Raw genomic sequence first — 250,117 nt, 5'->3', positions numbered from 1 at the left:
GGCGCGGGCAAAATCCACGCATCTCCCGTGGGCGCCACGTCCAGGGGGCTGAGGCTCAGCTGGAAAGCAAGGCTGGGGCAGCTACTCCACTGTCCCACCCTCGAGGGGGCAGGCGGCAAAGGCGGACGGGACCCGCCTGGCAGAGCTTCCCGGCTGCTTCTCCTTCTGCGCCCCGACGGGGCGGGCCAAAAGGAAGCTCCGATCCGGTCCCTCCCCCGGTGGGCTGGGGCTGGGGCGGGGCTCGGGGGGGGGAGGGAGGTCCTTCCCTGGCTGCCGCCGCGCGGGGAGTCCGTCCGGCCGTCTGTGGGGCGCCGTCGGGGGTCGTCGAGATGGGCAGCGGCGGCGTCAACCTGGAGAAGCACAGCCTGGCGCTGCTGGCTGCCAAGGGCGACGTGGCGAGCGGGAGGGCGGCCGCCAGCTGGTGAGTGAGTGGGGGGCGCAGGGGGGCGTCGGGAGAAGCCCCGCGGGACCCACGTCGGGGGGCGGCTGGGGAGGAGGAGGGGGCCTTCCCAGGGCGCCCCTCTGGGTGCCAGCCCGCCCTGAGAAAGAAGGACGCCGCCAGGCGCAGGCCCGTTGGGTGCCCAGCCGCTGCCAGGCAGCCATGGGGAGCCTTTCGGGACGGGAGGGAGCCGGGAGCCCCGACGGGAGACCTGCACGCCCCCCAGCAGCTCCCGAAAGGCAGGGCTGCTGAGGTTGCCCCCTGGGATCGGGGCCCTACACTCCCCCTCCAAGAACGAGGAGGAGGCAAGGCCGCCCCCTCCATGAAAGGCAGCTGGGGGTCGCCCCAAAGACCCGTCCAACGGGGACTCAGCAGAGGCAGCCTGGGCTCCAGCCTCGCTTCAGGCCAGGGTTCCTTCGCCAGCGTTTGCCAGCCAGGTGCCCCCCAGGAGTTTTGGAACCTCCCATCCCAGAATCGTAGCATGGCAGGGCTGGAAGGGATCCCCAAGAGCCATCTAGCCCAACCCCAACCAGTGTGGGTCAGGGATGATGGGAGCTGTAGTCCAAAGTGGGCTCCCATAGGTTGGCAAAAGGCTGCAGTGGCATCTTGGCAACCCCAAACAGAGGAAGGTCAGAGTGTCATGGCTGCTCCTTGCCCACCCCCCGAATGGGAAGGGGGAAATCGAGGCTGCTGGGCGAGGAAGAGGGAGCCCCACACCAGGCTGGAAGGGATGGGTCAGGATTCAGTCCTTGGGGGAGGTGCCACCTTGCATGGGGATGGCATTGCCAATGCAGGCTTGCCTAAGGGCACGTCTGTGCCAGGATCCTGTCCTTCTCAGGGTGGCCTCTGGGAAACCAGAAAGCAGGATCCGGCCCAACAGAGCCCTGGTGGCTAGTAGGCATGGGTGGCCTTATCTGGGTCGTCTGGGACCCCCCCCCCACCTGCCCTGACTGCCTAGATATCCTGCCCACAGCCAGTTCAACCAGTTCAGTTTTACTCACCTGAATGGGGTGTGCATTGTGCCTCAAATGTTGGTGGGCGCCTTATAGCTCCCTGGACCCTTTTGCACCCGGGGCCAGGAGCACACACCCCCACTGGGCCTTCCCCACCCCCCTCTCAGGATCAGGCCCCTCAAGGACTCCTGGCACCTCTTGTTTTGGGTAAATGTCAGCTGCTCTTTGTCACCAGGTGATTAATCCTGGCTGGCCACCTGCCCTCACCTGGCGGCTGCTTAACTCTTCCCTTCCCTGCCGGCTCTGGCTTAATCCTGCCTCAAGGACGTCCCTGGAGGAGATGGGGCTGAGGCACCAGCAGCCTCCGCCGTGGGACTGGCTGTGGGGAGGGCGAGAAGGACACGGGTTATGAAACGGCTGTGGATTTTGGACTTATTTTCCAACCTGCAGAAACCAAGGGGAGAGGCAGCTGGATCCGGCCAGATCAGTCTCATGTCCTCCAGGCAGCACAGTTATATAATCCTGGGGAGTGATGGGAATTGGGGGGGGGGGGAGGCTGGCAGGAGAAGTGGAGGATGTGGTTTCTGCAGCTGGAGCAAAGATGGTCCCCTTTGCCATCTCATTTTTGGGAGTTGCAGTGCGAGGTCTTGCATTTATATGTGTCTTGCATTTGTGGCCCACCTTTTACTCCAAGGAGCTCCAGGTATTTTTTGCTCTATAAGACTCACTTTTTCCCTCCTAAAAAGTAAGGGGGAATGTGTGTGCGTCTTATGGAGCGAATGCAGGCTGCGCGGCTATCCCAGAAGCCAGAACAGCAAGAGGGATTTGTGCTTTCACTGCACAGCAATCCCTCTTGCTGTTCTGGCTTCTGAGATTCAGAATATTTTTTTTCTTGTTTTCCTCCTCAAAAAACTAGGTGCGTCTTGTGGTCTGGTGCGTCTTATAGAGCAAAAAATACGGTACATGGTTCTCCCCCGCAATTAATCCTAACAACAACCCTAGATGGCTCAACTGACTAGTAAACTCAGAGGAAACTCAAAGCAAAAATTTGCAGGAAAAATGGGGTGGTTATAGAAGATATGTTCAAAAATACAAGAATCGTTTTGACTCCGTGCTAGCATTCGAGTGAGAAAGGAACTCAAAGGAGGTGGACAAGAATTAAGGATTGATTATGTTTTCGGAATGTATTGGAAAATGTATATAGAAAGGTTTGTTGTTTTGCGTACATTCGATTGTAAGATAAAATGTATGCAAAGGGACTTGACAGGAAGTCAAAGTTGAAGAAAAGATTTTGGAAGATAAAAGGGGGGGGAATATTTACTTTCATTACTATCGTTTTGTGTGCGGGTGTGTGGGTGTCTGCACATATGTGTGTTTTTGTATGGAATGTTTGGGAGGAAATAAGACAGTAAATAAACTAAATACTGATGTATGTCATTTTTATTTCTTCATTATATTTAGTGGTAGTATGGCTGTATTGTTTTTTGTAACATAAAATCACTCAATAAAAATTATTTTAAAAAATAATAAAATCCTAACAACAACCCTGAAAGGTAGGCTAGGCTGAGAGGCAGGGACAGCTCCCAAGGTCACCCAGTATGTTTCCTGGCTGAGTGGGAGGATTCGAACCCTGGCCCCTCACTCCAACCACGGCGGCATCGCGCCGGCTTCGCCCTCCCTCCGCTTGGCTTTCCTGAGCACTCCAGGCAGAGGCGCTGCGTTTACCTGCGCATGTGAGCGCATGTTGTGCGTGGAGTCCTCTCCTTTCTGCCCTGGGGGAGGCGGCGCTGCCATGTCTGCAGATACTCACCCCCCCCATGCCAGCGAAAGGGGGTGGCAATCTTTGGGGAGGGAAAGGGCAGCCCTAGACCAAGGCTCAGCTTCAGAATGGGGCTGGGCTTGGGGGGAGAGGGAGAGACCCAGCCCGATGGGCGGGGTACAAATAATAAATTATTATTATTATTATTTGCTATGGGCTGCCCAGGTGGAGGCAACTGGAACCCCCACCAGGAAGTTCTTAGCGGTGGAATCCAGCCAGGCTGGCTCTGGTTCTCGGCAACAAAAGAAGGCTTGCCTTACCTGCCCGGACAGGTGTTCCTCAGGTGTGTGGCTGTGCCTCTCCTGAGGAGGGCAGGGGCTTCTCTGGGGCGCACTGCCCACTTTCTGGCAAGGACCAGCCGACCTGCCTTGCCTCCTTCCCCCTACCTGAGAGATCTGGATGTGCCCTTCAGAGCTCAGGCTGCCAGCCCTGTTTGTAGCGCCAGGACTCAGACAAGAGTGCCCCTGAGCTTGTGCAGAATGCCTTTCCCTTCTGAGCATGCTGAGGGAACCCCTGGGCCTGCTGCCTCTCCTTTGTGTCCCAGGTGGCGGCAGGCAGGCGGTCTGGCCTTGTGGGGTGCCTGGGGTGCCAACATAGGGGGCATTCAGGACCACAGTGGCCCCTTCAAGGCATTTGGTGCCCAGTCTCCTCTCACCCGCTGTGTTCGAATCCTGCTTGGGGTTTTCCGATGGGGACATCTAGTTGCCCTCCTGTGAGAACAGGATCCTGGGCTAGTTGGACCACTGGTGTTTCAGGTGGCAGAGAGACCGTTCTTCGGCTCCACTGGAAACCTGCCCTCAGGATCTTCCTCCTGAGGTTTTGGGGGGCTTGCAGTGCCCCCCTGAGAAGCTGGATTCTCCCCTAAGGGCTGAATCCCGCTTGCTCTCGGAAGAACGATTTTCCTTCTGTTCTTACGCTGCTCCACCATCTTCCCAGGCAGACCAGAGGGCAGTGGTGTCCTTGCCCCCGATTCTGGCCAGCTGGGGGGACTCCAAGCCCCTTTTAGCCTTTCCCTTGGGGCTTCATCCTCCTTGGCCAGAAGAGGGGGATCAGCCGAGCCCCCCTCCCATTGCAGCATCCGTGACACACGTCTCATTTATTTATTGCAAAGAGCTGAAGGTGGCATGCGCTGTTCTCCGTCCCAACGAGGTAGGTTAGGCTGGGAGGTGGTGGCTGGCCCCAGATCACTCAGTGAGCAGATTTGAACCCAGGTTCCGACGCAACACAATCACGCCGGATCTCTGAAGTGGCAGAGCTCAGCCTCTGGCTCCCATGCCCTCCCCTTCTTCCCCGAATGTTTCCGCGTCTGAGGGCTGAGTGCCTGGGCTGGGTGTGCAGGCTGTAACAGGATCCGGTGCAGACGGGGAAGGAGGGCCGCAGGGGGGCTGGCGGAAGGCGCCGGAAAGCCTTTCATCCGCTGCCAACCCCATCACCTCACCCTGATGCCCTGAAGGGGAGGCTGCACCCAGTTGCAGAATTATTGCTAGCAGTAGGAACTGTGGCGGGGAGGTGTGTGGGGGGGTTGTGGCCAGCAGTGGGGCCCAGCCCCACAGTAGGGGGTGAAGGATCTGGGGTGGGGGTGTCTCAGTCAGTGGAGAACACAAGATTAGCCAGCTGGAACAGGCCAGGGGGCCACCTAGTGCAGCACCCTGTTCTCACAGGGGCCAACCAGATGGGGAACCCGTAAGCAGGATTCGAACACAAGAGCCCCCTCCCCTCCTGGGGTTTCCAGCAACTTGGCATTCAGAAGCGTCACAGCGGAGGCAGACAGCCTGGCTAGGAGCCATCCATACAATACGATTGTTGTTGTTGTTTAGTCGTTTAGTTGTGTCCGCCTCTCCGTTACCCCCTGGACCACAGCAGGCCAGGCCCTCCTGTCTTCCACTGCCTCCCTCATGCCGGTAGCTTCGAGAACACTGTCCAGTCATCTCGCCCTCTGTTGTCCTCTTCTCCTTGTGCCCTCCATCTTTCCCAACATCAGGTTCTTTTCCAGAGAGTCTTCTCTTCTCCTGAGGTGGCCAAAGTCTTGGAGCCTCAGCTTCAGGATCTGTCCTTCCAGGGAGCACTCAGGGCTGATTTCCTTCAGAATGGAGAGGTTGGATCTCCTTGCAGTCCATGGGACTGTCCCATACAGAACAATGAAATTGAAAAATCTACATAAGACATTCAAAAACCCCTAAAAACTCTGAAACCCCATTTTAAAACACAATATACTCCTATAGAAACTCCTTATACTGTGTTTAAAACCAGAATTGCATTTGCGTAGAAACTGTTTCTCAGACGGCTAGTCCTAGTCTTTATAACCCTGGACCTTCTTCCAGAAGGCAGAAGCTGAAAGAGATCATTTCCGGGGTGCGCACTATCCTGCACTATCTCTGCAGCTTTCTTATGGCACCTGGAAGCATAGATTTGATCCAAAGTGGGAAGAGTGCACCCAATTATTCTCTCCGCAGTCTTTACAACCCTGGATGGCATTGTTTTTCCCCTGGCCCTGCAGCTCCCAAACCACACGCACAGACCATAAATTAATACATTCTCCACAGTACAATGGTCAAATGCCATCAACAGGTCCTTTGAGAGATTGTTTTTCCGGAGGATTCTCAGAAATTATAACCTCTGTTGTGCTCTCTTCACCAGGTCTTTGCTGTTTTCTCCCCAGGTTAGGTCATCTCTCAACTCCATTCCCAGAAATCGAAACACCAAGACCTGTTCCACGCACTTCCCCTCAATAATAAGTGGCTGAATATTCAGTTTACATTTCCTAAAGTCCACAATAATCTCTTTTGTTTTCTTTAAGTTAAGGAGTAAGTTGTTTTTGCTTTTTGTTTTTAGCCCTCTCCTCCTCCATGAATTGGTCTAATTCTCTTTTAAAGCCATCCTTGCCGCTTGTGGCAGGGAGTTCCACAGGTTAACCCTGTGCTGCACGAAGAAGGATTTTCCTGTCCTGAATCTTCCAACCTCCAGCTTCCCGGGACGTGCACAAGTTCTGGGAAGCCTTTTTCTCTCTGCACTCTGTCCATGCTCCTCTCCTGGCCTTTCTCCCGAGCCAAACAGCCCCAAACGCCTCCATCTTTCCTTATGGGTCTTCTGCCCCACCGTTTTTCTCCTGGGAGGGGGCTGGGCGGCAACTGTGTGCCAGACCAGGGCCTGGACCTAGGGAGGGGGGCTTGGGGGGGGGGCTGCGTCCCAAGTGGCTCCTTCCAGAGACCAGGCAGGCCTGCTGGGCTTCCCCTGCCCCCCTGCCTGCCCCATTGTGCTCCGGGGGGGGGGGGATAGTTCTGGAGAGGATGCATTTCCTCTCATTCAGGTCCAGATGCTGGGAGGGGGAGGGGCTGCTCCCTCAGCCAAGACCTATAGGAAGTCAGGGTGGGGGGCAGTTAATTGGTTGGTTTAATTAATTAAATTGATTTATTTAATTAATCAAGGGGGCATGCATGTGTCTCCCCCTTCTCACTTAATCCCCACAACGACCCTGCGAGGCGGGTTAGGAAATTCAACATAACAATTTATCAAAAATACATCATCCTCATTCCCCCCCCCAGTTTTCCTCTCCCCCCTCCCCAAAAAGGGGGAAAAACCCCTCCCACCCCACCTCCCAGACTTCCCTCAGCTCCTCTCTCTGGTTTCTCAGCACATTTTATTCTCTGCATATTATAAGATTGTAAAGTTCCTTCATTAATCTATCAATATGTTACCAAAAAAAAAATTGTGTATGTTTATTCCAAACCTGCCAAGGAGTCCAGTTAATAATAATAATAATAATAATAATAATAATAATAATAATAATAATAATTTATTATTTATACCTCGCCCATCTGGCTGGGCTTCCCCAGCCACTCTGGGCAGCTTCAACAAAATATTAAAATACAATAATACAGTTCATTTTATTGTTTCTTTAAGTACTTTGTAAAAGGTTCCCATTCTTCTTTAAAGTCACCGTTGTCCTCATCACGTAGTTTGTGTGTCAATTTCGCCAATTCCGCGTAATCCATCCGTTTCTCTTGCCACAGTTCTTTGGTCGGGATTTCCTTGTTCTTCCACCCTTGTGCTCTTAAGACTCTTGCTGCCGTTGTCACACACATGAAGATATTTCTCAATTTCCTTGGCAGGTCTTTTCCTGCAATCCCTGGGGGAGACCATTTCGGAGCATGGAGGGCCCCCAAGCTATCCTGGCTCAGGGCTGTGGCCTCTCCTCTCCGCAATGGGCGCATCCTTTTGCAAAACTGCCGGCCAGCAAGCGTTGCAACATCCTCCTGCGATGCATTCCGTACATTAACGACGTGCTGCTTGAAAAAGGATTTCCGCTGCCAGATTCTTTGGATACCCCACAGCTCCTTGAGACTTCACTCTCTGCCTCCCCCCCCCCCTTGCTGGGCTCCATCTGCAGCTGCCTTAGGAGGCACATAGGCGCATGGATCCAGCCCCCTCTTCTCACCGTGGCCAAGCAGAGGCCCCCATGGGAAGCCCACAAGCAGGATTCGCACACAAGACCCCTCTTCCCTCCTTTGGTTCCAGCAGCTGGTTTTAGAGCCCAGCCATCTTGGCTAGGAACTGTTAGTAGCCGGCTCCCCTCCATGAATTTGTCTGTCTTTTGTCATTCATTTCTTCTTCTCCTTCTCCTCCTCCTTGAAATTAATTCCCCCCCCCCAAAAAAAAATATAAACATGCAACAAAAACAATTCTCAATCTTAATTATTGAGATTACTCTGACTCACCTGACTCCCCCCCCCCGTCCCTTCCATGCGTCCTACAGAATTTATTTTCAACTGCATATCAATACTTTGGCAATTTTTCATCTTCCTAAATTATCTACAGTCATACCTCATGTTACGTCTGCTTCATTTTACGTTCTTTCAGGTTACGTCCCACGGTGACCTGGAAGTACCGGAAAGGGTTACTTCTGGGTTTTGTTGCTCGCGCATGTGCAGAAGCACAAAATGACATCACGCACATGCGCAGAAGCACAAAATGACATCGCACGCATGCGCAGAAGAGGCAAGTCACAACCCATGCATGCGCAAATGTGCCGCTGCGGGTTGCGCTCTTTTCATGTTGCGAACGGGCCTATGGAAGGGATCCCATTCGCAACCAGAGGCACCACTGTATGTAAAGGTAAAGGGACCCCTGACCATTAGGTCCAGTTGTGGCTGACTCTGGGGTTGTGGCGCTCATCTTGCTTTATTGGCCGAGGGAGCCGGCATACAGCTTCCGGGTCATGTGGCCAGCAAGACTAAGCCGCTTCTGGCGAACCAGAGCAGCGCACGGAAACGCCGTTTACCTTCCCGCTGGAGTGGTACCTATTTATCTACTTGCACTTTGACGTGATTTCAAACTCCTAGGTTGGCAGGAGCAGGGACCGAGCAACGGGAGCTCACCCCGTCGTGGGGATTCGAACCGCCGTCCTTCTGATCAGCAAGCCCTAGGCTCTGTGGTTTAACCCACAGCACCACCCACGTCCCTTACACTGCGTTTAAAACCAAAATTGCATTTGGATAGAAACTGTTTCTCAGGCGGCTAGTCCTAGTCTTTATAACCCTGGACCTTCTTCTAGAAGGCAGAAGCTGAAAGATCATTTCCGGGGTGCGCACTATCCTGCACTATCTCTGCAGCTTTCTTATGGCACCTGTAAGTATAGGTTTGATCCAAGGTGGGAAGAGTGCACCCAATTATTCTCTCCGCAGTCTTTACCACCCTGGACAGCATTGTTTTTCCCCTGGTTGTGCAACTCCCAAACCACACACACAGACCCTCAGGGCTCCCTTCCAATTCTGCAATTCTGTGCTTCTCTAATGGGACATCCTTCTTTCTGTCTCCTGCCCAGGGCCCTCTTTTCCTACGAAAAAGGCAACGAGCTGAAGCTCCTGGACTCTGGAGGTAAGACTTCGAAGCCCCGTGGCTATTCTCCCTTGTCGGGGGTGGGCTGAGAGGGACCAGGGACACTGTCTCTCAAGGACTTGCCAGGCCAGGGGGTACAAACCATGGCAAAGCTCCCGGGGCCACCTTGGAGCCAGCCCCTCTGGCCCTCCATTGTGGCAGGGAGGCCCTACGGCCTGCTCAGCAGTCCTGCCCTTTCTTCTCCTTCTAGAGGCAGTGAGTTCCGCAGGACCTGTTGCTTAGGATGCCTGAATCTCTTTGGGTGGGGCATTGCTGAGGGTTTGTTTTTTTAATCTTGCAGGTGCTAAATTTTTGCCGTTACCGGTATTGACTTTTCTGTATTTTTAACGTTATTTTGATTGTTTAATTTATATTGCATAATTATTTGTTACATGTATATCAAACGAGACTCACAAATGATGCAGACTTCTAGGGATGTTTTCATTTGCTTCTGGCTACTTTTGTTACATTTCTGAAATTCCGTAATTGCGCGTGGTTTAACTATGGAAAGGCGACTTGCAGAGAAATGAAGGTGATTTGGATGTTTGCTGCTTCCCTCTTCCCCACCTCCCTTTCCAGCCGGGGGTCCCGATGAGCTGGCCAGGCGCTTCCAGAGCGGCAGCGTCATGTACGGCCTGTGCCGCCTCCCAGATGCCGCCACGGGGCAGCAGCACGTGGTCCTCATCAGCTGGGTGAGCCGGGGGTCTGCCTGGGCACTTCCAGGGGGTCTTCTGCAAGAGGGCAAGTGGGTCCCCCTTGCAAAGAGGGGCTGCACAGAAAAGGGCTTTTAAGCTTGTGAATAAATGACTTGAGTGTTCAGGGCGAGCCAGGGGTGCCAACGTGCCCCCCACATTGAGGGGGCCCGGCGTCACGTGACCCATCCCGCCCCTGCCTGGCATGCCAGCACTCACCCAGGGATGGCGTAGGATGATGCCCCCCTCAATATTGGGAGGGCTCAGCCCCCTGCCCAGAAATATTGAGAGGACTGAAGCCCCTTCTGCCCCCTATAGTTGGCGTCTTTGGGGTGAGCAGTACGTTGATGACACAAGACTTCTTCATGCAATTAAACTATGGAACTCCTTGCCACAGGAAACCGAGGAGGGGAGAGGGTTGCTCTTGGGTCTGGATCCTGTTTGCTTGCAAGTTTCCCACCGGGGCATCTGGTTGGCCACTGTGAGGACAGGATCCTGGACTGGCTGGTCCCCCATGGGCCTGATCCGGCAGGCTCAGCCCACGTTTCCCCGTTCCCCTGCACAGCCTCAGCCTACGTTGTGGGAACTGCAAAGCCGCTCTCCTCCCCAGTGGGCTCAGAGACTGGGGGGGGGGGTTGTGGGGGGGTTGCTGGGATCTGGCTGGACTCCCAGGGGTGGCAACCCCCCCACCCTACTTGCTACTTCCTGCCAGGCTCCTGGGGGAGCCACACAGGAGCCAGGAACCTCCTTATCTGGCTCCTCCTCTTGCTGCCCGCACTTCTGCCAAGCGCCAGGGTCTTCAGAATTTTGCAAAGGGGTCAACCTCCAAAGGACCTGAGCTGATCTGCAGAGGAACAGGGCTAACGGGCATGTGCAGAGTGCATGCCCCCCTTCGCAGCTGCCATCGGATTCCGTACATCGAATTCCAGGTGCCCCCAAGGGAAACCCGTGAGCAGGATCCCAGCACAAGAGCAACTTTTCCCTCTTGCCGTTTCCCGCAACTGGCATTCAGAAGCACTGCAGAGCCATTAGTAGCCCAAATTGCTCAACCCTTTCCTGATCCAAAATGTCCTGGATTTTATGAAGGGGACCTCAAAGGCCATCCAGCCCAACCCGCTGTGGATGCAGGAACCCCTCTTCCTACGCCCGCCTACCTGAGAGGTGGGCTCCCTTGGGAAACCTCCGGGCGAAACAGAGCCCCCTTCTTTCCCTTCCCAGCCCCCTGCCTTGCCAGGAATTTCTCGGCCTGGGCAGCTGCACTGCGGGCAACAGGCCAGCTCCCTCGATTTGGGGCCCCCTCGCTTTGCCCCAGGGCCTTCGGGGAAAGGGGTCTGAACTTCTGTCCCTTCTCTTTGGCACCAGGTTGGCGAGAAGGTCTCGGAGCAGCAGAAGCAGGCCTGCGCTGGGCACCTGCCGGCCATCCGAGCCTTTTTCAAGGTGAGCTGACAGCATCCATCGGAAATGGCCGTTTCCCCTGGGTGGGGAGCGAGGAAGGGGCTGCCCCAGACCTCCCTGCCTGCCGGAGTCAGTTTTGGACAAGCCCCTCGCTTTATGTGCCCCCTCGCCCAGCTTGTCCGGAGTTTTGGGCTGGGCTGCAATCAGTATGCCGATGACACCCAACTCTATCTGTTGATGGATGGCCATCCTGACTCGGCCCCAGACACACTGATCAGATGCTTGGAAGCTGTGGCTGGATGGTTACGTGGGAGCCGGTTGAAGTTAAATCCTTCGAAGACAGAGGTCCTCTGGCTGGGATGGGACGATATGGGATTGAGGGGGCAACTCCCATCTCTTGCGGGGGTGCAATTAGTGCCAGCACCGTCCGTTAAGAGTTTGGGTGTAATCTTCGACACCTCCCTCTCCATGGAGGCGCAGATTGCAGCTATAACAAAGGCGGCATTTTTTCATCTCCGCCAAGCTAAGCAGTTGGCTCCTTACCTCTCTCGCCCTGATCCAGCCACTGTGATCCACGCGACGGTCACCTCCAGACTGGATTATTGTAACTCGCTCTACGTGGGGCTGCCCCTGAGACTGACCCAGAAACTCCAGCGGGTGCAGAATGCCGCGGCGAGACTCCTTACGGGGTCTTCGCTGCGAGATCACATTCACCCGGTGCTATACCAGCTGCACTGGCTCCCGGTGGAGTACAGGATCAGGTTCAAGGTGCTGGTTTTAACCTTTAAAGCCCTATACGGCCTAGGACCCCCGTACCTATGGGACCACCTCTCCTGGTACGTCCCACGGAGGACCTTGCGGTCTTCAAATAAAAACATCTTGGAGGTCCCAGACCACAGGGAGGTTAGGCTGGCCTCAACCAGAGACAGGGCTTTTACGGCTGTGGCCCCGATCTGGTGGAACGCTCTGTCCCAAGAGACCAGGGCCCTGCAGGACTTGACATCTTTCCGCAGGGCCTGCAAGACAGAGCTGTTCCACCAGGCCTTTGGCCAGGACATAGCCTGACTCCCTCCCTCGGCAATCTTCGCGGAGCTCTGGCCCAATGGTTGCCAGTGGCTTGATTTGAATTAATTTTATAATGAACTGATTTTAGAATGTTTTATTATTTTACTGTTGTTAGCCGCTCTGAGCCTGGCTTTGCCTGGGGAGGGCGGGATATAAATAAAATTTTATTATTGAGGATCCTGACCCCCACACCCTGGGAGTGTGGGAAGGGGGAAGGCCTTGCCCCCCTTTTGATCCTCAAGAGGAGACAGCTGCTCCTCCAGCTCCTTGCTCTCTCTTCCCTCTCCCTGCCCCCCCCCCAGCTTTGCCTCCCAGGCTTCCTCCTCGCAGCCGGAAGGGACCCAGCTGCAAACATCTGGTTCCCAAGAGGTTCTACATTCCAGGAATCTGAGGCTGGAATGAGTTTTCTCCCAGGCTGCCATCCCAGACTCTCCCTCGATCGCCCTGGCAACTGTCTGGGCGGGAAGGGCTTGGGGAATTGGCAGGGCTCAATGGCAAGAGGGAGGTGGGCCCCCCCCCATGGCCCCTCTCACGCCACACCTTCTAGGCCAGGGTAGGCAAACTAAGGCCCGGGGGTCGGATCCGGCCCAGTCGCCTTCTAAATCTGGGAATCTTAGTCCAGGAATCAGCATGTTTTTACATGAGTAGAATGTGCCCTTTTATTTAAAATGCATCTCGGGTTATTTGTGGGGCATGGGAATTAATTCATTTTTTCCCCAAAAATATAGTCCGGCCCCCCACAAGGTCTGAGGGACAGTGGACCGGCCCCCTGCTGAAAAAGTTTGCTGACCCCTGGTCTAGGCACTCCCAAAGTGTTCGGGGGGGGAGGGAGAGGGATCCTGAGTTAGAATGCGCTTGCTGGGCAAAGGCTCCCCCTTGCTGCCTCATGCTTCCTAAGAGAATCCTAGAGTTCAGAGGGACCCCCAGCGGCCATCTAGTCCAGCCCCCAGGAATCGCAACTAAGGCACCTCTGACGTGTCTCTCCATCCTCTCCAACGAAGGAGAATCCACCACCTTCTGAAGAAAACTGTTCCACCCTCTCTTACCATCGGAACCTTTTTAATATTGAGTCGGAATCTCCTTTCTCGCAATCTGTTTACTGCTGTTAGCCGCTCTGAGCCCGGCTTCGGCTGGGGAGGGCGGGATATAAATAAAATTTTATTATTTATTATTATTATTAATTTGAATCCATTATCTCGGGTCCTGGCCTGTGGAGCAGCAGGAAACAAGCGTGCTCCATCTTCCACGGTGCAAGGAACACACTCTGCACATGCTCACGGGCACTGTCACCTTCCCTGCCCCTCCTTCCTGCTCTCTTCTTGCTGGGCTGCCTCCTTCTCCGGCAGTTTCCCCTGGCCCCAATCCCTGGCAATGGAGGCCTGGATGTGCTGATGTGGATTGTGGTCCCCCGCTTGGGGGAGGCTGATGCTGTGTGCCCCCCCCCCAGCCCTGGGTGAGAGTGCCCAGTGCTTCCCCTCTGCTCCCCCCCTGCAGGAAGCCCGCCTGGTGGTGAAGGCGTCCCGAGCGGAGGAGGTGACCCAGGAGGGGCTGAGGCACTCGCTGCCCCTGGCTGCCCCGCCAGGAGGTCCTGAGGCCGCAAAGAAGGTGGCGCTGGGTGACCCTCAGGAGCTGGTGGTAAGGAGGAGCCGGGGGGAGTCCCTGGGTGGGGAGGGGCAGCCAGCGCCCCAGGGGATCGGGCCCGGCAGCTGGGGGAGCCTGGAACGCCCAGGAGAGGGTGGGGTTTCAAAATGGCCTGTGTGCGTGTGTAGGGGAGTGCCAACGGTCGGGGGACAGACAGGTCTCCTGCCCCTGGAGCACGTTGTGGCCCGTTGGCATCCAGACACATCCCTTATATCAAAGAATTGCAGAGTTAAAAGGGAGACCAAGGGTCATCTAGTCCAACCCGCGATTGCAGGTCGTTGGACTAGATGACCCTTGGGGTCCTTTCTAATCCTTTGATTCTATTTAATCCGCATGACAACCCTGCAAGGTGGGTTAGGCTGAGGGGTGCTGACTGGCCCCCAAGCAGGATTCAAATCCCCTCCGAGTGGAGATTTGAACCCTGGTTTCTCTCGGGTCCTAGCCTGGTGCTCTAACCACTGTGCCGCACTGCCTCTCTGCCGGTTCATTCCCCCAGGGCACCAACTACAAGAAGACCAACCCAGCGCTGGAGATCCTCCGTACCAAGAGGGACTCGTTCTGGGCGCAGGCGGAGGTGAGGAGGGTGCCAAGGGGAGGCTCCCCTGCCCGCTGGGCACCCCTGGCACAGGGGCAGGGCAAACCCAGATGCCAGGGGGGGTTGGGGTGGCCTTTTCTGCCCGGCCTGCCCTGACCACACAGCTGCTTGCGCCCCCCCCCCCCAGAGGGAAGAGGAGCAGAGGCGGGAAGAGGAGCGCCGCCGGGCGCAGGAGGAGCGGCGCCGCTGGGAACGGCAGCGCATGGAGGAGGAGCGTCGGGAGGCGGCCGAGAGGGAGCGCCGGGTGCAGGAGAAGGAGCGGCTCGTCCAGGAGCAGAGGTGGGTGCTCGGCTTGGGGGGGCTGCAGGGAAACGGGGGCTCTCCCATGTAGTGATCAGGTGGGATTGCTATGAGGAATTATGAAATGTGGAGCAAGCCATTGTAAGGATCTCTCATAGAATCCTAGAGTTGGAAGAGACCACAAGGGCCATCGAGTCCAACCCCCTGCCAAGCAGGAAACACCATCAGAGCACTCCTGACATATGGTTGTCAAGCCTCTGCTTAAAGACCTCCAAAGAAGGAGACTCCACCACATTGGTTCAGCAATGAAAGCATTGCGTTGACTGGGTTTGATTCATTGACAATAATTTCTGATCGAATCCCACAAGCCTCTGCATCTTTGCTTTCTCTACACCTGACAGACAGGTATAAGCATCCTAGGACACAGACCAGTCGCCGGCTGCGGCATCGGGCATCCTGGGCCATAAAAGATAGCAGGCAGTTTCTTTGATGTGCCTTTCCCTGGTTTTGTTCATCTTAGGGCCTGGAAATAGTTTCACAGGAAGGTGATAAAGATTTTTGTTGTTGTTGTTGAGTCATTTAGTCGTGTCCTCCTCTCCGTGACCCCCTGGACCAGAGCACGCCAGGCCCTCCTGTCTTCCACTGCCTCCCTCATGCTGGTCTCTTCGAGAACACTATCCCACCATCTCATCCTCTGTCGTCCGCTTCTCCTTGTGCCCTCCATCTTTCCCAACATCAGGGTCTTTTCCAGGGAGTCTTCTCTTCTCAGGAGGTGGCCAAAGTCTTGGAGCCTCAGCTTCAGGATCTGTCCTTCCAGTGAGCACTCAGGGCTAATTTCCTTCAGAATGGAGAGGTTGGATCTTCTTGCAGCCCATGGGACTCTCAAGAGTCTCCTCCAGCACCAGAATTCAAAAGCATCCATTCTTCGGCGATCAGCCTCCTTGATGGTCCAGCTCTCACTTCCATACATCACTACTGGGAAATACCATATTTTTCACTCTATTAGACACACTGGACCGTAAGACGCAGCTAGTTTTTAGGGGAGGAAAACAAGAAACAAAAAAGCAACGCAAAGCCTCCTGAGTGAAGAGGGAGCGCTCCTCCCTCTTCGCGCAGGAGGCTTTGCGGGGCTATCCCTGAAGCCAGGAGAGCAAGCGGAATCGGTGCACACCATTCCCTCTTGCCCTCCTGGCTTCAGCGAAAGCAAGCCTACTGGCTTTGCCCCCACTTCCCGCAAGAGCTGCGCGCTCTTTAAAGGGAGCGCGGCTCTTGGGGGCTTTTCTGGGGTTTTCTTGAGGGCTTTTCCTGGGCAGCAATCCCGCTGACTGTCCTGGCTTCTTGCTGGGCCGCACTCAGCCTCTCCCAGGCAAGGGGAGCCTTCACCCCCTGCCCGGGAGAGGCTTCGCGTGGCTAAGGTTCCCCCAAGAGCCGCGCCCTTCTCCCTCCTTGGGGAAAAGCCCCCAAGAGCCGCACACACGCTCCACACGGCTCTTTAAAGGGAGCGCTGAGCAGAGCCTCCCACCGGCATTCGCTCCATAAGACGCACACACATTTCCCCTTTTTAGGAGGGGGAAAGTGCGTCTTATAGAGTGAAAAATACGGTATCTCCTTGCCATCCTTCCTCTCCTGTTTACTCTTGTTTATGACCACTGGAGTTTCCTAAATGCATTCCTCTAGGCCTCTTTTATTTACAGTGGTCCCTCGGGTTAAGAACTTAATTCGTTCCGGAGGTCCGTACTTCACCTGAAACTGTTCTTAACCTGAAGCACCACTTTAGCTAATGGGGCCTTCTGCTGCTGCCGCGCCGCCGGAGCACGATTTCTGTTCTCATCCTGAAGCAAAGTTCTTAACCTAAAGCACTATTTCTGGGTTAGCGGAGTCTGTAACCTGAAGCCCATGTAACCTGAAGCGTCTGTAACCCGACGTACCACTGTACTCTGAATTACATATGCATGCTCAAGTAGGAAATTAGCTCTTCTTAGTTAAAAGAATTTCTTCTGATCTGACTTTGTCCCACGTGGGGTTTTTTGAAATGCTCAGCGGAAATCCGATTGGTTCTTACAAACACTGTGTAAAAAGTTCTTTTGTGAATAAAACGACCTGGGTCGAGGGGTGGACAGGAATTATTATTATACACACCCCTCCCAGAGTCTTGGTGGTCTAGCCTCTGTGTGTATTTTATTATCAGAATCCAATCCTTCTTTTACTTTGGGAATGCCTCAATCCCACCCTGGTATTGGCGGGGATGGAGGTGGAACACAGCGCAGCTGAACTGTGGAACTCCCTGCTGCAGGAGGCAGCGATGGCCTGAATTTCCTGAGGAGAGGACTGGGGAAATTCACAGAGAATAAGGATAGCAATGGCGTCAAGCCGCGATGGCGCTGCTGAATTTACACCCCACCCAACCCCTCATTTTCCTGCAGGAAACAACAGGCCCAGCTGGAGGCAGAGGAGCGCAGGAGGGAGCAAGCCCGATGGGTGAGTCAGACTGCGGCAGAATCCGCACCCGTGTCCACAGCCGATTGCTGCCTCGGCTTCCATGGGGAGGGTGGAGGGGGGGTTAAGCCTGGCCTCTTCCATGGGGCAGGAAGGTGACCCCGGAGGTCCAGGGTACGGCTGCATGATCAACAGGTGGGGTTTAGCAACTGCCCGGCTGGCAGGCAGGAATCCCACAGGTGACATCTCCTCCAGTTGGGTGGGGGAGGGTTTTCCTGTTGGGCAGGAGACCCTTGGGCCCCCCCTGACCCCCTGTCTCCCCCAAACAGGAGCAGCAGCAGCAGGAGCGAGAGAAGGCGCTGGCAGAACGGGGTCCCCTGAGCGGCTCCGCTGAGAAGGCCACTGTGAGTGGACAGGGCTGGCCGGGGTTTTGCCTCCCTTTTGCTAAAGATTCAGGGTGGATAAAAAGTGTGTAGTTTACCTGTGGAACTCCCTCCCACAGGAGGGCGTGTTGCATTTTTCCACTCTCCCAAAATGAGGGTGCTCAAAAATTGTAACGTGACTTGGGAATTCAAAAGATATTTTGCTTCAATTAATGTATTTTAGTTTTGCTGAGCAAGTAAAATGTGAATACAATTGCCTAGGATTAATTAAAAACGATCACCAAGTACTTGTAATTAAATTATAAATTAATATTTATTATTATTATTAAGCATTCCTTGGCATTTTCCGGAGGTAAGATTAAAACTCTTTGGTTTTCCAAAAGCAGTTTATATGCCTCTTCATCAGACATCGACATACCAAGCTAAATATTGTCCAGTTGCAAAAGTAATAGCAAATTTGAATCCCTAACTCCCGAAAACATCTATTTTAAGATCCCTCACTGAAAAAAAATTGCAAAAAAATAAGTTTCACTCCCTAAAATGACACAGAATGCTTCTGAATTGGAAAGCACAGGAGGAGAGACTTGCTCTGGTGCTGATTCTGTCGGCGGTTTCGCACTTGGGTCCCCTATTTGGCCCTTCTGAGACCTGGATTCTGGACTGGATGAGTCTCTGGCCTGATCCTGAAGGCTCTTTCTGTCCTTCTGCAAGGCGGAAGAGGGGCTTCCAGGGGGGCCTAGCTGGTTTCCGCGGGACACCCAGGCCCCCGCCTCTCCTCCTGTGGCCCCCGGGCTCCTCCTCCTCCATGGGCCAGATCCTGCGTTGGCCCCCTCCCTGCAAGGCCCCCCCAGCCAGTCCTCTTCTCCTCCTTCCCGCAGGAGGCGGCTGCACTGGCCTCGCAGCGCCCCCACGACCCCCGAGACTTCTTCCACCAGAGGGAACGCTCCGGCTCGGCGGTGGGGGCCCCTGAGTCGCCTTCTCCCACGGGAGGACGGCCAGGTGAGGGGGGGACCCCCCAACTTTATTGGGGCGCTTCCTTACAAAGGGGAGGGAGGGAGGTCCTGGCACAGCCTTGAACGGAGGGGGCGGTGGGGGCTGCAAAAATGCTTTGAGAGTTGGGTGCGAAAGCTGGCGTCTGTGGCTGGGTGGGAGGCCGTCTGTCGGGGATCCTTTGGCTGGGATTCCTGCCAAAGCGGGCTGGACTAGATGGCCTCTGGGGTTCCCTTTCAACCCTGCAATCCTATGGCTCTGGCTTAGGGACCAGGAAAATAGTGGGGTGGGGAAGATCCACAGGGGCTCCTGCCTGTCTCCTTTCTGGCTGCTACTGGTTCTCCCGATCCTCTTGCCCCAATCCAATAATTAAAAAAACAACTTTCCTGCTTTGAACCGAAAGTGGCAGCCCTGGCCGCCTCTACAAGTCGCAGCTCTTCCTCATCTGGGAAATCTCCCTCTTGCTTGAATTAAGCCAGAAAACACGGCCACGTTTCGGTTAGGAGGCAGAAAATACCGTATTTTTCGCTCTATAGGACGCACCCGAGCAAAGGACGCACCTAGTTTTTAGAGGAGGAAAACAAGTAAAAAATATTCTGAATCAAATTAGTGTCGGGGCTGAAGGGGGAAGCCCGGGGTTTCCCCATAAAGCCCCGGCATCCCCAAGCTAGAACAGCGAGACGCTGTGACATTTGTTATCAGAAGTGACTCCCGCTAATTGATTTATGGCCCTCAATTAGCTTTTCACAGCCCGGCACACTTCCCTTGCGGCACGCTCTGCTCCGAACTCTCAGTCACGCCATAGCAGAGTTTTGCACAGCGGTGTAAACTGTCACGTGGCTTGGTTCCGCTTCCAGACAAACACACGTAGAGTCCAGTTTGTCTATTTACAGCTTTTATTCCAGCATTTCTCAGGAATTTCCAGGACTATTTGCAGCCATGCCAAAACTGCGTCTTTTCCCCACAGAACACAGAGTGGGACTGGCAAACTTTGCCCAAGCTCCTCCCAAGCTTCCAAAATTGACGTCAGAATGGTGTGGCATCATGGGAAGAACTTAACCTGTTAAGTTCCAGCCTCAACACTGGCTTTGGGGACAGCCTTTCAAGCCTCCGCAGGGCAGCGGGGTGCCTTCACAGCTAACCCCGAAGGCTTTGGAGCGCAGCACGAGGTCCCACTGCGCTCCAAAGGCTTCAGGCGGCTATCCCTGAAGTCTGGAGAGGGAGAGGGGTCGGTGCGCACTGACCCCTCTCGCTCTCCAGGCTTCAGCGAAAGCAACGCGTAGCCTCTGGAGCTTGGAGAGAGCGCCCCCTCTGCGCTTCGGAGGCTTCGCGTTGCTCTCGCTGAAGCCAAGGAGCCTGCATTCGCTCCATAGGACACACATACATTTCCCCTTCATTTTTGGAGTGTGTCCTATAGAGCGAAAAATACGGTACTTTCCCCCACCGCATCTGCCCAGCACCCGGCCGGAAATCTTTTCAGAAAGTTTTGGGTTGCCGTATTTTGGAGAGCGAAAAAGAGGACATTGTGACGACTCTCGTTTTCAATATAGAGCAGGCATCCCCAACCTGCGGCCCTCTAGATCTTTTGGCACTCCAACTCCCATCATTCCTAGCTAACAGGACCGCAGTGGTCAGGGATGATGGGAATTGTAGTCCCAAAAAATCTAGAGGGCCGAGTTTGGGGGTGCCTGCTAGAGAGGCTCTTATCTATTGCAGGGGGAGAAGAGAAGAGGAAAGCAAGTCTTCAACCACCAGTTACGTCTCATCCAAAAAGTCTAGCTGGAGACATTTGGGCAAATTTTAAAAATCCACCCAGACAGAAATTTTACCCCGGAAAAAGAGGATGTGTCCCAGAAAACAAGGACACATGGCAAACCTATAATTTTGTGTCTCTTTCCCCCTCGGATCAGGACCGCCGCGACGCCCTTTCCTCCGCCACCAGCGCAGCCTGACGGAATCGGCCTACATCTTCCGGGGGCCGGATGCTGCCCCTGCCAGGCGCCCATCCGGAGATTTCTCGCCCTCGCCCTCCCCTCGCTCCCCGCAAGCGGCCCCTCTTCCCAGCCCCCGTCTCCCTAAAACCCCACCCGCCAGGAACCAGGACCCTGAGCCCAGAAGCCCCCCACCTCCGGCCCCAGAGAGCAGGACCCCCCTCGACCCCTCCCCGCCTGGGGGGAGCCCCACCCCACTCCTGGCACCTTCCCTGCTGGACTCAGGGGATCCTGCCAGGACCCAGCCGCTTGCTGAGGCCTTGGCCCCCCCAGAGGCACTTGGGGGCCCCCCACCCCACCTTCTGCCAGCAGAGTCTGGCCCCCAGCCCCCTTTCGCCCCGCATGGGGCAGAAGAGACCCCCTGCATCGGCCACAGTGCCGGCATGGAGTCGCCCTCCCTGGCCAGCGCTCCCCGGGCAAAGTCCCCACCTCCAGCCCCCTTGCCCCACAGCCTCCCCACGGAAACGGGCTCAGCGGGGTCCTCTGCCCGGGGGGCAGCTTCTCCGCTCGGCAGCCCCCCTGAGGAAGCCCTGCCCCATGCTGAGGCCAGGGACCTCGCCTCCTTCTGGGACCCAGATCTCGGAGGGACCCCCACGGCCGGTGCTCCTGAAGTGATGGATGGATGCGAGTTTGTGGCTCCCCCACTGGGAAAGGATCCTGCGACAGGTCAGAAACCATTCCCACCCCCCACGTAGGAGGCAGTGCAATGCAAAAAGTCCACATTGCTTGCAGGATGCTGGAGTAGAAAGGGCCGGATCCTGCAAGCTCTTCCGCTGTTTTTTAGGAGAACCTTCTCTGGCCCAAACTGGTTGGAGACACAGCCAGCCAAATAGACACAGATTCTTGTTTTCTCAGGGCCAGATTTAGGTCTGATGTGGCCCTCAGCTCCTGAAGGTAACGGGGCCCTTTCTATGTCCAGCTGTCCTTTGTCCACAACAAATTGTCGCTGTTTTTTGTGTTGGATAGATGCTATCTGGTCATTTATGGACCTCATAGGGATCTCAAGCCACTTCCACATAACAAAATATGTATTTTATCCAAGTAAAAAGCTTTTTATCTTATATTTTGTAAATGTACATCCAGGTGTTTTTTTCCTTTAATTTTTGTGCCCCCCCCAAAAGAGCGGGGCCCTAAGTATAGCTTGTTTAGCTTATACAGTCATACCTCATGTTACGTTTGCTTCAGCTTGCGCGTTTTCAGGTTGCGCCCCGCGGCGACCCAGAAGTACCAGAAGGGGTTACATCTGGGTTTTGCCGCTCGCGCATGCACAGACGCGCAAAATGACGCCACGTGCATGCGCAGAAAGGTTGAATTGTGACCCGTGCATGCGCAGAAGCGGGTTGCGTTCCTTTTAGGTTGCGAACGGGGCTCTGGAACGGATCCCGTCCGCAAACAGAGGCACCACTGTACATAAATCCATCACTAGGTGGGTGTGCCAAATTGGCGCATGCCTTTTTCTTGGGGGGGGGCGGGAAGGTTGGACGGCAGCAAGACCAGACTCTTCAGCCCCCTCTCCCCTTCGCAGACCCTCCGCCAACACCTGACTCAGCCCCATACTCTGGGTTCAATGGGACGTCCGCCTTGGAAGAGGAGAGCTGGCCCGCCGGGCAGGTAACACACCTGTGGGCAGGTGGGGCTTGGGGCGGACGAGAAGGGGGCTTGGGGGCTTTTCGCTCAGCAAGTCTCTGCTTCCAGGGGACGCCGTCCATCGAGGCCAAACTCCCCGAGGAATCAACCTGGGATTCCAGAGCAGGTGGGTCTCCTCTTTCTTCCTCCCCCCCCCCCGGTGATCTCAGTCCTATTCCACCCCCCACCCCCAATTAAATCACTGCTTGTCTTTCCGCAGGTGGCAGCCAGGCCCCCGGGGCCAATTCCAGAGAGGAGGGTGAGGACCCCTCCCTGCTCACAGGAAGGGCTGATGAAGACTAGCTCACACAATCATGTGCGCCCCCCATGGACTCCACTCGGGCCCCCCTGCTTGCTTTGGCTTGGATGAGCCCCCTCCTCACCTGCCCACAGCCATCTGCTGCCACCCCCCTCCCAGAAGCAACTCTGCCCCTGCTTTTGTCTTGCCCAATAAAGGAAAAGTGGCAAGCAGTCTTTGTGGGTCCTCTGTGGGGCAGGACTGAGGAATGCCCCCCTCCAAGCCCATAGGGAATGAATTGGGAGAGCTGAGGGTGGAGGGAGGTTTTGCAGGGCTCCCCCCACCCTGAAGGGCAGAGCCTTAGGGGAGGCCAAGAGAGAGCGGTGGGTCTTGCCTGTGGACTGGGGGCTGTAACCATCACCCCCCCCTCCCCCAGGACTGGGGGCTGGGACTGTCTCCCCCTTTGAGCTCGTGTTGCAGCAGCTACAAAGGCAAATGTGATTCCAGGCTGTGTCGAGAAAAGTTAAGGGTCTTGAGATCAAGGGAAGAAATAGCATTGCTCTTTTCTGCCTTGGTCAGAGCGCAGTTGACGTTCTGGGTGCCTCAGTTTAAGAAGGGTATCGACAAGCTGGAAGGAGGGAAACCAGGAGGACCAAGGCTCTGGAAACCAAGACGTATGAGGAATGGTTGAAGGAGCTGGGGATGTTGAGCCTAGAAAAGAGGAGCTACGATGTTGTTGTTGTTGTTTAGTCATGACCGACTCTTCGTGACCCCCTGGACCAGAGCACGCCAGGCCCTCCTGTCTTCCACTGCCTCCCTCATGCTGGTAGCTTCGAGAACACTGTCCAACCATCTCGTCCTCCGTCGTCCCCTTCTCCTTGTGCCCTCCATCTTTCCCAACATCAGGGTTTTTTTCCAGGGAGTCTTATCTTCTCATGAGGTGGCCAAAGTCTTGGAGCCTCAGCTTCAGGATCTGTCCTTCCAGGGAGCACGCAGGGAGCTACGATAGCTGCCTTCAAAACTCTGAAGGGCAGGATTTGAACCCATGGCTTCAAATTACAATAAGTGTTTCTGACTCAACAGCAGGAAGAGCTGTTTGACAGTGGAACGGATGTCCACAAGAGGTGGTGGTCTCACCTTCCTTGGAGGTTTCCAAGCACAGGTTGGGTGGCCCCCTGTCAGGGATGCTTGAGCTGAGATTCCCGCCTTGCGGGGGCTGGACTAGATGCCCGCAGGGTTCCCCTTCCAACTCTACCATTCTATAAAAAGCAGCAGAGTCAGAGCAGGCCGCCCTGGCTCAGAGATGACCAAAGTCCTGCTGGGCAGAAGACAAAGCTTGCTCTGCTCCCTCCCTCCCTCCCTACTTGGGGGTCTGCCAGCCCTCCATGCTGCTGGGGGAACATCACAGACGCATCTCTGAATACTCAGCCTCCCCCCACACACCTCACTGGAAGGAGGGAGCCAGGGGTCCCCAAGCCCAGAGATGGGGGGCTAGCAGTATCTCCCCCGGCTCTGCGGTGGCGCTTGGGGGACCCCAGAAAGCTCACCAGTCTTTAACATCAGCAGTTACATCCAGACCAAAGCTTTCAGCCCCATTCTTGAGTCTGTTTAAAATCTAAACCAGCTTATCTCCTATTCCTTTGCAAGTTTTTTTTAAACCTTTTTGTAAAACTAGAGTTTTCACAGCCGAGTCCTCAACTCCTTATTACTACTGCTTGGCTTTCTTTAAACAGGGCTATGTCTAAAACTTGCCATTGAGGTTTCCAAACCGCTTCTGTAAACTCAGGGGAGCTTTTCAGCCCTGGTCTCGAGTTTCATTAAAATCAGTTAAGGTTTATGATTGCTCTATTTCCTTCGGAGGAAACTGAATAGTTCAGTGAAATGAGGTTTGTAGCCAGCATCCCATTAAGGCTTTGTTCAATTCTAGGTTTCTCTAGTTTTTTCCTTAAAAACTTTTTGGTTTTTGTTATTTGGTTTAAGTCTATAGTCGATTACTTCTCGTTTCGGGGATTGTCACGGTATTTCGTTTGTTTTGTGTAATTTCAGAGATGTGGGGCTAGCAGTAGCTCACCGGGCCTCTGCGGTGGCGCCTGGGGGACCCCCAGAAAGCTCCCCTGAGAAAAGCCCCAAGAAAATACTTATGTTTATTTGAGGGAGTGGGAGAATGACAAACAGCTCTACCCTTGCACCCCACCCCAATTTCTGCAGGGATATAAAGTCTACCAAGGCCTCAGCACCGGAAGGAAGCAGGATGTAGATGGATAATTTGGGGGGGGGACACACCTGGCACCAAAGCCATCCAGCCTCTTTTGAAGCCCCCCTCCCCAATATATATACACAGCCATACACACACAGTCCAGACCCCACCTCTCGCATTGACAAACGAATCGTTAAATACATTTTAATGCATAATAAAGGAAGAGGCAGGGTTGCCCCCCGCCCCACAGATGTGGGGGGGGGTCACGCCTGCCTACTTGGCAGCAAGCACCGCCCCTCCCCTCCTGAATTGGCACATATCCCTGAAACTCAGGGGGAGCGTTAGAAAAACGGGGGCTGTCGGAGGGCAAGGTAGGCGGGGGGTATCTTTGGGGCCACCGCTGGGGGTGGTGAAGTTGTGGGGGGGCCTTGCACAAAGGAACCAATACGAATGAGCTCCTGCTTCTGGCAGGGGAGGTACCAACCAGACCCCCCCTTTTTACAATTATTTCCCCACCTCAAATTGTTCCAGTTTCTCAAAGGAAAAAGGTGCTTTTTCTCCCCTGCTGAAGAGGAGACTTGTGGGTCAGGACGGTTACACAGCCAGCCCCCCCATTGGGAATTGGGGCATAAGAGCGCTCCCTACAGGCTGTGCCCCCCAAGGGGGGGGCAGCTGGTCCAGAAGTGAGGAGAGGGCCCTGATGGCTTGTTAGAGGATGGCAGGGAGGGGGACTGGAGCGTGTGGGGTCCTGGCCCCACATCAGGCCCTCTGCTCCATCCTCCTACAGTCCCCTACTTCCAGTCTAGCGGACCTCTGGAGGCCCCAGCGCCCTCCCTCCTCAGACCTGGGACTGCAGCCACAAGCGGGGGTCAAACCGGGGCCGGGCGTGGGGCCGAGGGGGGCGCTCGGGCTCCGGAGTGGGGCTGCCGCTGCTGCTGCTGGAGGAGCTGGAGCCGGAGGGGCCCCTGGCCCTGGGGGGCGGAGGCGGCCCCGGCGGGCGCCCCAAGCGTCCTTTCAGGGTGCTGAGCTTGGCGTCCAGGGAGAGGGTGCGGGGCCGGCCCCAGGGGGGGCGCGGCGGGGGGCACGGGCTGGCGCTGGAGACGCTGTCGCTGTCGGACGCCGCGCTGCACGACGACCCTTCCAGGAGGGACAGCCAGGGCGGGGGCCCCAGGCCAGAAAAGCGCCGGGCCAGGATCTCCGTCACGGCCTCAATGTCGTCCGCCGGCTCAATAGCTGGGGAGGAAAATAGGGCGGGGGGAGATTAGCGGAGGGGCCGCTGCAAAGGACCCCCAGAGTGGCAGACCCCCAGAGTCCCTTTCCATACGCCTCCCATGAGGATCTCCAAGGGAAGCCGCGCCCCAAAGCAAGGAACATCTGGAGCCTGCTGGGGCTACTGGGACCAGATGGAATTTGGCAGGAGTTTAGCTACAGTCACACCTCGGGTTACAGATGCTTCAGGTTGTGTTTTTTCAGGTTAGTAAAGGTAAAGGGACCCCTGACCATTCGGTCCAGTCGCGAATGACTCTGGGGTTGCGGAGCTTATCTCGCTTTACTGGCCGAGTGAGCCGGTGTACAGCTTCCGGGTCATGTGGCCAGCAGGACTAAGCCGCTTCTGGCGAACCAGAGCAGCGCACGGAAACGCCGTTTACCTTCCCGCCGGAGTGGTACCTATTTATCTACTTGCACTTGCTTTCGAACTGCTAGGTGGGCAGGAGCAGGGACCGAGCAACGGGAGCTCACCCCATTGCGGGGATTCGAACCGCCGACCTTCTGATTGGCAAGTCCTAGGCTCTGTGGTTTAACCCACAGCGCCACGGACCGCCAAAACCCAGAAGTACAGGAACGGGTTACTTCCGGGTTTCAGCTGTTGCATATGCGCCTCCTGCAAGGATCACGTTCGCAACCTGAGCGTCTACTGTATTGGCTTCACCTAACTCACATCACCCCTGGTTTAAAAACCTGGCGGTGCAAAATTGTCACAGGAGTGCCTGGATTAAAACTGTCATAGGTGCGCCCTATGGAGCGAAAAATACGGTATGTGAAATGTTTATAAGTGTACCAACCAAGCACATACATAGATCAGCACAGGAAGACCGACCTGGAACCATTTTTGATTCCCAAACTGACCAAATATTTTCTCTGCAAGGTCAAAGGAAAATGGAAAAGCCTCCCCATTGTCTTTTCCTTCACAAATCCTGTCTTAAGGGTATGTCTGTGTTTGAATAGGGTTCCAGTAGTAGATAGGTAGCCGTGTTGGTCTGCCATAGTCAAAATAAAAAAATTCCTTCCAGTAGCACCTTAAAGACCAACTAAGTTAGTTCTTGGTATGAGCTTTCGTGTGCATGCACACTTCTTCAGATACTTCAGATACATGGAGGGGTGGTCTGGAGCTCCAGGGCAGGGAATTTAAAATGTCTATATAAGGCCTTTCGCGCCATTGTTCTGGGTTCCTTCTCCTTTTCTGCGTGTGAGGGGAGCACCCTGTTGCAACAGATCAATAAAGATCAGGCTTACGAGCTGCTTTGCTTCTCAATATTCTCTGGTTGGCCTCTGTTATTCTCTCCTACCAATAGGGAACCTACGTAAGGACTCTATATGGGCTCTTGGCTACCCCATAAGGGAAACGTCAATTTTGGTTTACAACATACACATAAATGGAGGCGCCCACTGGGTCCAACTGCCCACAGCCCCCGCCAGCCCCCTTCCCTGTCAGTGGGAGATCCCAGGGGCTCTGCCGGTGCCTCCGCTGCCCACCCCTCTCTACACAAAGGGTCCTCCTGCCTCCTTCACCCTCTACCTACCTACCTACCTCCCTGCCAGCCAGCCCCCCCCCCATTTTGGGAACCCAGAGGACCCCTCCCCACCCCGTCCAGCTTTGGGTGGGGGTTACGTCACCTGTCGCTGTAATACGAGGAGAGGAGAGCTCGAATCTCGGCAGAGACAGCGTTGTCCTGCAACAGCAGCCCCTCGCAGTTGGGGGGCGGCCCCCCTGGGCCAGGGAGAGCTGGGGGTGGGGGTAAGGGGTCGGGGACAGGACAGAGAAGAAGAGGAAGAGAAGGGGAGACATGCAAAGAGAGAGAGAGAGCAGGAGGAGAGCAGAGAGTTACAGACACAGATACATCTGGGCGCAAGCAAGGTGTGGGGCAGGCCCCACAGAAACCGGGGGGCAAGACAGAGCCCCAGAGACAGGCAGGAAGAAAAGGGCAGAAGGAGGTGAGACCCTCTTGCTTCCCCACCGTGAGTTCAGGGGGGCCCTAATCCACCAGGCCCACCCCCCAGAGCCCCCTCTGTTCCCTTCAGCCCCCCAACCCTCCCCGCTTCTGCGGACCCCCTTCTCTGGAGACTCACCCATCTCGTGGTAGAGGGAGCCTTGCTTCTGAAGGAGGGCCATGGGGCGCCGTGGGGAGGGGACCTCCACCTTCATGAGCTCATCGCAGCAGTGCTTCCACTGGCCTGGGGGGGGGAGATTGCGGGGGGGGGGGCGACTTCAGTGAAAGAGTTAAGCCTCACCCCACATAACTGATCACAAGACATGGCGCCCGTTCACTATCACCATCAACTTTGGGGGGGCTGCCGCTCAAATACTTTAAAGGGGGGCCCCCGGAGGAACCTCAGCCCCTATGAGTTGGCTCACATGCCAGGAACCCCCTCCCACTTTGCTGGGTGTCTGTGGGGCAGGCAGGGGGTGCTGTGCTGCCCCCTAGTGGTCTCCCCACGTGCACCAGCGGACAGGACCCCCTCTGGCCGACCCAGAAGGTTTTAGGCCAGGGGTCAGCAAACTTTTTCAGCAGGGGGCCGGTCCAGCGTCCTTCAGACCTTGTGGGGGGCAGGACTATATTATGAAAAAAAAATTGAATGAATTCCTATGCCCCACAAATAACCCAGAGATGCATTTTAAATAAAAGGACACATTCTACTCATGTAAAAACACACTGATTCCCGGACCGTCCGCAGGCCGGATTGAGAAGGCGATTGGGCCGGATCCAGCCCCCGGGCCTTAGGTTGCCCACCCATGGCAGCCTTTCTCAACCTGTGGGTCCCCAGATGTTGTTGAACTACAACTCCCATCACCCCTGTCCAGCAATGCCAGAGCTCAGGGATGATGGGAGTTGTAGTGCAACAACATCTGGGGACCCACAGGTGGAGAACCGCTGGATTAGGGGCTGCAGCTGTCCTTCTTTAACTCCCCCCCCCAATCTCCTGGGAAGGGCAGGGGCTTCTCGAGAGCCTCCTCCAGGAGCAAACCTCCCTAGCATGGGGGGTGTGGTGTGTGGCTGGATTGGGGCCCCCACGGTCCAGCTCAGCTTCTCCTCGCCTCCCTTGTCCTGCCATGACCCCCTTACGACCCCCTTGTTTCCGCCCCCCCCCCGTCTCACCTCCCCTACTCACTCATGTCGTAAAAGTGCTGCCAGAAGGCTTCCATCCAGCGCTGCGTCTCGGAGCGGGACTCGGCCAGCAGCGTGTGGGTCACCTCCTCCCCCCCATAGCGGTTCGTCACGGACATGGTGTGCAGTTGGTTCTTGGGGTCCTTCTCTGTGGCTCGGATGCGCGTCTCCTGGGGGGGGCAAAGGGGCCTCAGGCGCGGAAATGTGCGCATGTGCAGACACACCCAGAGACGCCCAGGGAACACCCAAGGAAGAGGAAGGTACCCCTGACCATTAGGTCCAGTCGTGGCCGACTCTGGGGTTGCGGCGCTCATCTCGCTTTACTGGCCGAGGGAGCCGGGGCGTACAGCTTCCGGGTCATGTGGCCAGCATGACTAAGCCGCTTCTGGCGAACCAGAGCAGCGCACGGAAACGCCGTTTACCTTCCCACCGGAGCGGGACCTATTTATCTACTTGCACTTTGACGTGCTTTTGAACTGCTAGGTTGGCAGGAGCAGGGACTGAGCAACGGAAGCTCACCCTGTCATGGGGATTCGAACCGCCGACCTTCTGATCGGCAAACCCTAGGCTCTGTGGTTTAACACGTCCCCAACTGAAATAAGGACTCTGCACATGGTGACTGCCCAAAGGCAGACGGGGGGAGATTAATGTGTGCTATTTACAAATGGGAAGAACCAGGGCTGGGGGGGCCATGAGCTGGGCAGGGAAGAGCCACCATCAGCTGCAAAGAGCGAGTTTCAAAAATGGCAAGCTCTCCCTTTTGACATTGACACCCCTGGCACACGACATGGATGGACAGACCCTGGCATGGCTGTGCTGTCAATTGAGAGTCATAGACTGGTAGTGTTGGGACCTCCAGTGGTCATCCAGCCCAACCCCCCGCAAGGCAGAAATCGCGGCCAAAGGCGGAGGCAGCTGTTGCATTGAAAACCTGCTTAGTTGGCAACTGTGGATGAGAAGGATGGAGCGAAGGCTGAGGGGGGGGACAAACAGGGGCATCACAAGGTGGGGCAGGGGGCGGTCCACCCCAGGTGTCATGCCTAGGGGGGTGACAAAATCCCCCCCCGGCAGATCTGCATGGCAGCACTGGCACCTCTGCCGGGCAGATTTCCGCGATTGGCACGATTGTCATTGAGAAAATCCACAGATATGCACAGCATGCGGCGCTGGTCGCCAGGGATGCACCCCCCAGTGGGCACCATTCTCATCCCCCCCCCCGGTGGGAGGTGCTCACATCCCCAGCGGGCAGCGCCAGGCCTATTTGCGCGATCCGCGGGCAGTGCTGGCACCCCTGGGAGAATCGCCCTGCCCCCGGGTGCACGTCATGGTTTTCCCCCCCAAATTTTTTATTCATTTTATAACGATAATAAAGAACACAAACAGAAAAACAAACAATGCAAAAATTCTTGTCATACAATTCTAAACATTGTGAAGCGGGCTTCCCCAAGTCCCACCTATCTGATTTCCATTTTACTCCATCTTTAGCAATTTACATATATCACAATTTCTAACCATTTTTTTTATCACTTACTTTAACCATAAAAAACTTTATCACTTACAAATAATACTATTTTAAAATACACTGTCTTCAACTTCTAACCCTACAGCCTCTGCCAAATCTAGTCTAAGATTTAAATCTTAATGTATTTTTTCAAATATTCCTTAAACTTCTTCCAATCCCTGTTTGCCGCTCTGGGTCCCCAAGCAGTTTCCTCCGTCACTGGGGACCCCCAATGTTCTGCCCCGCAACCTGCTCTGAGACATCACCCCCCTACCTTGTTGATAGCAATGGTGAAGGCCGGCTCCTCCTGCGTCTCGACGTCTTTGGGGTGCCGGTAGCAGAGGAGGTTGGAGCCCCGCAGGAGGCAAAAGAGCCGCAGCCAGCCCTGCTGCTCCCCCTGCTGCAAAACGGGGGGGGGGGGAGAGGGGGGTTGTGTTTAGCAGGAGGGAGACCCACGCGCCATCTTCCCATATTCATCCCTCCCCAGGACGGGCGCTATCGTTCTTCCCTGCCTGCCCCTCAAATCCCTTTCACCCATGCTCAGAAACCCCTTCGGGGGGGGGGCACAGCCCCATAGCAAAAACCCTCCGACTGGAAATGAAGCTCCATTGGGAGAGAACAAGCCCCATGGCAGCATTTTTTCGGCTCTCATTTTTTCCCCTCTGGGCCACACTTTCAGAATTTTTGTTGTTGTTGTAAAATAAAAATAAAAAATAAAATAAAATAATTTTATACCATCCTGTACCCACAGGTAAAAAAAATTACTTGTGCCATACCAAATTTTTTACTGATAAGAAATCCATTGGAAAAGAGAAAGAAAGAACTCCTGGCAGTGTCAGATTTATAACATAGAACACAACTACCGTATTTTTCGCTCCATAAGACGCACCTAGTTTTTAGAGGAGGAAAACAAGAAAAAAAAATATTCTGAACAAAACAGTGGATGTATGCTTTTTGTGGTTCATGCTATGGCCACAGACATGTGATTTGACGGTGAGTTTTGGGTAGCCCAATGCAAAAATCCTGAGGATCCATGTGGATCCGTGCTTTGTAACCATGTTTTTGCGCCATTGCGGCCCCACGAAACAGTGGATACGTGTTTCTTTTGGTGCAGGCTGTAGCCCTGGACATGCTATGTGATCTGATGGTGAATTTGGGGTGACCCAATGCAAAAATCCTGAGGATCCAAGGGCTTTTACCTCCCCCCTCCCAGGCAGCTTCCTTTATTGCTAGAGTCCCTTATCTCTCTTCCGATCCCACCGATCAGCTGCTTCCTTTCAACACTCCCTTCCCTCTTCTTTGCGCCTTAGTGTCTTTTCCTCAGCTGGAGCAGTTTTTTGCTCCCCCTCTTCTTCTAATTTCTCTCCTCATTGATTTAGTCTTCCTGTTTCCCCCTTTGCAAGTTCGCTGTCTTTACCTCCCCCCTCCCAGGCAGCCTCCTTTATTGCTAGCGTCCCTTATTGTTTCAATACCCCCTTCCCTCTTTCAAAAAAAACAAAACCGCATGATCTGCTTTTCTCCCCTGGGCAATTCGGCTGCAGGGACCACGCATTCGCTCCATAAGACGCACAGACACTTCCCCTTACTTTTTAGGAAGAAAAAAGTGTGTCTCATGGAGCAAAAAATACGCTATTTATTATTCCTTCCTCAGGTTTGTGAGTTCAGCAGAGTACATCCCTTTGCAGCTTAAAAGGGGAGCCATATGATCCTGGGAATCCAGAAAGCGTAAAACAAGGATATGAGTCATTCCCAATATATAATTACAAACAAGCCTCTTCCATATGTACCCTAAGTATGTCTATGATCTCAGTGAGAGACATGAGCTTCCTTTCGCTGGGTAATCTCATTTCTATTCGGTCTAATTTGAGACAAGCAAGATCTCATCTCCCCATCGACACAAAGAAGCCTTTCTACCCATATTCTGCAAATAATTAAAAAAATCATTTTGACACTATACTATGCTGCCCTGAAATGCTCAAATGTTTTCTTGCATCTTCCTGCCACCCCCTTGGGAGCCACAGCACCACAGCATAAGGACCGAAGAGAAGACTGCAGGATGAGGCCAAGGGGAAACCAGCAAGCCGGACCCGAGTGCGAGAGCAGCCCTCTCCCCTCTCTGTGTCCTGGAAGAAGTTGCTGTGAACTAGCTCCACCTCTCTTTCAAATCAGAACCAGTGAGGGAGGTGAAGGTCCTGTGTGAGTGCCTGGAGGCGGTTGGATGCTGGATGGCGGCTAACAGATTGAGGTTGAATCCTGACAAGACAGAAGTACTGTTTTGGGGGGACAGGAGGCGGGTGGGTGTGGAGGACTCCCTGGTCCTGAATGGGGTAACTGTGCCCCTGAAGGACCAGGTGCACAGCTTGGGAGTCATTTTGGACTCACAGCTGTCCATAGAGGCGCAGGTCAATTCTGTGTCTAGGGCAGCTGTCTGCCAGCTCCATCTGGTACGCAGGATGAGACCCTACCTGCCCGCAGACTGTCTTGCCAGAGTGGTGCATGCTCTGGTTATCTCCCCTTGGACTACTGCAATGCACTCTGTGTGGGGCTACCTGTGAAGGTGACCTGGAAACTACAACTAATCCAGAACGCGGCAGCCAGACTGGTGACTGGGAGCGGCCGCCGAGACCATATAACACCAGTTATGTGAAAGATCTGCATTGGCTCCCAGTACGTTTCCTCGTGTTGGTGCTGACCTTGAAAGCCCTAAAAGGACTGAGCCAAGTATACCTGAAGGAGCGTCTCCACCCCCATTGTTCTGCCTGGACACTGAGGTCCAGCTCCGAGGGCCTTCTGGCGGTTCCCTCATTGCGAGAAGTCAAGTTACAGGGAACCAGGCAGAGGGCCTTCTCGGTGGTGGCGCCTGCCCTCTGGAACACCCTCCCGTCCATGGCTTCTTTTGAAGGAAATGCCACATTGCGCCGGTTTAGCTCAGCACAGGAACTGACTGAGTGGGCGGCAGGGTCCGCGGGCTGCATTTACAGGCCTGGTGGGCCACATCCAGCCCATGGGCCGTAGTTTGCCGACCCCTGAATTAGATCGTTATAACGAAAGAAATAAATCTATATAGAAAACTGTCTTTTAAAATTCCCTGCTCTCTTGCACCACCTGGTGCGGCATGTTTATAGCGCATCCAAATTGCTGCACCTTTCCTAATGTAGCTGAGCAGAGAGACGGAGCGAGAGAGAAGGGGCGAAGGGGAATCAACCCGTCTCCTGAGCGCATGGCTCTCGATGCGCCTCTGCCGGGGGTGTGGGTCCCAAAACGCGGGTCCCCTGCCTTCTCAGCCCCTTCCCTACCTGCAGCGCCCCCCCCCAGCACTTACCTGCACCTTCAGGAAGCCGCACATGACCTGGTGGAGCATGCAGTTGGGCTGGGCTGCCAGGCGACAGCAGACGCTGCCATACAGGGGGAGCCAGAAGGAGCTCTCCTCTAGACGGGGGGGGGGGAGAAGAGTAGAGGGTCAGGGGGAGGCAAGTCTGAGCCCCAAAAGAGGGACGAGGGGGCAGGGGGCTTCGTCCCTCCTGGAAAAGAATGGCCACTTGCCCACCTACATTAGCAGAACTGGTTCAGCGGCAGCAGCTCCACAAAACGTCAAGAGACGTCGGAACTCCCCGCCACTTGACTCTGGACTCTTTTGGGAGCCTCCTGAAAACAGTCTTGCACTTTGACATGCTTTCGAACTGCTAGGTTGGCAGGAGCAGGGACCGAGCAACAGGAGCTCACCCCGCCATGGGGATTCGAACCACTGACCTTCTGATCGGCAAGCCCAAGGCTCTGTAGTTTAACCCACAGCGCCACCCACATCCCTATTATTATTATTATTATTATTATTATTATTATTATTATTATTATTAAACCACAAGTTTTAAAACATACAAAAACTTGAAACACTAAAAGAGATTAAAACCCGCATCAACTTTCCAAACACCTGGACAGACTTGTCTAATCAGGAATGTTTTTAGCAGGAGCCAAAAATAGGCAGGGAGTTCCACAGGGTAGCAAAGAGCATTTGGGCTCTCCCTGCCTTGCCAAATGGCGGACCCTCTGCCCCCCCACTAGCTGACTCCCGCAATTTGGGTCTCCACTCTTTCCATGTCTGCGCAAAACCCACGGAGCCAAACTGGACTCTGGAACGTTCCTGCTCCCACAAACCCAACCCCAAACCCCCCCCAAAACCCCCCTGCTCCAAGTACCGTTCCCGGTGACGGCGAGGTCGTGGGTGCGAAAGGCGTCCTGGACGTGGGCCAGGCGCAGGGTGGTGCAGGCCAGCAGCTGGTACTTGGGGCCCCTGGAAGGAAGCAGAGGCGGGTGAGACCGGAGGGGGCGGGCAGCGGGTGCGAATTCTGAGGAAGACGGCCGGGCCCAGGATACTCACGCCACGCTGGGGGCTGGCAGCTGGAGGGGGCTGCTTCCCCCGTTGCTGACGGGGCTTCCGGGCACCCCGTCCAGGGCGGCACGGACCCTCTTGCCGGACGAGCGCCCCAGGGAGCTGCTCAGGCGGCTGGCCAGCTTCTTGGGGGTGCTGCCCAGGACAGAGTCCTCCTCCAGGCCGGCGCTGTACAGCTCCACCTTCAGCTCAAAGTCCGGACCGGCCTCCGTGCTGGGGGGGGGAGAGACAAAGCGGGGGGCACAGGCGTGAAAGGGGGGCGCTCCCAGGCAGCCCAGAAGGTCACCTGAGGAGGGACTTTGGATAGAAAATACAACTTACAACACAGGAGAAGATATGGAACTGGAAGGAGACAGCATGTTACAGGTGAAACTCGGAAAATTAGAATGGAAAAGTTCATTTATTTCAGTAATTGAATTTAAAAGGTGAAACTAATATATGAAGCTAATTCATCATGTGAAAGGCTGGGCTGGATGAATCCCAAGCCAGAATTAAGATTGCCGGAAGAAATATCAACAACCTCAGATATGCAGATGACACAACCTTGATGGCAGAAAGTGAGGAGGAATTAAAGAACCCTTTAATGAAGGTGAAAGAGGAGAGCGCAAAATATGGTCTGAAGCTCAACATCAAAAAAACGAAGATCATGGCCACTGGGCCCATCACCTCCTGGCAAATAGAAGGGGAAGAAATGGAGGCAGTGAGAGATTTTACTTTCTTGGGCTCCATGATTACTGCAGATGGTGACAGCAGTCACGAAATTAAAAGATTCCTGCTCCTTGGGAGAAAGGCGATGGCAAACCTAGACAACATCTTAAAAAGCAGAGACATCACCTTGCCAACAAAGGTCCGTATAGTAAAAGCCATGGTTTTCCCAGTAGTGATGTATGGAAGTGAGAGCTGGACCATAAAGAAGGCTGATCGCCGAAGAATTGATGCTTTCGAATTATGGTGCTGGAGGAGACTCTTGAGAGTCCCATGGACTGCAAGAAGATCAAACCTCTCCATTCTGAAGGAAATCAGCCCTGAGCGCTCACTGGAAGGACAGATCGTGAAGCTGAGGCTCCAATACTTTGGCCACCTCATGAGAAGAGAAGACTCCCTGGAAAAGACCCTGATGTTGGGAAAGATGGAGGGCACAAGGAGAAGGGGACGACAGAGAATGAGATGGTTGGATGGTGTTCTTGAAGCTACTAGCATGAGTTTGATCAAACTGCGGGAGGCAGTGGAGGACAGAAGTGCCTGGCGTGCTCTGGTCCATGGGGTCACGAAGAGGCGGACATGACTAAACCACAACAAAAAATATATGAGATAGACTCATGACATGCAAAGTGAGATATGTCAAGCCGTAGAGAATCTATGGGGCATTGCCAAGAGAAGGATGAGAGACATGAGACCAAGCAACGCAGAAGAGCTGAAGGCTGCTATTGACGCATCCTGGTCTTCCATAACACCTCAGCAGTGCCACAGGCTGATAGCATCCATGCCACGCCGCATTGGGGCAGTAATTGATGCAAAAGGGGCCCAAACCAAGTACTGAGTACATATGCATGCTTCTACCTCTCAGAGGTCCAATATTGCTCTATTTGCAAAATAAAAAATTCCTTCCAGTAGCACCTTAAAGACCAACTAAGTTAGTTCTTGGTATGAGCTTTCGTGTGCATGCACACTTCTTCAGATACACTGAAATAGAAGTTGCCAGATCCTTCTATATAGTGAGAAGGTGGGGAGGGGTGTTACTCAGAAGGATGGTGGGAATGGGAGATAGGCAGATAGCTGGGAGAGCCTGTTGACGACTCTTAACGACTGTAATAGGTCTTACAGGAAAAGGCAAGGGGTGAGAAGGTGAGAAATGGTTTAGTTATGTATAGTGAGATAAGAATCCAATGTCTTTGTTAAGCCCAGGTCTTTTCATGGTTTTAAGTTTGGTAATGAGTTGTAATTCAGCAGCTTCTCTTTCCAGTCTATTTCTGAAATTCCTTTGTAGTAAAACAGCTACTTTGAGATCTTGTATAGAATGCCCTGGGAGATTGAAGTGTTCTCCTACTGGTTTCTCTGTTCTGTGATTCTTGATGTCAGATTTATGTCCGTTTATTCTTTGGCGTAAGGTTTGGCCTGTTTGTCCAATATAGAGAGCTGAAGGACACTGTTGGCATTTGATGGCATACACAATGTTAGACGATGAGCAATTAAATAGTCCCGAGATGGTATGTGTGATGTTGTTGGGGCCAGTAATGGTGTTGTCCGGGTGTATGTGGCAGCAAAGTTGGCATCTGGGTTTATTGCAGGCTCTGGTGCCAGTGTCTGTGTTAAGTCTGGTTGTAGTATTATTGTGGGTTAGGAGTTGTTTAAGATTGGGTGGCTGTCTGTAGGCAATGAAAGGTCTTCCTCCCAGAGCTTGAGAAAGAGAACTGTCATTGTCCAGGAGAGGTTGTAGATCTCTGATGATGCGTTGTACTGTTTTAACTTGGGAGCTGTATGTGATGACTAGAGGTGTTCTGTTATTTTCTTTTTTGGGTCTGTCTTGCAGCAAGTTCTCTCTGGGTATCAGTCTGGCTCTGTTGATCTGTTGTCTAACTTCATCTGCTGGGTATTTTAGTTCTGAAAAGGTTTGCTGTAGATCCCTTAGGTGAGAGTCTCTGTCTGTAGAATTGGAACAGATGCGGCTGTAACGTAGTGCCTGGCTATATACAATGGACTGTTTGGTATGTTTGGGATGGTAGCTAGAGGAATTACAACTCATTACCAACCTTAAAACCATGAAAAGACCTGGGCTTAACAAAGACATTGGATTCTTATCTCACTATACATAACTAAACCATTTCTCACCTTCCCACCCCTTGCCTTTTCCTGTAAGACCTATTACAGTCGTTAAGAGTCGTCAACAGGCTCTCCCAGCTATCTGCCTATCTCCCATTCCCACCATCCTTCTGAGTAACACCCCTCCCCACCTTCTCACTATATAGAAGGATCTGGCAACTTCTATTTCAGTGTATCTGAAGAAGTGTGCATGCACACGAAAGCTCATACCAAGAACTAACTTAGTTGGTCTTTAAGGTGCTACTGGAAGGAATTTTTTATTTTGACTATGGCAGACCAACACGGCTACCTATCTACTACTGGCTCTATTTGCAGTCCTTGTTTTGCCGATTTCATTTAATATTCTAATTTTCTGAAATTGTTAATTTGGGGTTTTCATCAGCTTTATGCCATGATCATCACAATTATAACAAAGAAAGTCTTGACATATCTCGCTTTGCATGTCATGAGTCTGAAATAAATGAACTTTTCCACGATATTCTAATTTTCCAAGTTTCACCTATACATTTGGAAAGAAAATTATATGAAAACTCCTCGGCCGACCAGGGACTCTTCAGCCGCAGTTAGGCTAGAATCTCAAGGGTGGCCAACTCTCAAGAGATTGTGATCTACTTTCAGAATTTTTTTGGGGGGGGCTCAGCTCAAAGTTGTTGAGCTTTTTTGGGAAGGAAAGCCCCATTTTTAGGGGTTCAGCTCAATGTTGTTGTTTTTTAATGTATTTTTTATTAACAGCTCAATGTTGTTGAGTCAGAGATTGACCGTGATCTACCAAAACCTCACGGGGATCTACCAGTAGATAGCGGTCAACCTGTTGGATATCCCTGGGCTAGATCATGGGTAGGCAAACTAAGGCCCGGGGGCTGAATCCGGCCCAATCGCCTTCTAAATCCGACCCGCGGTGGGCTGGGAATCAGCGTGTTTTTACAGGAGTAGAATGTGTCCTTTTATTAAAAATGCATCTCTGGGTTATTTGTGGGGCATAGGAATTCGTTCATATTTTTTTTCAAAATATAATCCGGCCCCCCACAAGGTCTGAGGGACAGTGGACCGGCCCCCTGCTGAAAATGTTTGCTGACCCCTGGCCTAGATGGCCCCTAGGGGGTCCCTTCCGATAAAATACGATACAATAATCTTTTATTGTCATTGTCCCATACAGAACAACGGAATTGAAAAATCATTCTATGCATCACTTAAGTACCTGTTTGAGCCAGCCAACCCTTTCTGCCCCCCAGGGTCCCACCCCCGCAGATCTCCGGACCCCCAAAGGACAAAAAAAACCCTCTCTTCCCCCCCAAATGCCAAAGAACCCAGAGCCCCCAAAATCCCCTTTTAAAAAGCCAACTCTTGTAACATTGAAAGATTCTGCGGGAAAGGAGAAACACCGCTTTCTCCGCAGGGATCCTTTTCCAAGACTTGCCGCCTCCCGCACGGCCGTGGGGACCCCCAGGTTTCTGCCCCAAGGGGGCAGGCAGTGGGGCAGGGACTCACAAGAGGATGGTGCTCTCAAAGCAGATGTCGGTCAGGGTCCGATCCACCAGCACCATCTCCGTGTCGTAGATTTCCGGGCCGATCTGAAGCAGGCAGAAGACGGCGCAGCGATGCAGCTCTGCCAAGGAAAGAGGGGCATTTAGGTGGTACCAGCACCTCTTGGACCCCCCAAGCTTCAGCCAGCCCCACACAGCCCAGGAAGGGAGAGGAGGAAGAAGAAGAGTTGGCTTGGAGAGGAGGTGTCCAGTGGCTTCGGAAGTGGGCACCCGGCTCAGATCATGGGGCGTTTGAACAGCGCCAGAGGCGCCATGCGCAGGAAGCAAAGGCGTGCGCCGTCGGAGGGGCCACCACCAAGGAGGACTCACCGCCCTTGTTCTTGAAATATTCCGTGTCCTTCCACATCAGTGGGATCCGGAGGTCTGGAAAGAGGAGGAGATACAACATCATGTCTTATGCAATAAAGTCTTCTGTGAAATGCTTCCAGTGATGTTGTATAAATATCTGGTACTTTTAATTGTTATTTTCTTTTTCTTTTCTTGTTACTTTTAAACTTTTTGTACTCCCCCCCATTTTTTTTAAAACAAACACAAATCTCAACCGTATTTAAACCAAACTTAGTAACATTGTTAAGTGACTTCCTCGTATCCCCCTGGTTGAATTTCAGTGGATATCATTTTAACGATTTTCCAAATCCAATATTCTTAAAAAATTAACTTCATCACTTAACATCTTTCTTTCTTTCCAGTTCAGCATTAAACATATTAATTCATCACATTACATATTTAAGTCCTAAGCCTGTCTGGTATTTGCAAGCTTTCCCAATTAATTTAACTTAACATATTTAACTAAATAGTTAAACTTTTTGTACTTTTTGATGTGGAGAATTCTCCCCTCCCCCCTTTTCTTTTTTCTTTTCCTTTTTTTCCTTTTCTGTGCTTAACTTTGTCATACTTACCTTTATTGTAAGATTCTATTTTAAACCAATAAAGATGTATTTATAAAAATTTAAAAAAGGAAAGAGGAGGAGATAAAGGGGGTTTGCTTGCACCCCCAAATGTGTCCAGGCAGGAAGAGGCCTGCAGGTAACACAGTGGGGGCCCAGATATCTACGCCAGGGGGTCCCCAAGTGGGGGCCACGAAGGGGCAGGGAGGTGGCAGGGGGCCCTGCTGGCACAAATGATTTGGAAAGCTGGTCCAGCGATGATACACATGTGGTGGAATTGTAGGAAAATAAAGGAATTTTGGGACCCAAGATATATAATGAGCTCAAAAAGATGTTTAAAATCTATTTTTGGGGGGGGAACCCGAAGCCTTTCTACTGGGTAAAACAGGTATGGATATTCCCCAAAATATGAAGAATATGGCAGCAAGAATCTTAGTAGCCAAAAATTAGAAAGGAGACTCTCTCCCGACCAAAATGGATTGGCAGACAAAATTATTAGAATTTACAGAATCAGCAAAGAATTAGAGATAATATAGACCAAACGTTTATTAGAGAGTGGGATATTTACAGAAAATATCTGAAAGAGCATAGGACCCCGGTAGAAACAAAGAAAATCTTATAAAAATAAGGATATGGGATAAGATGGGATAATGAAAAGTGTGCTACATAAAAGAAAGCCGGAACCTTCGATGGTGTGACTGGAAGTCATAATGGAAGCAGCATTGCAAGAAATCCATTTACTTTTTGCAATTTGTATTATCCTTTGGTTTTTCGTTCGTTGACAGTTTTTTCTTTTTTAAAACTAATAAAGCAATTTTTTAAAAAAGGAAAACTGGTCTGATGGAATCAAGAGCTTCCATTTTGTGGAATTAATTAAACTCAATAGCTGAAATTGGATTTTGGAGGCATGTGCAATTAATTGTCACCGTTTTGAATTTTGTTGCCTTATGGCCACCCTTGGCGGGTCGTGCAAGCTGCTATGTTCTGAATAATGTTCTCATTCCGCTGGGAACAAAAGGGGGGCAGTGGGACCCCCAAAATGTCTGGGAGCTTATCTAAAGCATGGATGTGCCTTTGGTCTCCTCCAGAACATGCCTCAAGCATTCTTTACAAATCAGTAACAATTCTTGAAAGCCAATTATAGGGGCAATATAGAATCACAGAAGGGGTCCCCTAGGTCATCTAGTCCAACCCCCGTCAATGCAGGATTTTTTGCAGAGGGAAGGCCATTTTTGCACCCCAAAACAGCTCCCCTTTGGGACCGGGCTGCTCTGCCTGCCTCTCCCACTGGGCTCTGGGCCTGGGAGGGGTCCAGCTGGGCTGCACCTGCGGCCAGGTGGGTCACAGCATCCTTACCTGAGATGCAGACTCTGCCTCGGCAGGGCAGGCGGTCGTCCACGGGACCAGCGTCTGAGGGGCTGAGGGGGGGAGAGAAAGGGCTGTCAGAGACACAGGGAGGACCCCCCCCCCACTGCCTGCCCCCCAAAAGCCCCACTCCAGCATCACAGGAGAGTTCAGGCTACACTCTTGATTGACAACTCCAAGGATGTGGGGAAGCAGAACAACTGCATCAGTGGCATTCTTCATTAAAAAAATTATTTTATAAGATTCATATGCTACTATTTATTTTTTTTAAGTTTCATGGCAGCATGCAGATTTTAATTAAATAATAATAATAATAATTTATTTATACCCCGCCCATCTGCCTGGGTTTGCCCAGCCACTCTGGGCGGCTCCAAAGAAAATATTAAAAATACAATAAATCATTTTTGAGTATGTTTGATATTGTCAATTGCTTTTACTTCAATACTGTCTTTCAGTTTGCGTATCACCTTGTGGTCTTTTAGTCCAGTACTGTAATAATAGTAATAAATAATAATAATAATAATAACAACAATAATTCATCCGTGAATCATACCCACACCATTAAAACAGATTTAACAGCCCAAGGGGTGGATTAAGAGAGCAGCAGTGCCTCATTCAGAAAAGAGGCAGAAGTAGGTGGTAGCAGTAGGAATGGAGAGTCAGAATGAAAAGAACAGTCATAATCTCAGAGAAGTGTTGGGCTGGAGGGGAACCAAAGGGTCATCTAGCTGAACCCGCTGCAACGCAGGATTCGCACCAGAGGCCTCCTGGGAAAGGCCAACTCAGCTGCTCCCAAGAGGAGGCTGAGCAAACTTCCCTCGCCCAAAGAGGGTCCCCCTCAGGCTCTTCTGCCGCAGGAAGCCCCCTCCCAGAAGAGGCCAGCCTAACCTCGAATCTGGCCCCTTTGGACAACCCAGGAGGCGTCCAAGGCAGCCCCCTTCCCAGTCCCACCCAAAGCTCTTGGGGCGCTCCTGTAGGCGCACAGCTCCCCTCCATGCTGCCCCCCCAGCTCTCCATTGTTGCAGGAATTTATGTATAGGTGGGGGGGTTGCCCCTCCAGCAGATATCAGGCACATGCAGCCCACTACCAGAATCAGCACCATCACTTTCGTGACTTGTCCCCACAAAACACTTCATCAGTTTCTTCCTTTCTGTTCAACGGGCCTCTGCTGCACAATACCAAATGTAAGAATTCACTGATCAATGTATCTCTGTACTGGCTCACTGGGAAAATTCCAGAAATTCCTATAGACCAGTGAGCTCAGCTCCTCAGCAGCCCCTCTGCCTGAGGGATAATCCCTGGCATCCTGATACCTGAGGGCCAGACAGGTAGCCCTTCCAGAAAGAACAAAGCCAGATGGAGACAAAAGGGTGGGATGAACTTGGCTGGGAAACAGGGAAATGTAAAGATCTCTTTTGTTCCACTTGGTGGGTGTTTGGTGGAGGGCAAGGGGAACCATGGGGCAGGGTCCAGGATGCTCAGATTCCTGCCACCAAACCTCCCCTTTCATGATGTAACCGTGATGTGTGAGTGATGTCGTTTGAGGGGGTGTAACATGGGGATTAAAGGTAAAGGTAAGGTCCAGTCGTGGCCGACTCTGGGGTTGCAGCGCTTGTCTTGCTTTACTGGCCGAGGGAGCCAGCGTACAGCTTCCGGGTCATGTGGCCAGCATGACTAAGCCACTTCTGGCGAACCAGAGCAGCGCACGGAAACGCCGTTTACCTTCCCGCCGGAGCGGTACCTATTTATCTACTTGCACTTGGACGTGCTTTCGAACTGCTAGGTTGGCAGGAGCAGGGACCGAGCAACAGGAGCTCACCCTGTCACGGGGATTTGAACCGCCGACCTTCTCATCGGCAAGCCCTAGGCTCTGTGGTTTAACCCCCAGCGCCACTCGCGTCCCTAACATGGGGATTAGCAGCTAATAAAATTTAGGGTTCTCTTTTGCTTGGGGCTTCCATCTTGTTCCACCTGGTGGCAGGTGGGAGTCGTGATGCGACAGTCTTCAATCAAGACCAGGCCTCCTGGCTGCTGTTTTGCTCTGGTCTTCCTGGCCGGTGTCCTTGTTTCTTGTCCAAGGGAGCCCTCAGATCTCCCTCCAGAGCCAGACCTCAGCCCCAGAGCATTCCTGAGCATGTGCAGAGTGCCAGCCCAGCCCTGAGGCTCTTCCTCCTCTTGGCCGAGGGCCGCACTGGCCCTCCTGCAGACATGCGCCACGCACCCGCCGCCTCACTCACCGCCTGGCCATCCGCTGCATGACTTGCGCCTCCTTCATGCGCTGAAGCTCCGCCATGTAGGCCAGAATGCGGCTGTTGCAGACCAGCAGGCTCTTCGTGACCTCCAGGGCCTGCTGGCGCTGGGTGCAAGCCGCCAGGAGCTTGCAGGCGCCTTCGCGCATGCGGATCTCATGGTCGATCTTCTTCTGGATATCGGTGCCCTGCGAGGGGGGGGGAAATGAAAGGGGGGAGCATGTGAATGAAGCTGGGGGGACCCATCCAAGAACCCCAGTCCACTCATTTAATAATACTGTAATAATAATAATAATAATAATAATAATAATAATAATAATAATTATTTATACCCTGTCCTCCCCAGCCAAGACCAGGCTCAGGGCAGCTAACACCAAATATAAAACAACTGATTGAAATACAGCTTAAAAAACAAGATTAAAATACAACATAAAAACATTAAAATGCAGCCACATTTCAGTGGAAACTCAAATCAAAAACTTTTTTGGGGATGAAAACGTCAAGGCTAACTATCTAGACTGGTCCTACGTGGGCCAGAAAATTTATTATCGCAGGAGCTCAAAGCTGCCTGACCCCCCCCCCCCAGTTATGGTGCCTGGTGGGGCAATGGCAAGTGTTGGGGGGCTCAGGGCAAAAGGGGGGTGCCAGAAAGACCTTCTGGGAAAGGAGACCAAATGGCTTGGGACATGACTGGGAAGTGGAGTGAGAGGGGGCCCCATAAACGAAGAAAGAAACACCCCCCCGGACTCAGCTTTCGTGACAGCTGTGTGTCTTTTGGGGGGCTGAGAGGAGAGAAGCAGCCCTGTTCTCAACGGCCAGAGTGCTCTGAGCATGCGCAGAGCGCTCCCCACCTCTCACAGGCTTGAAATGTCGGGCCCTTTCTATGGGGCAAGGGAAAGCTGACCTGCCCCACTGTACAGCCTCTGGGGAGCCAAAGCGTTTTTTTGGGGGGAGGGAGGCGTCTCCAAACGGAACCCCAAACGATGCCTCGGGGTGTGTGTTCAGAATCAATTGCCTTCCTGACTGTCAATTTCCCAAAACGCCTTCATGCTGCTGTCAAATATTATTATTATTGTTGTTGTTATTAATTAAATATTATTATTATTGTATATTAAAATATATCACAATAAAGGGAAACATTTTCCTGTGTTTGGTGCCCCCACCCAAAAAAATACCAGGCTCCACAGTCTCCCACCCGCCACCCCAGGAAGACCCCCGATCTTTGAGTGAGAATTGATGACCCCCAGAACCCACCATCAGGGCGAGAGCTCAGCCTCTGAACATGCAAAGCCCCGCCTCTGTAGAAGGTTCCTGAGCTTGTGCAGAGTGCCCCCCCATAACACGCACAGCGTCACAGTAGACCTATCAAATTCCTGGGACCCCCAGGGTCATCGGGTCCAACGCAGAAACCCCAACTAAAGCACCCGTGTCAGGCGGCCCTCCAAGCTCTGCTGAAAAACCGGGGTTCAACAGGTAAAGCTCCGGGGGCCGAGTCTCTTGCCCCCCACCCCTTGCGCAATGGACATTAGGTACCAAAGACGGGGTGGAGAGATCTGAAAAGAGGGATACAATCTGGGGGGGCTGCGGGGGGCTGGACTAGATGTCCTTTGGGGAACCCCTTCCAACTCTCCAGTTCTCTGCAGCCTTTTGCCCAGGCCAGAGGAAATCCCATTAGCATCCGTTTTTGCCTCGGAGTTTTTGGGTATGGGGGGGGCCCTCGCGACTGACCCCTCCCACAATGCCCCTGCCGGATGCAGAGACCCCCCCTCTTGTCTCTACAGCTACGGACCCCCCCCAAAAAACCAGCCTCAACCCCCTCCCTCCCCCAGCCTGAAGGGCCGTGAAGCAGCAAAAAAATCCAGCAGCTTCTGGGGGGGGGGAGAGGCCCCCCTCCCGGCGAGAAATGCCCTCCATCATGCCAGCCGCAGAGATGGGCACGAGGGTCCCGCCTCTTCCAGGCCTCTCTAAGGGGAAACCCCAGCCTCTTCCTGGGGGGCTCCCCTCCTCACCCCCCAAGCGTCCGTCCCCCCAGCCACTCACCTTGGCCAGCCTGCCGCTCTCCATGCCGGCGCCCCCTAACTTAGCCGCCGGCCCCCCATGCGGCAAAGGCGGTCCTGGCAGCGGGGCGGGTGACAGCTGGAGGGGGAGGGATGGGGGGGCAGAGTCGGTGCAGCAGCTGAGGAAACTCTGACATCACCAGCTGCCTATTTATAGCCGGGAGGGGGGGGACAGCTGGGCTGGGGAGACCGCGGCCTCCTCTGCCCCCCCCTGCAAGAAAATGGGGAAGGGGAAATCAGGGGTCTGGTGGGGAAAAGGAGGGTGGGGAGCTGCTCCTCAGCCCCCCAAAAAACCTACATTATTTGGGAGCCCCTTCCCCTCTATGGGGCGGCTGAGAAAAGGGAAGGGGTCCCATGAAAGAGGTTGCATTTGGGGGGGCAGATGGGGGGCCATTTGCTCTTCATCCTTTGTGGGGCTGGAGGCACCCCAGAACTCAGGGATGGAGCGGGGGGGGGCCTCTCCTAGGCAAACTGATGGGGGTGAAGATGGGGGGCAGGTTTTGGGAGGTGGGCAAAGGGTGGGGCTGGCATGTGGCTCAAAACCCTGCCCCCCCCCCGGACCTCCAGCCTGGGCTAATCAGCTTGCGGCAGATTATGGCAGAGATGCTGAGGATTTAGAAGGCTGGGAGGAAAATCTGGAGGGTGGGGTGTCTGGCCAATGCTCCCCCCCCCAGGCAGTGGAGTCTGGCCAGCCGGGATTCTCCGCCAAAACCAAGACAAAATCAGAGATGGAAGGGGCCCCACGAGTCATCTAGACTAACCCCCCTGCAATGCAGAAATCATAGTTGATCTTGACAGAGTCCCTCTGAGCACGAGCAGAGTGCAGCTGCTTCAGCGCTCAGCAGCCAGAACCAGTCCAGACTGACCCACTCCGAGGGGTGGAGAGAAGGGGGTCAGGGAAGGGGCTCCCTGCAACTCACATCCCCCCCCTTTTGTTGAAGCCACACGAAGCACATTGGCCGAAACCATGACAATTATTATTTATTGCTATTTATGAGCATATTGTTCTAGAACCAATCAGACTGCTGCATTTTGGATCCTATTCAACTCAGAACATCACAATATCTATCCCACCTTTTTCGCGTGCAGAGTTCTCCAACTCCTCCTTTGACAACAACCCTGCGAGGGATTCAAACCCGGGCCTCTCCCCCGCCCTAGCCCAGTAGTCCAGCGCTCTAACCACTACGCCATGTTGCCTCGCCTTGACCCAGCCAGGGACAAGACCAGCCTGCACAAGGCAAAAGCCTTCAAGGTCCTTCCCCCTCAAAGGTCGGCATCTCTGGGCTCCCTGGCTTGTTTGGGGGGGCGAGCAACAGCGGAATGGGGGGTCTGCCTGGGTCAAGGGCTTTCTGGCAGACCAGGGATGCCCAGAATGAGCTAAGGAAGGGGGACGGATCCTGCTTATCAAGTTGTTCATTAAGTAAGACATCAGAAAAGCTTGCTGTTTCAGGTCAATGGGACCCACGCAGCTCAGGGTGGCCAAACATTAATAATAATAATAATAATAATAATAATAATAATAATAATAATAATAATAATAATAATTTATTTATACCCCGCCCATCTGGCTGAGTTTCCCCAGCCACTCTGGGCAGCTCCCAATCGAATGTTAAAAACAACACAGCATTAAATATTAAAAACTGCCTTTTAAAAGTAGGATAGTTGTTTATTTCCTTGACATCTGGTGCCTGCTTCCCTGTAACCTCACAGATGCCCCAATGGGAAACCTGCAAGCAGAATTCAAACACAGGAGCCCTCTCTCCTCCTGGGGATTTCAGCCACTGGTCTCCTGCAGAGGGGAGTTCCACAGGTTAACATGAAAAACAGCTTCCTTCCTTTTCTCTGTCCTCCGTTGGGCAAAGAAGCAGCGCTTGCCTGCCCTCACCTCCCAAAGGAGAGGGCCCAGTTGGAAAATGACTCAGGAAAGGGCAAGCCAAGGGATCCCGGATCGACTGCCCTATGAGGAACAGTTGCAGTCGTGGGACTTGGAGAGAAGGTGAGGAAAAGGAGACACATCATTTTGGACTCCCAGCTGTCCATGGAGGCGCAGGTCAATTCTGTGTCCAGGGCAGCTGTCTGCCAGCTCCATCTGGTACGCAGGATGAGATGCTGCTTGCCTGCGGACTGTCTGGCCAGAGTGGTGCATGCTCTGGTTATCTCCCTCTTGGACTACTGCAATGCGCTCTATGTGGGGCTCCCTTTGAAGGTGACTCGGAAACTGCAACTAGTCCAGAATGCGGCAGCTAGACTGGTGACTGGGAGTGACTGCCAAGACCATATAACACTGGTCCTAAGAGATCTGCATTGGCTTCCAGTATGTTTCCGAGCACAATTCAAAGTGTTGGTGCTGACCTTGAAAGCCCTAAACGGCCTCGGTCCAGTATACCTGAAGGAGCATCTCCACCTCCATCACGCAGCCCAGACACTGAGATCCAGCTCCGAGGGCCTTCTGGCGGTTCCCTCACTGCGAGAAGCCAAGTTACAGGGAACCAGGCAGAGGGCCTTCTCGGTGGTGGCGCCCGCCCTGTGGAACGCCCTCCCATCAGATGTCAAAGCAATAAACAACTACCTGACATTCAGAAGACACCTGATGGCAGCCCTGTTCAGGGAAGCTTTTAATGTGTGACATTTTAATGTATTTTTCATCTTTGTTGGAAGCCGCCCAGAGTGGCTGGGGAAACTCAGCCAGATGGGTGGGGTATAAATAATAAATTATTATTATATTATAAAATTATGCCTTGCCTGGGAAAAGTGGGGAGAGAGAGGCTTCTCTCTCTCTCTCTCTCTCATAGAACTCTGGAAAATCCATGAAGCTGACAGAAGCTGCAGGACAAATAAAAGACAGTCCTCCTTCATGCAGCGCAGAGTTAGACTGTGGAACTCCCTGCCACAAGGAGCATAGCTTCAAAAGAGGGCAAATTCATGGGCGGCTGTCAGTGGCTCCTCGCCAGGACGCCTCGGCCTCCGCAGTCGGATTCTGCAACGCTCCTGAATCCCAGGGGCTGGGAAAGTCAGGGGGGGCCATTCTTGAGCTCCAATCCTGCTCTGGGGCTTCCCTTTGGCCCCTGGGGGAACAGGAGGCTGGCCAGATCCAGCCCAGGGGCTCCTCTGAGTCTCCCTTTCCTGCTGGGTCCAGGCAGGAAGTCCCACTTTTCTGCCAAAGGAACATTCGGCTGCACCAAACCGGATGAGCAAATGGAGGCAAACCCCAAAGGGCACCAGATCCCCCCCCCAAAAAAAAACACCCCCGCCTGTGGAGCAAGGCCGGACTCTGGCCCAAGCCCAACGCCAGCCTGGCCAGGTGGACTCCCAGCAGAAGCCCCGAAAACAGAGCAGCACGGAAACCCCACAAGGCACACCTGTCTGGAAGCCAAGCCGAGGGAGACCGGGTGCCCCCCCTCCCACCAGCACTGGGAAGCTCCTGCCCCCCAGGACTGACGCAGCCAGGCAGGAAAGGGGCCAAGGAAGCAGCAGGGGGTCCCAGAGGGGCAACCTCCAAACGTGGCAGCGTCTCACTCACCGCAACCATCGGGAGAACAATGCCAGGGCAATGTTGTTGCATCAAGGTGGAGACACACAGCAAGCGAGTCGAGGGCACCCACTGCACTCCGAATCGGGTCCTGCGCCGCCTCCTGCGCCCCCCACCCTGCCTGCCCCCTTCCCTATTCAGCTCGGAGACAAAGCGATAACGGGTGCCAAGATTCGGGTTACAGGGGAGCGCCAGGCAAACATCCAGGAAACCCCAAGACAATCTGTTTGCTTCTACCCAGCTGAGCAAGGCAGGCGCCAGCTTCTGAGATCCACAGCACTCCTCTCTGGGCATCGCTAAATGTGCAAGGCAAGTTCGGGGAAACTCCAAACTTTGCACTCTGAGGATATCTTTTCTCGCACGCCCTACTCACACAGGTCTCCGCACTCACACGGCCCGCATCCCTTTGGAAGGAGCCCCCCTCCCGAAGCAAAGCCCCTCCCCGTCGGGTCGCAAGGTCCTGCCCAGCTGCCCCCTTACCTCCAGGCTGAGGGCAATCTGTCGGATGTAGAGCATGTTGAGGTCCTCCAGGATGCGGAGTTTGTCCTGCATCTTGGCACAGCACCCTCTCCCTCACCGACGCCTCCTCTGTGGGGTGCGGGAAGGCTGGGGGCACCCCTACTGCCCCAGGGCGGCAGGGCCAGGGGCCCCTGGCAGGGCCCCCATCTGAGCACGGCTGGGGCTGCTTCAGACGCCAGGAAACACTGTGCTGTCTGCACCCGGAGAGCTGGCGCGGAGCAGCGGAGGTCTCCAGCCTGCCTGTGGGGTGGGGCGGGGTGGGGCAGCGAGGCCCCCAGCTCCTGGCGCTGCCCAGGCCTCCGTCAGCAGATTCTGCGCCCCCGGCCGAGCTGCGGAGAGAACAGGGCCGTCCTTTCATGCCAGCCGGGCGGCTCCAGACTCCCACCCGCAGAACAAGCAGCCTCTGTGCCTGAAAGGGCAACAGTGCTGGCTGTGCCCCCCGTTTCACAAAGGAGGGGAGCTTGCCAGCCAGGCAGCTGGCACCCCCCGCAAGGAGGCGAGCCTGCAGGCAGGGAGCCCCTTGGCCTTGGGGGTCCTGCGCCCCATCTCTGCAGCAGCAGCACCACCACCTGCCTGGGTGTCACCCTGGGTGCCACCCATGCCCTGGTGCTGCCCCCTGCTGCCCGCCTTCTTTCCCAAGCCTCGGGAGCGTGCCCACGACGCCCCTCTGCTGCCCCTGGGCCCCGCTCTCACCTCCTGCCCCTCAGTGGGGCTCCTTCTCCCTCTCAGGCCCCCCATGCGCCTCAGGGAGCCCTATGCTGCAGCTGCAAGCCTCTTCCCCCCATAGACAGGAAACCGCCTGGCCCCACGCCCGCCCCTCCAGCCCAGCATTCCTGGTTGGGCTCCTCTTACAAGAGCCGCCCCTGCAAGCTCCTCCGCCCGCTCCCTTGCGCCAGGGGCCGCCTCTTCCAGGCCCCGGCCCTCCCACCGGCCACCGGAGAGGGAGGGAGCCCGGCTGCCAGCCCCTCACTCAGGCCTGGCAGGAAGGAGGGGATAGCGGGGCCAGCACATTTCAAACACACACAAAAGACAGGCACACTCCTGCGCCCACGTGGCAGGGAGCTGGCCAGCGTCTCCTGCGCTCCAGGCAGCCCAGGGCCACATGCCCAGCCAGACACACCCGGAGAAGCTTGGCACCAAGGCAGGCATCGCAGCCAGCCTCGCCAGGCAGCCCAGAAACTGCTCTAGAGGCCGCTCGGCCTGGACCCTCGACCAAAGCAGTCCAAGGTTGGCACAGATGCCCCAGCCCCAAGCAAAATGCAACAGCAAAGTCGTCTCCTCGCAGGATGGGCTCAGAGACCACGGGGTCTGCTTGGTGCCAAGCAGAAGAATGCCCCACTCTCTCCAAAGCCTCCAGGGCTCTCTGTGCCAACCGGTTACGCACACAGCACCAGGCAGGGTTGCCCATCTACTCTGGGAAACTTCCAGGGGTCAGAGCTGGAAGGGACACCTGAGGGTCATCCAGTCCAACCCCCTGCCACGCAGGAACCTTTTGCCCAGTGTGGGGCTCGAACCCACAGCCCTGAGATCCAGAGTCTCACGCTCAACCAACTGAGCCATTTGGGCATGCCCGTGGCGGAGCCAAGCCTGCCACCTGGCCGATGCCGCTCCGCCTCTCTGCTGGCCCAGAACTGGGGGGGGGGGGCATGGTGTAAAAAGGAGAGGGGGGCTCCCACCTGCCTTGGCCACTCTCTCCAGCTTGGAAGCCCAGCCATGCCCAGAGGGGCTCCTCACAGAATCCCAGAAGTGGAGAGTTAGGAAGGGACTCCCAGAGTCATCTAGGCCACCCCTGCAATTCTAGGAGTCTCTGAAATATCTGCCCAAGGGAAGCTGGAGCAAGCTTGCTTTCTGGTGCTTCTCCAGAGCGCAGGACCCAGTGGATTCAAACTACAAGGAAGCAGATTCCAGCTCAAGATCAGGAAGAACTTCCTTGGGCAAGAGCTGTTTGGCAGAGGAATGGATTCCCTTGGAAGGTGCGATGGCCTGGGACTCAAACTCGGAACCGGAGGAGTCTCAGTCTGCACCGGATCCTTTGCCTCAGGCAGCAGCTGAACCGAGCCTGGGGCCTGATCCTGAAGAGTCCCAGTCTGCACAGGTTCCCCTGCAACAAACCCCAGCTGGGCCGAGTCAGGGGCCTGATCCTGCCCGGGCTCCAGATGCGGGGATTTCCTCGTTGCCTCCAGCTGGGCCATCACTTACAGCTGCTCCACTACCAGTTGGGTCAGGGGAGGCTGAGGCGGCCTCTGGGTCTAGTCACCCACCGACGTCTCCTGAGCTGCAGAGACTGAGGTCTGAGAGAAGGAGAGACCTGAGTACCTGCAGGAGGAGTGCTCGCCTTCGGGAGAGACAGGGAGGTGAGTCGCCGGGGGATCAGGACCAGCCGCTACCCGAACAAAGATCAAAGGCTGTCGGACCCCGCCCCAGGTTGAGGGAGCAACATTGCTGTATGCTAGATCCTGCCTGAGATCCTCTACCTGTCCTTGCCTGGTTTCCTGCCTCGCGTCCTGCCTTGGCCCTGTCGGACTGAGTCTGGACCGGTCCTGGACAAGGTTTCCCGGGTTACCCCCGGGCCCAGCACAGGTGGGTGGATTTTCCTTCACTGGAGGTTTTGAAGGAGAGGTTGTGTGGCCCCTTGTCTGGGGTTCTTCAGCTGGAATTCAAGCACTGGAGGGGGTTGGACTGGATGGTCTCTGGGGTCCCCTTCCAACTCTACAATTCTATGAGAAGGAGAGGGGACAAGCCAAAGTTGAACCATCACCCCGAGGTGCAAGGTTTGCTTTTGGGCAGGAGGTCAGAGCTTGAAAGAGTTATGCTTGCTTTGTTTTTAAACCGGGGAGTCTTTAAAATGGGACTTCCTCCCCTGCAGCCCGAAATGGTACAGTCCGCTCTCCTGCTGCCTCATTCTGCTGGGGCCAATGCAAAAAAGGCCCCGCATGGCACCGCTTCAGGGTGCAACTGCCCAGAACCTGCCTAGGCTCCCAAAAGACGATACCAAATGATACCAATTGCTCCAGAGGGCACCTTCCTTCCCACCCCCAGAATATCTGTCAATCAAAAAGAGCTGGGCAGAACCCAGGAGTCCAGCCTGCCCCCACCCCACAGCACCAGGAAGACCCACCAAGACGCAGCCCTGGAACCTTTCAAGTAAGAGAGTGCACAGAGCCTCTGGGCATGGGCAGAGTGCAACCTGAGGCTGCGCTCTGTGACTAAGAATAAGAGGAAGAGGATTTTTATGGGCGCCAAGGCAGCTGCCCTTCCATGGGCACTCACCCCCCCCCACCAGGAGGGTGGCAGCACCCACCTTCGTAAGAGGCAGCCTCCGCTGAGCAGCACAATCGCTTTCTGTTTTCCAGCAGGGCTCGTGTGCTGCCTTGGGACTCCCAGCACCCAAAGGTGCTCCCCCCCCCAAGCAGATTCTTTGTCCGCCTGCCAACTTTGGGGCTCTGCCAAGCCTGCTAATACTTCCCTCTGGTGCGTGGGTGGCAACGGTGCCCTTTTGGCTGCAGAAGCATCGCCACTCGCTCCTGGGCATCAGAAATAGAGGGAATTAAGGTGAGCTGCGCGGCGGATTTCCTTTTGTCTGGCCTGTGTGGCTTCAGGTGAATCCAAGGCCTCGTAAATCAATGAGGAGAAGGGCCAGGCGTATTCCTGGCTGCCAGCCTCCAGAGTTTACCAAGCCAGTCACAATTCTCAAAGGAATGACACAAGACAGGATGCTGGCACACAACTGCTGGCAGGAGAGAGGCCTTGTCAGCACGGACAATTGACAATTTGCTACCGGGCCCGAGTTCGAGGAGTTACCATGAGTCGATAAATCCCTTAGCAACTTGGGACCTGCAAGATCGCCTGACCCCAAGCTGCCCACACAGCCACTTGGATCGGCATAATTGGCCCAGCTACAGGTGCCACAACTGGGCATCTGTAAGGACTTGACCATTTAAGGTGGCAGTGCCTACCCTTTGGAACTCCCTGCCAATTGATACCCAGCAGACGCCTTTACTGCCTCCTTTTGGGCACCTGCTAAAAACATCCCTTTTTAGACAAGCCTATCCAGATGCTGAGAAAGTTGACACAAGCTTTAACTTGTTTGAAAATATTTTAAGTTTGTATGTTTTGAATTATCCCTGTAATTCAAATTTTGTTGATATTGTTTTACCTTTTTGTAAACCATTTTGAGGTTTGTTTGTTTTTAAACAGTGCAAAAATTAAATAAGTCTCAAACAGACATGCCGGGAAACGCCAGCCCTGCAATTCTGTCATTCCGGGGAGTTGTTAGCTGAACTGGGCATAATCTAACGAGGAAATGGCTAATCGCCTTGAGGAAAGCATTCCACTGGCTGCGAAGAGGAGCACAGTCAGGTTCCTTGTTCCAGTCTAAATGACTTCCCAGAACACCTTAAACTTCTGCTGTTGCCTCTGGGAAAGAAGGCTGCATTGCAGAAAGGATCGGTGAGAGCTGCAACAAAATGTTGCAGCGCCAAGTGCTACTCCACCACAAGACACCCCTGGCTCTCTCCAATGAGCATGCTCAGTCCTCATGGAACCACAGAATGGTAAAGTTGGCAGAGACCCCCCCCCCAAGCGTTGTCTAGCCCCCTGCAATGCAGGAATCACAGCAAGCTGATCACAGTTTTGGGGGAGACAGGGCCTGTGAGCTTCCCCCCTCAGATTTCCGGCACTTCCCCAAAGGGCCCCATCCAGCCTGCCGACACCTCTCCTGCCCTTTGGCGCACAGTATGTGACCCTCTTTTGGCTGCACAAGCAACAACACACACAGGCTGGGCGATGGAAATAGAAGGGACGGTTATTTCAGGCGGGTTAAAAATAAAAGGAAGGACCATGTCTGAACGCAGCGCGCCTTAATTCTGGACGGTACAGTGGTACCTCGGGTTACAGACGCTTCAGGTTCCAGACTCCACTAACCCAGAAATAGCACCTCAGGTTAAGAACTTTGCTTCAGGATGAGAACAGAAATCGTGCTTTGGCGGCGCGGTGGCAGCAGGAGGCCCCATTAGCTAAAGTGGTGCTTCAGGTTAAGAACAGTTTCAGGTTAAGAATGGACCTCCGGAATGAATTAAGTACTTAACCCGAGGTTGGTTGTTGTTGTTGTTTAGTCGTGTCCGCCTCTTCGTGACCCCCTGGACCAGAGCACGCCAGGCCCTCCTGTCTTCCACTGCCTCCCGCAGTTTGGTCAGACTCATGCTGGTAGCTTCGAGAACACTGTCCCACCATCTCGTCCTCCGTCGTCCCCTTCTCCTTGTGCCCTCCATCTTTCCCAACATCAGGGTCTTTTCCAGGGAGTCTTCTCTTCTCATGAGGTGGCCAAAGTCTTGGAGCCTCAGGATCTGTCCTTCCAATGAGCACTCAGGGCTGATTTCCTTCAGAATGGAGAGGTTTGATCTTCTTGCAGTCCATGGGACTCTCAAGAGTCTCCTCCAGCACCAGAATTCAAAAGCATCCATTCTTTGGCGATCAGCCTTCTTGATGGTCCAGCTCTCACTTCCATACATCACGACTGGGAAAACCATGGCTTTTACTATACGAACCCGAGGTACCACTGTACAACAATAAGTATCCAAACAAACCCGTGTTGCAAAAGAGAACAGCAGCGTTTTCAGTCCTGTTCAGAATTAACGTCCACAATGTTTGGGCAACATGATGACCATATACCTACGAAATAGACAATCTTTGTAGAATTCCTTCAAACAACAACAAGTTCAAAATGAAATTTCACACTCAAAGTCTCTGAAACATTCTGGATATTGACTGCAGCATTTGATATTTTCATTCACATATATTCATTTGAAATAAGATGAGTTTATGAAACAATTCTATATCCTCCCACCACACTGACGAAGATCTATGAAACAGCAGTCAATATCCAGAACCTCTGTTCAGTGTTGGACATTATATTTGCGGAATACACAAAGCTCCAAAGCTTATCTAAAGTTTGGCACATTGCTTCATTTAAAGACTTTCAGAGGCTTTGAGTCTGAGATTTCATTTTGAACCCACCACCCAAAAAAACTGTGGGTGCCCTGGCACCCAGAGCCCCCTAGAGTTGGCGCCTTTGCCAACCGCATGCCCCAAAGGGAAACCCACAAGCAGTATCCAAACACAAGTGGGAGGGAGTTCCGTAGTTTAATTTTGGACCTTGTTGTACGGAGTCATAATAAGCCCACCCAGCCTGCACGGACTGGCAGTGGCTCTTCGGGGTCTCAGACGGAGGCGGGTTCCTGTGCTGCACGGGGTTGCGATAGATGACCGTTGGGGTCCCTTCTCCAACCCCACAATTCTGTAGTAAGCCCTGGCAGAAGGAAGGAGGGCAGCCCCCAGCGAGGGTCGGTGGCCACTGCAGACAGCCCCAGATCCAGAGGTCAGGACCCGGGCGGGGAGTCCCACGTGGGGCAAGGCTGGGCTCCGATCCAGGAAGTCGGCCCAGGCTGGTCCTGGGGCGAGGAGGGCAGGTGCTGCCAAATCTCTTTCCTCATGCGCAGAGGGAAGTCCCTGGCAGGGGAGATAATGGAGGCCTTTGTTCCCCATCGCTGGGGGGTGGGGAAGCTGGCCGTAACCCTTTCCCCGGCCACAGGGCAGGCCCCAAACCCCAGCCCCACACTTGCCACACCCCAGCAGAAGCAGGCAGAGGAGGGGCTGGAGGAGGGGGCAGCCCCCCTCAGCCAAATGCTCTCAAGGGACAGGTTTCTAGCCCCTGTGAGTGGCAGGGGGAACTTCCCCACACCTGACACCCTGGGCAAGGCAGGGCAAGCGGGCACAGTGGGTCCTGGAGACCCCCCCAAAAGTAACCCAGTCATCTGGATTAGGCATGGCTTGGGAGGGTGTTTGGTGGTCCAGGGAGGGACAAAAATCCTCCAGAAGTTGTTAATAATAAATAATAATAAATATTATTATTTTTAAATAATAATACCCTGCCCATCTGACAGGGTTTCCCCAGCCACTCTGGGTGGCTCCCAACAGATTGAAAACAGAATAAAACATCAAACATTAAAAACTTCCCTAAACAGGGCTGCCTTCAGAAGTCTTCTAAAAGTCAGATAGTTGTTTACAGTATTTCCTTGACATCTGGTGGGAGGGCGTTCCACAGGGCCGGTGCCACCACCAAGAAGGTCCTCTGCCTGGTTCCCTGTAACCTCACTTCTTGCAGGGAGGGAACCGCCAGAAGGCCCTCGGAGCTGGACCTCAGTGTCCAGGCAGAAAGATGGGGGGTGGAGACGCTCCTTCAGGTATACTGGGATGAGGCTGTTTAGGGCTTTAAAGGTCAGCACCAACACTTGAATTGTGTTCAGAAACGTCCTGGGAGCCAATGTAGGTCTTTCAAGACCAGTATTATGTGGTCCCAGAGGCCACTCCCAGTCACCAGTCTGGCTGCCACATTCTGCATTAATTGCAGTTTCCAGGTCACCTTCAAAGGTAGCCCCACATAGAGCGCATGGCAGTAGTCCAAGCGAGAGATAACTAGAGCATGCGCCACTCTGGCCAGACAGTGCATAGGTGGGGAGGGAGGCTGAAGGCAAGACCTTAGGTGCGCAGGCGTGTAGGAAGAGCAGGGGAAGACGCAGCATTACCTGCACAGACTGGCAGCCCCTCTCCAGAATATGGGTCTGGGGTCTCTCCCATCTGCACCTGGAGATGCCAGCAGGGATTTAACCTGTGACCTTCTGCATGCAGGCCGGTGCTCTGCCAGGGAGCCCCAGGGCCTGGTCTGCGGGGAAAGAGGCCCTGGGCCACCCAGAGGTCCTCATGCCTTCAGGGACTCCAAGGCCTTGGGCAGAAAACTCTGGTTCAGTCCCAGGTTTAGGGCGGGGTGGGGGTTCCTCGCACATGGTGTGGAGCCAAGGGGGCACAAAATAATAAAGATAATACTAATAATACCTATATTTATACGGGTACCTCCTGAGAAGATCCCTTAAAAAAGCAACTGTACCAAAAAGGAATTATTGTGAAAATATTTTTTTGGGGGGGGTTTCCTTGTTCTTGGTCTGGTTGCTCCCATTCCAGGAGGGGCTGGGGTTGAGGGAGGCCCCTTGCTGTGAGAATTGCAAGTGGGGTGTCCCTAGTATGGGGGATGAGGAATATGGCAAGCGAGGCAACCTTTCCTAGGGGCCCTTTGCCTACAGCTCCGCCTGCCCAGCCTGGGGCTCTGTGGGGCTTCTGGCACCTCAGACCTCAGTTGCCCTCTCTGCCAAATGGGAAGAAGGGGCCTCACAGAGCCTTTGCAAGGAGGAACTTGGCTTTGCTCGAAAAGTGCAACTCACTGGGCCGTACAAACCACTGTGCAAATAAGTATAGATTTATTTCGTACCTGTTACTCCCAGCCGCCCACTGACTCTCGCCCAAAATGTTCCCCAGATCCCTGCCACCTTCTGAACATGAGCAAATCTCTCCACCACTTCAGCCCTCCCCTGCCCCCCCATCATAACCATCCTCCACCGTCACCAAGAAAGCCAGTGTGGCCGAGGGGTTAGAGTGTTGGACAAGGACCTGGGAGACCCGGGTTCAAATCCTACCCCCAACTCCGCCATGAATCTCCCTGGGCGACCGTGTGCCAGTCACTGCCTCTTGGCCTCACAGGGTCCTTGTGGGCGTTAAATGAGGACCAGGCACTGGGAGACCCCTATTGGATTTGAATCCGCTTTATAAACTGGTTCTCAGGTGTGGTTCTAAGTTTAAGCTGCTGTTACACCATTATTATTATTATTATTATTATTATTATTATTATTTGCATTCTGCCCTTCATTTGAAGCTCACAGGGCGGCTTTTCCAACAAATGATAGACTAGATGATATTGTTGGTGTTTACTGAATCTTAAATTATGTTTATTACTATTCAGTTTCCAATGAAATGAGGTTGCATTTTAATGTTTTAATGTTGTATTTCAATCTTGTTTTTTAAGCTGTATTTCAATCAGTTGTTTTTATATTTGGTGTTAGCCGCCCTGAGCCCGGTCTTGGCTGGGGTATAAATAAAATTAATTATTATTATTGTTATTACATGTGACTAATAAATTTATTGATTTATTTAAAATGGCGACTAGGGACTGGGAGGCCAGGTTTCAAATCTGTCTGCTCAGCCACGAAGCTCACCTGGGGGGCCAGCCCCTCTCAGCCTAACCTAGAGCCTCCCTCGCAGGGTTGGCGTCAGAATTAATCGAGGGCAGGTGGGGGGACGTGAGAACCATGTAAGTCACTTTGCGCTCCTTGGAGGGGAAAAAAGAGGGATATAAACGCAGCGTGGAAAAAAACTCCCACGGTGGTGTTGGTGGGTCCCACTCTCGTCTCCTGCCCCTCCCCGTCGAAAGGGCACCCCCAGGGCCATCTAGTCCAGCCCCCTGCAATGCAGGAATGAAGTTTCCCTCCCCGGTCTGGATACGAATCCATTTCTCAGCTGATCCGGCGTGGCGCCCCTTCCGCGCCAGGTGCTCGACGAACCACGCCAGGAGCGCCTCGACGGGAGCGCGTCCCGCAAACCTCGCCCCCGCCCACCCGCCACGGCCACGCGCAGCCTCGCCTCCGCCCGGGACTTTCCCACGCCACCCGCGTGGCCGTCCGCTCCCCCCCGCCCCGCGCGCCTACCTGGTCCGTGTCCCCGACGAGGCTAAGGCGGAACCGGCCCCGTCGGATCTCCATCTCCAGGGCTGAGCCCCGCGCCACCGTCACTCGGCTGCGGTGGTGGCGCTGGAACATGGTGGGGCAGGAGGGGGGGGGATTCGTGCCTCTTCTGGTCTGGGCAGCGCACCGGGAACCGTCGGGGAAAGTCGGGTGCGCAACCTCCGCAAGCGCCGCCGAAGGGACTTCGGCTCCGACGGCGGGCGGCCCCGGGCGCGAGTCCCACCTGGGCGGCCTTTAGCGGCGGGGGCGGCGCCGCAGCTGCTTCCGCCTCGCCCCGCCCCGTCGTGGGAGGCGAAGGCCGCCCAGCGGGCGCGGAGATGCGGCGGCTGGGCGCGGAGAGGAGGCGCAGGGGCGGGACGGGGCGAGGAGGGCGCGGGGGTCCTGCAGCCCCGGCCGGGACGCGCGACCCTCGACGGCACCCTTTCGCCAGAGCGGGCGACCCTCCTCGGCGGCCCCGGCCCAAGCGTGGCTTTCAAGAAATGCTGAGCTTATCCATTAAAAAAAGAGCAATAATTAAAGTTTAGAGGAAAAGAGCTTTTCTGATGGCAAGAGTTGTTCGACAGGGCAGCAGTCTCCCTCGGAAGGTGGAGGTGTTTCAGCAGAAGTTAGGGGGCCGCCCTCCAGGAATTCTTTAGCCACAGTTCCTGAATTCAGGGGGTTGGGCTAGATGATCCCACGGGGTCCCTTCCAACTCTTCAATTCTATGGAACCCGACAATTGTGTGCCTGGATAGGCTTGCCCAAACAGAGACATTTTAAATAAAGAAATTCCTCCCAGTAGCACCAACTAAGTTTGTTCTTGGTATGAGCTTTCGTGTGCATGCACACTTCAGAAGGTCAGCAGTTCGAATCCCCGCGACGGGGTGAGCTCCTGTTGCTCAGTCCCTGCTCCTGCCAACCTAGCAGTTCAAAAGCACGTCAAAGTGCAAGTAGATAAATAGGTACCGCTATGGCGGGAAGCTAAACGGCGTTTCTGTGCGCTGCTCTGGTTCGCCAGAAGCGGCTTAGTCTTGCTGGCCACATGACCCAGAAGCTGTACGCCAGCTCCCTCGGCCAGTAAAGCGAGATGAGCGCTGCAACCCCAGAGTCGTCAGCGACTGGACCTAATGGTCAGGGGTCCCTTTTAAGTTTGTTATTGGTATGAGCTTTCGTGTGCATGCAAAGTGTATCTGAAGAAGTGTGCATGCACACGAAAACTCATACCAATAACAAACTTAGTTGGCCTCTAAGGTGCTACTGGAAGGAATATTTTTATTTTGTTTCGACTACGGCAGACCAACACGGCTACCTACCTGTAACTAGAGACATTTTAAGCAGGCATCGAAAAGAGCGCAGTGCAGGCACTTGCCTGATGTCAACAGGCAGGGAGTTACAAAGTGTTGTAATAAATGGAAATATTTATTTCTTACAAACGCGGAAAAGGATATTGTGTGGCCCCTGTCACAGGGCCGGTTCTGCAGATCAAAGCATCTGAGGGGCCACATTCATGTGGTGTGCCTGAGATTCCCTCGGGGTTCTTGCTCCCTCTTTATTTTTAGGGGGGCAGTTTAATTTTTCCCCAGGGAGGCAGGATGTGGGGGGTCTCCTGGGAGCGCTTCTCTATTCGAAGTCCCGGGAGTGCCAATGCCTTGCTTACACAGAAGCATTCAAGGTCCTCGAAGCTGTGGGGTGGAGGTCCTGCCAGGGCTGTCTGCCAAAGGGGATGAGGAGGAGTCTCTGTGGCTCAAGGCTGCAGCTGGCGGGAAGGGGGGGCAGACAGATGCCAGGAGCCTCTGGGCAGAGACTGGCACCGAGGCAACACACATGGGGGGGGGGCCTTCAGGCCTGTGCCAGCGCTTCTGTGTTTGGGATCAGAGCCAAAAGCAAGCAAGACGAGGTGTGGTTTGGGCCTCCTCCTTTGGACTTGGGGTGGGGGTTGTAGAAAGGAGGGGGCCCTGCAACTCTCCCCCCCCCCTGGAGGTTTTGAAGTGGAGGTTGGGTGGCCGTCTGTCAGGGATGCTTTAGTTGGAATTACAGAATGGTTGAATTGGAAGGGACCCCAAGGGTCATCTAGTCCAGCCCCCCGACATGCAGGAATCTCAGCACATTGGGGGGGGGGTTGGACTGCATGGCCATTGGGAATCGCCTCCCAATGCCATATATTTATTCATCAGATTTCATTCAAGAATCACAAGATAGAAACGCAAAACCACATACCATAACAACAAACGAAAACAAGAACCCACCACACACAGGCACACGCACACAGTCTAAAAGGGCAAGGATCGTTTGATTCGCCTAATTTAAATTAAATTAAAGTTCATTTAATTAGCGAAAGGCCTGGGAGAAGATGAACATTTTTGTCTGGCTCTTAAAGACATATAATGAAGGCACCAGCCAAAGTTTGCCAAATGTCCCTGGGGGGAGCATTCTATAGACAGGGAGCCACTGCAGAGAAGGCCCTGTTCTTGTCTTGCCACTCTCCGGACCTCTTGAGGAGGAGGCACATGAAGAAGGGCCTCAGAAGATGATCTCAGGGTCTGGGGAGGTTCGTACAGAGAGAGGCGGTCCTTGAGGTATTGCAGTCCTGAGACGTTTAAGGCTTCAGAGGTCAAAACCAGCGCTTGGAATTGGGCCCGGAAACTGACTGGTAGCCAGTGCAGTCGGACCAGGATCAGTGTAATGTGATCAAACAGTCTTGCAGTCCGGTGAGCAACCTGGCTGTTGAATTCTGCACCGGCTGCAGTTTCCCAACCGTCTGCAGAGGCAGCCCTACGTACAACGCATTGCAGTTATCCATGGGCAGGCTGTTGGGAAACTGCCAGGGAGATAGTGTCCATCATGAGCCCCCAAGCCGGAGTTCTGGACGATCCATCGGCCTCCCGTAGACAGGCAGATCCAGCAGTTAGCGACACGAAGCCTCTGGAAATTCCTAGCCACATTCCAGGGCTGGGTGTACACTGTTTATCAGCAGAAACACAGCCAAAAGCTTGCACCGCAGAAGAGCATATTTTACAGACTTTATTTAGCGTATAACAGAACAAAAGAAAACACGTCCATTCTGTCAGCGTGTCTGAGCCGACTAAAAACGAAAGGAAAAAACAGCAAGCATAAACATCCTGTGAATAGGACATGCGCAGACTCTGTTGCTTACAAAAGCCTGCTCCCTTTTAAGGTGGAACGGAAATATCCTAACATCCTCCCCCTTTCCGTGTAACCTGTTGTACCTGTGGTTCACCCAATTGCAACTTTTGTACATAAACCTTTAGTTGTTCTTTGTTCACAACCTTAGACAACAGATCAGCAGGAATTTCATTTCCTGCCATGTAGGACACCTGAATCAGTCCTTTCTGAATACACTCTCTTGCACGATGTAGCTTAATCTGCAAGTACTTGGTTCTCTGCTTGCAACTCTCCGAGTTCAGCAAAGCCAAACACGATCTATTGTCTTGATACACTTGTATAGGACATTTCACAGACACTCTGATGTCCTTAAACAGTTGCATCAACCATTCACAATCCATGAGTGAAAATGACAGAGCATTGAGTTCTGCTTCACAGGAACTTAGGCTCACTGTTGTCTGCTTCTTGCACAACCAGTCAAACAGGCAGTGGTTGTACATGTAGCATACTCCAGAAGTGCTTGTACCATCCGTGGTGTCACTTCCAAAACTTGCATCTGCAAAGATTTCAAGACCTCCAGTCTTCTGACTGGTGAACCTCAGCCTGTAGTGCATAGTCCCTTTCAAATAGCGGGCTATGCGCTTCAGAGCTTTCCAATCCTGAACCGTAGGAATGTTGGCATGTCTGCTAAGCAGATTACAGCTTACAGCTATGTCAGGTCTTGAACATCTGGCAATGAAATTCAGCTTGCCTAGAATGCATCTGTACAGCGTTGTGTCAGAAAATGCTTCAGCAGTACTGTCTACCTGGAAACCTGTCACCATCGGTGTGTCTGCTGGGTTTGCATCAACCAAATTCAACCTGGTTAATACATCAGCAATTTTCTGTGTTTGGTGTACCAGAAAATTACCTGCTTGGTCCTTCTCCACCTGCAGAGAAAGATAGTTGGATACCTCACCAAGATCCTTCATGTCAAAGTGCTCCTTCAGTTGAGCTAGGGTGCTTTGGTAGAAAGCCTGATTCTTCCAAAACATCAGAAGATCATCAACAAAACATAAACAATACAGTTTGTTTTGCCCCTCCTCCTTGACAAACACACATGGATCAGCTTTGCCCTGGTGAAAACCTAGAGAAAGCAATGTCTCAGTGAGTTTTGTGTTCCAACACCTGGCACTCTGCTTGAGACCATATAAGGATTTCCGCAGTTTACAGACCATTCCCTTCTGTATCTCCATCCCATCAGGTGGAAGCATGTACAGCTCCTCACTCAAAATCCCGTACAAAAAAGCTGTATTAATGTCGTGGTGGGAAACATGCAGTTTCTCCTCCGCAGCGACCTTGAGCATCAGCCGAATGCTCTCATATTTGACTGTGGGTGAGTAGGTCTCGTGGTAATCCTGTCCTGGTACCTGTGAAAAACCTCTGGCAACCAATCTGGCTTTGTGTCTGACTACCTTGCCATTCTGGTCTGTCTTGGCCTTGAAGACCCATTTGCTGCCAACCAGTCTCATTCCTGGGACTACCGGTACCAATTCCCAAGTTTGGTTCCTGTTCAAGGAATCAACTTCAGCCTTCATGGCATTAAGCCAAGGCTCAGCATCTTTAGAGGTTAACTCCTGAACCTCTTTGAAGCTTGAAGGTTCCCATACCTTCTCTGAGCTACTAAGAACAGCAGTTGCTGTCTTAGCAAACTCATCAGCATACCTCTTTGGAGGTCTGCCCTTGGTCGCCCTTTCAGATCTGCGTACTAGACGCAAGTCTTCTGGACTCATCTCCTCTTTCTTAGGAGAAAAGTGACCAATGGTGAACAGTGGTTCTTCCAGTTCATTGTCAGACGCATCAGATGGTCTGATTGAGGCCTTTGCGCTCTGGTAGTCTGCTGTGTCATCGCTGTCACTGACACCAGCAGCAGCAGCAGCGCCGCCCACTGAACTGGAATCCGAACTCTGATCATCATCATCATCATCCTCATCATCATCAGCAGCTTCCTCAGCTTTAGCTGCTTGCTTGACATCACCTTCATCCTCCTCTGGGTAACTCTGGAAAATTCCCACATTTTCCCCCCACTTAGGATTGTACTCAACACTCCTTGTGAACTTTATGGACTTAGAGTCAGTCATCCATACCCTGTATGCACCTTTTTCGTACCCCATGAACAAACCATGTGCCCCACGCTTCCCAAGCTTGTTGGTTTGTTGTGTGCGTACCCACATGTCCGAACCAAAAATTCTCATGTGTTTGGTGTTGGGTTTCTTGCCAAACATCTTCTCATAGGGGGTACAACCAATGGGTGATGACAATCTGCGATTAACGGTGTAAACCAAATTCCCCAAAGCTTCCCCCCAAAACTTATCAGGGAGATTGGCATCATGCAACAAGGTCTTGATTCCTTGCAGCAATGTTTGATTTGCTCTCTCCGCAAGCCCATTCATCCATGGCGATCTGGGCGTTGACATGTCATGCTGGATTCCCTTCTCAGTCAGGAAAGCTTCAAACTGCTGAGAAGTAAACTCCCCGCCCCGATCAGTAAAAAAACAAGAAATACGTTTACCGTGCACATTTTCCAACCAAGCACAGAATTCCTTAAACTTTGGAAACGCTTGCGATTTCTGTTCGAGCAAATACACATGAATGTACCTGGAAAAGGAATCAATCAGAATCATGAAGTACCTTGCTCCTCCTATAGAGGGCGCAAGTGGCCCAACCAGGTCTGCGTGTACTAGCTGGTAGGGTTTGGAAGCCTGCCTGCTAGACTCCTTGCCTTTTGGAGCAACCTTCACCTTGTTCTCTGCACAAGATACACATTTCATGTGAAATTTACAAGGTTTGATGTTCAAACCTTCAACCACCTCTGGCATCTTGGCCAGTGCCTTCCAAGAGAGGTGACAAAATCTTCGATGTGCATCATGAATGCAACCTGCATGAAGAACTTTGTTAGTTTGTGCAACACAACAAGAATCAGCATTAGATACAGCAACAGTGTCATCATACGTTATATGGAACAAACCATCCATAAACTTTGCATGCAAATAGTCCTCTTTGCCTTTACTGATGACACAGACGCTCCTCTTGAAGGAAATCTGAAAACCACGCCCAGTAAGCTGTGGGACGCTCAACAAGTTGCTCGCCGCTCCTGGAACAAAAAGTACACCGCTGATGGTTGTGTGCAAACTTGCAAGTTTCACAGTCCCTTCTCCTGCAATTTGCAACGTCCTTCCATCAGCCAGGTGGATCTCACCTTCCTGTGGCTTGAAGGAGATAAAGAGATGCCTGTCCTTGGAAACGTGGCGGCTGGCACCTGAGTCCACAATAAACCTGCCTTTGGCTGTTGGAGCAGTCTTTACAGCAAGCAAACCCTTGTTTTCCAGCGGTTTGGGCTTTTGCAGCTTGCCCCCCTGCTGCTCCTGGCCAGCAGATTTGCCTTTAGCCTTTGGTGAAGCTGTGCCAGCAAGCAAAACCTTGCTTTCCACTGGCGTGGGCTTTTGCAGCTTGCCCCCCTGCTTCTGGTCAGCAGACGTGCCTTTAGCCTTTGGTGAAGCTGTGCCAGCAAACAATGCTTTGTTTTTCCCTGGCGCCGCGGGCTCTTCACCCTCCCTCTGCTCCTGGCCATCTGCAGGCGTCTGCGTCTGGCTCTGTTTACCTTTGCCTTTCCGGCCTCTGCAAAGGCGATGACCTTGGTTCTCACGAGAACCAGAGCTCTCAGCTGCCGACTCCTTGGCTCCCCCTGGAGGCTGGAATGCTGCCTGGGATGACGTGACGGTCAGCTCCCCCTGCAGCTTGCAACCGGTGCCCTCAGCATCCCTGCACTCAATCGCATTCTGGGAAACAGCTAGGACCTCCGATGCAGTCAAACTCTGGGCTGGGATTATTGGTTTGTGAGCTTTCAACAAAGCAGTCCACATTGCACGTGCAGTGGTGTTGCCAGCCAGCGTCTTAATTTCCTCAAGAGATACGGATAGGACTATTATGTCAATCGCTCTCGAATCAGCTGATCTCCATTTCTCTGTCAGAGGAACTGGGGGGGTTTCAGAAACAACATGCCACACCCCAAACTGACGCAGTAAACTCTCACACCAGTTTGCCCAGGGTTCATAATTCTGCCCATCCAACTTAGGACACGGAGCAGTTTCAGAAGCTTGGAAAAATTCCATTCCAGCTTTTGGCATTAGCCGTGAGTCTTATGCCTTCAAAGACCCCTTATCTTGGCAGCCCATTAATCACGAACTCTTTGGCTCGGCTCCCAGGCCAATTAATCTGCCTTGCCGGAGATCAAAGACGAGGTAAAACAGAAAAGCCAAAAACCTCCCTTTTTTTCTTTCGCTTTTCCCACCATACCTCTTTAACGCAGTCTGTTGCAGCTTTACTCTCCTGTAGGTGCCGTGAATCTGGGCCCGAAACCTTGTTGTTGGGAAACTGCCAGGGAGATAGTGTCCATCATGAGCCCCCAAGCCGGAGTTCTGGACGATCCATCGGCCTCCCGTAGACAGGCAGATCCAGCAGTTAGCGACACGAAGCCTCTGGAAATTCCTAGCCACATTCCAGGGCTGGGTGTACACTGTTTATCAGCAGAAACACAGCCAAAAGCTTGCACCGCAGAAGAGCATATTTTACAGACTTTATTTAGCGTATAACAGAACAAAAGAAAACACGTCCATTCTGTCAGCGTGTCTGAGCCGACTAAAAACGAAAGGAAAAAACAGCAAGCATAAACATCCTGTGAATAGGACATGCGCAGACTCTGTTGCTTACAAAAGCCTGCTCCCTTTTAAGGTGGAACGGAAATATCCTAACACAGGCAACCTAAGGCCCGGGGGCCAGATCCGGCCCAATCACCTTCTCAATCTGGCCCACGGGCGGTCCGGGAATCAGCGTGTTTTCACATGAGTAGAATGCGTGCTTTTCTTTAAAATGCATCTCTGGGTTATTTGTGGGGCATAGGAATTCGTTCATTCCCCCCCCAAAAAAAATATATAGTCCGGCCCACCACATGGTCTGAGGGACAGTGAACCAGCCCCCTGCTGAAAAAGTTTGCTGGCCCCTGCAGTAATCTAACCTTGAGGTTACTAGAGCATAGACAACAGTAGTTCGGCTGTCCCTGTCCAGGTAAGGGCTGAAGGTGATGGGAGGCAGATCATTTAGTGCGGAACCACCTACCCTCTGGAACTCCCTGCCTATTGATATCCAGCAGGCGCCTTTGCTGTATTCTTTTGGGCACCTGCTAAATACATTTCTTGTTTAGACAAGCCTACTTGTTTTAGCCTGTTTTAGTATTTTAATTTTTTGTATGCCTTAAAGCAGGGATAGGCAACCTTCGGCCCTCCAGATGTTTGGCCTACAACTCCCATGATCCCTAGCTAACAGGACCAGCGGTCAGGGATGATGGGAATGGTAGTCCAAAACATCCGGAGGGCCCGAAAGTTGCCTATGCCTGCTTTAAACTGTTGTTGTAAAATTTTATTGATTGTTTGATCTTTCTGTAGACCACTTTGACGGTTAAATAATAATAATAATAAAAATCAAGCATTGTATAATTTTAATGAAATAAATAGAGAGAGAGAGAGAGAGAGCATGGTCTGTTCCTTCCAGATCAGTTTGAAGTGTGGATGGGGACCACTTGCCCTCTTGCCTCTTGCTCATCTTGGCTTCTTTCTTGGGCCTGAGAGGAAGGGGGGGTCCACAAATGGCAAGGGGCTCCCTCTGCAGAAGACTCTTCTTGCTCCATCCTTTTTTAAATTAAATTTCAATTTTACAAGATATATTTGAATTCAAACAATAATCACAATCTTATACGATTCCCTGTAACCTCAGACTCCCCTCCCCCCTCCCATGGGTTTCATTGGCAGTCTTCTTCTACTCCATCATATAGTTTCTCCACCTTCCTTTAAAAATCCATTTTTATCTTAGTTTTTGTTACGTTACAAGTGTTGTTATAATCCTGCCAAAGTTTTTAGTTGTTTACAGTGTTCTCTTAAATAACTTATACATTTCCCCCATTCCTTAGTAAAGTTTCTATCTTCCTGGTTTCTGATTTTCCCGGTCATTTTCGCCATTTTGGCGTAGTCCATCATCTTTATCAACCTTTTGTCTCTGGTCCGGACTTCATATTTTTTCCATCTCTGGGCCAGTAATATCCTCGCTGCTGTCATTGCATACATGAATAGTCTTCTCTGCTCCTTTGGTATCTCTGCATCTAAAATCTTCTTGCTCCATCTTAAAGGTAAAGGGACCCCTGACCATTAGGTCCAGTCGTGACCGACTCTGGGGTTGGGGTGCTCATCTCGCTTTATTGGCCAAGGGAGCCGGTGTACAGCTTCCGGGTCAGGTAGCCAGCAGGACTAAGCCACTTCTGGCGAACCAGAGCAGCGCACGGAAACGCCATTTACCTTCCCGCCGGAGCGGGACCTATTTATCTACTTGCACTTTGATGTGATTTCAAACTGCTAGGTTGGCAAGAGCAGGGACCGATCAACGGGAGCTCACCCCGTCGCGGGGATTCGAACCGCCGACCTTCTGATCGGCAAGCCCTAGGCTCTGTGCTTTAACCCACAGCGCCACCCGTGTCCCTCCTGCTCCATCTTAGCCAGCCCCAAAATGCCAGAGTCCAGCCAAATTGGCTTCTTCAGGGAGTGAATCGTAGCATCGGAAGGGATCCCAAGGGTCATCTAGTCCAACCCCCTGCAATGCACTCTGCTTATGCTCTGGGGCACCCTTGTTTATGGAGATGTCATGTACATCCGGCTGGCGAAGATAAATCCCTAACGCCTTAAGGCCGAGTTCCAGCAGGGAGCCTTGCGCGCCGCTCCCTGCCGCGGGCACGCGGGCGCGCCTCCCTTCTGAGCGCACGGGGAGCCCCCTCCCGTCCGGCCCGCCTAGAAAAGCCAGACACGCAGAAGGCGGGCCGGGAAAACCCCGTCGGGGCGGCGGGGATGACAGAGCCGCTCCCAGGCTGCGCAAGAGCTCCCGCGGCTTGCGCAACCTTACGCAGCGCTCCGCCCGCGGGCGCCCCGTCGGAGCCTGCAGGAGAGAAAGCCGTCAGGCCCGGATCCGAAGGAGGGAGCCTAGTCCTCCGCCCCGCCGGGTGGAAGGAGACGCGCGGCTACGCCGGTCTCAGCGCGGCCACTTACTCATGAGTAAGCCCCGCTGGATGTATGGAAGTGAGAGCTGGACCATCAAGAAGGCTGATGGCCGAAGAACTGATGCTTTTGAATTTTGGTGCTGGAGGAGACTCTTGAGAGTCCCATGGACTGCAAGAAGATCCAACCTCTCCATTCGGAAGGAAATCAGCCCTGAGTGCTCACTGGAAGGACAGATTGTGAAGCTGAGGCTCCAAGACTTTGGCCACCTCATGGGAAGAGAAGACTCCCTGGAAAAGACCCTGATGTTGGGAAAGATGGAGGGCATAAGGAGAAGGGGACGAGATGGTGGGACAGTGTTCTGGAAGCTACCAGCATGAGTTTGACCAAACTGTGGGAGGCAGAGGAAGACAGGAGTGCCTGGCGTGCTCTGGTCCAGGGGGTCACGAAGAGGCGGACACGACTAAACAACAACAAAGGGTCAAAATCGTAGAGTGGGAAGGGACTCCAAGGATCATCTAGTAGTCCAGTGTTTCCCAAACTTGGGTCTCCAGCTGTTTTTGGACTACAGTGCCCGTCATCCCTGACCACTGGTCCTGCTAGCTAGGGGTGATGGGAGTTGTAGTCCAAAAACAGCTGGAGACCCAAGTTTGGGAAACTGATCCAAGCTGCTGCACTGCCGGGATCTCAGCTCCAGCATCCCTGACAGACGGCCACCCATGCGCTGCTTCAAGGAGAGGCCACAACCTCCGGAGGGAAACCATTCCGCTCTTAGTGTCAGAAAGTTCTTCCTGCTGTTTAGTCTGACTCTCCTTTCTTGTCACTTGAAGCCCTTGGTTTGGATCCTGCCCCCTGGAGCAGGAGAAAACAAGCTGGTTTCCTCTTCATGAGCCTGCCCTCCAGATATATCTCCTCTCAGTCTCCTTGTCTCTAGGCCAAACACACCCAGTTTCTTCACCCCTTCATCCTAAGGCTTGTTTTCCAGACCTTTGATCATCTTGGTCTCCCTCCTCTGGACACGTCTCAGCTTGTCAACCTCCTTCTTAAATTGTGGTGCCCAGAACCGGACACAGGATTCCAGGCGTGGTCTGACCGAGGCAGAATAGAGAGGGACTCTTGACTTCCCTTGATCTGAACACTAGACTTCGGTTGGTGCAGCCTAGAGTTGCATTTGCTATTTTTGCTGCAGCATCACACTGGGGGCTCGTGTTCAGCATGTGGTCTACTAAGACACCCAGATCCTTTACCCATGTACCACTGGCAAGCCATGTGTCTCCAACGTTTGAGATGTGTCAAGAGAGGGGGGAAGCCTCCAGATTATGACAGTTGCCTCCCCTGCTTCTCTTATAAGAAAGAACCCAGCCAATCAAATTACAGGAATTGGTGGAGATGGCTCAATTGTCTAGCAAACTCAGAGGAATCTCCAAGCAAAAATTTTCAGAAAAATGGGATGGTTATAGCTATGTTCAAAAATACAAGAATAGTTTTGACTCCGTGCTAGAATTTGAGTGACAAAGGAAGTAAAAGGAGATGGACAACAATTAAGGATCTATTCTGTTTTCTGAATGTATTGGAAAATTTATATAGAAAGGTCTATTGTTTTGTGTACATTCGATTGTAAGATAAAATATATGCAAAGGGACTTGACAGGAAGTCAAAGCTGAAGGAAAGATTTTGTAAGATAAAAGAGGAAAAATATTAACTTTCATTATTGTCATATTTTTTTCCTTTTTGTGTGTGGTTTGTATGAAATGTTTGGGAGGAAATAAGATGGCAAATAAGAAATAAACTAAATATTGATGTATGTAATTTTTATTTCTCAATTATATTTTGTGGTGGTATGGTTGAATGTTTTTTTTTTGTAACATAAAATCATTCAGTAAAAATTATTTTAAAAAGAAAGAAAGAAAGAAAGAAAGAAAGAAAGAAAGAAAGAAAGAACCTAGCCGGCTCAGCTTCCTTTCAGTTCCAGGCCTGCAGGCTCCATCTTTTATTTCCACGCCTTTTTATTCGCGAGCGCTTTAGTGCTTCATGTTTTCCACAGTGCTGAGAACCAGCTCCCAGCTGAGCTCCTCTGCTGAGTTCAAGCCCTGGCCTCCCCTGCAGCTTTGCCCACCTGGGAAATGGGCACTTTTCCAAAGTGCCTCGGGAGCTCTTGGCACAAGTTAACGTTCAACCTACCAGCGTCGTGTCTGAGCATGTTTTCCCGCTTGCCTGCTTTTGGGCCCTGAAATTCCTGCCGGAGCTTTTCCCTTTTCCGTCATGACTGTGTTGCAAATAAACAAATCTGGGGGGAATAAGAGCGGATTGCCAAACTGGCCCTCCCTTTCACAGCCCTTTGCCACACAAAACTAGTCAATTCTGAAATTTCTCGTGAGACCTGCGTGCCTGGTGCAGTTTAGAAGGATGCCTGGCCCTGATGGCGTGTCTACACCTCAGTGGGGATGATTGTGGGGCCAAACTATCGAGTTCCTGCTTTCAGGACAGAGAGAAATGGTCCTGCTTTTTCCAGGTACCAGAATTTTGCTCCAGATCACTGCACCCTGGTTGCCACACACACACACACCCCGGCTGTATGCTTGTGTGAAGGTGCATGAAGTGTAACTGATGGCAGAAAAACCTGCTGTTCTCCTTTTGATGTTAATAAAGATAAAGCAAAAGGAACTCTGTGTGTCTCCCTTCTCCACAAGATTCCCACTCTCTGGGCAGTGGTTTTCAACACCAGGGCTGCTTTAAGAGATAAACTTGGTAACACCGTGGACTATCAAATGCCTACAATGTTTAGAATACATGTCCCTTTTTTACTGGTCTTAAAGGTAAAGGTAAAGGGACTCCTGACCGTTAGGTCCAGTCGCAGACGACTTTGGGGTTGTGGCGCTCATCTCACTTTACTGGCCGAGGGAGCTGGCGTTTGTCCGCAGACAGTTTTTCTGGGTCATGTGGCCAGCATGACTAAGCAGCTTCTGGCGAACCAGAGCAGCACACGGCACTTTTACCTTCCCGCCAGAGTGGTACCTATTTATCTACTTGCACTTTGACGTGCTTTCGAACTGCCAGGTTGGCAGGAGCAGGGACCGAGCAACGGGAGCTCACCCCGTCGTGGGGATTCGAACCGCCGACCTTCTGATCGGCAAGTCCCAGGCTCAGTGGTTTAGACCACAATGCCACCCGCGTCCCTTACTGGTCTTACTACGTCTTCAAATGAGCTGTGATGTATTCCTCTGAACTCTGATGACCGAAAGAAAAAGGAGCCCCTGGACTGAATCTCTCTGCTCTGGGTTTTGATTTCTGAACCAAGTGACAACCCCGTCTCACCAGTCCCTGGGAGATGCAAACCTCCTCTGTAGGTTAACATTACGACCCAGAATTTCCCCTCGGAAATGAAAGCTCTTTGTCTCTTAGTCATTGTCCGAAATGACTGGAATGAAGGTTCCATGAAGATTAATTTTGTGGAGGTTTGAGGGATGGGCTTGGCATCAGCATTTAGCTGACCCTTGAGAGAATTTCCCCTTCGAAATCAGATTAGCTGATGGAGGTACTGACCTCCCTGTCTAGTGTGACTTGGCTTAGTCACCTGGTGTCAACTGTCTGCTTTGCTTTGGAGACACTTGGTCTGCTTCGGACTGTCTGTCTGTCTGTCTGTCTGGTGTCCGGCCAGTGAACTGGCTGAGGCATTTATATCTCTGCCCCCGCCCTGCTTCTCAGTCCTACCAAAAACGGCCAAAAGTCTTCTTTCCTCTCCCTCCAGCCACAGAATCATAAAATAATAGATAACAAGATGAAAGATGAAAAATCTTTTTTTTCATAATTCCAGTGCCACCTTTAGTAAAGGTAAAGGGTCGTCTGACCATTATGTCCAGTTGTGGACAACTCTGGGGTTGCGGCGCTCATTTCACTTTATTGGCCGAGGGGGCAAGCATACAGCTAATATAAGCTTTCAAGGTACGAGCTTTCGTGTGTAATACACACTACGTCAGATACCCTGAAGCAGAGGTCGCCTCAACCTTATAAAATCATAACATGTTAGAGTTGGAAGGGAATCTTACAGGTTATGTAGTCCACTGCGCCACCAGGAAGGAATCAGAGCTGGGTTTTGAATATCTCTTGCGAAAAGAACTCTACAGTACTTTACGGTCAGATATTTTCCAGTCATTTTTGTAACCATGTGAGGAGCAACCTTTTAAGGGATTTGGAAGGGACTGCACAATATATATATATATATATATATATATATATATATATATATATATATATATATATGCTTTCGTAGATTTTCACGGGTACAGGAATGCAGGTTTTGGTGTCTTCGGGTGTCTTCCCGTGTAAGAGTTGGGGTGTCTAGGCGACGTTTCGACGAGGTCTCACTCGTCATCTTCAGGCTGGTGCTTTCGGCTTCTTGTTACTGGAACAGAGCAGGATCTCAGTGTTTGAGTTCCTATAAATACTGTTGAGGGGGTGTGGTGTATAGCCTCCGACGTTCTGGGCAGAGAGGAAGTTCCCAGGTTAGTGTGCCTTTTCTTCTTTTGTTCCTTAATTACTTGAGGGATATCTTGAGTGATTTCTTGAGTGATATTCTGAGTACCACTTAGGAGGGTCATTAAGTGTGGATTAGTTGCTAAAGCTTTCGTGTCTTGACCTCTTGAGCTTGTGAAGAGTTTTTCTGAGAAGATGGCTGTACTGCACTTAGTTGTGCTCTGGCTTGGCTTCGTGTATAGGGGCGAGCTGTGGTTTTGTGCCCTGTGCCAGCCAGATCTGTGTAGGGATTGCAGGGGGGTGCAGCATCCGGAGGTGCCACTATGGTTTGGCTACTGGATGGTGTCTGTAATTTATCTGTGGAGAGGGTCTGGGTTTGGGTCTGGTGTGGTTGATTGGTGATGGCGTTCTGTGTGCCTCTGGTTCTGGTGTCGGTTTTTGTGGGGAGGGCTAATTTCCAGATGTCTGGCAGGCGGGACGTGTCGTCACGCTTGTTCATGTTGTGAGGGTGTTTCTCTATCTCGATGGCTTCCATGATTATTCTCTTGTGGTGATGTTCCATGTTAAAGAGCAATTTGGAATCTGCAAAATTAATTTCGTGTCCTGTTTCTTTCATGTGTTGGAAAAGAGAGGAAGTTTTTTCTTCTTTTTTGACGGCATTCTTGTGTTCTGCGATACGTGCATTTATTCGTCTGTTTGTTTGTCCAATGTACGTGGCTGGGCAGACTTTGCAGGGTATTTCATAGACCCCTTGGTTTTCCAACTGGATTTTATCTTTGGGGTTTCTGAGGATATTGGCTATTTTTTGGTTGGTGCAAAAGGCTGTTTTGATATTGTGTTTATGGAGGATTTTGCTAATTTTATCTGTAGTGCCCTTGATATAAGGAAGGAGGGCCATGCCATTGTTTTCTTCTGTGTCTTGGTTTTTGGGGGGTGTTTCTTTTTGGATTAGCTTCGTAACCCTGTTTTGCTGGTATCCATTGGCGATTAACACATTTGAGAGATTCTGTAACTCAGTTGTCAAGTGGTCTTTGTCAGCCAGGCGTTTGGTTCTGGAGATGAGAGTCTTGGCTACGGAGTTTATTTGTGCAGGGTGGTGGTGTGATTGTGCATGTAAGTAGCGGTTGGTGTGTGTTTTTTTCCGGTAGATGGTGTGTCCTAGGGAGCCATCAGGTTTTTTGTAGATTAGGACGTCAAGGAAGGGAAGTTGGTTGTTGGCTTCTATTTCCATAGTGAATTGTATTTTGGGGTGTAGGCTGTTGAGATGTGTGAGGAAGCTATCTAGTTTTTCTTTCCCGTGTGGCCAAATTACAAAGGTGTCGTCAACATATCTGAGCCAAAGTTTGGGTTTGTGTTCTGACTTGTCTAAAGCATTGGTTTCAAAGTGTTCCATGTACAAATTTGCGATGACCGGTGAGAGGGGTGATCCCATAGGTGCTCCTTCTATCTGTTTGTATCTTTGTCCATTGTGGATGAAGTACGTGTTGGTTAGGCAGTGGTTGGTCAGGTCCAGGATGTATTCGGGGGGATTGTATTTGTTTTGGATGGCTGTCAAGGCTTCATTAATGGGCACTTGTGTGAAGAGAGATACAACATCGAAGCTCACAAGTAGGTCATCGGGATGTAGGTTTTGCTTCTTTATTGTTTCTATGAACTGGAAGGAGTTAGTAACGTGTGAAGCGATGGATTCTGCATAGGGCTGAAGTTGCTTAGCGAGAAATTTAGCGAGATTTTGTAGAGGTGAGCCTATGGAGCTGACTATTGGTCTGAGTGGTGTTCCTTCTTTGTGTATCTTGGGGAGACCGTAGAGTTTGGGGCATCTGGATGATTTTTCTCTGGGGATGATTCTTAGCTGGATTTCTTCACTGATAGGAGAGGCTTTTATTTTGGATTTGGTGGTTTTTTCCAGATAGGTGGTGGGATCTGTTTTTATAGGTTGGTAGGTAGGGTCTTGGAGTAGATTTGATAGTTTTGCTTGGTAGTCCGATGTGTTCATCACAACAGTGGCATTACCTTTGTCTGCTGGGAGAATGATTATGTTGTTGTCTTTCCTCAGGTTGGTGAGTGCTTTCTGTTCTTCTTTGTGTAAATTGCTTCTGGGTGGTTTGCTGGAGCAGAGGATGTTGGTGACTTCAAGTCTGATTTTATTGGCTTCATCTGGGTTGATTTTGGTTAGGCTAGCTTCGACTCCGCATATGATGTTTTCCGTGGGGATGCGTCTCGGGGCGACTGCAAAGTTGAAACCTTTGGAGAGTACTTTGGTTTCAGTTGAGGTGAGGATCCTGTCTGATATGTTATGTACTGTTTGTTTCATGGGTTGTTGTGGAGGGTGGCTGGGCTTCTGGCGTTTCTCTAGTTTGTGGAGTTTGTTGGTGTGTCTGTCTGTCTTATGTGAGGTCTCAGTTTCAGCTCTCCAGACGGCTAGTTGTTTGCATTTGTCCCAGAGTGCAGGGTGGATTTTGTTACAGAGTTTGAGGTGAAGAGTGAGCAGATCTTTGTTGGTTTGGTTTAGTAGGTATCTTTTCTTATGTATTTCGTTTCTGATTAGGGATAGTTCAGTTCGTTTCAGGATCCTTTCGGTACGTCCTCTCTGCCCAGAACGTCGGAGGCTATACACCACACCCCCTCAACAGTATTTATAGGAACTCAAACACTGAGATCCTGCTCTGTTCCAGTAACAAGAAGCCGAAAGCACCAGCCTGAAGATGACGAGTGAGACCTCGTCGAAACGTCGCCTAGACACCCCAACTCTTACACGGGAAGACACCCGAAGACACCAAAACCTGCATATATATATATATATATATATTTGTTTTCGTAGATTTTCACGGGTACAGGAATGCAGGTTTTGGTGTCCTCGGGTGTCTTCCCGTGTAAAAGTTGGGGTGTCTAGGCGACGTTTCGACGAGGTCTCACTCGTCATCTTCAGGCTGGTGCTTTCGGCTTCTTGTTACTGGAACAGAGCGGGATCTCAGTGTTTGAGTTCCTATAAATATTGTAGAGGGGTGTGGTGTATTGCCTCAAAAGTTCTGGGCAGAGGGGAAGTTCCCAGGCTAGTGTTCTTTTCTTCTTTTGTTCCTTAATTACTTGAGGGATATCTTGAGTGATTTCTTGAGTGATATTCTGAGTACCACTTAGGTGGGTCATTAGGTGTGGATTAGTTGCTAAAGCCTTCGTGTCTTGACCTCTTGAATTTGTGAAGAGTTTTTCTGGGAAGATGGCTGTACTGCACTTAGTTGTGCTTTGGCTTGGCTTCGTGTATAGGGGCGAGCTGTGGTTTTGTGCCCTGTGCCAGCCAGATCTGTGTAGGGATTGCAGGGGGGTGCAGCATCCGGAGGTGCCACTATGGTTTGGTTACTGGATGGTGTCTGTAATTTATCTGTGGAGAGGGTCTGGGTTTGGGTCTGGTGTGGTTGATTGGTGGTGGCGTTCTGTGTGCCTCTGGATCTGGTGTCGGTTTTTGTGGGGAGGGCTAATTTCCAGATGTCTGGCAGGCGGGACGTGTCAAGACACGAAGGCTTTAGCAACTAATCCACACCTAATGACCCACCTAAGTGGTACTCAGAATATCACTCAAGAAATCACTCAAGATATCCCTCAAGTAATTAAGGAACAAAAGAAGAAAAGAACACTAGCCTGGGAACTTCCCCTCTGCCCAGAACTTTTGAGGCAATACACCACACCCCTCTACAATATTTATAGGAACTCAAACACTGAGATCCCGCTCTGTTCCAGTAACAAGAAGCCGAAAGCACCAGCCTGAAGATGACGAGTGAGACCTCGTCGAAACGTCGCCTAGACACCCCAACTTTTACACGGGAAGACACCCGAGGACACCAAAACCTGCATATATATATATATATACACATACACACACATACATACACACACATATATATCGACTGCGTCAAACCAACACGGCTGCCTACCTGAGTCTTGTAAATGTCTCCTTCTTCTAGAGGCAGCTCTTTGCCTCCTCACCAGCCGAACCCTCATCTGCCGCACCTGAGCCCATTTAAATGAAGGGGTTAAGAAGGTGTGCCGAACTTGGCATCAGACCAGGCTGTGAGGCAGCCGGATTGAGAGAGGAAGGTTCTCAGGATGGCCCAGAAGGGATGAAAGGGATCCCTTCCTGGAAGAATCAGAGGGGGCTGTCAGCTGAATGCGTTCCCCAAATGCAGAGGAAGCAGACCTGGGATGGGAATTCCCATAGCTGTGCTTCCAGGTAGAAAACATGCTGGAATCGTTGAGCCAGGCATCAGATATATCCAGCACAAAAGAGCTCTTGTTGTTGTTGTTTAGTCCTTTAGTCGTGTCCGACTCTTCGTGACCCCCTGGACCAGACCCCAGGCCCTCTTGTCTTCCACTGCCTCCTGCAGTTTGGTCAAACTCATGTTTGTAGCTTCGAGAACACTGTCCCACCACCTCGTCCTCCGTCATCCCCTTCTCCTTGCGCCCTCCATCTTTCCCAGCCTCAGGGTCTTTTCCAGGGAGTCTTCTCTTCTCATGAGGTGGCCAAAGTCTTGGAGCCTCAGCTTCAGGATCTGTCCTTCCAGTGAGCACTCAGGGCTGATTTCCTTCAGAATGGAGAGGTTGGATCTTCTTGCAGTCCATGGGACTCTCAAGAGTCTCCTCCAGCACCAGAATTCAAAAGCATCCATTCTTCGGCGATCAGCCTTCTTGATGGTCCAGCGCTCACTTCCACAAAAGAGCTCTAGGGGGCTGGACTAGATGAATCTTTGGGTCCCACCCAAATCGACAATCCTTAAGCCTGGGGTCCAGGCTATCTGAAAGACCACCTGTCCTTATAGGAACCTGCTCAGCCTCTGAAATCCCACCACCCTCACAGGACATGGGACAGGGCCTTCTCGGTGGTGGCTTCTCGCAGGCAACTTTGGAACTTCCTGCCTAGAGATGTTAGACTGGCTCCCTCCTTGCTGTCCTTCTGCTGGCCAGTGAAGACCTTTCCATTCCAACTCTTTTTGAGGAAAGGGCTGGTGCTGTGATGTTTTCATCATTCCTGCCTGTGCTTTAAATGAATCTTATTATATAATTTTAATTCTGTTAGTGTTTCTTCACAAGTTAATGATGATATTTTAAATATTTTTGGCTTGTTTTATTTTATCTGTGTAAGCTGCCTTGTGTCCCAGACTGGGGGGAAGGTGGGAAATAAATAAATATAAAAACAATACAGTTCTATGATTCTTATGTTCTGGGGCAGGGGGGCTCGTGTGGGGTGGTCTTCATTGCCCTTTGGGTTCCTTCCAGGGGCTCTGAATCAAGAAGCAGATTCGGGAAGAATGCCTCTCCCTCGGGGACAACATCTGCAAAACCTGCAGTTTCAGAGCCAGCCTGAAACATTTTCTCGTTCCACAAGCAGCTCCGCCACGCAAGGCGAGAAAGGAGCCCCAAGGGATGTTTCCTTCTTTGTAGAGGATGCAGGATCAGGCCAAGACGTGGGTGGTCTGAGCAGGGCGCATCCACAGCATCCTTGGAAGGGATCCTGGGACCATCCTGATGGTTGCCGTGTCGCATTTGGGTGGCAAGAGTGAGACGCTGCCAAGTTTTGAGGTTGCCGCTCTGGGACCACCTGCTGCTTCCTGGGCCCCTTTCCAAGGAGCCTCCTGGGGCTGCGTGGTTGCGTCAGTCCTGGGGGGCAGGAGCTTCCCAGTGCCTGTGGGAGAGGCCCCCCCAGTCTCCCTCTGCTTGGCTTCCAGACAGTAGTAGCAGCAGTAATTTATTAGTTCTCCCCCACCCATCTGGCTGGGTTTCCCCAGCCACTCTGGGCTGCTTCCAACAAAAGATAAAAAATGTTAAGTTGTGGGTTGACATAGCAGACAACACAGCAATTTCTCCAAAGCAGCTCTTTATTTTGTAAGCTGGAACAGAACTAGGCTGAGGAACTCAGTCAGCCTGCTTATATAGAGCTACAGAACAATTGCAACTGTTGCAACATACTAAAACTATCCAATCACTGAACGTCATTTTTCGATCCTTCATTTGCATAACTATCTACAGTATCCCCCTGCTGGCCCAGGGTGAGAACTTCAGTACATAACAAAAAATACATTAAAACATCAGACATTAAAAACTTCCCTAAACATGGCTACCTTCAGATGTCTTCTAAAAGTCAGATAGTTGTTTATTTCCCTGACATCTGATGGGAGGGAGTTCCACAGGACGGGCACCACCACCAAGAAGGCCCTCTGTCTGGTTCCCTTTAACCTCACTTCTCACAGTGAGGGAACTGCCAGAAGGCCCTCAGAGCTGGACCTCAGTGTCCAGGCAGAACGATGGGGGTGGAGATGCTCCTTCCGGTCTACTGGGCCTTTGAGGCTGTTTAGGGCTTTCAAGGTCAGCACCAACACTTTGAATTGTGCTCAGAAACGTCCTGGGAGACAGGTGTGCCTTGTGGCGTCTCCGTGCTTCTCTGTTTTCCGGGGCTTCTGCTGGGAGTCCGCCTGGCCAGGCTGTTGTTGGGCTTGGGCCAGAGTCCAACCTCGCTCCACAGGCGGGAGTTTGTTTGGGGGGGGGGTCTGGTGCCCTTTGGGGTTTGCCTCCGGTTTGCTCATCCGGTTTGGTGCAGCAGAATGCTCCTTTGGCAAAGAAGTGGGACTTCCTGCCTGCGCCCAGCAGGAAAGGGAGACTCAGAAGAGCCCCCGGGCTGGATACGGCCAGCCTCCCAAAGCAGGATTGGAGCTCAAGAATGGCCCCCCTGACTTTCCCAGCCACTGGGATTCAGGAGTGTTGCAGATTCCGACTGCGGAGGCCGAGGTGTCCTGGCGAGGAGCCACTGACAGCCCTCTGCTCCTCCTGTTTTGAAGCTGATGCCTGCACAGGGGGGGTTTCTGCCTGTGGGACTCCCTGCCTCATGGGGGACAGGGAATGGTTTCGGTTTGCTTTGATGAAACTCCGTCAAATGCCACACCCCTCAAGGATGCTGTGAAGAAGGGACCAATCCCCCCCTGAGTCTCAGGCAGGTGGGCGATGGCAAAGCAGCAACGGAAAAGAGTCTGTGCTGGTGTTTCTGATTGCTAACAGGATCTTCTGAAGCAGCGGCCAATCTGCCTTTTCCTTGCAGGAGTGGGAAACCTCTGTCAGCCTGAGGGCCACTTTCCCTTGAAATAAAAAAATTAATATATATAAAATGTTCATAAATGTACCAGCCAAGCACGTACATAGATATGTGGACCACATGTCTGGAGCAGCACAGGAAGACCGCCCTGAAACCATTTTGACTCCCCAACTGACCAAATGTTTCTCTGCAAGGAGGGAGGGGGTGAGGAATTGGGAAATCACCATCTCAAAGGAATGGCCAGACTACCAGGAAAGGCAATCAGATAAGGCATTATCAGATAAGCTGACAGACAGGAAAAACAACAACATTCACATTTCTGTTGTAGACCACCTTTTCTGTGATGTAGGTATGATGTATCTGGGGGTGGTCTTGAGCTCCAGGGCAAGAAATTTAAATGTCTATATAAGGGCGGGCACACCTTGGTTCTGGGTCCTCCTTCTTTCCTGCGAGTGAGGGGAGACCCTGTTGCAACAGATCAGTAAAGGTCAGGCTTACTAGCTGCTTTGCTTCTCAATATTCTCTGGTTGGCCTCTGTCATTTTCTCCTACAGATGGAGAACCTACAAAGGACTCTACAAGGGCTCTTGTGTCCCCCATAAGGGAATGAGGGCAGATTTTGTTTATTACAGTTTATTATGTATCTGTCTATGTTTTTCTACTGTAAACTGCCCTGTGATTCTTGCACGAAGGGAAATTCAATATATAAATAAAAACCAGAACTTCTCGGGAGGTGGGAGGCTCTGCTTCCTTGGAGGTTTCTCAGCACAGGCTGGATGGCAACCTGCCATATATGATTTAGTTGAGATTTCTGCATTGCAGGGGGTCAGACTAGATGATCATCGCATCCCTTCCAACTCTCCCATTCATTGGGGTTTTTTCAGCAGAGGTTTCTGGGCTGTCTGTCATGGCTTCTTTGGCTGCGCCCAAAAGAGCCATATTTTATTTTTTAAAATAATTTTTATTAATTTCTTTTTTATAAGACAGTATTTCCATCAGTACAATAACTAACAAATATACGCTTTGCTCTGCCAAGCTTGTGACTTCCTTCCATCCTTTCGACAGGTTTTCAAGTCTTTCTATTGCACTTTAAATCTTCAACTTCTCACCTTTATGTCCTTATAGTCAACTCTGCTCTTTGGTCTAGATTTTAAAAAATAATAATATTGTTACAGGATTTCTTTCAGTCCCACTAATGAAAAAAGAGCCATCTTTTAAAAGGGCATAGGATGTGCGGTACATAAATTTAATAAATTAATAGCAAATTAAGAATGGCACGGGGTTGGACTAGATGACCCTTGGCTCCCTTTCCCGCTCTGCGGTTTTGAGTCCATATGATTTTAAGCATCAAACGAACCCGGAAGTTAGCGACCCTGCGCGAGTCTATATTACTAAGTCTGCGACTGAGTCTGTCTATGGTGTGACGTCACTCCGGCCGCGCCAGCTGTGGACGGAAGTGCGTCAGCTGCGCGCGCTCGGGCCTTGTCCGCCCGCAATTGCGTCCCCCCGGGAAGCCGCCGCGTCTTTGGCGGGCCGGCTGGATGAGTCAGTCGTGGCGGAGGGCGGAGGGCGGAGCCCGGATGGAAGGCGCCGCGCGGGGTGAGTAGCCGAGCGAGGCCGGGGCGGGAGGCGCTTCTCCCGAGGCCTCCGGGTCTCCCAGGGCCTGGTCCCCGTTCCTCCCGGGAGCCCCAAGGGGCGGGCCTGGCTCTCGTCCTCGCAACAGCCCGGCGAGGGAGGGCGGGCCCGCGTCATTGGAACCCCGGTCTCTCCCAGCTCCTAGGCCAGGCAGAGGCAAACTCCGGAGGTTTGGGACTACAATTCCCATCATCCCTAGCTCGCAGGACCAGTGGACAGGGATGATGGGAATCGTAGTCCCGAACATCTGGAGGGCCAGAGTTTGCCTCTGCCTGGCCTAGGCCTTTGTTGTCCGTTATTAAAATTATAAGTCACTTTTTCGCGACGGGAACTCAAAGCAACTTGCAAAATGATTTGACAAACAAACAAGCGTGCATTATCATCAGGAACTGAATTGAAATACTTTATTGTCACTTGTACAACTTGTATACAGTGGTACCTCGGGTTATATACGCTTCAGGTTACATACGCTTCAGGTTACAGACTCCGCTAACCCAGAAATATTACCTCAGGTTAAGAACTTTGTTTCAGGATAAGAACAGAAATCGTGCGGCAGCGGGAGGCCCCATTAGCTAAAGTGGTGTTTCAGGTTAAGAACGGACCTCCGGAACGAATTAAGTTCTTAACCCAAGGTACCACTGTGTACTGAAATACTTTATTGTCACTTGTACAACTTGTATAGAGTGAGATTACAGGAGCACCCCCCACTCAGCTCTCTTAGTCTTAATTCCCCTCCTTTACTGACGCACACCCACCAAACCCGAAAGTCAGTTGCCCTGTTGTTATCTTTCCATTCAGCAGCCTAACAGCCCCCGGATAGAAGCTGTTCTTTACCCTGTATTTATCCAAAATCATCAGCATCATTTTCTTTTTATGCCGCCTTTCCATAGTTAAAACAGCGCTCAAGGCGGCTTACAGCAGGACAAGATTTACACAATTACCAACGTAGCAAAAATCACAAACAATCAGTAAAACACCTCAAAAAGTACACAGCCAAATGGAAAACCATTTCCACATATATCATAATGCATGCAGACATGAAAACCAAGAAAGAGGGGGGAACACATTTCAACCGCTCACCCGCTCTAAAAGGCTGCGGAGAATTCAAAGCCAAAGGCTTGGTTAAAAAGGGAGGTTGTTGCCCTGTGAAGCTGCTGAGCTGACTGCTATGGTGTTCTGCTTGCTTGCAGGAGATGAGGATGAGTCCAGCAACCATGGATCCCACAAGAAGAAGCACAAGAAGCACAAGAAGAAGCACAAGAAGAGGCATCACCGCGAGGAGGGGGGCCTGCCGCCCGTGGAGCCTCTGGCCGCCCTGCCCAAGCCTCAGCTGAAGCTCAAGATCAAGCTTGGAGGACAGATCTTGGGCACCAAGAGGCATGTAGCAGGATCTCCAGAATGTAACTTTTTTCACAAAACCTAGGCCCGTTATTTCTTGTAATAGTTTTCTTTCTTCATTATCCAGATTTTTCTCAATTACTTTGGTTTTGCTCATGTTTAATTTGAATCCTGCTACCTGACCAAACTCTTGTATCAGCTCCAGTGCTTTGACTGCACTGGAGTCTGGATCTTGTAATGTCAGAACTAGATCATCAGCAAAGGCTTTTAATTTATATTGTTTCGAACCTACTTTAATACCTTTGACTTGTTCATCTTTTCTAATCATACTTAGCAAGACCTCCAGGACTGAAATAAACAGCAGAGGGGAAAGTGGGCACCCTTGCCTGGTTCCCTTCTCAATTCTAATTTCCTCTGAAACCTTTGGATTTATCGTATGACTCCAAGCGATGTTGAAACCACCTTTGCCACACAGCCTAGAAGAGAGAATTTTGCCCTGTTTCTAGAAAATGCTCAAACCTCTCAGAGGGAGAAGGGACTTAGCTCAGTTGTGCCCTCCAGGTTTTTCTGATCCGTAACTGCTTTGCTTGGAGACCCCCTCCCTACCACCCATTCCCCCATCAGAGCTGGGGTTAGCTAATCTTTGGGTCCTCCAGTTTATTGGGATGAATTCATTGGCTTCCTCTTGTCTTCCCAGTGTGCCAACCTTCACCGTCATTCCCGAGAGGCCGCGCTCTCCCTCCCCACTGATGGTTGTGGATGATGAGGATGAGCCGATGGAAGGGGTGCCCATTGAGCAATATAGGGCATGGCTGGGTGAGTGATGCTTTTCCTGGGGAAACCCTTTGGAGTAGCAGAGGCCACAGCTGGAGGGAGCTCCTGGAGTTCTTCTAGATTTGCTGGTGTATAGAAGTGTGGTTTCTTTCTCTACATTAGCTAGTTCAGCTGTAGGGCCGCTTATTTAGTAAGGTGACAAAGCTGTGCCGCAATGTGGTCCCCAAAAGAGGACAGGAAGATTAGCTGCCTGATTATGGCAGATGGGTCATGGCCATAAACACAGTTAGAGTATGAAACCACTTTAAACTTGCAAAACAGCAAAGCAATTGTCCACTCACTCATGGTAAATAATAATAATAGTAGTAGTAGTAGTAGTAGTAATAATAATAATAATAATAATAATAATATAGTATTTATACCCCACCCATCTGGCTGAGTTTCCCCAGCCACTCTGGGCGGCTCCCAAGTTTCCTTCTGTTACTTTATGGCCCCAGTGTGTTTGTCACTTGCTTCCAAAATGAACTGAAACGTCATCTTGTGATTGCCTATAAGACTGCAGAAAATGTTCTACTCTCATTAACAGTAGCTTCATTCTTTAGGAGTATTTATACCCTGCTTACTAACCAAATTTCCCAAGGTGGCTTAAACTTTTATAACAAAAGAAAACAGGCAGTGACACAATAGTCACTAAAACGGGGCAAAGGTGCATAAAAATCTCCCATCCCAATGTTCTCTGGTGTTGCAGCAAATTATCATTCTGCAGCTGAATCCCCTGGCTGTTGAAGCAGCTGGCTGTCAGTCGCACAAAGGCCGGGCTGTCCTTCCTTGGCGGCTGCTACTGATGTCCCTCACAGCCCTGGCAGTAGATACGAGAGGTGCAGGTGGAGCAGTGATATAAGATGCCTCCCCCCCCAGGTCTCTAATGTTGCAACTCAAAGTTAAGACAAACTTTTCTTGCGCACAAACGCAGATGAGGACAGTAATCTGGAGCCGTCTCCCCTTCCGGAGCTCGATACTGAGGAGCAGCGCTGGCTGGATGCCCTGGAGCGCGGGGAGCTGGATGACAACGGGGAGCTCAAGAAGGAGGTGGACGAATCCCTGCTCACAGCCCGGCAGGTAAGGAGGAGGAAGCTGTTACGGCAGCCCTCGCTGGGGAGCACGGACAGGGCTCCGCGCTGCGGAAGCGGAGGAAGCCTTTGGTGCTCTGCTCCGTGGTGCCTGGGAGGCCCTGAAGGACTCTGGGGCAGCTTACTTGATCCAGAAGGAGAACAGGGCCAGACCAAACGGCAGTGTGCATGACCTTGATCTGTCTTGAAAGTGAGAGTTGTTACGGTATTTCCTTTAGGAGTGAGAGTGTTCAGCCTCCAAAGCCGGTTTGCTTCCACTGTGGCTCCCTGCCTGCCTGGGAGATGGGGCTTCTAATTTCAGTCTGTCAGGGACCGATGCTTCTGCTTGGGGTGGGAGCGGGAATTTGTTTTTGCTCTCCCTCCTTACAGGCAGCCCCATCCCAGCACTAGTGTCTAATAATTATAATAATAATAATAAAAGAAATTTTATTTATACCCCGCCCTCCCCAGCCAATACCGGGCTCAGGGCGGATAACACCAGGTAAAAACAATTGATCAAAATACAACTTAAAAACAAACAAGATTAAGTACAACATTAAAATGCAGCCTCATTTCAGTAGAAACTCAAATCAAAAACTTTTTTGGGGGTGAAAACGTCAAATCTTCACCAAGGCCAACTATCCAGACTGGTCCTACATGGGCCAGAAAAAAGCCAGGGAAGTCCCCAATTAGGAGATCCGTCACAGAAGGAGAAAGGAAAAAGGAAAGAGGGGATCAAGTTGATTCCAAGCCAAAGGCCAGGCAGAACAACTCTGTCTTCTAGGCCCTGCAGAAAGAAATCGGATCCTGCAGGGCCCTGGTCTCATGAGACAGAGCGTTCCACCAGGCCGGGGCCAGTGTTGAAAAGGCCCTGCCTCTGGTTGAGGCTCATCTGTCTTCCTTGGGGCCCAGGACATCTAGGGTGTTCGTATTTATAGACCTTAAGGTCCTCTGTGGGGCATACCAGGAGAGGTCCCGTAAGCACCTAAGAAAAGCCTGCAGGGTCAGGCCAGAGCCCATCTGGTCCAGCATCCTGTTTTCACGACGGTGATGCTCTGCTTCCATGGTGGGAGGCAGGAAGACTTTCTGAGGAGGGGAGAGATGTTCTTGTGCTCAGGTCCTGCTTGGTGGTGTCCCACAAGAAACCCTTCATCCATAATGATGATGATGGAGAAGATGGGTCCCCACTGGCCTGATCCAGCATGCTCTATGTTTTGTAATTATTATTATTATTATTAATTATTATTTCAACCCCGCCCATCTGGCTGGGTTTCCCCAGCCACTCTGGGCGGCTTCCAACAAAGATGAAAAATATATTAAAATGTCACACATTAAAAACTTGCCTGAACAGGGCTGCCTTCAGATGTCTTCTAAATGTCAGGTAGTTGTTCTTCTCTTTGACATCTGGTGGGAGGGCATTCCACAGGGCTGGTGCCACTACTGAGAAGGCCCTCTTCCTGGTTCCCTGTAGCTTTGCTTCTTGCAAGGGAACCGCCAGAAGGCCCTCGGTGCTGGACCTCAGTGTCTGGGCAGAATGATGGGGGTGGAGACGCTCCTTCAGGTATACTGGGCCAAGGCCATTTAGGGCTTTAAAGGTCAACACCAACATTTGAATTGTGCTCAGAAACGTACTGGGAGCCAATGTAGGTCTTTCAAGACCAGTGTTATGTGGTCTCGGCAGCCGCTCCCAGTCACCAGTCTAGCTGCCGCATTCTGGATCAGTTGTAGTTTCTGGGTCACCTTCAAAGGTAGCCCCACATAGAGCACATTGCAGTAGTCCAAGCGGGAGATAACCAGAGCATGCGCCACTCTGGAGAGACAGTCTGTGGGCAGGGAGGGCCTCATCCTGCGTACCAGATGGAGATGGTAGACAGCTGCCCCGGACACAGAATTGACCTGCGCCTCCATGGACAGCTGTGAGTCCAAAATGACTCCCAGGCTGCGCACCTGGTCCTTTGGGGGCACAGTTGCCCCATTCAGGACCAGGGAGTCGCCCACACCAGCCCGCCCCGTCTCCCAAGAACAGTACTTCTATCCTGTCAGGATTCAACTCATCCATTGATGCAATAAAATCTGCCATCAGAGTTGTATCTCCGTGACCCCCGATAGTTGCCGCTGGGCCTTGCTGGCTGCCCGCCTCTTCACTGATCCTGCACGCTCTCTTTTTTCTTTCTTTCTTTCCCTCCAGAAAGCCCTCCTGCACAAGCAACAGAGCCAGCCACTGCTGGAGCTTCCGATGGGCTACAAGGCCAAGGAGCTGACGGAGGAGATGCTGGTGAAGCGAGAGGAGCGCGCTCGCAAGCGGCGCCTCCAGGCGGCCAAGAAGGCGGAGGAGAACAAGAACCAGACCATCGAGCGCCTCACCAAGACCAGCAAGGCCAAGGTGAAGACTCTGCGGGAGCGCAAGGCCAAAGCAGCCGCCGCCCCAATGGTCTCCTACCGCAACGCTGCCGACGGGATCACGGTCTCCTTCCCTCTGGGGGTCTCTGCACCTCTGCTGCCCTCCCTGCCGCCTGCCGTGCCTCTGCCCACCCCCTGCGGAGTCGGGGGGTGTCCCAACCTCAAGCGGTACTCCTGCTCCCTCACTGGGGTGCCGCTCTGCAGCCTGGCCTGTTACAAGAAGAACTTGCTGCTCCAGCAGGTGGCAGCCTAAGCGCCACCATCCTTGCCAGAGGAGGACCCCCTTGTGCGCCTGGAACTCCTCTAGGAATGCCACCTCTGTGATCTAAAGGAGGATGCGGAAGACCTTCACCCCCAGCCCCGATGTGGAGATGGCCTTGGGCAGGCTGTTTTGATGGTCCTGAACATGCTTGTCTCTCTGTAGTGGTCAGGCATGGGTCTCGTGGCCTTTGCTGACTGGACTGGCAAAGTGACCGAGGGTGGCAAGGCAACTGGCCCTGTGGCACCAAGAGACAAGTGCTTCTCTCATGTGGGACCCAGCGGAGACTGCACTCCTGGCAGCTGCTCTTGACAGAGAAGACGTAGCACCACTCCTGCTGCAGCTACTGTGGTGGCACAGGAAGTTGACATGGCAGGAGGCGACCTCAGGAGTCTTGCCCTGGATCTTTGGGGAAGGAGAAAAAACCCTTCCCAGTTGTAAAACGGGGCCTCTCCTTTCTTTTCACACCTGTGTAAGACAGGAAGGAACCAGGTATTTTTGATCTTGGGTTCCTTGCCCAGATCTACTTTGCCCTATAGAAACATGATTCCATTGGTGATTTATTTATTTATTGTAATAAAAGACACAGCAAAGATAAAAGATACCCAGAAGTGCATATGGCTGGTCTCATTATTTGCTTGTTTTTTCATCCCTTACTTTGACAGTGAGCTCTAGAGGTGCTAGTGGTGGGGGTGGCCAGACCGGGGGGTTGGGGGAGACACTGGTGTGGTTTTCACAAACCATTTTATAAAGGACTGCTGCAGGGATGCCATGTCTCTTGCTTCCCCTTCCCATGTTAGGTCAGGTAACTAAGTGCACAGTCTATTTAGAGCCAAGCACGGAGGTCCAGGCAGCAAATCTGGGAAGCAGTGAAATCTGTGTCTCTCAGGAATCTGGTTGGCTACTGTGAGAAGAAAATAGTGTTCTCAACAAGCCCTTGGCCTGATCCAGCTGCAAGGTTCTTATATTCCAACGGACTGTGTATACATTTAATCATCATCATAATAATAAATAATAATAGCAGCAGTGGGGCAAAATGGAAAGAGGTGTGTTAGAAGGCAACCAAATTTCAAACTACCTGTCTTGGGATGTGCTCACCTGTATCTTTCTAGCACAACAACTAACACACATTACAGACCTACACAACTGATGGCAGAGACACCCACCTTGAGTGTGCAGTTCACACAGTGTCCCTCAATGACCCCACTCCAAAATTTGCTTAGATTTTAAGCACTACTGTGAGAGTCTGAAGTAGATAATACTTTAAAATGCACTCCTTAAACCACAATAAACTAACCAGTCTGCCTGGCAGCATGAACTAATAACCACATGTCACGTGAATTGGGTAATAGCACATTTTAATAGAAATTGTTAATAGGTTTAATTTTGTGTTTGCAAAATAAATGATTCTGTCCTTCAGTTTTCAAGACACACTGCTCTTTATTGTTGTCTATCCTTAACATATACTTCAAGGCTTCAAAGCACGCACATTTCAGTAATCCTTGTGATAGCCCTTGTAAGGCAGACCAGTATTACAGTGATTGTTAATACTGATGTTACTGTTTTTGCATTGTATTTTCCGCTGTGTAATGACCAAGCTATGCTTCAAAAGGTGGCCCATCCAAAATGTTCTTGATAATTAAATACCCAAGGCCATGTTTACACTTCCGTGGCACGGTGACCCATGCTCTTTGCCAAGAAAAGCTGAATTTGAAAGTGCTTTGGCAGTCACAGGAATTACACAGAATGATGTCACCCCGAGTGGCGCTTGAAGGCCGAACGGCTTAAACCATCGCTGTAACAAAATGAGCCCACTGCTTTAGTTTCTTGGATTGCTGACAGTTTGTCATCGCTGTCTAAGTTGGCAGGGCAATTTCTGCAGATATGCTTTGTAGATCCACAAGGAAAACGCTTCCAAACCGCACAGGCTGCCTCCTTGCCAGCTGTATTCCTGCTGAGACGCTTTCTGACCTGCCTGAGGTGTTGCATCCCTAGTGAGGACAAGGAGGTCCCAGGTAGGAGGCAGAGAATTTAAAATGATGCAGACTTCCTGTATCATCAACGTCAATGATTTCCTTTGACATGACTGGCAGCCTCTGCAAAGGAGCCAACATGCTCTGCCCTCTTTCGGGGCAGTTCTGTGGAGATGCCACGCTGCTGCGATGGAGCCCCAGGCGGTTTTGGGCACAGCTCAGCCCCCCTCCCACTACCCTGGCGGTGCTCAGACCCAGTGCCAAATTTACATATAAGCTAAACAAGCTATAGCTTAGGGCCCCACTCTCTTGGGGGGCCCCAAAAATTATTAATTGTATTTCACTATTAATATATGTAATTGTATTACAGCTCAACAATTACTTTGATAAAATACATATTTTGTGATGTGCAAATGGCTTTAGATCCCTATGAGGTTCATAAATTACCATATGGCATCTATTCAACACAAATAACAGCGACAATTTGTTTTTGACGAAGGACAGCTGGACATATAAAGGGCCCCATTACCTTCAGAAGCTGAGGGCCTCATCAAACCTCAATCCGGCCCTGCTCAGACCCCCGACATGGGCTGGCAGAAGGAAACCAGGCAGAGGGCCTTCTCAGTGGTGACGCCTGCCCTGTGGAACACCCTCCCACCAGATGTCAAAGAAATAAACTCTGACTTTTTCTAGAAGACATCTGAAAGCAGTTTTTAATGTTTAATGCTGTATTGTGTTTTTAATATTCGGTGGGAAGCTGCCCAGAGTGGCTGGGGAAACACAGCCAGGTGGGCGGGGTAGGAATAATAAATTATGATGATGAGACAGGGAGAAATACTTTTGTCTCTCCGCCTTCCCCATGTATCATTTTATACAGTTCTGTCATGTCACCACTTGCCTTTTCTCCCAGGGAGCTTTTAATATTTGATGAATTATTGTATTTTAATATTTTGCTGGAAGCCGCCCAGAGTGGCTGGGGAAACCCAGCTAGATTCTCGGCTAGGAGCCTCGTACCTATGGGACTGCCTCTCCCGGTCTGCCCCACAGAGGACCTTAAGGTCCATAAATAGCAACACCCTAGAGGTCCGGGGCCCCAAGGAAGTCAGATGAGCCTCAACCAGAGCCAGGGCCTTTTCAACACTGGACCCGGCCTGGTGGAACACTCTGTCTCATGAGACCAGGGCCCTGCAGGATCTGATTTCTTTCTGCAGGGCCTGTAAGACAGAGTTGTTCTGCCTGGCCTTTGGCTTGGAATCGGATTGATTCCCTCCCCCTCTTTCCTTTTTCCTTTCTCCTCCTGCGATGAGGCTGCATTTTAATGTTTTAATGTTGTATTTTAATCTGGTTTTTAAGTTGTATTCACTCAACTTGTTTTTATTATTGCTTTTTAATTAATATTAATAATAATAATATTAATAATTATCTTCATCAGGATAGGGCTGCGCCGGACCCTCAGGCGTGGTCCGCTCCTTATCCAGGGAGGAGCCTCGGAGCGGCTGCCTGACAGACTTCCCCGGGTTCCCTTCCTCCTTGGAGGCCCGGAAGGCCCAGTTCCCCCTTCAGCCTCCACAGGAAGCTCCACCACAGCCGAGCCCCCTTCCCCGGAAGCCGCTTCCCGGCTCCCTGGCAGCCCCTCCGCCCGCCCGCCTGCCCCCTACCCCTCCCGGCTCCGGCTCCCTCTCAGCCCCCCGCCTCAAGCGCAACTCCCCGCGACCATTCCTTCTACTCGAGGGAGGCTCCACTTCCGGCTCCAGGCCCAGCGCACCTAGGACCTCTCGCGCGACGAGAACACAACTTCCTCTCTCTCCCACTCCCTCTGCGCAGGCGCAGAAACGCTCCTTTCGGAGCTTCACGCGCTCCCCCGAGGAGGCGAGAGTCGCCGCTTGCCATTGGCCGGCTCCCTCAACACGCGCCTCCCCCTCCGCATCGCATTGGCCGAGAGCGCCCCGGGGGAGGGCCCGGCGAGGGGGTTGTTTCCGCAAAGCTCCGCCGCCCCTTGGACGGCCCTGCTGTCCATCGGCTCTTCGGCCGGCCCCTCGCGCTGCTTTTGGCCAGCGTCGCTGCCAGTTACGAAGGGGGTCTCCGCTCGTTGGCTGGAGGCCCCTTCCGTCGCCGCGGAGGGCGGGCCCCTGGCCTCTTTGTCTGCTGTTGTTATGGGAGAAGGCGGCCGCCGATTGGTCCCCGCCGGACGGAGGCGCGGGCGCCGGTTGGCCGCCCGCCCCTCGGCAGGCGCGGATTGGAGGGCCGGGCGCGGCGGGGCGGGAGCCGCGGCCCCGAGTGATGGCGGCGGCGGGGCCGGCGGCCTGGGCTGAGGCGGCGGAGCCGGAGCCCCGGGCGGCCTGGGCGGCGGAGGCGGCAATGAGGGCCGGAGGCGCCGCGGGGCAGCGGGCGGAGGCCGGGCCCCAGGAGGCCTGGGCGGCGTCTGGGCGCCCGCGAAGCCTGTAGGCGGCTGAGGCGGCGGCGGCGTCATGGAGCGGAGGAGGCCTCCGCCCGGGAGGGAAGCCCAGGCCGGCTGGGCCGCCTTGCTCGGCCGGGAGCGGCAGGTAGGGGGCCGCGGGGGGTAGACTGCCTCTGGCCCGGGAGGCTCCGCCGGGAGGGATCCAGAGCTGCCAAGCGTCCCTTCTTTGGCGGGACAATCCCCATCCCAGCGCCCCGTCCCTCCTTGATGACGTCCCTTAATAAGCTCCTGGAGGGAACGGGGCCCTTTCCACGTCCAGCTGCCCTTTGTCCACAACAAACTGTCGCTGTTTTTGTGTTGAAGAGATGCTCTCTGGCAAGTGATGGACCTCAGAGGGATCGCAAGCCATTTGCACGCAACAAAATATGTATTTTATCAAAGTCATTGCTGATCCCTTATTTTGGCTGCTGGTCCCTTATTTTCAAATCTGGAAGTTGACAGCTATGGTGGGATCTGTAGGCAGGGCACAAGGGACATTGGGCAAAGCAGCCTCTTCCCAGGGGCGGCCAAAGAGGTCCTCATATTCCTCATCATCTTCACTCCCCCCCCCCCTAATTTCCATAACAATCATCTTCATCCTTTTATTTGTAGGCTGCCTTTCCATAGTTTAAGCAGTGCTGGAGGCGGCTCACCACATGACAAGATTTATACCAACCTAACAAAAGTCATAAGCAATAAATAGGGCACATCAAAAGGGGCGCAACCAAATGGAAAACCAATTTCCGCATCAATCATACAATCTAAAACTAAAATTACAGTATTAATATCAATCGCAATTTAAAATGACATCCATTAAAAAAAAAAGGGAATCCGGGAGCAGCGCCCTCCTCAGATTTCCAGAAGTGGGATGCAGAAGCCTGGCTCCTCCAGCTGTGGGGTGCAGAGCAGAGGCATCGTGGCTCTTGTATTCGTGGACAGACCTCTCCTCCTTCCGGAATTTGCCTAGCCTCCATTTGAAGCCAGGTCAATGGCTGTTGCTGCCTCCTGTGGCAGCGAGTTCCATAGACAATATGTGGTGCATGAAGGAGGACCAAATCTACAGATATAGGGCAGCATGCAATTTTGGGGGAGCAGCAACAGCTTCATAGGATGTCAATTGGAGTTCCATTATCAATATTATTATTTCATTAATTAAATGTCTATGCCACCCATCATCCGAAGATCACAGGGCTGTTTACAATATAAAAGCACAAAAATACAGACCATAGTAACAAACAAAAACCAATACCCCCCCCCCACGCTTTAAAAGACCATACTTTGTTTAGTTAGCCCAAGGCCTGAGAGAGGAGGAATGTTTTCGACTGGGGCCTAAAGATAGGTAACGAAGGCGCCAGGCAGGCTTCCCCAGGGAGAGCATTCCACAAGCGGGGAGCCACCGCAGAAAAGGCCTGTTCTTGTGTTGCCCCTCTCTAGATCTCTCATGGAGGAGGCACACAAAGAAGGACCTCAGATGACATTTGCAGGGTCCAGGTCACTTCAGGTGGGGAGAGGCAGACCATGGGGTTTGGTGGTGCTGAGCCATTTAAGGCGTTACAGGTTAAAACCAGCCCAGAAACTTACTGGCATAAAGGTTCTCGTGTTAACTGCAATTAATCCAGAATGCGGCAGCCAGACTGGGGACTGGGAGCAGCTGCTGAGACCACATAGCACCGCTCCTGAAAGACCTGCATTGGCTCCCAGTACGTTTCCGGGCACAATTCAAAGTGTTGGTGCTGACCTTTAAAGCCCTAAACGGCCCAGTAGACCTGAAGGAGCATCTCCACCCCCATCATTCTGCCCAGACACTGAGGTCCAGCGCCAAGGGCCTTCTGGCGGTTCCCTCCCTGCAAGAAGCTTACAGGGAAGCAGGCAAAGGGCCTTCTCGATGGTGGCGCCTGCCCGGTGGAACGCCCTCCCATCAGATGTCAAAGAAATAAGCAACTATCTGACTTTTAAAAGACACCTGAAAGCAGTTTTTAATGCTTAATGCTGTATTGTGTTTTTAATATTTGGTTGGAAGCTGCCCAGAGTGGCTGGGGAAACCTGCCAGATGGGCGGAGTAGAAATAATAAATTATGATGATGATGAGACAGGGAGAGATACTTTTCTCTCTCCGCCTTCCCCATGCATCATTTTCTACTGTTCTGTCATGTCACCTCTTGCCTCTTCTGCCCTTGGGCGTTTTCGGTGCCCTTTTCCTGAACCTTTCCCAGCTTTGTCCCCTCCTTCTCTCTGGTCCAGGCACGTGAGTTCTGCCCTGGGGTGAACGACCAGCCGTACGTGTGCGAGACGGGTCACTGCTGCGGGGAGACCGGCTGCTGCATCTACTACTACGAGCTCTGGTGTGAGTAGCAGGGAAGGAGGAAGAGGCCTCTGTCTCACAGCAGCGTGGGAAGCTGCCTTGCTTTGAGTCTGATCCATTGACCCATCTAGCTCAGGAAATCCAACACTGATTGGCAGCAACGCCCCAGATTTCAGGCTGGGAGGCTGTCCCAGTCTGACATTGAGGATTCAGCATGGGGTCCTCTTGCTTGGAAAACCAGGTGCTCAGCCACTGAACTCTGGTTTTCCTCAAAGAAAATTCTAGTTCTCATGATTCCATATAAAAGGCTGTATTTAACAGAAATCTTGGAAAGTGCCTTATGCCAAGTGAGACCTGTTGCGCAGCTCAGTATTGCTTGTGTGTTATTTCTTTAGCGCCTCTGCCTTGACGTCCCTGTCGGCCTCCCCAAGGTTCTCTTCAGGCAAACAAGCTCCCCAAGGGGCCCACATACCATCCGAACAAGGCAGCCTCTTCCCCCACAGGCTGACTGTCTTTCTTTTAAATAAACAGACACACAGGAAAGGAGCCAGGGAGGAAACAAGAATCAAAACTCAGCACATCAACAGCTTTCTATGCTGTCTACGCTGACTGGCAGCTGTGGCTCGTAACCTTAAAATAAAGCCGGATTCTAGTCCCCATGATTCTGAACAGGCTGTATTGAACAGCTGCCTTCTCCTGAGAGAGCGAGCCTTGGTCCATCTAGCTCAGAATTGTCTACACACTGGCAGGCAGCAGCTGTCTCTCCCCAAACGACCTAGGAGAGGAGGGCCAGAGCGGCCTGTTTCCTCCACAGCTGACCTTCCTCCTTTTTGCCCCTTCCCTGGCAGGGTTCTGGCTCCTGTGGACTGTCCTGATCCTCTTCAGCTGCTGCTGCGCCTACAGGCACCGCCGGGCCAAACTGCGCCTCCAGCAGCAGCAGCGGCAGCGGGAGATCAACCTCATTGCCTACCACGGTGCCTGCAACTACCCCCCGTCCATGATGGATCTCAGTGAGTGCCTTTTCTCTTGGGCTCTGCCTCGCCCGGCCCCTGCGGGGGCAGCGGGTGAGGCAGTGCCACGGGGCTGGGAGGGAGGGGAGCAAAAAGTGAGGGCAGCAGGGGCCATTGGCACCTTGAGCCAATATCCCCAGAGATCTCAGGTCCTGCAGCCAGAGCCTGTTTCTCAAACGAGACTCTGGGACCGGCTGGCAGGCCTCTGGGCCACCCCTTTGCCTGCTGATTCAAGGTCGTTGGGAGACAGAGGAGTTCAGGGGAAGGAAGGCCCCCTCTCTGAGGAAAAAGGGGTTTAAGGAGCAATAATAAATATTAAGAGTGATAAATAGGGAATAGACAGGAATGGGATAAGAGAGGAAGGTTGTTACAGGAGCAAAAGAACAAATACAGAATCAAAGGACAAAGGGCGAAAGAAACTAACAGGGATTTGTGAGGGGCAGAGGTGCAAGTTGAATGCAGAAGGAGAAGTGGAGAATAAATTACAGAAAATACTTTGTGAGGCATGTGGGGTAGGAAAGGAAAAATATACAAGAAGATGGCTTCTCCACTTGGATCAACACATTGTGGAGGCTTTCATTAAAACTCCAGAGAAAATGCCCTTAGCTTGAGGAAATGTGAACTGTAGACTTCCTTGCTACAAGGAAAACACATGGCAAAGAATTCTGCCATCTCCAAAGATGGATTAGGTATTAATAGAAAGGAGGGTCAGGAATTGGCCACTGATGGTGCCAAATGCTGCCTCACCTGCCACCATTTTGGAACCGGTTCTGGCCTTTCCCCGTCCTGTTGTGGCCTCAGACATTTCAAGCCAGCAGCTACGGCTTGTAAACTAGGGGACTGGAAGAGATTGGGTCAACTAGGCCAGAACATCTAGTTCTGGGTGTTTTTTGCTTAAATCATATCCAGCCGATGCTGTTTTAAGGAGAAGCGTTGAGGGAGGAAACCTCCAGAGCCAGCAGTTGAGCCTCATGTCAGTGCCCCTCCGTTGATGTGAAGGCGGCAACTTTTTTGTCAGTTTCAGAACTTGGCACACGCCCCTTAGACTGCAGAACTTTTACTGAACTACAACTCCCGCCATCCCTGACTATTGACCATGCTGGCTGGGGCTGATGGGGGTTGGAGGCCAGCAACATTCAGCGGCCTACAGGCCAGCGATCCCTAATCTACGCTCGCTGGCAGGGCCTCTCCAGGTCTTCTACAACCCAGCCCAGAAGCTGTGGCACGCAGAGCAGTTTGCTTTGCCACTTAATAATAATTTATTATTTGTATCCCGCCCATCTGGCTGGGTTTCCCCAGCCACTCTGGGCGACTCCCAACAGATTGAAAACAGAATAAAACACTGAACATTAAAAACTTCCCTAAACAGGGCTGCCTTCAGATGTCTTCTAAATGTCAGGTAGTTGTTTATCTCTTTGACATCTGATGGGAGGGCGTTCCACAGGGCGGGCACCACTACCAAGGAGGCCCTCTGCCTGGTTCCCTGTAGCTTTGCTTCTCACAGTGAGGGAACCGCCAGAAGGCCCTCGGAGTTGGACCAAGGCCATTTAGGGCTTTAAAGGCCAATACCAACACTTTGAATTATGCTCAGAAACGTACTGGTCTTTCAAGACCGGTGTTATGTGGTGTTGGTGGCTGGCCCCAGTCGCCAGTCTGGCTGCCGCATTCTGGATTAGTTGTAGTTTCCGGGTCACCTTCAAAGGGAGCCCCACGTAGAGCACATTGCAGTAGTCCAAGCGGGAGATAACCAGAGCATGCACCACTCTGGCCAGACAGTCTGTGGGCAGGGAGGGTCTCAGTCTGCTTACCAGATGGAGCTGGTAGACAGCTGCCCTGGACACAGAGCTGACCTGCGCCTCCATGGGCACCTGTGAGTCCAAAATGACTCCCAGGCTGCTTCACCCCTTCCTGCTGATCCAGCTCTCAGAAGTCCGTCTGCTTCTGCGGTCCTGGGTGGCACTGAGCCGGTCTCCCTGCCCTCCTCCCCGCCTTCTCCTTCTGCAGGGATGCTGGCTTCCTTCAAGCTGCCTGCCTACGAAGAGGTGGCCCATCGCCCGACCACCCCGCCACCCCCCTACAGTGCCATCCTGGGAGGCTCGGCCAGCCGCCTGGGCTCCAGCACGCTGACTCTGACGGGCAGCTCGGAGAACTATACCAGCTGCTCTTGTGAGTCCAGCTGCCTGACGTCGCCCAGCAGCACCTCTCTGTCGGCCACGGAGGCCAGCACCCCCAGCGAGGGCGAGGCGGATGCTGAAGGGGCCGGCGGGGGCAGCAGCAGCCCGGGGGGCAGCTGGGAGCTGGCGGGCAAGCTGGCGCCCTGTCCCGCGCCCCCCAAGCACGCCCTCTTCTCCTCCAGCGTGGAGCTCTTCGAAGGCGACTCCCGGCGAGTCTCGGACAGCGATGAAGGGCCTGACGACGAGGGCGAGCACTTCCGCCACCGCCGGCTGACGGGCGACTCGGGGATCGAGGTGGGGCGCGGGCAGGACGAGGAAGAGGCCGCTGGCGAGGACAGCGAGGAGGAGGCAGCCCACCTGCTGGCCAAAGGGGTCCCCTGCTCTCCCCCGGGCAGCGAGGCCCAGAGCCTGTGTGCAGGGCAGGCGGAAGGCGACCCCGAAGAACTGGCCGCCTCCTCGCCTACGTTGCCTGTCTGAAGGGCGCCTGCCCTGCTTGGCTGACTTCCCCTCCCTGCTTTACGGGGACGGCCCCTTCCTGACCCCCGGGACTCCGCTGCCGCCCTCTGGCGCCAGGCAGCAGGAGGCGGGCAGGAAGGGCTTCTGCGCCCTGCAGTTCACTGTGGAGAATTACCGCCTTAGCACCAACACTGCCCTCTGCCCATAGCCAGATCTCACGCTCTGTTTCTTGTTTCCCTGCCTAGGCAGTCCATAGTGCGCCCCTCAAGCTCTCTTCCAGCTTTGTGACCAAAGGTCTGCTCCCCCTCTTGCCCTCTGGGCTGGGTGCTTCCGTAGGAGCCTTCTGTGGACTTGTACCGTGCCCTGTCTCTTGGGGGGTGGGGGGGCCTGGACTACCTGCCGGACCCCGACTACCGTAGCAGTTGTGTGTGTGTGTGTGTGCGTGTGTGTGTCTCCCGCTGCGCTCCGTAACCTTTGGTGACAAGGTGCAGCTCTTCCTCTGGGTGGGGGCTGCCTCCTTCCTTCCCTCCCCCTGGGGGTTTGCACTGGGTTTGGGGTTTGCTGGTTGCATGGATGAAACGGTTCTTGCCGACCCCTGCTCCTTGCTCCAACCAGGCTGGGCTGGGAGTGGGGAGCTGGCCTTCCCTGGGCAGGCTGATCGAAGCAGCTTCTTGGGTCCTTACCATACCAGTGCCTGGCAGCCTTGGGAGTGGAGGCGCTTCTCCCCGTGTGCTGGGGGGGGGGCAGCAGTGCGTGCTTATTATTAAAGAGATGTGGACACCCCTGGCTCAGAGGCTCTTGTTTGGAGTGTGTGTTGCAGGGCTGTCGGTGTGGCAGCTCTCTTTGGTGGAAACCTGCGTGCTGCGGCAGCTCCATCTTGTAAGTTCAGCCCCCTTTTAGAGTTACAAGTGGGGGCTGGGATAAGCAATCCCCCCCCTCTCTCCATAGGTCAGGCGATGCGTAACTGGGGCAGGGAAGGGGGTCTTGGCTCATTGTCCCATCCTCCTGTCTCAGCAAAGGTGCCCTGTAACCTGAACCCAGTAGCTTTTTCTTCTTTTAGTCTCTGATGAAGGCACACATTCTTTCTGAATTTACCTCCCTGGCATTTGATAAACTATTTGGGGTTTTGTTCTTAGAAGGAGTGCTGTAGTGGCTCCCGTTTTTTAACTGCCATCATCCTATTTGGAAGAGAGCAGCCAGCACAAATGCCACAGGGTCTGCCCCCCCTTTTTGTCTAATCTAAACACAGCCCCCTTAAGATTTGCAGCATTCCTGTGTCCTGACTTCTCCACCTGTCTGAGCTTCAGTGCCCAGGACTGGACCTGTCACTCCCAGCTGAGATCTGAGCATGTCTTGGAAGCAAACTTAACTGCTTGCTCTTTAGAGCTGTAGCACTGTACGTGATTTCTCCCCCTGAAGCGCACATGCTTAGCTTATACCTCCATTTCTTCAGCAAGAATCACACTAGCGTGCTCAAAACATCAGACAGGCCTCTGGCAGCAACTCCTTAAGGCTGGATAGCTCAGCTGGCTAGAGCATGGTTCTGCTAACGCCAAGGTTGCAGGTTCGATCTTCGTACGGGGCAGCTGCATAGTCCTGCTTTGCAGGGGGTGCACTAGATGAGCCTCAGGGTCTCTTCCAACTCTCATGCTTCTATGAAGTAGTTTTCTTCTGTCTGTTGCCCTCCATGTTTTGCTGGCCCTCAGCTCCCATCATCCCAAACTTTTAAATCATTCATTTGTGTAGCCTGTCTTTCAGCTAAGGAATTCACAGAGAGTGTGACTGAGAATCTACAAGTTGTTACTCTTGCAAAACTCCTTTTGAGCTAGAGCTGATTTTTTATTTTAAAAATCCAAATCTTGTGTGTTTGGGGGCAGAGTCTGCAGCTGGACTTCAGCCCTGGGCTTGAGGGTTGCAAAAAAATAAAATAAATAGTGAGAGCAGTACAAGTGTGCAAATGACTCATTCCGGAAAGCAATGGGACTCCTTAGCATGATTTCTTGCCCAGCGAGGAAGTCATGCAATATCCAGGCTGCATAGTGAAGCAAGTGAGCCAGTCTCTATAAGGAGGCAAATGTGGCTAGAGAATGGTGGGGTGCATTTATGCATTGCTCCCTAACTATGGCAGGGGCCACTCATTGGGTGGGGGGTTACGCTGGAGACGGGGCAAACTTTCGCGATACCAGTTTGTCCACAAATCCATGTGGCCAAACAGGGAGGCCCACCTCACATGGCAGACTGTGGACTCGAAACCCAGAGGTCCAAGAGCTGAAGAATCTGCCTGAACACCAAGTCCACACTTGCAGCGGGGCCACACTTGTCTCCTGTGAGGGGGGGGGGGACTCTGGGAATCTGGCCGGGACGGGGAATGGTTGGCTGTAGCACCCTGTGCCAAAACAGTTTCCTTGCAAGTGGCAACCCAGATTTCCAGGCAACTGCTCCCGGAGGGCAGCACTAAGGAGACGAGGAGGACAGCTGAATTGCTGCCCCAGCCCATCTGGACCAGCCTCCTGTTCTTGCAGTGGCCAGCCGGGGGAACCAGCAAGCAGCAAGCGCCCTCTCCCCTCCAGCTGTCGCTGCCGAAGGGCCTGCAACCCAGGAAAGGTGACGGCATGATGAAGCCGCTAAGTATTTTGGGTGCCTGGAGATGGCCTGGCGAGAGATGCCGTGGTCCAGGGGCAGAGCAGCCTCCCTGGGGGCAGGACGTTCAAGCTCTGGGCAGATCCACGGGGAAAACTATTAGCAGGTGATTGGGGGCAGGGAGGGGTTTCTGCCTCTGGAGTTTTCCGTATCTCCCAGCAACCAGTCAGGCAGATCCTTTGGGGCTCAGCTCACTCTGTCCTCTGGGGTTGGGATTTGAAGGCTGGGCTGGGGGGTTCCCTCCCTCCTGTGGGCAGATGGTGCCATTTTGCCCACCTAAGTATTGGCACTGGGATGGAATTCAGGCGAGGGTGATGGCCCGTGTGGCTACATTTACAGGCATGCATATATCTCTTATGTTTGCCTGGCTGCAACAGCTCAGTTGCTTAGAGTCTGGTGCTGATAACGCCAAGGTTGCAGGTTGCCCCAGTTGGGACAGCTGCGTATTCCTGTGTTGCAGAGGGGTTGGGCTAGATGATACTCAAGGTCCCTTCTACAACTCTTATTATTCTTTGAGTGTGGAGAAACATGCTGTGGCCCTGAAGCAGCTGATCCCAGTTCATACCAGCTTATAGCACCATAAACCCATTAATCCCCAAGGCTTCAAAAAGGTGTTAACTGGCAGCACATTTGTAGCTGCACTCCCCAAACCGTAAGCAGCAGGGGGGCAGTCAAAACCCTTCCTCCCAGCAGCTAAAAACATGTAAAGGCTTTGAGGGTTTTTCAAAACAATAAAGTGGCATATAACTTTTGCAAAATAACAATAAAATCCCAAGTACAGATTCACCAGCAGCCCCAGGGAGCCGCTCTGAGCGCAAAAACCCCTTTCATGTTGCCTTCGCTTCTGACCCCAAGACCATCTCCCCGCCCCGAACTCCAGAGGCGGCAGCGCATGGGAATGCCCAAGCAGCCCGAAGAGGCTTCTTCCCCCAGCCCAGCTCCTTTCCCGCAAGAGGCCACCGGCACGTCCAGCTTCACAGCTTTATTTCGCTAGAAAATTAGAAGTCGGATCCTGGAGGGAGAGCAGTGGAGGGCAGCTGCCCAGGAGTCAAAACACCTGAGGGGGAGGAGGCAGGCACCGCACCCGCCAAGAGCATGGCAGAGGCAGCCTGGCACTTTCGGGAGCTCAGTACTCCTCGGCCATCATGAGCACCACCAGGGCCGACCAGCCCGTGAAGGGGTAGCACCCTTGGCCCTTGCCCGTGCCGTCGTGATACTGCTCCCACACGTAGCCGCTCTCCAGGTACTGCCGGTAGACGTTGCCCACGACGTTGGCGCGCAGCTCCCGGTACAGGGCGGCCGCCTGCTCCCGGAAGGGCCCTTCCAGCCGGCCGTAGTGCTGCAGAGCCCGCACGGCCAGGAAGTTGATGTTGACCCACACCGGGCCCCTCCAGTAGGGGGGGTCGTGCTCCGTGTTGTGCTTGAGGTAGAAGGGGCTGGAGCGCGACAGCGAGCGCAGCCCAAAGGGCGTCCACAGCTTCCTCTCGCTGCGCAGGTCGGTCAGCAGGCTGCCCAGGCGCGGCGAGTCGGGGCGCAGCAGCTGCAGCAGCAGCGGGAAGAGGCTCACGTAGCCAAAAGCGCCCCCCACAAACTGCAGCCGGGGCGGCTTGCGCACCACCCGCAGCAGGCGTGGCATGGGCAGGGGCTGCCCCGGAGGAGGGGGGCGCAGCTTCTCACGCTCCAGGGACGCCGCCTGCGTGTGGTTGCCGTAGTCGGCAAAGGTGCCCAGCGCCTCGGCCCAGTGGTGCTGGTCCAGCAGCTGCCCATCCGACAGCGCCTCCGCCATGCGCCGGTACTCCTCGGCCGGCTCCCCCAGCCGCGTGGCCACCTCCGCCATGACGCCCGAGGCCACGGCCATCCAGCAGCGCAGGTCCAGGTGGCGCTCGTCCTCCGAGGGGTGCGAGGCCCTCGGGTAGTCGTCCAGGCCGGAGGTCAGCGTCTTGGGGTTCAGGAACGCCTGGGTGTCCTGGTCGCGCCCGCGCCAGCGGAAGGTGAAGGGCAGAGGCCCGGCCTGCGTGCTGTTGTACCAGTCATACCAGCTCTGCAGTCGCGGGTAGAGGCGCCGCAGGTAGTCTGTCTCCAGAGCTTCCTGCGCCAGCAGCTGCCGCAGCACCAGGAAAAGCGTCGGGGGGTTTCCGGCACTGCTGTGCTGCACGACAAACTCCGCGGGCACCTTGGCGCGGGCCTCGGCGTCCAGGATCTGCTCCCGCGGGATCCAGCCTTCGGCGTTCATGAGGTCCAGCCAGTGCGCCAGCACATCTCGGCTGAGCGCCGCATCCCAGCGGGCCAACAGCAGCTGGTGGAAGCCCTCGTCCCACAGGAAGCCCCGCGGGAAGAAGGAGCGCGAGGGCACGGCCGTGAAGAGCGGCGCCTCCGGGTAGGGCTGGGGGAGCTCGGCGTGGGGCGACTGCACCAGCGAGCACCCGTGGAAGTAGCCCATGCCGCCCAGCATGTTGCTGAGGGCAGCCCGCGCAAAGCTCTGCTCCGGCGGGGAGAAGCCCTTGCGCGCCAGGCCAAAGGCCTCCTCGAAGCGCCGCTCAAAGGCCGCCGTGTGCCGCCCCAGCTCCTGCGACAGAGCCTCACCCGCCAGACGCCCGGCACGGTTGCCCGCGCTGCCCGACTCAAAGAGCACCTCCAGGCGGCAGGGCAGGGACACCGTCACCTGGTGCACCAGCAGCTGGCTGTGAGGGGGCGCCCGCTCCCCAGCCGGGGAGTGAGAGGCATCCACCCCAAAGTAGCGGCGCTTGGGGGCTCCTGGGGGGGCGAAGGTGAAGCGGGGGGTCAGGCTGGCTTTCACCACGTCGCTCAGGCGGTCCAGCCCCTCGGCCTTCGCCTGCAGGTGGTTGTAACTGGAGAGGGAGAAAGGGAGCGAGAATCAGCGCCAAGGACTACGGCTCTTCCTCCACGGCCAGAGGCAGGTATCTATCTATCCATCCATCCATCATCTGTCTATCTATCTATCTATCTATCTATCTATCTATCTATCTATCTATCTATCCTTTATCTATCATCTATCTATCTATCTATCTATCTATCTATCTATCCATCCATCCTTTATCTATCTATCATCTATCTATCTATCTATCTATCTATCTATCTATCTATCTATCATCTATCTATCTATCATCTATCTATCTATCCATCCATCCATCATCTATCTATCTGTCTGTCTGTCTGTCTGTCTATGTATGTTTCTTTCTATCTATCTAGCTATCTATCCATCATCTATATATCTATCATCTATCTATCATCCATCTATCGACCATCATCTATCTATTTATCTATCTATCCATTCATCATTATCTATCTAGCTATCTATCTATCTATCTATCCATCCATCATCTATCTATCTATCTATCTATCTGTCTATCTATCATTTATCTATCATCTATCTATTTCATTTATATGGTGCCCCTTCACCTGCAGATCTCAGGGCGGTTCACAAGATAAAAATAAAGGATAGTAGCACAAAATATATACCGTATTTTTCTGTCTATAAGACACCCCCATGTGTAAGACGCCCCTATTTTTGGGGACTCCAGTTTAAGAAAATGGGGAGCGATGGCCCCGCGTATAAGACGCCCCCTGTTTTTTTACATTATTTTTTAGGGGAAAAACCTAGTCTTATACACGGAAAAATGCGGTAATTAAAGCAAAAGCGAAACTAAACATAACCCTCCTTCCCACAAACAGAGCTAAAAGGCTGTAGAATATGATTCATATTTTAATATTAATTTTAGAACTGCATTGATCATAATTTGGTACCGTAATGACTGAACAGTATGCAAGTTAAATTGGCCATCTGGAATGTATACAATACCCGTACCCAATGTCCTGTGAACTGCCCTGAGATCTTTTGCTGACGGGTGATATATAAATCAGATAATCAATCAAGATGTATAGTGAAGTCCCCAGGTGAGCCTCCCTGGGGACAGCATCCCACAAATGGGGAGCCACCGCAGGAAAGGCCCCGCTCTCGTGTTGCCACCCTTGGGACCTCTTGTCCAGAGCAATGCTTCTGAATTCCAGCTGCCGGAAACCGCAGGAGGGCAGAGTTGATTCTGTGCCCAGATCCTGCCTGTGTGTTTCCTGTAATGGGTATCTGGCTGCCCACTCTGAGAGCAGGATGCTGGGCCATGGGCCTGATCCATCCGCCTCGGCTTGTGTTCTTACTTAAGGGAGACACAATCACATCCCCACCCCACCCCCCCAGGACTGGAAATTGTGGCACTTCTGCCCTGCAGGGTACCTGGCGTAGAGAGGGGTTGTGCCAGCCTCGTTGGTGGGCTGCTGGAAGGTGATGGTGAAGTGGCCCAGCTCCTCTGTGGTGCCCGTCAGGGATGCCAAGCGGCCGGTCTTCTGCTCCACCACAGGCTGCAGAGACCCCTGCCCGTCCGTCGCCACGTAGAAGAGCAGGGAGATGAAGGGGGCCGGGGGCCCAGTTCTCTGAGGAGAGGAAAGCACCGTCAGGAAGACTCCTCTCCCTGCCTTGGGGCTTAGAGCCCTCGTATTTATGGACCACCTCTCCTGGTCTGCCCTGCAGAGGACCTTGAGGTCCATGAGTAACCATAGTTTAGAGGTCCCGGGCCCTAAGGAAGTCAGACTATCCTCCACCAGGGCCTTCCCAGTGATGGCTCCGACCTGGTGGAATGTTCTGTCCCAGGAGACCAGGGCCCTACACTGGCTCCCAGGACATTTCCGAGCACAATTCAAAGTGTTGATGCTGACCTTGAAAGCCCTAAACGGCCCAGTATCCCTGAAGGAGGGTCTCCACCCCCATCGTCCAGCCCGGACACCTGGGTCCATCTCCCAAGGGCCTTCTGGCAGTTCCCTCCCTGCGAGAAGCGAGGTGACAGGGAACCAGGCAGAGGGCCTTCTCGGTGGTGGCGCCCGCCCTGTGGAACGCCCTCCCATCAGATGTCAAAGAGATAAACAACTATATGACATTTAAAAGACATCTGAAGGCAGCCCTGTTTAGGGAAGCTTTTAATGTTTAATAGGTTATTGTATTTTAGAGTTTTGTTGGAAGCCGCCCAGAGTGGTTGGGGAAGCCCAGCTGGATGGGTGGGGTATAAATAAATTATTATTATTATTATTATTATTATTATTATTACTATTACTACTGCTACTTCAGGATTTAACTTCCTTCCGCAGGACCTGTAAGACAGAGCTATTCCGCCTGGCCTTTAATTTGAATTCAGCCTGATCTTTTATTTCCCTTCTCTTCCCTCCCCTTCCCCTTTTATGAAGATCACCCGCTCTGAGACCCCACAGCTAATTCTCCCCTGGGCTCCTCGCTGGCCCAAGTAGGACCAATTCAGCCAGCTAGCCCTGGTGACTATCTAATGCTTATTAGATGGATTTCCCCTAAATTGATTCCTGAACTTTGAATGTTATTGTTATTCGTGTTTTTATGCTGTATTTTATGCTGTTTTTACAATTAAGTGTTTTAAATTGGTTGTTAGCCCCCCTGAGCCCGGTTTTTATTATTTATTATTGAGTGGGAGGGTGAGCTCTGTCGTGGATTCACTGCCGGGGGGCTGGACTAGGGGACCTTGGCATCCCTTCCAAGTCTACCATTCTAGGATTCTGTCTGCCTGGGCGCCTAGAGAGCCCCGCTCTGGGTGAGACTTGTGGGTCGAAGCCTCGGGAACCTGATCTAAGACAGGCAGTGGCGTAGCGTGGGGGGTGCAGGGGGGGCGGCCGCACCGGGCGCAACATCTGGGGGTTAGGGTTAGGGGGCGCAAATCCACGGGTTAGGGGGCGCAAATTACTTGCCTTGCCCCGGGTGCTGACAACCCACGCTACGCCACTGGAGACAGGCCTTTGCATCCTGGCTGAGCATCTTAACTGTACTTAATCCAATCTTCATAACATTGTTAGGTGACTTCCTCTAATTCCTCTGGCTGAGTTTCAGTATATACCATATTTTTCGCTCTATAAGACACACCAGACCACAAGACGCACCTAGTTTTTGGAGGAGGAAAACAAGAAAAAAAATATTCTGAATCTCAGAAGCCAGAACAGCAAGAGAGATCGCTACGCAGTGAAAGCAGCAATCCCTCTTGCTGTTCTGGCTTCTGGGATAGCTGCACAGCCTGCATTCGCTCCATAAGACACACACACATTTCCCCTTTTAGGAGGGAAAAGGTGAGTCTTATAGAGCAAAAAATACGGTATCTGTGTAACAGTTTTTCAAAACCAAATTCCTCCTAAAATTAACTTAATTACTTAACATTGTTCTTTCTTTTCATTACACTTTAAACATTTTATTCTCTAACATCACATATTTAAATCCTAAGCCTATCTGATGTTCGCAAATTTTTCCAATTAAGTTATCTTAACATTTTTAAGTAAATAGTCTTTGAATTTCATCCATTCCTCCTGGTACTCCTCCTCCTTCTGGTGGCGGACTCTTCCAGTCAGGTCGGCTAGCTCCAAAAAGTCCATCATCTTCATAGCCCCATGCATTCTAAACTTGGGAGAAACTTGGCTCCCTTCCGCCCCTCGGACAGAGTTTGGGGCCTCGGCCGCTGTCTCGAGGTCACGGGATAAGATAAGAGGCAAAAGGAGAGCGATGCGGTGTGTTATCTTCATGTCCTCAAGGGCTGTGCGTGTTTTGGAACGAACAAGGCAAGGAAACCAGAGGCTTCGTTGTGCTTAAAATTAAGTTACGCTGCGTAGGCCCCCCCCCGAGGTCTGCCGTCAAGCGGGTGCCAGGGCCTGCCGCCTGAAGGCCTGCGAAGGAGCCAGCAGCCCATGCCACGGAGCAGAGGGCTAGCAGGGGCTATGAGATACAATGGCTGCATTCTGCTTCCATGGTCGGAGGCAGCAAAGCTCACCTCTTCGGCTCAGATCCTGCTTGCCACTGGCCTGATCCTGCAGGCTCTTCTTAGGTGCAAGCACGCCTGGGCCTGGTAACAGCTCGGCAGGAGCCCCCCTGCACCCCCCTCCAGCTCCACAAAGGACCATGGGTGCATACCTACAGGACCGTCTCTCCTGGTCTGCCCCGCGGAGGACTTTAAGGTCCACAAATGATAACACTTTGGAGGTCCCACTTCGCAAGGTGGCTAGATTGGTCTCAACTAGGGCCAGGGCCTTTTCAGTACTGGCCCCTACTTGGTGGGATGCTCTGTCCCAAGAGACCAGGGCCCTGCAGGACTTGACATCTTTCCGCAGGGCCTGCAAGACAGAGCTGTTCCGCCTGGCCTTTGGTTTGGACTCAGTCTGACCCTTGTGTTTCCCTCCCCTTATGCTTTTGATCTATGGGCTACTTTTAAAATGAGGCTGCATTTTAAATTGCATTTTAACCTGTATTTTTTTAGGCACATGGGTGGCGCTGTGGGTCAAACAACAGAGCCTAGGACTTGGCGATCAAAAGGTTGCCGGTTCGAATCCCCGCGAAGGGGTGAGCTCCCATTGCTTGGTCCCTGCTCCTGCCAACCTAGCAGTTCGAAAGCATGTCAAAATGCAAGTAGATAAATAGGTATTGCTCTGGCGGGAAGGTAAACGGCGTTTCCGTGCGCTGCTCTGGTTCGCCAGAAGCGGCTTAGTCCTGCTGGCCACATGAACCGGAAGCTGGACGCTGGCCAATAAGGTGAGATGAGTGCCGCAACCCCAGAGTCGGTCACAACTGGACCTAATGGTCAGGGGTCCCTTTACCTTTTTAACCTGTATTTTAAATTGGGGTTTTTTCCCTTATTATGTTTTTATTGTACTTTTACTGGTGTTAGCTGCCCTGAGCCCGGCTCTGGCTGGGGTATAAATAAAATTTATTATTATATTATTATTATTATTCCTTAAGAGATGCCCGTCTCTCCCGCTGGCTCTTCCCCCCTCACCTCAGGCCGCACCGTGACCCTCCAGCTCCAGTCTCCCCCGTGCTGACCCCCAGGTCGCTTCACAAACTCCGTCTGCAGGCTGATGCCCACGTCCTGGATCTCCTGGACCCCAAAATTGACGCCGTCGTGGAGCAGCCAGCCGTAGCGCGGGAGGCCGTCGCTTTGCTCGCAGGTGTGGCGCAGCCGGACGTCCCCCTCCAGCTGGTGCATCCACATGAGGCCTGCAGGAAGAGCCGCAGAATGGCAGTCGGAAGGGCCCTCCGGAGTCATCTAGTCCAATCCCCCGCCATGCGGAGAGCGAGGGCAAGAGCCGCTCTGCCAGGGACAGCAAAGGCACAGACCCCGTTGCCTCCTCGTCTCTTGGCCACGCTCCACGAGTACAGAGGCCGGGACGGCAGCCTCGCAAGCCCAATCGGTGCCTGACTTAAAGGAACTATTGGAAACTCAAGGAGAGGATCAGAGCCCCAGCCCCAAACTTGAAGCATGGGAAGTCCCAATAAAAATTCATAATTTGGCAGAATATTTGGACTATATGATATCTGTTTGTATAATTTGGAATATTTAATGTGATTTGATTAGATCGTTAAAATGGAAATTTTAATTTAAAAATATTTTAAAAATAAATCAATCTGTGCCTGACTTGCAGAACTCACTGGCTCCCTTCTTTCCTCTTGGAGCACGGATGACGCCCAGATTTTGGGAGAGGACTGAGCAATCGTAGAGCTGGGAGGAACCCTTACACGAAGATCAGAAGGATTGGGCCACAGATTCCAAAACCATAGCTGTCAATTTTTCCCTTTTCTTGCGAGGAATCCTATTCGGAATAAGGGAATTTCCCTTAAAAAAAGGGAAACGTTGACAGCTATGTCCAAAGCAGCTGCCAAGGAACAGCTGTTGGGACAAAGAACCTCCCCGGTCCTAGCAGCCTGTGACACGTGCCAGCTCCTCACGAGTCGCATCATGCCAGCGCTCTCTCCTTTGCTGGGTGAGTGGGGGGCAATGGGGGCAGTATCTTTCCAGCAGCAGCTACCTGGGGTCTGTTTTGCGCTGGAAGTGGGTCCCAGGCTGAAAGCGTGACACCTGTCCAAATCGGACTTTATCCCAACGCTGCTCTCCTGAGACAAATGGGTGCCAACAGGAGCTTCCTGAAGGCTCCAGACTCTGTGCCACCTGCCACGTAGACCTGGGCCAGGGGTGCCAGTGGCGCCAGGTGCATGGGCAAGGCCCTGCCCCAGCCTGCCCTCTTGCCTAGCTGTCAACTTTCCCCTTTTCTTGCGAGGAATCCTATTCGGAATCAGGGGTTGACAGCGATGCCCCCTGGCACCCCAAGCGCCGAGTTGGACGGGGCCCCCGGGGGTCATCCCGCCCGACCCTGCGCGGCGCTTCTTCTGCCCCTCTCACCTGCGACGGGCGAGCGGGGGCTGCGCGCCTTCATGCCGAAGTAGACCTGCGGCCGGTAGGAGCCCCAGAAGCGGGCGGGCTGGGCCTCGGGGCCGCTGCTGTTGGCGTCGAGGATGCGCGGCGCCGGGTGCAGGGAGAGGACGCGGGCCGCCCGCCAGCGCCGCGCCCCGACGCCGTAGCCCACGGCCGCCAAGCCCAGCGCCAGCGAGCCCAGCGCCAGCGCAGCCACCAGCCGGGAGCCGGCGCCCCCCGCCGGCCCCGGAGCCCCGACGGTGCCCCCGCCGCGCCCCTTCCTCGCCCCCATCGCCGCCCCCGACGCCCTCGGGGCTCCCTTCTCCGCCGGGCGCCGCCCCGCCTCGGGTCCCGGTCGCCGCCGCTCGCGGGCCATCCTCCGCCGCACCTGCAGCCCCGACGGGGCGGGAGAGGGGAGAGAGGCGCTGGGTTGGGTCGGTCGGGCAGGAGGTCGGGGGCCGATCGGGGACTCCTCCGGCCCCCGACGGGCGGGATCCTGCCCGGGATCCCCCTCCCCAAGAGCGCCGTCGGGGGGCAGCCGCGCCGCCTCGCTCACCCTTCCGGATCGACTCCACGCGGCTCCCCGACGCGGGCAGAACTACCTTTCCCGGCAGGCCCCGCGGCGCCCCGACCCCGCTGCACTCTGGGAGATGTAGTCCCTGCCCCTTCTCCGCCTTCCACCACGCCTGGCACCCCGGAAGTGCTCGGGGTCCCGCCCCCCCCCCCGTCGGGGCTGGCAAAGGGTGCGTGGCGCCCGGCGAGAGGTTGGCATCCCGCGCATGCGCTTCCGCGGCAGGGAGGGCGCGTCTGCAATGGGGCGCCGCCTCCACCCAGCGCCGGATGGACGCATAAGCGCAACAAGCTCTAGTTTAGGGCCCCCCCAAAAAAATCAAAGGAAAAACCACTGGATGCACATTTCCAAAATATATGATAAAAAAACAGTTAAAATAAAACCTACATACAGTTAGAGCTTAACAATTTCACTATTAATATAATAATATTGTATTTCACTATGAACGTACTTCTTCATTGTATTTCAGTTCAACAAGGACTTTGATAAAATACATATTTTGCTTATGTGCAAATACCTATGAGGTCCATCAATGACCATTGAGCATCTGTTCAACCCATAAATCAGGGACCCTGGACCAGAGCAGGCCAGGCCCTCCTGTCTTCCTCTGCCTCCCGCAGTTTGGTCAGACTCAGGCTGGGAGCTTGGAGGACACACCCTGGGGTCAGCTGGACACTAACCACTGCACCACACTGTCCCTGGGGGGCAAGAGGAGGCTGGCCTGGAAGGCTCCCTCCTCGGACCTGATCCGGCTGCAGCAGGACACCAAGGGCCCGTCACATGGGGAGGGCCCCTCAAATACTGCCCCCCAAGAGACAGGGGTCCCTCAAATACTCCCCCCCCCCCCCGGTCAGAAGTGGGACCTGGAAAAGGCTGAGAGCCACCACAGGGGTTTCAAGGCTGGCAAAATGGGTCCCTCAGCCCTGGTCCTGGTGAGCCCCCAGAAATGTGTGGGGCAGCCCCTCCATGCCTCCCAAAGTCCACAGGCATCATTAAAAAGCCAGGGTTGCCTAGTGGGTAGTGTCAATCTGAGAGAGAGCAGGGTTCAAATCCCAGCCAGGCTGTATTATTATATTTATTGCATTTATATCTCACCTTTTCCCCCAAGTGGCAAACAGTTCTCCCCATTTTTTGGTCCCACGGACCCTGTGAGGCAGGCCGGGCTGAGAGTGAGCGACGGGCGCAAGGGTTTCACGGGGAGCTTTGTGGCTGCTGGGCATTTGAACCCGTGTCTCCCTCAGGCCCAAGCTGACCCTCTGACCCAGGGGGCAGCAACCTTTTCAGCAGGGGGCCAGTCCACCGTCCCTCAGACCCTGTGGGGGGCCGGACTATATTATGAAGAAAAAATTGAACGAATTCCTATGCCCCACAAATAACCCAGAGATGCATTTTTAATAAAAGGACACATTCTGCTCATGTAAAAACACGCTGATTCCCGGACCATCTGGGGACCGGATTTAGAAGGCAATTGGGCTGGATCCGGCCCCCGGGCCGTAGTTTGCCCACCCATGCTCTGAGCACTACACCCCACTGCCTCCCACGAAGCCTCTCAGCCTTGCCTGCCTCACAGGGTTGTTGTGCCGATTAGAGGAGAAGACCCACATGCCCCTCCCTCAGCTCCCTGGAGGGAAAACAAAAGGTGGGAGATGACGCAACAGAAAGGGAATTCTCCAGCTGCTGTGAGGAATGGCTCCCTGAGCTTCTCTGACGCTTTTGCCACCTGACGCAGGACCACGCGAGACGCAAGTCGCCCTTCTTGGTTCTCTGAAGATGCTGAAGCACAACTCTCCATGTGGCTGAGACCCTCCCTGCCTGCGGACTGTGGCCAGAGTGGTGCATGCTCTGGGTATCTCCCTCTTGGACTACTGCCATGCGCTCTACATGGGGCTACCTTTGAAGATGACCCGGAAACTGCAATTAATCCAGAACGCGGCAGCTAGACTGGTGACTGGGGGCTGCCGCCGAGATCATATAACACCGGTCTTGAAAGACCTACATTGGCTCCCAGTACGTTTCCGAGCACAATTCAAAGTGTTGTTGCTGACCTTTAAAGCCCTAAAGGCCTCGGTCCAGTATACCTGAAGGAGCGTCTCCACCCCCATCATTCTACCCGGACGCTGAGGTCCAGCTCCAAGGGCCTTCTGGCGGTTCCCTCACTGCGAGAAGTGAGGTTACAGGGAACCAGGCAGAGGGCCTTCTTGGTGGTGGCGCCTGCCCTGTGGAACGCCCTCCTAGCAGATGCCAAGGCAATAAACAACCACCTGACTTTTAGAAGACATCTGAAGGCAGCCCTCTTTAGGGAAGCTTTTAATGTTTGATGGACTATTGTATTTTAATCTTTTGTTGGAAGCCGCCCAGAGTGGCTGGGGTATAAATAATAAATTAATAATAATAAATTGTCCAGTAGGACCTTATAGACCAAGTTTGTTCTGGGTATAAGCTTTCATGTTCATGCACACTTCTTCAGATTGCGTCAGACCAACACAGCTACCTGCCTGAAAATAATCTATTATTATTATTATTATTATTATTATTATTATTATTATTATTATTATTAGCTTTTATGTGTCCGGGGGGGAGGTCAAACCTTTTGCAACTTGTGTGAGGGTGACGCCCGTGCCCCTGCCAGGGCCATTTTGCCCCCGTGAGCCTTTTGTCCCTGCCCCCAACCAGTCGCAGGAAGAGACGGGCACAGCCAGCTCCTTTGGATACGTTTTTATTTTTAGATTTTCCACGTGCCACCCCTTCCCCCCACCGCTGCAAGGACACCTGGCCCCTCCCCATCTTCACCCCCCACCTTATCTTCCAGCCGTGCTCACGAGACGCCGCTCTGCCCTCCCCGATACCCGAGAGCTGCTTCCCCAGACCTTGAGATCTTCCTCCCCCCCCCCCCGCCTTAAGGAGCAAGGATAGGGCTCCCCCCCCACACAGAATTTAGGGGACTGCGGAGGGGGCCTTGGGGGAGGTATTTGTGCCCTTTTGGGACGCAGCAAGGGGCTAGACCTGTTGGAGGAAGCCTGGGTCCCTAGGGAGCCCTATAGGGCCAGGAACGCCAAGGTGGCCGCCATCCCCGCTGGACCAGGGCCCCAGGCTCCCCTCCGCTTTCTGAGATGCGTTTGGGGGGGCTGGACGAGGGGGACAAGACCCGGATGGGGTGCCCTGCGAGAGGGCAAGCTCCCTCTTTTGACCCCCTCGCCAGGCTGACCCAGATGTGGCGGCTGAAGCTCCCTTTCCTTCCCAGGTTGCTTCTGGTGGGGGGGGGGGGCGAGGGGTGTCTGGCGCAGCCTCCTGGCCTCTGGCAGGCCCTGCTGGGCTGGGGGCGCATTGCAGGGGGCAGAGGCCAGGGCTGGAAGCGTCAAGCTAGGGCTTGATTTGGCCGCCGTCCCCCTCGCTGACAAAGCGCTTCCGGCCCCTGAGGAAAGAAGGAGAGAGTGAGTTGGGGGGGGGGGAGTGACAACACAACACACACACAACACAAAGCCTTTGGATCTTCGCTGCCCCATTCCCAGGCCCCCCACCACAAAACCTACTCCTGTTCCAGTCTGCAAAGACCTGCAGACCTGTAATGGCCGCAGCCATCCTGCCACAGAGAGAGAGGGAGAAACTAGCTAGCTGCAAGGGGTTGGACTAGAGGACCTTTGGGGGTCCCCCCAACGCCACGATTCTCTTCTTCTGACCCTCAAAAGAAGAGCAAAGAGATGGGCGGGCTTGGGGACTGGAGAGACCTAGCAAACTGCTCCGTCTCCGGTTCAGACAAACAAAGGACCCTCCCGGAAATTGGGGCGGAGCGGAGGGGGCTCCAGCACCTGTCAGACGCAAGGAGCGCATCAGGAAAGCCGGACGGATCAGGCCCGCGGCCCACCAGTCCAGGCCCCCCCTCCCACTGGCGCACGTTTGCCTGTGGGAAAGCGGCCCGTAGGGTCCGAGCCCCTGAAGGCTGTTTTGAGAGAGAGGCCGCCAGACCAGCAGGTGTGGCCCTCTGGACCTCTGCTCTCTCCCCGCCTGAACCCCCGAGGGCAAGAAGGGCAGAGCCTGGCCTACCGCGCAGGGCAGGCGTCTCTCAGCTGCTTGGTGATGACGCCCTCCTCAAAGCAGAGGTCCACCAGCCGCTCCAGGATGCTGTGCGCCAACGGGACGTCCAGGCTGATGTCTCCCAGCTCACCGTACACCCGCTGGAAGCCCTGGGGGGGGGAGGAAGAAGGAGGGGTCAGCGCAGGGGGGGGGGCTGAGGGTGGACCCCCCCCCAGAGCAGCACGGCTGCCTCCCTGCTGGATTGCATTAGCATTACACCTTACCAGTCTATACGCACTTCATTTTTATTATTCTTTTTGGTCAATTATCAGGAGAAATTTTGACTTTCTCATTTCCTTAAACTTCAAGATTCAATCCAAATCTGTCGGGAGTTTTGTGTTCTTACCGTACATTTAAAGATATTCTTTGAACGTTAGCCAATCTTTACTCAATTTCTAGTTAGAATTTCTTCTTATTATTATTATTTATTATTATTATTACAGTCATACCTCATGTTACGTTTGCTTCAGGTTGCGAGGTTTCAGGTTGCGTCTCGCAGCGACCCGGAAGTACCAGAAAGGGTTACTTCCGGGTTTCGCCGTTTCCGCAAAATGATGTCACGCGCATGCGCAGAAGCGTGACCTGCGCACACACCGAGATGCGGATTGCGTTCTGCTCATGTTGCGAATGGGCCTCCAGAACGGATCCCGTTCGCAACCAGAGGTACCACTTTATTATTTTTTTCCAATTGGTACAGCCCCCCATACCCGCAGATCTCTGGGCGCTGCGCAACATAAAACCCCCATTCCCTGTGCCCTCTGGGCCTGCCTTGCAGAACTCTGGGCGGCAGCCACGCTGCGCCTCTCCCAGGGGGCGGCCCTCACCCGGTTCATCTGGTCCAGCGTCACCAGGCCCGTCTCCCACAGCACCTTCAGCAGCCGCACCATCATGGCCACGGCCGTGTCGCCTGTGGACTCCAGCACCATCACCACCGCCTGGGGGAAGAAGGCCAGGGAAGGGCTCAGAGGGGTCCGGGCGAGGCCCAGCTCCGGCTGGCTGCCATGCCCAGAGGCCAAGAGCTGCCAAGCCCCCAGAGGCGGGCACTGCCCGTCCCCAAGCAGCACCCAAGGGCCCCGAAGGATGCCCTGCGCTACCTCGTAGACGAGCTCGTGGTGGAAGTGAGGCACCTCCAGCTGGCGAAGGCAGTGCTCGGCCTCAGAGACTTCGCCCGACAGCAGGTATTCTCGGAGCAAGAGGTTCATCTGGAAGAGCGGAGAGGGCGGTGAGAGACCAGCGATAGAAGCATTGCAAACACACATAAAGACTTTTTAAAAAGATTGGGAACCTTTTAGGATGTATATACAGAAGCAATGCATTGAAATGAACTCACTGGCAGGATTTGAGTCATACACTTGCAATGGACAAATATTAAGAAGAGATTAAGAAGACAATGTTAATTTTAGCATATAAGGGATATAAAATTATAAGTAGAACAAACAAGTATGTTACAAACCAGAAAAGGAAGCTGGGGGTTAACTGAAATTGTAAAAATAAAAAAATTCCTTCCAGTAGCACCTTAAAGACCAACTAAGTTAGTTCTTGGTATGAGCTTTCGTGTGCATGCACACTTCTGTATCTGAAGAAGTGTGCATGCACACGAAAGCTCATACCAAGAACTAACTTAGTTGGTCTTTAAGGTGCTACTGGAAGGAATTTTTTTATTTTGACTATGGCAGACCAACACGGCTACCTATCTGTAACTGAAATTGTAAAATGTAATTTGAATTTTTGAATTTGTTAAAATTTGTTGGAAAATAATAATAATAATAATAATAATAATAATGGAAGAGCAGGGAGCACTGAGCCCCACAACAGCTCAGGACAGCTCCCCTCCCCCCCCCCCAGCCAAGCCTAGAAAGTCAGGCTGCTGTTGTGGGGCATTGACACCCCCCAAGTTTTGCAAGGAATTCTGCCACCCCCCAAGAAGGAAATGCCTTGGCGTTTTAATTTGGGTCCAGGCAGGACGCAGCACCTCTCCAGACTCCCACTGAGGCAAAATTCCAGCCCTTATCTGCCAACACCTCCCCCCCAGCCGTGCACAACAGCAGCTGCTGTGTCTCCCCAGACAGTGACTGGCAGAACTGGGGAGAGTTCAAGGCCAGGAGATGCAAGCTTCCTTTGCAAGCGTCGCTGCTCCGTGGGGCCGGTCCCGGAAAGGGCAGCCATGCAGAGTGGGGCCTGCGGAAGGCGAGACTGGGCTCCGCAACTGGGGGGCTCAGAGGGGATGCATCCTGCCCAGAAATGGAGGCTTCTGACCCCAAGGCTGCTCCACCTTTGAGCCCCTGGAAGACTTGCGCAGTGGTACCTCGGTTTGCATGCGCCTTGGATTACAAAAACGTCAAACCCAGAAATGCGTGTCCCGGTTTGCAACCTTTCATGGGATGACAACCCATTTGGGGGGGGGGGGTTACGAACAAATAGTTTTTTGGAGGCCCCATTGGCGAAAGTGCACCTTGGGTCACAACCTGTTTTGGTTTACAAACGGACCCCCAGAACGGAATATGGTTGTAAACCAGGCACCCCCCAACCTTCGGCCCTCCAGATGTTTTGGACTACAACTCCCATCATCCCTGACCACTGGTCCCGTTAGCTAGGGATCCTGGGAGTTGTAGGCCAAAACATCTGGAGGGCTGAAGGTTGCCTATGCCCGTTATAGACCAACTAAGTTTGTTCTGGTATAAGCTTTTCTGTGTTTTGCTTATTGTTACCCTTTCTCTTATCCCTGCGTCGTTCTTATTCTGCATATCAATATTTCTATTCTGAAACAATGTTTATATATTCTCTTACACAACTCCATTCTCTTTGTTTTTTGGTTTGATTTTCCTCTTATTGCAGTTAATTTTGCCATATTTTGGAATTCACAAAATTTGAGGGTACATATTCCCCCTTTCCAATTATTTGCAGTCAACGTCCTGGCAGCTAGAAGAATATATTTATCCTATTCTTGGGGGTGGTCTTCTGTTATCAAACCCAGAAGATATGCTTCTGGTTTCTTCTTAACTGATGTTTTCAGTATCTTCTTTAATTCTTCGTGTATATTGTTCCAAAGCTGTTTTATGTTTTCACCCCCACCCCCACCAAATACGGTGCATTTGAGCATTTTTCTCAAGCTCACCGCAAACCATTTCTCCGCCTCACCTCCTTGATGAGATGCTTGACGGGCCTCTGTCCGCCCCCCACGCCCCAGACGTTGTCCAGGCGGTTGACGTCTCGCTTGATGCGCAAGAGGATGGCTGCGCGGTCCAGAGCAGCCCTGGAAACGGAGAACGGTTTTGCGGGGTTGGGAGGGACACCCGGGAGTAGCCTGGCCCCATGCGCTGCAGAGAAGGCGGCAGTCCCACATCAGGGAAGAGGGGGCAGCGGGGAGGGAGGGGGTCCAAGGGCGTCTTACCCATGGAGGATAGTGGCGCATGGTGCCAGGGTGCCATGTTCTGGAGGGTGCCAGGTGAAGGAGTGCAAATATCCAGAGTGTGGGGTCAGGTGGGATTACTATGAGGAATTATAAAATAGGCACCAAGCCACTGTGTCCGCTACGAAAGCACAGCGTTGGCTGGGCTTGATTCATTGACAATCATTTCTGATCCCACAAGCCTCTGCGTTTCTGGCCATTTTCTCTACTGTTCATTTTCTACGCCTGACAGGCACACATAAGCATTCTAAACACAGGCCAGTTGCTTCACCAGGCATCCTGGGTCCTAAAGATGATAGTTAGCTTTGATGTAGCTGTGGTTAGTTTTGTTAATCTCAAGGGCCAGGGAGAGAGTTCATAAGGAGATGGTAAATCCTGCCTCTCCTGTTTATGACCTCCAGAGTTTCCTAAAAGCATTCCTCGTCGCCTCCTCTTTTATTTACAGTGGTACCTCTAGATACAAACGGGATCTGTTCCGGAGCCCCTTTCGCATCTAGAAGCAAACGTAACCAGCGACGGCATGTCTGCGCACATGCGCGGCGCTTTTTGCTCCTTCTGCACATGCACGTGACGTCATTTTGAGCGTCTGCGCATGCGCAAGCGGCGAGACCCGGAAGTATTGCACTCCGTTACTGTCAGGTTGCTGCGGAGCGCAACTCAAACGCGCTCAACCTGAAGCGCATTCAACCCGAGGTATGCCTGTACTCTGAATGACATATGCATGCTCAAGCAGGAAATTAGCTCATGTAGTTTTAACTTTTAACTTTGTTCTACATGGGGGTTTTGAAATGCTCAGAGGAAATCTGATTGGTTCTTGTGTACACTGTGTTAAAAGTTCTTTTGTGACTGTAACGACCTGGGCCGCAGGGTGGAGGAATTCTTATTATACACACTCCTCCCAGAGTCTTGCTGGTCCAGCCTCTGTGCGTATTCTTATTAATCAGAGTTCAATCCTTCCTTTGCTTTGGGAACGCCTCACCAGGGAAGAGGTGGAGGCTGGACGCGGCACCTCCTGGCATCAGCTTGCCACCCTTGCCCACCTCCGCCATGCAGAGCCAAAGCAGCACCGCGCCCAGAGCCTCCGTCTGCCGTGGCCACCGCGGCACAAAGCAGCCAGCTGAGGCGCCACGTCCAGCCTCCGCCTCTTCGCCGCCGAAGGAGCCGCCCTCCAGCTACTGCCCGCCTCCTCCAGCCCCGCTGGCAGCGCCGTCCTCCCTGAAAAACTCTGGGAAACGTGTATGTGTGTGTGTGTGTGTGTGTGGCGGAGGGAGCTTTGCACCACAGCACCGGATATGCTTAAGACGGCCCTGAGTGTTGAGAATTCCGTTCACCTTAAGGAACAGACACGGGAGAGTTGCGTGTCGCATGTCTGCAACACACACCAGCATTGCATGCAGGGAACTTCTGTTTGTGTACAGCTTTCTGTTTTGCATTGGACACGAAGGAGATCAGACGTGTTTCCTTTTGTCCTGATCTACGCTGAATAGAAGGTGCTTGTAAATATGCTCACACAGCCTCTGTCTGCGCAGTTTTCTCTGCTGACTAGCGTGCTCTGTCTTCTAAGGCCTGGGTTGCTGATTCATGCTGCGCCAAGGACCGGAGTTTGCCCGGCACACCAGCCTGCCAACTGCCCACGTGTCCTTGGGTGCATGCCAGCACTGAGTGGGTCACACCTGGGGGCGGGCGAGGACCCCCCATCCGCCCTCCCCCCGTGAGCCCAGCCCCCTCACCGAGCGTGCTCGCAGTCCACACGCCCCTTGTAGCGCTCCAGGAAGTCCAGGGGCAGCGCATGGTCCGCCACGGCCCGTGCGATGAACTGGCCCAGCATCTGCAAAGACGAACACAGGGGGCGGAGGGGTCACACGTCCGTCTGCCCCCCGTTCCCCCCAACCCAGCCTCCCCTCGCAGGGCTAGGCCTGCCCCCCACCTGCGGGGCCTCGGGGGTGTCCAGGATGAGGTCAGGGAGGTCGCTCAGCGTCCGGTCAAAGGCGGCCGCGATGTCCTCGGAGCTCATCACCTTCCCCACCAGGTCGGAGAGCAGGCGGGAGGTCAGCTCCCGGTGGCTGGCCTTGCCCTCCAGAGACAGCGCCACGGCCAGGGAGGGCACAGATGCCTTGTGCCCACCCAGATTCAGCTCGCGGAGCAGCTCCTGCAATAATAAGAAGAACAGTCATTTTATTCTTTGCACCCCACCCATCTCACTGGGTGAGCAAGATGGGCAAGGAAGTTTTGAGGAGGGTGGATCTGTCCACAGCCACACTGCCCTGGGGCAGGACATAAGGCGGCATTTAAAATTGCATTTTAACCTGTATTTTAAATTGGATTTTTTCTTTTCTTCCCTCCCTCTTTTCCCCCTATTATGTTTTTACTGTGATTTTATTGGTGTTAGCTGCCCTGAGCCCGGCTCTGGCCGGGGAATAAATAAATATTATTATTATTATTATTATTATTATTATTATTATTATTATTATTAGGAGAGCCTGCTGGATCAGGCCAATGGCCCCCCCAGCCTGGCATCCTTCTCTCCGAGAAGCCAACCAGATGCCCATTATGGGAACCCCACCAGCAGGATGTGAGCGCAAGAGCAACCTCTCCCCTCCTGCCGTCTCCAACAAGTGATATTCGGAAGCACGACTGCCTCCTTCCAGAGCAGAGCCATCCTGGCTAGGAACCAGCACTACTTGCTAGTCCTTGCTAGTCCATGGTGGAGGCCCCATGGAGACGCCCCTGCTGCCCTTCCTGCAAGAAGCCAAGCTACAGGGAACCAGGCAGAGGGCCTTCTCGGTGGTGGCACCCGCCCTGTGGAATGCCCTCCCACCAGATGTCAAAGAGAAAAACAACTACCTGACTTTTAGAAGGCATCTGAAGGCAGCCCTGTTTAGGGAAGCTTTTAATGTTTAATAGACTATTGTATTTTAATATTCTGTTGGAAGCTGCCCAGAGTGGCTGGGGAAACCCAACCAGATGGGCAGGGTAGAAATAATAAATTATTATTATATTGTTCAGTGGGGCATTCGGGTGGGCAGGATAAAAGGGTGGCTGGTGGCCTCCTTTGCAAATGGGACTCCCTTCTGCCCAGCACAGACAGGAACTTGTCAACCTGCTCTTCTCACCCCCATAGAATCACAGAACTGTAGCTGGAAGGGACCCCATAGGGCCATCTAGTCCAACCCCCTGCGGTGCAGGAATCACCCCTGGCAACCTGTTTAAGAAATTCCAACGAATCACAGAATTGTCGGCTTGGAAGGGACAACTTTTATCCTCTCTGAAATTTGCTGGCACCTGAGCTTCAGGGTGAGGCGGAAGAGGGAGCCCTGCCTCTTAAGAACCAAAGGGGACCTGGGATTCGCTGACCTTCGATATTGCATTTCTCCTTACTGCTGGCGGATTCCTCAAGGCCAACTGCCCACTCTGGAGGGTCTCATCACTCTGTTTATTTCAAGAACCTACTGGCCCAGGAGACTGGGAGCAGAGCCCCCGCCCTGGCCAACTTCCCCAACTGCTGTTAATAATAATAATAATAATAATAATAATAATAATAATAATAATAATAATAATAATAATAATAATATTGTTTATATCTTGCCCTTCCCAGCCAGAGCTGGGCTCAGGGCAGCTAAGACCAATAAAATCACAGTAAAAAAATATAATGCAATTTAAAATGCAGCCTCATTTTAAAGTAGCCGATAAAAGGCCCCCTTGGCCTCACAAATGCCCCCCTCCCTCCCCAGAGCTCAGATCCAGCGTCCGATTCAGAACGAGGAAGAAGTGACCCTGTCCCTGGATCCGTTCTTTCGCCTCGGAGAGAATGGCCTTTCCTTTGCAGGAGGTTTTTAAGCAGAGGTCGGAGGGCTGCCAGCCTGGGATTCTTTAGCTGCGACGCCTGCACTGCAAGGGGTGGGGCTGGATGAGTCCTGGGGGTCCCTGTCCAACTCTACAATTCTGGGATGTCTCTTCCATGACATCCCTTCCTCCCTTACCTCCCTCCCTTCCCCCAAGAGAGCCCACTCTGGCTTGCAGCAGAATTCCCCGGCAGCCCAGGGGGCAAACATCCGAGGGGGCCCCAACCCCAGCTGCCCCCCCAGAATCCTGCTTCCGGCCCGGGAATACGCACCACCACCTCCAGAGTGTCTCCGTGCTCAAAGTATTCCTTCATCATGGGCTGCACGGCCTTCTCCAGCTCCTCCTCTTCCAGCTCGGGCACCACCGTGGCGTAGACCGTGTCCCCCTGGGGAGAGGCCAGGCGGCACAGAGGGAGGGGTCAGGCTTGCCAAGCCCCACAACCCCTCGCCCAGGAGGACCCTGCCCCTTTCTCCAGCAGGGTCCTGCCAGGCACCCAGAGAAGACCCCTGGAAAGGGGGCAGAGAGCCAAGCCGGAGCAACGTCAAGCCTTCTGGAACCGGCGGCCCATGAACCCCACGGGGCATAGTCCCCAGAAGGTGTGGGCTGCCCCACTGCTGTGGGAATCGTGTCAGGAGACACCCCCAAGGGGCAGGGGGCCCCTCCAGTTAAAGGACCCTCGTTTCAGCTTTTCCTTGGGCCAGGTGGGGAGCGCCAGGGGCTCAAGAGGCTGGAGGAAATGGGCGGCTGGCTTGCCCTCTCCTCCTCCCCCCGGCTCGGGTCCCAGGCCTGCACTGAAGGGAGGGCGCCTGTGCCCCCACCCAGGCCTGGGGCTGCCGCCTTGCCTGCAGCACCCAGAATACCCCCTGCCAATTGGCACCCCCTTCCCAGATACGTTGCAACAACTGCACCTGGCATACGAAGGCAGACGCCCCCACAGCATGCACCTTAGTCAGTATTGCCAACTCGGACTGGCAGCAATGGCTGTCCGGGACTCCAGATGGGGCTCTCTCCCAGCCAAGCCTGCAGATCCTACTGAACCCAGAACCCTCAGCTGTCTCCGTGCCCAGCGCCTGCCCATGGGGCTGGGGTCCTTCACTGAGCATTCGACGATTCAGGTTCTATGCCACCAAGGGGTCTCTATACCCCCCTGCAGGCTGTGGGGCAGGAGGGACAAGGTCTCCCATGGCAATGGGGCACGTGGCTCCCCTCCTGGAGTGGGGGAGAAAGGACAGCTGCCTGGGAAGACCACCCCCAGGCCCCCCTCCTCTGGCCCAGGGTACCTGTGCCACTTCGTCGTAGTTGGGGTCTCGGGCATCCGGCTCCTGGTAGCTGTAGACCACCCCGGGGGCCCCCCACACGCCCTTGCCCCCTGCGCCACCTAGACAGAGAGAGAGAGAGAGGTGGGCTGAGCGCTGTCACCCAAACAACACCCCCCAAGGCAGCTGCAGCCACTCCGGCCGTTGGCAGAGCCCGCAGCGGGCACAGGAGGCCGGGGGTAGGGGGTGGGCGTCGCTACCTTTCTTGGGCAGCCCCCGGCCTTTGCCCATGCGGGATTTGCGGTCGTGGCTCTTCCCCTTGGGGCTGCTGGGGTCGGGGAGGGGCTCCCCGCCTTCGGAGAGGGACTCGCGGTTGGAGTCGCGGGAGGACGTCCGGCGCAGGCGGCGCTTGGCCTTGGCCTTCAGCCGCGCCTCGTGCAGAGCCTTCTCCTGCAGGGTCCACGCCCGGGGCTCCTCCTCGCCCCCGTCCATCAGCTCCCCCGCCAGGTCCTCGTCCTCATAGTCCGCCTGGTCTGCCCCCTGCAGGCGGGGGGGGTGGAGAAGGCAGGCTGAGAACCACAGGGGAGCCTTGCAGGATCAGGCCCAAGGGGGCCCAGCCTCCTGGTACCCGGCCAGGTGCCCTAGAGGCAAGGAGCCCCCCCCCCAGAATGCCCAAAGGGGATTTGGGTCTGTGCCAAAAGCTGCTCCCCTGACCCACGCTGCCCCCCAAGTCCAGGCGCTCCTGCAGCCACTGCTCCAAGCCACGTCCGGCAGCTACAACCCCACCTGCCCCAGAGATAGTCGCTGGCATTAAAAATATGTTCCTGGGGCAGAGCCTGGTTTCCAGGGGTCCTGGGCCCCACACCTCCATCAGAAAGCCCCGTGCCCGGGGCTGCCTCCTGCTCAGAGGTGAACGCATGTCAATTAATTGATTGTGATTTTATCTAAACTGTGTTACTTTTGTTGTTAGCTGCTCTGAGCCCGGCTTCAGCTGGGGAGGGCGGGATATAAATAAAAATGTACTATTATTATTATTAGAGGGCCCCCACTGTCCAGAGGGAGGGAGGGAGCAGCCAGAGATGGGGAGGGGAGCATGCGCATGGCACCTCCGCCCGATTTTGCAGCACCAGGTCAAGGGGGTCTCCTCTGCTCAGCCTTTAAACATACCATGCCCACCTTAGGATGGCCATCTCTGAATTACTCGGCTTTTTTGCCCACGCTCCTTATTTGCTCTTCTGCTCCTACTTTTGTTCATTATCTTTGCTGTTATTCTTACTAATTGCATGGATACCCCGCCTTTCCCCCGAGGAGCCCAAGGGGGCCTAGTGGTTCTCCTCCCTTTCCCCTCCCCACAACCCTGTGAGGTTGGCCAGGCTGGCACCCAGCGAGTTTCATGGCTCGGGGAGGAATTGGAACCCAGCTCTTTCCAGGAAAGTCCGCCTTTCCGCACTTTCCGCAGGCGCCCTCGCCGCGAGCCAGACCCAAGGCGGCGGCGGCGGGATCCCCCTCCCCGGGCCCCGACGGGCAGACGCGGGTCTCGCCCCCTCGGCCGGAGAACTGCGCCAGGGCGAGGGCAGGGCGAGCCCGGGCAGAGAAGCCTCCCGAGGCCGCCAGGGGCGGGGCAGCTGGCACCCGACGGGCAGCGGCGAGACCAGCCTGGCCCCCCACGGCTGTCCAGGATCACGGAGCCCCCCGGCGCCGGGGTGGGGGGCGCCTAGGCACCGGAGGTGCTTTTGGCTCGCAGGAGGGTGCGCCCCATTGCCCGCTCGTCCCCCGGACCCGTGTCCCGCCCCCCCACACGTGTCTGGCCCCCCAGCCCTGGCGCAGGGACCCTCCGGAGCGGCGTCGGGGGGGCGCCTGGGCACCCAGGGGCTCGCAGGAGGGGGCGCCCCGTCGACACGTGTCCCGGCCCCCGACACGCGTCTGGCCCCCCAGCCCTGGTGTAGGGACCCTCCGGAGCAGCGTTGGGGAGGGCGCCTGGGGTCTTTTGGACTCGCAGGGGGGTTCGCCCCCGACGCGTGTCCCGCCCCCCCGACACGCGTCCCGCCCCCCACCCCCGGCGCAGGGACCCTCGGGAGCGGCGTCGGGGGGCGCGCTACTTGCCAGCAGGGAGGGGGCGCGGTCGCCCCGCAGGAGCTCTGCCGCGACGGCCGACATGGGGGCGAGCGAGGCGCGGCGGCGGCGGAGGCAGGAGGCGGCCCCGTCGAGCAGCCCGTCGGCGCGGCGTGGCGTTGCGCGGGGCTCCTGGCTGCTGGCCTCGGCGCGGCGGCTGCGGAGGAAGTGAGCGGGGCGGACGGGGCCGGGCCTGATGGGACTCGTAGTCCCCGCTCGCTCCGCCCCGGAGGCCGGGCCGGCAGAGGCGGCGCGAAGGCGGGGAGAGGGAGCCGGGGCTGGACGGCAGGGGCTCCGAGGAGCGAGGCGGCGAGCCTCTCCATGGGGCGCAAAATGGGGCCTCCAGGCTTAGAGGCAGCGCACCTTTCAATGTCAGGGGCAGCAGGGAAAGGCTGCCATAATTAATAATAATAATAATAATAATAATAATAATAATAATAATAATAATAATAATAATTTAGTTATACCCCAGCCACTCAGGGCGGCTTCCAACAAGATATTAAAATACAGTAATGCACCAAACATTAAAAGCTTCCCTAAGCAGGGCTGCCTTCAGGTGTCTTCCAGAAGTAGGATAGTTGCTTATTGCCTTGACAACTGATGGGAGGGCGTTCCACAGGGCGGGTGCCACGACCGAGAAGGCCCTCTGCCTGGTTCCCTGTAACCTCACTTCTTGCAGTGAGAGAACCGCCAGAAGGCCCTCAGAGCTGGACCTCAGTGTCCAGGAGAACGATGGGGGTGGAGACGCTCCTTCAGGTCTACTGGGTCTTTGAGGCCATTTAGGGCTTTCAAGGTCAGCAGCAACACTTTGAATTGTGCTCAGAAACGTACTGGGAGCCAATGTACTGTATTTTTTGCACCATAACACTCACTTTTTTCCTCCTAGAAAGTAAGGGGAAATGTCTGTGCGTGTTATGGAGCGAATGCCTGCGGGTGGGTGGGGGATCTGCTGCAATCGTGAGCAGAGGATCCATGGTTCCCCTTCCTTTCCTCCTTCGTGGTTACAAAACATGGATCCACATGGATCCTCAGGATTTTTGCATTGGGCTACTCCAAACTCACTGTCAGATCACATGTCTGTGGCCACAGCATGAACCACAAAAATCATATATCCACTATTTCGTTTAGAATATTTTTTCCCTTGTTTTCCTCCTCTAAAAACTACATGCGTGTTATGGTCTGGTGCGTGTTATAGAGCGAAAAATACGGGTCTTTCAAGACCGGTGTTATGTGGTCTCTGCAGCCGCTCCCAGTCACCATTCTAGCTGCCACATTCTGGATTAATTGTAGTTTCCGGGTCACCTTCCAAGGTAGCCCCACGTAGAGCGCATTGCAGTAGTCCAAGCGGGAGATAACCAGAGCATGCACCACTCTGGCCAGACAGTCCGTGGGCAAGGAGGGTCTCATCCTGCATACCAGATGGAGGTTATAAACAGCTGCCCTGGACACAGAATGGACCTGCGCCTCTATGGACAGCTCTGAGTCCAGAATGACTCCCAGGCTGCGCACCTGGTCCTTCAGGGGCACAGTTGCCCCATTCAGGACCAGGGAGTCGCCCACACCCACCTGCCTCCTGTCACCCCAAAACAGTACTTCTGTCTTGTCGGGATTCAACTGGCCCCGATCCCATTTGGGGTCACTCCAGAGGCAGCTGTACAGCCACTAACGGGGGGCAGGATGCTGGTGGCACCGGCGGACTTTGGGCTTTCCAATTCCAGCAGTGCCAGTGCCGTCATGCTATCCTAAAACTGCCTCCCTGCTGGACTGCACAGGGGGCCTCATCCTGCAGCCAGCTCTTCCCTGCTTTCTTCCTTGTCTTTCCAGTTGTGTCGAGAGCAGCAGTGCATGCACTTTTCAGGTTTCCTTGCAAATGCCTTGGGCCCCCTCGCCCAGCATCCCAGTCCCCCCACGTCCAACCAGAAGCCTGTCCCCAGTGCGGCTGCACAACAGGCATGCAGGGGCAGCCCTCCTGGCTGGTAGCTGTCGGCAGCCGTGCCCCCCTTGGATTTGCCTGATCCTCTGGGGACAACCTTCCTCTGCCCCGACTGCAACGAAACTTGTCTCTTCCCTATCGGTCTCTACAGCCACAGCAGGCGCTGCAACCTTCCTAGCATTGGGCTTCACCTCCTCCATTGTCTCCAGAAATAGATGCCAGCCAGTTGGTGGCCATCCCGGCATGCTGTGGCAGGGAGTTCCATAGTTTAACTACGTGCTGCTGCGTGAAGTCTGTCCTTTCACCCATCCTGAATCTCCCAACGGCCCATTTGTCTTCTGAAATGCACTGCTGCTAAACATGCCCCCCTTCTCCTTTCCAGTACTACTGGCCCCCTTCATTATCCTCCTGGGACCTCTTTCCACGTTGGGCCCCCTACTCCAGGTGAGGCCTGGCTAGAGGGAGGGAGCCACGCTGCCCCTGGGCCACTTTCAACTTGGCAGGGAAGGGAGGGGTGGGGCCTGGCTGCGCTCAGCTTCCGTTGCCCTGCAGGTGTTGTCAGAATGCACGGATGTTGTGACTTGTCAGGATTCGCTCTCACAATGCAGGCAAGCTGCTCTCTGGGACAGGATTTTACTCCCAGGGACCTCGGGATTCTCCCGCTCGCTCCTCAGCCCGACTTCTGCAAAGCGAGGGACTTTGCAGCCAAACATCAGGATGCCAAGAAAGAAAGCCAAGAAGCTGCCGGGTCGACAACTGGTCCATCTGAGCTCAGCTCTGCCTGCACTGACTGGCAGGGCTGCCCAGGGATTCAGGCAGGGGGTCTTTCTGAGCCCCCCCCCCCCGTACAGATGCCGTTGGGGGCTGAGCCCGGGGCCGGCTAGAGCCTAGCCCTTCCCGCCCAGGGGGAGGCGCATGGAAGCAGAGGAAAGTGGGTCACACAGATTCTTACGGATTTATTCCTGAATCAACAGAAGCGCTGAGTGGCTGCAACGTCAGGAGTCTTTAATGTGGAAAACAGGTGATCTGAGATATCGCGTGCGCTTCTCCAGCTTCCTTGTGACCCTGAGCACAACGAGGCGGCCTGGGAGCGCTGGAGCGCCTTTTGGGATTTCAGACCCTTTCTCTTCCTCCAGCAGGAGCCAAAATGTCTAGGGCCAGAGAGTTCCTGCGGGGAAGCAGGCAAGGCCTGGCGGGAGGCAATTGAGACTCCCCCCCCCCTCCGGGGAGCTCCCTCGTGCACCAGCCCCCCTGGGGAGAGTGTCAGGGCCCAGGGGGCATGAGGCACATGCGGCAGTCGGAGGGAGCCCCGAGGAGTCCGTGGCGTGAGTGGCGGTTCGTCCTGCCCAGGCCAGAGCTGCCCCCCCCGGCCCAGTCAAGGCTCAGAGGTCCTGTTCATGCAGGGCAGGGCGGGGACTTTCCAGCGGCGGCCCCCGTGCAGCCGCAGCGCCAGCCACTCCTGCTGCATGGGGCTGAGGTAGGTCTCGGGGCTGCAGCCGCCCCCTTGCATGCGGCTCAGCAGGTCGCCTGCCTGGCTCTCCAGCACGGCCCTCGCCTGCGTGGGCAGCCCTTCCAGGCTCTCCAGGCTGTTCAGGCTGCCCGGGCCGCCGTCCTGCGTGCGAATCCCGTCGTGGGAGCCTGGGGGGGGAGGAAGAAGAGCAGCTGAGGAAGGAGACAGGGCCTGCCAGGGAGAGGAGCTGCCTGCCAGCTGCCTCCTCCCTCCCGTACCACTGAGAGATGGCCCTTCTCTACTGAAACGTCCCAATCCGCGGCTGCTCAGTGGCAAGGAAAAGGCCCCTCTGCAGGCTCAGAGGCACTCTTTCCTTCGGAACCTCTCCACATGCTCCAGGACTGAGTCTCTGCAGCGGTTTAGGACAGAACCCCCTTCGCACCCAGATCTCTTCCCAAGTCCGCCAGTCCTCTATGGAGGAGATCTGGTCAGAGAGCCACTCTGCGAAGGCCTGGCGGGATCAGAGTGAGTGGAGTCCACTAGCGACAGCAGCCAACGCGAGGCCCCAGTCGGCGCAGGGCACAGAGGTGGCAACAGTGGCTTCTGCAGCAGCACTGATGTCGCCCTTTCAGAGCGCTCAAAAGTGCCTCGCTTGCGTTCCCCACAACTTCCAAACAACCCTCTCAAACATGCCAATCTCCTGTGGGAGCAGCTTGGGCGCCATTTGGCCTCCTGGGTCTCCCTCGGACTCTACAGACGCACCAGTTCTGCTGGCGGCTCAGAGGTAGACTGCCACTGAGCGCAGAGGCTCCATTTCCAGCTTTCATGACCCTGGCCGTGAGGGGCAGAGGTTTCCCCCAGCCATGGATGGGAGAGGGATGCACCTTCCTCACCCGTAGACCCACTGGGTTGATGGAAGGAACCCTCCAGGGCGCCCCCACCCAGACCCCCACAGGCCCACTCACAGCACTTGTGGAAGGCATCCCAGGTGTGAGAGGGCAAGGAGGTCTTGGGGGGCTGCTGCAGGAGGCAGGCGATGGCGTTGTCCACTTGCTGGAAGACGCGGAGAGACAGCACCAGCTGCTTGATCTCTGGAGACAGACCATAATCCTCCGACTGCAGCAGCTCACGCACCAGGTCAAAGTCCTGCTTCAGCTGGAGGGCGCCCTGGAGACTGGGGGGGGGGGGGGGCCAGAAGGCAAGGCTGGCTGTCAGAGGGGAGAAGAGCAGCCCAGCCCAGCCTGCCCCCCTCCTGGGGCAGCAGGGCCAGACCCCTCCCCCTCCCGGACGAAGGCTCACCTGAACTTGATCTTCTGGGCCAGGATGTGGTCCATCCAGGCTTCCAGGAAGGCCGTTGTCACCTGGCTGAGTGCTGGTCCCTGGGCATCTTGAGGCAGGAGCTGGATGCCCAGCAAGACCTGGCCCAGGACGCTCTGGGCAGCAGCCGAGGCGTATTCGCTGGGGGAGGGCGGCAGCTCTGCGAGGGCAGTGGGAGAACTTAAGGGGGGAAGCCCGGCAGGATCAGACCCAAGCAAGGCCTGCTGAGTAGGCCAGGCGCTCATGGGCCCCACAGGGCCAACCAGAAGCGGAACAAGGACAGGTAGCCAGGAGGGCGCTGCCCTGTGCTGCCCTGCAGGCCTACCTGTTCGGAGGGTGAGGCGCCAGTGCTTGCCCAGGGGCATGGTTTGGCTAAAGATCTCCGCCGACATGCGCTTGCAGTCCAAGGAAAACAGCGTCAGCACTTGGTTCGCAAACAGCTGTGCAACAGAGGAGGAAAGGGGCCATGGGGCGGGTGGGAAACAAACCACCCAGTTGCCCTCTGCAATTTCTCCTGCGCAAGCCCCACTGAGGAGGTTGGAGGGCAGCCAGGGGGCAAGCGGAGGGCCTCTCTACGAAGCTGGGGCCCAGCCTGCTGTATTTCAGGCACCAGAGCTCAAAGCCAGCGTCAAGGTCCGCCAGGATCCTGGAGGCTGCTGGGAGGAGAGTGGGGCAAGGCAGGCTGGGACCCCCGGCACTTACTTGGAGACTGGAAGCTGTGGAGTGGATCTGCTGGCTCAGCTCCTGCTCCTGGCCAGAGAGGCGGGGGCTCTGCTGCTTCCTGCCCTCAGGAAAAGCCGTGCTCACCAGGGCGGACAGCCTGCTGGCCTCTGCCTTCAGCAGCTGCAGGAAGGAGTCAGGCGGCCTTAGAGGAGCTCGTTCTGGCGCAATCCTCTCTCTGCACTGGCCAGGACTTCTCCCTGGGGATGGATCCTTGGCTATTTGCTCTCCTGCAGCGCCTGGCTGACCTCAGGAAGGAACCCCCTCCCCGCCCACCACTCATGGTTCTACTTGCCTGCAAGTCCCCCTGGGTCACAAGGAGGAACTGGTTGAGGGACCAGGAAGCCAAGTACTGGTAGGCCTTGCTCATGACCCAGTAGCAGGAGGAGTGAGCGGTGGCCAGCGAGAGGGAGAGCAGCCGCAGGTGGAGGCCGGATGGGACAAGGCTGCCGGCTGCAAGGGGGAAAGGGCGTCAGTGGAGGTGGGGGAGGGAGTCGGGGCCCAGCTGCCCCTCCACCTGCCCCACAGAGTGCAGCCCCCACTCACCTGTGCTCTCCGTGGGCTGGGAGTCCAGGCACTGCAGGCTGAAGGCCAAGGGCAGGTAGAGGCTCTGCAGGAGCTGAGCCGTCTGGCTGCAGGTCACCTCTGTGCTCTGGCCAGGCTTGGCCAAGCATTTGTCGGTGAGGCTGGAGCCCAGAGCCTGGCAGAAACCTGGGACGGAAAGGGAACAAGGACGGATGGGGTCCCTGAGCAGGGCCTCCACAGGGACAGGACTGCCCTTTCCCTGGCACCCATCACAACGGAAACTGAAGTAATAACTGGCTAGACTTCACCCGTGGATCCTCTACCTCTACTATTTGGTAGGTTACAGAAATTGTACTAACAGTTGATCTGGAATCAATGCAACCTCTCTTAAGTACTGCCAGAGTGATCATTTGTCAGAATTGAAGGGAGCGCAGATGAGAGCACCACCCAAGAGAGAATGGAAAACTAAAATCTGGACACGGTACGTGTGATGGAGCTTACGAAGACAGTGAGAACCAGAGAGGGCAGGCAACCCAATGTCTTCATTGAGAGACGGAGCCTTTTCATAACATACGGGAGGAATAAGGTACAGGAGAATGTAAACCCATTTCTGTTACTTGAAACTTTGTGATATTATGATGTTCCACTTTGTTACGGAAATCGGTTGCTATCTGTTTGGCTCTAGATATCCCCCTTCTACTCTACTCTTATGTCATTTTATTTGACATTTTATAATTTATTAATTTTTGTTGCATTTTTTAATGTATTTAAAAATAAAAAAACCCCATCTCTTCTCCGATGAAACAGACTCCCTCAGAAGGGGGCAGGCTCTCCTTCCCGGGGGGCTTTCATACAGAGGTTGGGGGGCCATCAGTCACCAATGCTTTAGTTCAGATTCCTACATTGCACGGGGCTGGACTAAATGGCCCTCGGGAGCCCCTCCTAACTCTATCTCCTGCCCCAAGGCCGGCCCTTCACTCAGCACTTGCCGCACAGCCCCCCCCCCCCCGCCAACAGTGACTGCCCTACCTTGGTCCCAGTGTTGGAGGACATCCCATGTAAGCAGGTGGAGCGCCAAGGCCTTCAGTTCCTCTGCGCTCTCCTGAGGCACGCAGGCTGCAGAGACACAGAGGGCGCGAGAGAACATGAGCCCCACGGGGACCAGACTGCCTGTTCCCCCCCAGAGTGGCAGGCAGGGACCCCTAGCCCAATTCCAGGGGGCTGTGGATCCTGAGATGGAATGGGGGTCTCCCAGAGGCCATAATAAGGTGTTTAGGGGCTGAGAAAAGACAATCCAAGTGGCCCCTCACAGGGCATATTCTGCCAGACACAGGAAGGAACTGGTCAGGGAGATTTCCCCTTGGGCTGCAGGGGCCCATTTCTCCTTTGACCTCCAAAACTGCAGCCCCAGGTGGGTGTGGGCCTTGCCTGTCCTTTCGGGACTCAGAGGGCACCAGCACCCCGGAAGCAGAAGTGCAGGAGCCCCGCCTGGTCCTAAACTGGCAGGGCAGCCCTTTTTGTGGGGCAGGGAAATTGCTGGCAAGTCAGGCCACACACGGGCAAGACTCAAGCAGTCCACAGGGGCACCATCAAGGCCTGGGGAAAGTGATGGGAAATGGGTTGTACAGAAGGCAAAGACTCCTCGGAGGCAGGAAGGGAGGCAGGGGGCTGGAATGCCATCCCGGCAGGTCCTCTTGGCATTGTCTCAACCCCACTGTCAGCCAAGAAGCTGCACTTAAGAACCTCAGAAGAGCCTTCTGGATGTGGCCAAGGGGGGCCTATCTAGCCCAGTATCCTGCCCCCCCCCCAGTGGCCAGCCAGATACCCACAACAGGAGCTGGGTGGCAAGAGTCCTCTCCCCTCCTGTGGTTTTCAGAAACTGGTATTCAGAACGCTGCTGCCTCCGACTGTGAGGCACAACAGAACCATCTTGGCAAGTAGCCATTGAGAGCCCTCTCCTCCTTCTAAAGACATCCAAGTCGGCGGCCCTCCCTGCCTGCTGTGGCAGGGAGTTCCGCAGTTTGACTTACCCTGTGCCAGACCACGGCTCAGCCGCCGGGCCAAAGCAGCCGCTGCCCCTGGCTGGAAGTGTGCCAGGGGCGGGTGGAGCTCCAGCTGGTGGGCCAAGGAAGAAGCAGCCGCTCTCCACATCAGCGGGCAGTACTGGGCATAGAGCGCTGCAGCCGCCTCTGTGAAGGAGGTGTCCAGCCAACGCACAGACTTCCAGCTGGGCAGCGAGGCAGAGTCCGGCCCCTGAGGCAGGTCAGTCGGCTCCAAGCGTTCGAGGGGCTTCTCCTGCTTGGGCTGGTTCAGGACGTGATGCCACAGGCTGTCCGTGGAAGCCACCAGCTCCCCCAGGACAACAAGAAGGCTCTCTTCCTCCTCGTGGCACAAGGCCTGCAGCTCCACCGAGAGGCTGGGAAGACCCTCGCCTGCCGGAGAGGCCTGGGAGGCCCGTTCCAGGAGCCCAGGCTTGGCGTCCCCACCCCAAGGCGCAGGCTCCAGACCCCCCCCTCGGAGGAGGAGCCGGTGCAGCCTCTGGGCGGCCCGCTTGCCCCTCTCTGCTGCCAGGATGCCCAAGACCCTCTCCAGGGGGAAGGCTGGGGAACTGCTCGCTGTTCTCTGCAGACCTGGCTTCCTGACCTGCTGCTCCAGGAAGGCCTGCTGCAGCGCCTGGTCGTTCACCACCTGGTTGTAGATCTCCAGCCCCTGGAACAAGTCGGACAGCGGGGCAGCGGGCACAGGAAGGGCGTGGGCCAAGCTGCGCAGCAAGGCCTCGATGTGGCGCTCCAGGAGGCAGGCGGCGTGCAGGGCCAGCAAGCAGAGCGTCCGCCTCATGTGCTGCACCACCTCGTGGCGCTGCAGCAGCATGTGCCGCAGCCAGGGGTCGCTGCGGATGCGCCGCTGCAGCCCCTCCCAGTGCGTGGCGTGGGTGCGCATCTCCTCGCACAGCCCCCGCAGCTGGCGGCCCCAGGTGGCATCCGGCTGGCCGGCCAGGGGCGGCAGGCAGCGCTCGGCGGCCATCAGGTGCTGCACGAAGGCCGAAGCCGCCTTGAGGCGGCGGCTGAAGTGGCGGGAGAGGCGGAGGTGGTGGCGGTGCTGCAGCAGAGCATGGAGAGTGGCGCACTGGCGAGCCACGCTGCTCCGGGCCGCGTGGTAAGTGAAGGCGCCCCGGGCCGTGTCCGGGAGGGCTGGCCGCACGTGGGCCTGGAAGGTCTCCGTGCGGGGGTTCTCCATCACGCACAGGCAGCGGCTGAGCCCCAGGAAACTGCGCTCCACCTGGGCCAGGCGGGCCAGGCCTCCGGGAGAGTCCTCCTCCTCACTGTCGTAAGCGCTCTCGCTGGAGCGCGGGGGCAGCAGGCCCCACCGGCTGGGGTTGACGCAGTGGCGCAGGAGAGCCTCCGCCTTCTGGAAGGACTTGGCCAGCGGCGTCAGCGATCTGGAGCCTGCAAAGAGACAGGAGTCTGATGCCAACCCTTTGCAGCGGGGCTGCCTCAGCAGGCTGGCATCACCTGGGCAGCCACAGCCATGCCCTTCCCCTCCGCCCTGCCAAGGTCTGCCAGGAGGTCAGTCACCTCTGCTGCCCCTGCTGGGACCTGGTCTGCCTGAGGCAGGCTGCTAATTCCCAGGATTAAGTTGGCCTGCCTGGAGCAGCCGAGCAGCAGGAAGAAAGGACAAATGCAATTAAGGGATCTCCCAGAAGCAGGAGGGGGGCAGCTGGTTCCTCCCCACCCCACCCACCCCCCCGCTTTCCAGAAGGGCTTCTGTGACAAGGACATTCCAGTGCAAAACCACCAGTCACTTTCCTTACAGTCAAGCAAGGGTGGAAGCCCGACTGGGAGCGCTCCAGTCCTCCTGAACGGAGCTTCCTTTGGGCACCATCTCTGCTATGGGCAGTGGGCACAGCAAGAAACAAATGGGAGCCAGTTTTGGCACAGGCCCCTACCTACCTGTGTCAGCTGCCTCCAGGTGTTCCCCTCCATCAACTGGCAAGACCTTCCTGGGCCCCACCAGGGAGCTGAGCGGTGGCAAGATGCCCCCCGAGGCCTGCGATACACGGGACATGAGGAGCAGGAAGATGGCGTTCAAGCCCACAGCCTCGGCCTCAATCACCTGTGGAAAGACAGAAGGGTCAGCACTGAAACTGCACCCACCCCTGCCTCTTCAGAGAGGCAGCCTCACTGCACCCTGACCCCCCCCCCAACTTCGGGCAATGTCTCTGGAAACCTTGCATGCTTCCTAGGACCGGAATCCGGGACCAGCCACGCTGGGTGAGTCTGCGCACCAGTGGCCAGGAGCAGCTAGAGGGGCCTTTTCAGAACAGAGGCGTTTCACTGGCTGCCATTTGCTTCCAGACTTTGGCTCTGGGAATCTTCCAGAGTGTGTGCAGCCCTTAAGAGCTCAGCCACAGGATCAGGCCAAAGGGTGCTCGTCTCGTGCAGCAAGCTGCTCTCAAAGTGGCAAGACGGAGGCTCCTTCCTGCCAGTCCCAGCAACGGGCGTTCAGAGGCATCCGGCCTCCCACAGCATAGGCAGAGCATGGCCATTGTGGCTGGTGGCCACTGACAGCCTTATCCTCGGCTACCAAAATGGGTAGCTGGCACGAAATCTTGCTGTTGCAAATTCCAGAGTTTTAACTGAAGGCAGATGGTCCTTAAGAGTCATTTGGAAGCAATTCCGCTTAATGGGATCTTGAAGAGCTCAAGTGTTCATTTTGCGCCTTGGTTTCCTTCCTTGAAGCCTGCGTTGAGGTATAATCTTGATAGCCACCGTCACTTGCCTACAAGCACTCCAACTGAAGAACAACCTTTACCACAGGTGTCGCGGGCTTTGAAGACACTCGAACTCAGGACGCAAGGGAGAAACGAGCTAAGAGGAAGGCACACTTGGCAAATCCACACCGTGATCAACTCCCGCCCAGAAACCAATGTCCCCACTGTGGAAGGGCATGTGGATCCAGAACTGGCCTCCACAGTCACTTACGGACTAACTGTTAAGACCCTGTTCATGGAAGACAATCTTACTCGGCTACGAGGGATCGCCGAAGAAGAAAAAGAAGAAGAAGAAGGAGTTTTAACTCTGGACAGTGTGGAGAAGCCTGTCTTGAACCTTCCAACATTCAGTTTCTTTGGCTGGCCCTCTCTCTAGTATAATTTTATACACCTTTATCACGTATTCGTTTACAAAATGCCGCAACCTTTATTCACAGTGAAATCGCTCCACCCCCTTGATCATTTTGGTTGCCCTTTTCTGAAACTTTCCCAGCTCGAGAACAGCCTTTTGGCGACCAGAACAGTACACAGGTTGCACAACTGATTTGTATAAATGACGTTACAGTAGTGGCAACTTTATTTGCAATCCCTTTCCTAATGATGCCTAGCATGGAATTTGCCCTTTGTACAGTTGCCACACGCTGGCTCAACATCTTCCCTGAGCTGCCCACTGTAATCTCAAGGTCGCGGCCAGGACCCCACAAGCACATCTGTGAAACTGGGATGTTAAAGCCTCACTGGATTAGTGACCTGGCCGTAGTCCTTGCTATTTTAGCATTTGCTCTGTTCCCACACAGCGGTACCTTGGTTCTCAAACTTAATCCGTTCCAGAGGTCTGTTCCAAAACCAAAGCGTTTCAAAACCAAGGCACATTACTTTCCCATAGAAAGTAATGCAAAACGGATTACTCCGTTCCAGACTTTTAAAAACAACCCCGAAAACAACAATGTAATATGAATTTTACTCTCTAACGAGACCGTTGATCCATAAAATGAAGGCAATAATCAATGTACTGTACTATAAAATGAATAAGACAGTATTGCAGATGATAAAAATTAAAATTATTTTTTTTCTTACTTGCACTGATGAGTCATTGTTTGGATGGAGGCTTTTATCCATTTCCGCCATCACACAATCAATCAATCAATCAATCAATCAGTAGCTGAACTGGGTTCCACATAGTCACAAAAACAAATTAACCGAAAAAGCCTCAAAAACAAAAACGCAAAATGAATAGCAAAAGCAAAAGCACCAAATACAGTGGTACCTTGGTTCCCAAACTTAATCCGTTCCAAAAGTCCATTTGACTTCCAAAATGTTCAGAAACCAAGGCACGGCTTCTGATTGGTGCAGGCATCCGGAAACAGTAGCCGACAGCCGCATCGGACGTTCGGCTTCTGAAAAACGTTCGAAGACCGGAACAATTTTCGGTGTTTGGGAACCAAGACGTTTGAGAACCAAGACACCACTGTAGCTGTCTCAATCTGCCTGTGAAATATATATAAAAAAATTATAAATAGTCCAGTAGCACCTTAGAGACCAACTAAGTTTGTTCTTGGTATAAGATTTCGTGCGCATGCACACTTCTTCAGATACATGGAAACAGAAGTGAAACATTAGAGCCCGTGCAATTTCACTGATAGTTTACCTTGCTGGTTTGTTGTACGCCACTTTCATTTCTTTAAGGAGTCTACTTGAACTTGAAATAAATGACAAAACCAGGCACATTTTTTAAAGATACCTTGACGCTGAGCCTCCTGGAATAGTGGCCTTGGGGGTGGGTAGAAATCCCCGCTTTGTCCCCAGGACTGCCTGCTTGGGCCCCCGCAAGTGGCTGCCCAGGCTTCCCTCTGCTCCATGCCCAGCAGAGAAGGACCCCAGAAGAGCCTGCAGGATGAGGCCAAAGGGGTCCAGCCTCCTCTTCTGGGTTCCAGGCGCCCCTTTGGGGAAACCCGCGCGCAGGATCCGAGCCCAAGAAAGAGCAACCCTCTCCCCTCCTGCGCTTCCCTGCCACAGGGATCCAGAAGCCGTGCTGCCTCCACTGTACTTGTCCTGTCCTCTTTCTGTTTTCCCTTAATTTTTAAATCCACATTTTGTCAATCTCTAATTACAATTCACATTGAAATATGTTGTTGTTGTTGAGTTGTTTAGTTGTGTCCGACTCTTCGTGACCCCCTGGACCAGAGCACGCCAGGTACTCCTGTCTTCCACTGCCTCCCGCAGTTTGGTCAGACTCATGTTAGCGGCTTCGAGAACACTGTCCCACCATCTCGTCCTCTGTCGTCCCCTTCTCCTTGTGCCCTCCATCTTTCCCAGCATCAGGGTCTTTTCCAGGGAGTCTTCTCTTCTCATGAGGGGGCCAAAGTCTTGGAGCCTCAGCTTCAGGATCTGTCCTTCCAGTGAGCACTCAGGGCTGATTTTCTTCGGAATGGAGAGGTTGGATCTTCTTGCAGTCCATGGGACTCTCCAGAGTCTCCTCCAGCACCAGAATTCAAAAGCATCCATTCTTCGGCGATCAGCCTTCTTTATGGTCCAGCTCTCACTTCCATACTTCACTACTGGGAAAACCATGGCTTTAACTATACAGACCTTTGTCGGCAAGGTGATGTCTCTGCTTTTTAAGATGCTGTCCAGGTTTGCCATCGCTTTTCTCCCAAGAAGCAGGCATATTTTAATTTCGTGGCTGCTGTCACCATCTGCAGTGATCATGGAGCCCAAGAAAGTAAAATCTCTCACTGCCTCCATTTCTTCCCCTTCTATTTGCCAGGAGGTGATGGGCCCAGTGGCCATGATCTTCGTTTTTTTGATGTTGAGCTTCGGACCATATTTTGCGCTCTCCTCTTTCCCCCTCATTAAAAGGTTCTTTAATTGCAATATATATACAGCCAATGACACCTTGTCCTGCCCTCTTCCCAAGCCATCTCGCTTGGGGCTCTTGCTGCCTCCTGTGGTGGGGAGTTCCGCAGGTTAACTGCCGCCCCCGCCCCCCTCGCGCCCGCTTCTCTCCTCCAGAGGAGGCTCCGCCCCGCGCCAGGGACCCGAAGGCCCAGAGGAGCGCGCGACCCGTGACACGCAAGTTTGTGTGCGTTCACACGTGCAAGCCAGCTCAACGGGCGAGGCCGGCTCTCGTCGTCGCCGCGGCCCCGGAGCGGCCCCCTGCCCGCCCCCACGGCCCCTCCGCTCCCTACCGGCCTGCCTCCCTCCGAGAAGCCGCCTCGCTCGCCGCCGCCGTTGGAGCCGCTGCCTGGGCGCCGGGCAACCGAGCGGCCCTGAGAGAACCAGCGGCGGGCCAATGGGAGCGCGCGCAGGAGTCACGTGGAAGGGGAAAAGTTCCCCGAGGCGCCTGCAGGGGGCGCAGCGCGAAAGGGAGGCCTGGTCCACCCAGGCAGCCGGCGGGGGGGGGGGGGCGAGAAGGAACGGACTGTACCATGGCAGGCGCGGGGGGGAGGGATGCCCAAAAGATAATAATTATAATATTTTTTCTTTATACCCCGCCCTCCCCAGCCAAGGCCGGGCTCAGGGTGGCTAAGAAGCAATAATAAAAACAAGTTGAGTGAATACAACTTACAAACCAGATTAAAACACAACATTAAAACATTAAAATGCAGCCTCATCACAGGAGGAGAAAGGAAAAAGGAAAGAGGGGGAGGGAATCAAACTGATTCCAAGCCAACGGCCAGGCAGAACAACTCTGTCTTCCAGGCCCTGCGGAAGGAAATCAGATCCTGGTCTCTTGTGGCAGAGTGTTCCACCAGGCTGGAGCCACCACTGAGAAGGCCCTGCCTCTGGTTGTGGCTCATCTAACCTCCTTAGGGCCCAGGACCACTAGGGTGTTGCTATTTATGGACCTTAAGGTCCTCTGTGGGGCAGACCGGGAGAGGCGGTCCCGTAGGGTCCTAGGATGCTGCAGGTCCTAAGAAGATGCTTCTTTTTTCCCATGCTTTCCCGTGGGGGGGAGGGGAGCATGTAGAGGCAGCAGAGTGTGGAGCAGCAGCGAAGAGGCCCGGGTTTCAAAACCCCTGAGCCTCCCTTAGGCTTGCCTACCTCACAGGGTTGTTGTGAGCAGGGCGGGATTTAGGCATAGCTGTCAACTTTTCCCTTTTCTCGCAAGGAATCCTATTCAGAATAAAGGAATTTCCCTTTAAAAAGGGAAACGTTGACAGCTGTGGACAGCTACTGAAGGTAACGGGGCCCTTTCTATGTCCAGCTGTCTTTCGTCAACAACAAATTGTTGCTGTTTTTTGTGTTGAATAGATGCTCTATGGTAACTGATGGACCTCATAGGTATCGCAAGCCATTTGCACATGTTGCCCTGCAACCAGTCCAGGCAGAATGTTGTTATCATTTAGTCGTGTCCGCCTCTTTGTGACCCCCTGGACCAGAGCACGCCAGGCCCTCCTGTCTTCCACTGCCTCCCGCAGTTTGGTCAAACTCATGCTGGTAGCTTCCAGAACACTGTCCCACCATCTCGTCCTCCGTCGTCCCCTTCTCCTTGTGCCCTCCATCTTTCCCAACATCAGGGTCTTTTCCAGGGAGTCTTCTCTTCTCATGAGGTGGCCAAAGTATTGGAGCCTCAGCTTCAGGATCTGTCCTTCCAGTGAGCACTCAGGGCTGATTTCCTTCAGAATGGAGAGGTTTGATCTTCTTGCAGTCCATGGGACTCTCCAGAGTCTCCTCCAGCACCAGAATTCAAAAGCATCAATTCTTCGGCGATCAGCCTTCTTGATGGTCCAGCTCTCACTTCCATACATCACTACTGGGAAAACCAGAGCTTGAACTATATGGACATTATGCAGAATGTCGGCACCCTATATATAGAAAGGAGCAAACCAGGGATATTTTAGGGAGCAGGCTAGCAGGTGGGGCCCAGGACTTACATCACAGGAGCCCCAAGAGAGTGGGGCCCTAAACTAGAGCTTGTTTAGCTTATATATAATTCCGGCACTGGTTGTGAGCACAAGAGAGGGACGAACCAGGTGTGCCCCCTTGAGCTGCTTCGAAGCCTCCACAGGCTGCAAGAGCAGACCAGGACTGGGCCCAAGGAGAGTGGCCAGGAATGGCACAGCCAGGGCTTTGGGACCTGGGCGCTTATCCTGACACCCTCACTATGGAGAGCCATAGTGCCAATTGCCTTCTCAATCCGGCCCGCAGAAGGTCTGGAAATCAGCATGTTTTTACATGAGTAGAATGTGTGCTTTTATTTAAAATGCATCTCTGGGTTATTTGTGGGGCATAGGAATTCATTCTTTTTTTCTTTTTCTTTTTCCTTCAAAATATAGTTTGGCCTTATAAATCAAGAAAATCTTTAATAAAAATGCATTTTAAAAAAATATATAGTCTGGCCCCCCACATGATCTGAGAGATGGTGGACCGGCCCATGGCTGAAAAAGGTTGCTGACCCCTGTCTTAAGGGGTGTCTGTGTGAGCCTGTGACCTGGGTTCAGGAACTGAGTATTTACCATCACAAAGGAATTGCCAGGCTGCCCAAATAATCAGTGATCATTCTCAGGTCCTGGCAGGCAGGTTTTCTGCTGCAGACTGCCTCTTCTGTGATGTACGTATGATGTATGGGGGGGGGGGTCTTGGGCTGCAGGGTGGCAATTTAAAAAGTCTGTATAAGGCCTTGCACACCATTGTTCTGGGTCCCTCCTGCGTGTGGCTGTGAGGACCCTGTTGCAACAGTTTAATAAAGACCAGGCATATGAGCTGTTTTGCTTCTCAATATTCTCTGGTTGGCCTCTGTTATTTTCTCCTGCCGATGAGAACGTACAAAAGGACTCTATAAGGGCTCTTGGATACCCCATAAGGGAAAAGGAGCAGTTTTATCTTATAACAGGGTTAAGTCAGGACCCGACCTGCCCTGCCCGCCTTGCGTGTCTCTGCTTCTAACCCTCTAGTTTTACGCCTCTTTCCTTCACAAAGTGCATAATCCTCATTAACCACCAAATCCCCAGAAAGGCAGGCCCCAGCCGTGACTGAAGCACATTCCTCCAACCGGGGACGTGAGCTCCCACAGAAAAGCCCAGAGTTCCCCCCAAAACCGGCCAGGTACTTCCAACCAGCCTTGGCGCCCTTTGGGCCCAGAGGGGCTCCGCCACCCCCTTTGCTTTGCTGGGGGTCGGTGATTCTGCACTTGGGGTGCAAATCCCAGCAAGAGCAGCACCAGCACCCCACCTTCAATAAAGCTTAAAGGTACAAGAGAGCCCCTTGCAGAGCCTGATTTCCACCCCCCCTCCTGCCCTGTGCCTCTCTGGCTCGCCTGCCTCTGCCAGCCTTGCCCTCTGTCCTTAGAACCATAGTGCAGGAAGAGACCCAAGGGGTCATCTAGACCAACCCCCTGCAAGGCAGGAACCGCAGCCCACCATAACTAATCATAATAATAATTTTATTATTGACACCCTGCCCATCTGACGGGTTGCCCCAGCCGCTCTGTGCAGCTTCCAACATGGTAAAAACACAGCAAACGTCAGACGCTAAAAACTTCCCTACGCGGGGCTGCCGTCAAATGCCTTTGGGAAGTTGTGCGGTTGTTTTATCTGAGCTGCATGTGTTGCCGGGGTTTCCATTTATGTGCAGCCCAGACTGCCATCACTAGGCACAGAGGCTAGCCTCTGAGTGCAAACGCGCTTGGGACCTGATCCTGCCCTTCTCTTTACCGCAACAAGTTCCCTTCCGTCTGTGTGATCACAGCTTCCCGCAGCCAGAGCAGAGTCCGACTTGTCCTCCCAGTCTGCCAGCCACACCTTTCTCACCTGGGACCGCCACCCTGAAGGGAGAGAGTTCCTCCTGAACTCTGCATCCCCCACCTCCAGCTTCCCAGGGACCACTGCAGGCCTTACCTCCATGGCGGGCTCCTGGCGGCTCCTGGCCAAGGCATCCTCTTCCTCATCCTCCATGGTGGCCGGGACAAGTGTGACAAGAAGGAAATGAGCTTATGGACTTCCCGGCTGGTGGTGGCCTTAATCCGGGATGGACAACACTCATTGGCTTAGGGATTTCAGTCCACTCCTGGAGGAAGGGGGGAGAGGAGGTCCACCGCCCGGCCCTTTCCCAGGACAGCCGCCCTGGAATGCCACTGAGAACCACAGAATGGGAGAATTGGAAGGGACCCAACGAGTCATCTAGTCCAACCCCCTGGTTTTCGTGGTTTTCGATTTGCATTTCTGTTCTGGCTAACTGCAAGGCTTTCTTTTTGGCTCTTCCCAAAGCAGGTTTCAGAGTCGGGCTGCTGCTGGATCAAGCCAAAGGGTCCAGCACCCTTTTCTCAAAGTGGCAGAACAGATGCCCCCCAAGTGAGCCCACAAACAGGACCTGGGTGCGGCAGCAACTCTCCCCACAGTAACTGGTGTTCAGAGGCATCGTGCGGCAGATCCCAGTGCCTGAACCGCCTTTGAACAACGGAGGCAGAGAGCACTGATAAGAGGTGAAACTCAAAGTCTCCTAGACAAAATAAAAACTGGCAAGTCGCCAGGTCTGGATGGAATCCACCGTAGAGTTCCCAAACATCTTGAAGGTGAAATTGCTGACCTTCTAATGAAAGGGCTGGAAAGTAGCCAATGTAACACCAGTTTTTTTAATGGGATGAAGGGGGGGGACCCGGGAAATTGCAGGCTGCTTAGCTTAATTTCAGTCTTGGAAAAACAGGCAGAAAGTATTGTTGAAGATAAAATAAGCAAGCATATAGAAGAACAAGCCCTACTGTGAAGCAGAGCTAGCATGGCTTCTGCAAAGGCAAGTCCTGTCTTATGAACCTTTCATTGAGAGAGTCAGAAAGCATAAAGATAGAGGTGATCTGGTTAACATGGTGTGTCCTTAGACGTCCAAAAACTTTTTGACCAGTGTTTCCCCCCTCAGTTCTGCTGAACTTGCAAGGGCCAGGAGGCGAACGTTGACAGCTGAAAATACAAAAAAGGCAAACAAACCAAACTGCATTTTTAAAATCATTTTTGGACCTTCCTGCTGAGTGAAAAGCATAGAGCACTATTGCGAAAATGTTTCTCCCAAAGTGCTAGAATGCCACAAGTAATTTCGTAAGAGAATGCAACATGTGCTATTTTTATGTGATATCCTATGTCCAGCTATGTGCACAGCTACACTTGCGAATAGCCTTAAGAGGCCTGACATGCAAGTCTCTTCAAATTTACACAAAGGCATCCATTTACAACATACCAGGTTATTATCTGTGGGGCAAACAATTAAATTAAAATTATAGCCCCAGAGGAGTGATTGTTATAGGAATTCTAAGGTCAAAAACACATGCATACAAGGCAAACACACATACATAATTATAGTGTCTGAAACAGTACAGGAGAGCAATCCTGAAGCCATTTTGACACTCCCAAATTGACCTTAAATATTTATCTGCAAGGAGGAAGGAAATGGGAAAAGCTTTCCAATTGTCTCCGGATTGTAGAGGCTTGCACCTCTCTGCAAATACAGTCTGGCAGGTATCTGTTAAGCTGAGCACACTATCACTATGTGTAAGAGATTCAGGAACTAAGTATTGGCATTACGGGACGCGGGTGGTGCTGTGCTCTAAACCACTGAGCCTCTTTGGCTTGCCGATCAGAAGGTCGGTGGTTCGAATCCCTGCAATGACGGGGTGAGTTCCTGTTGCTCGGTCCCAGCTCCTGCCCATCTAGCAGTTCGAAAGCACGTCAAAGTGCAAGTAGATGAATAGGTACTGCTCAGGTGGGAAGGTAAACGGCGTTTCTGTGTGCTGCTCTGGTTCGCCAGAAGCAGTTTAGTTTTGCTGCCCACATGACACAGAAAAACTGTCTGCGGACAAACGTTGGCTCCCTTGGCCAGTAAAGCGAGAAGAGCGCCGCAACTGCAGAGTCATCCGCAACTGGACCTAACGGTCAAGGGTCCCTTTGCCTTTACTTTTAAGGCATTATCAGGTATCCTGGCAGACAGGAGAGAAGCAACACACTCAAATTTCTGCTGGGGATGTATGATGTTTTGTGGGGTGGTCTTGAGCTACAGGGGAGGCAATTTCAAAAGTACGTAGGGCCCAGAACTGTTGCAGCAGTCCCCGCCCCACTCACCCCACACAGGGAGGGAGGAGGAACCCAGAACATTGGTGTGCAAGCTCTTATATAGACTTTTTAAATTGCCACCCTGTAGCTCAGGACCAATGGGACATGGGTGGTGCTGTGGTCTAAACCACTGAGCCTTGGGCTTGCCGATCAGAAAGTTGGTGGTTTAGTTGTCCGTGACTGGACTTAACTGTCAGGGGTTTGGTGGAGGGCAAGGGGAACCATGGGGCAGGGTCCAGGATGCTCAGATTACTGCCACCAGACCTCCCCTTTCATGATGTAACCGTGATGTATGAGGGATGTAGTTGGGGGGGGGTGTAACATGGGGATTAGCAGCTAATAAAAGTTTGGATTCTCTTTTGTTGGGGGCTTCCATCTTGTTCCACCTTGTGGCAGGTGTCATGAAAGTCTTCAATAAAGACCAAGCCTACTGGCTGCTGTTTTGCTCTGCTATTCCTGGCTGGTGTCCTTGTTTTTTGTCCAAGGGAGCCCTCAGATTTCTCCGTTAACACTTCAGGACTGCTCTCCTGGAATATTTCAGACACGTGATTTATATACTTATGTATACGTTTGCCTTGTACATTTATGAAGATATGATTTATATTGTTACAGAAAAATCTAGGTGTGAGGCTGCTCAGTCCCCCAGCTGGTCGGGCAGAGCCCGCGGGTCCCTGCGGAATAAAGGAAGGAGTCCAGCCACCAACCGGAGCAAATCGCTGTAGACCAAAGTTTATTGCGCAACAGGTTCAAGGAGCAAATTTGAACCCCGAGGATAGGGGGACAAGGACTTTTAAAACTTTCCCACCATATCCCAGAATACAGTTAATACAGCATCATTGCTACATCACTGACATGTCACAAAAGGGGAGGGGTTAACCTTGGCAAACATGCCCAAAGATTAGCATAAGCAGACATGGCAGGGCAAGACTCAGGTATAAGATGAGCATAGAGAAATATGTCTTAAGTGCCCACCACCCAAAAGTACAATAGAAGTTCCTTTGCATGTCTGGAGCCTGAGGCGAGTCAGGGGATGAGATTTGGCTCCCTTTGGCTAAGAATGAGCCCAGCAATTGTCACCTCTGGGAACTTCCTGGAGTCCTTTTGCAAGGGGAAAATAGCTTTGGAATGGGGGGAACTGGGAAAGGAGATGATTTTATATGATTTTTAAAGCTACGTGACCTCCCTGAGCTGTCAAGTTGAAAGGATACATTCAGGCATAATATTTGTAACATTTAACTTTCAAGATGCGCCCCCTCCCGTGATTTCCGTAGCTATATGTGTAGCAGGAACCCCCCCACCCCAATCATTCTGTTTGCACAAACTTCACACACACTCACACTCACACTCACACACTACATACGCCACATTTCTGTTATAAATTCATAGAAAATCAACCATACATCGGATTTGCACTGTTCCATTTTTATTTTACTCCATATGACAAAGACTATCAAAGGGGGGGGGGGTGGCTTTGTTCTGGTCGGCCATAATCCCTTCACCATCCCAGCACATCCACAGGAGCCCTGCCCAGTTGCTATGTCAACCCTGATAATCCCAGACAGAAGACAATCAAAATCACAAAGAACAGTGGATTCACCACAGGCTGAAACAAAGGACAATGATCAGATCTTCCCTCTGGGGGCAGGAAACTGCAAACTCCCCATTGTCACCTGGAAAGTACTCATGGGGAGGGGGAAAGGAGGAACCAGCCAGGTGACAGGACACTCAGGTTACCACCACAACTCCTCCCTCAACCCCTCCTTTCTGTAATGTATGCATGATGTCAACCCCTTCTGTAATGTATGCATGATGTCAACCCCTCCTTTCTGTAATGTATGCATGATGTTTCTGGGGGTGGGCTTGAGCTAGAGGAGGGGAATTTCAAAAGTTTTTATAAGGTCTTGCAGCCCATTGTTCTGGGTCTTTTCCTCTCTCTTGCAAGGGAAGGGAATACCCTGTTGCAACAGTTCAATAAAGGCCAAGCCTACAGGCTGCTGTTTTGCTCCAAGTTATCCTGGTTGGTGTCTTTGTTTTGTCCAAGAGAGCCCTCGGATTTTTCCGTTAACATATGAGACGTTGGAGTTTCTCTAACAAGAGACTCTCGCTTCCGCGTCAGGAAACGAGGCGGGTGAGCTTGCCCTCTGCCAAGATGGCGCCCGGGGTGACTTTCCCTCGACCAAGATGGCGCTCGCCCCTCCGCTTCCGAAAGAAAGGCGTCACTTCCTAGGGGCGCGCTTCCGTTTCCGGGCGGAAGCGGGCGGCGGCGGGCGGGAGGATCGGCGAGATGCCCCACGCGCGCCCGGAAGAGGCTGGGCCCCGCCCGGGCTGCCCGAGGGAGGCTGGTACGGGGCGGCGGGGGCGGGCCAGGCTCTGACTTCCCCCTTCCCCCAGGGACCCCCTCGAGGAGGACTGGCAGGTGCGGGGCCGGGAAGGGGAGGTGGGGGGGCAAGGGGGAGGGAGGGAGGGAGGGGAGGCCCCCCCGCCGCTCACCCCCCCTCTCCCCCCAGCAGGTGATGGCGCAGCGGGTGGCGGATCACATGCCCTTCTTTCTCCACGAAGCCAACGCGGAGGCGGGACTGCTTTGCGCAGGTGAGGCGGGGGGGGGGGCCGCAGGTGCACTGGGCCTGCTGGGAGGGGGCGGGGGGGCGCACATGCAAACGTGTTGCAGCAGCAGCAGTTCATTTGTATGCTGCCTTCCCATAGTTGAATACAGCGGTATCTCGGGTTAAGTACTTAATTCGTATTATTGAGCACTATTTCTGGGTTAGCAGAGTCTGTAACCTGAAGCATATGTAACCTGGAGCGTATCTAACCCGAGGTACCACTGTAATTCTTCTTATTAGTAGTACAGTGGTACCTCGGGTTACAGGCGCTTCAGGTTACAGACTCCGCGAACCCAGAAATAGTAACTGGGGTGAAGAACTTCGCTCCAGGATGAGAACAGAAATTGCACAGCGGCGGCAGTGGGAGGTCCCATTAGCTAAAGTGGTGCTTCAGGTTAAGAATGGTTTCAGGTTAAGAACAGACCTCCGGAACAAATTATACTACTTAACCCGAGGTACCACTGTAGTACTTATACGCTGTGGTATAACCACTCAGCCTCTTGGGCTTGCCAAGGTTGGCAGTTCGAATCCCCGCAATGACGGGGTGAGCTCCCGTTGCTCAGTCCCAGCTCCTGCCAACCTAGCAGTTTGAAAGCACGCCAAAAAAGTGCAAGTAGATAAATAGGTATTGCTCTGGCGGGAAGGTAAACGGCGTTTCCGTGCGCTGCTCTGGTTCGCTCTGGTGGCTTAGTCATGCTGGCCACATGCCCTGGAAGCTGTACGCCAGCTCCCTCGGCCAGTAAAGTGAGATGAGCCCGGCAACCCCAGAGTCAGCCACGACTGGACCTAATGGTCAGGGGTCCCTTTACCTTTACTTATACCCTGCCTTTCTGGCTGGGTTTCCCCAGCCACTCTGGGCGGCTTCCAACAAAAGATTAAAAATACATTAACACACCAGTCATTAAAAACTTCCCTAAACAGGGCTGCCTTCAGGTGTCTTCTAAACGTCAGGTGGTTGTTTATTTCCTTGACATCTGCTGGGAGGGTGTTACACAGGGCGGGTGCCACCACCAAGAAGGCCCTCTGTCTGGTTTCCTGTAACTTCACTTCTCGCAGGGAGGGAACCGCCAGAAGGCCCTCGGAGCTGGACCTCTGTGTCCGGGCAGAACGTTGGGAGTGGAGATGCTCCTTCAGGTCTACTGGGCCTGTTCCCGCCGACGCACGTGCCAGTTGAAACCATGCTCAAAGTGGCTTACAACATGACAAGGTTTACACAATCACAAACGTAACAAAAGTCACAATAAATAAAACACATCAAAAAGTACATTATTAAATGGAAACAATTTACACATAGATCATAAGATCTGAAACCAAAGATGCAACAATAACAGCAACAACCTCTCCCAGCCCCCTGTAAACAATACCCCTAGATGTGTATACAGGGGTTCCTGCACTGCAGGGGGCTGGGCTAGATGACCCCTGGGAGTCCCTTCCAACTACAGTTCTCGGATTCTAGGATATACTTACAGATATTGCAACGAGGGGAGAGGAAGATGGTGTGAGTTTCTGGTCCTGAAGGCATTGTCAAGGGAGCACATCAAAGCAAATGACAAACGCCCCTTGCAAACCATGGGAGCTCTCTTGACGGCTCCTAGGGTGGGTTTGCCCATGGAAGCTCCATGCCCCTGAACACCAATTTCTGGCAATCACAAGCGTTGCGCTCAGGTTCCTGCTGGTGTGCTCCCCATTGGGGCCTCTGGTTGGCCCCCCTGAGAGCGGGATGCTGGACTAGAGAGCCCATTGGTCTGACCCCGCAGGCTTCGCTTCTGTTGCTACAGGTTTCCGCCTCAGGATGGCTGCGCTCTGCTGAGACAGGTGCTTGGGGACTGCCCCACAGCTGCCACATTTTGTCCCAGAGGCTCACCAGAGGCCAAGGCGAAGCCTATTTCAGAAGTCCTGGCTTCAGACCTGGCCATAACAGCAGAGACCAAGTCAGAGCTAGCTCTTGCCGCTCTAGGCTGGACCAGGGCACAAGAGGGCATGTCTTTGTGTGCCTGCCCTGCCCGCTTCTTTCTCGGCAGCGGTGCCCCTTTCCTTTCTCTGCTGGGCATTTCCCCCAGGCCACAGCCAGGGTGGGTCAGCTGGGTAACTGTTCCCCACTGCCTGCTCTCCAAAAGAGCTCACGCTCACTGTGTGGTCTCTCCTCAGACGTGGACAACAGGCCTTGCTGGTTTTGCGCCAATGATGACTACAGTGACGATGATTGGGGGAGCGACGAGGAGGAACTGGAGGAAGAGAGGGCCCAGAATGCCAGCCCAGCCACATTCTGTGGCTTTAAGAAATCCTTCCTTTGCAAGCCGCCTGCCTTTGCCCTGCCAGCAAGCGGCAGCAGCAGTAGAGACAGCCCTCTGCTGGGCATTTCTCTGCCCCAGAAGCAGCAGCTCACAGCTGAGGTGAGGCATGCAGCCAGGGCCTGGTCACTCTCCTCCAGCCTTGCCTGCTTCAGGGCAGCTGTTTCTTGACTTCCTGCAACCCCATGGCTCTTGCCTCATTCTCTGGATTTCACCCTTAGCTGCCAACTTACTTCTCTGAATGGAATTGGGGCAGGGGCGTTCCATCCCCTTTCCTTTTCTGTCCTTTCCATCTTTGTTGCCTGCCAGACCAAACAGCACTTCCTGAAAATAATAATAATATTATTATTATTTATACCCTTCCCATCTGGCCGGGTTTCCTCAGCCACTCTGGGTGGCTCCCAACCGAATATTAAAACAGTATTAAACATTAAAAGCTTCCCTAAAGAGGGCTGCTGCCATGAAGCCCGTGCTTGAATTCTGTCCCGCCTTTTTGTGGGGAGCCTCAGCGCATGCTGGGACAGGTAAGGAGAGCGAGGTGTGTCTGTGCACACCTGCTTGACTATGCTGAAAGGTCTCGCTGTCCCGATCTTTCTCAGGAAGCGGCGAGGAATGCAGCAGAGTTGCTTGCCGAAGAGGAGCGCATCAAGAAGAAGGCTGAGAAGAAGAGGATGAAGAAGAAGGTGCTTGCCTCTGTGGTGGTGGTGGGCCTCCGCTGGGGGAGAGGCTGTCCTTGGGCCTCGATGTCCGTCCGTTGGCCCCATTGCGTGTGCTGCTTTCTCTTTCCAGAGGCAGAAGGACCGGAAGAAGCAGGAGAAGCGAGAGCAGGAGCTGATGGCCAAGAGCATAGCGGAGGCAGTGAGTGGCCAAAGGGGGAGTCTGCACGTTTGCCCATCTGACACAGGGGGTGTACAGCCCTTTCAGAGCGTTGCTGTGTCGCTTGCCGGCAGGTGCAGGTTGCTCAGTTAAAATGGGTTTGCAGCGTCACACAACCGCCCTGCAGGCAAACTGCAATGAGGGCTCAGGAAAAACCCTTCTCCTCCCCTTGAACCTTTGTGCTGCTTCCAGGCTGGCAAAATGGGCCACAGTTAGCGAAGCTCATTGGCAAGCGAGGGCCTTGTCTTTAGCACAGAGCTCCAAAGTCCAAAGGGTTGGCCTGGGCAGAGGTGGGTTGTACTGAGCCCCCAGCTCTCCTGCAGGTAGGGCCTGCGGCAGAAACCCCCTTGGGTTTGCCCCAGAGGCAGGGGGCTCCTTGCTGCCCTCACAGGCTGCGTCTCTCCTTGTGCAGGACGAGTATTTGAACAGCAGCAGCGCTGTGCAAGGTTCTGCCTGCTTGGCTGCCATTCCGAGGGCCTTGGGACCGTCCCGTCCCGATTCAGAGGAGAGCTCCACCCAGGACCTCAGTGAGAACATGGCTTCCCCGGGCAGGAGTCCCAGCAGGAGCACAGAGGAGGAAACGGAGGCAAGTGGGACCCATACACTCCTCTGGCCCCTGGGAGGGAGACAGGCTCAGCAAGGAGGGTGAAGGGGAAGAGGGAGCCTGTGGGTCTGGGAGAACAACCCAGCCCCACAAGTTGGGCTGGCAACCTGGTGCCGTCCCTGAAGTTCTCTTCAGCACAGCTGGGGCTTGGCTGCACTTCTTGTTGCGCAGCAGGACAGGCAATTTAGGGGGAAATTCCCTGTGAGAAAAAAATGTGTATGGTGGGGATGGAATAATATTTCTTCCCTTTTGTGCAGTGGTCCCAGTATGGCCCAATCTCCAACAGCAGCTATTTTCTTTCTACATTCTTTGGAAAGAAGAAACCGGGCAGAGCTTGTTTTCTCATAACAACAACAATTTTATTATTTATAGGCTGCCCATTTGAGTGGGTTGCTCCGGCCACTCTGAGTGGCTCCCAGCAAAATAATTAAAACACAATAAAACACCAAACGTTAAAATACAGGGCTGCCTTCAGATGTCTTCTAGAAGTCAAAGAGTTCTGTCTTTCCTTGACACCTGATGGGAAGGCCTTCTGCCCGATTCCCTGTCACCTCCCTGTTCTGCGCCTTGGCTTGACGCAGGCTGCGCATGGAGGGCCAGGGGGCAGAGAGAGGCTCTGCCCATCCCAGCCCCATGGAACAGGAAGCAGCCTTTCCATGCGGGTCTTGTTTGGTGTGGGGAGGGGGCATGTGTCACCTGGCTTCTCTTTGGAGAAGTGCTCTTTCTTAGGGAAGGTGTTTGAGAGATTCAGGATGTGGCCAAGAGTTGCTCTTTCCTCTCTCTCGCCTGCAGGAGGAGCTTGATCTGACCAGCACTTTTGTATCGAAAGCTCGTCTCAAGGTGGGCTCCAAGCCCCCCCCACTGCCGCTGCCGAGAAAGGAGAAGGCGGCCCAGCCGGACAGAAAGGAGCCAGAGGTGAAAGAGCAGGAGCAGGTGAGGACAGGTTTGAGAGTGGTTGTTTTTCATAGAATCATAGAGTTGGAAGGGATCCCCAAGGGCCATCTAGCCCAACCCCTGCAGTGCCAGAATCCCTGACAGGTGACCATCTAACTGCAGTTTGGAAAACTACAGCAAAAGAGAGTCCACCACCTTCTGCGCGTCATCTAGTCCAAACCCCTGCAATGCAGTTATTTCCAACATTTGGTTGGGGTCTCCTTTATTGACATTTGAATCCATTGGTTTGGATCCCGCCCTCTGGAGCAGCACAAAGCAAGCTTGCTCCATTGAAGCTAATGGACGTGACTTACTTGGGTTGATTAATTGCACTGGCTTCCCGAAGAGTATGGGGTCAGGTTCAAGGTGCTGGTCTTGACCTTTAAAACCCTTTGTGGCTTAGGGCCCTCGTATTTACGGGACCTCCTCTCCTGGTCTGCCCCGCAGAGGACCTTAAGGTCCATGAACAACCATAGTTTAGAGGTCCCGGGCCCTAAGGAAATCAGACTATCCTCCACCAGGGCCAGGGCCTTCTCAGTGATGGCTCCAACCTGGTGGAATGCTCTGTCCCATGAGACCAGGGCCCTGCAGGATTTAACCTCCTTCAGCAGGGCCTGTAAGACAGAGCTATTCTGCCTGGCCTTTAATTTGAATTCAGCCTGATCTTTTATTTCCCTTCTCTTCCCTCCCTCCCCTTTTATGAAGATCACCCACTCTGAGACCCCACAGCCAATTCTCCCCTGGTTCCCTCGCTGGCCCAAGTAGGACCAATTCAGCCAGCTAGTCCTGGGGATTATCTAATGCTTATTAGATGGATTTCCCCTAAATTGATTTCTGAACTTTGAATTTTATTGTTATTCATGTTTTTATACTGTATTTTATGCTGCTTTTACAACTAAGCATTTTAAATTGGTTGTTAGCCGCCTTGAGCCCGGTTTTTAAACCGGGAAGGGCGGGGTATAAATAAAAATTTATTATTATTATTTATTATTAGATCTGCTCTAACTTACGTTGAACACATCCCATTGTTCTCTGTCCCCTAAGCTGTGCAAATTAGGAATCCTCGTCACTTGTGGGCACTTCTGATTAGAATTCTGGTTCTGTAGAAGATTCAGAACAGGGCAGGTGGGGGAATCGTGGCCTTGGTTTTTTGGCCACTGGTCACGGTCTTTCTCTCATGCAGAATTACAGGAGCCCCTGACCCCGTTCCTTGCTGCTTCTTCCAGGTTCCGAAGGCTGGGCTCCAGATGACTCCGGTGGAGCAGAGCATGGTGCTGGCAGGTGTGTGTTTGCCCGGGAATGCTGTCAGTCTGCCCCCTGCCTCCCTTTTCGGAGGTGCTGAGGAGGAGCGCTTAGCCTTCAGAGGGCAAAGCCTTGGACCCGGGTCCTCAGCAAGCTCCCTTCCGTTCCTGTGATGGCCTTTTCTTCTTGCTTCTTGCATGACCCTAAAAGATTGCGGCAACGAGACTGCAAAGCAGGGGGGCTACCAGGAGGCTGTGCTCCTGTTCACAGAAGCCGTCAAGCTCAACCCGCGGGAATACAGGTGAGCCCCGGGGCGGGGTGAGGCCCCATCCCTTGAGCATGGCTGGGGGAGCTGGGCCAGAGTCCCCTGCCCTTCTGTACAGCGGGAGGGGGGGTGTCTGTGGGAGCCTCTGGGGATCTGGCAGGATCAGGCGCAGGATCTGGAGAACCACTTCCCTGGAGTCTCCCCAGGACCATTAAGCTGGCTGAGTAGAAAGCTGCCCCCGAGCCCTGGGACCGCCCACTACCTGACTCCAGGTAAGGCTGCAGCTCCGTGGTAGGACAGGTGTTCCGTGTGCAGAAGGTTCCGGGTTCAAACTGCGGCGTCTCAAAGCAGGGCTTGTGAAAGGCCCTTCTCTGAATCCCTGGAGAGCTATGGCGGATTGAGACAGATGGAACAGTCAGCAGGCCCTGAATAAGGATCAAGCCGCTGTTTCGCCTGGCCCCTGGCCATCCAGATGCCTGCTGAAAGCAGGATTCGCACCCAAGAGCAACTCTTCCTTCCTTCGGTTTCCAGCAGCCGATTTTCAGAGGCATTGCAGCCTCCGCCTGCGGAGGAGGAGCCTAGCTGTCCTTGCCACTGGCCCTCGGTCGCTCTCCTCCAACCTTTTGCCTTGTTAAAGCAACCCAAGTTGGGGGCTTTCCCAGCCTCCTGCGGGAGCCAGTTCTGTAGTTTCTGTGCTGCTTAGACTTCCTTTTCTCCAGCTTTTGGCTTCCTGGGATGCCCACGAACTCACCCTCTCCCTCGCCCTTCCGCCAGGTTCTTTGGGAATCGCTCCTTCTGCTACGAGAGGCTGCGGTGCTACGCGGAGGCTCTGCGGGACGCCCAGGTGGCCCTCAGCCTGCACCCCGGCTGGCCCAAAGGCCTCTTCCGCAAGGGCAAGGCCCTCATGGGCCTCAAGGTAGGGGCGAAACGGGTGGGGCAAGGCTGGGAGGGTGGCCTCCTGCGTTCCCGGTGAGGCTGGATAGCGACCGTTCTTCTTCCCTCCCACCAGCGTTACGCAGAGGCCGTGAGGACCTTTGAGGAGCTCCTGCACTTTGACGGCTTCCGTGGAGACGCCGCCGTCCAGCTGGAGAAGTGCCGGGTTCAGCTTCTGCTGGTGAGCTGAGCTGGAGGCCGAGTCCTCCGTGCCCTTAAGGAGGGGGCGCACAGGGCTGCAGCCTGGCTTGGGGCCGCCAGGATCCGGGAGGGCAGCTCGGCAGGGATAGTTTGCATGGGTCAGGGCATCTGTTGGGATTGGGCGAAGGAAGCCACCTGAGAAAGAAGGGGGTCTCAGTGGGGTGGAGAGCAGCGCTAGGCACATTCTGCCACTTGTGTGGATCCCATTGTGACACTGGAGATTTCTGGGCACCAGGAAGAACTTTCTGAGGGTAAGAGCTGTTTGACAGTGGAAGGGTCTCCCTTGGAAGTTGTGGACTCCCCTTTCTTGGAGGAATCTCAGCTAGAGATCTCAGCTACATTGGAGGGGATTGAAGGAGATGACTCAGGGTCCCTTCCAGCTTTGCCATGCTATGATTTTATCTACATGGTGCCTAGGGAACAACTTGCACCTTAATATCAGCAAGACAAAGGAGATGGTGATGGACTTTAGGAGGAAGAGAGGAGAACTAGCCCTGCTGTGTGGAGAGAGTCTCTTCCTCTGAATTCCTAGGAGTATCTCAGTGAAGACCTTACTTGGAAAATCAATACAACCCAGGTGGTTAAGAAAGCCCAACAGAGACTCCGTCTCCTCAGAGTATTGCGGAAGAATGATGTCAATCAACATTTGATGATCTCCTTCTACCAGTCCACAATAGAAAGTGTCCTTTCACACTGCATCACGGTGTGGGACGCTGGTTTGACATCAACTGATAGGAAGTGCCTACAGAGGGTGGTGAATATGGCACAAGATATTATGGGCTGTCCCGTGAATCTGCTGGATGAAATAGCGGAAGAATGTTACCTCAGGAGAGTGAGGAAAATTCTCAGGGTTGATTCACACCCTGGCCGGCACTTTCTTGATCTCCTGCCCTGGGGCAGAAGATATAGAAGCAGGATTAGTCACACCAAGAGGGTAAAGAACAGCTTCTATCCGTGAGCTGTTGGGCTGCTAAATTAAAAGATAACAACAGGGCAACGGACTTTCAGGTTTGGTGGGTGTGCGTCAGTAAACGAGGGGGATTAAGACTAAGAGAGCTTGTGTAATCTCACTGTATACAAGTGACAACTGTATACAAGTGACAATAAAGTATTTCAATTTCAATTTTGTTAACCACCAAAATATCAAAACACGGTAGCATGTGTAACGCTGATGCCTCACAACAAATGAAACTGATCTGTAGAAAAGACAACTTGAAAAAAGAGACAACGCATGTATTTTTGTAAACTCAGATACCCTTAATAAAAATACATTTTAAAAACAAACACTGCAGCTTACAAATAAAGCAAACGATATTTTTCTTCGGACAGGAAAACGGTTTTGGCTCCTACCCTCCCGAGTGGAACGTCCGTGCCAGAGACTCCTCCTTGCCCCCGGCTGGTAAGAGGGCTCTCCGTGGGGCAGCTCCTTCAGTCCACACGTGGCAGAAGCCCGGCGGCGATTGTGGGGAGCCGCCAGTGGCAGGGATTGCAAGCAGCCCATGGGCTGGCAGCCCCCGGCGCGTGAGGGGTGGGGCGTTGAGCCTGCTGCTCCTAATGAATTGCTCCCTCCTCCTCCTCTCTTCCTCCCCCCTCCTCTCCTCCCGCTTCCTTCTTGGCAAGGTGAGCAGCCAGGTGGGCAACCCGTCAGAAGCATCTCCCAGGCCAGAGGGCACCTGGCACCTCTCACCATCACCAGCTCTCAGGGCAAAGGGCTGCTGCCATTGGCTGCGCAGGCCCCAGTCAGGTAAGGCCACGGGAGTGGGGTGGGGGGGAGGTCTCCTGGCTGTGGCTGTGGGGAGAGGCTGGGCTTTCACCGAACCCGAGGGCACGCTGCGTTCCCCAGAACATTTGTACCCTGCTGGGATACTGCCGGGGAGACGGGGGCATCAGGCAGGCCCCCAGCTTGCTCCGGGTGATCACTGGTCTCCTGTGGAACAGCATCAGTCAGTCAGCAACACGAGCCTCAGATACGTTTGGAGACCTGTCAGCAGAGTGAGTGAAAGCAAAATGAACAGCATTTTATTCAGCATAGCTCAGGAACAAAGGAAAACATGTCTGCTTGCCTTTGTGTCCAGCAAAACAGCAGTACAGTCATACCTCAGGTTGAATGTGCTTCGGGATGAGCGCGTTTGAGTCGCGCTCCGCAGCAACCCGGAACATGTTACTTCCGGGTTTCTCCACTTGTGCATGCGCAGACGCTCAAAATGACGTCATGCGCAGAAGCAGCGAAAAGCGACAAGTGCGTGCACAGACGTGCCATTGCTAGTTACGTTTGTTTCTAGATGCGGACGGGGCTCTGGAACGGATCCCATTTGCATGTAGAGGTACCACTATACAGTGGTGCCTCAGGTTACATACGCTTCAGGTTACAGACTCCGTTAACCCAGAAATAGTGCTTCAGGTTAAGAACTTTGCTTCAGGATGAGTACAGAAATTGTGCTCCGGCAGCAGCAGGAGGCCCCATTAGCTAAAGTGGTGCTTCAGGTTAAGAACAGTTTCAGGTTAAGAACGGACCTCCGGAATGAATTAAGTACTTAACCTGAGGTACCACTGTATAGCAAAAGCAACATAGAACGGAAGTTCCCAGCAGACAGTCCTGGAAGTAAACAGGCATGTGTTACGCAACAGCCATGCCTGACCCTTTTAAGGTGTAATGGAACTATATCCTAACATACCCCACCTTCTTTCCTCCAAGGGGGTGTTGGTTCTCGTCCCCCTTTTATCCTCCCCACAGCCCTGTGAGGTGGGTGAGGCTGAGAGCGAACGTCTGGCCCCCAAGGTCCCCCAGGGAGCTCAATGGCTGAGTGGGATTTGAACCCTGCTCTCTCACTGGTCCCAGTCCAGCACTCTGACCCCATGGACACTGTGAGCCCAGGCTCCTTTGAGGCCTCTCCCGCATTCCAGGCCCTTTCATGAACTGCACCAGCCAGTCTCTCAGAGCGGGGGCTGAGCGCGTACAAAATCAGCCTAGTGTGCAAAGGTTAAAAACTAGATGTTTTTGTATGCATTATAAAATGAAATCAAAAGAACTTTACCCCAAAAAAATTCTTTGGCACTCTGCTCAGCTTTGCCTCTGGCCCCATCCATAACCAGTTTGTGGCCCTCAGAAGGTTGCCTCGAAAGCAGTGCGGCCCTGTCGTGGTTTTGCTCCATAATGATCCAGAGCAAGTCACAATACTTAGTTAGCAGAGTAAACAAAACAAACTCAATGCAGCTTTGACCCAATATACCTGAAGGAGCATCTCCACCCCCATTGTTCTGCCCGGACACTGAGGTCCAGCGCCGAGGGCCTTCTGGCGGTTCCCTCCCTGCTAGAAGTGAGGTTGCAGGAGACCAGGCAGAGGGCCTTCTCTGTGGTGGTGCCCACCCTGTGGAACGCCCTCCCACCAGATGTCAAGGAAATAAACCACTATCTGACTTTTAGAAGACATCTGAAGGCAGCCCTGTTTAGGGATGCTTTTAATGTCTGATGTTTTATCGCTTTATTATTATTATTATCATTAATTCTGTTGAGAGTTGCCCAGAGTGGCTGGGGAAACCCAGCCAGATGAGCGGGGTATAAATTATTATTATTATTACTGTTATTAATGCAGGGTTCCCAAAATAGAGCAGACTCAGCCAGCTTCATCCAGTATTGTTTGCTAAAGGCAAATGAGCATAACAGCTCACGAATCCTACTCTTCTGGGTTGGGATAGTTGCAGCAAAAACCTTAACTTAAACTTACAATAAGACTAAAAACTTAGCACTTAAACATGCTGAATCACGAACAGATCACCCCAGAGGAAACAAAGTAGAGAGAAGCAAGAAGGAAAGAGAAAGTGAAACGCAGTCTCCTCCTCCTGGGCTGTTATTCTAGGAAGGGTGACCTTGGGAGAAAGAGATGAGCTTAACTCTGCTTCTCTGAAGGCCTGACCCCAAACATCAGGAACCTTCTGCTTGTTTCCTGGCAGAATGGAAACTTCCAGCTTGTATCACACAGAGAAAGTTCCAGAACCTTCTTGAATCAAATAGAATAGAGAAGACCTTGAGACTTTAAACCAGTACTTTCTGTCCTTCAAAAATGCCAGCCCTGACATGAGCTGGAAGGAGTTGCCTCCCTGCTTCAGCCTTGGCCCCTTGCTCAGGCTGCCCAAGAAGGTGGGCAGGGGCCGGGTCCCGGCTGCCTCCTGCCTGGGCGGCCTTTGGGCTTGCCTACTCCTGGCTGCCACGTCCGTTGCCACAGGGGCCAGTGAGCAGGTGGGGAGGAGCCTGGGGGCTCCGCAGGGAGTTGCCCCCAATGGGCTTGGGTGGGGCGGAAGCCTTGAATTTGCGAGGTCCAAGCGAGCTGTGGGTCGGGACGGAGGGAGCAGGGCGAGCCGGGGGGCTGAGCGTCCTCTGGCCCCCCCCCTGGCGGCTGTGGGTGACGATGTGCTCTTCTCCCAGGGAGAGGTTTCCCGTGTGGGTGGGGAACCTGACGCCCGCCATCACCCAGGAGGTCCTGCTGTGCTACTTCCAGCCGTGAGTATGCCCCTCCTTCCGCCCCCCCCCCGGCTCCTCGGAGCCTCAGCTGACCCAAAGCGGGAAGGGAGCCTTGCTTCCGAAAGCCCCAAATCCTCCATCGCTTGGCGTCCGGCCGGCTTGGCTGACGCCGACTCTCCTTGGGCCGCAGGTTTGGGCCCATTGACTCCATCCGCTGCCTCCCGCGAAGGTTCTGCGCCTTCGTCAACTACACCTGCCGGGAAGCGGCCGAGGAAGCCTATGTGGCATTGCAGGTGAGGAGGTTCCCCCCTTCCTTAAGGGGGGGAGCATTGCTTTCTCCTGCCCCCCCCCAGCTGTGGCCACAAAGGGTCTTCTGTGTTTCCCTCCCAGGGCGTGGAAGTCAGAGGCTGCCACCTCGTCCTGCAGCTGAAGCACCCAGTGCATGCCACTCCTCCCCTTGCCAAGGCGCCCGGAAGCAGCGGGCAGCAGCGGGCAGCAGCAGGCAGCGCCTCCGAAGCGGTAGGCAGCAGGTGGGCATGTGCCTGTTGCGGGCATGAAGAGCAGACGGCCGTTTCAGGCTGCCGTAAGGGATGTTGAGGCCTTCCTGCTGCCTCTCCCCCAGGGCCCCCTCCCTCTGCGGGGCTTTGGGCGCGGAAGGAGGGGTGCAAAAAGGGAGCTGGCAACATGGGCAAGATGCCCTGCTGTCCCCTGATGGGGCTTGCGAGGGCAAAGAGGGGTGCTAGTGGGAGCAGTGTCACTCCAGGAAGCAGCAACCCCTCTCCCGGCTCCTCTTCCTCCAGGGAGATTCCTCTCGGCCCCCCGCCTTCCTGAGCTCCTTCTGGCTCCGCCGCCTCGGCCACCTCCCTCAGTGAAACACCTCGGCGGAGAAGTTGCTGTGCTTGCAAGCCGACATCCTGGCGGGGCCCCTCGCGGCTGAAGATGCGGAAGATGTGGGGACAGGCCTGTGGGCTGCACCCTTCCTGCGGGTCGGGGGGGGGGACTGGTGGTGGAGGACACAAGCGCAGTTGCCTGTGGGAGCCCCCCAGGCATGTGGGACTGCTGGGTGGGCTGTGGCCTCTGCCTTCTCCAAGGCTGCCCCTGGCCATTTGATCTCCCTCTGTCCTCCCTCTGATGAGACCAGATGCAGATCAGGGAAACTGAGGCCGAGGACTGGGGCGGTTGGGGGGGGGGCTCTGCCCTCCTGTTGCTCCTGGGAGCCCTCCCTTCTCCAAAGCAGGTATCTGCCCCCACCGGGTGTGGAATGATGCACCTGCAGTGGGGCAGGCCGCTGCCTCTTCAGCCCCCCCCAAACTCTACTGCCTCTGTGGGGCTTAAGTCCTCTTCTGCTACGGTTCCTTTGAGCTGTGCACTAGGTCCTGGTGAGAATGGGGAGGGCAGGAAGTTCTCTGTGTGTGTGGGTCCCCCTGCCTGAGGGTGTGGGGCTGGTGTTGCTGGTGGGTGGCCTTGGGGTGCCCCCTCGTTTGTGGGGCCCAGAAGGCAGGAGCGTTCTCCCCCTGCCCTTTTGGTTCTGCTCAGTGTGTTCAGGGATTTTGGCCTGCCACGTGGTTTTTACACTGTTCACAATAAACTCATTAAAAGCCGGCCGGTTCCTTTCGTAAGAGGCGCACTTGTGAGAGAGGGCTGCTCATGCTGCCAGAATCTGAGCCCAATGAATTCAGGGCTTTGCCACAAAGGGAGCACAAGCGGCTGGGGGTGTGAGGCCAACCCTGCCCCCTTGGCACACCTTTCCCCTCTCTCTGGGCTGCTCCCCACCAGTGGAGGCCCACTCACGCCCTCGTCTCCATGGTCTCCTGGAGGGACCATAGCTGTCAACCTTCCCTTTCTTTGCGGGAAATTCCTTTATTCCAGCGCCGTTCCCTGCTGCTTTCCGCTGCTATCTCAGATTGATAGATATCCCGTAGACTGTCCCCGGGACAGGTGAGGCTGCTGATCCCTTATTTTTGAAGCTGCTGATCCCTTATTTTCAAATTCGAAAGTTGACAGCTATGGGAGAGACCATGGCCGGGTTTCTGTGTGCTTAGGCAAGCCTCCCTCCTCAACTCCTTTCTTCCCACAGGCTGAACATGGTCTGGGGCTCTCCTTGCCGCTTCCCCCAAGATCTCTCCCTGCTGCCCCAATCCTGGCCTCTCCTCTGGTCCCCACACTGACCCCCCTCCTCCTCCTGCTTTGACCCCATCAGCTTCAAGGTCTTGTGCTTGGAGCTCTCTCTGGTCTGAAGTTCTGCCCTTCCTTTAATCTCCCACCTCGCTCCTTCCTCTCCCAGATCTTCCTCCCCCTCTGCCAAGGGAGTCTCTCTTTGCCCTTGCGTCTAAGGTTGGCTTCCAATGTATAATATCCCACCGTGTAATCTAAGGAGCTCAAGGTGCCACATGCGCCCATCCTCCCTATTTTGCTCTCACAACCCCCCTGCAAGGTAGGGCAGCTCGTGGTGAGCAGCTTCAAGGCCACAGGCAGGGGGAACTGAACCCATGTTTCCCATGTCCTCGTCCATTGCCCCAACTCCTGCGCCACAGGGCAAGGACCATAGGTTGCTGGTTCATCCCTTGGCATCTCCAGGTGGACTTGGCAGAGACTCCTTGCCTGAAACCCTGGAAGTCTTCTGCCACTCAAACAAGACCAGGTGAGATGCTCAGACTTGGCCTAAGGCCTTCCTGGGCTCACCTGCAGCACCTGCCACGCAGCTGGGTCCTGAGGAGGGTGCTGGGCCCCTTTGCTCTCCCTCCCTTGTGAGTCATCTTTAGTAGAAGTATTTTGCTCGGGGGCAGCTGCCCTCGGCTGGAGGGTCCCCACCCCGTCCTGCTGCCACTGGTTTGCTTTGGACCCCTCTGGCTCGACAGACACCGCTCCCCCTTTGGGACCCATAAGCGTGAGTCTTGCCAGCCTTGTGCTGAAAGAGCAGCCGACGCAGCTGCCCTGTTTTAGGGAGCCGCTTGCTGCCCCCCGGCTGGGCACTGCCACAGTTGGGAGTTCTCTCTCTTTGAGTCCGGCAGCTGCAGCCACTTCCGCCTCTTCCTGCTTTTCCCACCCCAATTTCATGGGGCTCCGTTTCAGGTGCTGGTGGGTTTCCGTTCCCAGGGCAGGAATCCCCGGCAGCTGCAGAAACATGAACAGCCCAGCGCCCTTTGAAGCCACCGGGCCGCTCTCTTCCCCCCCTTGGAGTGTCTGGATTCCTGGCATGCTTTGGAGAGGCTGGCACAGCTGGTGGCGAGGGCGGCCTCCTGGCTAGCCCCAAGGGGCAAGCGGAGAGGGTGCCTGAGGCGGTGCCCTGTGCCCAGGGGCATGGCAACAGAGGGGCAGCCGGGGAGCATGTTCGCTCCTAGGTAGGGCAGTGATCCTGGCTCACACACCAGTCACGGAGCTGCCCAAGAGGAGCTCTTGGGTGCTCTCAGGGGACAGACTTCTCCCTGCTTCCATCAGCTGAGACCAAGGCATGCTGCTGTCTTGGGGAGCGTATGCCGCTCACCTTAAGTTTTAAAATTATTATTCCATGAAATTTATGCACTGCATAAATTGGTGTTTTTTAAAAAAAACAAAACAGCACTTTACAAAAAGTGCTTGGCAGGGGGTTGGACTCGATGGCCCTTGTGGTCTATTCCAATTCTATGATTCTATGAAAAACGATAAAATTATCAAAAAGAAAAATTAGGAAGTCATTTAAAGCTTTCAAAAAATTAAAATAGGCTGAAAACATTCAAACACTTGGGAGGCTTGTCTGAACACTAAGAATGAAGCAGGAGCGGGAAAGAGGCGCCTGCCTGTTTCAAGAGGCAGGGAGTTCCAAAGCGCGGGTCCTTGCAGAAGTGGAACAGTTATTCCGTGTCACCTGGGACAGAGCTGGATCCTCTGATGGAAGCGCTCGAGGGGGTGTCTTCTAGGGGGGCGGAGGGAGCTGATTTTGCCGGCAGAATTTTGACAGCCCTCCATTCCTCGAAGCTGCGCCTCTGAGCTGCCTCTGCCGTCCTTCCTCTTCCTCCTCGCCTTCCCCAGATCGGTGCCTTCCAGCTATTTGGAACTGCCTCCTCCGCCTTAAGCTTCTCGGAGGAATAGAGGGGCGACAAATGCCATCAATCAATCAATCAGACGACATCTCCCATCAGCCTCGGCCAACGGGGCTCCGTGCGCTGGGAAGGCGGCGCTTCCTCCCTGGGGCAGCAGGGGGCGCGTTCCTCTCGGGCCAGTCGCCCTGCGGAGCGCGCTTTCTTCCCACGGGCAGCGCACTCTGCATGCGCTCAGAGGCCCTGCAGCGCATGCCTCTGGGAATGCGCGCCTTGCCGCCGCCTCCACTCCTCCTCCTGGAGGCGCCGGGCGGGGGAAGCGAAGGAAGGGCAACCGCCCCGTCGAAGTCGGCCTCGCACGCCCCTCGGGACCCGCTCCCGGTTCCAACGGCGGCTCCCCCGAAGGGGCGCCCGGAGTCTCGGGGCGAGAGGACCAAATTCCCGGCATGGGTTGCAGCCAGGCGCCGGGGGAGATGCATTTGGCCCGGCTCTCCGTGCGCCCCGTCGGGTTGCCCTGCAAAGAGCGAGGGGAGCCTCTTCGGTCCTCCTCCTCCAGGGGCTCAGTTTCGGGGGGGGGGTCCCTCAAATCCATAGCTTTGGACTCAGCACAGAAGGAGCCCCAAACTCTGTCCTCCTCCTCCTCGGGGTTCTTCTTGCTTTTCCTCCGCCAGGTTCCTCCCCGACGGCCGTCGTCCGTCCCGGTCCCGGGGACTGGCGCTTGGACGGGGTGGGGAGGGGCCGCCTTTGCCTCCCGCTAACCCCCCCTCCTCCTCGCCTGTCAGGCCATCAAAGGCAGATTTGATTAATATGCAAATGCTTGGTGGCAGGAGGGGAGGAGATGGACGCGGGAGAGGAAGAGTAATTAATCACTACTTAAAGGAAATTAAGACCAACAGCGGCGAGTGTCAGGAAACAGGCGCGGAGCTAATCAAGCGGCAAATTGGACAAGGGAAGGGGGGGGCGGCGGGTCGTGGACGGGGCGGGTCGCCCTTCGCCGCGGGATCCCCGTCACGGGGAGAGGGGCTTGTCGGGGGGGGGGGGGACTCCGCCAAAAGCGACTAGATGACCTTTGGGTTCCCTTCCAGCTCTGCGGTTCTAGGATTCCTTGACCAGCTTCTCCTCATCTTCCTCCTCTGCAACCTGGTGGGATAGGAACCCGGAGATCCTGGCCCGGTGGCGGTTCCTCCTTCCTGCCTGGTGGCGATGTGGCTCTCTGCACCCACCCAGAGGCACTCTTTCCATCGCATGCGCTGCTGGCGGCTGGTTGGTTTCCACAAGGTGCGCTTGCATTTAGGGAAGGGGGAGAGCCGTGTGGGGAAGGGAGCAGGAGGAGCTGCCCCACGGAGGCGGCAGCGTGGCCCCCTGCTCATCCACGGGCTCCACTCTGGGGCCAGCCAGATTTATATGCCGCCCTTCGTCATGAAATCTCAGGGCTGTTCACAAAGTAAAATACAGGATAAAAACACAAAAACAACTAAAACGAAACAGCAAAACACGAACACACACTCCTTCCCATAGACACCTTTAAAAGGATGTAGACTATATATATAATATTAAAATATATTATGAGGGCACAGAGCAAATCTCCCTGGGGAGAGCATTCCACAAGCAGGGGGCCATTGCAGAAAAGGCCCTGTTCTCGTGTGGCCACCCTCTGGACCTCGTGGAAGAGGCACACGAAGAAGGGCCTCGGAGGACGATCTCTGGGCAGGGTCACATGGGGAAAGGCGGACCTTGAGGTATTGCGGTCCTGAGCCGCTTTAGGCTATGGAGATTATGGCCTTGATTTTGGAGAAGCAGCCAACAGCCGGTCCCCCTCTCAACCCCATCCTAAGCCATGGACCCTGCTTAAGGGTCTTTGAGGGCAGGCGGGGGCTCCCTGTCTGGTTAGCTGCCTAAGGCCCCACCTGCCCTACACATTTAACGCAGTATTGAAACTTCCCCCAGAGAGTCTGCAGGTGTGTCGTTTTCTCAAGGTGCTGAGAGTCGTTCGTTCTCCTCCAAGTGCCGCAGTTCCCAGAGCAGTGAAACAATCCGTTTCCAGGAAACTCTGGGAATTGTAATTACGGTATGTGAGTGGAAGGGCACCCCAAGCGAACTACAGTTCCCAGGATTCTTGGGAGAGGGAGTCAGGACTGTTAAACGTCGTGTGAGGCTGCCTTCCATGTATCATGCATACCCCCATCGTTTTGCCCGGACGCTGAGGTCCAGCTCTGGGGGCCTTCTGGCGGTTCCCTCATTGCGAGAAGTGAGGTTACAGGAAACCAGGCAGAGGGCCTTCTCGGTAGTGGCACCCACCCCGTGGAACGCCCTCCCATCAGATGTCAAGGAAATAAACAACTATCTGACATTTAGAAGACATCTGAAGGCAGCCCTGTTCAGGGAAGTTTTTAATGTGTGACATTTTAATGTATTTTTCATCTTTGTTGGAAGCCACCCAGAATGGCTGGGGAAACCCAGCCAGATGGGCGGGGTACAAATAATAAATTATTATTATTATTATTATTATTATTATTATTATTATTATGCAGATGGTTGGTGGTTTGAGGCTCCCCAGGAATGACTGTGGTCAGGATTCCTGCATTCCAGGGGTTGGGCCACCTTCTACAATTCCACGATTCTATGGACTGCAGGTGGGGCTGTCTCAACAGAAGCCCAAAGCGCTGGAGGAGCTGGCTTTTTGCCCCGTGGGGGCGTCCCGGCAAAGCTCAGCAACAGCGAGGCCTGGTTATTGCGGGTGTGTGTGTGCAGGAGTGGAGAGAGCTGTGCTTGGGAAGGGATCCTGGAGTCCACACACAGAAAAACACACCAACACACACACCGCTGCGCTGTTACTTTTGGTCCCACCGCGTGCCCGCCTAGCCCGATGCCTACCTAGTGCTGCCTCTGGGGCTGCCAACCAGACGCTGACCAGGGCTTTGGCCCGCTTCCAACGGCCGATTAGGAACTCCCGGGGGCCGCAGCAGAAAAGATCAGAGGAAAGCGGAGGAAGAGCCGAGTTACACCGAGGAGCAAACCTCCTGGGAGGCCTCCTTCCCTAGAGCTGGAAAGGGACCCAGGCATCCGACTCGGCGGAGGTGCTGTCCATCTCCGTGCAGCCCCTTCCAGCTGTTGCCTTGCATTAGCCGGACAGAAACAAGAGCCTGGCGGCAGATGTGAGGCTGCGGGGGTGGCTTCTGCCTGACTCTGATTAGGAAGGAGGAAGGGGGGCGGGACAAGTGTTGCCGGGTCAGGACAAGGAGAGGGGAGAAATGCTGTCTCCATCCCCACTGTTCTACCAGGACACTGAGGTCCAGTGCTGAGGCCTTTTGGCGGTTCCCTCACTGCGAGAAGCCAAATTACAGGGAACGGGGCAGAAGGCCTTCTTGGTGGTGACACCCGCTGTAGCAGGAACCCCCCCACCCCAATCATTCTGTTTGCACAAACTTCACACACACTCACACTCACACACTACATACGCCACATTTCTGTTATAAATTCATAGAAAATCAACCATACATCGGATTTGCACTGTTCCATTTTTTACTCCATGTGACAAGGACTATCTAAGGGGGGTGCTTGGTTTCTGGTCAGCCATAATCTCTTCAGCATACCAGCACATTCACAGGAGCCCTGCCCAGTTGCTATGTCAACCCTGATAATCCCAGACAGAAGACAATCAAAATCACAAAGAACAGTGGATTCACCACAGGCTGAAACAAAGGACAATGATCAGATCTTCCCTCTGGGGGCAGGAAACTGCAAACTCCCCATTGTCACCTGGAAAGTACTCATGGGGAGGGGGAAAGGAGGAACCAGCTGGGTGACAGGACACTCAGGTTACCACCACAACTCCTCCCTCAACCCCTCCTTTCTGTAATGTATGCATGATGTCAACCCTTTCTGTAACGTATGCATGATGTCAACCCCTCCTTTCTGTAATGTATGCATGATGTTTCTGGGGGTGGGCTTGAGCTAGAGGAGGGGAATTTCAAAAGTTTTTATAAGGTCTTGCAACCCATTGTTCTGGGTCTTTCCTCTCTCCTGCAAGTGAGGGGAACACCCTGATGCATCAGTTCAATAAAGGCCAAGCCTACAGGCTGCTGTTTTGCTCCAAGTTATCCTGGTTGGTGTCTTTGTTTTGTCCAAGAGAGCCCTCGGATTTTTCCGTTAACAGTTGGCGACCGCGACTCAGGGACACTTGGTTCTCCTGTAAAGGTGAGAGGGGAGATAGAAGGGATCGGGCGCCACTGGGCAACCTTAGCCCAGGGATCCTTCTTCCTCTCCCTGCCTCCTCTTTGCGGGCGGTAATCAATCGTCACCAAAAGCTCAACCAGGGGAGCAAAGGCGAGGTCAAGCCGGCTAAAAAGAAAAGGATCCTGGGATTTGCGGGGGACATCTTCGAACGTGAGTATGGTTTGAAGTAAATGCATTGGGAGGGGGGTGGAAAAGTAACGACCCCACGACAGCCAGACTTTCCTTCTTTCATTTCTGGCGTAGCCCCTCGGAGTCGGCCGGGTGCGCTCTAACTTTACCCTTTTCTAACCCGATTCTCCCCTTCGGAAAGTGGCCAGGGAGATCGCGGAACTTTACTGTGTGGCGCATACCTCTCGGAGTCGTCTGGGTACGCCAAAACCTTTCTCTTTCTCTCCCCTCAATTTCTTACACGGTGTGTGGCCGGGGAAATTGTGGTACCTTTTGCTGTTTTCCGATGTTCCCCCCCGGGGTCGTCCAGGAACATCTTAATCTCTCTATCTCTTTTCTCCCCCGTTTTCCGTCTTGGAATTGAGTCCGGGAAAGCGTGGCTCTTTTACTGTTTCTCTGACATCCCTCTCTCGGAGTCGTCCAGAGGAGTCTTTCAAGTATTCTCTTACTCTCCACCTACCCTAACTATACAAATGAACCTTCCCCTCCTGCCTGGCGACCTTTGTTAGGGATGACCTGGGTATGTGAGAACGCAAGGTCGTTTGCTCCCCTTTCAAAACTTTGTTTTCTCGGACCCCAATCTGGCACTGCACAGCGCAGGCGTCCAGTAGGGAGCCCAAACTTAGTCTCAAAGGCTAGGCAGGAGGCTGTCGTGGAGGGAAGAAGGGGCGGTTCACGAAGTGGGGCCCCACACTAGGATTAGTCTTGTGAAGCAGCGCTGAGGTAAAGGAATTCCGGGCAGAGAGACCCGTGGTTTGAGTTTCTGGGCTGAGAGACCCGTGGTTTTGTTTCAGGTTCAGGTTTGAGATTTCCAGAATTTAATTCGTGGTTTATAGATAAGTAGGAATTGTGTTAGTCAAGGGTACTTTGAGTACTGAAAGGATCTTTTATCTGTCCCCCCTTTCTTTACCATTGTCCCCTTTCCTCCCTTGTGTGTATGTTTCCACTCTTTCTGTCTTTAGCGTACTTTGTTAACGAAAAAAAAAAAGCCCAAAAATAACATATGAGAGAATGGGAGCTCACTAAACACCCTAGCTGGACTCCTCCTGGCAACAAAGCTTCCATGAAGCCTTTTTGCCCCAGAGAGGACTCTAATATGCCCCTCCAGCTTGTCATCTCCAATTAGAGAAAAAATAGAAATAAAATAAAGGGGCAAAAATGGTTAAGTTTGTGTTGTTAAACTGTAGCCTACAGCTGGAACATGAAACTGTAAACTTAATAGTGCTCAGAAGGCAGTAGATATAATAACAGCCCAGCCTGAGAGCCCACGCATTAGAGATTTTAGTTTCTCTTAAAAAATATATATATATATATATAATAAAATAAAATAAAATAAATGAATAAGAGATGTACTCAAAGATTTAGAAATATTTCAAGGGTTTGTATTTACATTGGCCTTGGCATCCACAGACTGTTCTTAAATGCACATAGTTTTAAATTGCAAGCTTGCTTCAAAATTCTAAATCTAAGGAAGCCATGTTGCGCCTTATCGATCTTAAACAAAACAAAATGGAGAATGGAGTGTGCAAATGTTTGTTACTTGAGAGAGGCTCTAAAAGAGAGTTTTCCTCCCAAGTGGTGAAATCCTGTATACGTGCTACTTGTGTTCTGAAAGGGGGATTACCCCACCTGTTTCTTCTAGTTTTAAGTGAGGAGGGTGATTCTAAGTCTAATGGCAAATGATGTTTGTTGTAACTTTTGAGTTTGTGAGAAGGAGAAGTTAACCTAATGTTTCTGCTGCAAAAGCCTAGTTGAGCACAACTGCTCTCTCAAGCTAAAATGCAGCGTATGTATTTCATTAAGCGTATGCCTATAAAAGTATGGTGTTCATTCTAAGAAAATATATTTGAGTCCAGTTTTAACTTTGATTTGGTTGGACAGAAGAGTTATTGTAAGGCTCCTGATATCAGTCTCTATAAGACTTCATGGCCTCTTTTGTTAGAAAATGCCCCCCCCCCCTTGTTTCACTCTGCCTCTTTCAGTTGGTTTCTCCCTTCTTACTTCTGTGCTAGGTAAATTTACTCCCGAGTAAGCTTCCTTTAAAGGAAACTGCAAAGAGGAGAGGGGGCAACACTTGTGTATTCCCTTAAAAAAAAAAAAAATCAAATCTAGGGCTGCTTTAACTGTGCTTTATAAGAGATCCTCTCAGGAGTATAGATGTTTCCTTTCCCAGCTGTAAATCTGTACTTAAATGTGTATGCCTCTTTGGTAGTACAAATCTTGCTGCGAAATCTTACTGTGAACCCTATATTTTGGAGGGTTGGACTAGATGACCCCAGGGTCCCTTTCAACTCTCCCAATTTGTGGCTGTGTGGAAGACCATGTGTCTGCAAGCATTGGAGGGTAATTCTTAAATCCTAGTGTGGTAATGGAGTTGAAATTCAGCCTAGCTTTGCTCTTTAGTTTTAAAAGGTGAGAGGTGAAGCCCAACTGGTAATATCAAGCATTTGAGTGATTACAGTGTTTATCATTTTGTCTACTATTTAAAAATCAGACTTAAAAGTCTACTCAAAGTTTAAGCACATACAAATGAATAATCAAGTAGAATTAGCCTTGACCATTCCTGTAAATAAAGGGCAGGAAATAATAATAATAATAATAATAATAATATTTTTTGTCTGCAAATGGTAAGGCTGAAATGGCTGAGAAGTTTAAAAAAGAAAAAGAAAAAATAAAATCCTAGGAATTCTAACTCTGGCCATTTTTACTCATAAATAAGAGAGCGGTTGATTGTTCCGTGAATGGCCAGAGGGATATTAGCCCTTTCCTGTACATAAAGGAAGCAGTCTCAGTTTGCTTGGGCTGAAATTGCTAGCTTTGCTGAATACTTAAATTGCTGAGTTTCTCTGTTTTGTTTAAAATCAAACCCTGTTTTCAAAATCTACTCCTTACCCTTCCTTTCCCTTATTCAAATGGTAATTTAGCCAAAGGATGCAACATTTTCAATACTATAAAAGGTTTGCTGAGACATGAACTCTGCACATGCACAGAGGCTAGATCAGCTAAAGAAGAGAGAGAGAGGAAGGGGGGAACTGTAAGGGGGGAGAGGAGGTTTCTTCAAAAAAGAAAAAAAAGAAAAAAAGAAAAAGAAAAGAAAACTTGGAACCATTGAGGTAAATCACCCTTAATCTGTCTTTGCTCCAGGGCTACTTAAGACAAAAGGCTAAAAAAACAAAACAAAACAAAACAAAACAACAACTAGCCCATCAAAAGTCAAGAGCTTTCCAAGTTCCAAATCTTAACATGCCAAATTCTTTTCACAGGTAAATATCAAAGCATTCCCCCCTCAATGGGAATTTTAGGAACAGCATTTCCTGACAAGCTTCTCACATGAAATAATTTTCCCTTTTAACAGGATATGTGAACCCCGATAACAAAGTGTTTGTCCCTTTTTCCTCCCACAGCAAGTTTCTTTCTGTTCTGTGAAACAAGCCTGAATCCCTGCTATATTAGTAACTTCCATCTCTTTGTGGCCTTGACACTTTTTTTTAAGTTACAAATAATCTGTTTTCATTTATTTAATCTGTTTCTCCATGATGTCTATGAAGTTAATCGAAGCACAACCAAACATTGTTTGTGGAATGGTATTTGTTTACCTTTTTGCCTGAGCATTTCTTATTCTGTCATTTTGGCTAGTGCAAGGTACCTGCACAACTTTAAATTGCCATTCATTTTCTTGGTATTAACTCATTTCCCAGTATTAACATTACAGTTGATGTTGTCACATCAAGAAACACTATTTTGTTTTCATTTGCGATGTTAGAATGCCAAAACAGATTACTTCAGGTTACTTATTAATTGTGTGTTTTAGCATTTATTTATTTGGTTCCTCATAAGTCATTTTGTGTGTGTGTGTTTTACTTTGGGGACATGTTCATCACATGTTGAAAGTCAGTTTCATGAAGTTCTTTTATCAAATAGCACATGGTGAATTTAAAGTTTTTTCCCCATGGTTTTCCCATTTTTTTCAGTCTAGTAGTAATCTGCGTGGTTTTGATAATATATTTAATAATAATTCTTTTCTAAATCTGATGTCTTTGTGTCAAGTTTGTTTTCATCTGACTGGTAATCTAATTTTTTGCTTTCTTTTGTATTTTTTAACCTTTGTAATTTTTACAGTTCTCTTTCTCTCCAAAGTGAAGGAAAGCAAATGAACTTGGCAGATAATAACAGTAGTTATAGGAAAATGTGATAATAATATTGGAATGAATGAAACGCTTAATTCGCTAAGATTTTTATTATTTGCAGCTTCCAACAGAAACCGAAGGACATCCTTTTTGCCTTTTGCCCCCTCCCTTTTCTAACTGTCTTTAAGCCCCAAAACCCTGCCCCTTACAGGATATCACCTATACAGATGTGCAATGATGAAAAGCAGCAACAACCCCTCAACTCAGTTCTTCCGTCATCACAAGACACCAGAGTTTTCAAGTGCCCACAGCTATCTCTTTCAAAGGATATAGACTGCCAGGGGAGTGGGCCTGACAAAGGGGGGTGGAGTTGACTTGCAAGGACATCTTTTCACTTGAACCTCAAGCCTCTGTGCTCCAGGATTCAAAAGATACATGCGTAAAAGATCACAATTGTGTCAAGATATGCAACTGATATTTAATTAGTTTGTTTTGTTTTAAGTGTTATTATGTAGGAATGTTGAAATGTGTCTGACAGTGTGTTATTCCCACAAGGGGGGGGCTATTTTGTGTGTAATTATTTTTATGTTTAATGTCTTATTGCTTGCACACCAATTCTCATGCATTTTATACTTTCTGATAGCTCACACTATTGTGTAGTCCAATGTTTAGATAACCACATTTCATTGTCCCACCTGGCACTCTGCCAACTTTCCCTATCCACTTTAAAATGTGCTAAAACTGGCTTTACCAAGGAGAAGCTTATAAGATACATGAAGGTGCATATGCTTTGGTTTAGCAGGAATGATCCCTTATAGAGTTAAATTGTCTTATTTCGACAAAGTGCCCTTTTAAGAACGGTTTTCCTTTAACAGACTGGTTTGAAAGGTTGAGAACCATGGGCACATAAATTCAAATTGGACTCAGTTTGAATTGGGCAAGTGTATCCAGGCTGCAATTAGCTTTTTGGTCCTTAAAGTGCAAGTGAGCAACTTCTCAGGATGCAAGACCAGAGCCTGTAATAATAATAAGGAATCCCATGGATTTTGGCCAAGGCAAAGACATTTCTCTCAGGACGTGTCCGAAACCTGTGCCAGCTTTGGTGGGTACCAGGCTACATGATAAATATGAAAGCCCTAAGTGGATTCACCAGGGATTGCCACTACTGCGACACCATGCCGATGTGAGACCACAGAAGAGCTACCTTGACACCTGAGAACACACAAATGGTGGGGGGGAAGCAAACTGCACTTTTCAGTCATTAGTGGACCTTCCTGCCTAAATGTAAAGCATAGATCACTATTGAGAAAATATTTCTTCCAAGGTGCAAGAATACCACAAGTAACTGAGCAGTGCACTGTTACACCATTATATTTCCATGCAAATATCCTTAAAGTAGCATGATATCCAAGTCCCTTTCAGGTTCACATGGACACACACATCTGGGACGGAGAATACCAGGTTATTATTTACCACCTTAAATTGTGCGGAGAAAAGGATTGCAAAGTAGCCACCTTTGCAATCTTATCTCCGAAGGGGGGAACTGTAGCAGGAACCCCCCCACCCCAATCATTCTGTTTGCACAAACTTCACACACACTCACACTCACACACTACATACGCCACATTTCTGTTATAAATTCATAGAAAATCAACCATACATCGGATTTGCACTGTTCCATTTTTTACTCCATGTGACAAGGACTATCTAAGGGGGGTGCTTGGTTTCTGGTCAGCCATAATCTCTTCAGCATACCAGCACATCCACAGGAGCCCTGCCCAGTTGCTATGTCAACCCTGATAATCCCAGACAGAAGACAATCAAAATCACAAAGAACAGTGGATTCACCACAGGCTGAAACAAAGGACAATGATCAGATCTTCCCTCTGGGGGCAGGAAACTGCAAACTCCCCATTGTCACCTGGAAAGTACTCATGGGGAGGGGGAAAGGAGGAACCAGCTGGGTGACAGGACACTCAGGTTACCACCACAACTCCTCCCTCAACCCCTCCTTTCTGTAATGTATGCATGATGTCAACCCTTTCTGTAACGTATGCATGATGTCAACCCCTCCTTTCTGTAATGTATGCATGATGTTTCTGGGGGTGGGCTTGAGCTAGAGGAGGGGAATTTCAAAAGTTTTTATAAGGTCTTGCAACCCATTGTTCTGGGTCTTTCCTCTCTCCTGCAAGTGAGGGGAACACCCTGATGCATCAGTTCAATAAAGGCCAAGCCTACAGGCTGCTGTTTTGCTCCAAGTTATCCTGGTTGGTGTCTTTGTTTTGTCCAAGAGAGCCCTCGGATTTTTCCGTTAACACCGCCCTGTGGAACACCCTCCCACCAGATGTCAAAGAGAACAACAACTACCAGACTTTTAGAAGACATCTGAAGGCAGCCCTGTTTAGGGAAGCTTTTAATGTTTGATGTATTACTGTATTTTAATATCTGGTTGGAAGCCGCCCAGAGTGGCCGGGGAAGCCCAGCCAGATGGGTGGGGTATAAATAAATTATTATTATTATTATTATTATTATTATTATTATTATTATTATTACTACCTGGGTCTCTTGCCCAGGGCCGTCTTAAGCATGTCAAGGAAAATTCTGGGTTGAGAGACTACTCAACAGCACAGCTCGTTGGGGTACCAGTCCCCCGCGGGTCCATGCGGTCAGTAAAAGAAGGAAATTCCAGCCAAGCAATTTGGAGCAAAACAGCGGTCAGTAGACTTAGATATTTTATTGTTGTGCAACAGGTTTCAACAGCAGTAAGAACCCAGAGCATGGGGCGACGCTGACTTTTAAAACTTCCCACCGCATCCCAGAATACACTTCATACAGCATCATTGATACCTCATCTTTACATCACTGACATGTCACAAAAGGGGAGGGGTAGACAGGGGTTACACTAGTTTAACCTTGGCAAACATGTCCAGACAAGTCCTTGGTACAAGATTAGCATAGGCAAAACATGTCCGGCCAACTCCCAAGTAGGTAAAAGTAAAGGGACCCCTGACCATTAGGTCCAGTCGCTGACGACTCTGGGGTTGCGGCGCTCATCTTGCTTTACTGGCCGAGGGAGCCGGCATACAGCTTCCGGGTCATGTGACCAGCAGGACTAAGCCGCTTCTGGCGAACCAGAACAGCGCACAGAAACGCCATTTACCTTCCCGCCGGAGTGGTACCTATTTATCTACTTGTACTTTGACGTGCTTTTGAAGTGCTAGGTTGGCAGGAGGTGGGACTGAGCAATGTGGGGATTTGAACCACCGACCTTCTGATCGGCAAGTCCTAGGCTCTGTGTTTAACCCACAGTGCCACCCGTATCCCAACTCCCAAGTACCCACCAACAAAGGACAATAGAGCTCCCTTTGCACATCCATAGCCTGGGCCAAGTCCAAGGATGGGCTTTTGGAAACTAACTGCTCAGCAATTGTCACCCCTGGGCCCTTCCCTGGGTGGTGTGTGTGTGTGTGTGTGTGTGTGTGTGTGTGTGTGTGTTTCCTCACGCTTGAGGGATTAGGCGGGAGGTAGAAGGGAAGAAAGTCCTTTCCTGAAGGGCAAAAATGGCGTTGGAACGAAAGAATTGGTCAAACTATTGATTTTATATGAATTTATAAAGCTAGGTATCTTCCTTGAGCTGTCAAGTCAAAAGGATACTTTCAGGCATAATATTTGTAACATTGCAACAACTTTAAGGATGTGCCCCCCCCCCATAATTTCTGTAGGAAGTATATGCATATGGAACAAGCATATGATGTCAATCAACATTTGATGATCTCCTTCTACTGGTCCACAATAGAAAGTGTCCTTTCATACTGCCTCCTGGTGTGGGACGCTATGGGCTGTCCCGTGAATCCGTGGAAGAACGTTGCCTCAGGAGAGTGAGGAAAATTCTCAGGGATGATTCACACCCTGGCCGGCACTTTCTTGATCTCCTGCCCTCAGGCAGAAGATACAGAAGCATGACTAGTCGCACCAACAGGGTAAAGAACAGCTTCTATCCGTGGGCTGTTAGGCTGCTGAATGGAAAGATAACAACAGGGCAACGGACTTTCAGGTTTGGTGGGTGTGCGTCAGTAAACGAGGGGAATTAAGACTAAGAGAACTGAGTGGGGGGTGCTCATGTGATCTCACTGTATACAAGTTGTACAAGTGACTATATTTCAATATATTTCAATATGCAGTCCTGGGGTGAAAAGATCTGCCCGGCCAGGGAGAGGAGACGGTGGAGGAAGATTGGAAGAAATTTAAAATTTATTTGCAGAAATATTGTAAAATTTTTGAATGTTAAGGACATTGAAATGAATCGCAGGGGCTTTAGCAACAAAGTAAAATGTAAGATTGGATTAACAACAGATAAATTAATAGGATATGAATTTGCTGAATTAATTTCTAAAAAGGGATACAAGAACGGGAGACGTGAGGAAGTCGGGAAAATAAGTTAATTGAAGATGAGAAATTAAGAAAGAGGGAATTTTTGTTTTTTGTTACTATATGTGTTTTTATCTCTTTTTTCTTTTTCTTTTGATGTGTTTAATGTTTGTATTTTTGTATTGTATTGTTTTTTGTGATTTTGTATTTTCTTTGTCTTTGTATGCTTTTTTATTGTGGAAACTTAATAAAATATTTATAAAAGAAAAGAAAAGAAAAGAAAAGATCTGCCCGGCGGCCCTAGGGAGCTGACACCACGCTTAAACATTATCTCTGCTTGGGAAAAGAAAGCTGCAAACATAATGCTCGTTTATTATCAAAAATTCACTTCTTCTTATTCTTCTTTGCCGATCCCTCATAGCCAAGTAAGATTGTCTTCCATGAACATGGTCTTCTTAACAATGAGTCCATAAGTGACTGTGGAGGCCAATTCTGGATCCACAAGTCCTTCCACAGTGGGGACATTAGTTCCCGGGCAGAAGTTGATCACAGTGAGGGTTTGCCAAGCATGCCTTCCTCTTAGCGCGTTTCTCTCTTGCGTCCTGAGTTCGAGCGTCTTCAAAGCCCAGGACACCTTTGGTAAAGGCTGTTCTCCAACTGGAGTGCTCGCAGGCCAGTGTTTCCCAGTTGTCGGTGTTTTTTAGATTTGCCTTGAGAGAATCTTTAACCCTCTTTTGTTGACCACCAGCATTACGCTTTCCATTTTAAAGTTTGGAATAGAGTAGCTGCTTTGGAAGACGAGAATCAGGTATCCACACTTATTATTATTAAGTATACAACACCACATTGTTTTTTGTTGTTGTTTTTTGCAGATTGAAGACAAATTATCTTATTATGTAACACCTTGTTTTTAACAATGTTGATTTCTTTTTAAATTCAGAATACCCACGTTAGTCATGTAAAATAGTTTGATACAGTACATTGTATGGTATTGGTTTCCCTCAAATTCTAAGGTTCTCCTAACACCTTCATCCTTTGCTTTAATACGGGAGACCTTAAAACAACATACGAACATATTTTAAAATAATTAAAATTTGAAATCCACTACATCAAGGCCAAATTAATCTTCGGGATGCTTGTAAATCTGCTTTAAAAAGGCTCATTTTTTATGTTTTTTAAAAAAATCTCTGTCTAGCAAATTGGTTGGTCATAAAACATGGTTTAATGTGGAAAATGAATCAGCCCACAAAAAAGTCACTAAAAGTGATGAACTATGCAGAGTTAGCAAAGTTAATGGACAAATTGCGTGAAAAGGACAACAGTGATTTTGAAAAAGAATGGGAACCTTTTACAATATATTTGCAGAAACAAAAAAAATGGACTCACTGGCAGGATTTAAAAAAACATTTACAATTTTATTTACAGAAAACAAAGTATAACAATGTGATAACACAGTATTATATATAAACAGCAGAATGTAAACATTTGATGCAATAAAGCAGAAATGGAAGTTGGGGGAAGTCAATAGGGAGGGGGGAAATTGAAAAATGAATGTCTAGTAATGATATTGGATATTTGCTATGGGAAAATAAAATAAATAAAAATTATTATTATTTTTTAAAGTGCATCAAACATTTTCTCAATTGGAGCCAGGGTTAGTTTGCTTTCATCTCATTAACACATACTGTATGCTTCAGATACCAGTTAAGAGATTTTGCGTGCTATTGGTCGGATAACGTTGTTAACACCAGTAGAATTCACAACACCATCAATGTTTGCCACCCCTGGCACATTTCACAGCTTCAACTGCTGCGACTGTCACTGAAAACAAGGCATTGGTCAGTCTGAACCGTGTCAAGTAGCATATTCACAACACAAATAATAATAGACATAAACTTTTATTTGTATCTCGCCCTCCCCGGCCAAGACTGGGCTCAGGGCGGCTAACATCAAATATATAACATTGGTACAAAATCAAACAATAATTAAATTACCTCCTAAAAACAAGTCAGGATCAAATTAAAATCTAGTTAGATTTTAACTGTGCTAGTACTTTCTTTTCAAGTCTAATTCCTGAATGGGTACAATCAGAGGGAGCCACTACTCCCAGCCTGTGAAAAGTTGTGGAACTTGGCTATCAGACATTTGGGAAATGTGATCATTTACAGTGCGGTCTTGAAACCCAGCGTCAGGTTCCAGGCATAGAGCAGCAAAATCCTTGATATGGTCGTCAGTATCGATTGCTACTTCCTTTTCAATGCTGATCATGTCTAGGTTGGTCAATCTTTCTTGAGTCATAGTTGACCTTCAATAATTGTTTATTAATTTTAATTTCAAAAAGGATCTTTCACCTTCAGCTACCGCCACCGGTAACGTTAAATATATACGTAGCAATACGGACAAGTTTGGAAATACTGACGTCAAATTATTTGAATATACATAATTGAAAACATCCAGCGGAGTTGTGTCTCTATGGAAAACAATAGGTAATAGTTCTAGCTCGTGAAATAAATCTTATCCGTCTATATCAGCCCCACTTTCGGAAGTCAATTTCTGTTGCAAATTTAAACACTTTGCTCTTTTCTGACCCGTCTCTAATTTTCTCCATTTGTCTATCTTGTAGAAATGAAAAATTGTCATTCTGTTCACTTAACAGTTCAAATCTTTCATTTAATTCTGCGATTGCCACATCGAACAAATAAAAAAATATATATTTAAAGTTGTTCTGTGGATCTGTGATTTGCTCATCGGTATGCTCAGAACTGAAAAATCTTTTTCTGGCACGTGGGCGTGCAGCGCTTGTAAATTCGGTTTCACATTCTATTTCCTCAGCAATTGATTTAGCTTCTAACAGCATTTTGTCAAACATGGAGTCTGTACGACGTGTAGCTAAGTCATTTTTGACCTGCTCTATCATTTTAACTGCTTCCGGAAGAACGACACCAGACTTTTGTTAACGTTTGACTAACAGTATTAATTTCCACTAATATGCTATACCACGTCACTAAAGAACAAATGAATTTGAAAGACTTCAGTTTCAACATCAGCGAACTTGCTGTGTTCCTTGTGTCTCTGTCTCTATCTGAAAAAATGGAATATAAGGCATCGTAAACCTTTTCCATATTAAAACGAAGTGCTTTCAATGCCTCCACTCTGCTTTCCCATCATGTGTTTGATAATGGTTTTAAGGTTAACAGGTTTGGAATTGCCCAAGAAGATGTTAAATTATTTTTGTATGCCACAACTGCTGCTTGTATTTTGTTAGCTAAAAAGTGGAAAACCCAAGAATTACAAACAATAAAAGAATGGCAGATGAAGATGATGGATTTTTCGGAGATAGCTGACCTCACCAGAAGAGTCCGCGACCAGAAGGAGGAGGAGTATCAGGAAGAGTGGGATAAATTTAATGATTATCTAGTTAAATTTGTTAAGTTAAATTAATTGAAAATAGCTTGCAGATACTTAATTGGCGTAGGATTTTATTTATGTTAAGTGATGAATTAATATGTTTAATTCCATAAGGTGAAGATTTAAGGATGTTAATGTTTAAGTTAAATTTCATAAGAATTGGGATTTGGAAAACCGTTAAAAGGACATGCAATGAAATTCAACCAAGGGGAAGCGAGGAAGTCACTTAACAAAGTTAATAACTGTAATTTTCAATAAGGCTATGATTTATGTTTGTCGTGTGTTTGTTCATTTGTTTATAATATTGTGAAAACTAATAAAATTTTTGGAAGAAAAAAAAAGATAATGGTTTTAAGGTTAAAGTGGGCCCCTGGTTCATGAGAATTTGCCAACGTGACGTCGACCCAGAAAAGAATACATATATTTCTTGAACAACAGAAAAAAAGTTACTCACTTCCAATGAGCTTTTAGTGGCATCAATCACTAGTAAATTGAGGCTGTGAGCCGCACAAGGAACGTAGAAAGCACATGGATTTATATCCAAGATTTTTGGGTGGAGGCCTATATTTTTGCCTCTCATATTTGCGCCGTTATATCCTTGACCTCACATGTTGTCTAGTTCAATATTTGAAGATTTTTAAAAATCCAACAAAAATGTCGGGAGTCCTTGTCTGGTAGTGTCGGTCACTGGGGAAAAACCTAAAAAATGCTTTCTCACCTCAGCATTTTTTGTTAATGGGTGAAGGTCTACAAGCCTAACAGCAACAGTGAGCTGTTCCTTGTGTGAGACATCAGGCGTGCCACCCAAAATAAGAGACTAGTATTTGGATTGCTTCCCCTTGCCTTTCTCACCCAGATCTGGCAACTGTGATCCATGTGACAGTCACCTCCAGGCTTGACTATTGTAACTCGCTCTATGCAGGGCTGCCCTTGAAGCTGACCCAGAAACTCCAGTGGGTGCAGAATGCTGTGGCGAGGCTCCTTAAGGGGTCCTCGCCGCAGGATCACATTCATCCAGTGCTTTACCAGCTGCGCTGGCTCCCAGTGGAGCACAGGGTCAGGTTTAAGGTGCTGGTTTTGACCTTTAAAGCTCTATGTGGCCTAGGACCCTCGTACCTACAGAACTGCCTCTCCTGGTCTGCCCCACGGAGGACCTTAAGGTCCACAAATGACAACACTTTGGAGGTCCCAGGTCGCAAGGTGGTTAGATTGGTCTCAACTAGGGCCAGGGCCTTTTCAGCACTGGCCCCGACTTGGGTGAACGCTCTGTCACAAGAGACCAGGGCCCTGTGGGACTTTCAGCTTGATTTACAGAATCTAGTTTCCCCTTTCAATATGTTGTTTTTCAGATCTTGGGGTTTTTTTATGGACAAGAGATGACCCGCACTCTTTTCATGTGTTTCTATATTTCCAGATAAATGCCTTGTCTTTGAAACCTGTCTCACCATTAAAAGCAGTGACATTATTGTTGAAAAGTTGACAATAAAAGCAGAATACGGAATCACTAGATCTCGAGTACAAAAGCCAGTCTCTATTAACAGCTTCGTTGTTCTTTAACTTTTTTGTGTAACAAGTGTCTGAAAATGCCCTATTATTACCATCTGTAGGATGAGCTGATTCTTTTATCTGAACTGGCCCTTGATCTATTAAAAACAATCTTAACTTCTTCGGGACCAGTTGAGGCCACAAAGAAGGACCCTCCATTGCATCTTCATGAAACGTCACTTCCGGGGGAATATCAGACATAGAGGGAGACTCAGTTGCAAGTGCAGCTGTGCTGTGAGTCGAGGCTTCTGCAATAGGCGCGGCAAGTTCTGAATCTCTGGGAGGCATTTCTTCTACGTCCCCGGTTGCAGAAGATGTACCTGTTCAAACAGAAATAACATAGGTTAATAGACATAATTTACAATAGTGGCTCTTAAAGCAGTAGACCTCACAAGCCCTTTGTAGGTACAAAGCCAAACTGGGGAGAAGCAATAATTTAAGGTTGGCTGTTGTGCCATGTATGTCACATGGCAATTGCTCTAAACGGGCTGGAATGCCAATATCTGCCTAAAATCCATCCATAAAAGCAATCTGGAAACTTGCCATTTAATACTTACACCTATTTATTTTCAAGATTTGCATAAATCCTCTCAGTTGGTCGAAATATAAACACTTAATAATAAACATGCACAAATAAGATACGTGGAGAAAGTAAGGAGCTCACAAACTAGGTTAAAAAAAAAGGTCCAATTAGAGTCAACTTCTTTATATTTTCTTCTTAAGTTTTTTCTTTCTGTTTTCAGAACCTGAAAGTTTTTTTTTACCACCAGCCATCTGCAAAAATTAAGTAAAAAAGAAGCAGATAAACATGAAGTTGGTGCATGAATAAATAAATATTGGCCAAGGCTCGTGCCTCGCCAGGTCCCCATTTGGACAGACTCGGCTTGGCTCCTCCCCGTCCGCACTGTCAACTCTCGGCCCTGGACTCCGGTGTGCAGAACCCGGCACAGCAGAAGAGCCCGCGGCAGCGGCGGCTGAGTGAGGCCGGGCGCCTGGTGGGGGCAGCACACGCTGGCCATGCAGTCGAGGCACGCAAGGCAGATAAAGAGATTTCACTGGAAATTCACCTCCATCAGAGCCGCCAGAACAATAAACCTTCTGCTCTGGAAAAAGTCCTGGAGCTGTGGTCCCCTGCGGTCTCTCTTCTCACTGCACTGCAAATAATCAATGGATCTCTCTCAGTGACTACTCAGAAACACAGAACAGTAAAGAGTTCAAGGTGGAATCTTGCTAGAGTCCATGCAATAACTGCAACGCAACAGAGCTGGCAGCCACCCAATAATACTCAATCACACAATCACGAATTTCAATTTCCAACTTCAATGTCTGATTCTGATTTCTTTTTTTTATGCTTTACTGTTCAATATCACATCTTTACAACACCACATTATTATCATCAAATCTTCATGAACATTAAACTTCCCGTCCCTTTCATGTCTTTTCCTTATTAATAAACTCGATGCTGATTAATGGAAGATTACTGTTTCTGTATATTTGTCCTTAGCATATATTATCTACAGAAATTACTCGTTTCTTACCTGCCCCCTTCACTGTGTATGTACGTGTGCTAGCTAGCAGGCATTGTCATGGTCCAGGGAGTCTCGTAAATGAGAACGGTGGCACCACGTGCCTTCTCAGGTGGGCAGTGCGCTCTGCGCAGGCCATCGAGCTGTGCAGGCAGGGCAGAGCTGGCCGTCTGCCTCAGCGTCTCGCTCAGCCCTGGACTCGGGCGCAGAGCCCTGTGAAGCAGAGGCGCCCAAGGAGTTAGTTGCTGAGAAAGGCCAGGTTGGGAACCTGGGGGGTGGGCAGCACGCGACCAACGCAAGCAGAGCCCAGTGCAACAAAGGCATCGGCAACTGAGTGAAGCCGGGCACCTCATGGTGTGAGCAGCGTGTGCTGGGCGGGCCTCTCCACGGCCCTATGCCAATCCCAGGTGCGCATGAGGGTGGAGCCAGCCGGACACCTCAGCGCCTCACTCACCCCCAAACTCGCGTCTGCTCCCTCCGAAGAGGTGAGCGGAATGAGGACATTGGTGGTGGTGGTGGCCCTTTCATAAGTGCCGTGACCCCTCCTCTCCGACAGGAGGGCAGCTGCCGTCTAGGGGGCCGTAGCTGAGAGCTGGGTCCGGGCCGAGAATCCAGCTCCTACCTTCTCTGAGCTACGCTAATCTTGTAGTGAAGGCTGGGGGTCGGAGGGTGAAGGTGCCCAGCTGCCCTGCACCCCTGGCGGGATGACTCTTGGGGTTTCTTCCAATGTGACAATTCTGAGCTTCCGATTGCCCCTCACCCCAACACACCCAAACCTGAGTCCGGGTGCAAAGGACCCAAGGCCGAAGTTTCAGGTCCCAGACCAGGCACTTTCTCTGCCAGGGCTCCAAACCAGCCCCCAAGAGGTGACACTCTTCTCCCTGACTAAACACGGAAAAACTTCATGACAGTAAGAGCTGTTCGACAGTGGAACAGACTCCCAAGAGGCGGTGGACTCTCCTTCCTTGGAGGTTTTCAAGCAGTGGTTGGGTGGCCTTCTGTCCTGGATGCTCCAGCTGAGATTCCTGCATTGCAGGGGGGTGGACTGGATGACCTTTGGTTCCCTTCCCACTCTAAAGATTCTATTATTCTAAGTTCTTGTGCAGAGAGAGAGGTATTGTTCCAGGACATCCCTTGGGGCAGACTGGTGGCATGGGGCGGCTTTTCCTGCTAGGCTTCCTCCCTCCCTCCCCCCCGCCTGCTGCATGTGTCTCATAACTGTCAAATTAAAAGCTATTCCCTGCAGAGAAACTCAAAGGCACCTTCAGGGATAAATTTCATTTCTGCTGAAGCCCTCCTCCCCGCTGTGCTGCAGAACAAAGGAGAGAGAGGAAAGAGAAAGTGACCATCACTGTTCAGCCCCCACCCCCTGCACCTCCCAGGCCTGGACTTCCACCCTCCTCCTCTCCTTGCTCCTCTGACAGGGGAGGCAGAGGGGGTTGAATGGGGAGGGGGTTGCACCAGCACTTGGCAGCACAGCCGGGGCATAGCATGGGTTGCCAGCACCCGTGGCCAAGCAAGTATTGCACCTCCCTAACCCAAGGACTGCTAACACTCTCCAAGTCCCTTCCACCAGTCCATTATTGAACCCATTAACCCCCCCCAAGCACATGCATTGTATTTTTTAAGAACACGCTGATGAAATTAAAAATGCATTTAATGATAGCATGATCAAATTTATTTAAAATAGCCTGGTGTTAATTTGTGCGCATTTTTCAATAACAGTATCAAAATTTACATTGAAATCTCTCTCCATTAACAGTATCGCTAGGTCACTCGTTGGCTCTTGGCTTCTTGGCTCACTGTAGATCTCTGATACGTTTCAATTGATTTAAGTTTTGAGAAACTTCTTTCACAACTGGCAGCTGAAACAGCGATAGTTAAAAAGATCCTTAATGCCACAAAAAAGTTGGTCAAAATCTCTTGCAGCTTCCACTTATTCGCCCACTGGAGCAAATCTGAAGCCTTTTGCAAATTCTGAAGTATTGGAGCAGCTGTTTCACCTTTCTTTGTCTGAAACACTGTCTTGCATAACAGACCCGGCTTTGCCCATTTCTTCTTGTTCAATACACTTTAGAATCCCTTCTAAATGTCGCCACCACTGAATGAAATTATTCTGCATAAGGTTGCATAATTGGGGGCTTTCCTCAACAACAGCATTCTTGCTATCCATTTTAAAATAAAAAATGCTAAAAAAAATACAAACGGGAAAATAACTGGAAATTCAAAAAAGAGAGAAACCAGTAGAACACTTCCATCTCCCAGGAGATTCAATGCAGGATCTCAAAGCAGCTGTCTTATTACAAAAGAATTTCAGAAATAGACATAAAAGAGAAGTGGCAGAATTAAAACTTATTACTAAACTGAAAACTATGGAGAAACCTGGTCCGAACAGAGATAGTGGATTCTTGTCTCATTACACATGTGAAAGCTATTTTTGGTCATCTGCATACTATTCCTTGCTCTTTCCTGTAGGACTAATTGCAGTCCGTTAACAGACAGGTTTACCACACCCACCCTCCCTCTATATAGAAGTGTCTGGGGACTTCTGTTTCCCTGTATCTGAAGAAGTGGGCATGCACACCAAAGCTGAGGCCCAGAACAAACTGAGTCGGTCTCTAAGGTGCTGTTGTTGAGTCGTTTAGTCGTGTCCGCCTCTTCATGACCCCCTGGACCAGAGCACGCCAGGCCCTTCTGTCTTCCACTGCTTCCCTCATGCTGGTAGCTCCGAGAACAGTGTCCCACCATCTCGTCCTCTGTCGCCCCCTTCTCCTTGTGCCCTCCATCTTTCCCAACATCAGGATCTTTTCCAGGGAGTCTTCTCTTCTCAGGAGGTGGCCAAAGTCTTGGAGCCTCAGCTTCAGGATCTGTCCTTCCAGTGAGCACTCAGGGCTGATTTCCTTCAGAATGGAGAGGTTGGATCTTCTTGCAGTCCATGGGACTCTCAAGAGTCTCCTCCAGCACCAGAATTCAAAAGAATCCATTCTTCAGCACTACTGGACCATTTTTTTATTTATTTTAAAAAATCAATTTATTTGGACTCCTCAGACCAACACAACTACCTACCTGAATCCGGCAATTCAAAAGGAGGACTTTGACTCTCAGAAGCAAACTCACAAGGGCAGGGAGGGAAGAATCCCAGAAGCCTCAAAAAGCAAAAGAAAAGTCGAAAACCGCAAAAATGGCCCAGAACAAAAACACCTCGCCCCTCGGCGCTCATAATAAGAACACCATAATAATATAATATAGTTATAATAATAACAATAATAAATTCTCTTTCATAATAATAATAATAATAATAATAATAATAATAATAATAATAATAATAGTTTACATTGAATGAGGAGGTAGAGAAGTGGCGAAAGGGGCAGCGCCGCTCCGGGGAAGGGAGACCCGGGAAGCCTCTCTCTCGGCGGCGGCGGCGGAGGCAACTTCGCCCCGGAGCCCAGGGAGGAAGTCCAACAACGTCACTTCCTCCCTTCCCTCTCTAGCCACGGACAACTCGGAGGGCCTTAACCTCTTCTGCTCCGGCCGCAAAAGCTCCTCGAGGGAACCAGCCGCCCGTCGGAGGGAGGAGCTGGGCTTCTTCTCTGGCGGACGCATGGCGGGTCCGCGGGTCCGCACGTGACGCCTTCCTGCTAGAGCGCGCTCTCTCTCTCTCTCTGTGCACCACCCGCCCCACGGAAGGGGGTGCGGTCCCCGCCCCCGGCCAAGGGTCAGTTTCTGCCCCTCGAGGGCTCCCCCCTCGCCCCTCACCCAAGCCCCCCAACCCAACCTTCCCTTTGGATCGGGGCTTCCCTCCGTGTTCGCAGCTGGCCCCGCACCTTGCCAGCGGCGACCTTGTTCGACGACACTCTCTCTCCTCCCAAAGCGGCTCCCCCACCCCCGACAAAAGCCAAGTCTCCCTTCCGAGGAGAAGGACCCTCCGCGTCTGCAGAGCAACTGGACACGTGTAGAGAGAGAAGGGGGAGGGGTCTGGCCCGACGGGGCGGCCCTCCCCTGCGGAGGCGGGGCTTCCTCCCGCGGTGGCCGAGGCACGTCCCGCTCATAAAAGGCGCTGTCTGCGGCGCTAGGGAAGGAGGGGGCGGCTGGGCCGGGGTCTCCCCTCGACGCCCTTCCTTCCCCCCTCCGGAACGAATCCCCCGGCCTTGAAGTGCGACCCATTCCTCTCCAAAAGGCCGGGGGGCGGCCGGGGGTGGGGGGGGGTCATCATCGCTACCCCCCCCCCCCGTTAATCAATTGCTCTGCTTGCCTGGCCTCCCCTCGACAGGCAGGGGCTCCAATCCATCAGCAGGGCGAATTCACAAACCAGATGGCAGGGCCGGCTCCCAGCGCCTAATTGAATCGTACGGGGCGCAGACACGGCGTGGAGGAGAGGGGGCGGCGGGGGGGGGGAGATGGATGGCCGGTGGGGGAGGGGCAGCCCCTCCCCCCCAGCTCGGCTGATGCTCACATAGCGACCCTCCCTCTGCCGTCGGTTTTTTGTTTTATTAAAGATTTTGTCGATTTACAAAAGTGTGCAATGTCTCACTCTCGTGTGTCCCCCCCCATGTAACATTTTTACAAATCAATTTCATTTGTTGAGACATTGGGAAGAAAAGGGGGAAAGAGGTGGAGGGGAGGAAGAGGGTGGGGGTGGGGGTCGGGCTCTGCCGTCGGTTGAAGCTTGGAAAGGATGTCGGATTTTTCTGGAAGCCAGCGGAGGGGGGGGCGCTCTCTGCACATGGACAGGCGCGCTTGGCGACGTTGCATATAAGCCTTCCGTTCGGCGCAGGCCGATCCTAGCGGTCTTCTTTTTAGTTCGGAACATTTTGCGCCGCCTTTCTGCCCCCCCCCCGCCCCGTCCCACACAAGTTATTCCCCGTTGAAAACACCCCTAACCCAGAAGCAACGGGAAACTGCGAGCCCCAAGGTCAGTAGAAAAAGGGGGCGGACTCTCCTCGGTTGGACGGCCATCTGTCAGGGATGCTGTAGCTGCTGTTTCTGCGTTCCGGGGGGGGGGGTTGGACTGGATGACCCTCTGGAACCCCTCCCAAATTGACAATTACAGGTCTGAGGCCACCACCCCAGCTGTTCCAACCAAAACCAAATACATCCCAAAGCCCCTCGATTTAGCGGCAAGCCCCTTTTCCTGTGCTTGAGACAGACCTCTGGGGGGGGGTCTCTGTGGCGACTCCCCTCCACTCGTGGGAGCGTCTTCTCCGCAGGAGATCCGTCGAGGGTTGATGGTGAGGGGAGACGCTCCCGTTTTCTCCTGCGACACCGCCCTCGCCCACCTTCCGTCCGCGCCGCTTCCTGGCTCCGGGACTGCCCGGTTCCTCAGTCGGCCTTTCCCTTGAAAGTTTGTGTCTCAGGCTCCCGGATCCCCCCAATGCCCCCCCACCTGCCCCAGTTCTTCTTAAACTGGAACCTGGCATCGTCATCTGGTGTGTCCTTTTATTCAAAATATATACACGCACACACGACCGAGAGAACCGGGAAACTGAGGGTGGGGTGGGGGTGCGCGAAAGGCGGGGGGAGCTGCCCCCACCCCAAACTGGGAGGGAAGGCAGCCCCCCTTCCCTAGAGGGGTGGTTCCTCGCGGAGTCGCCAGAGCTCCAGGCCCAGCCGTCGGGGGCCCCTTTTGGAATGTGCTAAATGCGGCCATCCCATAATACACGCCCCCCCCCACTACCACAGTCCCCTGTTTCCTCCGGGTGGGTGTCCCAGTCTGAACTCACGGAGGAAAGGCAACCAGCAAGGACGCGGGGAGGGGGGGGGAGGAATCGAGATCACAGCAGGGACCAAACCACGACTGAAAAATAATGATAATAATAAAATTAATTGATTTTTTTAGAAAAAGAAATTGCACCAAATCTTCCACGCCAGTGACCGAAGGAGGAGGACGGGGTGGGGTCAGCTGGGGCCAGAATAAGGGGGGGGGGTCTGAGGTGCAGGCAGGGATGTGTCGGGCAACGCATGGACGACATGCAAGGGGTGAATGGACGGGGCGGGCGGATAAAGATGGAGGGAAATCGGGGTGAATGGAATCCTGGGGCGTCAGGGAATTGGGGTGCAGGACGTCGAAAGTGGGGCCTCTCTGTTCTTGGGCTGGGGCGCCTTCTCAAGCCCCTTTGCTGGCGGTAAGGCGGGAGAAAGAGAGGGAGGTACGGGGTCCGACGGTCAACCCCCCGTCCCTTGGTTCGATGCTGGGGGAGCGGGCTGGCCCCGCGCGAGGCTCTCAGTCCCCCACGTCGATCTCCTCGTCCTCGTCCTCGCCCTCCTCGTCGTCGTCGTCGTCCTCGCCGTCGGAGAAGGGGTCCGTGGCGCGGAGCGAGGCGCCGGGCGAAGACGGGGGCGAGGCGCGGGGCAGGCTGCCCCCGCGGGCCCGGGCAGGCTGGGGCTGGGGCTCCAGCTCGGGCATGCTGGCCAGCTTCTCCAGGGCGGCGGGGGGCAGCTTCTTGAGCGACTCGACGTCGGCCTTCATCTCCTCCAAGTCCCGCTTCAGCTTGGCGCGCCGGTTCTGGAACCAGGTGATGACCTGCGCGTTGCTGAGGCCCAGCTGCGCCGCGATGTGGTCCCGGTCGGCGGGCGACAGGTACTTCTGGTAGAGGAAGCGCTTCTCCAGCTCGTAGATCTGGTGGTTGGTGAAGGCCGTGCGCGACTTCCGACGCTTCTTCGACTGCTGCCGCGGCCCGAAGGCGCCCAGCGGGTCCCGGCCTGCAGAGGGAGGCAGATGAGAAGGATTCGCGGTCAGCCGCCCCCGCCGGGCATAAGGGCCAGCGTCCCCCGTCCCGCACCTGCCCTGCCCGGTCTGGAGTCGCCAAAGAACCTGCAGCCGTCGGGGGGGGGGGGACTCCAGAGCTACCCCACCGGGGCTGGAAGGGTCGCTTCCTCTGCCTGGAGGCCTGGCAAGGCCTCTCGCTATCCCCTTGGGCGCTATCCCCTTGGGCGCAGGAAAGCGTGAAACTGGCCGCAGGGCGAGACCCGACGGTAACCGAAACCCAGCGAGTGCAGTGGGGGCGCCCGGAGAACGACGGGCGACTTCTAGCTTAACCTCCCCGCCCCGAGGCTGAAGCGCGGAGCGGGAAGCCCAGGGTGCTAGCGGGACGTGGAGCATCTTGGAAAACCGACGGCCTCCCTTCTCTCCCCATTCAGTCAGGCGGACCCAGTTCTCGTGGGGATGGAAGGGCGAGTGAAGGAGCACAAAGAGGGACTGTGCTGGGCGGCCGCCCTTGTTCAAAGGCGTTGATAACATTTTGTTGAAAACCAGACTCTGGGAAGCCCCGGCCATTTGCTCGCACGACGAAGCAAAGGCGGTCAAGGCGCCGACCTTTGTCCCAAAGAACTGGGCTGGGGGGGGGGGCAGAGAGAGAGAGAGAGAGAGAGAGATGTTTGGCACCAAACTAAAATTTGGAACAAAATTCCAGATCAAGGAATAATTACTACACTTTTATCCTGAAGTGAGGGTGGGGATAATAATAACAATTTAATAATAATAATAATAATAATAATAATAATAATAATAATAATAATAATAATAATAATAATAATAATAACAACAGCAACCGCATAGCAGTGATTCTTTCTTTCTTCGTCCTGACTGTGTGATGGGAAAGGAGAGCGAAAGTCTCCTGCTTCTATTTTCCCATTTCTCCTTTCCACCTCTCAGAAAGGCGCGCAGGAGGCAGTAATGAAACCAAATGGCTGTTCTGAAGTGCGGGACCCTTGACCTCAGCTGCTGGCGGGGCAACCCTCTGGCCGCCCCCTGGCCGCCCCCGAAGGACAAGAGGTCTTCTTCCTCCCCTCTCGTCCCGGACGAGGACCTTCAGGCCGAGGGAGTGACGAGGCCCGGGACCTGCCCGAGACTAGGCTGCGGTTGAGCCCGCGCGAGGGCCTCGTCTAGAATTAAAACGATTCGGCCCACAGCAGAGAAGCCGGACCCCTCCAGGAAGGCCTATTACCTCTCGCAGAATTAATCCGTTTGGGTGAATCCACAGGATCAGGCCCTTCTCTTCAGGATGGGCTCATCCAAACTAATGGCTCCTTTACACTAACTGCGCGCTGCGCTCAAATCCTGCTTTCCTCTGTCGACTATTTTCGCAAATGCTGCTCAATTTTCCCTTTCCCAGGTCTGAAATCCGAATTTGTACACGTGAACTGTTTGAGCGTCCTGGGAATACCTTAGAAAAGCGTCATTTGTGAATGGTGGGGTGGAAAATGGGACAGAAAGAGAAAGTAAACCCATTTCCATGCGCCGGAATTTAATTTCAATTTAATTTATTGAGATTCTGTTCCGACGCATGATTTGCACTTCAGCTGGGGGAAATGCAAAAAGGTATTAAACTGAAAGTTTGAAAGCGCCCTGAAAAAAGAGCAACAAACCTGGATTTAAAATGGGTTTAAATTCTCTTTCTGTCCCATTTTCCACTCCACCATTCACAAATGACGCTTTCCTAAGCTTTGTTGTTTCACGATTAGAAGGAAAACACCCGCCGCCTCCCTCGCCCTTGGCCAGTCAGAATTTTGCCCGAAGGGCGCCGAACGGGCCCTGGTGAGGCCCGGCTAATTTCACAACGCAGGAAAAAAAGAGAGTTTCCCGGGTTCTTTGGGAAAAGAGGAACTCAAATATTCCCCATTTTGGCGCGGGGAGAGAGGCGTTTGAAACATGCTCCCTCATATTTATATTAAGTTGAAATATGGTTTTGGGGAATTGCAAGCAATTTAAGCTGAAAGACTGGCGAGGAACATCCACCCAAGAAATATGGGAAATTGTAAAATATAAAGAATATGAATTAATATAATTAATTTGAACTAATTACGTAATGTCCGATTGCGCCTCTCCACGAGGCTCTTGGGGTACCTTTGAGAAGCGGTGAGAAGGAGAGTCCGGGGCCTTCACTCGCTTTTTGCCCAGGGCACAATTGGGGGGCTGGCTATTCCGAAGCGGGGCTCAGCCAGGAACAACCTTCCCGAATTTGGGGCTCTGGCGGAAAATGGTTTGCTGGGCCTGAAAGGTTTTTAGCCGCGGCGACGACTGGAAGGCCCAGGTTCCCCGGAAAAGTGGAGGCGAAAGGTTGTCTCTCACTCTCAGTAACATTTTTTAAAAAGAGGGGTGCTAGAATCCTTTGAGGAACCGGGTGTTAAACGGCGGGTTTTTTGTGGGATGGGGGCCCGGGCAGGGCTGTGCCCACTTCGATTATCCGGCCGTTCTCCAACCGGCTCGATTCCCGGATTTCGCTCCTGGACATCGGAGCAAACGGCCCCGAACAAACTAGTGCGTTTCCCTTTGTGGTTTAACGCGATTCGGGGCCCTTTTTCGGCGTTCATCCTTCGGCTAATTTGAATCGAGAGCGTCTCTCTGTGTGTTGCAGGGGCGGGAGGGGGGGTCACTATACAGAAGCAGAAGGCAGAATTAAATCGCAGTCGTGTGAAACCCAGCAAGGAGAAATTATCGTGCGCGGTAAACGAACCCAGCCGCCGCCACGAACTTGAGCACCCGCCAGAAACGAATTCGCGCCGTTTAGGCCGGTGGCATTTTTCTTTCTCGTCCGGCGGGACCGAAAGAGAGAAAACGGTCTAGTTTTGAAAGACCCAACGCGGCAGCCATTTGCTGTCCTCGGAGCGCAGGCGGTTTGTGCGTCGGTTCGCGGTCTGGACTGACTCTGCCCGTCAAGTGGAGCCAGCGGGACAGATAAACAAATCCACGCCGCTGACATAATATTGACTTAACCGGCTGCGGATTCTTGCGGGGCAGGAAAAAAACGATTAGAAAGGCCAAAGGGGAGGAAGCGGCGTTGGCGTTGGGGGGACCCTGTGGAAAGAGGGCTGGGCGGACCAGCCCTTCGCCTCCGACGCCGCTAGACCTCCGCACCAGGATTTCCGAAGGAAAGCGGCGGATGAGTCTCTTCCTCGCCTCCGGGAGCTCCGCGCTTTTCTCGGGAAAGCGGCGGCAGCGGCGGCTCCTGGGCTTCCCAAACCGCGGAGGAGGGTCCGAGCCTCGCCCTTCGCTTTGCCCGAGAAATCTCCGGACAGGGGAAGGGCCGCCGCTTCCTTCGCTTCGCAGCAGCGGTTGTGGGAAGGTGGCCCCCGGGTGCCGCCTCGTTACCGAGCCTGCCCAAGCCCCGTGGCCGAGAGCCCCCGAGGAGGTCCCCCCTCGGAGCGGAAGAGGCAAGCGCGGCCCTCCGCCGCCCCGCCGCCGCCTCTCCTCTCCCGCTCGCCCCGACCCCTTACCTTCGGCCGCCTGAAGCACGTTCACCTCCAGCCCCTTGAAGGTCTTGCTGGCCAGCTCCTCGAGGGCGCAGAGCGGAGAGGCGGGCGCGGGCACGCCGCTGCGGGGCGGTCCGGCCGAGCCGGCGAGCTTGTCCAGCAGGCGGGCGGCGGGGGCTTTGCGCGCCGAGGGCTTGCTGAGGATGTCCTCGATGCTGAAGGGGGTCAGCGGCTTGTTGGAGTTGGCGGGCGGCGGCAGCTGGTCCAGCGGGCTCCGGCGCCGCTCCTCGGTGGCCGGCTGAGGCAGCGCGGGGGCCGCCGCCTTCCCTTCCTTAGCGGAGGTCATGGCCCGCGGGAGGGAGGCGGGAGGGAGGGGGAGGGAGCCCCCCAGCTTCTCCTGGAGCAGGGATGGGGCTCAGCACCCCCTTGGGGTCATGGTGCTGCTGCTGCTGCTGCAGATCCCCCGGCGTTGTTATCTCTGCGCGCCAGCCGCTCTGAGCCGCCCCCTCCAGCTTTGAGCGCGGAAGCTCCTCTTCTCTCTCCCCCCCCAGCCCCGCTACCCGTTGGATCCGGGCCTAAGAGGAGAGCGGCGCCGCACAAGGGCCCCCCCGGCCCATCCCCCTGCCTGGCCTTGCCCGGCGCGGCTTGGGGAGGGGGCGTCCCGTCGGGTCTTCCTTGCCTCTGGCCGCCGGTGAGCCCGTTCAGTCCTAGCCAAGTCCGCCGGGCGCTCCAGCCTTAAAGACGCACAGGCAGGGCCATCAATTGGGCACCCGGGTAGGAGGAGCCAGCGCGGGAGTGTTAGCAAAGTTTCAGAGGGGGGAGCGAGTGGGGGGGGGACGCGGGGAGGGGAGGGGGTCCCCGCTTCTCCGGCCGCCTTGCAGAAGCGGCCACCGCCCGGCGGCTCTGCCTTTGCTCGCAGGCCTGCCTGGGGGCTCCCTCGGCTCCACCGCTGAGCTGGCGGCCCCGATCCCGGGAGCAAAGAGGCGTCGCGGGAGCGGCTAGGCCTGAGCCAGGGCCCTGACCCGACAGCTTCTCCGGCTCCCCAAGCCGAGGACAGCTTCGGCTGTGAAGCAGCGCCTTCCGGGCTGGCCCCTTCTCGGCTTATCGCGCTGGGCCTCGCCTCTCCAGCTCCCGGTATGTGTGCTCCGCGGTGGTCCCCGCTCCTTCCAGACCCTTCCACCGCCCCCTGCCAAACTGGCTGTAGATACAAGAAGGGCAGCTGGGGTGGGCGATAGAGGACCCTGCCTCCCCCTGCGGGGCTCATCTCTGGCAACTGTCTTAAGCTGCCGCAAGTGTCTCTGCTCAAGGAGCCCCCTGAGTTTTGGCATTGTCTCTTCGCGCCCCCCCGCCTCTCTCCAGGAGCTTTATGGAGCCGCCTGGATCGGGTCTGCTTTGGAGGAAGGGAGCCTTCCTTGACCAGCATGTGGGGCGCCCTTTGCGGCCTTTCCCTCTGGAGAGATAGTCACGCTCCCTCTAGCTCAGCCGGGTTCTTCCGGGGCCTTCCGGCTGCTTCTCCTTCGGGCGGCGGCGACCCTCCAGCTAAACACCCCTCGGGGGTTTGTGGCAGCCTCGCTTATTGTTCTCGGGACTCTGGTTTTACCTAGCCGCGCAATTACGCGCAATTGCAGCGCCTTCACCAGCTTGGCGGCCCCGAAATAGCCCCGCGGGGACTTCGGGGAGAGGTTTCTCTTCCTCCAGAGCCACGGAGGGTTTTCCTCCGCTTGGTGTAAGGGAAAGGAATTAAGGGGAAGGCAGGCTTCGCACCCCGCGAGAGCCACTCCACGCTCTCCTTCGCGGGCGCGCGGAATTTTGTTGCTGCCGCAATTGTTGAAGATGTGCTTTGTTATTACTATGACTATTGTTGTTACTGTTGTTACTATTAGTAGTAGTACAATCAGTAGTACTCTTTGTAGTAGTACTATTATTCGTGCGATTACTGCTATTCTTATCTTGGGCACCCTCAGGTTCCCCTCTCGCTCAGCGCCGGCTCCGGCTTGTTCGGCGGGCGTCCTTGACGTGCGGGGCCCGTAGGATCCGAGACGCTGCCCAGAGGAGCCGCTGCCTCCGCTCCAGGTTTGCCCCTCGCGTCTCCCCGTGTGCCCTACGGACCCTCCTTCCCCACCCATCGTGGCCAGCTTGGGGTCTTCTTCCCCCTTCCCGGCCCTCCACCCTCCGGTTCTTCCCCTGCGCTCTTGGGAGGGAGCCGACTCGCTGCCCCGCCCGAGGTACAGGGCGGCTTCGGCGGGGTCCCAGGGTCTCTGGTGGATCGGGCCCTCCGGCTGCTTGCCTCGCCGCCTGCGGCCCAGCTGGGCGCTCCGCTAGGCCCCTTCGCCACCCCCGCCGCTAATGCAAGGCAGACGTGCAACATCCCCGTAAAGGGAGCCATAAAAAGCGGCTCCCCCCCCCAAGCGCTGTAAAGAGCATTTCAAAGCCCCCCGCGGGCCGCCTGCTGGGGAGGGGAGTCTGTAGACAGGCTGGGCGGCCCCGACCTCCCCCCGACGGCTAGCCCGGCCTCTCCGGAGAGAGGGGCCTCCATGGGGTTCCCCACTCCCCTCCAGGATGCACCCCGACTATTCTAACCCCCCCTCGACTGCCTGGAGTTTTATAGCCTCCCCAGTTCTAAATGGCCCATAAAAGCGCCGCGTCTGGGAGTGATTAAGGCCCGCAGCGCGGGGCTTTGGGCAGGTTTTGAGTTTCACTGCCCGGACCGGCCGTAAAAGCCTCATACAAATAGCTCCATGATCCCGCACGCTTGTAAACCCCCCCCCTTCCCTCCCTCCCAGCCTGTCCCCCTCCACAGCCAGCTGCTGAGAGGCCAGGCCCGTCCTGTCCAAACCTCGGGTTCGCCTGTGCGCAAAGGGCTCCCGGTGGACGCGCAACGAGGGCCCCCTGTAGCCGGTCGGACTCGGCCGGAAGGAGGCACAAGACCCCCGGGAAAGCCCAGGGGGCAAGCAGCAGAAAAAGAGGGAATGGGGGCGGTATCTCTGAAGGTTACGGGGTGGGGGAGGGCAGGAAAATCCCTTCCCTCCCATCTACACCCCAAATGTAGGCGCACAATCATATAATTGGAGAGTTGGAAGGGACCTCCGTGGGCCATCTAGTCTAACCCCTTGCGATCCAGGAAGCGCAACTGAAGAATCCTGGACAGAGGGCCACCCGGCCTCTGCCCGGAGGACTTCGCGAATGGGCGGAAGAGAAACGGAACATGGACATCAATATATCCCAGAGCCATCTCACACCTCCGGAGGTAGCGCGAAAGGCCCAGGAGAAGCTGGCCGCGCTCGCCACGGGCCGTCCGCATTCCGCTCGCCTTCCGCATCCGCCCTGTGACCGACTTCCACCACCTTCTTCGCCGCAAGCCGATCCATGGCACCTTCTTCGGTGTGGGCGCGCGATATCTGGGAAAGTCCTAAGAGAGTCTTTCGTCCTACAAGCCGTAGTCTCTGCCCACACCGAAGGTCAGAAGAGGCCGGAGGAAAGAAGGAGGAAAGGGCGGGTGCGTTCACACGAGACGCGGCAAAGCACTCTCTGGCTGTGTGAACGTGGCCAGTTGCCCCCGGGCATCTCAGAGCCAGCTCCTCCAATCACCCTGAAAGGCGACCATAAGACGCCTGTTAGCTAGAAACCCCGCAAGATTCAGAAGTCGCCTTTTGTTTCCCCCTCCCTTCACAACAGTCATGGGGATAAAAGTGGCCCTGGGTTTGTGACAGGAAGGTACAACCTCCGCAAGGCAGAATGCTCCTTCGCCTGATAATCGCCGCCCCGCAAGAACACCGTCTAGACTAGCCTTGAGACGTTCAGCTTACAGGCCTGGAGCACGAGGGTCTCTGAGCCTCCCGCCTCGCCGGCGAAGGCACTGAAGGCCCAGCCTCCTCGCGTGTCGGGCGGCGGAGCTGCGGGCCTGATCTGTGTGTTTCCCAGTCCCGCGGTCCCCACTGCCCGGCCCCGCATCCTGACGGCCGGGGGGAACAGCAGGTGTGAGGCGCAGGCGGCGTCCTGCCCTGCCCGGGCCAGAGAAAAGCGCTGGCGGCCGGGTCGTGGCTGCTGAGGGCCAGCCCAGGAGAGCCCCCAAGCAGGTTGGAAAGGGGTCGGATGGAGCCGCCTTCCACCCCTCTATCGTCTCTTGGTCCCTTATTTAATCTTTTGCTTCTTCTAGGTTAACACAGAACAAAGGAAACCTATAGAAGATAAATATTGGGAAAGTTAGAAGGAATCTGTCAGGTAAGGGGGTGCGGCACGCTCTTTCTAGAGCTGTAAGGGTTCGGAAAACCTTTTTTTTTAAATTAAAGAAATAAAATTTTCAGCTGCAACCCGAATAAGGCAGTACGTCCCCCTCCGTTTTTTCCGGTTGCGTTTTCTTCTCGGCCCAGCCTTCAAAGGGGAATCGGGCCCGATCCTGCCCGGGCTGTCGGAGAGCCTAGATTGTCTGTGGCTGAGGTTCCGCTCCTTTTGCCCGAGCCGGGTCGGTCTCCTACTCCCCATTTCCCCCCAAGAAACCTGGAGACGGGCTCCAGGCTTGGCCAGGCCCCAACCCACCCTTCGGCGCCATTTCACGTCGGAGAAAGGTCTCTCGGAGATCATTGTAACCGTCGCGCGCAAAGCCACGTACCCCCAAAGCCCAAGAATGAACGCAGGAGCTCCCCCGTAGAATCACCTCTGTATTGGGGGGGTGCAATGCAGTGTGGTGGGGGGCTCCTCTGCCCAAAGACACCCCCCATGGTTGGGATCAGGCCCAGCGCTTACAGCAGGTGAGGAAGCTCCCCCCGCGGACCCCAAGGCTTCCACCCCGAATAAATTCGCTTCTTGCCTTAGAGCCCCCCCTCTGTAGTCCCCCCGCCCTGTTAAAAGTTTTGCCCCATCCCGGAGCCGAAGTGGTTAAGCGCAGCTGTCACTCAGCGCCTGGCGGGCTGCGCGCCCCTCCGCTCGGGGGCCTTTAATCCCCGCTCGCCGTGATAGATGGGCCGTTTACACGAGCGATTAGGAGCGGATGGAGCCCGCCATGGCCACAGCCGCGCGGGCGGGCGGAGGGGGGGGGCGGCGGATCGGGAGAGCGCGCCGCCAGATGGTGACTTTCATGTCGGGACAATCCCCAGCGCGTCGCCTCATCTGCTTTTGCTGAGGGAGGGGAGCCTGCAAATTGAAATTTGGGAGGGTGGGGAATGAAAATCATTGGGATCGGAACCGGGGGGGGGGGCTGACTTTGGTGTGAAGGCACCGCGAGAGTAAGCGGGAGGAAGGGGCATTGTCTCCCGGGCGGGGCGCTCCAGGTTCCGGCCTCGGTCCATTCCGGAGTCGATCCCGAAGGGGCTGGCCTTCCCTTCCCAACTGGCGAAACTCCCTTATGGTTTCCGGACAATAGGGGCGGGAGGCGCCTTTGGAAAGAGAGGACCCCCCCCCCAATCTGTCGCGCCAGGGGAGCCTCCCTCGCCGCCCCTCGCGGGTTCCTTCCAAGCGGGTTTGCCTAACCGGCTCCGCTTTGCTCCGGGATTTCAGCGAAGCCCCGCGGAAGTCTGGCAAGCGCCGCCGGCCGGCCTTTCTCCCTTTGGCCCTTTCTTAATTGCTCTCCCTTTCCGTAGTTCACCCCTCTCTCAAGACCGCGCTAAGCCGCAGGAGTGAAAGCGCGCCGGGCCTTCCCTCGCCTGCGCCTTCCTCCTGCCTTCCGAGAGTCCCCTGAGCGAGACCGGCGGCAGCTGGAAGGCGCATTGTTCCTGCGCCAAAGGCTCCGATCCCAAGACTTCTCCGAGCGGGTGGGTGACGGTCAGAATACCGTCTAAATGCTTCTTCAGCCAGAAGCGCACTGGATGCAGAAGAACCGGCCAAGCCCCATCAAGCGGCTTACACGACGCGGAAGGCGAGGCGGCTCCTGGCGCAGAGATGCGCAGCATCAGCTCTGAAAGGCAAACGCTATTTTTATTTGCATCTGTTGCCGCAGAAGTGGGTTCCTGGAGATCCCGATGCGGAGCGAGGAGAGTGGAAGGCCGCTGACCCGAAACTGGGGAAGAGAGGCGCTCCATCTGGCGAGGAAGGGAGGTGCGAAAGTCCCGCGGGCGGCGGAGTTTTGACGCGGAGCCAGGAAGGAGGGAGCCCGCAGCCGGGGCTACCGCTCCTCCGCCGCCTCCTGTCCTCTCCTGGGAGGGAGCAGGGAAAAGCAGGCGCACCCCAAAATCCCGTCCAAGGTAAAGCCACCCAAAGCGCAAAGTCTACAAGTCGCCCTCGCTCCCGCTTCCCCTCGCCAGCCGTGCGCCACTTTACCGTTGCCGAAAAGACGTGCGGACGTTTGCAACGAAATGCGAGAGAGAGCAACGCGGCGTTGCCGGGCTGGCTACTTGCTCCGGGGCCTGCAGTCGCCGGCTCCCGCCCGCCCGCCTCCCCGGCTCCAGTCGGACATGCCCGGCCATTCTGAGCCTCTCGCCGTTTCCGTAGGGCGGCGAATGGCCGGGCGCAGCGGGGCCTTTCTCGTCTGGGCGCCGCGACCAAATCCATCCCCTCCTTTGCCCGTTTACCGGCAAGCTGCTCTCCCGGATTCCCCTCAGGGTTTCGCCTCTCTGCTTTAGCGCCTTTATTGGTTTTCGTTTGCCTGTTTTTAACGTTGCTGATTCTAAAAAGTTGGCGCCTGGAGCGTCTTGGTTGACAAGGCGGACTAAGAGGTTTTTTTATCCGCCAGCGAAGCCAGAGGCCTGGAAGGGCTGCCTGGCGCACGTCGGATAAATCATTTCTCCGACGGCGCGCGTCTGTTTGCTGCAGTGGGGCCTTGGAGGCTGGCGAGGGGCCCTTGCCCAGTGAGTCGGGGCCTGTTCGCCGGTGGCCCCGATCCCTTCTGGCCCTGGTTCCACAGAGCTCCTCTTAGCCGTCTTATCTCCCTCCTTAGCACTGACAATCCGCCGGTCGCCGCCTCCCAGTCCAGCGCCCGAACCTCCCTCGGCGCCTCTGCGGGAGGAGAGCTGTGGACGCGGGTGGCGCGCAGGATTTGACTCGGGACTCCTCAGGGACAGCCCAGGGGAGGCGCTCTGGGAAAGGCAGGCCCAGGAAAGATCTAAGCCACAGCGGAAGTCCAGCTCGCCCGGGTTGCCTCTTTGCTAGCCCTACAGCAAAGGAAACGGGCTTGTTGGTTTGTTTGAAATTAGACTCTGCTTGATTGTAAAAAGCCTCAAAGTGGTTTATAAAAATAACGAAAAATAAAATTATCGATAAAAACAGTTATAAGCAACATTCGAAAAATTAAAGCCACACATAAACTAAAATCAAATGAAAGCAAACACCAACATTTTACCTGAGTAGGTTTGTCTAAGCAAGGATGCGTTTAGCAGGCGCGGAAAAGAGCGCAGGGAAGGAGCCCCCCTGCTGTCAACCGGCAGGGAGTTCCAGAGGACAGCGCTGCCACACGAGTGAGGAAGGGGCATCGTCTGGCACCCCTCATAGGGCCAGATCCACAGTTCTTCCAGACTATTGTTATGTATGTATGTATGTATGTATGTATGTATGTATATATGTATGTCCTTACTACATTTATATACATCTCTAAATTCCAAGGGGCTCAAGGTGGTTCCGTGGTTCTTTTCCTCACAACAGCCCTGTGAGGCGAAGAGATGGTGACAGACTCCAAGGTCTCTCTGGCCATTATGCCACACGGGCTCTCAGCTGTGGTCCAAATAGCTCAGTGTTGTCCCCCTCCCTCTGTTTTCTCCTCACAACAACCCTGTGTGGGAGGTTAGGCTAAGAAACAGGGACTGTCTCTTGGTCACGCAGAGCTTCGTGGCTGCCTTTGAGCCGCGATGCCTCCGCTCTGACAAAGGACCTCAGGCGACAGAGAAGCCACTTTCGTCCAAAGCGCCCGCGCCTCCTCCGGCTTCTGTCTCGCCGCTGCAGCTGAGGCCACAACACAGCGGGGAGTCTTTAAGGCCCCACCCGATGCATCTGAAGCCCAAAAAACCTCCGTTGCAGGGGGGGTGGTGGACTAGTCAGTGTTTCCCAACCTTGGGCCTCCAGCTGTTTTTGGACTACAACTCCCATCATCCCTAGCTAGCAAGACCAGTGGTCAGGGATGATGGGAATTGTAGTTCAAAAACAGCTGGAGGCCCAAGGTTGGGAAACACTGGACTAGATGACCGTTTGGAGCCCTTCCGACTCTACAATCCCGCGATTGCATGAAAGCCTGATGCCATAATGAAGGCGCAACAGACCCTTTTATTTTCTGCAGCAGACTAAGGCGGGCGCAACCTCTGGAAGAAAGAGGCGTCTTCGCTGCCCTGGCGTTATACGGGGACTCGGGGCGTGTTCGCAGGGACACTTCAACCTGCAAGGAGAGACAAATGCTTCTCCTGCCCTCCCTGGTTCCTCCCCGCTCCATGCCTCGTACAGACACTCCCCCCGCGACCCCCCCCGCCGCCGCCCTGCACACCGTCTCGCATAATGCCCTGTGACACGCACCAGGAAATTGCTGCAGAGGGAAATCCTTGCAGGCCCCCATCTCATTCTCAGCAGGTCTTGCATCTCTCTCCCCCCCCCCGTTCTCCTTCAGCATCTTCCTCCCCCCCCCCGCCCCCACTGCCAGCTTATCTGGGGCGTTGACAGGGAAATTGAGTTAAGTGATGGAGAAGAAGAATGTGCTCGGGGGCGAGCAGCTCCATCGCAGGCCTTTAGATGCGTGTGTTTGTGCGCGTGTGCTAATCTCAGTTGTCAAGAGCGCGAGGACTAGCTGGGCTCTGCAGCCACTTAAGTGAGCGAAGGAGCGCCTTGCGAAGAGCAAGACGCCGTGGAAGGGCCCCCGGATCAGGACGTTTTTTTAACAATGGCTCTTGACTTAATTCTATATAAGCGATATTATTTGTAACCTTAGCTTTAGGCTGCCGTGTGGATGTCCCGTTGGAGCTGGAAGGCGGGCAAGGTGTAAACGGGAGCGGGTGGCGCTGGGCTTGCCGATCAGAAGGTCAGAAGTTCTAATCCGCGGCGACGAGGTGAGCTCCCGTTGCTCCGTGCCAGCTTCTGCCAACCTAGCAGTTCGAAAGCACACTAGTGCAAGTAGATAAATAGGTACAGCTGTGGCGGGAAGGGAAACAGTGTTTCCCTGTGCGCTGGTTTCTGTTACGGTCCCGATGCACCAGAAGAGGTTTAGTCCTGCTGGCCACATGACCTGTCTGTGGACAAACGCCGGCTCTCTTGGCCTGAAAAGCAAAGCAAGATGAGGGCCGCACCCCATAGTCGCCTTCCACTGGACTTAACCATCCGGGGTCCTTTCCCTTTTTTACCTAAATGGTTAAACAAGCAAACTTGTCGCAGGGATGGTGGTGGGGTGTGTGGAAGGGGATGGCCTGAGAAAGTGGTGGAAGGGGCGGGATTGGGGCCAGGAGCAAGAGAGGCTAGGTGCCTTCGAGCTGGGGTGGAGCTGGAGGGGCTTCATGAAGGCATCACCTTCTGTGGGGTGTGAAACACAGAGCAGTCAAATACAACATTCCTAGAGTGGACATAAAAAGGGGGTGTCTGGACCAGCCAGTCAGAACTTCCGGTTTCCTCCTGGGCTGGGACAAACTTCCTCTACATGTGACCAGAGGTGGGCGTGACCTCACCTGTGCAGGTAACAAAATCGCACAGGGCAGGGCAGCCATCTCTCTCTCTGACTCCATTCCTTGAAGTAGCAACATCTCCTTAGCCTAAGAAGCTCTCTCAGCTAAGAGAGGACAAAGAAACTATAGCATCTCCTTATGGGATAGATTCCATGTGTATACATTTTGTAACCTAACTCTGCCTTCTGAGATCCTTCAGTGTACAGAATGTGAGTAAACTATTTTATATACTTTTATACAAGACTGCGTCGTGTCTATTCTTTTTAAGAGGGAATAAAAGGGGAATTACCAGGAAACTTATTTTAGAGGCTTATGCAAGCCTGGCAAAGACCTATCCACTATGTAAGTTTAAAAGGGGAATGTTACTCTGCTAAATTGTAGAACTTGTTAACACAAGTTGGGAAGGATATAATTAAACAATATACCCTCTCCTGCCTCCATGAACATTCCCACACCTTCACCTCCTCCAGCAAAAGGGTCTCTGCCACCACTGTGATTCCACTGCCACAGCCCACCCACGTCAGGGGCTCCCAGGAGGGCTAGAATGGTGCTAGCTGTGATTCAGCCTCGGCCCAGCATACCTGAAGGAGCGTCTCCACCCCCATCGTTCTGCCCAGACACTGAGGTCCAGCACCAAGGGCCTTCTGGCGGTTCCCTCACTGTGAGAAGTGAAGTTACAGGGAACCAGGCAGAGGGCCTTCTCGGTAGTGGCGCCCGCCCTGTGGAACGCCCTCCCAGCAGGTGTCAAAGAGAAAAATACCTACCTGACATTTAGAAGACATCTGAAGGCAGCCCTGTTCAGGGAAGTTTTTAATGTGTGACATTTTCATGTATTTTTAAACTTTGTTGGAAGCCGCCCAGAGTGGCCGGGGAAACCTAGCCAAATGGGCGGGGTACAAATAATAAATTGTTATTGTTATTGTTATTGTTATTGTTATTGTTATTGTTATTGTTATTGTTATTGTTATTGTTATTGTTATTGTTATTGTTATTGTTATTGTTATTGTTATTGTTATTGTTATTGTTCCTGCATTGCATGGACTTGGACTAGACGACCCTTTGGGTGCCTTCCAACTTTACAGTTCTATGATGGCTCTTCACTGGAAAACTATCATTATTTGCAGGTGGTTTTCCATAGCATGATATGTGATCTTGGATGCATGCCTTGAGCATGTGCAGAGTGTATTTGCCTCACCACTCAGGAGTGTCAGCCTCACACTCACCCAGCGTCTTGGATTTGGGGACAAGGATTCCAGGCCAAGAGGGTGTGGCCCCCTTCTCCCTCTCAAGTGACTGCAAGTGGGGGGGGTGGCACCCCTGGAAGCCATCCTAGTAAGTCTAAGGCAGAGGGAACTGGCCTGCAGCCTGCAGCTTCTCTGGCCCCCAGGAGCCCTGGGCCTCAGGGGCAAGTGAGCCAGGCTGGCAGAGGCAGGTGGTCCCTCACAGCTGCCCACGCCCCTCCCCCTGCTGTGATTGATGGGACAGATGCAAGCAACGCTGGGACTCCATCCAGCTGCTGTGCGCATGATGCTGGAACTCCTGTCTACCTCCCTCCCCCCACTTTGATTTGACAGCTATGAAAAGGGGCTCTAAAGCCCCAGCACATCTGGCTGGTATGGCCCAGCCGCTTCCTGCGTGGTCTCCCAGGCACAGAGCCCTGGCCACACCCAGAGCAGCCAGGTGCCCACCAACAGACATGTCGGGGCATGTGCTGTGCCCTCCATGTGCTCACATGCTCCTGCCAGCATCCCTTTGACATTTTGGCACATGTGATGTTGATGCCTTACGATCTCTCTTGGACTTGGCAATGGGAGCACTTGGCAGTGTGGCTGGAAAGGGGCAAGAGGATATGTGCCCACACTAATTCCTGGGTGATCCCCCAGACAAGGTTAAACACACATGGTGTGAAAGACACATGGGTGCGTGTGTGGGTGTGTTTTTGTGTGTGTGTGTGTGAGAGAGAGAGAGAGAGAGAGAGAGAGAGAGAGAGAGACAGACAGACAGACAGACAGACAGACAGACAGACAGACATTGATTCAGATTGAATGGGAAGGTGGTTGGTGTGCCTGAAAGATGTAAAAACGTTATCTGGGTCAGGAAGGAGCTTGTGTGAAGCCAAGCAGGAAGGAAGCTGCGATTTCATAGAATGGTAGAACTGTAGAGTCAGAAGGGACCCTGAAGGCCAACTCCTGCAATGGAGGAAACACAGCAAACAAAACCCTTTTTTTGGGGGGGGGTGCCCTCCAAAACCAAAAAGCAAAAGGACTCCAAGAATGCATGCAGTGAGTTCGTTTTAGATGGATCAGGCCCCCTTTCAACTTATCAGGGGGGGTGCCCAACAGGACAAATGTTAAGGATGGTAGGAGAGGATATATTGTTTGGCTATTATCCCTCCTCACAAACTTAGAATCCTTTAATTAAGCAATCCAGTCTGGCTTGTTCCTGGGAAATCCACCTTTATTCCCCTCTTAAACTAATAATAACACAGCACAATCTTCTTTAAAAGTAAGAATAAAGTTTTACTCACATTCAGTTCACAGCAGGAATCTGAAGGCAGGCTCTACCTTGTGGCTACAGTGAAAAGAAGCCTGGGCTACATCTCAGACTTTCTGCCTGTGGGCTCCATCCTGTGTGAAGATTGAGCCAGGCGCTGGCTAAGAGCCAGGAGAGCAAGAGACCAAGAGAGAGGTGGTTGCGTGGCCAGCCCTTTTACCTGGTCAGCTAGGGTCACGCCCATCCACCTGGTCACACACGGGGGGGGGGGGGAGATCCAGAGCAGGTATGACAGGAAGATCTCCCTGCCTGGAGCCACATTCCCCTGGGTGTCCATTCCAGGGAACAGGAAAAGGTTGTACTTGACTTTTCTGCATTCCACAACAACCACCAGAAGATGTGATTTGAGACAGGGCTCAGCAATGCAGGCACTCCTGAACATGCAAGGGGTGCCTCTGGGTATGTGCAGAGTTCCTCTGTCTTGTGGCTTAGCTTCACATTACTGGTCACAAGACAAAGGCACTCCAGTCAGAGGTCTCGAGCCTGGCACCTCTCCTTTGGGAGAAGAGTAGTGGTAAATGAATGGGTACCACACAACCCTTCTGTCTCAGGGCCCCATCATGTCCCAGCTAGTTACTGAAGGATGCTGAGGCTTGCCAAGCCCATAAGCAGAAAATGCTCAGTCAACAAATAAATAATAAAACCCCAAGGTTGTGTCTCTGTGTGCTTGTGTTTGGCTGTGCATGTTAAAGACTGCTTGCCTTGGAGCACGCATGTTCATGTGAATTGCCGTGAGAGAGAGAGAGAGAGAGAGAGAGAGAGAGAGAGAGAGAGAGATCCATTTCATTTCTTCCATTTTTCTCCTGCTCTGTCTTCCACCAGCTGGCTCCCAAAGAGATTTCCCATAATGAAATAATCAAATTCGAATACAACAAAAGCACATGGCTTGTGTGTCAGAGCAACACCCACGGGGCACGCAGTGTTGATTAGGTAGGTATACTCGCTTGCGCCTGTGCGGAGCTGTTCCCGTGACGCGCTGCTGATTGCCTCCTTGAGGAGCGCGGAGGTGTTTTGCATTTATCTTTCTCTGTATCTTTATGGTGGGGGGTGGGGTGGCCGCAGGACCCTTGTTTGATCCCTCTATTATATAGCTTCTGAGATCAGTTTGGGGGAAATGGGGAAGGGACCCCCCCCTCTGCCTGAAGTAGCCCTGAAGAGTCACTGGCCAGGCAGAGGAGAGGACACAGGAGCATGGACAGAGAAATTGTTGTTTAGTCATTTAGTGGTGTCCGCCTCTTTGTGATCCCCTGGACCAGAGCATGCCAAGGCCCTCCTGTCTTCCACTGCCTCCCTCATGCTGGTAGCTTCGAGAACACTGTCCCACCATCTCGTCCTCTGTCTTCCCCTCCTCCTTGCGCCCTCCATCTTTCCCAACATCAGGGTCTTTTCTGTGACCTATGAGCTATATGACCTATAGCTATGAGCTATGCCAAGCAGGGCACCCAAGATGGACAGGTCATAGTGGAGAGTTTTGACCAAACGTGATCCACCTGGAGCAGGAACCAGCAAGCCACTCCAGTATCCCTGCCAAGAAAACTCCATGGACAAGGACAGAGAAATAGTCTTATGTATTTTAAAGATAGCTTCCTGGGTTATGTCTGGGCCAGCCTTATATTTTACCACATGAATAAAAACCATTTAAAACAACAGTGAAGGATTAAAATACAGTACTTTCAAAGCTACTCATGTTTCTCATTTAAAACTGCGACCCAGCAATGGAGAATAACTCTGGCAGGGGAGGGCGGGGTATAAATAAATGTATTATTATTATTATTATTATTATTATTATTATTATTATTATTAAATATCCAACCCGATTTAAATAATTATTCCACCTCATCTTCTGAAGACCTTTTGGAATAAGACAGTTACACACACCAAGGCAGGATGGAACCCATCAGGGGACGAGGATGGAATTGGTTGCCAGCTGGTTCCCAGTTCCTCATTCTTAGGAAAAGTCCAAGCAGAACTCAAGAAGAACAGCCAATAATCTTTATTTTATTTAGTAATTTATTAAATTTGTATTCCACCTTTCATTGGTAGATCTCAGGGCGGTTCACAACATAAAAACACAAAATAAAAACACAAAATATGTAGTAGAAAAAAGTCCAAACACACAGAGAGACTAACAAACCCCTTCCTTCATCTTTGGCTATGTCACATATTTCCATAACGGGAGGTGGGACTCTTGTCAAGGCCACACCAGCTTTCAAGGTGCTCTAAGGAGGGGTGTTCTGAACATGAGGCCGTTGACAGGCTGGGCTCCACGGGGGGGGGGGGCTTGGTGACCTGTCCCCAGGTCCTCCTCAGGTCTGCTCCATCTCCTCCTCCTCCAGTCGCAAAGCTCGGATCTCCATGTGCAAAACTGTCCTTCTCCCGCTGCTTTCAGGACCGGGCAGCCTCCCTGGGGGGCCAGGAGACGAAGCCTGCGAAGCACCCCAGTCTCTCCGAGGAGGAAGGACTCAGCTAAGGGCAGCATCCCAGCCCTTGGGCAGAAACCTATTTCCGTTACTTCGGGGTCAGAGAAGCGGAAGGGGCTGGTATCTTCCCAGGACTTTCAGGTGATTCTGCCCTTTAGATGGGGGCCCCGAGGTGTGTGTGTGGGGGGGTATAAACCAACTAACTAAAAATAAGTATGGATTGGGTCCACAGTCGGAGGCAGCACGTGCTTTTGAATGGCTGGGAAGCGCAGGCGAGGACAGTTCGGCTGCTGCTGCGCTCAGGCCCCGCTTTTGGGCCTCAGTCTGGCCACTGCGCGAGCAGAGAAGTGGGAGAGAATCCTAGAGTCGGAAGGGACCCCCATCTAGTCCAACCCCCCCAGCAATGCAGGAATCACAGCTAAGGCAGAGAAGGCCGGGGCTGGCCTTGCGCCTTGTTCTCCGCAGGTGCTGTCTGCAAGGATCGGATCCTGGGCTGCGGCTGAAACCAGCTTGAAGGAGCCCGTCTCAGTCTCCCTTCCCTGCCTCGCAACCGCGGCTGCTTTGCCGACACGGACGTAGTGTCTGTTCACACGTGTGTGTTGACTCCTAGGCACCTCGCAGCCTTTGAGGCCTCATTTGGCTAGAAGTGGAGAGCGGTGGGGAGGAGCCACTCCAAGCCCCGTTTGCCCCTTCCCAGCGTGACCCTCCCGGCAGATGGTGCGGGAGGGGGCGTCCCGGAGCTCCCATTTGCTCGCCCGCCAGCGCGCAGCTCCGAGCACCCGGCGGGGCAGCCAGGCAGCTGCGGCGCATTTCCGCACAGGCCTCCTCCCTCGGTGCCAACGGCGCGCCCCTCCCCGCCCCCCCCCGCTCATCTATTATTTAGCGGCTCCATTTCAATAATGCAGATCTGGCGGGTGTAATTCAATTATGTCCCCGAGCCGGGGGGGCTCGGGAGGGCCGCGCCTGTTTTCGGATGGAAATTGCTTCCAAATGAATTTCCCTTTAATAAGGGGAATGGCTGGGCGCAAAATTAAGCTGTCAATAAGACGGCGAGGGAACAGCAGGCTTCGGCAAAGACAGCCGCTTTCACGCCTTGCGAGGCTGCGGAGAGGCCAGCGGGGTCAGCGGAGACGAGCGGCGGCTTTGATCCCGGCTCCTCCGCAGCGCCGGCGGGGAATTCCCACCGGCGGCTCTGGGACAGCCCAGCGCAGCCCCCTGCCTCCCCCTCCGCCGGGCCAGCAGCCGAAGGGGCTCTCCACTCTGCGCCAGCTAGATAGCATGGAATACAGGAAGGATACTGAATAGGACCATCGGTCCATTTAGCCCCATACTGTCTGCACTGACTGGCAGCTACGGCTTTCCAGGATTTCAGGCAGGAGTCTCTCCCAACCCCGCCGGGAGATGCCAGCGGGCACTGGCCCCGGGAGCTGCTGCTGCCTAGCTTCCCCAAAAGGCTCTGCCCGGCTCCTTTCCGGGGCCCCTGGCCAAAGCAGGCGACACTTGCCCGCCCCTCCGCCCGTGAGGTTAGGCTCAGGCGGATAGCATCTGTGCCCGGGGCGCAGCAGGCCCGGGACCGGCTTTTCCTCTCCCTGGCTTGGCGGCGACTCCGGGCTCCGGCTCTCCCGCCAGCACAGCCGCTCCTAGCAGCGGAAGGCCCACGACCCAGGCCCACCACTCGGGGGTCTGCACCAACTCGCTCCCACAGGAGGCAGTGATGGCCAACGCCGTGGACGGCTTTGAGAGAGGATTCTGTAGATTCCTGGAGGTTATCCAAGGCCAGGAAAGCTGTGAAGCTCTACCTTCACAGCTGCAGACAACGGTGCTTCTGAAAGCCTGTTGCCGGGATCCGCAGGGGCTGCGAGGGCTCGTGCGCTCAAATCCTGCATGCTGGTTTTTCATAATGGGCATCTGGCTGGCCACTTATGTTAACTGGCTTTGCTGTTCCAGGCAGAGCCCCCCCCCCTTTGTTCTGCTGCCTGGCTGGCTAGATCTTGCGCCTGCAGCGCAGCCATGTCATCCCGCAGGCCGCGGACATCCAGCCGGGGAGGCCAGCTCACCCCTTTCTGCGGAGCGGGCTGGCTGCTTGCGGGGGCTCTGCGAATAGGGTACGAACTGTACAGTGGTACCTCGGGTTAAGTACTTAATTCGTTCCGGAGGTCCGTCCTTAACCTGAAACTGTTCTTAACCTGAAGCGCCACTTTAGCTAATGGGGCCTCCTGCTGTTGCCGCGCCGCCAGAGCACGATTTCTGTTCTCATCCTGAAGCAAAGTTCTTAACCTGAAGCACTATTTCTGGGTTAGCGGAGTCTGTAACCTGAAGCGTCTGTAACCCGAGGTACCACTGTATTTCATTTCCTTCCCGTGCTCTTGCCCACGCCCTGCTTGGTGGAACTGGGGGGCGGGCAGAAGTCTTGGAGTCTTGCCCCCACCCCGCGCCTGACAGCCGCACCCGAACCCCAAACGCCTTTGGCTTCTCATCCGTTTCATTTGTAATGCGCAACTGAGTGTCTCGCTTTTTATTCGCCCTTAATTTTGTTGAACGGTGTTTGCACTTCTATTGTTCTAATGCATTTTCTTTTTTGACAGTTGGCTAGTCAATATCCTCCTTTTGCAGAAGGGGAGCGAAGACGTAAAGGGGTTCCCTGACACCCTCCCCCCAAAAAAAATCTACGGCGGAACAAGGCAGGACCTGAATTCACTTGGCACAAGGAAGGGCTTGGAAGTGTCTAAGAAGCAGGCAGGCGGCCTAAGAGGGTGGGTGGTAGTCGCGGTGTTTGTTGTCCTCGTTAAACTGGGGCGGGGTCTCTGGTGTAGGTCGGCTGCTTCCCCAGATCCCTTCCAGACCCAGTCGCGGCTTCTTGTTCTGCCCGCGCTTGCCGCGCGCAAAGGTCCCCTGAGGAGCTCAGTGCTTAAACAGCCAACGTCCAGGTGTCCTAAATTATTGTGACAAGAGAGGACCCGATCCACCGCGACTGCTGCTAGACAAGCCCGGTTGAAAGGACTGGGGTCGTGTACCAATAGGTCCCGCCCCCCAATTCCAGGGTTGCATCTTTGGATCGGTCGGTCCCCGGAGTGGAACCAAACCAGTGTGATGATTCAGATTCTCCTTAGAGAAACCTTTTCCTTCCTCGAGAACCCAGCAGGGGTGAAGCCGGGTCAGTTCAGCCGTGGCAGACGCCTCGCCGGCCTTCGCGAGCAACGGTGCAGCCCGAGGGGTGATCCTGAGAGAAGCCAGGCCGCCCCTCATAAAAGTGGCTTATAAACTCAACACCTTGAACTGCGTCCAGGAACAGGCCGCCCAGCAAAAGCGGGGAGGGAAGGAGGGAGCGAGCAGGGGGCGAGCACGTCCTGGGGTGCGGAGATGCTCCTGCTGCGGCGGTAGCAGCGCGGAGTTGTGCGCTCCCGGCTCGCAGGGAGATCCTCCGCCGCCTGGGTTTCAGGCTGCGCCGGGCGCGCATCTCTTGCCCACGGCGCCTGCTAGGAAACAAGCGCCAGGCCGCAGCCTTCAGACGGCGCGTCTATCTCCTGCGGATCTGCTGGCTGCAGTTGGCTCCTGTTTGCTTAATTGTTCGTCGCATTAATATGCCAACTTTTCCTCCTAGGAGCCTGAGGTGGCGCACACAGTTCTCCCCACCCTCAAGGAATTCCCACCACAATCTTGCGAGGTAGGCTGAGAGGCAAGGAAGGTCACCCGGGAAGCTCCATGGCCGAGCGGGGATTTGAACCCTGCTCTCTCTCAGGTCCTAGCCCGACTCTCAGACCACTACGCCACAGAGCACCGGGTTTATCTGAATTGTTGTGTACAGTATTCCCTTTAAGCGGCTTACAAGCGGAATAAACCAACAACTGAAAAAGCGAGTCTTGTCTGGAGGCAAATTGGGGCTCGCTCCCCTTGAAAACCGGCGCTTTGGCCCCTGACCAGCTTCATCGCCCAGCCTATCCTGAAAGCCCAAGCAAAGCAGCCTGGGAGATCGTCAACCCGCGTGTCCGCGTCCCGCAGAAGAGCCACGCGCCTTCGCCGGACTCGTGGGCTTTGAGAAAGCGACGGGAAGGGGCTTCGCGGACCCTGAGCCCCGGTGGACAGGGTCTGTCTGTTAGATCTAAGGCCAACAGAAGAACTCTGACCTGAATCTTGCGCAGAAATAAATCTGTACTACAATACATAAGTTTCTTAAAGCCTTGCTTGCGTAGCTTACCTTTATATGTTACAAAAGATACGTTGATTTCAGTCTTACAACCTTTCTCCCACTGGTCCCAAAGTGAGCCTTTAAACATATGTTATTAAAAAGTAGCTTTCCAGCTAAAAATCAAAATATTGCTCCTCCCCCGCCCTCCTGCTGGCCAATACCCACACACCGAAAGCTACCTGCGATTCTTTGTGCGTCTGCAAGCGGCTTCATTTGCATATCTAAACCCCGGCAAAGACGCTCCGGTTCCAGCTCCCCTCGCCGCTGCCTCGTGACTTCACTCGGGATTCACGCGTGAAACTCCGTCAGAAGGTACCGCACCCTCGAGGGGGAAGCCAGCGGGCCGTGGGAAAATACTGGCTACACGCCGAAAGCATTGTTTGTGGCAACTAGAATACAATGCAACTACAAATACAGCATTTTATGTAATCATTTAAGCACAGCCTGTCTCCGCGCATTCGGCACCAAGCGCCTGCCCCCGCCTTCCTGCTCGCGTTAGCTGGGTAGCTTTGCCTGCTTCGCAGGGGGTCAGACTAGACGACCACGGAGGTCCCTTCCAACTCTATACTTCGAGGATTCTACGAGGGCGCCGCCAGCCAGAGGTGACAAGCCGGGTCAACGCGGCTTCGTCGGCCTGAAGCCAGATGCGCGCCGCACCCCGTAGGCGCCTTGGGCTGGACCGCACCGTCCAGGGCTCCTTGACCTCTCTCTGGGCTTCCCGAGACCGCGGGGCCTTCTGTCCTTCCCCTCCAGCCGTCCGTTTCCCCGGGGGCGCCGTCGCCTCGCTAGCGAGCCGGCAGGGAGCGGAGGCCTCCCGCCAGCCGCGCGCCTCCCCGCCAGGTGCGCTGCCTTTCCACGCGCGGAGAAACAGCGGAGCGCGAGCGCAGCTGGGAGAGTCGCTGGACGGCGCGCAAGGCCCGGCAGGGACGCCTCCCCTTCAATATTGGCCCGCCGGGACTGGCCCTCCGCGCTAACCCGATTGCTATAGATCGCCCGCGGAGGCGCAACTAACGCGATTAGCAATTAAGCGCCACTGGGGCGGCTGGCCGGATCGAGGGGGCCGCGGGCGGCGCCCTTCCAGCCGGAGGCGGTTCTCACGGCCCCAGAGTAGAGGCCAGCAGCGGCTCCCGGGTCACTGAGGGCGGCCAGAGCCGAGGGAGATGCGCTCTTGCTGGGCGCAATTCCGGCCGACGGGCCCAGCCCTGTCTCCCCCGCCGATCATGATGGGATGGGGCGCCCGGGGGAGCAGAGCGGAGAGTCGGCCAAGCTGGAGACAGGGCAGCCTCGCAGGCAGAGCCGGGCCGCAGCAGCGTTAAGGGGGGGCCGGACCAGGGTCGCCTGCTGCCCTCCCAAGGCAGCCCCAGCCAGTCCGCCGAAGGATCTCGCGGGTGTGAAGCTCATTCGAGGCAGCTCAGTGGCGCCTCCAGGCTGTCACTTGGTGTAGAGCAGAGGGGCAGGGGGGGGGGTGTCGCCACTGCCTCCAAACTGGTGTGCTCCCCACAAGAGGACATTGACAGGCCGAGGTGAGGAAGAGGATGCTGGCCTGGGGGGCCTAGCTGTCAACTTTTCCCTTTTCTTGCGTGGAATCCTATTCGGAATAAGGGAATTTCCCTTTTTAAGGGGGGCACTTTGGGTCTGATCGATCAAGGGACCCACCCAGCCTAGGTAGTGAAAGGAGGCTTGGGAAGGGGGTCCTGCTGTGAAAGGCCACTCGTTGCCCCTCCCAGCTGACCACCTGCTGCAGAGTCCAGGGGCTGGAAGGATCTTGGGCTCTGACTGGCTGGCTGGTCTCAAAATGGACCTTCTGCTCTGAGAGCCGCCCCCTCAGCTCCTGTAGGAAGAAGGATCCTGGCAACAGCCTGCAGGTTCAGGTCAAGGCGCCGCCTAGTCCAAATAGCCACTCCTTGTGGGAAACAGGCAAGCGGGACCCAGCAGGAGAGTCCTCTCCCTGCCTGTGGCTTCCATTGCTGCCTCCAGGGGGCCCAACTTTAATTAAATATTGGGGAGGGGGGAGGTAAGTCCCGCCCTGCATAACCATCACATGATGTGGCGCTTGCACACACAGAGCATTTGAATGACAATGCCTGTCAACTTTGGGGCAGCCCCCTCACATATTTTATTGTGGGGGCCGAAGTCTCCTTGGCCCCTAGGAGTTGGCTCCTATGTGGACACAGAACCTAGTCATTGTGGCTGGGAGCCAGTAGCCCTCTGCGCCTCCATGAATCTGTCCAATCCTCTTTTCCTAGAATCATAGGGTCTGATGGCGGCTCTTGTGATAACTGGAAAGGGGGGGGGGATAATAGAATCGTAGAATTGGAAGGGACCCTGAGGGTCATCTAGTCCAACCCCCTGCAAGGCAGGAATCTCAGCTCAAGCATCCCTGACAGATGGCCATCTAGGTGGGGGGGCCAACACTGCCTCCTGTGGGAGAGGGTTCCATAGTTCACCTTCCTCCCATTCAGCCCAGAGCAGAGTCAGGCTAGTCTTTTTCATCTCAGGATGATCTGCTGGAGTTTCTCAACACTTTGGAGGTCCTGAGCCGCAAGGTGGTTAGATTGGTCTCAACTAGGGCGAGGGCCTTTTCAGCACTGGCCCCGACTTGGTGGAACGCTCTGTCACAAGAGACCAGGGCCCTGCCGGACTTGACATCTTTCCGCAGGGCCTGCAAGACAGAGCTGTTCCGCCTGGCCTTTGGCTTGGACTCAGTCTGACCCTTATGTTTCCCTCCCCTTATGGTCTTGATCTATGAGCTACTATTAAAATGAGACTGCATTTTAAATTGCATTTTAACCTGTATTTTAAATTGGTTTTTTCCCCCTATTATGTTTTCACTGAAATTTTACTGGTGTTAGCCGCCCTGAGCCCGGCTCTGGCCGGGGAGGGCAGGGTATAAATAAAATCTTCTTCTTCTTCTTCTTCTTCTTCTTCTTCTTCTTCTTCTTCTTCTTCTTCTTCAGATGGGAGGCCTGGACCATCTCTGCCCATTGGTAAGTTCAAGGTGCCTCTTTCCATGAGCCGACTCTGGGACCCAAATGGAAGTGGTGGGAGCTTCCTGGAGCTGCTCCTGTTTCATGCCCCCCCCCAAGACAATGGGACTGACTCTGACCTTCATCCTTACCAAGACAGCCAGGAGTCTTGTGGCAGCTTAGAGACCAGCAGATTTATTATGGCAGAAGCTCTTGTCAGCCAGAGGCCTCTTTCCTGGTCCATGAGAGCTATTCTTTGCATAATAAATTCATCGGTCTTTAAGGGGCTGCGATGCAAAGGAGCCAAACAGCTGCTGCTGCTGCTCTTCCCCCCCTCCCTGTCAAAATGCAAAGGAGCTGGCTGGTCTTCACTGGAGCCAGGGGTCACCAGGGCTTCGCCTGGAACATGGAGCACAACTGTGAAGAAGGCACCTCTGAGCATGTGCAGGTTCTGTCTGGGTCACGGGGCCCGGATTTCAGAGACGCCCCAGCACACTCTGCTTCTTTATGATCCGGGGGTGCTGAGCCCCATAAGGGCCGGGAGGAAGGCCTCTGGGGGTGGCCCTAGCGCTGAGGAAGAGCCTCTGAATGAGAGTGGACCAGGAGGGAGGAGACCAAAAGGTGCCCGGCAGCCTGGCCTGCCCGCCCTCCCCCTCCCGCCCTTCCCTTTTGGCCTTTCCCAAGGTCAGGGGTCTCGTCCATCAGCAGGGGGGACATGTGGAGTGCAGGGGGCTGTTTGTCTGACCTTCCCCATCAGGTTGGGAGCAGCTTTGAAATGTGAAGCCTGCTCCAACCCCCCCACTCCGTTTGGCCTCTTGGGCCATTTGGAGGTTGCGCAGGGGGGAGGCATTTGTTTGGGGCCAGGGTGACAAGAAGACCCTCCCTCCTCCTGGACTGTCACCTGGGCTGAGCTTGGCATGGGTGTTCAAGGGCTCTGCTGCCAAACCTCCAAAGCCAACCAGTGCTGGGACCCTGGAGCAGCAGCAGCAGCAGCAGCCTTGCCCCAGAGCTGCGCTCACCTCACTAGCTCCCTCAGGTAGGAAAGTGGGAACTGCAGGAGCAGGAAGAGGGTTGGGGCCCCTGGGGGAGGTCCCTGGGGTCGCTGTCTGCCAAGTGGGTGGGTCCAGGGTGGCGTGACTCTTGTGGTCCATTCCCTTGATGGCCAGGCTGATGGCTGAAGCAACCAAGCAGCAAGGATGCCCCATCTGACCTGGGCAGTTGTGCCACGCTGCCAAGGCACCAGCGGGAGCCTCTCAGGCTCTCAGGCCATGGCATGTCTTGGGATGGCGTTTCTGCAATAGAACCGAGGTCCCAGGTGAATCTTCTCTCTTGAGTACCTTCAGCCTGGGCCAGGGAATGTCCAAGTGCTGGGTCATATATATATAGCGGTGACAGTGTGATGTCAGGTTAGATGCAGAAGTGATGCAGTCCCTGTGGGTTTCAATGAGTAGGAGAGGATATATTAATTGCAATTTATCCCTCCAGGCGCCCACGTCTTGGGGTTGAACAGAGCTTCAAAATCCCATCCTTCGCAGCAAAATCGAAAGCATAGGAATTAGGCTGTGAAACCTTGTTTTGAGCAAGTCCAGATATGGAGTTAGCTGGCTCTCCCTTCTGAATAACGAGTCAGGCAACAATCTGTAAGGTAAGTTTAAAAATATGGTCTACTTTATAATAATGCATTGGTTCACAGCAATGGCAGCAGTAAAAGCCACGCTTCAGGCATTTCCTAAAGCTGGAATAAGTGGTGACATGTCTGCCTCCAATGCTGGTCAAAGGAAGAGAGAGACGGAGAAGCAGGGAATGCTAACCACATGCTCCTTCCTGTTCCGGAGAGGAAATGACATCACACAGAGCCCTCTCTACCAATTGTATTTCTATGGTCTCAGTATCCATAGCTCTGTGGACTCGGCCCCTTTTCATGCTAAATATGCATTTGTTAGCTTCGACTGTTCATCTCCCACCTTCCCTGCCTGGGGGGAAGACGGTTGAAGGGAAAGGTGGATGCAGGTCTTCAAAAAGGGGCAAGAGGCGGAGAGGAGAGAGCAGAGGCCTCTGTGGGAAGCTTGATGCTGGTTGAAGCAGGAGTGGGGGTCCTGGGGTGGGGGCTGCACAGACGTTGCTGGACTACAGCTCCCATCGTGCCAGGTCACTGGCCTGTTGGAAGTGCTGGGATGCAGCTGAGAGTCGTAGAGAGGGGCCTCCAGTCTTCCTAGACTGTCCTCCTTGTCCTCACCTATTGACCATCCTGGGTGCTAGGCTGATTCTCTCTCAGGGATGCTGACCTCCTTTCCTCCTCCTCTGGAGAGGGACATCCTTTGCCTCTCTCCTGCTGAGGCAATAAATGTAGCTTTCTTATTTTCGGAAGTCGGTGTCTCTGTGTAATTCAATCCAGGCTGCTTGCCTCCACCGTTCCATTCCTCGTTTCTCCTAGACATCATCTCTTCAGTTTTCTGGTTTATCTCCTCAATGTCATCACACTATACCTTCATCTCTGGTTCATTTCCTGGATTCCATTTATATGTTTCCGTACCTTCTTTATTTCCTGGAAGACATCTCTCTATGCTTCTTTTATTTCCTGGAAGGTCACTTCTACCCTAGCTTACCTCCTCGATCCTCTGTGGATCTCGTCTCTGATTTGTCTCCCAGAAGTCACCATACACTTCTCTCTTTCTGGTTATTCTCTGGTTATGATGTTGTTGGTGCGGCCATTAAAAGCATCTTTCACCCTTCAAAAAACAAAAACAGTGTGCTTGTCCAAGAGGGATCCAGTCTTTTGCTTCTCCTGGGCATATTAACGCTAAACACCAACAGGACCAGTATTTAAAGCTAGAACCATCTGGAGGGCTACAGATGTTCCCTGCTATTTCCTGCTGTGGCACTCCTCCAACAGATGTGCTTGGCAGGCAAGCTGTGGTCCTGAGTTCCAGTTCAGAAGAGAGCTTAATAGCCCCCCCCTTACTTCACTTAATTCAAAACAGGCTGCACTGGGGGGCCCCTCTTGCTCATTGCTTCTGGGGGAGGCAGCACCTGACTCCAGGAGTGGCTCAGAGTAGGAAGGGGCTGAAAGAGATCACAACAACCTAAGAAGGGCCTGCAGCCTCCTGTTCTCCTCACAGTGGCCAACCAGAGGCCCCAAATGGGAAACCCACAAGCAGGACCCAAGCACAAAAGCTACACTCTGGTCCCTTCCTGCAGTTTCCAGCATCAGGTGTTCAGAAGCATCACTGCCTCCAATTGTGGAGGCAGAGGACAGCCATCCTGGCCGCTAGCCATCGATAGCCCTCTCCTCCTCCTCCATGAATTTGTCTAATCCTCTTTCAAAGCCATCTGGATTGGTGGCAGTGCCAGATTTACAGTCATACCTCGGGTTACAGCCACTTCAGGTTGCAGACCGCAACGGGTTACTACCGGGTTTCGGTGGTTGCGCATGTGCAGAAGTGCTAAAGTGCACTTTGCGCATGCGCAGAAGCACCAAATCACAACCTGCGCATGCGCAGAAACGGGTTGCGAACACTGCGGGTTGTGAATGTGCATCCCACATGGATCATGTTCGCAACCCGTGCATCCACTCTATGTGTAAGCTAAACAAGCTCTAGCTTAGGGCCCCACTCTCTTGGGGGCCCCCCAAAAATTTAAAGGACAAAACACCTGGATGTACATTTCCAAAATATAAGATAAAAATCCAATAAAATAAAACCTACATACAGCAACTGTGTTTTGTGTTGTGTAGGCTCCTATGATGTACCTAAGTCCTGGGCCCCGCTTGCTAGCCTGCTCCCTCAAATATCCCTGCTTTGCTCCTTTCTATATATAGGGTGCCGACATTCTGCCTGGACTGGTTGCAGGGCAACATGGGCAAATGGCTTGAGATACCTATGAGGTCCATCAATGACCACCTAGCATCTATTCAACCCAAAAAACAGCAACAATTTGTTTTTGACAAAGGACAGCTGGACATATAAAGAGCCCCGTTACCTTCAATAGCTGAGGGCTGCATCAGACCTCAATCTGGCCCTGGTTGATGGCCATCCTTGCCTCCTAGTTTGGCATGATGAAGAAGTTATTTCTTTTTTCTGTCCTGATTCTTCCACCATTCAGCTTTGTTGGAGAGACGTCTGGGGGCTGAGGGTGGAGAGTGAGGGGCTGCTCTGAAAGCAAGAGTGGTGTTTCCTCACCCGCAGGTTCACAGTGCCCATTTTGCCCATGGTCCAAGGCCCACCTGGGAGATAGGTGTGTGCATGAGTCCCATGGTGCCCACTGCAAGGTGCCGGCTTGGGCAGGGGGAGTGAGCCTCATCTCTCCCCCCCCGACTTTTCTGCTGTCCCCTCTCGCTACTCTCACCAACATGAGGCTTCAATTAAAGCTGCTGCTGCTGCTCTTGCAGGGAACTCCAGCTCACCCCCTCACTGGGGCAATGAAATGAGGAAATGGTTTGTCTGACTTGCTGACAGCCATGCGCCGGCACATGGAAGATGGATGACCCCAACGATTAAAGCTTTGCAGGCGGAGAGGGCTCACCTGGGGGGGGGAAGGGGCGCTGGGGAGCAGGGTGCCAGGGAGGTCGGGGGCATCTCATCGCCCTGCGCCAAGGATGACAAATTGAGGGCAGTTTGGGGGGAGGCTGAATTAGTGGGCGGAGGTTGGAGTGCCACCAGGACCGTTTGCATCAGTGGGTCTAATGGTAGCTCTTGCAATAACTGCAAGGGGGGGGGATAACAGACTCCTACAATTGGAGGGGATCCCAAGAGAATCAGAACTGAAGCATCCATGACACAAGAACTGGGATTTTGAGGGCAGGGCTCTCAGTTCCCTCAGCAAAGGGCCTTTTGCACCCGTCATTCAGGTAGCATTCTAGATGGCAGCATGGGGAGGGACACTGGGGGTGAAAATTTGAGGTAGGGGCAAGTAAGAGGGCCTGTGCCTATCATTTGAGGGTCCCTATCTTCTCCTCAGCCCAATGATTGACGCACTGCTTGTTCCACTGGTTTCCTCACTACGACTACCTTTAGCAAAAAAAAAAAAAAATTCCTTCCAGTAGCACCTTAAAGACCAACTAAGTTAGTTCTTGGTATGAGCTTTCGTGTGCATGCACACTTCTTCAGATACCTTTAGCAAAATCAGTCTAGAGTTCTTAAGTTTTAGGAAAATAAGGACCATACTACACATTACAGGCAAATAATAACATTTTTTTAAAAATCATCATCGTTTATTTGTATACTGCCATTCCATAGTTACACCACGCTCCATTCAGATTGCAATGTCAAAAGAAAGCAAAAGAAGGGGGGGAAAAGCAACTCAATTTTTGTTGTTGTTGAGTCGTTTAGTCGTGTCCGCCTCTTCGTGACCCCCTGGACCAGAGCAGGCCAGGCCCTCCTGTCTTCCACTGCCTCCCTCATGCTGGCAGCTTCCAGAACACTGTCCCACCATCTCGTCCTCTGTCGTCCCCTTCTCCTTGCGCCCTCCATCTTTCCCAACATCAGGGTCTTTTCCAGGGAGCATCTCAATCAGTACACAATAAAATTAAACAATTCCCAGGTGATTCATAACAAAGTCTATCAAGAAAGATACAGAATACCAAAACCAGCAAAAATTGTGCATCTCCAGAATTAAACGATAACTCCTCAACAACCCTGGGAGCTTCTTGGCAGGTCCTGCAGGACTCACAGCCAAGGTGGTCTCTGACCCTCGGGAATCCCCTCAAACTCTGCAATTCGAGGTTTCTGGGATTCTATGAAGTCATGACCACCGTCCTCTCCAGGTATTTGGGAAATTCTGAAGAGGTGCCTTCAAGGCCACGACTGATGCCAGAGGAACAGGAAGCCCCAGGGAGGAGGAGTCTTGAGTGTCCTGTTCAAACAAGATGGCGATCAAGAGGGACAGGAAGCATGAAACGCTGGGGCTTCCTGTCCCTCTCCTGACCCACCTGAAGATGGCTGGCCCTTGGGAGGAACAGGAGTCGGGCTACCTGGATCCTGCAGGGCTGGCAAGCTCTCTAGTCCTGTTCACCCTGAAATAAAAAATGTAAGGTCTTATATATATAATAATAAATGTTCATAACTGCATATATAAACCACATGTCTGAAACCCCACAGAAAAAGTCCTGAAACCATTTTGTCCCTCCCAAATTGACCTCAAATATTTCTCTGCAAGGTCGAAGGAAAATGGAAAAGCTTCCCCATTGTCTTTTCCTTCACAAATCCTGTCTTAAGGGTATGTCTGTGTTTGAATAGGGTGTGAGCCTGTGACCTGGCTCAGGAACTAAGTATTTATCATTACAAAAGACTGGCCAGGCTCCCCAGGTAATCCAATCAAGTGACCATTAACAGGTAACCTGCCAGACAGAAGATAAACAATGCACTCAGATTTCTGTTGTAGACCACCCTTTCTGTGATGTAGGTATGATGTGGGAAAATGATTGCTTGTACATGAGAGCATGAGCAAAGTTCTTATTGTTACAGGGTGATTTCATAGCTAGAAGCATCCTTGGAGCATGAACAGCGCGTGAACAGCTCGTGCTGTCCTATATGATTGGTTAACGTAGCATGGCCTGATCGCTCGCATGGTCTAGTACGAAGGTCTTTATCTGCTGGCTAGAACAAATTGCTTGGCTTGTATTTTGTATCTTTCTGATTTCACACAATAAAAGCTGTGCTGCATTAGCCCTAGGAGCAGCCATATTTCGGAACCTATCATGGTGTGAGACTGATTTTTCTTTGGATGCCGAGCTGTAACTCGACAATTGGTGCCCCGTGTGACTGCCTTCAGACTTCACGTTGTTTTTCATTATTCAGCACTCACCAACACGTCGTTCATCCACGTAGTGGATCCCTGGTGAGTGCTCCCGTGTGATTTCTTTCGGACTTGATGTATCTGGGAGGTGGTCTTGGACTCCAGGGTGAGGAATTAAAAATGTCTATATAAGGGCGGGCACACCTTTGTTCTGGATCCTCCTCCTTTCCTGCGTGTGGAGGGGGCACCCTGTTGCAACAGTTCAATAAAGATCAGGCTTCTTAGCTGCTTTGCTTCTCAATATTCTCTGGTTGGCCTCTGTTCTTTTCTCCTACCAATAGGGAACCCACGTAAGGACTCTATACAGGCTCTTGTGTCCCCCATAAGGGAAAAAGGGCAGGTTTTTGTTTATTGCATCCCAATCCCTGATCCCTCCCGAACTGAGGCCCCAGGGCTGCTGTTCTTGGTGCTGGGGAATCAGCCCTACGTTGGCAAAGGGGTTTCCTCCTTCTGCATTCCTCTCTCCAGGGGCTTCTTGGACCCCACGGAACCATCGGCGTGGCTCTGGGCCTGGCTACGCAGAGCGGGTGGGGGCTCCAGTTGTGTGCGCAAGCAGGTCAGGGGTGGGGGGGGGGGAAAGGGAGGCAGCCCGCTCCCTCCCAGCTTTTCCAGATCTGCTTGCGGGATGATCTCAAGGTGTTTCCTGCCTCTTGGTGGTTATTGATAGCCTTGCTCTGTTGGGTCATCAGTGGGTTGGGGGGCATTCTGCAGATCAGGTGGGGGGAGGCCAAAGCCCTTCTGTGTAGACAGGGCCAGGGGGAGGGAGAAACCCCAGACGGAGACCGAGCAGGCTTCTTACACCTCCCCTGCCTGGGTTCTCTTAGGACACCCCCCAAGCCCCCACAATCTGTATTCCTCAAGGGAGCCTGGATGCCGCCCCCCCCCCACAGGAACCAGCAGGAATTCTCACAAGAAGGCACCTGTGATCTACAGTGGACACTCAGGTTGCGAATGTGATCCGTGAGGGATGCATGTTTGCAACCCACAGCATTCACAACCTGCGCCTGCATGTCTGTGCACGTGTGGGATGTGATTCGGCACGTCTGTGCATGCGCAAAGCACAATTTAGCGCTTCTGCTCATGCGCGACGGCTGAAACCCAGAAGTAACCCATTCCGGTACTTCCGGGTTTCGGCAGTCCGCAACCTGAAGCAGACGCAACATGAGGTGTGAGTGTACTGAGCTTGGATCCTAGAACCATTTTGCATTACTTTCCATGATAAAGTGCACCTTGGTTCTGGAGTGCTTTGGTTTTGGAACGGACTTGCGGAGCAGAGTAAATTTGAGAAGCAAGGTACCACTGTATCCTGAAGACAGCGCAGTCTCTGCTGACCCTCATTCCAAGGAAACCGAACTCTGGGCCAGGGTTGGGACCCTGGGCTCCTTTCCCTGCTCACCCCAATACGGAACCCAACCTTCCCCAGGAAGAACGTCCCGAATGAGAACACAGCTTGGAGCACATGCTGTGGGGTGCAGAAGGGAGCACAGTGACAGGACAGGCATCTCTGGCAGGTGCCTGGAGGCCTCAGGAGAAGAAGGGCTCAGGGCTGAGTGAGCGGGGTTGAGTTTAACCCCTTGGCCTCCTGCCTTCTTGCGGCTCACCACTCCATTCAGACGCCGTCCTCCCTCCCTCCCTCCCTCCCTCCCATCGATAACAGATCCCACTCACGTTCCCACGCCTCAGAGCTCCTGCCAGGCCAGGCGAGAAATCGTTTCTCTCACTGCAAGTTTATTAACACTCTTCCCCTGGGGAAGCAGGACTGGCAGCCCCCAGAAATGATTACAGTGGCTGGAGCAGACTGGGATGGGGGCAGAGAAGTCCAGTTGGAGCCCAATGTGCCCTGGAACATAGGAACGTGGGCAACTGCCCAACGCAGAGTCAGACCTGTGGGAATGAATAGTAGGACAGGATACAGTGGTACCTCGGGTTACAGACACTTCAGGTTACAGACTCTGCTAACCCAGAAATAGTACCTCGGGTTAAGAACTTTGCTTCAGCATGAGAACAGAAATCGTGTGGTGTTGGCAGGAGGCCCCATTAGCTAAAGTGGTACCTCGGGTTAAGAACAGTTTCAGGTTAAGAACGGACCTCCAGAACGAATTAAGTACTTAACCCGAGGTACCACTGTATATTGATGAAATATTATCCTTCCTCACTCACGCTAGTGAGCTGGTGGCACAGCACGTCCCCTGTATATCGCAGGAAGCAAGTTGAATCTCTTGAGTTAAGCAATCCAGTCTGGCTTGTCCTGATTGGATTGTTCCTGGTAAATTCCCCTTTATTCCCTCTTAAAACCAGCAAAGACACAACAGTCTTCTCTTAAAAGTAAGAAGAGGTTTACTTACATTCAGTTCACAGTATGATCCCAAAGGTAGGCTTCAGCTTCTAGTTACAGAAGAGAGTGTGGGTTCATCCCATGTGGGAATAAGCCCATGTGCTGCTGGCTGAGAGCTAGCAGACAGCACAAGCATCAAGAGGGAATAAAACCTGGAGTAAGCATGGATTGCTGGGACGCGGGTGACGCTGTGGGTAAAACCACAGAGCCTAGGACTTGCTGATCAGAAGGTCGGTGGTCCAAATCCATGTGACGGGGTGAGCTCCCATTGCTCGGTCCCTACTCCTGCCAACCTAGCAGTTCGAAAGCACGTCAAAGTGCAAGTAGATAAATAGGTACCGCTCCGGCGGGAAGGTAAACGGCGTTTCCATGCACTGCTCTGGTTTGCCAGAAGCGGCTTAGTCCTGCTGGCCACATGACCCAGAAGCTGTATGCCGGCTCCCTTGGCCAATAAAGCGAGATGAGCGCTGCAACTCCAGAGTTGGCCACGACTGGACCTAATGGTCAGGGGTCCCTTTACCTTTTTAAGCATAGAACAATGGTACCAAATAGTATGGGAAACAGCCTTACTAGAAAAATTAATCAATCAACTGAAACTGACATGCGGACAAATAGAAGAAGACACCTTCACCCCAGTGTGGCTCCCCTTTATCACTTACACAGCCCAACAAGACAAAGACAATAATCCACCAACAGCATACAAATCAATATGGCTAACCTGATCCAAAACACCCACCCACCCCACTCACACACGAAAACAAAGACCACCACAGCCAACCACAAATGAACAGCCACACCCTAGGCCAACCCCAACCTCTCTCACCACCAAAGAAACACAAGTGAACAGCAGAGAACCTGCACAAGTGACACTGACACAAAACCCCACATATATTAGTAAAATAGAAACATCACCACCTGACCCCCCCACCCATCTCCCCCCCCTCCACCTCTTTCCCCCTTTTCTTCCTAAGGTCTCAACAAATGAAACTAATCTGTAAAAAAATGTTACATGGGGGGGGGGGGGTAAAATACAAAAGGGAGACATTGCACATACCTTTGTAAATCAAGAAAATCTTTAATGAAAATACATTTTAAAAAGGAATAAAAGGAAGAAGGGAAGATGGCTGCGTGACCAGCCCTTTCATGGGGTCTGCCAGGGTCACGCCCATCTACCTGGTTGTTATGTACTGAGTTGAATAGGATCCAGAATGCAGCAGTCTGATTGGTCCACAGGAGCCACCCAATCCAGCTCCAGGTGGAAGTGAATCCGCAGCCTGATTGGCCTACAGGAGAATCCTGGAATTAGCCAATCACGTGGGGCCCATTGTGTAAATAATGTATATAAAGCAGACATTCTGGGGGAACTTCCATTTCCTCCTCACCACTATGAGCTGAATAAAGAGCTTGGTCCTTGCAGGGGGAGGATGCTCCAGACCAGGTGTGCCAGGAAGTCCTCCTGGCTGGAGCAACATCCCCCTCTGTCTCCACTCTGGGCAAACAGGAAGTGTTGTACTTGACTGCTTACGTGATGTTCCATCCCAGGATTTCAGGGATGAAGGAGCCTCTCTGAGTCCTACCTGCAGGTGCCAGCGAAGAATGAAGCACCTGCAGCGCTCTGCCCCTGAGCACCGGCCCTTGGCGTCTGCAGAGATGATGGGGGGGGGGCACAGGACTGCTCTTCTCCAACCCAGATCCCTGGATTCTTTCCTGCAGGCAGCTGTGAGCTGCCCTGCTGTGCCATCTTCATAATTTAATTAACTAATCAAGAGGATTGATATACTGCTCAACCATCAAGACTTCTAAGCAACCTATATTTTTAAAAAATCTGATTAACAGGTGTAGTAGTAAAAGAGTGCCTCTGAGCATATGCAGAGTGTGTTTGCACCTGTTGCCTTCCTGCACACTGAGGCTGCCCTGGTGCGTCTTCCTGGAAATTCCCCGTGGCGCAGCTGATTTCTGCAGTCTCTGTTGCATGACCAGGGAAGATAAGGACACCATCGTGTAAGACGACCCCTGGTGGATCAGGCCCATGGCCCATCTAGGCCAGCAACCTGTTCTCACCATGGCCAGTCAGATGCCCAAAAGGAAACCAGCAAGCAGGATTTCAGCATCTGCCTGTGGATTCCAGAGACTGGTGTTCGGAAGCATGAATTTATCCGCCCATGAATTTATCTCACCCTCTTTTCAATCACTTTTGTGTGCCTCCTCTGCAAGAGGTGTCTGGAAGGCGGCAACACCAGAAAGGGCCTTTTCTGCGGTGGCTCCCTGCTGGTGAGATGCTTCCCCAGAGAGGCCCACCTGGTGCCTTCTCTACGTATCTTTAGCCACCAAGCAAAAACCTTGCTCTATAACCAGGCCTGTGGCTGATTAACGTTCTAGGCCCTTTAAAATGCATTTGTGATTGGTGCGGGTTACTGGCTTGTTGATTTTATTGATTGTATTGATTTTATTACGTGTTTTGGGTTCTCATTACATATTTTTATGTTCTAAACTGCCCTGTGATAAGGGTGGTATAATAATAATAATAATAATAATAATAATAATAATAATAATAAACAATAACAATAATAATTTATTTTTAAAGCCACCCGACTGGATGCCTGCACTGCCTCCTGTGTGAGTCATTGCCATAGTTTAGCTATGCACAAAGAGGAACTTTATTTTATTTGTCTTGAAGGTTCTCCCTCCGCCCAGGACCCTCTTCCTGTCTCCTCCTCCTCCTCCTCCTCCGCCTCGGCCTGCTGCTGGAGCTCATGAAATCTGCGCTCCGCGCGGCCTCATTTATCTCTGCCTCTTTTCCCAGGGGCAGGAGGAGTTAATAACAATAAAAGTGGCCCCCTCTCGCTGTCTGCAGATTTACTGTTATTTAATCATGACCTTTTGTGGGGAGCCAAGGCCGGAAGGCACATCGGGGGTTAAGCATCAGGCGCCAAAGGTCAACATCTCCTTTCATCCTTCAAGTCCCACAGGGCAAGGGGGGGGGGAGCTGGAAGAGGGAAATAATCTGTGCTGTGAATCTATGCCCACTCCCAAGGGGGCAGACTCTGCCCAGGCTGGAGAGCAGAATGTGCCCTTGGTGCAAGCTTTATTCTCACACTCAAACCCTCAACGTGGCAGCCGCCTGATTCAAAGGAAAGCTGGGTCCTTCTCCTCCGGAATCTGGTTCAGCTGCCTCTGGGCAGCCCACAAGCAGAGCACAAAAGCAACCAAAGGCATGGAATAAGAGAGTTGCAGAGTCGGAAGGGACCCCAGGGTCATCTAGTCCAACCCCCTGCAGCGCAGGAATAATAATTGGAGAATTTCCTACAGAAACAGCGCTGCTTCCGTTTGTGGAGGCAGAAAGCAGAGCCGTCCTGCTGGCAGCCACCCAGGATGTTTCCGAGCACAATTCAAAGTGTTGGTGCTGAACTTTAAACCCTAAACGGCCTCAGTCCAGGATACCTGAAGGAGTGTCTCCAACCTCATCCTTCTGCCCGGACACTGAGGTCCAGCTCCGAGGGCCTTCTGGCAGTTCCTTCATTGCGAGAAGCCAAGTTACAGGGAACCAGGCAGAGGGCCTTCTCGGTGGTGGCGCCCGCCCTGTGGAACGCCCTCCCATCAGATGTCAAGGAAATAAACCACTATCTGACTTTCAGAAGACATCTGAAGGCAGCCCTCTTTAGAGAAGTTTTTAATGTTTGATGCATTACAGTATTTTAATATTTTGTTGGAAGCGGCCCAGAGTGGCTGGGGAAACCCAACCAGATGGGGGGGGGGCATAACTAATTTTATTATTATACCCTCTCCTCTTGCATGAATTTGTCTAATTCTCTTTGAAAGCCACCCAAGCTGGTGGCCATCCTGTGGGAGGGAGTTCCGTAGATCAACTACGCCAAGAACCCCTTCCTTTCATGGAAACAGCTTCCATTGCCTAATGCTTGACAAGCTGAGGAACGGATAGTGGGGAGGAGGGTGGAAATGCAGCCCCCTTGGTTCTCCTGGACCTCTCCGTGGTCGTGGCATGGCCTGATTATCTGGACTGGACTGGGCTGGAGAGGCTCTGTCTAGAGGAGTCTCAGCCTGTGTCCTTTGGCCTTTGAAGTACCTCAAGCCTCCATCTTGCTGCCCCCCCCTTGTTTTTAACACCCACATGAAAGGGTCCCGTTTGTGCTGAGCAGGTGATACTCCCCCAGGGAGGGGGCAGAATCTCTCTGGGGAGGCTGAGGCCAGTCCAGGATCCTGCAGCCAAGGCATGCTGGGGAAGGAGCGCCCCCTACAGACCCCACAGGGAAGGAGGCCAGGCTTGAGTGCGTATTTTTACACACACACACACACACACACACACACACACGGAGCTATATTGTATTTCAGTGTCCTAGAGCAACTTTAAAATGTTGAACGTTGGAAACGTTTTTATATTTTAGGGAGCAGGCTAGCAGGTGGGGCCCATTACTTAAAATCAGGGGTAGGCAAACTAAGGCCTGGGGGCCGGATTTGGCCCAATTGCCTTCTCAATCCAGCCCACAGATGGTCCAGGAATCAGCGTGTTTTTACATGAGTAGAATGTGTCCTTTTATTTATAATGCATCTCTGGGTTATTTGTGGGGCAGAGGAATTTGTTCATTTTTTCTCCAAAATATAGTCTGGCCCCCCACAAGGTCTGAGGGACAGTGGACCGGCCCCCTGCTGAAAAAGTTTGCTGACCCCTGACTTACATCACAGGAGCCGACACAACGCAAAACACTGTTGCTGTGTGTAGGTTTTATTTTAATTGTTGTTTATCTTATATTTTGGAAATGCACATCCAGTTTTTCCCCCTTTCCAGTTTTTCTGGGGCCCTGAGCTCTGGCTTGTGGAGCTTCGGTGCAATTCCGGCCCTGGAAATGGGGCGATCAGGGGCTGCCAGCCAGGGTGGCTACTCTGCCTGCGCAGTCGGAGGCAGCGATGCTCTTCCATGCCACGGTCCCTGCCCAGCACTCAGGGAAGAAGAGAATCGAGGGAAGGGCCTGGGAGTGCCTGATCCAGCCGGCCTTCTCCTGGTGCTAAATCACGGAATCGCAGAACCGGACAGCTGCCAGGAAGAAATCCGCCTGCAGCTGCAGAGCTGAAGACCAGAAGCAGCTGCAAGTGGGAGCTCTCAGGTGCGCGCGCGCAGCTGCCCCGTGTGGTGAGAGGAGGAACTGCAGGCTAGAGCATCTTTCCATGGAAGGCCCTTTCCTCTCCCTCCTGTGATGGCCAGAGGAGTCTCAGTCTGCACCGGATCCTTTGCCTCAGGTGGCATCTGAACCGAGTCTGGGGCCTGATCCTGAAGAGTCCCAGTCTGCACAGGTTCCCCTGCAACAAGCCCCAGCTGGGCCGAGTCAGGGGCCTGATCCTGCCCTGGCTCCAGATGTGGGAATGACCTCGTTGCCTCCAGCTGGGCCATCACTTACAGCTGCTGCACTACTGGTTGGGTCAGGGGAGGCTGAGGCGGCCTCTGGGTCTAGTCACCCACCGACGTCTCCCGAGCTGCAGAGACTGAAGTCTGAGAGAAGGAGAGACCTGAGTACCTGCAGGAGGAGTGCTCACCTTCGGGCAAAACAGGGAGGTGAGTTACCGACCTCAGTCCAGTATAGCTGAAGGAGGGTCTCCACCCCCATTGAGGTCCAGCTCAAAGGCCTTCTGGTGGTTCCCTCACTGCAAGAAGCCAAGTTACAGGGAACCAGGCAGAGGGCCTTCTCGGTAGTGGCACCCACCCTGTGGAACACCCTCCTACCAGATGTCCAAGAGAAAAATAACTACCAAACTTTTAGAAGACGTCTGAAGGCAGTCCTGTTTAGGGAAGCTTTTAATGTTTAATAGGCTATTGTATAGGGACGCAGGTGGCGCTGTGGGTTAAACCACAGAGCCTAGGACTTGCCGATCAGTAGGTTGGTGGTTCGAATCCCCGCATTGCTCAGTCCCACCTCCTGTCAACCTACCAGTTCAAAAGCACCTCAAAGTGCAAGTGGATAAATAGGTCCCGCTCTGGCGGGAAGGTAAACGGCGTTTCCGTGCGCTGCTCTGGTTCGCCAGAAGCGGCTTAGTCCTACTGGCCACATGACCCGGAATCTGTACGCTGGCTCCCTCAGCCAATAAAGCGAGATGAGCACCGCAACCCCAGAGTTGGCCACAACTGGACTTAATGGTCAGGGGTCCCTTTACCTTTACCTAGGCTATAGTATTTTAGTGTTTTGTTGGAAGCCACCCAGAGTGGCTGGGGAAACGCAGCCAGATGGGCGGGGTATAAATAATAATTTATTATTATTATTATTACCGGGGGATCAGGACCGGCCGCTACCCTGACAAAGATAAAAGGCTGTCGGACCCCGCCCCAGGTTGCGGGAGCAACATTGCTGTATGCTAGATCCTGTACCTGCCCTTGCCTGGTTTCCTGCCTCGTGTCCTGCCTTGGCTCTGTCGGACTGACTCCCAGCGGAACCTTTGGATTCTGGACCAGTCCTGGACCGCATTTCACGGGTTCCCCCCGGGCCCAGCGCACCTCCCCAGGCTAGTCCCTCTTGGGCAGGGTGGGCTGCAAAGGGGCTTCTGCCTGAGCTTGCCTGGAGTGCTCCTGAGGGCGCTCTCGCCTCCCCCCTGCTCCCGACCTCGCCCTTGGCTCTGACTAGTGGACGCGTGCCACGATGCTGTTGGCTTCCTTGACTTGGGCTCTCTCCTCGTTCCTTGACTTTGACCTGCTGGCTCCTGACTCAGAGGCAACAAGAAATTGGAGACTGAGGAGAGCCTGGCTGCTGGATCAGGCCCCGGGCCCATGCAGCCCACCATCCTGTCCCCCGAAGGACCAGCCAGATGCCTCTGGGGAGCCCACAAGCAGGACTGGAGAGGAACCGCATTCGCAACGCCTGCGATTCCCAACACCCGAAAAGAATGTCAGGAGAGCTCTGCTGAACTGGGGCAAAGGCCCATATTAAAATGATCCTTAAAAAGCAGTTAAAACAAGAAAAAACATTTAAAATAATGAAAATTAACAGCAAAATTAACAGCTAGCAGAAGCACTGGGATTATTTCCCCATATGGGTTAGGTCCACATGTACATATCTGTAACTGAGTCTGCCTTCAGGGATCCAACTGTGGAATGATGTAAGTAAACTTCTTTTATTGACTTTGAATAAGATTGTGGTGTCTTTATTCTTTTAAGAGGGATTCAAGGGAACTTACCAGAAATGTACAATTTAATCTGAGACAGAATTGCACAATAGTGAGAGGCTCACACGAGCCTGCAACCAGCTATCTGCTGTGTAAAGGGGAATGGACTCTGCTAGCAAGTAAAGGAACTTGCTAGCGCAAGTTAGGAAGGAAATTAATAAACAACATATCCTCTCCTGCCACCCTGAACATTCCCACACAGACTCCTTCGGAAGGTGGCAAACTCTCATTTGTTAGAGGTTTTAAATGAAGCAGCGTTTGATTGGCCATCTGTCAGGGATGCTTTAGCTGAGATTCCTGCATTGGACAAATTCCTGTGGTTCTTTGACTCTGAACCGAGGAGAGAAAGGGCATCTCTCCAGTTGGGCCAGGCTAGTTACGGCCACACCTGGGCAGTGAGCCTCTGCATAGTTTTTGATGGGTGCTGCGTCTGCCCCCTCAGCGGCGACACCCCAACCTCTTCCTTCCCACAGGCCAGACTGCGGCAACCTGGGAGGTGGGCTGCCGGCCTGTGTCTGCCACCCTGGTGGGCGCAGGGCTGGCTTGGCAGGCCTGCTTGCTCTGCCACCCGCTTCCACAAGGGTCTCCCCCTCCCCTCTCGGGAGGAGCCAGCACCGCAGGGCCGGCGGGGAGCGTTGCCTTTCCAGAGGCGTCGCGTCTGGCGGGGAGCGGAGCCCTGAACGGAGCGTATTGATCCGGCTGTACGGCGGGTCAGCGATATCATTAACCCCAACAAGGCTGCTGGGCCGCGACACGCAGAGGTTAATTAAAAATAAAAGTTCAGCTAAATACATCGACCCGTCGCCCACGTGGCTGGTGCATGGCAGGGACGCGGGTGGGTGCGGACGTTGCGATTCCCACCAGCCAGCGATGCCCCAGGGTGGTGGATCGATCCCGTCTCCCTCCCCGCCATCTCGCTTCCTTGATGAGCTGCCAGAGAGAGATGGGCTGGTCCCAGTCCTGGCACTGGGAAAGTCTGGCTGGCAGGAGACATGGCTGCAAGGAGTGGCTGCAGCCGGGCCTGCTCTGCTGCCCCAGGGAAGGCGCTCTGCACATGGCCAGAGGGCGGCTCCCTGAACATTTCTTCTTGGCCCCCCTGGGGTTGGGACTGTTTCCTCGTGAGGAAGCCCAGCCTTTCATACAAGCAGGGAGGGCGAGTCTCTGTGGTGCTTTGGCAGGAACCAAATCTCTGCCTTTCCTCTTTCTTTATGCCAGGCAAAGCTGTGCTTCCCCCACAAGGGCCAGTGAGGCTTCTGGGCCGCAGGGCGGGTGCTTTTGCTGGTGGCTTTTAATCGTAGAATCACAGAATTGTAGAGTTGGAAGGGACCCTGAGGGTCATCTAGTCCAACCCCTGTAAGGCAGGAAGATGCACCTGTTTCATACGGGGATCAACTCTGCAACCTTGGCATTCTCAGCACCAGGCTCTACGCCTGAGCTATTCAGGAACTTCATGTTGCCTCCTTGACTGGCCAGTCCTGCACTTTTCTTGCTCTTTGTGTTGGAGAAATGTACTTCAGCTGTTATTTTCATATGTGTGCAGCTTTGAATGCTATTTATTTATTTAAGATCTATTTGGCCTTTTTGTTTCATAGAACCGTAGAGCTGAGGTGGCTTCAGTAATTCACCTATAAGACCTACGCCCCCCCCCGCCGCCCACAGACACAGGTAATCCCACTACCCACTTTGAGGCCAACCCATGGGCCTAGCCGGGGGGGGGCAGAGGGGGGCAGCTGCCCTCCCAAATCAACAGAAACACATCACTAAGGTTCTTCCCTCCCCAACAAAAGGCCTGCCCCCCTCTAACAAAAACCCTTGCTATGCCCATGGTCCAGTTGTTTCCTTCCATGTCCCCCAGTTTGATTCTCTGAACATCTGGAGGGCCCAGGGCTGAGTCTTGGGAACTTGGGAGTGGGCTTGGGGCTCTGTACCTCATTACCAGCCCCCCAACTCCTGTCCAGGCAAAATTATTCCCTCCCTCTCCCGGGAGATGTCCCTGCGTGCCCCTCCCCCCTGTCGCTGATTGACAGGAGTGCTGTGAATTATTCATTGTGACGATATGAGTCTCTTTCCAAGGCATCCCAGACAATTAGCTCCCAGGCTGGGAAGGAGCCTCTGCAATAAAGGAGGGAATTGATGGAGTCGACTTGGGGGGGAAGCAGAGCTAGGGATGGGGCCTCCCCAGGTCGGGCTGCTCCTCAGCCAGGGGGCCAGACAGGAGGCTTCCTACCCCAGGCCACTGGCACCCTCCATCCAGCATGCCAGCAATTCCAGCCCCCTAGAGAACTGGGCAGTAATGCCTCTGCCCAGGGCCGTCTTACCCACAGGCGCTGGGGGTGCGAGGCACCCAGGCGCCGGGCTCTCAGGGGTGCCAGGCCAAAAGCCCAGGGCCCGAGAGTTGAGTCCGGGGAAGAGCCCGTCTGTCGGTTGAAGTGCCACGATGGGCTCTTCTGCTGCAGGCGGCTCTGTGCTGCGAGTTGGGGGGGGGCGACCAAGCCAGTGAGATGCTGAGGCGCCTGGCCAGCTCCACCCTCCTGCGTGCCTGGGACTGGGCAACCGGGGGGGGGGGAGGGGAGGCGCCAGGTGGATCTTTGCACCCCAGTGCCGCATATGCTTAAGCCAGCCCTGCCTCTGCCCACTGGGATGGGGGGCAATGTGGGGCTATTGACTATTCGCAGGCTATGGGGAAGCCCCTAAATGGCGGCATGTCAACTGGCAGGGACAGAACCCCCTGACCCCCATTGCAGGAGAAGCACTTTCCTTTACTTCCTCTTCCTCGGTTTCTGGAAGACCTTTTGGCAAATCACGAAGCGGTTTCCTGCTCCCCGCCAGGGAAGAAGGGGCGAGCGAAGATCTACAGCAGGAACAAGCAGGGAGTAAAGATCGACCCTGGGATCTGTTGCCCCTGTGATCCCTGCTCTGCCTCCACAGTCAGAGGCAGCAATGCTTCTGGATGCCAGTGGCAGGAAGTCACAGGACAGGAGAGTTGCTCTTGTGTTCGAATCCTGCTTGTGGGTTTCCCATGGGGGCATCTGGCTGTCCACTGGGAGAACAGGAGGCTGGAGGAGATGAGCCATTGGGCAGATACAGCGCCACAAATCCGACTCATGGTGTAAAGTTGGAAAATGGCGATCCCCTCTCCTAGCTGGGCAGTTATCTTTCCACAAGGGCCGACATGGATGCCAAAATCCAGCATCAGCTGAGCTCTGAGAGTGCGGCTTCCTCCCAGTTGAAGTGCAGAGTGTTTGAGGACCAGGACATTGGCAGGGAAACCAAAAGGCTTGTTTACAAAGCTATTGTTGGACTGGTCATGTTGTGCAGATGCCTGATTCTCGTCTTCCAAAGCAACTACTCTATTCCAAACTTAAAAACGGAAAGCGTAATGCTGGTGGTCAACAAAAGAGGTTTAAAGACTCTTTCAAGGCATATCTGAAAAATGTAGTATAAACACCAACAACTGGGAAACACTGGTCTGTGGGCGCTCCAGTTGGAGAACAGCCTTTACCAAAGGTGTCCTGGGCTTTGAAGACGCTGGAACTCAGGTCGAAAGGGAGAAATGTGCTAAGAGGAAGGCACACTTGGCAAATCCACAGCATGATTAACTCCCGCCCGGAAACCTATTTCCCCACTGTGGAAGGACGTGTGGATCCAGAATTGGCCTCCACAGTCACTTACGGACTCATTGTTAAGACCGTGCTCATGGAAGACCATCTTACTCGGCTACGAGGGATGGCCAGAGAAGAAGACAGCAGGCTCTTCTCACGTTCTTATGTCCATCCTACTCCAGGGCCCAAAATGTTGATTCCACCAGTACCTGGAAAGGGGTGCAGTATCTGAGTCCCAGGAGGAATGCAGGAGGGCTGCACCGAGTCCTAGCAGTTGGGCCCTCTCTGCCTCAGTCGCCCCACTCCCTCCCCATAAGTGGGAGAGCAGCCAGCAAGGATGCAGACAGACTTTCCCTGCCAAGAATAGCTCCAACGACGGAAGACGGGGCTTCTTCCTCCGCCAGATCTCTGCTTCCTTCTCCGCCTCTGGCCCAGCCAGGCCCAGACGAGTTGGCCAGGGAACTGCTGAGTTAGCCTCTTGCCTCCAGCAGGAATCGCAGCCCAGCCCCTGGGAGGAAGCGGCCGGCTGGAGCCTCTGTCCTCTTCTGCCTTCCTCCTGGGCTGGCAAGGCGCTGCCATGTGCGAAAGTGGCAACTCGTGTCAAAAGGCAGCTGTCGGACACCCAAGCAGCGGTTTGGCCACATGCACCCATGCAGACGGTATTGCGGGTCTCTGAACTTCAAAGGACAGAGACAGGCGCATAAGAAGGCGCTGCTGGATCAGGCCAAAGGGGGCCAGTCTAGCCCAGCATCCTGTTCTCACAGGGGCCAAGCAGATGCTCCTTCTGGGAAACCCGGAAGCACAACCATAACATGTTGTTGTTGTTATTATTATTTATAGCCCACCCATCTGGCTGGGCTTCCCCAGCCACTCTGGGAGGCTCCCAACAGAATATCAAAAGCACGATAAAACATAAAACATTAAAAACTTCCCTAAACAGGGCTGCCTTCTAAAAGCTGGACAGTTGTTTATTTCCTTGACATCTGATGGGAGGGCGTTCCACAGGGTGGGTGCCACCACCGAAAAGGCCCTTTGCCTAGTTCTCTGTCACCTCACTTCTGGCATGGAGGAAACCGCCAGAAGGCCCTTGGCGCTGGACCTCAGTGTCCGGGCTGAATGATGGAGGTGGAGATGCTCCTTCAGGTCTCCTGGGCCAAGGCTGTTTAGGGCTTTAAAGGTCAGCACCATCACTTTGAATTGTGCTCAGAAATGTACTGGGAGCCAATGTAGGTCTTTCAGGACCAGTGTTATATGGTCTCAGTGGCCACCCTGAGCAACCCGCCTCCTGCGCTTTCCTGCTCTGGGATTCAGAAGCACTGCTGCCTCCAACTGTGGAGGCCGAGCCTTTTCCTCCCCATGAATGTAATTTAGCCCTCTTTCATAGCCATCCAAGTCAGTGGCCGTCACTGCTTCCTGCATAAATGAGTTCCATAGATTAACTCTGCGCTACATGAAGGGCTTTCTTTCCTGTTGTTACGTGCACTGGTGGGAATGGGGTGGGGACTCCTGGCAACTGGATTCTCTGCCCTCTTATCTATCGTTCTTCCTTACCTTTCTCTTGGTCCAGATTGTGAGAAAGACCTTGGACCACTGCTCAACTCAAGAGGAGAGCTCTGAGCTCTTTCCCTTTCTCTTAGCCCTCCAACCAGCCGCACCAACTGAGAGCCCGAAAATAAGACAGAGAGGACTGGCTTAAAAACCCACCTCTCTGCAAACGGGTGTCCTATTGAAAGCAAGGGGCTGGAAGGACTGTCTTGCTACCCTATCCAGGGGTCGCCTGAGCTGGCATCCAGTAGGGTCCCTTTCTTAAGTTTGCAATGATAGGTGGGAGGTTGCCAGGAGGGATAGCCTACCTAGCAGGAGCTGGGGGGACCCGGCAGAGGGGAAAGGAAGCACCCACGGAATACAGAATAGGGAAGGGCGAGTGCCGAAGGGCTGGGGAGGAAACCAGATAGCTCAGGACTCGGGGCCAACCCTGTGAAAGGTCAGTCCATGGAAAAGGCGCCAGACGAGGGGTTGGGACTCGTGGATAGTTTTCAGGATCCTTGTAATTTGCTTTTCCTCTAAGTTTTCATTATCCTAGGCAGCTGCCGAAAGCGGGCCCTAAAAAAAGCAAGGTGTTCTGAATCTTCCACTGCTCACCTTCCCTGGACGCCCAGGAGTTCTAGTGTGAGTGTGACACTGGGTGCCTGGTGTGATGCATCATCTGCCCTCCTCCCTGTAACCAGCACCCCCAGTCCCCTCGCGCTGGGTCTTCTCTCTCTGTGACAGAGCCCACGTTGCTTTGGGCTGTGGATGCTGAAGCCCAGGCAGGATGCGTCCCGTCTCCCCCCCGCCAGCCCTGCCCTATTCCCAGGTCCTGGGGCAGGGGCTGCCCCCCCCTCCAGGCCATCTCAGGCCTTCTCTGCAGCCTGGACATGAAGGAACAATGGGCAGGGGCCGAGGGGGTGGTGCTGTGCCAACATTCGTGACTGGCGGCATCCTGGAAGCGGGCAGGAAGCCCAACACTTGGCGCTTCCCGTCCTCGCAGTGCCTGGCTCCCCTGAGAGGGCTGGGAAAGTGGGGAGCGCCGCGGAATGATTCACGGACGGGGCCCCCCCTCACTGGAAATGGAGAGCCAGCGGCTTGAAGCTGACACAGCCCTCTGATAGCCCTCTCCTCCTCCCCGAACTTGCCAAACCCTCTTTTCAAGCAATCTAGCTTGGTGGCCATCGCTGCCTCCAGTGGGAGGGAGTTCCGCAGTTTAACTCTGCGCTGTGTAGAGAAGGCCTTTCTGTGTTGCACTGACAGGTAAGGAATCCTGAGCCTTAAGGCCCAGCCTGGCTAGCCCAGTGTGGATGCTGGACCCCCCCCCCCGGCTCACAGAGGCCCCTTAGACTTGGCTCCCTCTCCCTGCGCAGCCAGCCATGCCTGGGCCGGGACCGAGTCAGGCAAGTTGACAGGCTCCCCTCCCCTGGGCGTGTGTGTGTGTCTGTGTGAGCGGATCTGGCTGTGCAGTCGTTTAATGCCAATCGGGCACCAGCGGTTGCAAAATTGCCTTTGGATTTTTCTCATTAGCTTCGTCTCCCGTGAGCTCGTTATGCGGGAGCCTCTCTTTTGCCTGCGCTGACAGCTCATTCCCGCTCTGACAGCCATATGGCAGGAGCAGCGCTCTGTGGGGGGAGGGGGAGCGGTGCAAGGAGGGGGGGCACAATTGGCGTCAAAGCCGGAAGGGCAGCAAAAGTGCCCTGGAGCACCTGCGGAGAACCTTTCCCGCCTCACCTGGGAGGAGCCAGCGGAGTCCAGCCAGCGGCATACAGATCTCCAGGGCACCCAGCCAAGGCAGCAGCTGCCCCAAGGCAGGGGACAGAAATCTCCCCGTCCCCCCCCCGAGAAAAAGCCAGCAAGAGATGGTACCTTGCTTCTCAAACACCTGGGAACTCAAACACTCCAAACCTGGAAGTGTTCTGGTTTGTGAACTTTTTTCGGAAGCCGAACATGCTCCGTTTTGAGTGCTTCCGCTTTGAGGGCCACGCTTCCATTTTGAGCAGGGCTCAGCAATTCATGTTCAATTGCTGCTTTAGGGGTTGTTTTAAAAAGTCTGGAATGGGTTAACCCATCTTTCAAAACTTTCTATGGGAAAGGATGCCTTGGTTTTGGAGCGCTTTGGTTTTGGAACGGACTTCCGGAATGGATTAAGTCTGAGAACCAAGGTACCGCTGTACTTAGAGCCCGTCCTTCACACAAGCTGGGAGCCAAGGACCCTCTGATGCCATGAGGGATGCCAGGGGGCTGGAGGGCCTGTCCTGGCTGCCCTCCTTACTGAACCTTTGCCTTCCGGAGGTGAACCCTCCTCACAGCCCAATTGGCTGCCTCCTGCCAGGCCCAAACTAGCGGACCCTTGGGAAACTCTGCAATTCTGTTATCCTAGGCTGGCCCCCTTGCGCATCTAGTCTGGGACAGCTCCAGCTTCGGGGCTTATGCTTGCAGAGCCTTTGGTGCTCTGGCCCCTGCACACTCCCAGCCTTCTTGTGGCAGTGAGTTCCAGAGTCCCAGCCTCCCACTGAGCCGAGTCTTGTCTAGGTGGCGCTCAGAGGCAGCCTGGCGCTCCGGGAAGAAGCAGCAGGTCTGGTGGGTGGTTAGAGGGGAGGCTGCGCACCAGACACTGACTGTGCGTGTGTTGCAGAGTCCAGGGGCCTCTTCCTCACGGCCAGCCCAACCCACGTTGCTGCAACTCAGGAACTTGAGCTCCCCCTCCCCCCATTAACTGCTTGCAGGGGAGGGGGAGGGGGGCTCAGGTTTCCCCCTCCCTGCAGTTTGGAGCCTGCAGCCATTAGCAGTGCCCAGAGCATGACCAGGGAGGGGGCGATATCAAAGCGCTTCCACGCCTCTCGTCTCCCCCACCATCCCTCCCTCCATTAGTCATGTTCCATGAAAGCTGCTTTCTCCTGGAGAGTAAAAGGTCTCAGGGAAGAATTCTCAACCGTGCTGGGAATGAAAAGTGGGGGCACTCCTGGGCATGTGCAGAGTGCATTTCCCCCACACAGCAATAAAAGCAATGGCAACAAAGGGTGTGTGTGTCAAAATTCAACATGGGCTTGGAGGGTCCATCCGACCACCTTAAAGAAGCTGGATGAATTCTCAGGGGAAGCTGCTTCTTGCTTCCTTAATGTCAGCTGGGCAACCCTTTCCCCTACTCCTGAGAAAGGCCAAGTTGGCAGCTGAGATGACAGATCTGGTTTCTGGACTCTGGGAGGGGCTGTGGGAAGAGGACCTCTTCCCCACCTCCATCCCTCCCCTTCTTGGCTCTCCACCTCATCAAGGAAATGGGCGCAGCAAAAGCAAAAGCTTGGAACTCGCTGCCACCAAGTTGGACGGCTTCAAGAGAGAACTGGACAAATTCATGGAGGAGACTCCTAAGTTTCTAGCCAGGACGGCTCTGCTCTGCCTCCAGAGTCAGAGGCAGCAAGGCTACAGGAAACCTGTTGCTGGAAACCCCAGGAGGAGAGACTGCCGGCTGCTTGTTCTGGGCATCTGGCCTAGATGGGCCATAGGCCTGATCCAGCTGCCAGGCCCTTCTGATGTTCTTCGTGTGGAGCACCCCAATAGTTGGTGTAAACAATGGAGGGGAGGGCAAAGAGAAACTCTGGAAGCCGCTCAAGGGCTGACAAAACCCCCCAGGCCTGGCCCAAAGGCTTAATGTCTGGAGAATTTTTCTTTTTTGGAGCGGATGTTTTGCAATGTCTGTAAAATGGGCACAATGAGGCGGCAGCAGCCTCCCCCTTCAAGGACCCTGCTGCCTTTGCAAGTTCTCTCGGCACCAGCTCATTTTGAGTCGTGGGGATTAGCAAGGGGCAGCTGAGCCCATCCTTGCAAGTACTTAGCGCTGGCCCTCGGTCCTGCAGCCTGGTGGTTTTGATCCCTGACCCTCCGACCTGCGTTTCACCAGGTACTTAGCAAGGCCCGGGTCTTCCAAACAGGGGTAGGGGGCGGCCTGACCCCGGCCCATCTCCCTGATGCTGCCAGCGCCACCGCAGACGGTGAGAAATCGCCAACAGCTGGTCTTGGTGGGAAGGGCCAGCCCAGGGTAACCGGATCTCCCCTCTCCCTCCCCGGCTGGGGGGGGCGTTTGGGGCGGGGGCTCAGGGTCAGCAGAAGCAGCCCTCGCTCAGGGGTTAAGCGCAGGGCAAGAGGAGGGTTAACTACCAGCCAGTGCCCTGTAAATCATTTCACTTGGGGAGGAAACAGCCAGACAAAGCCAAGGCGAGGAGGAGAGACCCAGGAGGCGAGGGTGGCAAAGGCAGAACTCCAGAAGGGGCAGGTTTAGCCTGCAGAAGACGAACTCTACAGCTCTAGGTGGGCCTGGGGGGGGGCGGAGAAGTGGACCTGCCCCCCAAACGCAGGAGAGCAAGCTGGTGGCATGGAGCTCGAGGAGAATCAAGGGACTTTCAGAATGTGGGAGGAGGGGCAAACTCGAACGCAAGACCTCCTTCATCGTTGTCTTCTCGGTGACCTGCTGCCAGGCGGTGGCCTGCTTCTCCTAGAATCCCCTGCGGCCGCCAGAATGGATCAGGCCCACAGCACAAGCCCACCCCTGCACGTTTGGTTCGCAAAGGGGAGCCCAGAAACAGAGGACAGCTCTTCGGACTCCTCTCTCAATATGCTGCTAAGGGTTTATTCAGTTAAACCTGCTAAGCTGTCAAAAAGGGAGAGAGGCTGCCAAAGGGTCAAGGCCGGATCCAGAGGCCATTCGGCACTTTCGGGTGACAGCAGAGAAGGGGCACGCGAAATCTGCAGGTGACAGAAAGCAGGAATGGGCTGCAAAACATCCAGAGGCATCTACATTTTGCTGGGCTGGGCAGGCAGCTGCGGAGTGGAGTTTGGCAAGGACCAACGCCAGGTGGGACCCACAGGAGAATGGAAAACCTCGTGATGGTGTCGGGAAGGAAGATATTTATGGGTACACCATAAATTGGCCCTGGGGATACCTCCAGAGAGGCTCTGGGGCTTCAGCAAGGAGAGTTGCTTGTCTCAGCACAGGGAAAGGCATCGAGTGAGGGCCGTGTGGCACTGTGGGCAACCTGAGATGGGCTGACGCTAAATCAGCAAAGAGGGTGGCAGGCTGAAAACGCCCTGGAGATGGAAACAAGAAATTCCGCCAAAAGAAGAATGGCAGACAAAATTAATGGACTATGCAGAATTGGACAAAATGACAGGAAGGATTCGAAACCTGCAGGACCAGAGATTCACAGAAGATTGGAAGAAGTATATGGATTATTTGAAGAGCAACTGTAATCAACAAATTACGCTAGTAGGACAACAAGAAGTTTTGTAAGGAGAAATATACGAAGTGTTACAAAGTAGGAAAAGATAGAGATATTGGTTATGAGTTTGAAATGTAATAGGGAAAATAAGAAATGCATACTAAGAGATTAGATTGGAAAATTTTCAGACAGGATTGATGGAAGTCCAAAAAATTGAATAAGATGTAAAAGTATGTTTAATTACTGTTAAAAAACTAATAAAAATTTATATACATGAAAATGCCCTGGAGAACAGCAGGAAGGAACTGGGAGACCCCCAGGAAAGACGTGGGGCAGAAAAGGCCGCAGCCACTGAAGCCAAAGGGGGTCTCATCTGCCGAGACCCCAGTGCCACAGAATCACAGGACTGCAGAGTGGGAAGGGACCCCGTGGTCATCTAGTCCAACCCTCAGAAATGCAGGAATCACAACGGAAGGATCCTGGTGAGCCAGGGGAGAAGGCATGGGAAGCGGAAATGGGGAGGGGGCTGCAAGCTGGCAGGGCTTGGCTCCGCGGGATGAAGGCCTCCTGAATAAAAGAACTGGCTATCTGAAGCAGTTGGCCTATGGAACTCCCTCCCACAGGAGGCAGGGATGGCTTTAGAAGATGAAACACCTTCATGTGGGACAGGGCTCCACATCTGGAGGCAGCGATGCTTCTGAACAGCAGGTGCCAGAAACCACAGGAGGGGAGAGGGAGCAGGTCTGATCTGCTGCCCCAAGAGCCGGATGGAGCTTAGATCCCAAAGGCTCCCAAATTCAAGGCTGGAGAAGAACCACCACGTCCGGCAGGAATCCTGCCCCCCCCCCCCCGGACTGTGCAATCCCTGAGAAGGGAGGTGGAGCCCCCAGGAGAGGGTGGCTCTGCCACTGTCCATTCGAGGCCCCCCTGGACCACAGAGATGGCCAAAACAGGCGCTGAAGGCTGGAGCCTGAACCTTGGAGACTCGTTCCTCCTCCTCAAATCTTCCTCTTCCCACCATAACTGGAAAACGACTCCCGCCAGGGGAAGGCCAGCATGGCAGAGCAGGACCCGGAAGGGACTCGGGTTCAAATCCTCCCGGCCACGAAGCTCACTGGCTGTGCCCTTGGGGGCCAGTCCCTGCTGCCTCGGCCCGGCCCCCCTTGCAGGACGGCTGTGGGGATGAAAAGAGGAGAGCCCTGGGAGGGAAGGCTGGGATATAAACGCAATGAATAAATGAAGAGGGACAGGCTTACTCCAGAGGAAGACATCTCCGAAAACGCTGCAGGGCCAAGAGGAATCGGCACTGGAGTCGGCACAGAGGGAGGGGGTGGAGCCCCCCCACTTTGAGGGCCAGCTCCAGCTGTGGGCCTGAGGCCAGAGCTCAGGGGCACCTGTTACGTTTCCAGGAATCAAAGTGGGCAGGCGGAGCGGGGGGGCTGGTTCACAGCCCAGGCTGCATGTGCACAAACGGCCCCCTCCCCAGAAATCCCAAGGACTCTTGCTACACGCCCTCCCCCCCTCCCGTTTTCTGACAGCTGCCCAGATGGCCACCCCCATTGGCCGCAACAACAGCTCCTAATTGGCTGTGAGCCAGGGGGGGCGCCCGTCTCCCCCCCACAAGCAATCAGGAGCTCATGACTGCATTATCGCCCATTATCTCTGGTGGAGGGAGAAGGGGGGGGCTGGAATGGGGATCATTATTTGCTCATCACTCCTCATTGGAATCCTGACACCCAAAAGGGGGGGTGCGGAGAGAGAGGGGGGGCTGACGGAGATTAATCTCCCCAGCCAGCGCAGCAACTGCCGCTTGGTAAACACGCCTGAGCTGGCGGCGCATTAAATCACTGCACAGGAATGGGGAGGGGGGGTGGGCTGGGCTGGGCTCCCTCCCTCCCTGCAGGGATTCCAACCTCAAGCCCCCCCCCCAAAGGCTGAAAACGGGAGCGTCGCTGCCACCCTCTGGCCGATCTGAGAACTGCGTCTTCTCTGAGTGGCGCTAGGAGACCCCCCTTCCTGCCCAATTCCCACTGTTTGGGGGGGGGCAGATGAGGACAACATGAGAATATTATTTCCTGCTCTCCTAGGAAAACACTGCTCAGCTCTGGCAGGAGGGACCAAAGGGGCGTGCGGTTTTTCAGCGCTTTTATTCCAAAAAATAGACTCGTATTGAAGAGAAGGCAGGGCTTAAGTTAAAAGACGGGAGGGAGGGCAGGCGGGGGGTTGGGGCAGATGGGGGGGCGATGCTGGGGCTGCAGCCCGCCCGACGGCCCCCCTACCTCCTCTTCTCCTTCACGCTGTAGTTGAGCAGCAGAGGCGCCGGCTGGAAAGGGAAGAGAGGGGAGGAGGGTGAGTGTCTCTGATTTTCCGGGGATAGGGGGGTCACCCCCACCCCCCATGCCCCACCCCCCACGTACCTTGCCAAACCAGCGAGAAAGCCAGAGCTGCTTGAGGGTCATGTGGTCAGGGAGCACCTCGTTGTTGAAGAGGATCTGCACCTGGAGGGGGCGGAGTCCCGTCAGCACCTGCCAGGTGGACCCCCGGCTGCCTCCCCACACCTGGGCGGGGGCCTCACCTTCCTGTTTCCTCGGAGGGAGACCACCTGCCCACCCACCCACCCCAGGGGCTGCCAACCTTTTCGCATCTCAGATTTTGAGAGGGTGCTGGGGGGGGGGCAGTCACAAAACAGCTGCCGTGGGGGGTGGCCCCACACAAAATCAAGAGAGCCACCCCCAGCCACCTTCTGCTGTGTCCTGCTTGCAGAGGCCAGGCAATGCTGATTTCAGAATCTTGGGGTTGCAGAGCTGAAAAGGACCCAAAGGGTCATCCATCCCAAGCCCCAGCCATGTATCCCCCCCCCCCCCGGCTGCTGCTTTCTAACAGCCACAGGGAGCAATTCCTCAGTGTTCAGGGAGGGGAATGCAAGACGAGAAGTTGACCGTTTTTTGGTGGTCCTGTAGAAAAGTAAAAGATTTCTGGGAATATAATGAATTGGAAAAAGAGGTTTATGATACCTTTCCCCCCCAAAAACCAGAGGCCTTTTTACTTGGATTAACGGGGGAGGGAAGACCCAGGGACCTAAAAGGTTATTTATGTATGCGGCAACAGCCACAAGGATGTTGCCGGCCCAGAATTGGAAACAGGAGAAGATACCAACAAAAGAAGAATGGATAATTAAGAGGAGGGACTATGCTGAAATGGCAAAAATGACTGCGAGGATCACGAGATCAGGATGAGAAATTTTTTGAGGAGGAATGGAAGAGGTTTATAGATTATTTAGAAGGCCACTGTAAATATATTAAAACATTAGCAGGCTTGATGTAACATTCATGTAAGCAAATAATTGGAAATTAAGATAAACAAGAGGGAAAAACGAAGAATTTGGAGATAAAATGAGATTTAAATTTTGTGGGAGAAGATTGGAATCCAGGGGAGGGGTGGGAGGAAATCTATATTGTTTGTTGTTGTTTTGTGATTGATTGGAAAAACATTGAATTTATGAATTATTGTGATTATAAAATTTGAAAATATTTTTTTTTTTTAAAAAGCGAGAGGTTGGCCGTTTTTTTTTGGGGGGGGGGAGAGCTCAGCGTTGGAGTACCTGCCCAGGATTAGCAACAAAGGTCTTTGCAGCCTGCAGAAGTTGGAATGGCAACCCCTCCCCAACCCTTACTCACGTGTTGTAGCGCCAGCTCTAATCGGCAGCACAGAACCCGGCGGAGGTGGCGGATTTGGGCCCGTACTGAGCAGCGAACGTATTTGTGCTGGGGGAGGGAAGGAAAATTGAAATGGGGGTGAAGGGAGAGGCAGCTGGAAAGGACAGAGGGAGCCCCCTCCTCTCCACCGTGGGGGTGTTGTCTCTCACCCCCCCCCCGGTCTCCATCTCAAGGAATGGCAGTGCTAAGAGGAGGGAGGGCATGTGTGAGTGCCCGGGTGGGGAGCCCCCCCATGCTCTGGCCATCAGCTGCCAGCCTCTCACTGCAGGGTCAAGGGGGGCACTGAGGGCATGGCCATCTTTACCTGGGGGTGCAAGGGGTGCGGTGTACCTGGACGCCAAATTCTGGGGGGGTGTGCCAAATATATACCAGTCCCTCTCAATTGGCCCCCCCCACCGTTACTCCGTAGCGTCAAATATTCCCAACGAGTCAGGAAACAAAAGCGGTCATTTCTGCTGCGTCGCTACAGGTGAGCGATTTCCTGCCCCCAAAAAGGTCAGCAACTTTGAGTTTGGCCCCCCCCAAAAATCTGGGGGCAGCTAAACTAAATTTGGGGGCTCCGGGAAGATCTTTGCACCCCGGCGGCGCATATGCCAAAGACTGCCCTGGCCGAGGGGGAGATGGGAGAGTCGGAGTGGGGCTGGGGGGACGGAGGTCCGAGGGGCTCTGATGTGGTATTCTATGCTGTTTTATGCTGTTTTTAAGTCGCATTTTCATCAATGTTTTATATTTGCTGTTAGCCACCCTGAGCCTGGTTTTTAAACTGAGAAGGGTGGGGTATAAATATATTATTATTATTATTATTATTATTATTATTATTATTATTATTCTCCTCCCACCTGGCCAGGTCTCCAGGCCCCCTTGTGCCGCAGCCAGAGGCCCCCCCCCCACATCCTGGCCTCCTCACCTGCAGAATGTGCTTGTTCTTCTCTTTCCCAGAACTGCAGAAAGAAAGAAAGAAAGAAAGAAAGAAAGAAAGAAAGAAAGAAAGGGAATGAGAGCCACGCCAGCAAGCCCTCTGCCCCAACAGGGGGTGTGCAAAGGGGGCGACCCACAAGACCCCTTCCTCCTCCCCACAGGAAGTGGGGAAGAGAGAGGAAACCATGCTGAGGGCGGGAGCTGCCGCCCTCCTTTCCTGACCAACCCCTGCGCTGCAAGAGAGAACGTCCACAAGGTTTGGGCAACACGATGACCCTATACCTACGTAATAGACAATCTTTATAGAACTCCTTCAAACAATAACAAGTTCAACATAAAATCTTAAGACTCAAAGTCTCTGAAAGTCTTTAAATGAAGCGAGGTACCAAACTTTGTACGATGAAAGACAAGCTGTGAAGCTTTGTTTATTCAGCAAATATAATGTCCAACCCTGAGCAGAGATTCCGGATATTGACTGCTGTTTCGTAGATCTTTGTCTGTGTGGTGGGAGAATATGGAATTGTTTTGTGTGATAATGCAATCACTGTAATGCTGTCGTCACACAAGCTCTGCTCCACAGAAGCTGATATTTTCATTCACGTATATTCATTCAAAATAAGATGGGTTTGTGGAACAATTCTATATTCTTTCAGAGACTTTGAGTCTTAAGATTGTCTATTATGCAGGTATATGGTCATCGTGTTGCCCAATCATTGTTGATGCCCTCCTTTCCTGGGCGCCCCCCCCCCAGCTGCCATTTCCCAAGGGGCCCAGCCCGGCTCTTGCTCTGCGCCCCCCCCCCCCAGAAAGGCCGTGGCTCCTTGCCTTGGTCGTGGTGGAAGCACCAGAGCGCCCCCTAGTGCTACACTGGGGAACCACAGCCTGTCCTGGAGGAGGGAGAGGCAAGAGCCCCCCCCCCACTGGCAGGCTAGTTGTGGGGCACTGGGGGCTCACCTCTAGAGGGGCACAAGAAGCCAGGAGCTGGGAAGACCCACCATCCATCTCTTGCAACCCCACCCAGTGGGAAAACGCCCCCCCCCCCAGCAGCCACAAGAGCCTTGAGCTGAAAACCAGGCAGGGCTGGAGGGCACATGCCCACTCGGCCGGGAGGCTCACTGGATGGCTGCTCTTCAAAGGATGCCAACAGGCAGGTAGCAAGCTCCCTCTTGCAGCCCAGAGCGCCCCCCCCCAGCCACGGAGGGGCCTGTGGAGTCGGCAACTCTGCGTAACTCTAGCAAGCGAGTCAAGCCACGCGCTGCAGGGAAGGGAAACTTTCACTGCCCCCTCATCCTGCTGCCTCAAGTTTCCCTGGGACTTTTCCAGCCAGTGCAGTGCTATGTCCAGGGCCGGACTGAGGTTGGATGAGGCCCTCAGCTCCTGAAGGTAACGGGGCCCTTTCTATGCCCAGCTGCCCACTGTCCAATAACAAATTGCTGCTGTTTTTTGTGTCGAATACTGTATTTTATGCTCTAATACGCACCTAGTTTTTAGAGGGGGAATGCAAGAAAAAAAATATTTTTAAAGGGAGCGCTGAGCAGAGCCTGTCTGCATCCCGGCCTCTGCTCAGCGCTCCCTTTCACGAGCCGTGTGGAGCTTGTGTGCGGCTCTTGGGGGCTTTTCCCGCCTGCCTCCCACCTGCATTCGCCCCATAAGACGCACACACATTTCCCCTTACTTTTTAGGAGGGGAAAAGTGTGTCTCATGGAGCGAAAAATACAGTAGATGCTATATGGTCAATGATGGATGTATCTCAAGCCATTTGCACATTACAAAATATGCATTTTATCAAATTGTTATATTAACAGTGAAATACAATCAAGAAGTATATTAATAGTGAAATAATTATTAAGCTCTAACTTAAAAAGATTTTTTATATTTTAGGGAGCAGACTAGCAGGCAGGCCCCATGACTTACATCACAGGAGCCTACACAACACAAAACACTGTTGCTGTAGGTAGGTTTTTATTTGCTTTTTATCTTATATTTTGGAAATGTACGTTCAGTGATTTTTTTCCCTTTAAATTTTGTGGGGGCCCCAAAAAGAGAGTAGGGCCCTAAGCTACGGCTTGTTTAGCTTATACATAAATCCGGCACTGGCTGTGTCCCTGAGACCCCCTCCTGCCGCTGCCCCACAGACACTGCCTGGAGGTGCAAAGGCACAGTTCTGCCCCCCCAGCAAATGCACCCCTGGAGACAGGGCTGGGTGAGGACTGGAACCTGCCCAAGGTCTGCCTGTGAGAGGCCCCCCCTTGACCACATCCCACCCCCCACCCCCCCCGTCGCCATCCTCACCTCTGTTTCTCCAGGCACAGCAAGACGTGCTCGTCGAAGCGGTAATAATGGGCCCGCGAGTGGTCAAAGGTGGTGTAGGGCAGGCCCACGCGATCAGAGGCCGAGTCTGGGGGGGGTGAGGAAGACGTCAGGACCCTTGCGCCCCCTCCCTTTCCGCAGAGGAGGCCTGCCAACCCACCCCTCCTCCTTCTGCCCCACACCCCCCAATTCAGGCTCCTTTGCTCAGTTCCCTGCTGGTGCAGGATGGGGGGGGAGGTCAAAAAGAAAGCGCCCCCACCTTCGTTGCTGGGTTGGCTGACGCGCTCCAGGCCGCGGGATTGGTAGAACTCACGGATCCTCTTCTCCTCGCCTGCGGGGGGGGAGAGGGGGGCAGAAGAGAGCCGGCTGTCGCTGGAGTCAGGGGGCAAATCTTGGCCAGCTTGCACTGACCCTCCAAAAGGGGGGAGAGGGATGGGGGGGGCTTGTCTCTTTCCTATGCTCAGGTAGAGGCCCCTCCCAGGGTGGAGCCCCCCTGCAAGCGGAGGTTTGTGCCCCCCCCCAAGGCACCAGGGGCAGCAGGCAATGCCCCTCCTCACCTCAGAGGCTGCTGCCCTGACGCCTGCCCTGGGGGGGCCCAGAGGAGGCCGGAGGGCCCCCCCGCTCCCTCCCCGCACTTACTCTCCTGCAGGCCCGGCACCAGCTTGTAGACGATGTCCTGCATGACGCGGTCGAGCTTGAGGTTGAGCAGGGGCTGCGTCTCGTGGATCTTGGTGCTGCACATGGGGCAATACTTGCTGGTCTGCAGGTACTTCACGATGCAGCTCTTGCAGACTGGGAGAGAGGGAGGGAGGGGGGCGCCATGAGCCGTACTGGGGGGGGGGGGGTCCCGCCGGGGCAACGCTCCAAAAGGCGGCCCTCCCATACTCAGCCACAAGAAGGACCAGGAGAGGAAACTCCATT

At 53.4% G+C, this 250,117-nt stretch overlaps 10 protein-coding genes and 1 long non-coding RNA gene across 26 annotated transcripts in view; 5 read left to right on the top strand and 6 right to left on the bottom strand.

Moving 5' to 3' along the window:
• The first annotated feature begins 259 nt into the window (after positions 1–259).
• On the top strand, positions 260–22,610 carry LOC310685802 (uncharacterized protein). Of its 2 annotated transcripts, none has more exons than XM_083458754.1 (14): positions 260–421; positions 9,033–9,085; positions 9,665–9,777; positions 11,140–11,214; positions 13,732–13,872; positions 14,375–14,452; positions 14,601–14,752; positions 17,137–17,191; positions 17,479–17,553; positions 18,411–18,531; positions 20,433–21,179; positions 22,039–22,124; positions 22,209–22,266; positions 22,360–22,610. In XM_083458754.1, the coding sequence occupies exons 1-14, from the start codon at positions 330–332 to the stop codon at positions 22,440–22,442; spliced, it is 1,929 nt and encodes a 642-aa protein (XP_083314880.1). In that variant the 5' UTR covers positions 260–329; the 3' UTR covers positions 22,443–22,610. The 2 variants fall into 2 exon arrangements, with proteins under 2 accessions (XP_083314880.1, XP_083314881.1); XM_083458755.1 differs by having other exon boundaries at positions 288–421; positions 7,321–9,085.
• Positions 22,611–24,764: 2,154 nt separating this feature from the next.
• Positions 24,765–59,700, bottom strand: RTKN (rhotekin). Of its 6 annotated transcripts, XM_083458804.1 has the most exons (14): positions 50,512–50,679; positions 49,780–50,147; positions 43,702–43,901; positions 41,455–41,516; positions 39,521–39,574; positions 39,156–39,273; positions 34,836–35,060; positions 34,654–34,748; positions 33,783–33,889; positions 30,735–30,860; positions 28,964–29,129; positions 27,923–28,027; positions 27,470–27,578; positions 24,765–25,807 (listed from the first exon to the last, which is right to left on the bottom strand). In XM_083458804.1, the coding sequence occupies exons 2-14, from the start codon at positions 49,849–49,851 to the stop codon at positions 25,801–25,803; spliced, it is 1,446 nt and encodes a 481-aa protein (XP_083314930.1). In that variant the 5' UTR covers positions 49,852–50,147; positions 50,512–50,679; the 3' UTR covers positions 24,765–25,800. The 6 variants fall into 6 exon arrangements, with proteins under 6 accessions (XP_083314930.1, XP_083314928.1, XP_083314926.1 ...); XM_083458802.1 differs by lacking the exons at positions 49,780–50,147; positions 50,512–50,679 and adding an exon at positions 59,409–59,700; XM_083458800.1 differs by lacking the exon at positions 27,470–27,578.
• A 22,927-nt stretch (positions 59,701–82,627) lies between these two features.
• Positions 82,628–89,296, top strand: INO80B (INO80 complex subunit B). Its single transcript, XM_083458998.1, has 5 exons — positions 82,628–82,764; positions 83,991–84,177; positions 84,836–84,954; positions 85,886–86,031; positions 88,210–89,296. The coding sequence occupies exons 1-5, from the start codon at positions 82,707–82,709 to the stop codon at positions 88,672–88,674; spliced, it is 975 nt and encodes a 324-aa protein (XP_083315124.1). The 5' UTR covers positions 82,628–82,706; the 3' UTR covers positions 88,675–89,296.
• A 3,751-nt stretch (positions 89,297–93,047) lies between these two features.
• Positions 93,048–99,812, top strand: WBP1 (WW domain binding protein 1). Its single transcript, XM_083458989.1, has 4 exons — positions 93,048–93,196; positions 95,332–95,434; positions 96,241–96,402; positions 98,407–99,812. Exons 1-4 carry the CDS (start codon positions 93,122–93,124, stop codon positions 99,051–99,053), a joined length of 987 nt encoding a protein of 328 aa, XP_083315115.1. The 5' UTR covers positions 93,048–93,121; the 3' UTR covers positions 99,054–99,812.
• A 2,827-nt stretch (positions 99,813–102,639) lies between these two features.
• MOGS (mannosyl-oligosaccharide glucosidase) lies at positions 102,640–111,510 on the bottom strand. The gene is made up of 4 exons (XM_083458724.1): positions 110,915–111,510; positions 109,514–109,734; positions 105,922–106,118; positions 102,640–104,521 (listed from the first exon to the last, which is right to left on the bottom strand). Exons 1-4 carry the CDS (start codon positions 111,300–111,302, stop codon positions 102,799–102,801), a joined length of 2,529 nt encoding a protein of 842 aa, XP_083314850.1. The 5' UTR covers positions 111,303–111,510; the 3' UTR covers positions 102,640–102,798.
• Positions 111,511–114,197: 2,687 nt separating this feature from the next.
• LOC310685844 (programmed cell death protein 4-like) lies at positions 114,198–126,436 on the bottom strand. Of its 2 annotated transcripts, XR_014515563.1 has the most exons (12): positions 126,180–126,436; positions 124,337–124,616; positions 124,101–124,198; positions 123,092–123,205; positions 120,905–121,126; positions 120,708–120,805; positions 118,707–118,821; positions 116,663–116,770; positions 116,393–116,503; positions 115,539–115,678; positions 114,629–114,909; positions 114,198–114,364 (listed from the first exon to the last, which is right to left on the bottom strand). XR_014515563.1 is itself a non-coding variant. In XM_083458859.1 (11 exons), exons 1-11 carry the CDS (start codon positions 126,231–126,233, stop codon positions 114,858–114,860), a joined length of 1,392 nt encoding a protein of 463 aa, XP_083314985.1. In that variant the 5' UTR covers positions 126,234–126,431; the 3' UTR covers positions 114,613–114,857. The 2 variants fall into 2 exon arrangements, 1 of the variants encoding a protein (XP_083314985.1); XM_083458859.1 differs by lacking the exon at positions 114,198–114,364 and having other exon boundaries at positions 114,613–114,909; positions 126,180–126,431.
• Positions 126,437–129,105: 2,669 nt separating this feature from the next.
• Positions 129,106–140,189, bottom strand: CCDC142 (coiled-coil domain containing 142). 2 transcript variants are annotated; one of them, XM_083458650.1, is made up of 11 exons: positions 140,093–140,189; positions 136,084–136,246; positions 134,164–135,579; positions 133,163–133,249; positions 132,155–132,319; positions 131,904–132,061; positions 131,591–131,731; positions 131,214–131,328; positions 130,871–131,048; positions 130,537–130,745; positions 129,106–129,759 (listed from the first exon to the last, which is right to left on the bottom strand). In XM_083458650.1, exons 2-11 carry the CDS (start codon positions 136,196–136,198, stop codon positions 129,497–129,499), a joined length of 2,847 nt encoding a protein of 948 aa, XP_083314776.1. In that variant the 5' UTR covers positions 136,199–136,246; positions 140,093–140,189; the 3' UTR covers positions 129,106–129,496. The 2 variants fall into 2 exon arrangements, with proteins under 2 accessions (XP_083314776.1, XP_083314777.1); XM_083458651.1 differs by lacking the exon at positions 140,093–140,189 and adding an exon at positions 136,361–137,945.
• Positions 140,190–148,181: 7,992 nt separating this feature from the next.
• TTC31 (tetratricopeptide repeat domain 31) lies at positions 148,182–161,950 on the top strand. 6 transcript variants are annotated; one of them, XM_083458807.1, is made up of 17 exons: positions 148,182–148,284; positions 148,450–148,531; positions 150,694–150,938; positions 151,436–151,519; positions 151,626–151,694; positions 152,125–152,298; positions 153,109–153,249; positions 154,476–154,530; positions 154,702–154,792; positions 155,531–155,672; positions 155,766–155,870; positions 157,220–157,289; positions 157,511–157,634; positions 160,314–160,388; positions 160,540–160,642; positions 160,740–160,868; positions 161,150–161,950. In XM_083458807.1, exons 2-17 carry the CDS (start codon positions 148,456–148,458, stop codon positions 161,219–161,221), a joined length of 1,755 nt encoding a protein of 584 aa, XP_083314933.1. In that variant the 5' UTR covers positions 148,182–148,284; positions 148,450–148,455; the 3' UTR covers positions 161,222–161,950. The 6 variants fall into 6 exon arrangements, 5 of the variants coding, with proteins under 5 accessions (XP_083314933.1, XP_083314934.1, XP_083314935.1 ...); XM_083458808.1 differs by having other exon boundaries at positions 148,183–148,284; positions 160,740–160,879; XR_014515554.1 differs by lacking the exon at positions 148,182–148,284 and adding an exon at positions 148,302–148,358 and having other exon boundaries at positions 148,453–148,531; positions 160,740–161,468; positions 161,502–161,950.
• A 27,215-nt stretch (positions 161,951–189,165) lies between these two features.
• LBX2 (ladybird homeobox 2) lies at positions 189,166–197,039 on the bottom strand. Of its 2 annotated transcripts, none has more exons than XM_083459090.1 (2): positions 196,768–197,039; positions 189,166–190,442 (listed from the first exon to the last, which is right to left on the bottom strand). In XM_083459090.1, exons 1-2 carry the CDS (start codon positions 196,961–196,963, stop codon positions 189,964–189,966), a joined length of 675 nt encoding a protein of 224 aa, XP_083315216.1. In that variant the 5' UTR covers positions 196,964–197,039; the 3' UTR covers positions 189,166–189,963. The 2 variants fall into 2 exon arrangements, with proteins under 2 accessions (XP_083315216.1, XP_083315215.1); XM_083459089.1 differs by lacking the exon at positions 196,768–197,039 and adding an exon at positions 193,956–194,731.
• LOC310686065 lies at positions 194,784–211,204 on the top strand. Of its 2 annotated transcripts, none has more exons than XR_014515696.1 (3): positions 194,784–195,065; positions 195,896–196,004; positions 211,050–211,204. It is a non-coding gene; the product is annotated as an uncharacterized lncRNA (long non-coding RNA). The 2 variants fall into 2 exon arrangements; XR_014515697.1 differs by lacking the exon at positions 211,050–211,204 and adding an exon at positions 198,088–198,153.
• Positions 211,205–242,470: 31,266 nt separating this feature from the next.
• The window catches only part of PCGF1 (polycomb group ring finger 1), a 12,365-nt gene continuing 4,718 nt past the window's right edge, over positions 242,471–250,117 (bottom strand). The window contains exons 3-9 of the mRNA XM_083459093.1: positions 249,836–249,988; positions 249,456–249,527; positions 249,179–249,284; positions 246,876–246,909; positions 245,930–246,016; positions 244,670–244,750; positions 242,471–244,575 (exon numbers count right to left, since the gene is read on the bottom strand). Of these exons, the coding sequence (XP_083315219.1) occupies positions 244,528–244,575; positions 244,670–244,750; positions 245,930–246,016; positions 246,876–246,909; positions 249,179–249,284; positions 249,456–249,527; positions 249,836–249,988 (581 nt within the window). The 3' untranslated portion in view covers positions 242,471–244,527. The remainder of the gene's footprint in view (positions 244,576–244,669; positions 244,751–245,929; positions 246,017–246,875; positions 246,910–249,178; positions 249,285–249,455; positions 249,528–249,835; positions 249,989–250,117) is intronic.

Source organism: Podarcis liolepis (assembly GCF_965112155.1).
Source record: "Podarcis liolepis genome assembly, chromosome: 9".
NCBI classification, from domain to species: Eukaryota; Metazoa; Chordata; class Lepidosauria; order Squamata; family Lacertidae; genus Podarcis; species Podarcis liolepis.
Note: the sequence above shows the minus strand (reverse complement) of the source record. Positions and strands in the feature narration are given on the sequence as shown.

Excerpts from the sequence above, each read along its gene's own strand:
- WBP1 (XM_083458989.1), top strand. The coding sequence starts at position 93,122 with ATGGAGCGGAGGAGGCCTCCGCCCGGGAGGGAAGCCCAGGCCGGCTGG. Across the intron at positions 93,197-95,331 it reads TGCTCGGCCGGGAGCGGCAG|GCACGTGAGTTCTGCCCTGG; the intron begins GTAGGGGGCCGC and ends TCTCTGGTCCAG. Across the intron at positions 96,403-98,406 it reads CCCGTCCATGATGGATCTCA|GGATGCTGGCTTCCTTCAAG; the intron begins GTGAGTGCCTTT and ends CTCCTTCTGCAG.
- INO80B (XM_083458998.1), top strand. The coding sequence starts at position 82,707 with ATGAGTCAGTCGTGGCGGAGGGCGGAGGGCGGAGCCCGGATGGAAGGC. Across the intron at positions 82,765-83,990 it reads GATGGAAGGCGCCGCGCGGG|GAGATGAGGATGAGTCCAGC; the intron begins GTGAGTAGCCGA and ends GCTTGCTTGCAG. Across the intron at positions 84,178-84,835 it reads CAGATCTTGGGCACCAAGAG|TGTGCCAACCTTCACCGTCA; the intron begins GCATGTAGCAGG and ends TTGTCTTCCCAG.
- CCDC142 (XM_083458650.1), bottom strand. The coding sequence starts at position 136,198 with ATGTCCCGTGTATCGCAGGCCTCGGGGGGCATCTTGCCACCGCTCAGC. Across the intron at positions 135,580-136,083 it reads CCTGGAGGCAGCTGACACAG|GCTCCAGATCGCTGACGCCG; the intron begins GTAGGTAGGGGC and ends GTCTCTTTGCAG. Across the intron at positions 131,329-131,590 it reads CCACAGCTTCCAGTCTCCAA|CTGTTTGCGAACCAAGTGCT; the intron begins GTAAGTGCCGGG and ends TCTGTTGCACAG.
- LOC310685844 (XM_083458859.1), bottom strand. The coding sequence starts at position 126,233 with ATGTCGGCCGTCGCGGCAGAGCTCCTGCGGGGCGACCGCGCCCCCTCC. Across the intron at positions 124,617-126,179 it reads ACCGCGCCCCCTCCCTGCTG|GGGGCAGACCAGGCGGACTA; the intron begins GCAAGTAGCGCG and ends CCCCGCCTGCAG. Across the intron at positions 114,910-115,538 it reads AGAGACGCCTGCCCTGCGCG|GGGCCGGAAGCGCTTTGTCA; the intron begins GTAGGCCAGGCT and ends TTCTTTCCTCAG.
- RTKN (XM_083458799.1), bottom strand. The coding sequence starts at position 59,519 with ATGTTCCAGCGCCACCACCGCAGCCGAGTGACGGTGGCGCGGGGCTCA. Across the intron at positions 33,890-34,653 it reads CCTCGCCGTCACCGGGAACG|AGGAGAGCTCCTTCTGGCTC; the intron begins GTACTTGGAGCA and ends CCCCCCGTCTAG. Across the intron at positions 28,028-28,963 it reads GCAGCACTTTTACGACATGA|GCCAGTGGAAGCACTGCTGC; the intron begins GTGAGTAGGGGA and ends TCCCCCCCCCAG.
- MOGS (XM_083458724.1), bottom strand. The coding sequence starts at position 111,302 with ATGGCCCGCGAGCGGCGGCGACCGGGACCCGAGGCGGGGCGGCGCCCG. Across the intron at positions 109,735-110,914 it reads CCCCCGCTCGCCCGTCGCAG|GCCTCATGTGGATGCACCAG; the intron begins GTGAGAGGGGCA and ends CTCTTCCTGCAG. Across the intron at positions 106,119-109,513 it reads GGGTCACGGTGCGGCCTGAG|AGAACTGGGCCCCCGGCCCC; the intron begins GTGAGGGGGGAA and ends TCCTCTCCTCAG.
- TTC31 (XM_083458809.1), top strand. The coding sequence starts at position 148,456 with ATGGCGCAGCGGGTGGCGGATCACATGCCCTTCTTTCTCCACGAAGCC. Across the intron at positions 155,673-155,765 it reads AGGCCCTCATGGGCCTCAAG|CGTTACGCAGAGGCCGTGAG; the intron begins GTAGGGGCGAAA and ends CCCTCCCACCAG. Across the intron at positions 157,290-157,510 it reads CTCCTCCTTGCCCCCGGCTG|GTGAGCAGCCAGGTGGGCAA; the intron begins GTAAGAGGGCTC and ends CTTCTTGGCAAG.
- LBX2 (XM_083459089.1), bottom strand. The coding sequence starts at position 194,277 with ATGACCTCCGCTAAGGAAGGGAAGGCGGCGGCCCCCGCGCTGCCTCAG. Across the intron at positions 190,443-193,955 it reads CGTGCTTCAGGCGGCCGAAG|GCCGGGACCCGCTGGGCGCC; the intron begins GTAAGGGGTCGG and ends CTCCCTCTGCAG.
- LOC310685802 (XM_083458754.1), top strand. The coding sequence starts at position 330 with ATGGGCAGCGGCGGCGTCAACCTGGAGAAGCACAGCCTGGCGCTGCTG. Across the intron at positions 422-9,032 it reads GGGAGGGCGGCCGCCAGCTG|GGCCCTCTTTTCCTACGAAA; the intron begins GTGAGTGAGTGG and ends TCTCCTGCCCAG. Across the intron at positions 9,086-9,664 it reads GAAGCTCCTGGACTCTGGAG|CCGGGGGTCCCGATGAGCTG; the intron begins GTAAGACTTCGA and ends CTCCCTTTCCAG.